This window comes from Peromyscus californicus, unplaced genomic scaffold, assembly GCF_007827085.1.
Source record: "Peromyscus californicus insignis strain IS unplaced genomic scaffold, ASM782708v3 Scaffold_9__1_contigs__length_137607984, whole genome shotgun sequence".
NCBI lineage: Eukaryota > Metazoa > Chordata > Mammalia > Rodentia > Cricetidae > Peromyscus > Peromyscus californicus.
In genome coordinates, this window is record NW_026294617.1 from 114217439 (window position 1) to 114505796 (window position 288358).

Below are 288358 nucleotides of genomic sequence, written 5' to 3' on the forward strand. Positions count from 1 at the left end.
TGGGAGCATGAGGGAGATAATGCAAATCAGATAGACTCCTGATTAAATGACTCTAAGAGGAACTGCTTTTATTTCTTCCCTAATACAACACTGATACATTATTGGTAACTAAGAATTAACCACAAATCCATTTAATCCACACATCTGGCCTCCACAGGCACCAGGCACACATGTGGTGCACCTACGTATGTACTGGGGGGAAAAACTAATACATATATTTGTAATAAATTAATTGTCTTTTTTTAACTTATAAATGCTTAGCCAATAGCTCAGACTTATTACTAACTAGCTCTTACACTTAAATTAACCCATAATTCTTATCTATGTTTAGCCATGTGGCTTGGTACCTTTTCTCAGTATGGCATTCTCATCTTGCTTCCTCTGCATCTGGTCGGCAACTCTTCCCTCCTTCCCAGCATTCTGTTTGGTTGTCCTACCTAACTTCCCGCCCAGCTACTGGCCAATCAGTGTTTCATTAAACCAGTTCAAGTGACAAATCTTTACAGTGTACAGAGGATTATTCCACAGCTTTTCCCCCTTCTTTGTCTAATTAAAAAGAAAGGTTTTCACCTTAATATAGTAAAACAAAAACAGTTATTAAGAATTACAGTAACAATATCTAATACATTTGACAAAATTAGAGAAAATACTTAATTTTCTATCTTATCTTAGTGAGTCTTAAGTTCTGTATCAAATTTACTTTCTATTATATATAACTAAGGAGAACTATAATTATAACTATTTAGTCTTCAACTCCATCAAAAACCCCAGAACCCACTCCATGCCCCAAACCCGCCCATCCCCCTGAGACCTCAGCAGCTCCCTGAGACACAGAATCTGCCAGCTCTGACTGGACCAAGAGCAGCTCCCTGAGATAAATAATGTACAAAGAAAGGCATTAGACAGTGATTATTCTTCAAGACATTTTATAAGTGTACTGATGGTGATAAATACTAACCAAATCTACAACTATATGCTAAAGTAACATATAACTTAAGTAGGCATTTAAATAAGCTAGATCTGGTATTTCCTGAAAAATAAAGACACATTTGCCTTAACATTAGAGTTAATGCTTCCTTCTTGAATGTGCTAGCAAATGTCTGTAATCCCAGCACTTGGAAACAGAGGCAGGAGTGCTGTTCAAAGTTCAAGGCTAACATGGATAACATAATAAGCTCCAGGCCAGCTCTAGACCGTGTCTCAATTCAACAACAACAATAATAAATTGGGCTAAGGTTCTCTTTAGTCAACCACTTTTTATCATTTTAAAAAATCCAGGTGAATATTCAACAGAACAGAGATGCACACATTTCTCAAGGTTTCTTATTGTTTTCATTATATTCTTTTTCAAAATCTTTAAGCAAGCAGACTCAGGAGAGCAGCATTAGGACATGGCCATGGACTCTATTATCTTGATGCACTGAAATGAGAAAAATTATAGTGCTTCTAAGATTTCAAACATATAATTGTTTATAAGAATTGAGAAGGAAAACTCACTCTAATATAAGCTTTGAAACAAAATGAAGAAAACATTCCATTGTTTGGAGTATTAAGATTACAATGAATTGAATTTTTTGTACTTGTTGTAATCACTCATATGGTATCAACTGTGCATTCCTGGCTAACAGATGCATTATTTCCAAATGGTAATGTTAGTTTATCTGGGCTTTGTTATTTATGATGTTTTACCTTTTGTGACCTTTAAAACAGAACACTTTGAAAAAGTACATGCTCTTTCAGTTGGTATCACCATAATCACTTCACAGGATAAATGGACCTTCGGAATTTAAGCTTCTCCAAATCCCAGTTTACAACCTGCTAAAATTGTGTTGCTACAGGTGTTTTAAATCATCACAATTTCTTTAGTCTTTATAAAAAGAAAGTGAAGGTAGGTATTTAAGTACAGAGTGCAAAAGATTGCCTCTATCATTTTGGAGGCATAAGCCACATCTGATACTTGGATACTTTAAGGATTTTTAAAAAAATAAAGTAGGGCAAGTATGACTTATTTATTTATAACTTCTAAGAATTTTTTTAAAAAAAACCACACAAGAGAACTAGAAAATTTTGACAAGTACAACATGAGAAAATATCACTGTTATAGATTTTTAAAGTGGTTATAAGAGAATACTCACAAAGTTGAAAAAAGCAGTCAATATTTGGTGGAGAAAATTGTAGGCAATTTAAAGACTGCCTTGAGAGTGGCCATTAATGATTTGTAAGAAAAGGTGACTAATGAGCTATTAAATATGGCTCTTTGACATTCTGATCTATTCAAGAGTGGAATGTGACTTTGGTTTCAAAGGAAAAGACACAAATTTTGCAATACACTTTTGAAAAGAGAAACTAAAAGAGAGAAAATATGATAAGCCTTTTAAAATTGGAATCTTTATTGTAGATTCAAAATCACAAAGAGAAGCCATGCATTATATGATTCAATTCAATGATTGAAATATCTGAGAAGTAACTAAAACATTCATGTCAGGTGGCACTTGGATTTTTATGCACAAAATGCTGTAATGAGAAGCACAGTTATGACCATGTGATGTTGTGCTGCCTTCAATAGACTGCTGTTGAAGGCCTCCTTTAATGCTATAAAGAAGACTCACTTGTTGAAGGCCTCCTTTTCTTTAGTGACAGTCTAATTTCTGTTCTCAGATTATTTCTCTTAAGGGTTTGATCTCTTAGTGAAGTTATCAAACAATATGTCTCCAAATACCAGGGATTGGTGTAAGGCCTGAACCAGCCAAATCTTACTGTCCTACTATGATGGTTAATGTAGTCAGAGATAAGACCCATTGGCAGTATCTTGCCAATAAAATTATTATTTAATTTCTATCACTTATGGTCCCCACAACTGCCCTAACTCTAAAATTTTCTATGTTGCATTATTTCAGGAGCCCTTATCATTTGCTAAGCACCAAAAGAGCCTTTCTATAAATTTCCTTCATGTGTAAATAACACAAAGTTGTTCTCTGATGATTTTATAAGTATTGTTACTAGTGGGGAAGCAAAAATTTCTGACTTTCCTTTTACTAAATCCACATTTTTTTTAATTGTGTAAGTGATGTGTCTCAGTGAGAGAATCTGAAAAGGTGTAGGACATGTAAAGAAGAATATAGAGTACTTTGCAGTCTAATAGGAAACAACCACTGACCTCTTCTGATTTCCCCTTTATCTTTGTGTGTGCCTGCTTATACATGTGCACTGGTGTAGCAAAGAAAATTGGGGTTGTGTTTACTTTCTACTTCCTTGTCTTGATATTTTAAATCATGAGAATTATCCTATATAGACATTTAAAGTTTTTTGTTTATATTTTGTCTTTTGAATATATGATACCTATTAAAACATGTGGACAGTCCCAGTTTTTATATGCAGCTTTTTTGTATAATTTACCTTTATTATGAGTTATGTTGTATTTTCCCCAAATTCATATGTATAGCTCAAACCCCAGGAGTTTGGCTCAGAGTGTTGCTGGGTTTGAAGATGGAGCTTTTAAGCAGATGATTAGGTTAAAATGAGGCTCTTGAGGTAAGGTCCATCCCAATCCAACCAGTGAAATAATAAGAACAATAAGAAGCAATACAGACACATGGAAAGGCTCCTGGGGAAACATGAGCAAGGAGGTAAGAATGCATGAAGATATAGGCTGGAGAGCACTGTAACCCAGACGAAACTTGCCAAACACTTGACAGCAACCTCCAGCAATGCAAGATGTTAAGACATCTGGGAATGCAAGATGTTAAGACGCCTGGGATGTGGTCGCTCCTTACAGAAGCTATGACAAACTACTGTGGAAGAATGAGTCTGCTATAAGTAATGTGGACATTATAACGCACTGGATAGAAGTGGGACTGGCTTGGAGAGGGCAAGATAGAAAAGTCTAGGCTTCCTTGATGAGCTGTTACATCCTGATGGCATGTTGATGGTTTTCTCATGAGCCTCAGACGGAAACAAGAAGCAAGCTTCTGGGCTCCAGAGGAATGGTTGCTGCCCTGTTGTAGATGTAACCAACCTTCTTATTAAATAAGAAACACAGAACCAATGCAAAGAAGAAAGCCAAGAGGTCAGAGCTAAGAGCTAAAACCTTACCCTTCCTCCTGCAGTGGTCCTACCTCTTCAAACCAGAGCTACCCCTGTGTTAAAGTCTTTATATAGAGTTCCTGTCCTGCCTTCTCATTGGTTGTAAACCCAACCACATGACCACCTCATCACGGCCTGTCTATAGAGGCCTCCAGGTTTTCCATGATTGGTATTGAGATTAAAGGCATGTGTATCCAATAATGGCTGTATCCCTGAACACACAGAGACTTACCCAGCTCTGCCTACCAAGTGCTGGGATTACAAGCGTACGCCACCACTGCCCTGCTTTCCTATGGCTTGTTAATAGCTCTGACCCCCAGGCAACTTTATTTATTAACATACAAATAACATTTTAATACAAATAAAATATCACCATACCCTGTGGCAAAGAACATGGCGGAGTTGTGCTCTGCTGTTTTGTGGAAGCTACAATTTGTAAGCCTTTTTTGAATTTTAAGTTTAAGGGATTTCTAAACAAAGTCACAGAACACTGGTTGCTCTTTACATAGATACAAGAGAAAGGGAGTGTAGAAGGACTTCTGAAGCAAAAGAAAAAAAAACTTAGATTTGAAAAGTTGCGGTTTAAAATTTTGTTGTATTTTGTATATATAAAAACTGAGAATGTGTGCTCTGACAGAACATCACAGATACAGTTGAAGAATCGCCTGAGGAAGAGATTTGAGGGGTGACTCATGAATCTGAACCTCTACCAAAAGAGAAATGAGATGAGAAACAACATTGGCATGGACATTCCAGGTTTGACTGAGGAGAGCAGAGGAAGGAGATGGAGGAACCCTGCGTGGATTTCTCCGACGTGAGCCTTGGGCAGCAGAGCTGTCAGGCTGCACCACTGCTGTTCAGGAAACAGAAAAATCCCGGAGGTGGACAGGACCGTGGCAGTTGTCTCCTTAGCTGCAGAGAGAAGAATGGCAGCCAGAGCAAGGGGGGAAGGTGTTGCTACCCACAGAGGGGTGGGGGGTGGGACTAGAAAAAGTCATCCGCTAGGGGACGCCTTTCTGTATGCTGTGAATATATGTTGTTCTGATTGGTTAATAAATAAGCTGCTTTGGCCTATGGCAAGGCAGCTTACAGGCAGGTGGGAAATCCAAGATCCAAGTAGAGAGACAGGAAGGAGAAAAGCGGAGTCTAGAGAGACACAGAGAAGCAAGATATGAAAGTACCAGTAAGCCACAAAGTCACATGGCAACTTGTAGACAAACAGAAATGGGTTAAGTAATAAGAGCTAGCTAATGAGAAGACTGAGCCATTAAGCTATACAGTTTATAAATAATATAAGCCTCTGTGTTTGGGGGGGGGGCGGACCCAGAGAAAATCTTCTGACTATAGTAGTCATTCTACCTAATGACAGATCCTGAAGCTAAAGAGGTTTATTCTGAAACCTTGAGGTCTCAAGATATTTTCCTGCAAGGCTTTATGTTTGCTTGGAGCATGTGACCTCATCTCTCTTTTTTTTTTTTATTTTTTCCTTTTAGAATACAAATATTTGTCCTGTATCTACCACAACATTGTTTTTGGAAGCCAACAATTTGCCTGTTTAATAGATGGAGAGGATTTTGCCTCAGGAGAAATCACACTTCTAGTCCCATCCATGCTTTATACAGATGACATTTAGATGAGATTAGGGACTTAGAGTTGATGCTGCATCTAGTAAAGTTCTCTGGACTGTTTGGATAGGATGAAAGTATTTTTTCCTTGAGAGGCCTTGAAATTGAGGATCATCAGGGCAGAATGCTCTGGGTTGATTTAAGATTCCCCAATTCATATACTGAAGTGTTTCCCTAGTGCCTGAGAATGAGACTGTATTTGAAGAAAGGCTTCTAGTGAGGTTATTCAATGAAAATGAGACCATTACAGAAGGCTGAATTCAGTCTTACTGAAAAAATATTTATCAAAAGGTACATATAGGCATAGGAGGAGACATCTGAGATGTGCATTCCTAAAAGAGTTCTGTGTAAACACAGAAAGTGTATAACTTCAAATCAAAGAGAGTAGCCTCAAAAGAGCACAATTCTACGAATACCTCGATTCAGGCCTTCACAACTGTGAGGCTATCCATTCCATCATTGAAACCACCAAGTCTGTGGCATTTTATTTTAAAGATTTTATCTATTTTTAATTATATGAGTATTGGGTTGCATGTATGAAGTGCACCATCTATGTGTCTAGTAACCACGTAAGCCAGAAGATGGTGTCAGATCCCCTAGAACTGGAGGTTGCCGGTGGTTGTGATCTATCACGTGGGTACTGGAAACCAAACCCTGGTCCTCTGCAAAGTAGCAAGTGCTCTTAATCACTGAACCATCTCTCCATCCCCAAGTTTGTGGTATTTTGTTATGACAGGCATAGAAAACACATTTTTGTGTTAATGGGTCCTGATTAACAGAGGCTTTTGCATCTGGAAGTGGCAAAAAACAAATTGAGGGAACCATGTTTACTGGAATACAGTCTGTACCTACCACCCTCTCCAGTCTTCAACTTTTGTATCACTTGTATTCTATTCTGCCCATCTTGTGCTGAAACCATATGAAAATTCTATTCCTTTTTCATTCGAATCTACAAACTTGCCCTCTATTGTTCAGCTTTCTTTATTCTGGCTACTGTATCTGAACTTCCCTTTCAATACAGCAGTCACACGGTACATTTGGCAATCAACACTTCTCAACCAGAATAATGTCACAGCTTCAAAAGATTTTCTCAGACAATTCCTCCCAAGCCCTTTTATTTTAAAAGGAAATATAAAACACAATTATGAGTTCATTGTTGCTGTACACAAAACCATGTACATTTGAGTTGTTTATTCTTCTCAATTAAAAAAATAAAAAGCTTTTAGAGAAAATCTGGAAACCTTCCAAAAAATAGCCTAAAATAAGTGTGCATTATCATGCCTACTATGTAAAATTCAAGAAATAGTAGTAATATTTTGTGAAGCTTTTACTTCAAACTTTTAGTTCTTGATTATATAATTATGCTCATAGTAATGTAGTATGTACAGTGATTCAACACTTGAAATAAAATTGCTTATGAATACAATTCAAACTCTATGAAGAAAATTTTAAAAGAATGGTAGAATTATAAAGAAAATTAATCAAAGCTAAGAATGCTGTGAAGAAAAATGCCAGTATTAATATGGCTTTAATTCACCCTCTATTCCTCTTGGTTCTTTTGTGTCTTTAAGGTCATGTATGGAAATACAGACCCAGGATCAAGGCAGCTAGTCATGGTTCCTAGACAATGGCTCCAGAAGGGAAAGGTTACCAGCATCTAACACTGGATTTTTTCAGCTGTCACCAGGAAAAGAAATGCATACACAAACACTTACGGATCTCACTATGTCATTTTTAAATAAGTTGATAGCTATTATTGAGCTTTTGTGCCATAAAATGGCCACTTTCCCCCTTTCTGTCTTTATCCTTGTGGAGAAGGAAGGGAGTCTTCTTTCTCACACAGTGTCCTAAAAATACAAATACATTTTGTGAAGAATAGCTCAATCACAATCAAATCATCATTTAAACATCATCAAATATTGTAGAGGGGTTTTTTTGTTACCTATAAGTAAAATATATTTTTACCTGGGTGACAGTGGATGGATATTAGAGTCAAATTATCCTGTTAACAATAACTAAATAAACCAGAGGTAAAATTAAAATGAAAGCAAAGAAACAATTCAAATATAAAAACAAAACCCAATGATATGGCTATATTTGATATTCAAAATTTAGGAAATTCACCATAAATGTAAGTGAAGACAAGAAGTTTGCTGTGGGATGGTCTGTATGTCAAATTACTCTGATTGGTCAATAAATAAAACACTGATTGGCCAGTGGCCAGGCAGGAAGTATAGGTGGGACTAACAGAGAGGAGAAGAGAGAAAACAGGAAGGCGGAGGGAGACAGACACTGCCAACCGCCACGATGACAAACAGCTTGTGAAGATGCCGGTAAGCCACGAGCCACGTGGCAAGGTATAGATTTATAGAAATGGATTAATTTAAGCTGTAAGAACAGTTAGCAAGAAGCCTGCCACGGCCATACAGTTTGTAAGCAATATAAGTCTCTGTGTTTACTTGGTTGGGTCTGAGCGGCTGTGGGACTGGCTGGTGAGAGAGATTTGTCCTGACTGTGGGCCAGGCAGGAAAACTCTAGCTACAAAAGTTGGAGAAAAATACTTAGGAATCGGTTCTATTTTGGGTCGTCACTTACCTAGCTAGAAGGGATAGATATGAAAATGAACTGTGGGTTTCACAGTTTCTCAGACTTCTGGGGGCTTGAGGTTAAGGCTTAGAGTTCACCATGTTAACAATTTGAAGCATATATATGTGTGCAATTTGAGGTGAGACCTTTAGTTATTCAAAGAATCAAGTCTTAATCAAATATTTTCTAGTCTTTTATTGTCCATACTTTTATTTCTGCTCTTTTCTTAATTATTTCTTTCCTCCTACCCACTTTGGGTCTACCATATTCTTTTGTGGATACTTCATGTGCAAATTGAAGATATTCTGAGATCTAGAAACATAAAACTTAAAAAAGAAGCATAATGAAGAAATAGAAAAATCTCAAGAGATAACGAATAACAAAATTGAATAAATCATCAAGCCCTCACCTTAAAAACACCCAGGACCAGATGGCTTCACTGGTTCATTCTCTCAGACATTTTAAGAATTGCATCTATTCTTCTCAAACTTTCCCATGAACTTGAAGAGAAGAAAATATTCTCAAGCTCATCTTACAATGTCAAAATCACCCCCAACACCAAAGACACACGAATACCCTGGTCAATGACACAGAAATCCTAGCTTCGGGGCTGGGAAGATGGCTCAATGGATATACAATTACTATACAAGCATGGGGACCTGATTATGGATCTCCATCATAATGTGGATGTGGAGCTTGGCCTAAAACAACTAATATGGACATGAGACTGGGTATGGAGGACCCAATGTGGACATGAATCTCAATGTTATCATCAATCTCAGGGTGGAGCAACCATGTGACATGAAGCTCAAGCCAGCTGCTGTGTTTTGTGTCTGACTCAATAAACCTCTGTGCTCTGCCAGCACCTGTGAAACTGTGGTAGGCGAAGTTGTTGGCCTGCACATAGAGACTCTTCAGACTCTTCATGACTCTTGAGAGCTCAGTTTGGTGGTATCTGTACAATCGGGTGGTTTATTTGTTTCACATGGCTGTCACAACGAAATATCCAAACTTGGATGGCTTAAAGCAACAGACATATCAGAATCTCACTGATAGCCTGACAAGCCAAGTATTTGTACCCCACTCCTGCCTCTCTCTGAAGGAACAAGGGAGAATTCTTCCTTACCTTTTCTGGTATAGCATGTAAAGTCTGCCTCTATGGTGCTACTTCCTCATCGGTCAAGACCCAACTCTTAAACACACCACAGCCTCTAAAGTAGAACCACACACTAAGGACTGGACGTTTAAAAAGGTGGACCTGTGGTGGACGTTTCAGATTCAAGTCAGACTATATTGGCATTCTTGGGACAAATTATTTTTGAAACAGAAAAGTTGTTGAACTTATGTGACTGTCCTGCTCTTTAAAATTAATTTGTATTTCCTTAGAAATGTGTGGTGAAACTTGCTTCCTGGTAAGGCTTGACATTGATTTGCTACTCATATGATCAAATGTCACTACATGACCTCACAGAAAACCTTGTCTATGGATAACCAAATAAGGGTAAGAATGTATAATTCATGTTATATTCTTGGTCTCTCACTGTGTGGGGGGGAGGGCACTTTTTAAAGAAATGCTAGAAACTTTAGAAAGTGGGGTGCAGTGAAGTATGTCATTAATGATGTCTTCGGGGTGCTTTCCAGTAATGGAGTAGATGACGGGAGGCATCCCATTTATTACTCTGTTTTTATTGTTTGTTTATAAGCCAACACCTAATGACAGCTAAACCCCTAGTCCTCTGTCAGCATTGGAGAAAGTGAAGAAACATGGCGGCAACTCTGTTTGCTGTGGAGGAGGTGAAGGTGCCCAGGGTGGCCATTGGCAAGATGACCAGTCTAATTCTGACTTCTATTTTCTTGCCCTTTGACTTCACACCTCCTATTGCCTCAATTGCCTTTGCTTAGAATATTTACTCTCCCTTTGCCAAGGCCCTGTCACTTCTGGTATAAATCAGGTGCCAGGGGATTGTGGTTTCAGAAACTTGGGACTCTCACAGTGGCCGCCACCCATGATGTCGTCTCCTCACAGGTGAGTCAGCCTTAAGAACAAATGGGTTATTGTGCCTTGGTATCCAGTATTACATCCTTGACCGCCAAGTGAAAAATCCCACTGGATAATTAAGGAATTCTCATAATGCTTCTTAAGTCCCTTCCTTGGCAGGCGTTTCACAGGCCATGCCATTTAGGATGATATAAATGGGAAAAAAATGAGAAAATCATAGGTCACACTGAAGCAACATTAGCAGATGGTCTGTCAGCTAGTGAAGACGATGAAGGAGATGATCAAAACAGCAACTGAGAAGTCCATTCCAATGAATGTGCTCAGAAGCGGTAATCAGGAGCACTCTGGGTGATGTTGATACAGGTTTAATGCTCGTGGACTATAATGAGAGAGTAGGGAGCTCTGGGTTCTGATGGGTCTCAAAGACCTATGACTAGACTAGCTACAGTCTAGACAGTTATGAGCGTCCTATGTGTACAGAGACAATCTTTATGTATACAAAGTCAGATATATAATGCAGCTTCATAGACAGGGTTAAGGACTATTGTTATGGATTTTTTTTGGGGGGGGGCGTTTAAGACAGGGTTTTTCTGTGTAGTTTTGGTGCCTGTCCTGGATCTCACTCTGTAGACCAAGCTGGCCTCAAACTCAGAGAGATCCGCCTGGCTCTGCCTCCCAAGTGCTGGGATTAAAGGCGTGTGCCACCTCTGCCTGGCCTTGTTATGGATCTTTATGGATGGGTATGGTGTGTGAGTGTGTGTATGTAATTATGTTCATATGTGTAGATGTGTCACAGTGTGTGTGTGGCAGTCAAAGAAAAACCTTCCAGAGTGCCTCCTGGGTTTTCCACTCTGTTTGAGATAATTTCTTCCCATTTACATAGGTCAGTCCAGACTAGCTGGTCTGTAAGCTTCGGGGAGTCACCAGTGTCTGCTTCACATTCATTTTAGGATTGCAGGGATTGCAGCCACTTCAGCCACTGTGTCCGACTTTTGTGTGGGATCTAGCTATCTATACTCAGGCTTGTGGGGAGCCCTTTATCTACTGAGCCGTCATCCCAGCTTTTGATCTTAGCTTTTTAATAATTGCTTTAACACATTATATGGGAATCACTGGTTTAATTTTTGGTGAACTATTGGATATAACAGATGTTTATTTTATTACTTATGATATTTGAAATGACTCCATATTTTTGGTCCAGGTTTTAGTGATCACACAATATCAAATACATTCTCAAAGTAATTTTATTCAGATGATAAGCCAAAAAAGCAATCATTCATCCATTGCATTTTGGCACCAAACTAACACCATTGGATTTCAAAGGCAAGCAAATATTCAAGCAGTATGAGATTTGATGTAGAGGCTGTACCTCTCTGAGGAACACTATTTAGCTATTGAAGTTGTATAGCTTCTAGGGAAATACAGAGAGATTATGGCTAGTAAATAAAGCAGTTGATTTTATTTATGTACCTTGTTAGCAGCTGAAGGAAAACCACATTTACACGCTGACACTGTCCATTACACTTACTGTGTCTTGAGGCAGAAACATTTGAATTCACATAAAATTATACCAGTTATTAACAACTTGTATCAGATTGATGACGTTTCTCTTGCCATTGCGAGAATAACCACAAGGAATTATTCTGTCTTCTTTCCTTTTTTTGAATCCTCTTTCTTTAAAAAAAAAAATTGTTGAGCATATGCTAAATGAAAACGCTGTTACTTGTCAACTAATATAGGAAGGGTTGTTAAAAATACTCCCTACCTACTAAGAGTTTACAATCAAGTATCAAGTAATGCAGAGGAAAAGAAATATGAAGTTGAAATGTTACATGATGGAGAGTATGCTTAAAAAGATGATATACAAAAGGTCAGTGGTCCCCGGGACGAGTCGCTCTTTCCAGAAGGGAAGGAGAAAGAGGTATTTACAAAAATGTTCAAAGTAATCTAGCTAAACTACAACTGGAAGGGGCAGAGGGGCTTGTGGTGCAGGGAGAGGTAATTATTGCACAATGAGGGATCCACAGGAAAAGGTTAGAACGGCAAGAAAACACTGCCACTCACTGTGTCCTCAAATACAAAACAATTGCCATTTCTGAGAAGAAGAAAGATAAAGGGAAGGAAAGGGCCACTCCAGGAAAAGGAGCTGTGACCGGATGACAAAGAGTTTTAGATTTTGTGCTAAGACTTCCCCTGAAGACCCAAAAGAAGGAAAGTTAGGGAATTTTAAGAGAGAGTTGGCTTGTAGTGGATTGAATTTGTAGTTGTCTTTTCTTCTCATGACAATCTGTTTCCAAAGAGCCATATATCTTCTTTCCAATATGACCCTGCCTGCTCTCAACACACCAAAATGCAATGTACTGCAGACACCCTTTGACTGAAGTTGGAACAGTCACGTGTTCACCAGTAGAAAACTGACTTTCTGACATACTATGTTCTTGGTAAGCTGAAAGATGGAAGCTATGGGGATGCACATGTGTTTGGAAAGCAAACTAAGATGCACAGAGAGCTTTCATCAAATGGAAGAGTCCCTCTTATTCAAAAGAACGTTTGAGATTATGACCAGGTTATGAACATCAATCTAAAAGGATAAAAAGAATATATTGGTTTTTTTTAAAAGAATTCCATTGTTTGTATTCATTGTATATAGTACAGTGCTATGTAAAAATGTTTTCATTCAAGTACATATTATACATTGAGCATATTCTCCTCACACCCATTACCCTCCCTTTATCTGTCCCATTAATCCCTTCATTTCCTTGCACAGTTTCCCTTTTACTCTCATGTCACATATGCATACATGATTTTGTGTACTGATATAAAATCTAAGAAACACAAATGAGATAAAACATCTGATAGCTCAGGATGTGTCTAAATGTATACCAAGTACCCAGGACGATGGACCATTAGGGCCGAGAAGCAAACCTTTAAGATAAATTGTAATGTGCTCAATGGTAGCGGATGGTTGAGTAGAAGTAATGATGATGTTACAGAGAATGATATAACCAACTAATGGCATGAAAGTGGCTCTTAGAAGGTAGTGATGTTTGTGGCTAGGCAGCAATGGGAAGCAAGCACATTAGGAGTAATGAGAAAATAGGAGAAAAGAGATGCTGAAAAAAGAGTATACTCATGAAGAGTTGGGGTTTTACATTGTTTTGTTATGAGAGACGGAATCAAAAGGGATACATACAAAAAAATAATAATTTGTCTTGAAATGGGAGTTTCAGAAGACATGCTGGCTAAGTACATGGAAAGAAAGAAGCACAAAGCTGAGTGGAGGGAAAGCTCATTGCATTAAAACTCTCTTGCCATTTATCCCTCTTTCACATTGATGAAGAGACCAAACGGCAAGGTTGCTTTCTAATTATATCTAAGTTAACAGCAAAGCAGAAGTAACTACAAAGTGTTCGCAGGCAAGGTTTGACTTGAAGCATGGTTTCATTTAAATTCTGCAAAAACTCATCTCACATTGTACAAAAAGCTTTTGAGGGAATAGGAAGTTAGCCTTCTTATGGTCAGATATATAAAACATAAGAATAATAAGAACAGTGTCTGTATTCTCACAGGAGATGGGGCACTTTAGAGCAGCCTGTAGGGACTGCCTGGTTTTAGGTCATCTTGACACAAGCTGGAGGCATGTGGGAAAATGGAGAAATGGGAAATGCTCTCACCTGAGAGGCCTGTGGGCATATTCTTGATTAATGATTGATACAGGAGGGTCCAACTCACTGTGAGCAGCGCCACCCGTGGGATGGTGTTCCTGGGTTCCATAAGAAAGCTGGGTAAACAAGCCTTGGGGAGCAAACCAAGTAAACAGCATCTCTCCATGGCCTCTGCATCAGTTCCTGCCTTGAGTTTCTGCCCTGGCTTCCCTAGAGATAGACCTGACCTGAGAGTTCTAAGCTGAAATAAACCCTTTCCTCTACAAGCTGTTTTGGTCATGGTGTTTTATCACAGCAATAGAAACCCTAGGACACCATGTCTTGGGAGAGTATTGATCTTGATCATTGGTTAGATATGCTGAAATGAAAGGTCTCATTAATGGTGATGATGTGTTGAGACCTATTTTAAAACATTCATTTTTCCCCTTTTGAACACCAAATTAAATCTGAAAATTCATACAAGTAACTAAAATTAGATTCTTTTGAAACAGTTTATTCTGTCTAAGGAAGTATTAGTATTTTTGTTTAACAACTCTTGTAATTGCCATGGTAGTGTTTTGATTGAAAGAAAATAATCATTTACGTAACTCACTCACTGCACAAAACACTTACTGTGTGATCTCATTCAGTTCTCTTAACAAACCAGTGATGGTAGGTGTGATTGTGGCTATTTGATGAGTGAGAAGCAGAGAAGTCAAAGATGGTAGAATTTCCAAGCCTTTTACTTAATAAGTGTAAAAAATGAAACAATTTTGATAGTTCATGACGTTGTGTGGAACTGCCACTGAGTCAATAAGAGATATTTTCATGCTACATACATTTGGGAATATATGTGTACAGATAAAATATGTGCAGGGCATGTGCGTATGTGTGTGTGTGTGTGTGTGTGTGTGTCTGTGTGTGTGTGTGTGTGTGTGTGTGTGTGTGTGTTTAATCATTTAGGATGGATATTCATTTTTCTAAATACTGTAACTAGAATTTTACTAAGCTACTGCCTTAGATACTTTTTCTCATTACTTCCCTTTCCTGAAAAAAATGGAGGAGGAGTGGACTGGGGGATAGGAAGCCTCAGAGGGGGAATTGGGGAGGGACTGGAAGGAGGGAAAACTGTGGCCTTGTTGAAAAATAAATTTTTTAAAAAGCACTTAAGGGAGAAAGACTTTATTCTGAATGGTGATATTTTATTTGTGCACTAACAAATAAAGCTTGCCTGGGGATCAGAGGACAAAGCCAGCCACTATTTTAAACATAGAGGTCAGGCAGTGGTAGCACGTGCCTTTAATCCTAGCATTTGGGAGGCAGAGATTCATCTAGATCTCTGTAAATTCAAGGCCACACTAAGAACAGAGCTAGGCATGGTGGCACATGCCTTTAATTTCAGCACTAGTTAACCATAGAAGTATGGAGGTCTGTACAGACAGATAGGAAATGATAGAGCTGGGCAGAAAGAGGAATGATATAGCTGGGCAGAGAGAGGAAGATGGCAGAGCACAGGAAGGTATATAAGGTGTGAGTATACAGGAAGTAACTCTCTTGGGCTGAGGATTTCGTAGAGGTAAGCTAGTGGCTGCAGCATTTCAACTGAGACCCTCAGGGGTGAGGACTCATATGCTTTCAGTCTAAAGATTCATGGAAACAGGGTCAGCTGAGGAATTAGTGAGGTGAGATTGGCTGTGGCTTGTTCCGTTTCTCTGATCTTTTAGCTTTCACCCCAATATCTGGCTCTGGGTTTTTTGTTTGTTTGTTTGTTTGTTTGTTTGTTTTTTATTATAAGACCTTTTAAGATTTGTGTTACAATTCTGACTCACATTTTGAGAAGACAGTGTCATGGCAGGAAGGTGTGTTGTCACATTGTATCTGTAGTTAAGAAATGAATAGAAGAGTACCAGCACTCACTTTCTCTATTATATTCAGTCTGGGACCCTGACTACAGAATGGTGCCACCACATTAGGTTGAATCTTCTCACTTCAATTAACTCAATCTAAATAATTCCATACAGATGCATTCAGAAGTTTGTCCCCTAAGTAATTGTAGATACTGTTAAGTTGAAAATCAGTATTATCATTACAACTATTGCTTCTGCATTGGCATAGGCTTTGGCATGGATTATAAGACATGGTCTAAATAGTTAAGATTTCCTACAGATAGAATCAGCTCTTTCTTAACAAATTATAGCAGGTTCAATCTCTATACAACTAATTATTATTATTTATTAACTAATTATTCAATCTCTGTGTAATTAATTATTGTTAGAAAAAGAACAATTTGACATTTTGATTAAGGCTTTAATTTTGTCAGGTTATTGAGATATCTGTGTTTAGCTCTTCTGCCAGTTGCCTCAAATACCCTGGAGGTAACTGGAATTTAGCATCTTATTTTATTGTTAATTCTGAACACTTAATCTTCTGTAATATAAGAAGAAAAGCAAAGGTGCTAATTGCTTGCATAGGATTACATTTAGCGTTTTAATTCTTTTCCATCTTCCCTAACTTTTTACAGAAGGAGAAGTTGCAGCATAATTATATGGAAGGCTTGGGTACCTTTTCCAGGCAATATCTAGACTATTTGAATGTCTATGATTTCTTCTCTTCTATATTTGCTTCTTTTTTATTATCTTCTATTGGTTTGAAAAAATTTTACTTCACAATCTTTGTGTTCATCTTCACAAAGGTAAGTCCTGTTTTTCTCAGACTAGTAAAAGAACTAATTGTACTTATTTTTATTTTCTGTGATTATAGTATAATTACATCATTTTCACCTTTCCTTTCCTTCCTCCACACCTTCCCATATACCCCTTCTTTCTTTCAAGTTAATGGTCTCCTTTCTCATTAATTGCTGTTACATACATATATGAATATAGATATACATATATATTCCCAAATATGTAAATACAACCTGCTCAGTCTGTGTATTTTTACTTTATGTGTTTTCACAGCTGATTCCTGGCACAAGGAACATTGCAGAAGAAGGAGCAGAAAGACTGTAAGATCCAGAGGACCAGAAAGTTTGCTGTGATATTGTATCTCCCAGTAAAGTCAGAAACTAGACTCATAAGAACCTAATTTTAAGTTCTTTCGATGCAAAAAAAAGTCACATTTTCAAAATAGTGCTTCAATCACATACTTTCTTCCAGTGTCTGATAAGCTCCATATAAAGTCTCAATTAAAAATATAAATCCTGCATGGAATTTATTTTTAAAACCACCTAGACATGGTTTTTGTGGGTTTGTTGTTGTTATTGCTAGCTTTTTTTTAATTTCCCAACGTGATCCCAGCTACAGTCTCTTGATTTTGAGTCCAACCTTTGCATTCTAAACTTTTCCTGCATGTGTCCCACAGTCAAGAGAATTTTCTGCTGCTTTGTGTTGAGTCTTGTGTTCTTGTCTTGTCATGGAGTGTATGATATTATGACTGAGAATTTTTTTCATTGACTTGAACCAAACTTAAAAAAATGTCAGAATGATTTTCATGTTATGAATCCACTCTCATTTTTGCTTATGCCCCTGTTTCCTCCCACTCATTACTCCTAAATGTCTAACTCCAATTCTAAATATTCCATAAGCCCATGACCTCCAAAATTGATGAAGTAAATGATTTTATAAATCTTTTTCTTCCTAAATAGGTATTTGAGAATCATGTAATCACAGTATCTTTCCTATTGTCTTGCTTAGGTTCTCTTGTGATTTATTGACAGAAAAGAAAAAGATACAAATAATCTGAATCTTGTCATTTTCCTCAACCCATTCAGGCTCACCCAGCAAAATACCCAAGAAAGGAACTGTTTACATATCTGAATGTAAGAAACTAGCAGGTATGATGTTTAGCAAGCACTGGGCCCTTGTGGATAAACTCTCTGTGTCCTCACATTGTGAAAAAGGGAAAATAGGCTTGTTCAGACATCCTTAACTAGTGACCGTCATTCATGAGGACTCCACCTTGATAATGTAATCACCTCCTTTAGGTGCCAAGACTCAACATTACTGCACTGAGACTAGTATTATTCTATGAATCAGAGAATACAAACACTTAGACCAGAGCATTTTTTTCCCAAATGTATTAGTTGCTCCTTACAGAGATGCCCAACCTTCTGGCATTTTAACATGATTGTATGGTATTGTGTTGAACTGCATTCGTATTTGTTCTAGAACTCATGTGGTCCTCAGACCATAGACAGGACACACCTTTGTGCACCCAAATTCCAAGAAACTATGTTATCATTATTATTCAATTTTTAATACTTATTTATTTTAATATAATTTGTATTAATATTTGATAAATTCATATGTGCATACTATGTGGGTTTTTTTTATCATATTTACCCACCCTGTCCTGCTTTTAACTCCTCCAGGACATAATTCACCTCCCACTTCCCAACTCTTCCAACATCATGTCTTCTTTTTTTAAAAAAAAATACATTACTGAATTCAATTTATGCAGTCCATATACTTATAGGTGTTGGCCATCCCCTGGAGCACTGGAGACCTACCAAGGACTAACTCCTAAAGAAAACTGATTCTTCTTCCCCCTGCAGCCATCAAACATCAATAATTTCTCTGTTATGGATGGGAGCTCATGGGTCCTTCCCTGCTCCATGCTAGAATGTTGGCCAGCTTGGTCTTGTACATGTCTTCTGCAGGTAAGTATGACTTGTACATGTCATGATTGCATTGATTCTGTTTATTTATAAGATACCATTTAGTCCCATTCTTCCTCAAAATCCAGCACTTACAATTTTCCTTCCCCTCTTCTATAATGTTCTCTGAGCCTTGGTAAGGAGGGTATGTGATACAGATGTCTCATTTACGAATGAATACTCCATAGACACTTAATCAAGTGCTTTGACAAGTTGTGAGTTTCCAGGTCAACTGCTGTCTACTGAACAAAAAAGCTTCTCTTATGAGGGCTGAGAGCTATAGTAATCAATGTTTTCCACAGACCAAAGTATTGTCTCTAAGTGATGTGCTATCATATCTACCAACATGCATTTTATATCATGGCAAACTGCTAACAAAACACAAAGCAAAGCAGACAAACAGAACTAGAACCAAAAAAAAAAAAATAGAAGAAAATTAAATGCGTACAGCTAAGTGAAAGAAGCCAATCAAAAACAACTACATAGTGCATATTTTCATTATGAAAAGGGAACGTTTATGGTTACAATGAAAAAAATGAGTAGCTACCATAGATATGTGGTAAGGAAAGGACCAATAGGTAGGATGCATTGTAGAGGATTTCTAGGACAGCTATGATGAAGCTATTGTGCTAGACAGACATCAACATGCACTTATCCAAAGTCATTGGTTGTATACAAAGAGTAACCCCTGGTGGAAACTGTAAAATTGTGTCATAGCAATATGTCTGTGCAGGATCACTTACTGTCACAAGACTGTGTGGTAAGTTTGGAGGGTTATATTGAACCTTGGTATTTGTGGTCCATTATTCTAGGATTGTGACATTGCTCTCAAAGAGATTAATTTTCTGCCCCAGTTAAAAACACATCAAGTTAGTTTAGTTGTGAAATATGTTAATAAACATATTGTAAACTGAAAGGACTACCCTTTGCATCAGTGAAGATGGTGGGTCGTGGTTTAGTTAGAAAATGAGGCCATAAAACTCTATTATACCCATAAAGATGTCTATAGCAGAGTAATTTAAAAAGTGAAGTGGAAAATCCATTGAGCAACCTAATAATGAAAAGTGGACAGTTCTTCCACATGAAATTGGGCCAGCCTTGTTATAAGGGAACCATGCAAATATCACAACCCTGACTCACTCCTACTTCTTCGAGTTTGATCTGTTTGCTATGCCTGTTTGGACACTGAGTAAATTCCACAGAATTTCATGCCTGCAACAGGAAAGCCTGGGTATAAAGCAAGAAGCCGCTAGTACATATTGGATGAAGAAGTCATCAAGCTAATCCCAGATTGATGGTGCTGGAAAAACAGTGTGTACTGGTGCTTGGATGTGTTCTAGCCTACAGGCAGCACAAGTGTATTGATCACAGTACTGCAGAAATGCAATCTGCTCTGTCCTGATCTCGTGGTGCCTGAGAAGCTGCTTAATCTGCTTATTGGGAAGCCAGTCATGAAAGCATAATGAAAGCAAGATGCGTGATATATTAAAATGAAACCTGACATTTAACCAGCATGTCCTGGTATAGCATACTGATCAGGTTTTGATCTAATAACATTTCAGAAATCATAAATAAGAACTAAGAAAGGTTTTCAAGCTGGCTTGACTGAAAGAGAATATACAGAATATACCTCATTGGAATTCCTGATCAACCCCTTCCTTATCTTAAAATATAAGGTAGAGGCAAAATTCTGAGGAACTTAGAAGATTTTAAAAAACCAATTTGTTCAGAGTTTTAGAAATAAATAGGCCCAGGGACAGTTTTTCAAAGCGGCAACAGCAAGGTAAGTAAGATCTGGGCTACAAGAAAAATTAATTGACAGTAGTGACTAGGAAATGAAATTGAATTAGCAATCTCAGCGACTCCAGCCTCAATAAGGCACAGTGAGCCTTGAATTTCACTAACATCAACAAAAAATGGGAAAGGTGGTCTGAATGAGATATTACTGTGTTCGAATGCTGACTGGAAGAAGACTACATCAAGGGAGATCTCAAGAGTCACCTACATTACAGACATGGAAGTGGAGGCACTTTTTAATTTTGATAATATTGAATGTGAAATGTTGGATTGTATAGGTATACACATAGGTATACGTAGCTTTGCTGCTATAACACATACATGCACACACACAGTTATGTATATACATATGCGTACATGTGTGTATACAACCGGTGTGGACCCCAACACCCTTGTCATTCTTCAAGGAAGGATGCTTGCAGAACACTGTTGTCAGAGGTCAGCATCTTGCTGTCTTTCCCAGCAGGTCTACCTTATCTTCACAGGGATCTTGTGCACAAGTCATGTCAGCAGCTTACCTGTGGCTGAGCAAGGCAAGAATGTGAGTTTATCCTTTTGTGACCTGTATTGCAATACTCCATTGAACAATGGCCTATGAGCTCTCCACCAGCTCACCTCCTTTATCGACATCTTCATCCTTTATGAAGCTGGTGGTCCTTCATAAACACATAGGACCTCAGTTGTCCGGGTATCTATTACTGGAAATTTAATCTGTGGTAGTAGCAATGTGTTGTTTTTTTATTGTTTTTGCAAGCAATGAAATAAGCAGTATATTTAAAATGCATCATCTCATAAATTGTTCAGAAGAAGGGCATTTATAGAGATGACTGTTAAATAACTCAATTATCATAATTACCTCACATTTCTCTTTACTTTTTTATTTTTTAAAGACATTTATTATGGATACAGTATTCTGTCTGCATGTGTCCTTGCCTGCCAGAAGAGGGCACTAGATCTCATTACAGATGGTTGTGAGCCACCATACGGTTGCCGGGAACTGAACTCAGGACCTCTGGAAGAGCAGCCAGTGCTCTTAACCTCTGAGCCATCTCTCCAGCCCAATGACCTCACATTTTATCTAGCATTAACCCCCTCCAGAACTATTATCTTTTCTTATCAGGGTTGTTTCCTTAAAATCAAAATATGGTTGTTACAAATCTTAGTGGCATCCCTTAAAAATAAAGTTCTAGGGCAAGCAGGAGAAAAGACTCTTCTTTTTTTGCATGCTTTGTTTCTATTCAGGTAGATATTACTTCAGGGTCCAGTGGCCCAGGTGAGCCACCTTCTCATAGCTTATAAGGACAATAAAATGGCAGTTTCTAGCATGTTCAGCTCTTATAGGAAAACAACCCACCATCAATGGTATATTTGAGAAGATATGCTTGTTAGATAAAAAAAGTAATCAATTTACAGAAGAAATATGCCCCTTCATTGAATGTGAAAATTAGCTTGTATTCGGCTATAAGGCTGAGATTTCTGCACACAAGAGGATTTCAATCACACACATCAATGTGGCTTCACTTGGTGCAAGGTTCTAATATTATTTGATGTCACCTGAAGTTAATTTTGGTATCAGGCAACTTGAATTAGAAAGTATTTAGAAACATTATTCTGAAGTATACCCATAGGATGATTTCAGAGGACAATGTCATGTGTGGTTGAGTGGACAGATTGAGAAGATGTACCTTTAATGTGTGTAGGCAATATCACATTGTCCAGGATGCCAGAGAGAAATAATACAGAAGTCACAAGCTTCCCTCCCACCTGAAGACATGCTCATCACATCCCTTGAGCATCAGAAGATCAGGTTTTCTGGCCCTTGGTCTCCAGTACTTAGACCATCATCCCTATGCTCTTTGGCTTCCTATGGACTTTGAAATGGAACTAAGCAATGTTACTGGCATCCCCAGTCTCAGCTCAGATAATCCCATGTGGGTTACTCATTTTCCACAATCACATAAACTGACTCATTGACAGATAGATCTCTACTTGTGTACTTATTTGCCTCCTAGTGGCTCTGCCTCTCTGGAGATCCTTGACTAACACAACGGAAGAGCATGGAAGCCTGTAGATCAGTCAACAGTGGCTCAACTGAGCACCACTCCTGCCATGCATCCAGTCCCTTTACACTAATTACACTGTTTCCTAGCCAGTCTTCAAGCCCAATAGGCTAGAAATCTCTTTGCTTTAGACGGTGCCTTCTTACAAGTGACAGTCTTCAAACCCTCCTTCAAAGCCTTGCAGGTTTAAAGCAATGCCAGGTCCTGGACAAAAACAAAACCCTAAGATCTCTAACCTATGTCTCGGGAAACTTTCTCTGTCCACTAAGTCTCCAGTCTTCTCTTCCCTTCAAAGAAAGGGGAAGATCTTCTCTTGGAGTTTTGTCCTTGACTTTATGCCCTATAAAAATCCTGGAGACAAGGAAATGCTTAGGTCTTGTTTACCAACCAGAATTAAGGGAAGGGAAAAGGGCAGACATTAAAACACAAAAGAACAAAAACATCCTGATTCCCACTCCTAGGCTTGCCAGAATTAGCAAATTAAAATACAGGAAGCCTGGTTACATCTGAATGTCAAATAAATAGTGGCTGAGTTTTCATAAGTATAGACTGCACAAAGATGGGATGAATTAACTCATCCAGGTACAGGCAGAGATTACTGACAACATTCTCACATCTCTGCCCCCTCTCAAAACAAAACAAAACAACAAAAAAGAAACCTACAAAAAGTACTATAGACAACTCAGGAAAGCTGAGAATGGAAGAGGTTGATCTTCCCCAGGGAAAAGCCCACCAATTGGCTGTTCAATGCCAAATGGTCAGCCCTGAAAATGTACATACACATAGTATTATATAGACTGAACAGGTTGTATTTAGCAATGTATGTGTATGTGCACATATATGTGAGGGTGCGCATACATGCATGCAATAATAATTTGTAAAAAAAAAAAAAAAAGAGGCCGCCGGGCGGTAGTGGTGCACGCCTTTAATCCCAGCACTCTGGAGGCAGAGGCAGGCGGATCTCTGTGAGTTCGAGGCCAGCCTGGGCTACCAAGTGAGTTCCAGGAAAGGCGCAAAGATACACAGAGAAACCCTGTCTTGAAAAATAAAAAAAAAAAAAAAAAAAGGAGGCCATAAATGTGAAGGATGGGTGAAAAGTGTATGGGGAGGTTTGGAAGTAGGAAAGGGAAGGGAGAAATATTGTAACTAAATTATAATATGACATTGTTTTAAAATAAATTTCACAAATTTAATTGTCAACTGATTGGGTAAAAGTGTGGAAGACAGGGTGCTATTGATAATAGAGATTTGACAGACTCATTCTAAAGCTATATAAAAGATGTAAACTTCCAGGGACAGATAAGCAAAGAGAAAGAAAGACTATATTTTCTTTAGGGTCTGCAGTGGTGCTGGTCATGGAGATGATCGCAGTGAATAAGCAGGGAGCAGAAGACAAAAACCAAACAAGGGGTTCTCTCCTTGGAGCAGAGGACAGTGAGTAACTGGGGAGCTGACCAGTCACTCTGTCTCACTGCTGTTTCTCTGTTGTTGAGCACACCCTTTCATCCCATAGTCACTGCTCTTTAGACTGTACCCCGAAGACACATGTAGTGAGTGCTGCCCCTCACTGCATAAACTTATGACCAGGGAGATTGGTGCTCGCCCTGCATTCTTCATTATTCAACTATCCATGTCTCAGACTTGCACATTACATTGTAAAAGACTGTGCTACAGATGAGTAACTAGAAAAATGAATTTATGTCTCTATCTAAACATTCTCAGGTAACTCATGCTATCAATAAAAACTTAAACACTGAATGGTTTCAAAATCTATACTATCTGAAAACTGTTTGATGTTTGTGTGGACAACTTAATTTTTGTTTGATGTTCAGCTGAGTCTTCCTGGGCAGTTTGACACTGTTATGCATGAACCAACATTAAGTTCATTTATATACAAAATTTTAGAAATATGATTTAATTAGCATTGATTTAGAATGCTCTCAATATTACTGGCTTCCCTGAGAATAATGGATAATTCAGAGAACGTGCCTGAGATGAGGGAAGGATGTTTCTGCCTGGTGAGAAAATGCTGTAGAGCCAAGGTGGACAGAAGACAGTTGTTCAGGGGACAGTAGCCTCGCAGTTACAGCTCCTAATCACCCAGGAAGGTTTTCATCCCATTTAGCTTTCAAAGAGGCCCAGCGCCAGTGCCCTCTACACTACTACATCCAGATGTGGGATTTACACTTCTCCTTTCTTGTACAATATCACCTTAACTTGTGACATTTCCTAGAAGGAAGAACACCTTATGTCTAAAGAGTCAGCAGAAACAATTTTGAAAAGAAGCAGGGAGACATTTCCTTATACCAGAAGCCTGTGTGCAGTAACTTCAGTGGTGATTACTATCCCATCTGTTGATGCGATTACGGAAATTCTGGCCGAGACTATGAGTCGTGCGCACTTTCGGCGTCCCTCCACTCCCCAAAGGAGGGAGGGTTGCCAGCAATGCAAAGTGCTGGAAACAGATGAAAGCGAAGCACTGACCTTGAAGTGTGTTTGGGAGTTCATAGCTCTTTCTGATGCAGGTAGTGGGAGTGTGTTTATGCACATTTATTCAGACTTGTTCGGATGTTCTTAACTGAGTTCTATTTTTCTCCAGCTGGCCTCTGAACTCTATTGTGCGGCACCCGAGATGCTGATGAAGTTCAGAGAGAACAGGACACAAAGCAACAGTAAGTGTAATTGAAAAACTTGGATGTCACAGGCACTCAGCAACTTTAGCATCCACCATTACATATCACAAGTAATTCTTGTTGAGAGGAAACAGTGGGGGAATTACATCCATTCCTGTAAAGGTAATGGGGGTTAGAAGACACCCTTCTAACCACTGATTCATTTGAACAGAAACGAAACTATCACTCTAGGTCATCAAATTTCTCAAGGAGAGCAGAATGTCATGAGATGCTTCTAACTCAGCAAGTGCTGACACCTCAAGAATGCATTCTGGATTTCTAAGATGTTCCTAACTGAATGCTTTGGCTCTTTTAAGGTATGTTCTTCTTCCACTTGCGTGCTATGGTGAGATGTGTTCTCTGAACATAACAGGGCAGGGTATCTTTTAGGTTTCTTTTAGGATGCTGTACATGAGATGTTATGTCATTTTCATGACCCAACCTCTCCAGGGAGCCATAAGAAATAACTCCATGCTATGAGGAAAGACAATGAATCTTCTGTGTATCAGAAGCCTTTACACTATAAGGTTCCCAACCTGTGGATTGGAGACCCCTTTAGGAAGTTGCATATCAGGTATCCTGCATGTCAGATATTTACATTATCATTCATAACAGTAGTAAAATGACAGCTATAAAGTAGTAACAAAATAATTTTATGGTGGGGGGGGTCACCACAACATGAGGAACTGTATAAAAGGGCTACAGCATTAGGAAGGTTGAGAACCACTGCTTATAGTGTCTCTAAATGTGAAATGACTCATGTCAGCCTGTGAGACAGTCTTGAGTCCATTCATTGGGGTCCATTCATCTATGAAAGCTATTGATTACCTACACATTTTCCTTCTTACTCATAACTTGAAGTTGCTCCTACCTCCCCAGCAAAGCAAGCTTGAGGTCAGAGAGCTGTCCAAAATACTGCTTGATAGACACCAGTACGTACTGTGACAGGGTTACAAGGACTCGGCTCTCACACAACCTACAAACCAGGCTGAAGGTTCCGTGTATTACCTTTCTCAGCTCAAGAAGGAAAGAAGGAATGATTCACTTGCTTATCTCTTTCAACCAATCTCCATTTCTTTGGTTGTACCATATAAATTCTACCATGGCCACACTGGACATGTTAAAATGACCACAGTGATTCAAGGCCTACATATAGTCACAGTAGCTTCCACAATGAGTTGTCACAGAGTCTCCAAAGCCAAGAACAGCAAACCAAATATGGAACATGAATAAAATTCTTATCAGCAGCTCCAATATTTCTCAGACAGATGTGTTTTTCCATAGGATATCAGGATATCTTTGGAGATTTGAAAATACTGATGAATATTTAATACATTTAAGAGAAAAATGGTTACTGATTTCTGTCAATCCATTCTTGGTATTTTTTTCTAGTAATTGCTACTAAATATTACAGTATACTAAATATTATAAAAATAGCCATCTTTATGTCCTGGGTACAGATATAACTGACTGTCTAACTTCTCTGTGGAGTGAGGAGACCATAGTGTGAAACATCCATCTCTCCAGACACCCTCAGGCTGCTCTCTCACCTCCTTGGTTCTCAGTATTTATTGACCTATATCTACACTATACTTCTGGACTATGCTCTCCTAGGACACCCTGATTTTTATAAACATCCATAATGGCCAGGTTTTCTAAGTGTTAAGTGATATTATTTGAAAATCTTTTTAGAAAATGTTTTTATGAATCTTTATTGAGGAACTACCCATTTTTCATCAAATATTCTAGTCACCCATGAAATATCTTATATATATATCACATATATATATATGACATTGAAAAGGGATAATAGTAAAAGATAGAGAATGGAAGGGGCCAGAGCGTCTTGAGAGTGAATGAAGAAATTTAAATACATTTTAATATTTTATTTAAATATAAATTTAAGTTTAAATGAGGTAGTCATGAAATGCCTTATTTATTCAAGTGAAACTTGTGACTAAACAATAGTGTATATGGGGATGAACACTTCAAATCTAAGGGAGGGTCATTTCAGAAAGACCAAATGCCCTGAGCCAGAAGCATCTGCAGCAGCTTTAAACTGCAGCAAAGAGGCTCAACTTGGGCAGAGCAAGTGGAGAGTGTGCTGCAGTGGTCATGGCCCAGAGCTTAGAAGTAAGAGGCTTGGGGAGACAGGACCTTTATCTGCAGTAGAGAATCTGAGGGCCAGGCCTTGTGGAGCACGCCTTTAATCCCAGTACTTGAAAGGCACAGAAACGCTCTGAGTTTGAGGCCAATCTAGTTACGTAGTGAGACCCTATCTCAACAAAACACGACAAAACTTTGACTTGTATTCCTAGAGATACTGGTAATTCTTTTATATGATCAGGCTTAAAAATTAAGATTATCATTTGATTTTCTGGGTCCAAAACAGACTACACAGAAGTAAAGGTAAAACCAGCAGAGACCAGTTAAAAAGCTACAGCCGAATTGGTATCAAATTGGTATCTAGCTCAGGGATAGAGTGCTTGCCTACCATGTATATGTCTGTGGATTCAATTCTGGAGGCAGGGGTGAGTGATGGCAGGGGTGAGTGATGGCAGGGTGAGGGGAGCGACCCAGACAGTAAAACAGGGTAGACGACCATTTGGCATGGGGTGCTGACAACGCTACTGGAATTTGGTGTTTGATTAGATACAGAAATGCAATTAGACGCAGTGATGGTCTGAGCAACTGGACAGACTTTCCACTTGTTGAGACAGGGAAGAATGTATGCTGTCCTGTCTTGGAGCTTGTTGCTCAGCCTTGACCTTGTCTCCTGTTCCATGCTGGTTTATCCAAAGAAACAGTCTTCCATTTCGCTCTTCTCTCTGCTTCTCAACTCCTGGATTTGTTTTGACATAATTTTCATTTATGCTTTTAAAATTCCATACATGCAGACACAGTGCTTGAATCCTACCCCTCCTTCCTGCCCTCCCACTCCTCCCAGACTCCTTGTCTCCCTGCTTCACATCCTCTTTTTTTTTTTTTTTTTTTTTTTAATAACCTGCTGAGTGCAATTAGTACTGCCTGTGTTCTCCAGGAGAATCCACTTGAACACGAGCAACCTAGCAGGGGCCACACCCCTGAAGAAAACTGACTGGCACCCAAGCAGCCATCAATAGCTCCTCAGCTAGGAGTGGGGGCCATGTGTGCCTCTCCTGCATCCATGCTAGAATTTTCACTGGCTTGCTTGTATAGGTCTTATGCAGGCCTCAAAGTGTCAACATTAAAGACTCTCTGGTTATTAAGACTCATAACCCATGGAATCAACAACACAGTGAGTTTCATGCATCACCAACATTGTTATTGTTATCTTACAGATAGAACAAAAGTATGTGTTTATGTGATTGTTCAGTAGTCTTACTGTCTGTCAGGGATATTAAGTGGAACATTCACCTACTCATAATTTTGCTTTGCCCCTAGCAGAAGGCATTCTGGGCATTTGACTCATTTGCATAGATGATTATAACTACACCATTGTTTCCATCTTGGACACTTATTTATTTTGGGCCCCATGACAGATGAGCTCATACAGACCTTAAAACGCAGACTTTTAAGTTTTGTCAGACTATAATTTGATGCTAACTTTGTTTATTCTCCTCTCCAATTACTGACGTTACCACTCTCATCTCTGGAAAATAACCGGAGACAATGTTTTTGGTAGCAAATTAGGAGTTGACATCCTATTTCTGCCTGAGTGTGACTATGTGTATGCAATTTAATTACATTGAAACTACACATTATGGTGCTAAAGTAAGGTCTCTTTGTTTTCCTTAGAAATGTGGTAAGTGTCTGTTAAGAGTAGAAAATTTCAGACCCCAAACTACTGAGAGGTAATGCACACTGGTGGTTTTTACAGAAAGCCTCCTCCTGTCTACCAAGTAACCTAAGAGCAAGAGCTGGGAGAAACTCAGACTCTTGACTTTAATTGGGAGAGAGTGTCAACTTTTGGAAGGCTCCATCTTTGAGTGGGGCAGTAAACCATGATTATGGTTGTGGCTGGGAAAACCTGTTTAAATGTGGAGTAAGGTAAGTCACAGGACCAAGAATGCCAGCTTTCTGGACACTGTGGGTTGATTTTCAGCACTGTAAATCCGTCATCCTTTATAAACAGAACAAAGTGGTCAATTTTTCACAGGGCTCTGCCAGCACAGTGGTACCAAGGGCTTAGTGTGGGAACAAAGTCATTAAAAATAACTACTTACAAAGAACTCAGTCATAAATAATGTGCCACAAAGGATTCAAAACTCCAAGACTCAGTTACTTTAGTGTCAAAAACTCAACTACAGGCTGCCTGGCCCTAAAAACAGTGAATCTCCAGGGGACTCCCTGATTCTCTCTATCTATCCCGGGCCTCCATTTTGTCTCCTTTTCTCCCTTCTCTCCTCCCATGCCGCCATTGTCTCTCAGAAGGCTGAGTGGGTCTGTCATCCTGGTTATCAGCTGGAGAAGGAAGGGATGAGAACAAAATGAAAAGCTGCCCCTTTGTCTTTCCACCTGGGCTTCACTTTGAGATGTGCTGCTGTTTTTTCTCTCCCCTGTCCCTGCTGTATTTAAATTGCACTTTCCTCCAGACTTCCTCCAGAAAAAAGAAAGTTACAGAGAGGAGGGAAATTGACGTTTGGGCACTAGAAATGTAAAGGCCCTTCAAGATCTGGGCTCAGTTCTGTCCTTATTTTTCTTGTCCTCAGTGTTTAATAGCTTACTGTTTCCTCTGTGACGTCTGTCTGGCTCTTATTGCATGCAATGATGTAGTAAACTGGCTGTCACTTTCATGTCTCATGCAGATAGATAGATAGATAGATAGATAGATAGATAGATAGATAGATAGATAGATAGATAGATATCTGACTTCTTCTTCTTAGGAATTCAGTAAGCCCAGCCTTTCCACGATTTCTAGACTAAGGATAGCTTTGGTTCTCCACAGATATGGCACACCTAGGAAAATGGCCCTGGTTTGGTGCTCCATTCCCAAACTTAATTACCCCCTCTCTTCCTTGGGTCCCAACTTCATGTCATCGTGAAAAATATGACATTTACTAGGTCAAACATGAACACACCTAACTGCCTGTCTTAGCTTGCTACATGTGAGTCAAGGAAATATTTCTCTTCTTTAACTGGTCTTTCAGCACTTGTTTGTAGTAGGAACTTGAAGGATCCTTTTCTAGTGGCTTTTATATAGATGAGACCATTTCATCTATAAACAGTACAATATTGGTTCACTTCTGCTTTTAACCATTTTCATATATATGTATATACATGCATATATGAAAGCATAAATATTCATATATATGAAACACACACACACACATGTAGCTTAACGGGAGTAGTGGGTAAGGTCAAGTTTAATTATTAATAGTGACCAGATTCAATTGTCACAAGGGAATAATTTCAGTGCATATGAGCATCAGCAGGAAGTCTGATTAAAACAAAATGCTGGGCCATACCCTTGGAATTTCTCATTTACTAGGACTGGCCTAGAGCCCAATAATTAGTACTATTACAAGATTCCAAAAACGCTGATAAACTGGTGCCAGGGCCATCCTTAGAGGACTGCTGCCTTGCACCATAGAAAACCTGCATCTTATTGGGTAACAGATGACTGAGATAGTGAATGGATTCTAAGAGCTTACTCACTAAGCCTGTCAGAAAAATGTGTAGTCTTTACCTTCTGTCTTCTCTGTCTGTCCATGAAATCAAGTTTAAGTTTCTCCCCACCCCGCCCCCACCACCACACACACATCTCTTTCTCTGTCCCTGTCTCCTGTCCTGGAAGGACCAAGTACACAATGACATAGCACAACTAAGCCAGCTTCTTCAATATAATAATACTGTTTCCAAGTTGACGTCCTTATACTTGCTCTTTCCTCTGCCTGGAACCCTCTCTCCAAGTATTTCTGTGATTGGTTTCCTCAGTTCACTCAAGTCTGCCCAAGCAAAACCTTCCCAGAGCAGTTTCTCTAACAAGTGTATCTAAAGGACTACCCTGTCATTCTGTCCTGCTATCATATTCTCTTTCTTCACAGCATCTCTCATTGTTTTTAATACTGATATCACAGCACATATCAGACTATCCAGTAATGTAGATACTATTAAACACAGGATAAATTTACTCCTCACCACAATTCTACAGGTAAGAACTTGTGTTGACACTGATTTTCAAGGCTTGGAGAGAATTTAGTATGCAGCCGAGTTGAACCACATTCTCTGGTCCTAGGACACCTGTTCTTAAACATCATATATCAGAATACTCTTTCATTGACTGGTTAATATCTATTGTCTCAGTGTTAAAAATAAGCACTTGGAAGAGCAGAGATAGATAGATAGTAAAATATTGCTGGTAATGAAATGTCCAGACACCTGACAGATTACTAAGGCTGTGAGGATGAAAAATGATGTATACTTCCCAGCCATCAGCAAGCAATTGAAAACGCCTCCTTTTATGAGAGGGTCAAGACAGTTTCATTTTAGGATCTGTACTTACTGGCAAAATTGATTTCAGTATGTGCTGGGAGAAATACTTTGTTATCTCCTGTCTCTGGCGGAGACTGAAAAGAGGAAACGCCAGGAAGAGGAAAATATGTGTGACATCCATAGAAGGGAGGGTACGTAATTCAGCGAGCAGCCGAAGAATTTGAAGTTGCAGGCCATCTTGGCACTCCTCACAGACCCCACTCACTTCCTTCGGATTCCTTTTCACCTTTGTCACAAAGAACCCGGACCTGGTGCCTCTTCCGTGTTCTCATGCCTGAGCGTTACAAAATGCCATGGCCATGCTCCTCTGAGGAAGAACTGGAAACCAAGTGTCACTCAAAGAACCCCGAGTGGGGATCTGGCACAGGGCTGTGCTGCTCTCCCCTTGGTTCCAGGCTTGGTCTAAGCCAGAGATGCTGGGAATCTCTTTGGCAACATGGTTTTATTCTTTAACTGAAGGCCTCTACCCATCTAGACTAAAGCAGCTGCACTGAAGCCCAAAGATCTTGCTTCCATTCCTTTGGGGACAGTCTAGTCCACTCTTTCTTGTTGCCAGTGCCATAATCAGCTACAGAGGATTCACATTTTAATCTGAACCCTTATAAATATTACTTCAGAAATCCAGAAATTGATTTGTAAGTAACATTCACATATTCAGTTTTGTCATTGTGCTTTATAGGAGGTAAGGTTAAGGGTTTTTTTTTTCTTTTAATTTACAGTTCAAAGCCTACAGACGAAGCATTTCTCTGGGTAGGGAGAAATATAATCTAAAGCAGCCTCATATTTATTTCCCTTCAGAGTCTCATGTTTCCCTTCAGTCATGCTGACACTTGATGCTTTGAGCAAAGCCTCTGCTTTATGCTTCAACAGAAATGAAACCTACGCTGTTCTTAACCATCTAGTATCACCCACTCGCCTAGCTCAGTTTAATATCTGCAACCTGAGGAAGGCCATAGTTAAATCACACACTGGTATCTGACTGCAATCTAGTTACTAGTATTGAAAGAAGATTTATTTGCATGTTGTGACCAAAATTCTCTTTCAGAGTCTCTTCTTCATAGTCAGAGAATGAAAACGTTAATAAAAAGACAATGTTCCATTACCTCTTCACAGATATACAAGATAAGTAAGGAGGCCCTAGATAACATATCAGGAGCTCATAGAATAAATTGAAATAAAAAAGACAAGGCAAACATTTAGATATATGGTTATTTAAGAGTTCCCTGAAATCAAGAAAATTTCAACATATATTTAAAGGGGATACCAAAAGTAAATTTGAAGGAAATTACTCTGATCTGTTCATAAAGAATTTGATGATAAACAAGGTAATAGAGATTTAACTGACCAAGGACTGAGCAGAGAGATGGCTCATCCCAGTTCAGTTCCCAGAATCCACGCCAGGCAGCTCACAGCCACCTGTAACTCCAGCTCCAAGGGATCTGATGCCCTCTTTGGGTCTCCATAGGCACATGTACACACATGCACATATCCATGCATAGAAACACATGCATACATTTGCTTAGAACCAAAAATAAACATTTAGAAAAAAAAAAGGGGGGGACCAGTAAATTCAAAAGGGGAAAATTGTGATGAATCTCAAATCTATTTAGCCACAGAAAAGGATTGGGGCAAATGTCAAAATTGTGAGTTCAATTATAAATATTATCATATTTAGTGAAATATAAAATTGGAGGAGCAAATATTCTGACCTCACTTCCATAAATCAAAAGCAAAGACAAGAGCACATTTAAACACCGCTGATACACAAAGCAAAGAACTTTCAAAGCTCTGAAAGGATTCTAACATCACAGGACAGAAAACAACCACTCCTACCAATGAACATAATTAGGCTCAGCTCACATAATGGCTTAAGAACATTCTCCATTTGGATTACAAAGAAAAAACTCTATCCTCAAACAAAAGACAAAAGCCATGCCAAGTGAATACTAACAAAAGGAATGCGGAGTGCCAAAGCAATGTGAAACAAGAAGTCACTGCGGACCAAGTGGAGGTGACAGGGGCCACCCTTCCTTCCAGCTCCCACAGCATTGTTCTTCAACTGCTTCACCAGACAACTCTAGCAAGTTCTAGAACTACCAGGAATACAGGAATAAACATAGTGTATGAACTACTCCAAACATACAAAAGTACTGGAGGAATATATATATATATATATATATATATATATATATATATATATATATATATCTCCTTTTGTGAACTTGTTACATTTTTAATTTATGTATCTCTGTAAGCTACTTAGGAAAACATTAGGGAGGTGTTGCAGCTGGGAAAGGAAGTCCAAGGGGATGCTTTTTTCTGTATCATCTATTACAATAGAAAAATACATGGAACTAAATAATATTAAAGCAGTTTATTTAGTCTCATTTTATGAAGAGGTACCTTCACTACACAAGAATTAAAGAAAGTGACATTCTCTCCCAAGCCATGAAAAATGGCAGTCCCCTGTTATAAGTATCATGGGTTAAATGGCAAGAAGCTGGAACATACGATGCTCTAAGAGGGTCAAGTCTCCAGGCTCCCACAGGAGGAGACAGTATCAGAGACTTCAGGGCACAAGTCAACAGGAGATCAGCCAAGTCTAGCTGAAGCAGAGCCCCAGAGAGACAGCCAAACAGCCTCCGGTGATGCTGTCTCTATGGGCAGAGATGAATTTACCACAATGCTAAGTCATCAGAGTCATAGACTATCCCTTCCCAAGAGTCCTGGGAAGAAGGGCAAGTTTTGGAGTTTACAATGTTCTATGGGGCAAAGGAAAGTCACCCTGAACTAAGGGGGCATTTCTGGCAAATTTACTAAAGTGAACCACCATAGACAAATATTGGAAACTAGAAGGATTCTGCTGCACACTATGATGTGGTTCCTTGGTCATAGTCATTTATTTTGTATCTGTTCTTTCTAGTTCTAGCTACTTTAACAGGGTATCATGGTATCATGTGGATCATGCATAACAATACTCTATACATTACAAGATATAATGGTGGAACGGACATAAGAGAGCATTTCCCAAAAGGGAAAGAGGAGACAGAAGCAAGGAACGAGAGTCCAGAGTGAGGTCAAAGCCGGCAGCACATATTCATTTCCATCATGAAGCTTAGAAGCAATGCAATAACTTTGGGTTGGATGCTCCAGGCTCAGCTGTTGGGCTCCTCTGCAGATGGATTTTTCTTTGGGCTGCCAGTTCACAAAAAAAAATGACACAGAGACTTATTAATAATTATGAAATCTTGGCCTTAGTTTAGGCTTGTCCCATTAGCTCTTATAACTTAAATTAATCCATATCTTTTTTTTGGGGGGTGGGGGGTTTCGAGACAGGGTTTCCCTGTGTAGCTTTGCACCTTTCGTTGAACTCACTTGGTAGCCCAGGCTGGCCTTGAACTCACGGAGATGTGCCTGGCTCTGCCTCCTGAGTGCTGGGGTTAAAGGCGAGCGCCACCACCGCCCAGCTAATCCACACCTTTTAATCTACGGTCTTTTACTTGGCTTGGTTACCTTTACTCTGTACTGCTCATCTGCTTCCTCAATGTCTGGCTGGGGGCTCCCCCTTTCTTCCTCCCAGCCTATACCTCCTGCCTAGCTATTGGCCATTTAGCTTTTTATTAAACCAATCACAGTGACACATCTTCATGCAATGTAAAGGAATATTTTACATTCCCCCTTTTTGTTTAAATAAAAAGGAAAGGTTTTAACTCTAACATATTAAAACTATAAGCAATAAGAACAATTATCAGGTAAGAATTATAATTTACATTGTCCAGTCCATTTGTATTTGGCATATTCAGAAAAAATACTCCATTTTTTATTTTATCTTAATGAGTCCAAAGCTTTGTTCCTAATTTACATTCTATCATAACTAAAGAAAACTGCAACTATAACTACCTAGTCTTCAACCCCATCAAAGATCCCAGAAGGATATAATGTTACCTGAGTAAACAGGAAGACCACTTCCAAATGACAGAGACAACTGGCTGGATGGATGGTCACCAAAAGTTCCACTGCAACATTGGGGCATCCATCTTCAGTCTATAGGCCTAGGAGACCTGACAGACTTTCCTATGAAGCAGGAATTCTGAAGGACTTCTCTGCCTTATTTTGGCAAAATTCAGCTATTGCTTTCCTGTGTGTCCTGCTGGATTTCTGGCAGACTTTACTATAAAGCAGAAGTTTTGAAGGATTGTCCCACCTTATCTTGGCAAAGTTTAGCAATAGTTTTCTTTGTGTCCTGCTTGTCCAGTTTGTACAGCATACAATCAGCAGTCACAGCAAGGGCAGTTTCTTGCCCAAATGGCTAGCTTTGCTATGAAATCAAACTTCGTATGGAGTTTCTTGGATGCTTATCATCTTCTCTGAAGTTAATTGGTGCTGCCAGGAGCACATATATCTCACTGTCTTGAAAAGCCAATATGTTAACAAAATATTTCAAATGCTATATCCTATAGGTCTTTGAAATGTTTGAAGGCCATCTATCTTTCTAAAATATATCTTTGTTTAACTTTGAAAACATACCTAATATGACTACAAGTTTGATTATTATAGATAACTAATTACTAACCTGCATTTCTTAATTACACATTACATTTTTAAATAAGCTACATAAGCAAAAAACTCTAAACAAGATTAGAAACATACACTTAGTATAACAAAAATAACTTTAGATTTGTATGAATATTCCAAAATTCATACCAATGTAAAATATTTGAGATTAATAATTGTTTTTTTATCCTATATTCCTATATCCCCAGTAAATGATTGCAAATGTTCATAATCCACCGAATGACCAAAAACCATCCACCCCACCTCATGGGAATGTCAGTGTTCTGTTCTCTAGACTGCTTCTTGTTTCTGTGAGCCATGGCATCTTTTTAGGGAGCCTGATTGGCTTACATGCAACAATAACAAAAATATTTCTCACAGTTTGGGAGGCTAAGAAGTCCTAGATTAAGTGCCAACAGATTTGGGATCAAACAAGAACTCATTTCCTAGTCCATAGATGCCCATCTTCACATTGTGTCCCCACATAGCAGAAATGGCCAGGGAGTGACTTGGGGTCTCATCAATAAGGAAACTTACTCCATCCATAAGACTACATCCTGTTGGAAATCTAGGTTTCAACACATGAATTTGAGGGACATAAACATTCATTTGAGTGCATATCTAGTTAAGTTACTAATACTTGGATTTTTTTTATTTCTTTTGTTAAAAAGTCTGAAGATTCAGTCTCTACAAAAAGCTAATTTCCTTTTGCCCATGAGACTATGCTGTGCTGACACAATGGGATTCGTTTAGCAACTGTCTTTTTCTCCTGCTTTCTCAGCCTGGCTGGGAGTACATAGTGAGTTATAGAGAACTCATGCCCATGAGTTATAGAGAATATTCTGAAAGCTAGAGACTGTATGCTCAATGACTTCTTGCCTCTGTGCAACATGAAGTTCAAAATTCCCCCACACAGGTAGCCTGAGAGCAGCCACAGGCAGGTCCCAGGGAAGGTCTCTATGAATTGTGGTTTTTATTCCATCAGCTATCATCTAGACCAGTTGTGACCTATAGGAATTTTCATACACACACACACACACACACACACACACACACACACACACACACACACACACGTATATATACCAGGTAGATCTTCCTGCTGATTTAAGCAGGTGTAGGCATTGACTGGGGCAGGGCATTCTGGAATTATCATTTATATCCTGATATATTGGGAATTGGCCAAACTACTTATATAAACCTTTGAAATTCTGATAAGCATGTTAAATTGAATCAGGTGCCCCTCTTGGCTTCCAATTATATAAAAGGCAAAAATGGACCATAGTAGTTTCCAAGTTCCACAAAAAAAAAAAAAAAATTTTATATCAACTTTCTGACTTGATTTTTTTCTTTTTATTTTCATTCTCATAGTGTTTCTCTGTCTTCAGGTTCCATATAGCTTGCTCCCAGGACAGAGAGCCACTTCTCTGCAGTGAGAAGTTCAGCCACCACCTTCCTTTCTTGCTCACAACACAAAAATCTTCGGCAGTTTCTTCTGATTTCACAGCTTCTGTGCAACAGCTAGAAGAGTCTGATCATGCAGGCCTTTCAGTGAAAGAAAATTAATTAACAGAGAAAACAAACAAAAAAAAAAACAACCATTTATGGGCAATCTGAGTTCACCCACCATTCCCTGGTGGGGTGCTGTCTCTTTAGGACAATAATCACTGCAAGACTCCAGACTATTGATTAACGGACAGCGAATTTTAAAATGTTCTTCTTACCTTTGACCTTTAAAGAGGAAACACTTTCAAGTCACAGAAAGTTTTGACGAAGTCAATCTTTGCTAAGTTGTTATTGACTCTTTGGAAAGTACAGGAAAAAAAAAACAGTTTAAGTATTTTTCTTCAAGGCCTTCAAGGCAATAGGGAGGAAGGATTATTTTCTCTAAGCTTTTCCTCTTAACACTGGCTATTACTTCACAGTTGAAGAACTGGTCTTTCCCAAGAGGTGAGAATATTTGGGGTAAAACCAGATCCGTCACTGCTAGCTCAGGTGTATATCATATCATATGGGCCAACTCCTGCCTGAATGTCTCCAGCTACCAGGGAGGAGTCAGTTTCGGAAGTAAATTCACCATGAGATGAAGACAGATATTTCTGATGTTTCCCATGGTACCTCCCAAGTCCAGGAAGAAGCTGTGACACAGCCACATGAGATGGATGTTGGTGAACAGAAAAGCTGGAAAATGTCCCCAAGTAACCTTACATTTTTATTAATTATGTATTAGTAATGTGCTTATATACTAGTGATCAGTATTAATTCTTTGTAAACTTCAAAGAAACAAAACCACCAATAAACTTTAACTGGTGCCTTTTAATTAATCATAGTTTATAAAACTAAAACAAAACTATTTTTGTCTTCCTCAAAGTGATTTTTTTTTTCTTTCACCATTGAAGAGAATGTAGCATCTACCTCCAGCAAGCACACACAGTCACCTTACAGGCAGTTTTCCATGAATTTCTAACAGAGAGAGAGATATACAGAGAGAAACAGACTTAAAATATCTTTCCCATCTGTACCCTCAGTCTCTTCAGGAATGCCCTGGACATGTTTATGCAGTGCTATGTTCCATTACACCATCATTTCAACCAAAACCAGATTTTTTTCCCCCTCTAATCATATATTTCTAAGTTGATTTTTTTTTTACTGTTATTTCTAGCAGACTTAGAAATGCATTATGGGGTTTGAATAGCATAGATATATTGATCTCTAGACTCTGGGAATACATTCACTGTTCTATCAGACTTGCCTAGTTCCTGCTTGTCCCTCAGCACATAGCCCAGAGTGCAGCTGACCAAATCTCAATAGCAAGATGAGTGTGAGGTGCAGATCTGTGCCTGGAGCCCCCAGAAACTGGGAAAGCTGTGCATTCTGGGAAGTTTCAGTAACGGTCAAGAGATTTTTACTAGGACCACCAAGAGAAAGAATTTTGGTGATGATGAAGTGCAGCTGGAGTTACCCAACATGCCTGGTGTAGACGCAAAGCGATCCAACCTTTTACTGTACATCATTAAAGTCTTAAACATATACCCATGTGTGTTAGTCAGGGTCTCTGTGAGAACGGAACCAATAGACTGAACATATATTCAATGGAGATGTATTAGCTTGCCTCAGAGGATATGGTGTGGGCGGTCCAACAATAGCTGCCATTGCATTAGTCAGTCTTAGCTGCTAGCTATTTATTCCATGAGACTGGTCACCACAGAAATCTCAGTCTCAAACGGAGGTTTGGAGAATTCCAGGAATGCCTGGGCTTCAGTTTGAGTTGAAAAGCCAAAGAAGCTAGGTTCAATTTCAGTGAAGGATGTCTGCAGCAGCAGCAGCCACAGCAACAAGGTAGATACCTTCACCAGCATGAGGCTAAGGAAGCAACAGCTTTCCTCTCAGACCTCTTTTTATCTAGGCTACCTCCAGAAGGTGTGCCCACTCTGCAGGAGAGTCTTTGGCCCTCCATTGATCCTTCCAGAAAACGTCCTTGTGGACACACTCAGAAACATATCTCTTAGTTAATTCTAGATACAAGTTTTCAACCAGCTTAGCCATTCCGACATGCAACCCAAACATTCTACACTTACCAAAAGATGCGTTCTCACGATACTGTGTGTTACAAATCTTAAAACCTTTATTTGAGTCTCCCCAATTAGAAACAATAAAATTGTGCCATTGTGAGAATAGTTGCATACTCAATGGTGGATATTTAGCAAGGAAAAGAAGAGGCTTGATATGAATGTAACAATGTATAAGTCTTGAAATCATCCTGCAAAGGAAAGAAACCTCAACATGAAAGAATATATAGTGTATAGTTCTACTTATTTAAAACCATAAAATTCATTCAATCTATAGTGGTATAAAATATATTACTTATCTTGGGCTGAGGTGATCGGACTTATCTCCTATAGGGGGGCAAAACAACTAACAAAAGTTGTAGGGATGTTTGTTTATTGATTATGGTGGTGGATCAAAGCACATACAGCTGTTAATATCCAATAGACACTAATATATTCAAGGATTATTGCTCCTCAGTGAGGCAGATATCAAAAATAAAAATTAAATTGAACAGACTTGAAATCTGTTTTTATTATCATGAGGCAAGAATTCAAAATAAATTTTTGTCTATGTTCTTAACAAATTCTGCATTAATGGTATGTTCTATTTGCAAGTCAATTCAGAGTACTGGTAAAACATTTGACTTCCAATTCTCTATCTTTACAGGTAACTGTTTGGAGGACAACTTCTCCACTGTTGCAGATGTTTTGGGCTCACTTCGAGGATAGTTCGCTGTGTGGTAAATTTATTAATGTCCAACCATTGCTTCACTGAAGAAACAGTGCTTGCCTTTGCTAGTCTTGACATTGTCACCCTTTAAGGCTAATATAAAGCTGTGGAGATGCTGCTGCTGAGTTAGAACAGGAAAGAGGCTAGCTCTTGTGCACTAAGTGAACCCACACAAAACTGATGGATAACCGTACACTGAGATGAATTATCCCATCCCTGATTCCTGTATCTGAGCAATACACTTGAAGAACTGTGGGCTCAGTGATTACAAAGCTGAAGAAGGACATCTTTCATCACTCACTAATCACTCCATATGCAGATGGACACTAGAACCTTGTAGCACTGACTCTTCATAAGCATGTATATGTTATTTCCTATTTTTAAAATATACAATGCAATTAAAGGTTAGTCACAGTTTTCTTAAGAGAGGCTCAGAAGCAATAACTACTTACTTCTCAAGGCTGGGACCCAGTCTGAGCTTAAAGTCTAGAGAATTCCTGGAATTCCTAGTCTTCAGTCTAGTTTAAAAGTCAAAGAAGGGTTGGAGAGATGGCTCAGAGATTAAGAGCATTGACTGCTCTTCCAGATGTCCTAAGTTCAATTCCCAGCAACCACATGGTGGCTCACAACCATCTGTAATGAGATCTGATGCAGACAGAACACTGTATACATACTAAGTAAAATAAATCTTTTAAAAAAAAGGAAAGCCAAAGAAACTGGCTTTCAGTGAAATCTTTGTATTTAATTGTTCTCATTTATGCAGCTATGTGCACAAATTCAACTAAAGTATTTTATATCTGTATTTCTTTTTTCATTGTATTCATTATTGTTTTTATTTTATGAATATTACTAAGATAATTTTTATAGTGGAGAGATGTTTAAAATATTCACTCAAATTTTCTGGCATGCTAAGCACATGAGTGAGTAGATTATTCGTTTGAGTAAGGAAATGTCAGAATATGAACCAAAATATACATTTAAATGAGGTTTTCAAATGTGACAATTTACTATAAAACAAAGCCAGATTTAGTACTATGTATGTTATTCCTTATTCATGCATCATTTGCTATCTCTTACCAAAGCATTAGTACAGAATAAAGATTGTTATTAACTTGTTATCCATGCCACCATGAAAACTGCTTTGGTACTTATTTTTATTTTTGTTTAATTAATAAATGATTTGTAATTGTTGATACTTATGATCTTTACTAAAATAAAAATTCAAAGACCATCTTCTTATTGGCACTGGTGAATTTATAGCAAACATAGGTGAAATGAATTGAGAAATGAGAGGAAAAATACAAAATCAGGTTTAGTGCCTGTGTCCCTACTGAAGCTCTTGGTTACACTTCAGGCCACTGAGTCACCTGAGCCGTCGGACTCTTTTCCAAACTTAAAGTGAAATCTTGCATTTTGAAAGCCCCTTTCCTGGACTCCAGCATCATAGCTAGTGCTTACAAAGCATTTAGCATGTGGGCAACTGCACCAGCCACCTTACAGCAATCACCCCAGCTATTTTATAATCCTAGAGTTTTAATGAATCTACTTCACAGATTAGAAAGCAGGCATGGAAACTGGATAATTTGCTCATAGTCACAATAATAAGGGGTGGACTCAAGCAGTTCAAGCCTTTGCTCTCTTATTCTAAAGTTTAACACTGATGCTAATGATTGTGATAAATGTCAAACTTTAAAGGTTCATCAATAAATTCTATCAATAAATTCTATTTCAATTTGGATTCTGTTTAGAAGGCCAAAAGCTTCCTGGCAAGAAAACTGAAATCTTGGAAGTAAAAATCACACTGTGAGAAGAGGGTTCAGCATCCACTATAATTCTAGTCAAAATTTCTACTCTTCTCCTACAAGCACGTTTATAATTATTGTTACTGCTCTTTTAATCTCTGTCCAGGCAGTCAATATGACAGCAACTTACCTTGAAAATGTCATTATTTTTTAGTATAAAGAACAAGTCTGCCATGGTCATCAATTCTGAATACCATCAGTATGATAAAAAAAAAAAAAGTCTATTCATCTCCTTGGTGTATTTTTTTTTTAAAGAAAAGAGTTTTCAGGCAGGATTTCTGGTTAGAGCTAGCAGAAGCCGTGTGCTTCCAACTTGAACAATGTCCCTATGTTAGTTCACAAGAGATGAGGAGAAGGGTAGGGAAGACAAAGGACTATTCTGTTGCATTGAATTAAAGTGGTTATATAAATCTCTGTCACATTTAGATAGTATGTTCATGCATAAAATCCTTGAACTCAAAGTAATTTTACAGAAAAAAAAAATGCATGCACCGAGTGCTCATCTCAGTGTGTTCAACAATTCCAAAGACTATCTTCCTTCAAGAGTGAAAAATCACTTGGTACAAAAGGCTGTGTCCATTATTGCTGAGGACAAGGGGCCGAACTGTACTCTGGGCTTTGGGGCGTTTTGTCTGCATGGTATAAACAAAGCACTATGCAAACATGGTAGACAGATTTGTCCTTGAGTCTATCCTCTCTCCTTGGAGATGTGGAGAAATGTGATTAAAGTCCCAAAGTTTGTCTTCTCAGTAACACTTTCCTCAATCATTAGCTCCTTCTCATATGACCTGTTCCTTTTGGTTTCTTCTTTTTCTTTTAAATACGTTTAATTTTTTTGAAAGTTTTGTGTGTGTGTATGTGTGTGTGTGTGTGTGTATGTGTGTGTGTTTATGTGTGTGCGTGTGTATGTGCACGTGTATGCATCCACATGTGTTCCGGGAAACAACTCAGGTCCTCTGCAAGAGCAACATGCACTCTACACTTGTAAGCCATCTCTGCATATTACTCTCTCTCTCTCTCTCTCTCTCTCTCTCTCTCTCTCTCTCTCTCCAGGGTTTTACTACATGGTCCCGGGTGACCATTACTTACTCTGTATCCCAAAGTGTCTTCAAACATATAATGTTCTCATTCCTCAGCCTCCCCAGCTCTAGGCCTGTGCCCAACACTTATTTCTTTAGTGTTTGCCTTATTACCTATTTAAGAAACACCTTGAGTGAGTCAATTCCACATACTGTTGTTATTGTATAGTTACCTATTTACACATTTGTGAGGCTCATTGTTACCAACATGTCCTAAAAGAGGGAAGGTATTCAATTTTCTGTCCCATTAGCTTAGTGCATTGTCTGTCAGCAACTGTTGCTTGAGTCTGTGGTTCCATGTCATTCTAGTATTATAGTTAATAAGTACTTACTGAACACAGTGGAGTTTGGTTCTCTTGTTGCTGTTAGGGTCATTGTGCTTAGATTGTCTCTGCTCCCCAGGGCTCCCAGTTTTCCAGCAAAGAGGGGACTTAGTAAATAGTTAATGATAAACACAGCATGTGAGAGGATTCTGACCAAGAACATGGGGGAAGTAGGGGCTGCACAGGGAACATTCCTATAGTCTGCATGTTCAGGCAGTTATGATGGTTCATTGTGGCAATCCACTTCTCCCCAAACTGGCTTTTCATTGTTAACTTCTACTTTACAACAACTCATCTGAATTTCTTAGCTGAAATTGAAAGCAATCTTTACTGAAATCGTTTTTCAGCTGAAAAATGTAGCCTTTTCTGAACTTAAGACGTTTTAACAAAGCCAGTTTTCTTTAGATGAACATTCTAGAGCTACCACTGAAACACTTTTAAGACTTGTGAATTGAGAAGATGAGGAACTTTATGACACAGTAAATAAAGACAATTCAACACACTTACATGTAGAATCCAAAGGACTGCCCGTTAGAAGTGATTGCAGAAGACACTTCCCTGCATCTTCCTTCAGCCTGATGACCCCGGACCTGGCTGGTCCACACAACAGATAATTATAACCACTGTAAAGACATCATCCAGGTACAAAAGAAGAAACAATGTTTTACTTCCTTGGGACTTCCTGGAAAAGGATCTCATTTGTTTCCTACCTACGCCCGTTCCTTTCATTAATGGTCAATGCTGTTGTCTTCTCAAGCCTTTCTGCAGACAAAACTCTCAGCCCCTTTAACTAACGCCCTCATAGTCCATTACTTCTTAGTCATTAACAAATATCTGGGGAATGCCAACTTTGTTCCAGACTCACAGACAGACTGTGAAGATGTGGGAAGGATGAAAATACTGTTGAACCCTTTGAGGCATCGCGTCTCCACTTTTTACAACAATGTCATCCATGTCTTATTTCAAAGATATTTCCATGTGGTCATCTCATCTCAGCAGATGAGATTGCATTATCTTTGAGAAAAAAATCATTTCATACTATTCCTACAAGTAGATTTTCAATAATAAAAATTAGAATGTTGTTTTTGGTTTTCTTCTAAGGTGTATGGGGGCATATGTTTCCAAGTGTGGGGCATACATGCGTGTGTGGATACACATGTGCATGTGGAGGCCAGAGCCTGAAGTCTGGGGTCTCCTTTGACTGCTCTCCTCCACTCTTGGTTTGCAGTAGCTGGCTCTCTCACTGGATCTGGCACTCTCTGACTCAGCTAGTCTAGCAAACCAGCTTGTCTCAGGGACAGAATTACAGATGTGTTCCCTGCCCACCTGGCTTTCACATGGGTCCTAGCAAGCTGAACTCCCATCCTCACACTGATACAACAAGCTCTCATCCACTGAGCCATTGCCCTAGATCTTTGATTATTTTTCTGCTTGAAATGTTGAGCCCACGTCCTCCTTCTCAACTACCACTCAACTTTTAACATGCCCTAGAGATTCTATGTTTATCCTGTTAGATTCCTTCTGTCTATTTGTTCTGTTGGAATGATGTTTCATTTCTATTCATAGATGCAGTGTACTAAATTTTCAGGATCTGATACTGTTTCTAAACGGGACTGTATGCATTTATTTAAGATGGAGTTTTAAAGAGATGAACCATCCATAGAATTTTATGAAATGCCACTAACGACTTTCTTACAGGGGTCTTGTTAGATAATTTTTAACCATCAATAACACATACACCTGCTGTATCAAGAAACCTGAAGACATCCAAAATACTTGAGGGAAAATGTTTGCATTATGGGGTCAAACACTTTTTTTGAATTCAGTGTTCGTGGATCTCTGAAAATTATGTGGCTTGCTAGCAATTATCACTTAAGTAAAATGTTCTTATTGATGAAAAGCTGTTCTTATTAATAAAAATCTATATACTAGATATTTCTTATTTGTATAATAGTTTCTGGAATATGTGTATGTAAATAGTAAAAGACTACTTTGTATGTAGATGTAAAAGACTATCCTCTGAATAGTCTTTGCTATTTGGTCTAAAACTTTAAGCAGTTCTAATTTTTAAAATGTTGACAGGTATTTTTATATAGCTACAATTCTTTCCATGTCTTCGGTTGCAATTCACATGAACTTTATATTTTTTTAGAGAACAACAAACTAGAAAAGAGAGAGATGATTGTTAAGGAGGTAAAGCCGACTTGGGTTGCAATCACAGAGTCTACAACACATGTACTTTTTATCCTTGTATGGCTTAGCACCCTTCTCTGAGCCTCAATTTCATTTTTTGGAAAAGTAACTAGGTTGAAACTCTTTGGAATGCATTAGACTTGTGTATCAAACCTCACTCTCATGACCGAAGTTTCCTGAACTCAGCGACTCGTTTAATTTATTCATGGGTACCTCCACAGAGCCTGTAAGAGTGCATGCAGCATGTTTCCAAACAGTTACTGCTGGAGTGAATGCACAGCACATAATGGATGTGGGTAAGTGTGGTTTTGATGTTTTTCTCAGGGCCACCTTGAGCCTAATTTCTTCTTGGCAGTTTTAGCCCTGGGCACTTTGAAGATCTGCCTTTCATATGTAAAGTGGGAGTTAAGTAAATAGTGATTGACTTCCTTTCTCCCTTTTAACATTGCAGCATCTGTTCCAAGACCAACCCTTCCTTATGGCCTCTTGGTGTAAACAGTAGAAAAACAGAGACATTTTTGTTGCCCTCGGCATATTTTAAACTCCTACTTATTTTGAGTTTTCACATTTTGTTATGAATTTTCTCATTGGAATACTTCACATTTTTCTTATTCAATATGCTTCTTCCTCCATTAATGTTATGTTCTCAAACTCCCTATATAGCCACACTGCAGTTCTTTATATCTTCTATTAGCCCTCTCTCCTAGGTATGGCTGGCAATGTCCTATCATTCAGTAGACTGCTTTTCAGCGTGCTGAATGTTTTCTTTGTTGTGCAGAAACTTTTCAATTTCGCTTAATACTGTTTGTCAATTTTTAGTTATTCCCCGTGCTATTGGAGTCCTCACCAAAAAGTTTTTACCTATGCCTGTAGCTTGAAATGTATTCTTCCATTTTCCTCTAACAGTTTCAGCATTTCAGGTTTTATATTAAAGTCTTTGATCCACTTTCAATTGATTTTTGTATGTGTGTGTGCAGGGTAAGAGATACAAATCTAATTACACTCTTCTGCACATGGGAATTCAGTTTCTGCAGCACCGTTTGTTGAAGAGGCTTTTTTTTACAATGAATATTATTGACATCTTTATAAAAAATCAGTTGGCTGGGGCTGTTGCGATGGCTGGGTAGGTCAAGGTGTTCGCTGCCAATCCTGTGCCTGAGTATACTGCATCCCCTGAGTTTGTATTCAGGTCAGCTCCTGTCAGTGCTGGAGTGACTGGTGAGATCATTAGCTGTTGGTCAGAGGGGACTTGGGTATGTGGTAATAATACTGCTCAGCTCCTGCTCTATCTGCTAGAATAGTTTGGTGGTCGACTTCTCCAGGATTCTTCCTCCATTACCTGGGTGGTACAGGCAGAGGGTGCCACCAGCACCAGCTCCTCCCAGCTTCTGCTCCTTGCAGCCCCACCATGTGAATCCGGTTCTCACTGCCTCTGCTCCTGGAGACTAGCCTTTGCTTGTGTGTGTGGGCCCTGCCACGCGGCTCTGCACTCTGATTTGGGATCTGTTGTGTCCTTTGTAAATCTACTTCTCAATATTTGTCCCACTGCTGTGCACTTTCCACATATACCTTTTTCTGCAGTCATGAATTTGATCTTTATTTTCAGATTCATGGGGATGCAAGAGTGAGAGAGACACTGTGTTTTATAGTAATTTTAACAGGCCTGTCAGGAGCTGGGTTTGGAGCTTGGTGCTAGGGTACTTTCCTGACATGTGTGAGGTTCGACCCCCACACCACACAAATAAAAATAAGGAATAAATTCAAATGAAAAACCTTTCTCTATTTTCATTAGTATTTATATACTAACTTTTAACTCTTGGTTGCACTAATATATATATATATTATATTTTAGATTTATGAATATCAATTTGAAATGTGAGATTTTAATCATTAAAATATAACTTCAACATTATATCAGTAGCATTTTACATTAACATTTACTTCTCCAGTTTGTAGATGAATTTCTAAATGGTCTTATTAAATAAAAGACATGTAGACAAATATAGGGGTGAAAACCTTAGAGAGATCAGGGAAATAGGGAAAGTCACAGCTAACCTTACCTCACCAACTCTGTAGCTTCCAAATGTGAGTTACTTCCTGTCAACCCACACACATATGCCTTGCTGTTCTGTCATCTGATTTGCTCTCTGCCCAGCTACATCACTTCCTCTTCCTACACAACTCTGTCACTTTCTGTCTGTCTGCACAGACCTCCAGACCTCCATGGTTAACTAGTGTTGGAATTAAGGCATGTGCCACCACACCTGCCTCTGTTTCCAGTGTGGACTTGAATACACAGAGATTAAGGGCATGTGCTACCATTGCTGACTTCTTTGTTTACTTAAAATGGCTTGTTATTTCCTCTGATCTCCAGGCAAGCTTTTATTTATTAAAGCCCAAATAAAATATTACCACATTTCAGCACAAATAAAATATCACCACACCAGTTTATTTAAAAATAAAAGGTCTATGCTAATTTTGGTTTTCAATGTATATTTTCCTGTATTTGGACTCACTGCCTTTATTTACAAACCTTAGTTAATATTTCATCATTTTGAACCACTATGAATTATGAAGGAAAAATGACAGGGGAATTTCCATTGTCTCCATGTTTAGATGGTCAGAAGTGAGAATGACTGTGGAGCAAAGGCTGCCATACTTGGAACAGCATCTTCCCACACCGCCTGGTGCTGTCAATCAGGCCAGGAAGAGCTGGCTCCTTCTGAACAAAAAGAAAAAGGATGAGGGTTGTGTTTGGATAGGCTGAGATTTCATTTGTCATTCTTCTGGAAAATTAAAGCCTGATACACACACACACACACACACACACACACACACACACACACACACACACACACTTCTATTTGATTCCTTTGAGAGTGTAAGAGTATGGTATAATAATAATCCCAAGCATATAAGCACCAGGAGCTACAAGACTGATGCACTGTTTCCTATTTTGTGGGCTGAGGACAAGATGCTCAGATGCACATTTAGGGAGCTTTATGGGAAACAGGATCCTTTACACAGCAATATGTATCCCCACTTTTAATTCCATTCCAAATTAATTTTATGACTTCTCAGAGAGCCTGTTCAATTCTCTAAACACATCATGAAATTTTGATTACACACTTAATGAGGTTTTTGCATGGATCTGCCTTATTTCCCAAGCCCCTACATGCTACTATATCTATTCAACTCAGCAGGCCACGTCTTAAATAAACCATTCAGGGAAACTCATTCTCCTTTAATAATAATTTATTAAAGATTTATTTTATTTTTTAATTATGTTTATGACTATATGTCTGGGGGATGTATATATATTGTACAGGTACCCACGGAGGCCCTAAACATCAGATAGTCTTGGAAATGAAATAATAGGCATTGTGAAATGACCAACATGGGTGCTAGGAGCTGCAAGAATAGTAAGTGCTCTTAACTGCTGAGACATCTTTATATTTCCTCCTTTAATAATCTTATAATACTCAAGTTTGTCAGTTTTCTTCTTCATAATAATAGAATTTTAGAATATTCATTTGTTAAAGTATAGCCAAGAGCCTACTTTATGATAGTCCTTATCTCACATGGAAGATGAATAGAAATTGTTCTTGCTCTCAATTTATGTTATATTTGGAGATATTAAAACATTATTTATAATATTGAAATGAAATGAAAACAAATAGATATAAATAGCTGGTGCATTAGTATTTTCTGGTACATGATATAGTTAGAATGGTATGTTTAGAGATTTTGGTTTTTTAAAAGTCTACATTTGGAAACATTAAAATCAGTCTACCTGCAACTTGACACATTGAACCCCTCTACTAGCAAATGTAAAGCATATGTAATAAATGCAAGTTCCCCTCAGTATCTGAGGGGAACTGAATATAGAAAACAGCTTTACTTCCCACAGATACCAAGCCCTTGGAGACTCAAGTCCTTTGTTGCAAGGGTGATATTTGTTGCAGTGGTGGTATTTGCATACAACGTGTGTGTGTGTGTGTGTGTGTGTGTGTGTGTGTGTGTGTGTGTGTGTGTATCCTATGGCTTAACTTATCTCAAGATTGCTTGTGATATCAAACATCATGTAAATGCTCTGTAGATAACTATTATACCATATTACTTAGGGAGTAACAACAAGGAAGGATGTATGTACGTGTTTGGTATACATCAAATGTCTTCCTGAATTATATCCTACATCAGTTGGATCTGCATAGGTGCAAATTAACATAAAGGGTTGACTTTTAAGATATTTTTATTATGGTGATATGTTGATTAAAAACATTTAAAAATAAGACCTAGAAAAAAGATAAAAATTCTTAATTTCACTGTAAATTCAACTCATTATCAACCAATAATCAAATAGTCTTTTTCAATTTATTTGTTTTTATTTTGAGAATTTCATCCATGTGTATGTGTTTACATCATTCCCCTCCTCACTCTCACCCCATTTACTTCTCCTGTGTGATGGGTTCACAACACGCCCCCACAGTTGGGCTTGCTTGCTCATGCCCGGTGGACCTGGACACTTCCGCCTAGACAGTTCCAGGTCAAAATAGCCATTTCCGGTCAAGGTGTCTCTCGTGACCAGGATCCTGTGACTTTGCATGGTTGCGTAAGAGCACACAACGCAGCCATGTGATCTGCGCATGCGTGGAGTAGTTACATCGACCTGTGTATGCGCGTGTGCCACCCAGCCTTTATAAGCCAGCGCCATATTCCCGGCTGCCTCTTCTCCACACACGTGTCTCTTCCACAGGCCTGAGCACTCGTCTGTCCCTTTTATCTTTTTTGTTTGTTTGTTTGTTTGTTTTTGTTTTTCGAGACAGGGTTTCTCTGTGTAGCTCTGCGCCTTTCCTGGAACTCGCTTTGGAGACCAGGCTGGCCTTGAACTCACAGAGATCCGCCTGGCTCTGCCTCCCGAGTGCTGGGATTAAAGGCGTGCGCCACCACTGCCCGGCCCCTTTTATCTTAATAAAACTCTTGTTAGTGGATTCTGTCGTGTTTCGTGGCATTTCCTTGCAGGGTAAGAGCGCCCCTAAATAACTAACACTGTGTCCAACCTACTCACTCTCAAATTTGTATCCTCTTCCTCTGTAATTATTATCATTACACACACACACATTTACAGGAGCATGGGCATTGCAGTAATAGCTCTTTCCAAGGATGAGGTTGTTTTTTAAAACTTGTCTTATTCAAACTCCCTTTTATTCCAATCAAATTTAAATTTAAAATTTGAATTTCTAGCCGGGCGGTGGTGGCGCACGCCTTTAATCCCAGCACTCGGGAGGCAGAGCCAGGCGGATCTCTGTGAGTTCGAGGCCAGCCTGGGCTACCAAGTGAGTTCCAGGAAAGGCGCAAAGCTACACAGAGAAACCCTGTCTCGAAAAACCAAAAAAAAAAAAAAAAAAGAAATTTGAATTTCTAAAGATGTTTGAAAAAGCCAAAAAGAAACATATAAATGCAATTCTCCCTTAATATTATATTAATAGCCTTTAACATTAACATTTACTTCTCTAGTTTTTTAAAATAAAACTACTATGTTGATCATGATTTTCCATGTATGTTTTCTTACATATGGAGAAATAGTTGTGTACAAAGCTTAGTTAACATTTTTACCACTTTAATCCACTATTAATAAAGAATGAAAAATGCTAGAGAAATTTCAACAGTCATCTCTATCATTGCAGAAATGGTCAGAAGAGAGAAGAATGACTGTGGAGCAAATTCCGAGGTACTAGGGATAGCATCTTCCCACACTTCCTGGTGCTGTCAGTCTAGCCCAGAAGAGCAGGTTCTTCTGAACAAGCAGAAAGAAGACATTCATTTAGGACTGAGTGCTCCAAAGTATTTCACTTTCTGCACATTATCCATCTGTGGATCTCTTTGTTAATTATCACCTACCACAAGAAGAAGTTTCTCTGATCAAGGTTAAACAACACTCTATTCTTTGGGCATAGCAATATGTGTTGGTTATGCCGCCGAGCTGCCCCTCGTGGCTGGTCACCGCCCGCGGCGGCCATGCCCGCGGAGGAGCGTGCTGATTGAAAGAATCTTAGCCATGGTTACCTTTTTAGAGCTTTATTGGGGGGGGGAGAGACAAAGAAAGACAGAGAGAGAGAGAGAGAGAGAGAGAGAGAGAGAGAGAGAGAGAGAGAGAGAGGAGGACCGACGGGGGGAAGGAGTGCAAAGGAGAGGGGACAGAGAGAGAGCCCACAGAGGGCCCAACCGCTTTTTAGGCTGGGAAGCCGGCGAAGGCTGATGACGTAATTAAAGGACGTAAATAAGGACCAAAACCTTACATCCCAGACTTTCCCTTATTATAAAAAAAAGCAGGTAGATGGGACTAGGGGCGTCGTTCCTCTCAAAAACTGCTTCCAGCTGACTTTTGGACGTTGGTTGGCTCTTGGGGGAATGGAGAAGGGGAGTCTTCCGAGGTAGACAGGCATTGTGGGATGCTGTCTGTCATCTGTTTGCTCTGGAGACATGTATCCCTCTTGGCTGTGGCTGGGAACTTTCTGTTTGACAAGATGCTGGTGACACAGAAAAAACTTAGAGAGATAAAAGAATCATTATTATTTTATGTTGACATTTATCTGAGGTAGATCCGGCCTGTCCCTATGGATTTTGAAACATGTTAAGCTTTATCAGAGACAGATTATTTTAAAGTACCTGTTTCCTTTACTGGTTCAGCATCTAGGAGACAGGTGATCAATTGTTAAAAGCATCTCATAGTAATAGATGTTTACATTAAAGTCTTTTTGTAGCGCCCAGACGCTTTTGGGTCTGGGGGTGTAAATACCTTTTAGCTGTTACAGTTTTTTATTTGATGATCTCTGGTCTCCGGTTCTGTGGTGGTCCTGTACCATTAGCTGAACAGTGAGTTAGAACAGGAAACTGGGAAGAGAAAAGCTTGTGGTACATGAGAAAATTTTTTTTTTTTTTTTTTTGAATTAGGGACAAGGCAAAGACCAGGGCCCTGTCTGTATGCACATGAGAAACACAGGCAGTGGATCTGGAATGAAGCAATGAGCTCTTATTTTAGGTGGAAATCTTTTTTTATTAAGTAACTCTGAAAGTGCAATTAAATCAGGTGAGGTGGTAAGGCTGTCCTCTGTACCCGACAATAAAGGAGAGGTGACATCCCAAAACTCCCAGGACTGAGTCAGTGGCTCTGGTGTCCAGAAGGAAAGAAACGGATCGCTTCCCTGCTGTGTTCTGGGTTCCCTGCCATGTCTGTAGCCAAGCCTAGGTCTGCTGAAGGTCTTAGCTTGATGTACCCATGCATCTTGGTGCCTGGGGGCAGTCAGCTGACTCTGTCTTTCTAGGTGGCACTTTTAACAAGGCTGTCGATGGCCTGGCAGGGCATTCTCTAGCCCGTGGCCTTTTCCTCACTTAAAACAGGGACCCAACAGCTTTTGGGAGTCAGCGAGTGCCAGCACTTGGCAATTTTGTTTTCGGGCTTTTATCTTTTCCCTGGCACACCTTAAATGCCACAGATGACTCTTTTGCCTGTGGGGTCAGGAGCCTTGCTCTCCAGATGCTTAAGTTTTAGTCGGGGAGGTCTGGGGAACAAGAGACGAATTTTACTCTATGTCCTGAATTTTTTTTTTTTTCCTGCTGATTGATGGCTTAAGGACAGCTTTTGGAAGATCTGCCAGTAGGCAGACTATAAACCGATCCTTTTTGGAAGACTTGTCTGAGGCTATAAGCAGTTTTTTTGGCTTAAGAGCCATCCTGACTACTGTAAACTTATTTGTATGGATCTTAGCCGCTTTTAGACCCGTCTGTGCTTCTCAAGGCAGTTTGAGAATGAGTGGGTGGAGTTAAGGTGAGTTAGGGCGAGTCCTAGAAGCCGCCCAAGCCCGCCCATTTGAGCCCGCCCACCGCCGGTGGAAGTCAGACAGAAAAGGTTGCACGTGGAGACTCAGAAGTGGGGAAGGAGCAGGGTTTCAGAACTTTAGCAGAAAGCTTGGAGATAAAGTGACTCTTATTTGCCCGTTCTCTGGCAGAAGTTCCCGCCACTCTGTTATGCGGCCAGGTTTACACTGTTATGAGACCAGGTTTGCCAGTGCCCGCCCCTATCCACCAATATATCCGCCCTTTTGTCGCATGGGTGTAGCCGAGAGAAAAAAAATAAAAAATTAAAATAATAAACCGGGATCAGACTACAATCTTGGGCGTCCCCAAAGAGTGGAGAGAGATCCATGAATCAGCTCAAGTTCACCATCCTCTTCGTCAAGGGATGTGAAGGGCTGGAGCTGCGCCGCAGTTGATCCACCCGGTAGACCAAGACAGCATTTACTTTCTCATCAGAAGCGAAAATGTGCCGGTGCTGGTGCAGCTCGAGGACACCCCCGGGGTGTCCGTCGCAAATAATATAGCTCAGACTACAACCGCACGAGAACAGCGGACTTACTGTGGTGAAGAATCATGGCGGTGGCGGTGTGGGGGTCCAGCGGAGGCGGCGAGGGACGCGCGCGCTCGCGGTCTCGCGGTCTCGCTGGATGGGGGAAGAGGCGGCAAGCAGCAGCAGTCAGCAGGTCCTCGGTGTGCGGTGGTGTATCCGAGTCTGAACAGCACCAATGTTGGTTATGCCGCCGAGCTGCCCCTCGTGGCTGGTCACCGCCCGCGGCGGCCATGCCTGCGGAGGAGCGTGCTGATTGAAAGAATCTTAGCCATGGTTACCTTTTTAGAGCTTTATTGGGGGGGGGGGGGGAGAGACAAAGAAAGACAGAGAGAGAGAGAGAGAGAGAGAGAGAGAGAGAGAGAGAGAGAGAGAGAGAGAGAGGAGGACCGACGGGGGGAAGGAGCGCAAAGGAGAGGGGACAGAGAGAGAGCCCACAGAGGGCCCAACCGCTTTTTAGGCTGGGAAGCCGGCGAAGGCTGATGACGTAATTAAAGGACGTAAATAAGGACCAAAACCTTACAATATGTCATTAAGAGACACTACTGCTATATTCCTTAGCAAAATTACAGTAGACTTCCCCCTAGGCCCATGACCACTTTGGAAGTGCCAGTTATGGGTTCCATCTCATGGGGTAGACTTTAAATCTATTTTTTAAAAGTAGTTGATTACTCCCACTATAGCATCAGTGTATCTTGCAGGCAGATCTTTGTTATAATTCACAAGGTTTGTAGCTGGGTAAAATTGATGATTACTTTTCTGGTGTTATGTCCAGATCACAGGGACCCTCAAAATACCACCACGGAGACCGAATCCCGCATGTAAAAGCAAAGAGCCTTTTTTGTTTGTTTGTTTTGTTTTTCGAGACAGGATTTCTCTGTGTAGCTTTACGCCTTTCCTGGAACTCATTCTGTAGGCCAGGCTGTCCTCGAACTCACAGAGATCCACCTGGCTCTGCCTCCCGAGTGCTGGGATTAAAGGCGTGCGCCACCACCACCTGGCTGCAAAGAGCCTTTATTTCAAGTTCCGAGCTTGGTCTCTCTGTCTGTCCAACACAGCGGTGAGAGCAGAGAGCCCTGAGCTCAGGTGGGGCAGAGTTTTTATCACAGTAGAGGTTGGGGTGAGGGGATTTCCAGGGTCCAGGACCCTGATTGGCTGACAATTGTCTAATGGTATCTGTAAAACAAAAAATAGGTATGTGCTAGACTCAAGGACATCTGGCCACCTTATCTAATTGTTAGAATGTTTGGAATGTCAGGTATTTCCTCACCCCTGGGTGGATCCCTGGGTGCTATCAGCTTAAGGCTTTTCCTGGATCTGGGTGTGGCCTGCTAGTAAGCCTGTCACAGAAGCTGTGTCTAGGCCCCTAAGCCTGTCACAGAAGCTGTGTCTAGGCCCCTAAGCCTGTCATGGCTGCTGTGTGGTCAAGCTATTTTGGGGCCCTCCACACTGGTAGAATGTAAAGTACCTCCTAGCACCATGAACAGTAGACAATGGGGTGAAGTTTCCAACTGGGCACTAGCTCAGCTTCTCCATCTTTGATGATACAAGTCAGTTGTGTCTTTAGCAATAGGGCCTTACCATCAAGTAGCAGAGAGCAAAAAGAAGCTTTGGCAATAGCCTGTGGTTTTGGGGGGTTGGTGGGGTGGTGGTTAATGGGATGTTTTTGGCCAATAACTCAATAAGATGCAACCCATTCCTGACATTGAAGGTTTTACTTGGTGGCATAAGATGTCTAGTTGGGGCACTGGGTCCCCTATTATGTGGGGATTCAATTTAAATTTCTTAAGGAATGACAGGATTTTGGATCACTGATTCAGTTTGAAAATAAGCACATTGCAAGCATTTGAGTGCCTTCTTTTAAGGTTCTCTGCAAACTCAAGTTAGTCATGCTAATAAAGAATCCGTCCCCCACCCACAAAAGAAACCAAAACCATCAATAGACAATAAGATAGGATTAGTTGGTTTGAAACAAAGATATTAGGACATTTGCATATACAAGCCTTGTTCAGAATGGTACAGAAGGAACTAACTATTAAAAAAAAAACAACTTTACAAGACATAAAGTCAAAATTTTCTATTAGGCAAGATTACTTGCTAAGAAAAAGAAAATATTAGTCACAGACTGGGAAAATAGTTCTCGGCACATGAAGCTGACAAGATCTTCATCTTGAGTCTACTAAAGAACACCTCCAAACCAATTCAAAAGAAAAAACAGCCAAGCTCATTTTAAACAGCAAAATTCTGTATTCCAACTCTTTATCACTGAGGAATAAAGCATTCAAAACTCACTAACAACATAAAAATTGTCATTTCTTTTTGGTAAAAATCTCCAAAATGGGAAAGCCTCAAAGGGGACAGTATTCATCTGCCTAAAGCGGCCACAGCGTGGGTGACATAACGGTGAATGAATGCTGGTAAGTCCCCGGGAGCTGACATCTTCCGAAGGTTAGCTCATTTCCATATCTGCCAATCATTTATAGACAGAGACTCATACCTCATCCGTCATTACTGTCTATAATAATGCAAATGGACTGTTCATAGAGTTGCCTGGCTTCCTCAGAGTAGAAGAGTTGAGCTGTAGAAGTAAGCATTTCAGGAGAAAATAGATATTAAGGTCTAGTCTCAGAGGCTAGCTTGATTTTTTTTTCTGCCATATTGAATGTAAAGGTCAGGAATCACAGAGCCAAAATTCAATGGGAGGAGCTATGTAAAATACTGATTAATGAAAAAAGTAAGGAAGTGACTTTCAGATAAAAGAATGGACTAGAAGTAGAAAATAAGCTGATTCGTGTAACCCAGTGAGACAGAAGCTTCGGAGTGAGAAAGAAAAAAACAAAACAAAACAAACAAACAAACAAAAAAACAAACTTTACTCCAGAGAGAAAGATATGAAGAGCTGCAAAAATTGAGACAGGAAGTGATGGGTTAACCAAAAACTGACCACAAGCATATGGTAGCACACCTAAAAGAACTAAGCCAAGCCAACAGCTCTAGCCACATGGTTGTCTGACTTTGGAGAGGAAGCAGAAGCCTCGCTAAAGGAAAGTCAGGTGACCCTGATGAAAAGACTGGCAGGCCAATCCTAGGACAATCTGAGAGTCCCCACAAGCCACTAACACGGCTTTCTCTTCCATTTGCTTCCTAAACTACTAATATTCACTCTAATCTATATTCCGTATTAGTTTAATATCTCTTTGTGAGAATTAGTGTACTTCCCAAGAGTCCTCAACATAGAATCCTGAAAGTGAGCAAATCTTTCAATGTTAAGGGACAATATGAGTCTGCACTGTGATGCTGCTGCGCACTGGAGCTCCTGGGATCTGTTTGCCGACACCCTCTAAAGAGGGCTTGGACTGTAGTTGCCTTGAGTCTTTGGAAAGACTTCTTTTTTTCCTAATTCCTGACAAACTCAACTGCTAAATTCCCATTAGTGGTCTTCAGCTTGCCTAGCTCAGCAGGCATCAATCCCCTCTGCTAACTGCTGTTCCAATTTAATTATAAACATTTAAAATAAACACAATCATTTGTATTATGAGTTGATTTAGACTAAAGGTAAACAGACTGAGCAATCCGCACACCTTTTAGGAACATGTAAGGGCTTTGCTGTCTTCCATCATTTGACAACTTAGAGGCGGATGTCACTGAGAGATTTTCTGAGATACATTGCACACTTGTCTACATTTGCTGTGCCAACAATGTACAGCAGAACTGGCTGCAGTGCTGATGAAAACTTAGGCTTCTAAGGACTGAGCCTCTGAGAGCCCGAGGATTAGACACTGCAGGGCCTTCCCAGGCCAGGCACACCTGAAGAAATAACAACGCTGTGGCTGTCCTGCTGCTCAGCTCCTCACCAGATGAGCTGCCTTATTTAAATTCTCATTAAGATGCAGCCTCTCTAATCCGGCTTCACCACTGTGCTGAGGTCTAACTTCCTGTGCTAACAAGACTGATTTGTCTCAGTTGGGAGGCTCCTAATCATGATGACTCAATCGCTCCCATTTCTTGGAATTGGAAAACTAGGATGGAAATGTACTCATTCCCATACCAGGATTCCAAACGTGATAACCGCTGACTGAATAGGGCACTTGGGGGTACAAACCCACCTGTCTGCCAACAAACACAAATTCTTCCCAAATGAAAAACAAAAGTGTAACTTAAAGTCTAAACTTCAACTCACCTCGCTAATATGAAAACATGTACCTTTTATTCAAACTGTGTACCACATGTTTAACAGTCTATGAGTCCTATCTGAGTCTTAGAGTCCCCTGAAATTGACTTGTCACTAATTTTTGTTGTTCTAAATATTCTTAAAGCATGAAAGTATGTCTAAGATTTCCTCTGTGGTAAAACACAATAAAGAGAAATTACCTCCGAGACAAATCATAATGTAAGAAAAGCACCCTACACCTGAACCCCTACAACAGGGAGCTAGAGGAAAAAAATCATGTGGTTGTGGCCGACACCCTGGATTCAGTGTCTTCTATGTCTACATCACTTGGCGCATTTCTTAAGCACCAGAGCTTGCTAACCCCACAGGGTGTTCTGAAAATCTCATTTTACTTAACCTCACAGCAGCCAGTGAAAGGAGGGGGTCATTTCACTCCCTTCCTTTTTCTGTCAAGAAATTCAATCTTAGTTCTCTGGAAGTTCATTACGCCTTTGTGAACTCTTTACCCTTCACTAAGCAATTAAATGTTGGGATGACCTCAGGCCCCTTCTCTGTGCACAGTTCTATCCACTGCCGTAAATGAAATGACAATGTACCAAATTCATCTCCCCATCTCATGGTTTATCTTACTTTCGGATGGAAAGATGCATGTGCCTACTTGAGTCTCCTCAAAACTCAACATCTGCGAAACCAAGCTTAGAAACACCCTCCTGAAAACTGTATTTTTATTGTTAGCACTATGGATGAAACCATTATTTTTTTAAATTGGGGGATTTAGAAACATTCCAACAGTTCACTCTTCCTCAACTCTTAATCCTTCAAGTGCTCCCCAAATCACCTCTTAGACCTTTCAATTCTATTCTTTTCTTTTTGTAGCTATGGCCTCCTCTCTAGTTAATGCTTCCTTGTAGTTCATGGTTGAGCATGGATGACCTTCCCATCAGCACATCCACATTACCACTGGCTTTGATAAAGACTTCTGAGGAGACCACACTTGCTCTGGCATCTGCCAGAACCATCACAATAAAGCGATAGGCAATCTTGTCAAAACACACATCTGTATGAACACTCTTGGGATAAAAGAGTCCATTGGCCCTCACATCATCCATGTCAACAACCTGGGTAATATCCATGTGCCTGTCATTTTGGTCATGGTCAGACACAGTGGCCTCCTTTTGTCCCCTCTGTGCTTCCTCTTGACCCAAGGCCTTCAAGAGTCTTTGTCTAGAGTGACCACCCCTCTTTTGACTATTTTACTTTCCCAACAGAGTTGTAATTGCTTCCAGGCAGTCCTGCTGTGGGGGAGCCCAAAACAGCTAGACCACACTGCTGCCATGACGGGCTTAGAAGCCCAGACACAGCTTCTGGCAGGCAACTCCTAGACCTAGGAAAAGCCATAAGCTGACCCTACCCAGTGGGGCCTGCATCTAAGAGGAAATGCCTGACATTCCAAACATTCCCTATACTCCTAGACAAATGTCAGCCAATCAGGGTCCTGAACCCTGGAAATCCCCCTCACTCCAACCTCTACTATGATTCCCCACCACCACCTGGGCTCAGGGCTCTCTGCTTTCACCACTGCATCAGAAGACAAAGAGCATGAAAATAAAGGCTCTTTGCTTTAACATATGGGATTTGGTCTCTGTGGTGCTCTTTTGGGGGTCCCCATGATCTGCGCATAGCACTGCCCGTATACAAATTTTACTAAACCAAATTTACAAGTACGTTCTCAAAGCACAATGTGTAATGTGGATGCTGAAAGATGACATGTTCTGCATATTTATTGTGAGACCAAAATGAGCCATCTTAGAAATAAGACCAAAATGCCTTCACCTAAGATTTCTCCTTCTAGGAATAGGCCAATAGTTACTGAAACAAGTCAGTTCAGATTCCAGAAACCAGGAAGTGTAAAAGTACAGAGTCACAAGATAGTCACGAGGTAATGCCTGCCGGACTATGGAATGTCCTCTCCCTGGTTTCCAGGGTAACTGACCATAAAAATGCCCCCACCTGAGGGCAGCCAATGAGAAATGGTGGCAGGCAACCACTCCCTTAGAAGTAAGATTAAGCCATGATTTCTAGAAAGCCCCTAGAAGCGAGCCAATCAGAATTGTACCCGTACTAGCACCCCTAAACGATGTAACCTTGTGATTTTTCCCTTTAAAAACTGAGCTTGCAGACAGGCGGGCGCTTCCTCCAGCCTCCACTGCGTTGGATGTATTGCTTTTGGATATCCAGAATTAAACCTTGCTTTTGCATTCTGGCATGCTCGTCTTTGGTGGTCTCTCTGGAGGTCACAATCTGGGCACAACATTTATGATGTACACTGTATGAGTAAATGTGTGCTTCTCACTACAACATTGTCCACTAAACTGTCAGCTTGAGGACTCTGCTAGTGTTGACTATTTTGTCCGTAGAGGCTAGGATAATATTGAACATACAGACATTCAATGTGTTGAGAACCTAAGGGGATACATATGTCATAGTACTTAGAGCTTCTCTCCTTCCGAGGATTTGGATATGATTGAAAACTTGGAAATAGGAGCCACACGGATGCCACCGAATCATGGCAATTAAAAGCTGAACTCTGTGGCAATGTTCCTGGTATTCAAATCTGTTTCTGCCACTGAATGCACCTGTGACCTCTGTAAGCTTTTTGTCCCCTCTGAGCCTTGGTTTCTGACAGCAGGGGATAATCATCATACTATGGCACTGGATTCCCATGATGCCCATGGGAAGAAGTGCAAGCATGGGGCTCAGCATAGCCTGTCATATAGACCGCTGCACTCACATGTGGCTATTGTGACTCCTCACCTTGTGATTCCTGCTTCCTCTTCAGCTCACGGATCCTCACAGGTCATTGAGATTCCATCTCTGCAGTGAACCTGGAGGAAGCCACAGCCTCTGACACCTTTTTACAAACAAACAGGTCGAACATAGCTGTTACAGATTTTTGTGGTTGTACTGAAGACATTCATTTTCATGCGAACCACCCAGAGTCCATGGGCATGAGTCCCAGGTCCTTTCTTCACTGGCTCATCACTCTACGCTCAATTGCTTTCCCCTGATTTAACCCATGACCTATGCTCCGCACAAAGATCCCTGGGATTTGCAGTCCTCTTTCTCCATCAGCCTCTCTCCTGGAGAACAAGCCTCATAGTGTTGTTGCTTCTTCACTCTATGGATTAGAATTAAAGCATTTTCTCTCTCACAATACCAACATCACACCACTGTCTGGAAACTTCTCTGAAGTCTCTTGGTCCTTGAGTGGAGTTCAAGCAAGCCTTTTGTGCTCTGGCTCCTGCTCAAATTTCAGACTTGATATTGGGCCTTTCGTTCATGTTTCTATAACCACAATGCCTTATTTTACTCTGCCTTGAATACAACAAATTTTTCTATTTCAGAGTCTATAAATTTTTTCAAACTCTATTTGTCAAAGATGTACTCATTCTTTGGAGATATATATGTTTAGTGTAACACCCTCAGAAAATGCTATTGTTAGAATTAAGTCCCTTTACTGCACATTTTCACTCTTCAATGTATTTCCTTTACAAATTCCTTCACATCTGATTAAAATAGTAATTGTTACCATTAAATCTTTAATTGCATTTCTATATTTTAAATAAATAAGTATCATTAAATAATTTTTTAAATTAAGGCTTGTTTTCAAATCATGCATACTATGAAGTTAGGTGTTTTATATATATATATATATATATATATATATATATATATATATATATATATATATATATATTCAATAGATATCTTCTGAATGAGTGATTTAATCTGCATAAACATATTGCAGCATTGCTCTGAGTCATTGTTTTCCTTGGACCCACTCCCCACATATCCAGAAAGCTCAGACTCAAACTCAGCTCTGAAATGCTGAAGTTGAACATATTGGTACAACAACAGAGGATGAGGCAGTAACCACAAAGACATGGGCTCAGGGTAGAGTCTGGAAGCCACTTAACCTACCTCCTGGAACTTTCATGTGCATGATGGATTAAATGAGTATTTTTGTTTCTTTTAATGAAAGGGTGTTCAACTAAATGACTTCTTTTTGCTTTAATTTCTTGTAAAAACTCTAGTCACTTGTTTTTTTAAGATTTCATTATATGATCTATTCATCTGACTAAGTTGTCTGTTTATTCTGGGTTTTCCCAAAGGGAATTAGACATTTTTTTTTCTGTGTGGTTTTGGGTTGTTTTCCTAGTTAGCATCTGCAGCATAATCAAGGACAAATGCTCAGGGCTCTAGGCAGAGGTTAAGGATGGCTCTCAGCACAAAATGAACTCTGTTCAGAGATATAAGCTTCAGAAGAATGCAAGATGATTTGGAGTAAACAGGGGACAAGTGTTCTCTGGGCTTTTGTCCATTGTAGACTTCTCTAGCTCAAGGTGACTGAGCTCTCTGTAAATTGCTACACTGAGTGTGGAGAATGTCTGTTTTATCCTTTAAGTATGGAAAGTGTAGCCAACCCATGAGTATGTGTGTATGTGTTGTGTTGTGTTGTGTTGTGTTGTGTTGTGTGTGTGTGTGTGTGTGTGTGTGTGTGTGTGTGTATGTGAGTGTGTAGGGAGGGAAAGGAGATGAGACACAGAGACAAGAAATGGAGATGGAGCCGGGCGGTGGTGGCGCACACCTTTAATCCCAGCACTCGGGAGGCAGAGCCAGGCGGATCTCTGTGAGTTCGAGGCCAGCCTGGGCTACCAAGTGAGTCCCAGGAAAGGCGCAAAGCTACACAGAGAAACCCTGTCTCGAAAAACCGAAAAAAAAAAAAAAGAAAAAAAAAAGAAAGAAATGGAGATGGAGAAACGGAGACCAGGCATAATTTCAGGCTTGCTACTCAGTTCTAGAGTGTTTTCAGAGTCATGTTATTTAGTGACATGTTAGACAGTTTAATATAAACCATTTATCTCCTCCAGGAAGGCTGTAAACAGTTCTGAAGCTTATAAAATTTCATGGTCACTTTTAGAAAAAAACGTAAAGTGCTGGAGTAATTATTCATTTACAATGGGAGAAAAAACACAACGAACTGTATTTCTTTAAAATCCCATGAATACTATAAATGTCAAAAGAACTAGAAACACTACAATAAATATTCTTCTATCATAATAATTTCTACATATTTTGTCTTTGTAATATTTGGTTACCATTTCATGTGATTAAAAAAATTGTATAAAAACCATTTTGTCCAGAAAGAAAAGGAAGTCCACATGGATTGATGGAACTTTCTGTTAAGTTACATTCAGTTATGATATCTAACCATGTCAGTGTGCATGCGTGCGCGCGCGCGCGCACACACACACACACACACACACACACACACACACACACATTCAGGCAACATGCTAAATTATATTTGTTAGGATTCTTATCAAAACAAAACAAGTACATTGCATTATGTATTGAGTGTATGGAATTTATTAAGTGTCCCTCACAGAAGAGAACAGGAAACCACATGCTCTGCTTATAACCTGGTATGTCCGATGATTAGAAGAATTATCCCCAAACTAGCCTGTCACTCCATACATTTCAAACATTGTTTTGCTTCCCCAACCCACAAAATTCCAGTAGGGAGAGCCATAAAACACATTCATATAATCATGCCCTGCTGAAGGACGATCAGAGCGGTGAACATGGGGCACAGAGACAGTCACTCGCAACTTGATACCTAGACTTGACCATGAACCCTGGAGATATGCCATCAATCCTAACCAGACTCTCCATCCCTATTTCCCTTACCTACATGCCATGATACCAATTTCCAGTGCTATTCGGCAGACAAAGGAGGCAATGGAGCAAGAGTGGTCAGGACTGATTTCAGCTAAAGCACAAACACGACAGCAGAGACATTACCAAGTGACTACATCTCTGAGGTCCACCCAGAAGACCTTGGAAGGAACAACTGTAAACAAAAGACTCTAAAAGCTAAATGCTATTAGCTTTGTGGTAATTCTGTCCCATCCTCAGTTTTGTCCCTGGTGAGGTCTCATTCATCAGCCTGTTGTGTTATTGTAGATCAGACTGGGAAAGGCCACCAAGTTAGACAAGAAATCTGGCCTCTGGCAGACTAGAGACTTGGTCTAGCCTCTTAAGGCGCTGAGTTCTGAGCCTCACATCTTGTCCTTATGGCTTTTTGTCTTTTAGAATGTCAAGGAGAAAATAAATTTATCCTTGGCATAGCGAGTGCTTCTAATTTTCATTATGTTTACCAGGCAAAGAATCAACCGAAGGGACAGCCTGCAATGTTCCTTTTGGAGGCTGGGTTTTCTATCTACAAAATCTAGCTGCCATAATAAGAACATATCTCAAATATGAAATTAACACCTTTGGGTGGGCTGTGAGTTCTTATGTCCCAATGATGGCACCTTGCTAGCCTTGCGTTTCTTCTTTGTACACCACCCTTCACCTTCAAAAGTCTCTGATCATGGCAAGCATCAGCTGCATAACATCATCGTGGGAGACAATGAGTCCTCTAATGGCAGGTTAGCAATGAGTAAATCCCCATCTATATATTTTACTGCACTGCGGCTGTGGGCATAGCGAAGTAGTTGAGGCTGTAGTTTGTGGGGACTTGTAAGTAAAGCATCACTCCCTTCCCTCTGGTCCTCACTGACTTTCCCACACTTACCCATGTACTTGAAAGCATGCAGTCGGGACAAGGCCGACATGTGGGATACTGACAGAGCTCCTTATTTTGAAGCAGATCTACAATGACCTACGTACGGAAATGTTAAAATACCTTCAGGAAAATTACATTGCTTTGATTCAGGTGAAAAGGCTTGGTTCTCTTAGCTGTTGCTTGACAAGCCTCAGGTTCTACCTAGAGTTCACATGCTGGAAACCTTAGGGGGAACAACCAAACAACCTGAGGCAGGCAAAACAAACAAACAGACAAACAAACAAAAACCTCAGAGTGGTGCTTCTAAAACTTTAATATGCATAAGATTACATGTGTGAGCTTCTCAAGACTGTTTTGATCAGATTCCTAGAGATTTTGCCTTAAAACCTGTTCTCCCCCTCCCCCTTTTCTTCTTCTTCCTCCTCCTTACCTACCTCCTCCCCCACTCCTCCTTCTTCTTCCTAACAAACACTCCTAGTGATTGTACAGTCACAATCCATTACTATCCTCAAGAGAAGTTGCAACTATAGCAACTTTTTTTTTCTTTCTGTACGCTGTGAAAGTATGTTGCTCTGATTGGCTGATAAATAAAACCATTTGGCCTATGGCAAGGCAGCTTAGAAGCAGGCGGAAAATCCAAACATATAGGAAGGAAGAGAAAGACAGAGCAGAGCAGATGCTGCCAGCCACCGCCATGAGAAGCAAGATGCAAAAGTACCAATAAGCCACAAGCCACATGGCAAAGTATAGATTTATAGACATGGGTTAATTTAAGATATAAGAACTAGATAGAAAGAAGCCTGCCATGGCCATAGTTTAAAAATAATATTAGCCTGTGTGTGTTTATTTGGGTCCCAGCAGCTGCAGGACCAGTGGGAGAAAGAGATTTGTCCTGACTGCCAGCCAGACGAGACACAGGAAAACTTTCAGCTACACATTTCCAAGCTCAAGTTAACAAACTTGAACTCTTTGGAGAGCTATAAATCAGGTCAGCGCCCAGTTAAATTTGAGCCAACAGCTAGTCCTAATGTATTAGCTTGTTCCCTGTTTTGTCTTCCACATCTAGAAGTTCTTCCTACATTTTGTCTATTTTTGGAATCATAATCCACTTAACTTTCTAAGTGCTAAATTAGGATGCTTTTCAGACAGACATGTCATTAACTTTGCATCTTCATAAACTAATACCTGAGAGGAGGAACCCTGCAAAGTTTTCAACACAAGAAATCCACCTGGTTTCCTATCCCTTGGCCACACTTGCATCATAATTGAAGTTCAATATAATTTAGTTAAATGAATGAATTGTGAGGCCTCCCAAAAGCAAGGAGAAGATCAGTATAAACAATACACACCACCCATTATTATTGTTATTAATTATTAATTATCTTAAGTGCATCCTTTAGTATCTGCAGAGATCAATGCAGGATCCTTGCAGATGGCAAAACTAGGGGAGGCTGAAGTTCCCTGCATAGAATGGTGTGGTAACGTCATACATCCTGTCCACATACTTCAAATCACCCCAGGTTACCTGTACTATGCAAATGATATATAAGTAGTTGTTGGTGTTTGTATCGCAATAAATTTACCAAAGAGAGATAGAGATAGAGATGATAGATAGATAGATAGATAGATAGATAGATAGATAGATAGATAGATAGAGATGGATGGATGGATGGATGGATGGATGGATGGAGAACGGTTTAATTCAGGGCATTCACTCCATGATCAGTTGACTCTGTACACTTGCAAAGTGGGAAGAACATCTCAACTGCAGAAGCATGTGCCAAGGAGCACTCTTTACTTAAGCCTGACCAGGAAGCAGAAACAAAGGGGATTCTCTTTTTCTCCTTTTATTACACTCTAACCTCTAGCTCATAGCCAGTGCCAGTCATAATCTGGAAGGATCTACCATCTCAGTTACTCCTCTCTAAAAATGCACTCACAGATACACCCAGAGATGTGTCTCCCTGATCTCCTGGGCCATTCTAGATTTAGTCACGTTGACAATGAAGATCAATCATCACGAATCAAAGCACTGCTTTAAACCTTGAGGTTTACACTGATGTTGAGATCAGAAATTGGTGTGGACAAGTCTTTCGGTTTTCACCTGTTGTTTTTATAAATTGCTCCATTTTTATTATCTTTTTGTCCATGCCCAATACAACAAGAATTTGTCCAAACAAATCATAGTCAGAAGAAAGCAAGCAATCTGGTGAAACCAAATAGCCACTAGGATCAACATATTTTTTAGCAGAAATTATATGAATTCTTTAAATTTGGAGATGCTTATTTCAGGATCAATATCAGAAATTGAGTTTCTTGATCCTAATCTAAAAGTGCAGAAGAGGAAGTCTTCAGAAATGGAGGGCTGGATAAGGTAGCTTGACTGCGAAGTTACAATGAAGTCCTGCTATAGAGGGCCCCAGTCATTGCCAGCACATCTGTTTGTTGTTGTCTTTCCTCCCAGCATGCAACACACTTCCAACTAAAGGTGAGATATATGTATGTCACACACACACACACACACACACACACACACACACACACACACACACACACACATATATATATATATATGAACAAAGTGAAATGGTTACCAGTGTTTAGGGGCTGGTGTGGTCACGTTTTTTGGCATCTTACTCGGAACTGAAATGAGCACGTAGATTTGAAAGGTGGCAAGGAAACTGTATTCAAAGCAAAAAAATAATACAGGATGAAAGAAATATACTGTCAAGGGTCATAGCAAGCCACATGAGTAGAGCATTAAAGGCCCTTGATGAATGTCTGGGGTTTCCTTTTATGGGGTTCATGAGAGGAGGAGTTTTGTTCCTAAGGGTTGCTGTTTGGTGAAGCTTTTTTATTTTGACCGGCAGGCAGAATGCATACCCAATTATACATAAACCTAAGATGGTAAACAGGGTATTCTCCTAAGAGTTCATTTGGAGAACACTGTTTTATTGCACACGCAGCCAAAACTGAGTCAGGACAGTGCAGCCTCTGCCCCTTGTGCACTGGACATGTCACAGGGTGTGTTTGAACAGAAACAGGGCATGGTAACAAGGCGTTGCTAAGGAAAATAACTATTTCCATTGTTTGAAGCAGACATACAAGCAGCACAATGCAGGTGGAGGCCCTAGGCTGCTCGTAGGCTGCTAGGCGCATTGTTTGGAGAAGGCTGTGTATGTGCACATAGTACAAGTAGGTGAAGCTCCCAGGATGCCAAGTGGTTAGAAGAGGGATGTGTGCAGAACCCAAACTAAGTGCAGTTGCAGGTTCCTGAGCTGCTTCCCATGCTTGCCTGCCTCAGAAGCCTTTGGTAGTTAGAAATAGGGCAATTGCGCAAACCAGATCACTGATAGACTGACACTTTACAAACCCCAAATAAACCTAAGAATTCATCACTGGGAGGTTGTGACTGTTTATAAAAGCAAGCGATATTAAGGAAATGTACAAACTTTTCCTTTACATTTAGAAACCCAGGCTTAGAAATCTTGAAGTTTAAAGAGTTATTTTGGGAAAATAAAGAAAGGAAAGCAGTGTGATCTATAGAGTGCAATGAATAATGAAATTAGGGGACTTTTATTTGTTTATTTTTTGACTGTGACGGGAACAACAGTAAAATCATGTGTCCATCCAGTGTTCCTTAGAAGCAGATTCTCACCATAACTTGTCTTAATCAGGTCCCAGTGGTCTGGCTTGTTATTTAATAGGCCAAGAAACTCAAGTGTCTCACATCTGAGTTGATTAAATGTGTCATATTCAAAAAGGCTAATGCTACAGAAGCACGGGTTAACACATTGGTTTGAACAGAGTATAATCCCTGCTACCAAGCAGAGCCATGTGCTCCATGGCTCAGCACAGTGCTGTGGGATGTTCTGTATGGCAAATGTGTTGCTAATTAGTCAATAAATAAAACACTGATTGGCCATTGGCTAGGCAGGAAGTGTAGGCGGGACAAGGAGGAGAATAAAGCTGGGAAGTGGAAGGCTGAGTCAGAGAGACACTGCCAGCTGCCACGATGACAAACAGCATGTGAAGATGCCGGTAAGCCACGAGCCACGTGGCAAGGCATAGATTAATGGAAATGGATTAATTTAAGCTGTAGGAACAGTTAGCAAGAAGCCTGCCATGGCCATACAGTTGTAACCAATATAAGTCTCTGTGTTTATTTGGTCGGGTTTGAGCGGCTGTGGGACTGGCAGGTGAGAGAGATTTGTCCTGACTGTGGGCCAGGCAGGAAAACTCCAGCTACAAATGGCGTCCAACGTGGTGGCAAGAGTTTCCACCTAAAACCTGAGAAAAGATTCTAAAACGGAGCTAAAAACAGTTCCTAATTGTCTCTCTCAAATGAGCGGCAACTGCCGGTTTGAGCTACTGGCGGGTTCCTGGAGTGTGCGCTCAACCTGCAGTATGGCGGGAATAAGACCTCTGCAAGTGGCACATTAAGCTGCATGGTGGATTTAGAATTTGCTAGTACAAAACAAAAAAAGAGGTTTCTGGACTACACGCTGCTTGGATAAAAGCATAGACCCATGATAGCTCCCAGAGCTGGTGGAAAACCACCGCCATGCTGGGAAGCTGAGGTGGGCGGAGCCAGCAGCCACAGCTGCTGCAGTTTAAGGCAATAGATTCACAATAAGACAGATTCAGATGTAATAGTTTACAATGTGTGTAAAAGATACGTAGGCTTGAAAGAGACAAAAAAAATGATATATAGAGTTATAGAAACAAATACATAGTTTTAAAAAAATAAAGTCTTTAAAGAGACAGTAAAGGTAGTATAAAAAATAAGCCACGTAAAAATGGATATTACACAGAGAATCTGCATTGTGTTGTCTTTGGGACTTTTAACTGCAGAAAAACATTTGATTGTAAAAGCTGTTGAGTTATGCCAAAATGTATATTTTAAAGGTACCTTGCCTTCAAAATTTGAATATAAGGATATGTTACTTTGGAAAGGAGACTCTGCTTTTGTTTCCACAGAAAGCCAGAGGCTTTGGATTTGTTCCAGATTAAGATACATCAGGTTTGACCAGCCAAGACCCCCTGAAAGGTCTTTGATGACACCATGGCCCAGATGATCCAACATCCAGAACGGTTTGAAGGCATCTGGCTCAGACAATACAGCCTCATGGACTATTCCATAATCCTAAAATTTTCTTTGTTTCCCCATAAGATACAGCGCCTCCCTCCAGCAGGAAGTAGTAAGAGAAGCTACGCCCAAATTCCCAAATTATATGTAATTTTACTTTGTTAAGGTTAAAACCTTCCTTTTTGAAAAAAAAATGGGGGAAGTGCTGTGGGATGTTCTGTATGGCAAATGTGTTGCTAATTAGTCAATAAATAAAACACTGATTGGCCATTAGCTAGGCAGGAAGTGTAGGCGGGACAAGGAGGAGAATAAAGCTGGGAAGTGGAAGGCTGAGTCAGAGAGACACTGCCAGCCGCCACGATGAGAAACAGCATGTGAAGATGCCGGTAAGCCATGAGCCACGTGGCAAGGTATAGATTAATGGAAATGGATTAATTTAAGCTGTAGGAACAGTTAGCAAGAAGCCTGCCATGGCCATACAGTTTGTAACCAATATAAGTCTCTGTGTTTATTTGGTCAGGTTTGAGCGGCTGTGGGACTGGCAGGTGAGAGAGATTTGTCCTGACTGTGGGCCAGGCAGGAAAACTCCAGCTACAGCACAGCATAGTCCCAAGGGAATTCTACTTGGTATAAACCTAGAAGGCTACTTTGGAGGCGTGGGATGATTAAAAAATTAGAGCTAGCCCCATTCCAGTAGGCTCATACCTCAATCACCATGTCTCACCATGAGGGCTTACAAGACATGTTGGTCAAATAGGAAGAAAAGTCTTCTGAAAACTCCCCTCTACAACTGTTTCTATAAAACCTACAGGTTTTTTTTTCCTGTTCTGTAAATCAGCATGCCAATACAGTGTGATCCAATGGGTGATTCATGGATGAACACTAAAGGCCTTTTGGAGCATATGGTCTCAAAATCATAAAATACTAACTATGCCTACCCATGGACTTGACTCCTTGCTACTGGAAAAGATCAAATCCATATTAATCAGCTGTTCATTTTGCCATATAAAAGGAACTTATAGTCTAATTTAAGGTGATAAAAATGTTACAAAAGTAGATTTATTTTTAATATTGCTATTGCTGCTTTTAAAATTTTGGATGTTGCTAAGGAATCTTGATAGGAGTCAATTATGAACAATTAATGAATCTAAATGTGAGAGCTTTCTTGGTGAGTCTGACAACAAGGACCAGGAAATGCAGATGTTTCCTTTTAGTAGCAAGCAAACATTAAAAAAAATTCCTAATGACCCATGCCAGTAATTACTAACTCGGAGTTGCCATCAGAATTAGCAAGGGACGCTTCCCCCATATATATGCTGGATTCTACCTTGTGCTTCCTAAACTCTGTAGCAAACACTAAATATAAATGTTCTTGGACATCTCCACAGGGTGAATCTGGCACTAAGACTGAAAATAAACATGGACAGAATTAAACAGGGACAACAAATCAGTGCTGTCGTATCAGGCTCCTCTGAGCCATCAACACCCCAGCCCTCACAGGACAGGAAGTTTTTATTTTCTGGTTGGAAACACACTCAGGTGTGGCTCTGGTCCACTGATGAAAGCGATTGCTGTGTCATTTCCTCCGAGTAAAGGCGACATTTGGAAGGACGGGTCAAGAGAGTACTCCAGCTTTGTTGTTCATCCAAGGTATTTTAATGTTTAGTTAGATATATGCCGTACATGTTGAATGAAGTCGAAAACGTTTGTAAACAATTCTGGTTGGTCATGGAATGGAAACAGTTTGTTTTTGAGAAGCTTGTTGAGAAAGAAAATGATTTGCATTTTGTAGCTAGAGTTTTCCTGCCTGGCCCACAGTCAGGACAAATCTCTCTCACCTGCCAGTAGCTTCTCTTACTACTTCCTGCTGGAGGGGGGCGCTGTATCTTATGGGGACACAAAGAAAATTTTAGGATCATGGAGTAGTCCGTGAGGCTGTATCGTCTGAGCCAGTTGCCTTGAAACCATTCTGGATGTTGGATCATCTGGGCCATGGTGTCATCGGAGACCTTTCAGGGGGTCTTGGCTGGTCAAACCTGATGTATCTTAATCTGGAACAAATCCACAGCCTCTGGCTTTCTGTGGGAACAAAAGCAGAGTCTCCTTTCCAAAGTAACATATTCTTATATCCAAATTTTGAAGTCAAGGTACCTTTAAAATATACATTTTGGCATAACTCAACAGCTTTTGCAATCAAATGTTTTTCTGCAGTTAAAAATCCCAAAGACAACACAATCCAGATTCTCTGTGTAATATTCATCTTCATGTGGCTTATTTTTTATATTAATTTTACTGTCTCTTTAAAGACTTTATTTTTTGAAACTATGTATTTGTTTATATAACTGTATATATCACCTTTTTTGTCTCTTTCAAGCCTACGTATTTTTTACACACATTGTAAACTATTACATCTGAATCTGTCTTATTGTGAATCTATTGCTTTAAACTGCAGCAGCTGTGGCTGCTGGCTCTGCCCACCTCAGCTTCCCAACAAGGGGGTGGTTTACCGACGGCTCTGGGAGCTGTCGTGGGTCTATGCTTGTATCCAAGCAGCATGTAGCCCAGAAACTTCTTTTTTTTGTTTTGTACTAGCAAAGGCTAAATCCACCATGCAGCTTAATGTGCCACTTGCAGAGGCCTCATTCCCGCCATACTGCAGGTCGAGCGCACACGCTAGGAACCCGCCAGTAGCTCAAACCGGCATTTGCCGCTCATTTGAGAGAGACAATTAGGAACTGTTTTTAGCTCCGTTTTAGAATCTTTTCTCAGGTTTTAGGTGAAAACTCTTGCCACCACGTTGGATGCCATTTGTAGCTAGAGTTTTCCTGCCTGGCCCACAGTCAGGACAAATCTCTCTCACCTGCCAGTCCCACAGCCACTCAGACCCGACCAAGTAAACACAGAGACTTATATTGGTTACAACTGTATGGCCATGGCAGGCTTCTTGCTAACTGTTCTTACAGCTTAACTTAATCCATTTCTATTAATCTATACCTTGCCACATGGCTCGTGGCTTACCGGCATCTTCACATGCTGTTTGTCATCGTGGCAGCTGGCAGTGTCTCTCTGACTCAGCCTTCCACTTCCCAGCTTTATTCTCCTCCTTGTCCCGCCTACACTTCCTGCCTAGCCAATGGCCAATCAGTGTTTTATTTATTGACTAATCAGCAACACATTTGCCATACAGAACATCCCACAGCAGCATTTTGTTAAAATGTTCCATCCTGATAAGTAAAGGGATTTTACATTGGCCATGCCCATAATTATTAACACCTGTTCCTGAAATGATTTGTATGAACTTATAAAAGCTTTACATGATTTTGAGAAAATACCCAAAGCGCTGTCTGGTTTTTACTTACAAATGAATAATGAAATATTTCCATGCAAACATTTTAAATAATAGTATGTGCTTCATAGTTTCACAACCAAGGATTGTCATTGTGCAGGCACATCAACCAAGACTTGGAGGAAGCATTTGGCTTCCTATTCTGTGTCATAGAATAGAACAAGAAGACAAAGAGTGTCAGTTGTTGAGGTAATTGATACATCACTCTTACGCTCTTTTCCAACAGTTCTACTACTGTGCATGTGTGTTCTAAGTTCCCAAAGGGTGCTGTCTTGGTCAATGTCCAATTGCTGTGAAGAGACACCATGATCATGGCAACACACATAGAAGAAAGCATTTGGTTTCATCCATTATCATCAAGGTAGGAAGCATGGCGGCATGTAGGCTGGAGAGAAGCTGAAAGTCCTACATCTGGATCTACAGGAAGCAGAGAGAGAGATGACGGGGCCTGGCTTGAACATTTTGAAACCTCAAAGTCCACCTCCAGTGACACACTTCCTCCAACAAGGCTATACCTCCTCCTACAGGGCCACACCTCCTAATGCCACTCCCTAAGCATTCAAATATATGAGACTATGACCATTCCTATTTAAACCACCATGGGTGCCTTGTGGTTGGAGGCTTGGGCAGTAGTGTGGTGGCACTGGAAAGTGCGGTGTAATCTTATGGGTGGGCCTGGTAGGATTCCTTAGGTCTTTGAGAGCCTGAATTGGAAACCTTCATAGTTCCTGAGAGACCCTGTAATTCTCAGGAGGTGATGGTTTTAAGAAAGAGCTAGCCAGCCCTTGCTGCCCTGCCACCTCTCCCACCCCAGCTGCCCCTCCTGCCTCTGATACCCCTCCCTTCACTCTTTCTGTCTGTCCCTGCCATTGGGATCCACCACTACATGACGCACGCACCAGAGAACTCAGCTGACTGTAGCGCCATCCCCTTGGTCCTCCCAGGCTGTGAGCTGATCAGCTGTGAGCCTGTGTCAGGCATTTCACTAAAATGGCACTAAAGGAAACACAAGAGAGAAAAACAGATAACCAAGAATTAGGGCTTTACCACCTGCCCTCATTCCCACCGAGACTGGGTTAAATGTAGCACTATTTCCTGTCAGTAGACGTCTCTGGGACTCTGTGAAGAGTCATCATGAAGACCTCTCTAGACTTGGCCCTTCCACCCACCTCATGTATTCCCATGAGTCCATGCTGCATGGTAGACCTCAGCAAATGTCCTGAAATTCTGAAAGAATGTTGAAACTGGGCAGAACTGGTAGAAACTTAGGCGACTTGAGAATCAAGCCCTAGATTGAAACAAAATCAAGAGTCAAAGAATGATGAGTGAATCCTCAATCGGGTCCATGAAATGTCAATGGTATTTTATTGCTGGAGGTAAAGAACATCTGATAAACAGGGTAGGGGGTGAGGCCAATTGAAGACACCTCCTGTAGGTTAAAATCAGAGCTGAGAATACAGCTTAATTAACATTAGAAAGTTAGATTGTGTTGTTAGAAAAACTGTGCTGAACTACAGGGACAGGTGAGGGACACAGAAGTTCTGCCATTGATGAGTTTGCTATCCACCATAGGAGGCTGGTGATGTATGAATAGTGTGCCTAGTTCAGTGCCATCTTCATCAATTTAAAACTTATCTAGAAAAGATAATAGGAATCTCCACTAGTTAGGATTTAGTGCCAAAATAAACTTGACATACCAGGGGTTTAATATGACACAAATGTTTCCATGTTGCTCATGCAGATGTGAAATACTGCTAAGAAAGGAGAGTTCTGCCCCACATGGTCACTCAGAAGCCCAGTCCGCACGATCGGAGATAGATGACTTCTAGGACCTTCAAGGAAGAGGACTGTTGCACTGTTACACAAGAGAAGCGTGTTTGACCAGTAATGGGTCAGGGAGTGCAGAACATAATCATCGGGGAAGTCTTCTCACAGAACACCAATCTAACATGTGTCACCCGAAGCTAAAGACCAAACTAAACTATTAGTAGGCGTAAACCAATTTAACAGTCACAATTCTGAGAAAACAATCATATCTGAAGTCTCTGAGTACCAGCTGAGAAGCAGTTCCTTCATGACTGACCCATAAATGAGCAACACAAGGCACTTTGCCTCCAACTTTAAATTTGTGTTTCTGTGGATATCAAAAGCTGTGCTTGCAGTGTGCCTTCTTTATTGGGAATGAAAAAAAGGAAAAACTGACACATTTTTGTAGAACTAACTTCAACTTCAATCGATCTGGAACTTGAAAGAGGGAAAACAAATAAATCACCTCATCATGACTTTAAGTTGGCTGAACTTTTCCTTCGATTATTACAAAATGGCTAAAAAGAAAAAAATCCGAAGGGGATATTTCAGAAACTGAGAACAGCTAACGTAGGCAGGCAAAGAGGTGTGTGTATACAGCCAGAGGTAAACTATTAAAGCCAGGTGGAGCATGCCAAGTGTGAAAAGGGAATGACACATAACTAATTCACGTAAGCCTCACACTTTTTAAAAAACAATTGTGTACAATTATTTTGCGTGTATGGGTATGTCTGTGAACCACAGGAATGCAATTCCTATGGTGGCCAGAAGAGGGCACCCGATTCCCCGGGAACTAGAGTTGCAGATGATTTAAGTGCTGGGAACTGCCAGCAAGGGCAGTGGGTGTTCTTAATGCCTGAGTCGCATTTCCAGTCCTAAATCTCACACTTGCATATGGAAATATCCAATGATTTTAATAGATATCACTTGACATAAAAGAATTTTTTCCTAAAATGCTATCTCTTGAACACCAAAAACAAGACATATAGGCAGAAATATCAGACACAGGGTGCCACACTGGCAACAGCTGACCTAATTAGGAAGTTAGTTAAGGTTGTTTTAAAACTTACCCTGTTTGTAATCGACATTCTGACTGGGATGAAATAAAACATTAATGCGGTATCACTTATGGCATTGAGGTAAATGACTCAGAGTCAAATTTTGAAAATGTATATATATACACCAGAAAGAATTATTTCTTAGGAAAAATATCACTTTTTCTATTAGTATGATATAATATAATATAATATAATATAATATAATATAATATAATATAATATAATATAATATAATATAATATATGATATGATATGATATGATATGATATAATATAATATAATATATATAATGATACAATTTCCACTGACAGAATCAGTGGGAAATACTGCTATCACTTAGTTTTGTATGGGAAGATTCAATATGTGGCAGTTTTCCTAAGGTTATAAGAATGGCTGCTGAACCTTTTGAAACAGGGGATTGGATTGTCTCCCAGAGAAGAGTGTTTTCATCATTTCATCTGCTGACAGATGTCTGGGAGATTATGGCAGAGGATTTGTATGTTTGCGCTGAAATACATACGTATCTCATCCCTGAGCTGTTGTTTTTATGATGCCCCTAGAGTCATGCCTCTCGGCACCAATAGATTCATGTAAGCATAGGGAATCAGTGTGAGTCAGAAGATGATCTTTACACGTTGAGTAAACAGCAATGGATGGATGGTTAGAATGTGGCCGAGAACAGCTTTGGAAACCCAAGGAGGCTTGCCACAATGTCTTGAGTAATGAACTGGAGCAATAATGAATCGGCTCTAGCCTGGCACACCTGGACCCAATTAACAAAACATAAGTGAGGAAAAAAGATGCTTCCGTGGGTGGCATAGTTTTGGCCAAATGGCTGAGAACTTTCACCAACGATGGTCATTTTGGTCCTTTAGGGGAGAGAATTGGTATCATTTCTACTGTGAGTTCTAAACTTTCCTCATAGTTCTGTTTCCAGTGGCTAAAAAAAACTAGTCAATTCCCATCTCCAGTAACAAGTGACAAGGACAAGCTGCCAGGTCCCATCTCCACTGAGAGCACCTGACATTACATACAGCATGGAACAAACTTCTGAGGACAGGGCTTGGGTCTCTGTATCCCCTCTCCTCAGATCTATTTCTTTGGAAATCAGCTTATCACTCTGAAATAATGTTTCCTGCAGAATCCTGTGGCATGAAGATATACCATTGAACTAAAACAAGTTACTTTAGCCTAAACATTCAAGAAGCCAACATCAGGTTTCTTTTCTTGATTTTTTTTTGTAGGCACTGTTAAATGACCTCACTGAATCTCACTTTTTCCTCTATACACTATTGGAGATAGGCATAATGTTCACCCTCAATTTCCCATGGGGATCTAGGCACTTAGAGGGCAAATAGTTCAGCCAGTGAGCACAGCACTAAAGGAGGGAATGAGGATTTGAAATCTGCCAGTTTGTGAGATCATCCCGTGGCTTTCCAACCACTTTAGATGATTGTTTTGCTCAGCTTGATGAGCTGGCAGAGAGGAAGGAGTCAAGTACGAAGAAGGCTTTAATTTGTGGCCTTAACAATGGTGCCACCTAAATAAATCTCAGTGACACACAGGTTGAGAGAAGTCACCATTGTTACAGTCTTGGCATCCAAATCCTCTAGTGTCAATGATGTCACAGGCAGCCCTTGGGGTGTGCCTGGGAATAACTCTGAGAGGGCTCTTGCATGACCTTACTTACAGCAATATCCTTTTCCCTTACACATGGAATCAAAATCATTTTTGTGAAGAAAACAAATACAAACACAATTTCTTCTTTCAGGCTAGAATAATTTTGTTTCTGTTACCTATTTTTCTTCTGTTAAAGTGCTCTTAATCACATACTATATAATGATTAAAACATTCAAGCTGGGTAGAATAGCAAATATTTAGTAATGCTTGTGTAAATACATATCTCAAATATTACATTTTAAAGTATTTACTCAAACAAAAACTGAAGGGCAGGGGACATTCTCTGTGACAGAAATAGATGTGTTAGTTCCAGGAAAACATTTAAATCTCTCATATTATCATTTATTTGTATATGTGTGCACATGTGGGTGTGAGAGGACAACTTGGAGGAGTTGATTCTCTCTGTCACCTTGTCTGTCCCAGAGATTATACGCAGGTTGACACAATTGGTGACCAACACCTCCACCCACCAAGCCACATTGCAGGCATTATAAAGACTTTTTAAGGAAAATAAATGAATGTAAGATTAAAATAATGTGCTAACTCACTGTCTTCCAAGAGCTTCAATGCACAGTGTCAAGTCCCTCTCCTCCCCAACCCAGGAAGGTCATAGTTCTTCGAAAGGAGAGCAACAATCCTTGAACATATGTCAATAACAAGTATTACCAAAAACTAGACCTAATTATATTTGAAAGGCAAGAGTAGGATAACTTGCCATTCACCCATCTGTTTCTTTGATTTTGTAGGAAGATGCATCAAGCTTTTGCTTCTTTGGTATTCTATTTGTTTGGTAACATTTTGTTCATTTTCAGGTATCTGACTTTTGTCTTCTGTAGAGAAGAAGTTATTTTTTAGGATATATATGCTGTTAACAGTTTTCCAGTTTTTCTATTTGGGTTTTTATCCTTGGATATTGGGCCAAAAATGCTTTAATTTTCATGTGCCCTGTTATTGGCATCATTCATAAAATGTTTCCTCCAGCACAGGTCAATAACAACACTCATATTTTTCCCCAAAGTTTTCTAAGTTTTGTTTCCCCATTGAAGTCTTTAACATACAAAAATTATTTTTTTGTTTTTGAGGTAAGATGTGGGTTCAAATTTAACTATTTTAAATGGTCAGCAACAGGTTATTTACTATTTAGATTCACCTATTTCTAATCCACCTCTGTGCACATACTCACACATCAACTCACACACCTGTGAAAATGTTTTTCTGTGTGTGTAAACACACACACACACACACACACACACACACACACACACACACACACACATTGTGTGTGTTCTTGTACTTGCCCTTTGGTACTGACCTGTCTCTTCTGGTTTTAACTAACCAGTTTTAAGTAACCAGCTTTAATTAATCAGTTTTAATTACTAACCAGTTTTAATTAACCAGTTTCAGTGTCTGACCTATTGAGGCAAACCTGACCTTCTTTACTACATTTGGGTTGTTTGTTTTGTTTTCCTTTTGTGTTTTCTTGTTTGTTCCTTTCTTTTTCAGCAAATGCCCCTCTGTCTTTTAAACAGCTAGTGTTTAGAGCTATGGAGAAAGCTCAGTGGGTAAGATGTTTATTTCAAAAGCATGAGGAGCTGAGGTTAGATCAAAGAGACAGATGTGGCAGTGTGGCATGTGTCTTCAGCCCTAGTGCTGGGACTTCAAGACAGGCAAATCCAGAGCTCAGTGGCCAGGCAGTCTGGCTGAAACAATGAGCTCCAAGTTTAGTGACAGATGTTAAAAAACAAAAAGGCAGAAGACATCAACTTCTGATCTCCCCTCATATCCATATGAGTGAGCACACCTGCACGAACAAATAGGTGCATACACACATCACACACACACACACACACACACACACACACACACACACACACACACACACACGCAATCAAGTAACAAAATAAATAAAATTAGCTTGAAAATCTACGAGGAATAAATTTTCCTGAAATGGATGTCTAGTACCCATCATGAAAATGCATGGCAATCATGTAGAGAGCCCCAAAGTCTAAGGACCCATGGGAATTCAGGTGCGCAGCACTGGTGGTGAGGCCTCGGCCCCAGGAAAGCTCCTGAGAAGAACAACTTCCCAAGAAAAACATCGGCAAGCCGGAAGTGAGGCAGCATGTCTCACCCTGTTCTCACAGGGCCACATCCCAGTTAATCCTGGGAAATGCATGTGTCATCTACACACACACTGCTCTCTGTACTGTCTGGGCTATGCCTAATAACGGGGACACCCAAAGGCATTCTGTTTGGAAAAATCAATGAAGAGGCTAAAACTACTCTTACTTGTGTACAAAATTAAAATTACAAGCCAACGCTTCTGAGGCTGGACAGCAGTCAGGATGAAATAAGCAATTTTTTCAAGTGGTCGGAGCCAATGGTCTGCTCTGGCCACTCTTATATGGAGTCCTTCCCTGGGTGGTGTAGCAAGGAATGAGTATTCTCCTTAGAAATGAGCTCCAGTATAATGTTGTAGTTTATTCTGGAAGACTCCATCATCACTCTCCTCTAGGACGCCTGCACCTCTTGGTGTATTAAAGAGCAGTCGGCTGAGTCGACAGGTGAAGTCTGCAGCTCTGCGCTCTTCTAACTCTACTGTTCACAGGAGTGCTGTGTTGAGGGATCCCTGTGACCTTGTGTACTAATCAGTCAGCACTGAGAGCAGAGGGAATGCTGGCTGGTATTTGGGTCCTGCAGAGCACAAAATGCACAGGATCACTGATTCGCTGTGATGGCTTTTTCTACCCAGGCCGTCCGGGTAGAAAAATTCCTTACACCCACAATGTTGTAATTTTTTTCTTGTTCTTCATAAAAACCCGCCAATAAAGCCCGAAATGCAGGGCGGAGATATAGCTTAGTGGTGGTGCACGAGCCTAGCGTGTGTTCAGTCTGTAACAAAGGGGAAAAAGAAATCTCAAAACCCGAATGAGCAGGGGATAGTCTTAGATCTTTGCTTAATTCTGTTAGGAATGTCTTGGAAAACCTCTCAGGATGTTCATTAGAGGCCAGTTTACTTTCTCAAGAGTGGAGCATGATCTAATAATTGCATTTCTCTCTAGAAGGCGGTATTCACTGATTTGGCTTTCAAGTAGAAAAGAGAGAAGAAAAGCCATTCCTTGTGGATTTTGTGCTCAAATCAAGCCCTTGGGAAGTTACAGCCTTCTTAGCAGGCTGAGCAGCTGCCTGATGAGGTGACTTTACAGTTACTCTAAAATGCACTTTCAAAACAAAAGTTAGAAAGCTCTCTGGCCCCTTCTTGAGAAGGGTCTCTTCCTGCTCAAATCCCATCCTGACCTTTTTGTTGAAGAAGAGCAAAATAACGCAGTAACACAAACACTAGTGGCTGCCAAAGGAAGAGAGAGGAAAAAAAAGAGTTCCTGTAAGGGGCTGAAACAATAAATCTCCTCTCCGCTGACCTCCCAAAGGGAGTGTGTGTGTTTCCTCTAGTTCTTTATCAGAGTCCCCAAAATAAGTAGGAATGGGCAGCGTCTGCTCACATACAGCACACCTTTTCCATCTGCTAATACGGCCTGGACAGGCTGGAGGAGTCCTTCCCTGCCTTGCCCTGGGAGAGAAACCACCGAGACCATCCTAAGGCACCATGCGGCTGCTTCAAGTGGCAGCCCTTTTCTTCCTTGTGTCCAGCCGTGTCTGCCACAGTGAGGACAGCGAAGGTACGTTTCTTTTATCCTTCTGATGGTGTGGATGAGAAATCGGAGCTGGCGAGCTTCTAGACGCGGTTATCTTCAGGAGGCTTTCTCCTGCAATTCTCATGTGCCAATTGATTTGCTCATGGAGTGCGTGGAGTGAGGCTTGGAAGAGGCCACGCAGGCAGTGCCACAGATTGAGAGTTTGTTTCTTCTGAGAGGAAATGTTTGCTGGTCTGATGGCCTGAACGTGTGTTTAATGGATTCATAAAACAACTGGGGAAATGCGTTGCCTTTTCAGAGACTAAAACAGAATTTTGGCTAATTCAAAGGAAAAAAAAATGTTCTTTTCTGTCATGGGCCCAGACTAATAAGAGAATCCTGTATGAAGGACAGGTTGTCATTGGAAACAGTGTGTTACTAAGGCCGCCGGTGTCTGTTCCAGCTGTCTCTCAGCTCTGGTCTGGTAAAGCTAGCTAGAGAAGTGAATGGAGACTCACTATTAGGAGACTATTAGCATCTTAGATGACTGGGTAAGTGGAGACTGAAATCTATAGACTTTAGTTACAGAAGTTTATGAAGATGCAAACATGATCCCCTAATATTTTGTGTAACTTTCAGAACTTTAAAGATAGACATGTAAAACCCATCACTTACTGCACAGAAAGACCCTCTGGTGCATGTTACGCTGCCCTAGTGAGCAGTTGCAAGAATCATTGTTTTTATTTCTACCCATTCTTAAGTAATACAAAATAAACAGTGAGGCTTAATCAATAATTCACTGGGCTCCTATCCTGTGCTGGGCAAAGGACATAAAAATGAGTAAGCTGCTTTCCTTTCCCACAGTAATAAGTGTACTGTTGAGAGAAATAAGCAAGGGATTCTAGTATTAGACAGCTCTAATAAGTATGAAAGCTACAACACAAGCTACCAAAAGAAGACACACTCGGGAGAGTTTGGTTCTGACTCTGAGGGGTGTGGTGGGGGGAAGGGTATGGGGGGGGGGAGTAATCCAGAAAACTCAATTCTAATTTTATTTGCTTGTGCCCTTTTCCAAAGGTTACTGCCTACAAAAGTTTAATTTATAAAAGCAATGTAAATTCAAAACAAAAATAAAACAAAAGCCAGGCGGCGGTGGTGCACGCCTTTAATTCCAGCACTCGGGAGGCAGAGCCAGACGGGTCTCTGTGAGTTCGAGGCCAGCCTGGGCTACCAAGTGAGTTCCAGGAGAGGCGCAAAGCTACACAGAGAAACCCTGTCTCGAAAAACCCCCCAAAATAAATAAATAAATAAATAAATAAATAAATGAATAAATAAAAAATCAGAGATCAACGGCTTGCTTCTCAGTAACTCTTCAGTATATATTAGAATAATTAATGAGAATATCTATTCTGCAACACACTGCTCAAAACCATGTGCCTGATTAATATAAATTCGGAAAGCTTGGGCTAGGCTCTTCATGACTTCAGGTCTGCAGGCCTTGGAGTGTGCAGCATCCTGCCAGCATATTTTAATGCTGAATGGGCTGTACATTCTGAAAACAACAGGGAAGAGGGTCAGCGGAGCTGGCCTCCACACTGTGACCGACTGTAAGAAAGAGAACTAGCATGGAGGACGACCCAGAGTGGCCGACAGACTTTCCCTACTGTGGTCATTTAGAGAAAACACCAGACTCCTTCGGCTCACTGGTCAAGTGTCGACCCTCCCTTTAGTGGGGCCAACTGTCTCGGGAGTTATTAGCCCATACTAGATAATTTCTCACTGGGGCAGTGAGAATATTTAAACAGTATTTCCTTCACATCTGCCAGCAAACTTACTTGATAACTTAAGACCTGTATCTGGAATGAGGGAGACAGGAGGAAATGAGAGGGAGAGGGGAGAGAGGGGAAGGGAGGGAGGGAGGGAGGGAGGGAGGGAGGGAGGGAGGGAGGGAGAGAGAGAGACTGATCTTAGAAAAGGAAGCTGGATCTTGGCACCACAGACTGACCCTTGAGAGTGGCCTGGGTGGGACTGAACGAGATTTTCCTGGCTGGCTACGTGGATGGCTTTGATGCACCTGGCTCTGCCAGTTTACGTTTCCTTAGCAGATTGGGCACAGGAAATGAAGCATTTCCTACGTTCATCTCGTCAGCTCTTTCCTTACTCCCTGTACCAAGAGTACATTGAGTTCTGAGCTTCATCGGCTCCTCACACTTAGGATGATAAACACATTTATCAGCAGAGTCAATTATTGGGGTTTGGGTAGGAGCCATTTCAGCTCTAGCATTCAGATTGTCAAGTAAATGCGTGCTTTTTTGCTCTGAAATTGACTGCTAAACATGATTTTTTTTTTTCTGAGAAATTGAGTGCTTTCCTTTCTGGTGTTTTTGTCAATCTCAGATTGAAATAAATATGATCTTGTGGTGGGACTTTTGTTGAAATCCAGAGAATGAGCTGAATGGCAGCAAGTAGCTTTTGTTGATAGGATGCTGGGCTAGGAATTTATAGTGTCTAACTTGGAAAGCTGTTCTTTAGAAACATGTCCCAGAAGTGCCTGAAGGAAACGGTCCCTCTTTCCTGAAGTCTCCCACATTGTATTTAAAACTGAACAGACACTCCAGTGGCTTGTAAGAATAGAGGAGTGAGCTTTTGACTGCTTAGACACAGCCACGTTAAATGAAGATTCCAGGAAAATGGAAGCCTGGGATCTATATGTATTTACTCCCTCTAACATTTTATTTTTAAACCTGGCATTAATTTAGAAGAGATTAAAATGTTTGGGGTAGGCAGAAACAGATGCCAGCATATTGCTATCAGAAGGATTTAGTTGCTTGGAGGAATTCATTTGTTAGTGACAGAACGTTCAGTTTTATAAAGCAAAACCTGATTGAATATACTATAAGAAGACACTATGCTAAATCCTGCAGCTTTATCAAAACAAACAGGACCCATTTCCTGTATTGGGTAGAATGGGAAGAGTCAAGCAGCGCAAATTTTATCAGAGGTCTTGAGAAACAGAGAAAGAAGGCATAGGAAATCCACAAGTTGTTTGGTGTATTGGGAAATCACACAACTTCTCATGAAAATGTGATGAACACTGAAATTGAAAATCGGGATACTCAAGGTCAATGTAAAATGTCTTGAATAGGGATGTTGTTGAAAGAGCAGTGTGTTCCAGTCTAGAAATACAAAGAAGCTATACGCTGAGTATGGACACACACTAGGAAGCACTGTGCCAAGTGTAGCAGCAGGAGATGTTGACTAGAGGATAGGAAATACAGATTAATCTCCCTGAAGCTGGAGTTTGGGATAAAGCAGATTCTTAATTTATATGAGGCCTGGGTTAGATTTCCACATCTCCAAACAAATACAAAAGAAATATTGACTTATAGTTAACATTTAATGCTCGTAGAAGCTCTTGAGCATGGGGTTTATATCATCAGAGTTATAAATTAAGAATAGTCAGTCAGCAGAATACAGATTAGTCTGCTCAGGTCAGGAGACATAAAGGACAAAGAAACCATTGCACAAAGTCACTGTAAGTCAGAAAGTCCACCACTGAGGTGTAAAGAAGGTCTGGGAGAACCTTCAAGGATGTAGAGCCCATGCAGATTGTCCCTACATTTTACTGCTGATGAGAGACAAGCCAAGACAGGGTTGTGTGAATATTAGAATTGGGCAAATGGTTTTAGAGCAGAGACGAGGAAACACACAAAGAGATAGTTTAGGAGAAAAACAGATGCAGAGATAGTAAGTTTTTAATCCTAGTAAGAAGTGTAAGCTGAGATGTGCAATGGGAATCGGAATGTCCCAGGAGCTGGGGGTCATGTGGAGAGGTAAAATGTTCTCCAACTCTCAGTTCAAAGCTTGACACTCCTCACTGTGACAACAACATGGATACTCAGTTTCCTTCCTTCTGGGTGCCTATGCTTTGCACGTTATGTGGAGCTTAATTTCCATGATAGTTATTCACTGGAGCATCTTACTTCTTCCTCCACACTGCAGGCACCTTCAGTTTGCCAGTAGCTATGGCAAATAAATAATATAATAAACAAATAACATAAATAAACACAATAGATAATAGATATAAATAAAACCATGAACAAATAATATAAAAATAGTTTTATAAAGTTGCTCAGTACTTCTATTGAGCTTAATTTTCATTCATATTCCTTATATTGGAATAAGCAATCTGTTATAGTAAAAAGTAATTGCTATGTGGAGTAGTTACAATGTGGAGCAAATCCCGCAGGAAGAGTGTTTGGTCTTCAAGTAATTTGTTTAGTATTCTTTCCCCAGTAACTCATTTTAAAATGGTCATTACCTAAAGCTAAAAGTGATCATATGTTATCAATGTATGGAATATTTTCTGGACATTCATAAGATTTTCCTCAATAAATTCTCTTTTAATTTCATTTCATAGATCTGAACCATTCAGAAAATTGAAAAAAAATGTTCATACTTGAGGGTTTCAGAAATTAATTTGTTAGATAATGGTCATTTCCCTTTTTATCTCAAGATTCAGGTAAATTTTTAACTCATGGATCATCATATGATTCGAGTTACTCATATTCTTTTTTTTTATTAGTAATCAATTTCCAGCCACCTCTTCAACTCTAAGAATAACTTGAGATGGCACATTTTTAAGCATTGATTTGAAAAATAAGAATTTTCTGTAATATCCAATTCCTGTGTCATACCCCCTTTTCTGCTTCTGAACTCCTAGCATCATTAGGGCTTTATTGAGTCAAACAGTAATGTCTTCATGGTGTGAGAAGGTCTCTCAGAAGAGAAACTTAGGAGTTCGGTTGGCATCTTTGCGCACCCCAGCACTCGACAGAAGAATAAACAGGAGGAGCATTAGCAGAGCCAGTGGCACTCACAAAGGCCAATAGGAAACTCACACTCTGAAGTTAAACAGGGGTTTTGTCTCTTACACATACATACACTAGTAGAGATGACAACTGTTCTCCAAATTAGAAGCAGCCACCGTGGGAGAATTAGACACCTGCTTTGCTGTTCCATGTAGCTTTCCTGACCACATGTATTCCAGCCATTGCTGAGGCAGCCATCTGTACACAGGTGTATCCAGACGGAGTTCTGCTTCACTTTGGTGGCTCTATTTTGCTTCCTGTCTGATGCTATTCTGGTACTAACCTATGTTTCAGAATCCTACTTGATTTTTTAAAAATCTTTGTGATTTAGCACAGTAGCATTAGCATTCTACAAGACAGTATTGTTGAAGCAGAAATGAAGCCAGTGGGAATATTTTCCATTTTCCCATTTTTTTATTTGCACGTGTGTGTATGTGTGTGTGCGTGTATAGCAGGAGAATTATGTCTGTGATTGTGCAGGAGAAAGGTCAGTGTCAGGCATCTTCCTCAATGTCTTTCCACCTAATATTTTGGAGACAGAGTCTCACTGAGCCTAGAGCTCAGTGACTCAGTCAGTGAGTTCCAGGGATGCTCTTGTCTCAGCATCCCTCATGATGGGATTACAGGTGTGCACCACCATGCCTTATTTGTTCCAGGGCAGGGGTGGATCTGAGCTCAGGTCCTCAAGCACTTTGTTAACTGAGCCATCTCCTCAGCCCAGTACTTTCCATTTCTTTCTGAGTTCTTCAGACGCACTGCTCTAGGCCTCCACTCTTTCTAAACTGAGGGCATGCTCCTTCTGATTTCACACCCTGCTTCCCAGGGAACTCACTTTTCTTAGTGGAAACATTTGGATTTGGGTGGTAGTGTCCTTCGTGGTATGGATTAGTTACAGCTACTCCTTACTCAAATAACTGTAAAGTGTTGATCCATCCTTGTTGATAAGCTAAGCAATATTTTAAAAGAGCACCTGCTCTGAAGAAAGCAGTTGTGTTTGCATAGATTCAGTGATGTCTAAAAACATCAATACCATTGATTTTACTGAAGTGTGCACTGCTTATAAATCTCTTCAATGAGTCATCTTCTGCCTGAAATCTCTATTAAGTGTGTTAAAGACCAGAAAATGGTGATCACAATTGGATCTAGTCCACTTTAGCCCCAAGGGGTATCTGCAGAGTCTCTGAGAGCACCTGCCATTGGTGCTGCTGAGAACGTTGCTCATTTCTTCTGTCACAGCATTTCAAGGCCATCGCTATCATATCTGTTTTTACCATCCAAAAAGCAGGGGCTTAGAAACAGTATGAGGTGAAAGTGGGGTCATGTGCCATGAAATCAAACAAGGGCTGATGCTCTTTAGGACTTCCTGCGTAGCTTGCTACCTGCCAGTGTGGTGACATTTCCGTAAGTTGAGTTTCCTGATTTAAAAAAAAAAAAAGTTAGAGACCTACCACCTGACCAGTTGAGAAACGACTGTTGCCTCTCATGGCACCTAGAGAACTTCTGCTAGAAATAACGATTTTTAGTATCCTGGTTCAAATGATTCTCACGTGATGGGTTAGAAGGAACTGCAGTGCCTTTTGCCATGCTGGCTGAAATAAAAGGGACTTAACTCTAAATGTCAGTGAAACAGATATGTGGTTTAAAGGAGAAGAAAGAAGTTACCAAATTAGCCACTTTTAATGTCAAATTGTAATAGTTCCAGACTCAGACTATCTGAATTCAGATTCCGTCTCTTGGATGAATGACTTAACTTCTGGTATTCTGAGTTATTAAATGGGGAAAAGTGCAATCCTTACCTCATAGGGATGTTGAAGAAGCCTGTGAGGTGATGCACACAAAACAGTATAGAGTGGGTAGCAAGTACCATACAAGTTTGAAGATTAATGTTCTACCATATATTATAACCCATCCATTAGATAAAATTCTTTCATGCCAAGCTGATCCCAGTCAGAATTAACTAATAAGTATGTTGTTAACTCTCACCAGATGAAATACACATTCCTGAAATAATTTCACACATGTAGTATTCTAGGAGAATGGATGCTGAGCTAGGTTTTAGTCACAATATATGCAAGTGAAATTATATGTGTGAATGTGTATAATTTCTAGAATGTCTTTCAAAGTTATATCACTTGTGTCATTAATCAATCACCCAGATCAATAGACACAAAGGGAGAGTGAGATTTATTTAATGGTGTGACTCCGTTAGTGATAGGTTGACCATTCTCTAGGACAGACAGCACTCCCAAGACTATTCGTGCGACACAAATTAAACTTTATGGGTTTTAAAAAAGGAAAGAGAACATGAAGTTGATTGGGTGGGAAAGTGGGGATAGACCTGGGAGGCAGAGGAGGTGGGAGGGAATGTTATTAAAAGACATGTACAAAATAAATTCTCAAAGAATTAATATAATACTCTTTTTTAAAGTTTATGTTCAATGAAAACACTTTTTGTTTGAAAATCATCAGTATCTACTTTTTCATTTTCTTAGAGGCAGAGTCTCACTAGGTAGTGCTGGCTGGCCTGAAATTTGCTTTGTAGACCAGGCTGGCCTGAAACTTGTTATGTCTACCAGGTAGGCATCATAAACTAACAGAAATCTGCTGCCTCTGCCTCATGAGTGCTAAGATTAAAAACATGTGCTACCACAGGTAGGAGCCCCACAAATAGTTTTAATCTTTCATAAAAATTAAGTATCAGTAGGTCTGAGAGGTGGGACATGTTAGTGATGGCGACTAGGCCATGGTGTGACAATGAAGTTTAGCCTTGCTTCTGTATGTGACAGAACTGACCACCACACTGAAGCTATGCTAGCATCAGCTCATCCATTTGACAGTAATGAAAAGGATATGTATTGACCAGCCCTCATGCCACACAGCAGTGAGAAGTCTATTTTTTAAATGCAATATAAACTATGAATTCCCATTGGGTTGTTTATGATTATGGTAACTAATATTGAAATCACAGAGTCAATAAATTCTTTCAGGATTATTTCTTATTACCTGGGGCTCTGTTGTCCTAATACTTTTCCTTTATCTATATATTTTTATGCTATTCTTTGTGGCTGTTCACATTGCAATGGTCATGTTTTAAAATAATCCTTGAGTTATAAAAATCACACACAAAACAGAGAAAACCATTTGTATAACACATTGACTTTATTTTTAACTGAGGTGGGAAAAGAAATTTGTTTTGTGGTGAGAAGTGTGAAATTGCCCTTCTAGAGTGTTGAGCAAGTGTGAGGACATAGACATGTAGCTCCTAGATACTCTCCCCAGGGCAGAGAGGCTGCTGCTGCTGCCCGCCTGGGCTCCTACTCCTCTGTCCGACTCTGGCATAGCTCCTGATTATGTTCCTCTGCAAATCAGATTTTAAAAGATGCGAGTTGCCTTTTACATCCACAGAATTAGCTAATTAGGATTTATTGATAGCAATCGCACAATTGGGGTTGTATTATTTAATGATTAAATCATGTGAATCAGTGAGCTGTTTGTAATTCTTTTCTTTTTCTTTTAGTTTTGATGGCTTTGTTTATTTGATCTAATTTTATGTTGTATTTTAAAACTTGGAAGGATTACAAAATAAAATAGCAATAACAAAAGACAATGCTGTCAGTTTCCCGTGCACCTATCAGTAGGATCCGTGCACCACTCAATCTTACACGATCTTCTAGCGTGGAGGATAATGTCTCATGATCCCTTTTCCTTTTCTCGGGCTCTATCTTTGGTACATAGTAGATGGTTAGTTACTGGCCTTACTTTAATGTGGAAAGCTATATTTCACTGCAAGTCATCAGAGTTAGAAGGACACAGGGCATCCAAGATGTGTTCTGCTCTTTGGGGGCATGTCTATTTTTATCCTTGATGTTCTAGTTTGTTTTTCTGTTGCTGTGATAGAAACACCACAACCAAAAGCAACTTGGGAAGGTGGGTATTTGGCTTACAGGTTATAGCTCATCACTGGGGGAAACCAAGGCAGGAACTTGGAGGCAGGAACTGAAGCAGGGACCATGGAGGAGTACTGTTTACTGTTTTGCTCCCATTCTCAAGTTCAGCTACCTTCCTTACACAGGCCAGGCACACTTGGCCAGGGATGGCACTGCCCAAAGTAGGCCAGGCAATTTAGGAAATTGGGATTCCCTTTTCTAAGGTGTGCCTAGGTTTGTGTTGAGTTAACAAAACCCAATGGTGACACTTGGCTCTAGAGAATCTGTGAGGTCTTTCTTTTTGAGGTACATTCTTGGTTGGTTACATTTGCTTGCCAAGCTCTGTGAAGTTGGCCTGCCATCTTAGTTTGTATGATGGAGATTGTGCCAGCCTTTGGATCATAACATCTGCCCAAATCACACCAGGGTGACCTGCAACTCCTGACTCAGATTTTCTTACAAAACAAACCCCTAAAAATTCCCATAATTCTCTACACTATCTGTTAGGTCATCCTGAACTATCACAGTTCAAATAAAAGCATATTCATTACATTGTTTACATCCATCATTTCTCAAGTTAACTTCAGTCTAATCCTGAAAAAGTGGGGACATTAGATCATTCAGTTGTTCTGAAGTTTTAAAATTTCCATAGGCCAGTAATCATTCCAAATGGCATTTATGTGGTTGATATGGATGTTAACAGTCTTTTTGTTGTGGTAAACTAAAGACCCAATTCCTCATAACACATTTATCTGAGTATTATTTTAATAAGAAATTTTATCTAAAAATGATTGAACATATTTGGTAATGTAACAGCGCTCTTATATTTTTCCCTGGTTGAGCCCTGGATGGCATCACAGCCAGGACTGAGCAATGTGGAGAATGCCCTGTCCTCTGAGCCAGGAGTCCTTATTCTCAGTTGCCAGCGGCTTCAGTTCGTCTTGTGACTGAGACAAGCAGTTTTCATGTTCTGCAGGCAGGATCTCCCACATCTACAAAGCGAATGAAGTTGGGCTGAATGATGACACGGCCCCTTCCAGATCTCCAGATTTACGTTCTGACTGTAACAAACAACTTCTGTACATTTTGCCCCAAGTTACCATGCCTTCACTTCATCCTATCACTGCCAGGGCCGCCTGTTCCAGAGCAGGGCTCAGCTCTGGGGATTCTCACTAGGGCTGCTTGGCCGCAGGGCTTGGCATGCGAAAGGTATGCTCTGTGCTGCCAGGGATCACATCAACAAGACACCCTTCCATTTTCTTAATAGCACTATTCATATGGCACTCATTAACATCCAGGAAGAGTTGCCTGAGAGGGAAAAGGGGGCGGAAAAAAAGATCTGAGAAGTTGCTGAGGCTCAGAGACCGGGCGGGGAGAGGCCTTGTGCGAGACAGCCAGGATGGGGCACAGGGAGGCAATGGAAGTTCAGCTGATAGGGAATGAGCACCCATGGGCCTCTAGCTGTTCTTTGGGCAGCCAACATGTTTCCCCTCCATTACTATCAAACTCTTCCTTGTCTGTATGTAGCTTCATTCACTATCCCACCTCACAGCACTCATGGGAAGTTTACTTTTCAAGGAAAAATGTCATACTCTCCTGCTTTCAGGGAAAAGTTTGTTATGAATTGTCTTTTTTTTTTTTTTTTTTTTGCTTGTATTAGTTTAGGATAATAGGAAAGTAGACATGGCCAAGAAAAATATTATCTGAACTACTGAAATTCCCTAGGCACTACAGCTTAAATTCCTACTTTGTCTGGCCCTCTCCTTTTAAAATGTCCGCTTCAGCACTTACTCATGAGATATTGTTCACTCTCAATTCTGCTCTTTCTTTCCACCCTGTTAACCTGGGAGCACCCCGTAGGCTACTCAGGAAAATTATGCACTTTTAATAATAAGTTAATTAGGGAAGAAAATGCTGCATTCTCTTAAGAGTCTCAGGTGGAGTGGGCATGTAGCTGATAATCCAAACACAAAGCTGGTTCCCATGAAACTGTTAAGATATAAAAAAAAAGTTTGAGGACATTCAGAGGATTAAATGATTAGAATTAACATAGAGACTGAGATGCTGTGTTATTACAAATCCAGGCTAGATGTGCACATGTGGTTGATATATTGTGCACCCCAATACACTTATCTGGGGGTCAGAGAACAGAACAGCCATAATATTAAACATAGAGGTTAGGCAGTGGTAGCACATGCCTTTAATCTAGCATTCCAGAGGCAGAGATCTGTGAGTTCAAAGCCACACTAGAAACAGCCAGGCATGGTGACTCACACCTTTAATCCCAGGAAGTGATGGCAGAAAGCAGAAAGGAATATAAGGCGTGAAAACCAGGAACTAGAGCTGGTTAAGCTTTTAGGCTTTTGAGCAGCAGTTCAGCTGAGATTCATTTTGGATGAAGACGCAGAGGCTTCCAATCTGAGGAAACAGGATCAGCTGAGGAATTGGCAAGGTGAAGTGGCTGTGGCTTGTTGTTTCTCTGATCATTTAGCATTCACCCCAATACTTGGCTCTGGGTTTGCTTTTATTAATAAGAACTTTTAAGATTCGTGCTACATGCACAAAAATGTCTAACACTGGGAGATGGCACAGTGACACTTAGTCAGCTAGCTCATCACCCTGGTAACACTCAGTCAATTAAGATCAGCAACCGAGAGGACTTAGAAACTGTCTCCCGGAAGTCCTAAACTAGACATCTTTTTTTTTTTTAATTTATTTATTTATTATGTATTCAGAAGAGGGCACCAGATCTCATTACAGATGGTTGTGAGCCACCATGTGGTTGCTGGGAATTGAACTCAGGACCTCTGGAAGTGCAGTCAGTGCTCTTAACCTCTGAGCCATCTCTCCAGCTGGACATCTTTGACATGAAATGAGGTGCGTTGCTAGTCCACACAGTATTTCTTTAAAGAAAATTTGGTAGAACAGAATATCCACAAAGAAATAAGAAAAGAAAAAAAATAGAAAGAGGAGCGGCATTTTCTTCATTTTCTTAGTAACCCTGGGGCTCGTGTTTATTCAACATTTATACCTGAGTTACACGTGCCCTGTGGACATGCTCTCTTTCTTAAATGTGTGCGCGCATCTACCCTGCCCGCTCCATGCATGACCTGGCTGCCTGTGGACTCCAGGTTTAACCCCATCACCTAATGTGTAGTGCCTGTGTTGCATCTAAGCTGCCAGCAGACAGTGTGCAAAACTGTCACCATGGTTTTGATGTTTTAGTGCATAATGAAGGGCTATTGTTACAGTATGATTTTGGACAACTAGAGAGGCTTCCCGGTTCAATCTTTTTCTGTTTATGAAAATGAAGAATATTTGTCTTAAAACATTGCTATAAATAATTAGTAGCATCAATTCATGATATTATTTTGTAGTCGTAAGAAATTAGAGAACTTAGAGAATGATTTAAATTCTGAAGAACACACATCACAATATGAGATTAAATTTGGTTTGTTTCCCTTCATCTCCTGCTTACTGACTGTTGACAGTAAACTTCCTGTCCTTGATGGAACTATTGGAGGCCCATCCTTTTTCCCTCAGTCTCACAGTTCTGTGGAAAACTGAATTTGAAGAATGTATGAATTTCAAGTTAGAACATAATCAAAAATAACAATTGAAATTTCAGTTCCATAAGTCATGACAGCCTGTGATAAGAGTCTACAGCATGACTTCTGTTTTTAATTTTCTTTTTACATTTACTTATTTATTTTGTGAGTGTGGAAGTATGGGTGCATCCTTACCTCATCATTTGGAGATGAGAGGACAATGCTAATTGTTTCTTTCCTTCCCCCATTTGGGTTCAGGGGATTGAACTCAGGCCATCAAACTTAAAGGCACACGTCTTTACCCACTAAGCCACCTTGCCGATCCCAACATAGCGTCTTTACAGGGGCTCTGTTTCTGTTTCCCTGTCCTTGACTAGTTTCCTTCCTGATCATTCCATGTGGGGAGCAGAGTTAGGCAGGAGTCACAGGGCTAAATGAAATGAATTCCTTAATGTGGTCATTTGAGTAAGAAATGTCCTCCTCCATAGGGCCACTTTGTCCCCAGTCAGTGGCACTTTTTGGGGAAAGTTAGGGAACTTTTAAAAGTTGGAGTCTTGATAGAGGAATTATATCCCTGGAGGCAGGATCTGATGGTTTTCAGCCTTGCCTGTCTGTGGATAAAATGTGACTGGCTAGCTTCAAGTTCCTACCACCTGCTGCCACGCCTTCTCTGTCATTATAGACTCAGACTTTGGAGCTACACACCAAATAAATCCTTTCTCCTTAAGTTGTCTTTGTTCATCATATTTTTATCACAGCAAAAAACACAAAATAAGTGAGGTGCTATTCATCCATTCTCTGGATTGCATGCAGCAATAATAACAAGTGTATATTAGCCATCACTCACAAGATGAAAAATCTTATGCTGATCAAGGCACAAAAATACAGATACATGTTTCCAATTATGTGAAGTTAAAAGTGTCAAATCTAAACCATATTACACTGAAATGAATATGGAGTCTGCAGGAATTATTACAGTGTCAGATAAAAGTTACTCATGTAAAGGTAGGAGAGAGGCCACTCAAATAAGCACATTTCCAAAGAGCTTCCAGGTCACTGTTAGCCCAGGTTTGAGCTAAGATTTTGTTTGTTGTGTGTACATTCACTTTTCTTCATTTCTATTTCTTACCTTTTATGATAAAAACAAACAGTTTGAAGACATTAACAAATCTCTGAAAACGTAAGCTTACACACTCCCACCACATAGTTGGCACTTGGCAACTGCGCTGAGTGAAGAGGAGTGGGTGCTCATCTGTGAGGCTTCAGCGTCACACTGTAGGAAAGCGGAGGACTGTGGACGGGACTAATAAATACGGCTTCATGCAGGTGGGAAAACTCGAGCTCCAGGAGAATAGAACAGAGATTCTGAGCTAAGAAATCTAACAATTAAATTGCAATTTATTAAAATGAAAATAAGCAATCTTATTCAGTAGAGAAGAGCCTTCAAGGTCTTAGGAGAGATTAGCACTTATCTGAGGTTGAATACGTTTAATCAGAAAACCTTAGGAAATGTCAGAAAGAAACCCTAGAGGGAAAATGTCTGTAGCCTTCTCAAATGTTTGTTAGGAGAATAGATTCTTTTGCTAAATAAAGCTCCATTATTGTAAGTCCTAAACAATTTGTGAATACTCTATTTCTCCACATCTTTAGAATAATATCTACTAATACAAAAGTATTTTATACCTGTGAATTTAAATTATGCCATTGATTTCCTCTCATTCCACTTTGAGTCTCTTTAATTTTAGAATCTCTCTCATTAAACCTTGTTTATTTGACTTCAGAAACCCGCCTCTGCTCAGGCTTCTCCCCTGCAGTGAGATAGCTTTCTGCATGATGTAACTGCCTTCAATTATTTTAACAGAGGTATTCATTGTCCTTAATTAGCTGATGAATTTGGTGATGATAGTGGCTTACGTCTGTCTTCCCACTAATCTGAAGATGGATGCTGCAGACATAAGGCTAGCTGGACCACTCAAGATCCCTAGTCTCCCAGGAGTGCTGAGCGTGAGGCACGGCAGGATCTTAAGTCCATATTCAGGTTTGTTTGCTGTGTTTGTTGATTCTGAAGACAGGAAATCATTATCTGGAACAACATTTTTCAACTCTCTCACAGGCTTTTAATTCTTTTTAAATTTTAACTTGCCCCAGAACCCCATCTAAATCAGAGTAGAAGTACTTTAAAAAATATTTGCAAAGTGATGAAATATTTATCAAAAGCACTCTTGAGCAAAGCAGCGTGCCTTGTTTCCCAGTGGAATTCTTCAATATCAAAGCATATCTGCCTGGAATTTAATAACAATGGTATAGTACTTGAATATCCTTTGGGAATTACAAAGAAATTTTATGTATGTAATCTCTACAAACCCCTAAAAGCCAGCCAATGCAGTACATATCTTTTTAAACTTACAATAAACTTTTAAATTCTTTTTCTTAAGATTTGTTTTGATCATAGCCATTCTGACAGGTCTAAGGTGGTATCTCAGAGTCATTTTGATTTGCATTTCTCTGATGATTAAGAATGTTGAGCGTATCTTTAAATGTCTTTCAGCCATTTGTGATTCTTCTTTTGAGAATTCTCTGTTTAGCTCTTTAGCCTATTTTTAAATTAGATTGTTCAGTATTTTGATGTCTAGTTTCTTGAGTTCTTTTTATACTTCGGAGATCAGTCCTCTGTCAGATGTGGGGTTGGTGAAGGTCTTTTCCCATTCTGTTCGCTGTCTTTTTGTCTTATTGACCGTGTCTTTTGCCCTACAAAATCTTCTCAGTTTCAGGAGGTCCCATTTATTAATTGTTGTGCTCAGTGTCTGTGCTGCTGGTGTTATAATTTAGGAAGTGATCCCCTGTGCCAATGCATTCAAGAGTATCCTACTTTCTCTTCTATTAAGTTTAGTGTAAATGGATTTATGTTGAAGTCTTTGATCCACTTGGACTTGAGTTTTGTGCATGGTGACAGATATGGATCTATTTGTAATCTTTTACGTATTGACATCTAGTTATGCCAGCACCATTTGTTGAAGACTCTGAGATACCACCTTACACCTGTCAGAATGGCTATGATCAAAAACACTAATGACAGCTATGTTGGAGAGGATGTGGAGCAAAGGGAACACTCCTCCACTGTTGGTGGGAATGCAAACTTGTACAACCACTGTGGAAATCAGTATGGCGGTTTCTCAGAAAATTGGGAATCAATCTACCTCAAGACCCAGCCATACCACTCTTGGGCATACACCCAAGGAATGCTCAATCATACCAAAAAGATACATGCTCAACTATGTTCATAGCAACACTATTTGTAATAGCCAGAACCTGGAAACAACCTAGATCCCCATCAACTGAAGAATGGATAAAGAAAATGTGGTACATATACACAATGGAGTACTACTCAGCAGAGAAAAACAATGACAGCATGAAATTTGCATCAATTGGATGGAACAAGAAAATATCATCCTGAGTGAGGTAACCCAAACCCAGAAAGACAAACATGGTATCTACTCACTCATAAGTGGATACTAGATATAAAGCAAAGAACAATCAGACTGCAACCCACAGAACCAGGGAGGCTATATAGCATGGGGGGACCCTAGGAAAACTGTGGCTTATAATAAGTTTTGGTTTTATTCAATTATTGGGCAAGCCTCAATGAAACATTTCACTATTAGGATAAGAATTTATACTATATCAAGCTGATAATAGAAAAATAAATAAATAAATAAAATGAAAAAAAGATTTGCTTTTATTTATGCATATATGTGTGTACTTGTGAGTGTAGGTGGCAAGGAGTTCCGAGAAGCACATCAGATCTCCTGGAGCTGGGGTTATAGGTGACTGTGAGCCAATCAGTGTGGGTGCTGGGAACTGAACTCTGGTCCTCTGCAAGATCAATGTGTGCTTTTAACCATTGTGTTATCTCCCCAGTCCGTAATTTAACAAAATGTGAATGGGACTATAGGTACCTTAAAAATGAGGCTAATTTTGGTATACTAATAAAAAGAAAAATAGCACATGTAAATTAAATTTGGAAGTTTAGCCAAGAAATAGTTGTATTTTTCTGTGACTTAAAAAAAACTGAATATTGACATCTAAAAACTAAATTGAAATTTAACCTATGAAAAATAATTTATGCACACAAGATGTGTACTCAAAGACATTTTTAAAAATCTCAAGCAATACACCCACAAAATGCACAAAGTATGAGCATCATGATTATAAGATACAAACATGAATCATTTTAGTTGATAAGTAACTTTCATTTCTATCTTTAGTAAACATAACACAGTCCCAACACATAGTGGACTTTCAGTAACTATGTTGGGTGAAAACAAGGTACTAAGTGTCCCCTTGTGGGCTCTAGGAACTGTCTGTACAAGAATGCTGGGGAAGAGACTATAGACGGTACAACTGAGCTTTAGTGGATGAAAAACCATTCGCATTCTAGAGGGGCTTTATTAAATAAAAAGGAGATATAACACCTGTACAGCTAACAAGTAGAAATAAAAATGCCTTAATTAAGAGATAGCTGGGACTCCAGCTTATCCAGTGGAAAGCCATGGGAATTAGAGTAAGTAGGTTCAAGTTCAAAAACAAAACAAAAAAAAAAACAAAAAAAAAACCAAACAAACAACTGCAAAGAGTCCTCTAGGGTGCAGAAATTCATGCCTTACAATCTAATCATCTCTGTCCCTGACAGTGACTTGCCATAGCCAATCTCAGCACACACACTGTGTTATGTCTAGTGGTATTGAATCTGAGTAAGTCATTTCTACAATGGGTCAGAACTGGGTTGTATGAGTAGCAGAGTACAATGAAGGTACATACTAACAAGCTGCTTTCTACCTTGCTTTCTTGGATTGCTTTATCTGGGGAAAGAATCAAGGAACTTCATGGGGATCACCAATGGAGAAAAACCCAGCCCCTACTTAACCAGCCATGTGAGTGGCCTGAATCCATTGTCTTCTAAGTGAATTCTTCAAAGTCACCCCACCTTTGGCCTTGCCAATCCCAGCCAAGACCTGACAGGTGTCAGAGAGTGATACAAGCAAAGCCACACAATTCTCAAATTGTCACAGTAAAGAGAAATACTAGATGATTGTTTTTTTAAAACCAGATGTTTAGGAATGAATTACATTGCAATATGAGCCACTTAATACATACAACTGCTGTCAATGAAAGTTTGCACTATATTTAAATTTTTGAGACAGATTCATTTAGATGCTATGAAATATCATTCCACATCCTCATTTTCCTCCTCCTAGAATTCAATTTATACCATTACCACTGTTAGTTTTTCTTTGATAACTTTACTCTTGCTTAAAATTCAAAGAGTAAAAATGAAATTCACACTGTTTTAAGAATCAAACCATTGTTGAAGACATGGCAATGGTTACTTCCTCATTTTTATATAACAAAACTTTGTCAAGATTTAAAAATAAAATATCACTTTATTCCCAAACTTTTGTTTGTCTTTTGTCTTTTGATCTTTTGCTTTTGTCTTTTGATCATTTACTGATTTTTTTTTAAATTCTTATACCATTCTGCCTTTTTCTAGTTTTACTTTTACATTTTGGTTTTTCATTCATATTTATTTCTTCTAAACTTTATCCTATAAATAAGTAGTAATTTCTCTAACTCTCTTATTTGCCTTTTCCCTTATTATTCAAGATATTTTAAAATGCTGTTTAGTTTACTGCCCTTTGAAAACTGGATTCCAATGACTCCTCAAATGTAAAGATGAGATTTCTTTGAAGACTGTTGACAGCTCTTGTCCTAGATGAAGCAGTTCAGTGGTTTGTATGTTAATCTGTTCTGCTGCTCATTATGGTGTATGAAATGAGAAATCAAGTCTTACTTAAGTCTATCTAGATGGTTGTAGGCCCTTTGACTCCTTTTTGTATAAAATATTTCCTCTGTATTGGTATTTGAGACATTAAATGATTGTCAACCATCTGCTCAGCCCTTATTTTCTATTTGCAATCAGACCTTAAAATAATACTGATCTTTGGGACCATGCGCCTTTAGATTGCCAAGGAAGTGGATATAATCCCCATGCCAGGATTTGAGAAACCAATTTTTCCCTCAGACAGAGAAGCTGTGATTTGGTGCCATACAACATCCACGCCTGGCTGGAACGTAAAAGGCTTTGTCAGGAGTACCATTTTCAGTTTAAAATGGTACAATCAATGTCACTAGATGGTCTACATGATCATAGAATTTAGAATAATATTGATCTAAATTTCCATATGCTTCTGAATTCCTAAGGCAAATCATGTGTGATTGGTGTCCTCATGTTTTTTACTATATTCTAACACTCACTGATTATTCTCTTAAAGTTGAGAGAACAGGAATTAAATTGAAGCCACCATAATTAAAGTTGTCTATCAAAAATCCAACGAGCCTAATTTAGTAACATACATCTATAATCCCAGCACTCAGGAGGCAATGACATGAGAAAAGTGAGTTTGAGGCTGGCTTGGTTATACAGCAAATTCAAGGCTAGCCCAAGCTACATAATGAGAATCTATCTCAAAATAATACTTAATAATAATAATAATAATAATAATAATAATAATAATAATACCTGTTCTATAGTGATGACTGGAGAAATAGTTCAGTGGTAAAACACTTGCTCCCCAGCATACGCATGCATGCACACACACACACACACACACACACACACACACACACACACACATACACACACACACCACTCCAGTGACTCTTCACAGTATTTATTTTTAGGATTACTTCTATCAAGATCTGTGATGTCATTTTATATTGTATATCATAGGATTATAGATTATAAAGTCAACTTTTTTTTTTTTTTAAGATGAGCTGACATTAAGTAAAAAGAGTAAGGAAATAATAGTACATAAACAAAAAGCCCTGAAAACCCGTGTGGTAACAAGGCTCCAAGTGGAACAGAAGTAGCTGGAATTTGTAACTCAAGTTCCTAAGAATACACTCTTGAGTAGACTGCTGCGGGCAGATTTGACATTTCTTTTTGCCAGTTCGGTTTCTCTCACTAGAGCCTGTGGCAGTAGACAGGGGCTTGATGACACGTTGATGATTAGTAAACAATTTCTCTGAATGCACAAAGTACATTTTACCTCAACCTTTATCACAGAAGGATAAGAGTGATGTCGTCTAACATGGCAGTCTCACTAGAAACAAGAAAACTGCTGCAAACACATGAAAGGCTCCATCAGTTATTCCCAGATTTTAAAATGACTCTGTACTTAAAGAACCATAAATCCAAACTTGTACTGTATGACACACTATTCAGGTCACAGAAGAGCTGAGGTTTCCTTACAAATAGTAACAAATATATGAAATAATGCTTTAAAAATAAACGTAAATCCAGAGTTTCTTTTAGTATTTCACAGGTTCATTATAAATTCAATGCAGTTCTTTATTCTCCAGGTTTTATCAGGTGCAAATTCTACCTTAAAGGGTAGAATAATTATTACGGCATTATACATATTCAGTCCAATTCAATCATTAAGGACCTAATGACAAATACCTCTGTAGCTGGAAGTTTTCCTGTGTCCCACCCGGTCCTGCAGCTGCTCAAACCCAATTAATCACACAGAGGCTTATATTACTTACAAACTGTATGGTCTAAGGCAGGCCTTTTGCTAGCTAGCTCTTATATCTTAAATTAACCCATTTCTTTAAATCTATAGATTTGCCACATGGCTTGTGGCTTACCAATACCTTTACATCTTGCTTCTCCTGGCAGCAGCTCACAGTGTCTGCCTTGCCTCTCCTTTCTCTTCCTGTCTATCTGCTTGGATTTCCTGCCTGCCTCTAAGCTGCCTTGCCATAGGCCAAATGGCTTTATTTATCAACCAATTGGAGCAACACATATTCACAGCATACAAAAAGACAACCACAGCATACCTCATTAGTAGCCAAAGATGCACAGATGCCTGTAAATGCCATTAAGATTGTCTGAAAAATTGATAATTCTCACATTTCTCCCATAACTCTAAATTCTAAAATGTTTAATTATATCAAACACATTCCAGTGGGTTAAGTTAATGGTATATTGCTAATAATGTGAGATTACATACATATTGATTTTCTCTTATGTATGCCTCTGTTACTATGTCAGGAAAGTAAATTTAATTGTTATGAAGTGAACTTGTCTTCAAAATCAACTCATCAATATGCCCTGTGATATACTTCTGGCCTTCAGATGTAGAAAACCTTCTAAAACACTCAACACTGGTGTTGCCCAGACTGGGTAAGCCTTGCCACTGCCCTAAAGTGCTGATCTCACAGTCCATTTCTTTGGATTATCCTCATGTATGTAAAGCAAACAATTGGCAGCCAACAGTGTATCAAAAAGCCACAGAGATAATTTACAATTATCCTCTGCTTCACAAACACATAGTTATGACACAGAAAACATACATTTCTGGACTTGGTAGATGATATTTAATTGAATAAGAAAAAGATTTTAGATAATGTCAGTGTCACCCATGTTTCTTCATTATTTAATACAACACCATGAGACTGAAAATGGACTCTGAGCCCTTGGGAAATGTCAGAAAGTGTGACATGTGATGGGAAATGTTCTCGCACTTACCTTTATTTCCAGCCTTCTGCATCTATCAAATCTTGTATGTCTCTTTGTTCTTTAGGGCATGTCCTTTAACTTTGCTTTAGCAGGGAACAAAATGTGTTTCCCCTTTCCTACATGTATATCAGATAAAAAACATTTAACTGAAGTCCTGGTGTATATTTTCAGAGGCTAGCAAAGACAGGGAGGTTCCCACCAGAGAGAGGCAGAGTGAAGGGCACACTTCAGATGTCTCTGCTGCTGTGCTGTAGCCATGCTCCATCTCAACCCTGAACATTCCTTTTCTCCCACATCTTCCAGGATAAAAAGTAGCTCCTGATTTTCAGCGAATTAAGTTCTCTGGTTCTTTCTTTTACATCTGGTTCTGGGCATCATTTTAAATGTGTAAGCTCATCTACTAGATGAGTAAATCTGATCATGTGGTCCTCAACAAACATCATTCCATTCAAGTCTTTGTCTTGGGATGTAGAGAAAGAGACCTGGGAGGGCTTTGTTTTTCTAGTAAAAACTATAAGGCAACATTATAGAATGAGTTCCTGTCTATGAGAACGAGGTGTGTTTGAGTCAATTACAAAGGAAAGGATGCAGTTCACTCCTTATCTTCCTTGCCAGCGAATGTAGGCCCAGTCCGGTATCCTCAGCAGACTATCAAGATGTACTCTTGCCAATATGGTGTTGAGGCCTTATCCTGGAAATATGTCAATCGCCTACTACTAAGTGTGGCAATGAGGGCTGCATCTGTCCCACAACATGCAGAGTTATTTTTAAGTATATGAGATGCAATTAACCCACAAGTGACTTCTTTGATGGCATCTTAAGGAAATTCTTCAAAACATTAACTTTTTTAAAATAAAAAAAAGCTAATCTCTAAAAGCAGAAAGCAGAAAAAACACAATGTCGTCCCTGTTCCCAGTTAAGCACCTGATGCTCTCCTACTGAGCATGTGGTTCAGACCAGTTTTACTGTGAAGACAAGAACACATGCAGAGAAAGAAAAAGCAAGGACTCTGTGCTGGAACTCAGAACTGGTCTATACTGCAACTAAAGAGCTGCCTGGCCTATGGACATTTGTTTTCTTAAACTGTATATTATGAGTCACAAGTGTTTAAAGTGGTTCTTCATTTGAAGGGAATGACTAAGAAAAGGTAAAATTTCTGGCTGAGTTTTATGATGTTATTAAAACCTGAAGTGGCCAGACCAACATCACTACTGAAGACATACTATCTGAAAATGAATGGCAACAGCTCTCTCAACTTTGGAAGAGAAACACTCCATCTACATACCAAAATTTCTGAGACTCTAGGAACATCATAGTAATACCCACTGAATGGGGTAAGAGGAATTAAACACTACTAATTGGTTAGCAATTTTAATTACGATTGCATTAATAGAGCTCATTGATAAATGAAACAGCATATATTTGGAGTTATTATATTAACATATAGACACTAGTTAGAGTGAGAACTGACCTACAGGTCTCATATTGAAACTTTGGGTCATAAGAGTTATATGCTCAGGGGGCGGTGGTCATCTGTGGGAAAATCATCAGTAAAGTTCTTATAGAAATGTGACACACAGTAACTCTCTCACTTACCACCTGAGGCCAGCTTTCAAGGTTATTTTTTTCTACTCTGCATTCATTCTTTCAAATTACTTTAATCAGAGTTTCTGGGAACAAGTGTTAGCAGTATAGCAGTAAAAAGGAACAATCAAAATAATTTATAAAATTTAGCCAAGTGGTCACCAACGAAAAGGCATGATTAGAAAAATCAGATTGTAATTTATGAAGGAAGGCAGGTTTTCTTCAAAAAAAAATCTTTATTATCTTGAATCTACTGATGGAGTTGAAGATTTGGTTTAGCCAAATGTATTACAGCAATATTACCAAGTAGTATAAAATTGACCTGTCCCTGTGGTAGAACTTCAAATTTCCTTCACGTCATTAATGTTTCTAATAGGAATAAACCCAAGTCTAGCAAGCTTGTTAACTTTCTCATTTACCTTTTATATATTCTAATCTTTTAACCCACATAAATTCTATGTTTGTCTCCATAAGACTGAAAACAGATATGGTATAAGTCAGGTTTTTATCACTATAATGAAATAGCAGAGGCAACAAACCTTATAAAGAGAAAGAGTTTTTTACTTCTTTTGCTAGGCTAAGGGCAGTTCTCCAGTAAATTGTTTTTAATTCATTATCTTCTGTTCATAAAGGACACTGTATGTATGCACAGGTAATCATACATATATGATTTTACACACACACACACACACACACACACACACACACACATATATATATGGATAATGTACTAAGAAATTTACTCCTAGCTCTCTTGTAACTCAAACCCTGTGCTAAGACCATAGTTATATCCAGGGAATGAAGAAACAGCAATGAAGCAGTACTGTTAAGCAATTTTTTTTTATCTCTTGTTGTTCTCACTTTTTCTTTGAGTTCTGGTAGTCTAATGATACATTTCTTCATGAAATCCCCTTAGAGGTAAACTCAGTTTGAAGACCCTTGTGCTTCCTGTATCTGGAGGTTGGTAACTCCCCACAGAAGAAGGAATTTTCAGCCGTTATTTCCATAATTTGTTTCTGGCCTTTTTTCTCTTTTTCTCCTCCTTCTTAAATCAATACTGCATACAGACATGTCTCTTGGAGGTTTATAACCCCTGAACAATTGCTTTTTGTGTGCGTGTCTTTCTGTTCTTCCAATTTGATGATATGAAATGTATGTCTTCAAGCTCTCCACTCACTTCTTCAGCTTGTTTTGCCTGCTGAGCTTTCTACTGCATCTTTCAGTTTAATCAGTAAGTTACTTATCTCTAGAATTTCACTTTTTTTTATTACTGCTCCATTTCTTAATCAAAGTTCTCATTTTGTTCATGCATTGTTAATAAATATTGCTATGGCCGTGACTTCTCTCTCCATGGGGTCTTAGGATGAGCTTTGGAGCCATATGAAACACTAACAAACTCTTGTCTATAGCAATCTCGTTCCTCAGAGAAGCAATAATATCTAAGATAGTGTAGTGCTGTTGTAGAAGCAGATGCATCAATGGATGAAACAGAATATGAAACCAGAATGAACACAGATGCTATGGCTTTCAGCAACAGCACCAAGTACACACATTGGGAAAGGTGCTATTCCCTCAATAAATGGTATTGGGGAAGCTAAATATCCACGTGTCGAAGAATTAAATTGGACCCTTGTCTCACACCATATGCAAAAATTAACCTAAAATAGATTAGAGACTTATATGTAAGACCTGAAACTATACAATGAGAGAAAAACATGCAGAGAAAACTACGGGACACAGTATGGGTAGGTATGACTCCAAGAAAGCATGAGCAAAATAAAAAAATAAACAAGTGAGATCACATCAAAATGAAAGCATGTGGACAGTGTGGGAACCCACAGAACAAAGAGGACATCAGTTGTGTCTGGAGAAAGCATTGCACAGCACACATCAGGCAAGGGTTAATCTCCAAAATATATGAAGAACTCAGAAAACTATAGGGGGGATAAATTTAAACCCTGATTTAAAATGGGCCAGAGAATGCTTGTACAGTGTTGGTAGGAGTGCAAAGTGGCTAGTGTAGAAAATAGTCTAGAAGTTACTCAATACACAGCAACACCACAAAGAACAGAAGCAGGAAGGTTGGGGAGATGGCTCAGTGGATAAGAGCACCAGAGGACCAGGTTTGATTCCCAGTATTCACATGGAAGCTTACAACCATCTGTAACTCTAGTTTCAGAGAATCTAATGCCCTCCTCTAGTTTCAGTGGGTTCCAGGCATGCACGTGGTGCGCACACACACACACACACACACAGACACACACACAGACAAAACACTCATACATATAAATAAAATAAATAGATCATTAATTTTATTTTACTATGAAATGGAGCTATCACGATGCAGTGATGCCACTACTGGGTATAGGAACAAAAAAATTAGTATGTCGAAGAGACACCTGTAACACATATCTATTCCAAAACTATTCACAATAATTAGGTTAGGAAATCAGACTAAGTGTCCATCAACAGAGAAATGAATAAAGCAATGAGTGTAACAAACACATGGGAATGCCATTTAATTTGTAAAATGGGAGATATCGCATTACCTTATGTCTGGGGCTGGAGATCATTTTGCTCAGTAAAGTAATCTAGACTGACTAAGACATGTGCTGCGTCACCCCACTTACATGTAAAATAATCCTACTAAAAGAAGCAAAGGGGGGCACAGTGGATGTAGAGGCTGGGAGATGAAGAAAGTGTGGCTGTGACTGAGGAGGACAGGCTCTCAATTAGACTAGAAGAATATAATTGAGATTTTTCAGAGATTAATATTGGAAAATGTGTATTATACACCTTAACATCACTGTGAGTAAATTTTAAAGATTCAGCCACAGAAAAAAACAAGTATTTGAGGTGGTTATCATGTTCATTAACCTTATTTAACTATTCCACATTGTACTTCGGAGTTACAACATCATTTTTGTACCCTGTAAATACTTTCAACTATAATTTGTCTTTGTACAATTAGGGCAAGAAAAAAATTATCTTTAATTTTTCAGAAAATGAGGAAAAAACTGTCTTTTTCAATTTTACCCTTTTGTCACCTGAAGTAGCCTTTTGGCTGCTAAAAAGAGCATTTTAATTCAGCTAGGACTTAGAGAAAATGGAAATAAGAGCAGGTAAGTCACAAGATACCCCGACTCAGCCGAACACAATGCCCTAGCTTCAAACGTGCACCTTTACTGTTTCATGTATGAAAGTTGCTATTTCTGACTCTGGTGATCTGTGAGTCAGAAGTGTCCGGTGGGACTTTCTGTGTTTCTGGAGAATTTGGGGGAAAAGTTGATGGACTTAGGAGATCAATGAGAATTAAGCTGAAGGTGTGGATTGATAAAAGCAGGCATAGCACTTGACTGACCTTGGCCTCTGGTTAGCAGGTCCCAGAAAGGTGCAAGGCAGTGCTCCCACAGGACAGGCAGACACCAGGACTGATCCAGAGATGACCTGTGAGGGCCCTGCCTGTGACATTTGACAGAGCTAATCCTAGCATCTCGTTACCAGGCAGATGTCAACAGAACTCCTCAGAATCAGTTCTTCTCTCGACTCAGAATCTCTTGGGGGAAAGGATCCTAGCACAGCCCTCTGAACGTCCAAGAGGACATGAGGGTCATTCCTTATCCCTCTCACCCAGCCATATGAATATTAAACACAACCATTGCCAGTGTGAGCCTAAGGGATAAATATTCATCAATCAAACTTGGCATATAATATAAAAAGTCCTGTAATAAATCTCCACATCTAAACTATCCCATTATTAAACATGATCTTCAAGGAATCACATTTGCAAACAGAGTGTCTCTGGCATTGCCCCTAAAATTGAATGGAACACTGGGTGGGTGGAGAGAATTGGCCCTGTAACAGCCTCTGACCCGCCAAGCCCCTCTACTTGTCAGCCAGAATGCCTCAGATCCTCAGGTCCATTTGCAGATAATGTTCTGTGTTTAACAAACTCATGGATGCAGCGCTGAGTCCTGTTTTCCCCAGAGGGGCCAGGTGGCTGAGACACCTGTCCATGCCTGCAGCCTGCCAGACTTGGCACTCCCTCCCTTCTGCACAGATGGCTGGAGACCTGAGGAGATGGCTCTTTCAGGTGCAGAATTTCTTCACTTATTTAAGTGTGTTCCAGAGAGGGATAAGATTTTTCTGTTATCTTCCAACTCCACTCAGTCCAAGTAAGAAATCTAAGCACTCATAACTTCTGTCCCTTCAGGGATATTTTTTAGCTTAATTGAGAAAGTAATCCAAAGCCTGTTTTTCAAATCTTCAATTGCTTTGAAGTTCCATTTTAAAATGGGATTTTCCTGTCTTTATTTCCCAGAGATTTAAGGGTGCCAAGCACAATCAAGGGCCCCTTCAAGGTACCTCAATAACCTCAAGTTTACTTGTCACTTTTGATCCCCCCATTTGCATATGAAATACACATTTCCATGTTATGTTTAATGATCCAATTCCTCTCAAAATCTCTCTCTCAAACAATTATTGATTATTATAGGTATGTTGTATCACTACATTGCACACAGCCATGTCTGCACTGTATAATTATACACCGTCAATTTATGTGGCAGAACTCTGGGTTTCTCATATATTTTAGCTCTTATCAAAATAGGTGTTGAATAAATGTTTATCAAGTTAAATGGCTCTTTATCTAGTAAATATCTTATTAATTTCTTATGAGAAATGAAATTTAAGAACAATGTAAAGATAACATTTGACTACATCATTGTACATTAAGTTTCTTTTTAATAAAATCACTTGCATCTAATTTAGTTGGCAGTGAATCAGTGATGTCTCATGTCAAAAGACAAGGGATCCTATTACTAATAAAAGGGGGTGGGGTTACAATGAAACTGATGATCTGTTATTGTCCAGCTCAGAAAAGATCATCTTTCCTCAAGGGTTTAAACCTTCCCTCTGAACTTTTGCTGGTAGATAAAAATAGTGAAGTAAATACTTTCTCAGAGACAGGTGAGAGAACGCGTGCACTCCATGTGCTTAAATATCACAGTGGAGCTGGGAACAAAGACAGATATCCTCTTGTTGTATGCTATAACAGAGGCTTTTACTGTATCAGATCATGATTTTTATATAAACAGTCATTCTATGTTTGTTGAGTAAGGAAGGGCGTGAGGTAAGAAATACCTCTGGAGATGGTGGTGGTGTTTGGAAATTCAGAGAGTTCCCATTTAGAAAGTCTACACACAGGGGGCTCATCCAAGCTACTTACTAGTAAATTTCGTAGTCTAAGTGGTATACTCATTTGTCTTTGAATAATTTATCCACTTCAAATTAAATTTAGAAATCCTACTAGATCATGAAATGAAAGGTTAAACAAGAGATAGACAGCTACACCAAAATGGCTGTGAGAGGGGTTAACCCCATCCAGACACGTTCAGCACCCTGCTGAGTCCCGGAGGTGGAAAGGTCAAACAAAAGGCATGGAATCTACCTCCAGAGAAGAAAAAGCTTTTGATTTGATTTCCATAAAGCCTGTGAAAACACAGCTCTTTTCTGTATGTGCTGAACCCCTCCCTGTTGCATCAAGCACTTTCCATTTACTGGGTCCATAAACAGAGTCAGCGCTAAGAGCTAACACTTCTGAGCACCTCAGGGCTGTGAAATGAACAGCAAATACATCTGCCTCCGGACATCAGAGACCGCATCTCCCTGACGTGCCAAATATTACTTTGTCTCTGACTCAAAGAAAGTTTTAAATACAAAGTAAATTTGAGATTCCATACTGATGCACATTTACTGCTGGGACCTATCTAGTTCAGGATACGAACCTAAGTCCTCATTGCTCTAAGTCCATCAGCTTTACATAATCTCCGCTAAACACTGGACAAACCAAGGCAAGACAGAGTAATGCCTTCCTCAGAGGGTTGATTTCTCTACATAGACATTTATTTACTGCATTTATGCCATGTGCCCACAGTCTCACTCCTGTGGAGAGACTGTTGCCCTGTAATTGTTCTGAATGAAGAACAATTACACTTCTGGTGGAAGAGACATATATACACACACACACACACACACACACACACACACACACACACACACACGAGGAGAGGGGAAGTCCAGAGAATAGACCTATAAAATACAGGGTCAAAATCTTATATACATGCTGTGGGATAGTCTGTATGTCAAATCTGTTGCTCTGATTGGTCAATAAATAAAACACTGATTGGCTAGTGGCCAGGCAGGAAGTATAGGCAGGACTAACAGGAGAATTGAGAGAAGAGGAAGGCGGAAGGAGACACTGCCAGCCACCGCCATGACAAGCAGCATGTGAAGATACCTGTAAGCCACGAGCCACGTGGCAAGGTATAGATTAATGGAAATGGATTAATTTAAGATATAAGAAGAGTTAGCAAGAAGTCTGCCACAGCCATACAGTTTGTAAGCAATATAAGTCTCTGTGTTTACTTGGTTGGGTCTGAGCGGCTGTGGGACTGGCGGGTGAGAGAGATTTGTCCTGACTGTGGGCCAGGCAGGAAAACTCTAGCTACATATACATGCTAGTAAATTATAATCATGTTAGGAATTAATCTCATCATAGACTATTAGTCAAGCCTTGTATATTTCACTTTGGAAACATGATAAAGCAGTGTTGACTTCCCTGGTTCTGCCTGTTATAGACTAGTTCCTTCACATGTGTTAAAGGATTATCATTACAAAAGAAGAAGTGGGCTAAAATTCATTTCCTGTATTTCCATAACTTTGGTTTCCCAAGCATAAGCAAAATTTAGAGAAATAAGCAATTTGAAAATATGGATTTATGGTGGCCCCAGACTTAAACTATCACAATTGTTTAATTTCTTTAAAGTTTATTGTCTTTCCTGGTAAGGTCTTACTCTCTTGCATTTGCAAACGTATATGATAAAATGAATATTTAAAAAATAAAACATAAGGCATAAACTATAACAAATATAATATTTATGTGTATACGATATACAATAAATATATGTATATGTAATAAATACATACAAACTATAAATTATATGGTCTATAAGTGTATTTTATATAAATGACAAATAATAGATTATATACCACATTAATTTATACTTTGTATATAGAGAACACAAAATAAAAAATATTTTATACGAGAGAAAAAGAAAAGAATCAAGGATGTATATACAAATATTGACATTTTAGTAATGAATGACTTTAGTGTGCTATTAAAGTATATAGCAAAATATCTACTGCCAGAAAACACACATTTGGTTATTTTCTCTAGTGGAATTAGTTATAGTAAAAAAATAGTGTAAAATTTCAAATATAACATTATGCATTCCTCATTTGTCATCTCAGCCATTATGTAGCTCTAGAAATACAGACAACTCTGCCCATCATCTAGAAGAATTCACACCATTGTGAGAAGTAGATGGACCTGGGGACAAATACTAAACTAAGATCAATTGATTACAACTTGTAAATTGGTCCCAAATCTAATTTCTACTAATTGGGTTAAGATAATATATATGATATCATATATATCATATCACAGTAAACATCACACACACACACACACATATATATATATGTGTGTGTGTGTGATAGATATGTAAATGATAGATAGATAGATAGATGATAGATGAGAATACATTCACACTCAATTATGTTAGTTTACTATAGTTGACAATATTAGTCTGTTGATTGAAAAGATAAATGTTAATGAAATAACTTAAGTATATCTTTTTTCAGATGTTCAAAATAAATCTACTCCATCACTGCCAGAAAATTCTACAACAAAATTGTCTGTCACGACGCCAGGCACTGTGGCAGTAACAAATCTTAACAACCCGACAGTTGGAACACCAGCTAAAGGTAGGACCTTTCTATATAGAATGCAATTTCTCTTAAGATCAAAACTAGTAGGTCCTATATAATGTACTATGGTAAAATAATTGTTATAAAGCTAAGTAATGCTTCACTATTTACAAATTCCTCTCTAATTTGGAGGCCTTGCAGAGTTTCCTTAATGATGTTATTTTGGATCACTTCTTGTTTGGGGAAGGCTCTATTGTGACTGTTACATAAACAAAGTTTATTTTTAGAGAAGAAAACAATTATCATACCTAAGTCATAAAAATATCTTTTTAAATATCTCAGTTCTCCACTTACATAGCACAGTGAACGATTGGAAACTGTACAGACTGACAGATTTTGTTGGTCATATGTGCTAATAATAGATTTAGTTTGAAGATTTCTGTAACAATTTTATCACAATTGTTATTGGATGGAGCATCAACTATTCCAAGAATTTTGGCTAAGTATTAAAATATATTATTTAACTGTCTTGGTTGGGGCTTCTGTTGCTGTGAAGAAACATCATGACCATGGCAACTCTTACAAAGGAAAACATTTAATTGAGGCTGACTTACAGTTTCAGAGGTTTAGTCGATTATCATCATGGCAAGAAGTATGGCAGCATGCAGGCAGGCAGACATAGTGCTGGAGAAGGAGCTAAGAGTTCCATATTTTGATCCACAGATGACAGGAAGTAAACTATCACACTAGCTGTAGCCGAAGCATATATGAGACCTTAAAGTCTGCCAGCACAGTGACACATTTCCTCCAGCAATGTCACACCTCTTAATAGTGCCACTCTCTATAGGCAAGCATTCAAACACATAAGTCAATGGTGGCTGTTCGTACCTATTCACACCACCACATTAACTGTCTTTAAAAATTTGCAATGTCCGTGGGACTGGAGGTGTATGTATTCAACCCCATCACTTGGGAGGCAGAGGTGGGTAGATAACTATGGGTTTGAGGCTAATCTATTCTGCATATCAAATGCCAGGGCAGCCAGGGCTATACAGAGAGACTCTGTCTCAAAAAGAAATAAAGAGAGAGAGAAAAAAGAAAAAAAAAGTCATTATAATCACTCAATTAAAAACTCAAAGGATTTTCAAGCCAATGTTTGCTATATTCATCTCGTAACACCGAAAAAATAAATAAATAAGATATCTCATTCAGGCTCAGTATTCAAAAGGAGAAAAAAAATAAACTTGCTAGTTAATTCCCAGAAAATTGAATATTTAGAATGAATGGATGACTGAAATTTTACCACTGTATTTCTCAGCTCTGCACACCTTCCTTAATTTTCACTCTAAGGTCAGGCTCACACATATACACATCAACAATCTGGACTTGAATGTGATGGTAACTTAACAGACCAAGGGTATCATGAGCAGAATCTATTTCTACCATGTTTGATTCTACAGTGAAAACAAACCAGTCCTCACAGAACTCCTTGACCAAATCAGAAGAAAGCATACTCAACAGGGACAACATGGGGGTTTTAGTCCCCGTATATGGGAGAATATGTTTCCACCGAAGAAAAGCTCCAAACAAAGCAGTCACAGCCTAGGAAGTCTCCAGCCATCTCCCCAGTGTTGTGTTTCATTTCTCGGGATTGTCTCATTTCTGCGCTCTCAGGCTTCACATCGGATTTTTACAAAGTGTGACTATCTGCTTTCTTCTCTAAGCTTCAACTGCCTCTTCAATATGAATTTGCTCTAAGTTGGCAAGAGTGTATTAGGTTTGCAAACAGTGATATTTGCACAAGAGCCAAGATAGAGAATGTAGGGTGCTGATGTTACATCCAGGCCTCCGTCTCTATAAAATTCTATGGTCAAAAGTAATATCCTAATAATAACACAAACCCTGGAACAATATTTAGTTACATGAACCATAGAGGCAGGGGTTCAATGAAAGATTTTGGGCAGAATTGTAATTTGTGCATGCCAGAAATGCACCTTATTTTGCTGTCATTATTTCAAATAAGTTAGGATGTTATTTCAAACCTGCTCATATTGAGACAGAGAAAGATAATTTTTTTAATCATTTTTGCAATGTGTGTGTCCTATAGTTGGGCATGAAACACCCCTCTCTGAAGCAAGGGTGTGTCACACTTGATTATAACATAGCTCACACAAATACACCCATATGTTTCTCCCAATTTCTTTTGATAGACATTGCTGGCAATTTATATTACCCACATAATAAATATTATACTTCGATATGTGTTCTCAAAAGTTCTCCTAGTGAATTTGAATTGCTTACTTTCAATTGTAAAATTGTAATAAATCATATAAATTTTGTCTTTTATTAATTTGTATTACAAAAATATTCAGACATATTGTAAGCAAGGAACATTTTAATTATTCTCCCTATATTCACCTCCCTAAAATACGTTTTTACAGATTTCATCACATTTTTTCAACTTTCTTCATAGCCAGAGGTCTTTCTGCATCCCACTCAGTCCCTCAACTGCTTATAAAATAATCATTCAGAGGCTTAATATTAATTATAATTGTTTGGCCAATGGCTCAGGCTTATTATTAACTGGCTCTTACAACTTAAAGTAGCCCATTATTATTAATCTATGTATTGCCATATGGCCATGGCATTACCAGTCTGCTGGCATCTTGCTGTTTGGGTGGCTGGATGACATCTGCCCTGACTCCACCCTTTTTTTACCTGTATCTCTGCTTGGAATTCCCACTTGACTCTAAGCTGCCTTGTCATAGGCCAAAGCAGCCTTGTTTATTAACCAAGGGGAACAACACGTATTCACAGTGTACAGAAAGACATTTCACATCATTTCCTCTTTCGTGTCCTTCTTCTCACTTTAATCTATTTATTTGGTAATTAAAGTATTACGGAATCCACACTAAAAATGTGTCTCAAATCTTGAGACAGTTCATTGCAAAGCTACAATGCCATTATCAAACCTACTTTCCAAATTCTTATGACTTTAGAATCGCTTAGTATCAAATGAGAGTACTTTTAAGTGATATAATCTGGTAGCCATGAATATAGTAGTGAGGCAGGGATGAGGAGGAAGTAAGTCCATTCTAGGGCCTCTAATGAGACCAAGTGACACTGCCTGGTAGAGCAGCTTGCTACAAGGTAGGAAAGGCAGGCTCACCTGCACTGGGAGAAACAGTCTGGGGTGGAGGGAGCAGAGCTGAAGGCAGTGACCAGGCAGCTGGAGGAGGATGGCTTGGGGTGCTAATCAATGGAGAAAGAGCACTAGAGAAAGAAGACATGAGACTGCTTTGGCCTAGCCTGTTTAACATCATTCTGTACTAAGGGGAGTTGGAGTACGCACACTGGCTGAGCTCATGCTCCTAGAGGTAACACAGTTACATAGTAATGAACAGGAGGGGAAATCTGCCTTAATTCCTCATGTTCTAAGTAGTATGTCAGGCATGTGAACAGCTTAAATGTCAAGCAGGTTTATATTCAGACCTCCCCCCTCCAAAAAAAAAAAAAAAAAAAAACCATTGCATAGATCAAAATACTTCACACACACACACACACACACACACACACACACACACACACACACACACACACGCATGCACGTACACACAGTACACACAGTATACGCATGCACACACCCACCCCACACAGAGCCACTTCTCATTCTTCCTTTCTTAAGGGCAACACAGTGCTCCTACCCACAGTAAAGGATTTATAAACAAAAGAAAAAATATAGAAGTCTGTTTCTTCTCATTTTTGGCTTCCTAATCAGATTTTCTTTGTTTAAAATTCAAAGGAGAGTTGGTTCCACAGAGCTTATAAGTGTCTTCCTTCTGCCAATGGCATTGATTCCATCACAGGGAAAGTGAAGAAAAAAAAAAAGTCTGCAATGGAGCAGAGACTTCTCGTAACAACATAGCTGTAGTGGAGAAGTGATTGACAGCTTGGCCTGGAGCAGGTCTTGCTTTCAGAGACTTGCCCAATTACAGGCAGGACTTGACCTCTTCCGTCACGTCCATCAAGTGACCTGTGCATTTTGGGCAAAGGTCAAACAGTGAGAGTTAAAAGATAACATCTTGCAGGCAAAGCGTATAATCATCAGAAAATGAACTTCAAGCACACAAAAATAGATTTGAAATTTTGTCTTGTTTAACATTGATTGTTATTCAGCTTGGTAAAGAAACGTTTGATAGTCAATGCCTTTACTTTGGAGTCCTGGTATATTAATATCAATGATATAATTGGTTAAAAAAAATAAACAAAAGCCTTGTATAGGTTCTCAGTTGTATATAAAACCCAGCTACCAAAATACTCAATTAAAAGATTTTTAAGATTAAAGGATGCAAATAAGCCCATTTGAATGTAAATTTTCTCATCTCTTCCCTGGACAGTGTCAGATGTCTGCAAAAGACAGCTTCTTTCTCTTCTATTTTAGAGAGGGGATGGAAAGAGAGCCCCAAGGATGTAGATGCACTCACGTTTATTTTTATTTTAGAACTGTTACTACATTATATTTATTCATTTTGTCACACACATGTCTTCCTTCCCCCGTGTGGTTTTCAGGGATTGAACTCAGGTCAACAGGCTTGGCAGTAAGTGCCTTTGCCCCCTGAGCCATCTCTCAAACTCTGTACTTCCTTTATTTAAAAACAAATAAAAAAGAGAGTGGTTGATAATGAAGTGGTGTTAATGAGATAAATCAACTAATAGAACAAAAACTTTTCAGAATTAATATTAAAATCTCAAGTACAAAATAGACATTCAATTTTAACTACAGTCAAAGATGTTTCCAGCCAGCTGTTTCATATGAGACTTTGCTACGGTGATTTTTTTTTTTGTTTTTTTTTTTGTTGTTGTTTTTTTTAATTTATTTTAATTTATTTTGCAATACAATTCAGTTCTACATATCGGTCACGGATTCCCTTGTTCTCCCCCCTCCCGTCCCCCTCACCTTCCCCCCAACGCCCCCCCCCCCCCATTCCCATCTCCTCCAGGGCAAAGCCTTCCCCACAGACTGAGGTCAACCTGGTAGACTCAGTCCAGGTAGGTCTAGTCCCCTCCTCCCAGGCCAAGCCAAACAATCCTGCATAGGCCCCAGGTTTCAAACAGCCAACTCATGCAATGAGCACAAGATCTGGTCCCACTGCCTGGATGCCTCCCAAACAGATCAAGCCAATCAACTGTCTCACCCATTCGGAGGGCCTGATCCAGTGTGGACCCCTCAGCCATTGGTTCATAGTTCATGTGTTTCCATTCATTTGGCTATTTGTCCCTGTGCTTTATCCAACCTTGGTCTCAACAATTCTCGCTCATATAAACCCTCCTCATTCTCGTTGATTGGACTCCCAGAGATCCACCCAGGGCCTAGTCATGGATCTCTGCATCCAGATCCCTCAGTAGTTGGATGAGGTTTCTAGCACAACAATTAGGGTGTTTGGCCATCCCATCACCAGAGTAGGTCAGTTCGGGCTGTCTCTCGACCATTGCCGGCAGTCTGTTGTGTGGGTATCTTTGTGGATTTCTGTGGGCCTCTCTAGCACTTTGCTTCTTCCTGTTCTCATGTGGTCTTCATTTACCATGGTCTCCTATTCCTTGTTCTCCCTCTCTGTTGTTGATCCAGCTGGAATCTCCCGCTCCCCCAAGCTCTCTTTCCCTCGACCCTCGCCTTTCATTACCCCCACTCATGTCCAGGCTGTTCATGTAGATCTCATTCCATTTCTCTGTCATTGGGCGATCCCTGTGTCTTTCTTGGGGTCCTGTTTTCCGGGTAGCCTCCCTGGTGATGTGAGTAGCAGACAATTCATCCTTGTTTCATGTCTAGTATCCTGCTATGAGTGAGTACATACCATGTTTGTCTTTCTGAGTCTGGGTTACCTCACTCAGGATGATTTTTTCTAGATCCATCCATTTGTCTGCAAACCTCATGATGCCATTGTTTTTTTCTGCTGAGTAGTATTCCATTGTGTATATGTACCACATTTTGTTTATCCATTCTTCAGTTGAAGGGCATCTGGGTTGTTTCCATGTTCTGGCTCTTACAAACAATGCTGATATGAACATAGCTGAACAAGTGCTCTTATGGTGTGGTTGAGCATTTCTTGGGTATATGCCCAAGAGTGGTATAGCTGGATCTTGGGGGAGATTGATTCCCAATTTTCTAAGAAAGCGCCATATTGATTTCCAAAGTGGTTGTACAAGCTTGCATTCCCACCAGCAGTGGAGGAGAGTTCCCCTAGCTCCACATCCTCTCCAGCATAAGGTGTCTTCAGTGTTTTTGATCTTAGCCATTCTGACAGGCGTAAGGTGGTATCTCAGAGTTGTTTTGATTTACATTTCCCTGATGATTAGGGATGATGAGCAATTCCTTAAATGTCTTTCGGCCATTTGAGTTTCCTCTGTTGAGAATTCTCTGTTTAGTTCTATAGCCCATTTCTTAATTGAACTGTTGGGCATTTTGATGTCTAATTTCAGGCCCTGCAGTCCCCACGCCCTGCCCCCACGCCCATCCGCCTGAGCCCCAAGCCCCTTCCTGAGACTTAGAGGCCGGCCCCCAGCTCCCATCTTGCTCCGGACTTCCCTTTTGGAACACTGGTCTGGCTGAACCAAGTGTGCGGATAAGGCCAGTAACGAAGCACAAGGAGATGGGCAGACGTCAAGGCAGAAACATATACAACAAAATGAATAGCAATACAGCATCACCAGGCCCTAGCCCTCCTCCAACACCTAGACCTGAACATCAGAAATTGGAAGAAGCAGAAGAAAACAGCCTTATGAATGACATCATGAAGAAGCTAGAGGCTTGTGTAGAGGAAAAGACAAAAAAATGTGAAGAACGCTGTAAACAACTAGAGGAAAGGGCAAACAAATTAGAAGAAATCAATAAAGTCCTGGAAGAAAACAATAAAATACTGAGAGAAAATCAAGAAAAATCAATGAAACAAATGAAGGAAACAGTCCAAGACCTGAAAAGGGAAATAGAAAAAATGAAGAAGACACAAACAGAGGGAATGCTGGAAATAGAAAATCTGAGAAAACGATTGGGAACATCAGATGCAAGTATAATCAACAGAATGCAAGAGATGGAAGAGAGGATCTCTAGCGTTGAAGATACAGTAGAAGAAATACATTCATCAGTCAAAGAAAACACTAAAGCCAACAAAGTCATGAACCAAAATGTCCAAGAAATTTGGGACACCATGAAAAGACCAAACCTAAGAATAATAGGGGTCGAAGAAGGAGAAGAATACCAACTCAAGGGCACAGAAAATATATTCAACAAGATCATAGAAGAAAACTTTCCCAACTTAAAGAAGGAAATGCCTATGAAGATACAAGAAGCTTATAGAACACCAAACAGACTAGACCCCCAAAAAAAGTCCCCTCGCCACATAATAGTTAAACAACTAAACGTACAGAATAAAGAAAGAATATTAAGAGCAGCAAAGGAAAAAGGCCAAGTGACATATAAAGGCAAACCCATCAGAATAACACCTGATTTCTCAATGGAGACTTTGAAAGCCAGAAGAACCTGGACAGATGTAATGCAGACACTAAGAGACCATGGATGTCAGCCTAGACTAATATACCCAGCAAAACTTTCAATCACCATAGATGGAGTGAACAAGACATTCCATGACAAAGCCAGATTTAAACAATGCTACGGTGATGTTTAAGTTGCCCAGCTTCTGTGCAGGAAATGCACACTTAAAACTGCAAAAAAAAGATTATTAAAACCTAGTCTCATAAACTTCCTTGTATGATCAGATGAAAGTACAATAGGATTGTGTGCCTCACCTTTCTCTTCTCTGTTATCTTCCTGTCTATAAGTTTGAATTGAAAATGAACACTACGTGGAAAATGTTGCAAATACACGTTCACTAAACAATAGTAAAGTTATGATACAACATACTTTATATATATATTTATGTGTGTATATATATATACACACACATATATATGCAGTATCCACTTGTGTTTATATCAACTTCAGTCTATTTCTCTTAAGAATTATTTGAAATTGTTGAATTGTTTATGAACTTTAAATTAACACCAATGACAGATGCCATTGGTTACCAGTAGTTCCTCATAATAATGGTGTACATTTTTCTTCAGAATTTTAATATATTCAGCACATAAAGAGAAATTCACCATACCATATGTACAGTGCTACACATATTTAAAATTGGTTACTGATAAATTAGTAACAATCCAAAAGTGTTACAGTTCTCACCACAAGCACATATGTGTATGCATATGTGTACACACACACAAGCACACATACTCACACATACACACAGATGACCTGTGAGGTATTAAACCTGTCTGAACAGGGCTTCCTCCAAGACTTTGTGGGCAATATCCAACTTTAAGCATCTTTTTGCCCTAGGCAATTTCAGGAATAATTCGTAGCTTTTAAAAAATATTCTTTTAATAAAGGAGTACAAGGACACGGAGATCAGCCAAGGACCATGGTTTATATGCCTTATGCAGTCGACACAGCTCATGATTTTGACAGTTACTCTCCAGTAACATTTGCTTCTTTCTCAACATACTTTCCAATGCTCTTTAGTATTCAGGCATAAGGCCCCATGTTTACTGGGAAATGCATTACAATCTTGCTTCATACATGCATGCCATACTAGGAGTTAAAACTATTTGGATTTCTGAAGTATTCAAAGACCATCTAATGAATAGCAGATTAATTTCAGAAGTTTTCAAGTTCCTCCATGTCTGGTTTTATAGAATTTTCATTACCATGAATGACTAAGTTAAGGAAATGAAATATAATTCTGAAATAAAAGTTACATTTCATGATTCTATTTGACTGGATCATTTTTTCCCCACAGGAAAAAATAAAATGATTTTTATCACTAAAATTTAGTTTTTGTAATACTTTTTTTTGCATGTTTAATGATATCCAGGTAATAACCTGCAATAAAAACGTGGTGTTCGGATCACTCATACTAAGTGTGTGTGTGTGTGTGTGTGTGTGTGTGTGTGTGTGTGTGTGTGTGAAGTCAGTCATTCAATAATTCAATACTTGCATTCCTCTTTAGATCGAATGAGCTGGAAAACAATAAAAGGGTTACTTAGTACATCTGTAGATTTATTGCAGATCATTTCTAAACTTGACTTTTATTCATTCCTTGGCAGATTAGGTGAGATTGTGATTAATAATAATAATAATAATAATATCATCTATCTTATCAAACTAGGCACAGCCAATGGTGAATTATCCAAAACAACTTTGGTACCAGCATTTAATTCACAGACAACAGTAAAAACTGAAGGTGAGTATTGATACTTCTTGTTGTTGTTGTTGTGTGTGTATGTGTGTGTGTAAAACTCTTGGATTTTCTATAGATAGCATGATGTCATCTGAATATGGAAAAGTTTAGGTCTTCATTTCCAAAGTCAATGCCTTTGATTCACTTAGGTTTATTATCTGCCGTTTCCCTTTGGGAGAACTGCTGGAGTGATACTGAACAGTGGTGAGAAATGACGTCATTACTTTCTTCCTAACTACAAGAGAAAGTTGTCAGGATCTCACCATTTAGTGAGATATTAAACTCCTATGATTAGTTTTTAAAGATGCTTTTATCATGTAAGAATTTTAAGTTTTCAAAAATGATTTTTCTCAACATATTGAGGTCATGTTATCATTATTTTATAAAGATGGCATGTAACTTTGATTGCTGCATGTTGGACTAACCTTGCTCACTTGGCAAAAATTCCCTATGGTCATACTGCGGAATGCTTTTCCTATGAGGCCAGTTTCATTTATATTATTTTGCTAAGAATTTTCATAAGAGATATAAGCTTGTAGTTTTCCTACAACCTTTGTTTTCTTTTAATATCACAGTAATATTAGCCTCATTGGATTGAGTTGGGATGTGGTCTGTTCTCTGCAACTGTTTTTGAAAAATTGTGTGATCTCTTCATATTACAAAGGCAAGTTACCATTTTAGGAAACTCACCATTAAATCAGGCTACTCTTGTCTGTCTTCTTTTTCATCAGAAGAAAATATCCTACTTAAAACCTATGAAGAGCTCCAATGTCAACATTTCAGACAAGTAGGAGTTGAGTCACTACATGGAAAGTGGGGTGATAAATGTGGGAGGAGAAGTTGATTTGGGTACATTTTTTGAGACTTCTGTACAGGGTCTAGTACAAACAGAGGAATAATAAAAATATAGAGAAGATTAAAAAGCTACTAATATTTTCTGCCCCAAATCATCAGAGAATAAGCTATAGGGAAAGAAAGTTCAAAAATCAATATGATACCGGAGTTTCTAAAGAAGAACGGGGGCTTTATTATTTTTTATTTCTTTATTGTATTTTATGTGTATGAGTATTTTGCCTGCATATATGTCTGTGTACTGTATGTATATGTGCCAAGTGCCACAGAGGCCAGAGGACAGTGACTGTTGTGAGCCACAACATGGGTGCTGGGAATCGAATCTGGGTCCTGTGTAAGAGCAGCCAGTGTTCTTAACTGCTGAGGCATCTCTCCAGCCTGGCAGAAGGAACTTTTAAATTCTGAATTCTGAATATCTTTGATGATATCAAACTACCTCAGCTTATTTGATTTCTGCACTTTTTATAATACAGAAAGCCACTTCAAATAGCTCTGGAATGGCCTTTTATTTAAAACAAAGTGATATTTTATTCATGGCCTAATTCCTACAGGATCCTGTCTTGGTAACTGGGGTTAGAAAATAAAGAAATTTGGTGATCCAGTCACACAGTTAACCATGATCTAAGGAACAGTGTGCTCCCAGTCCTCAACCACAGCTCATCTGAGGTCCTTTTGCACTCTCAAGAGTGAGGACCTTGCTGTGTGTACAACTTCAATGAACCTATTTTGTCCAACAGCACATAAAATTCTTTCCCATTTTTCTCTTGTTAGAAGTTCAAGTCCAGAGTCTGGAGAGATTGCTCAGTGATTAAAAGTATGTACTTTTTTTGCAGAGAAAGGATCCAGGTTTAGTTCCCAGTACCAGCATAGGGCAGCTCACAACTGCCACATGTCTGGCCTCAGTGGGTACCTGCACTCATCTACACATACACACACATTTGGAAGAAATATTTTTTAGGTGTTGAAATACCACTCAGCTTTGACCGTTATTCTCTTCTCTTCAGCATACTCCTGTAGCTTAATTCCAGTGTCTTGAGCTATTGTTCTTAGTAGTGAATACTGGAGAGAACCAAGTCTTAATTTGAGCTATGTTCCTTCACATAGAATTTCCACCCTTCTAGTGCAACACTTTAAATTAACTGACAAAGTACACTACTTCACTACTTCTTTTCGTTCTAAAGAAAAAGAGGCCACAAGAGTCTTCAATAAGCTCCTATTCTCCAGTCTCCACTGATGCTAAGAAATATCTTCCTAGTATATTGAGTGTAGACGTCCAGACAACCCACAGTCTTACCATAAGTTCTTTGACATTATCCCAGAAGGCATTGAGGGAATCTAGACATTAATTAAATCTGTCCCTGACTATTATCTTGTTACAGAGACAGAATTTCTATAAATTACTGACTTCAAGTCATCCTTGAATGTGAATCTGTCAGCTGTTACTTTTAAAAAAATGTTATTTTCCTAGGAGTTAGTAAGCACAATAGCACACATTAAAATAATGGCAATCTTAACAAAAAAAATCTGTGAGTGTCTTAATCTATGTAGCCCTAAATTAATTTTATTATGCAACATTTAAGAAAAAAAACACTTCACAAATCTGTTTGCCAGTGTTTCATTGAGAATATTTCTGTGTGTGTTTCTTTCTTGTTGTTTTTTATCTGGCGTTGGTATCAGGGCAATACTGGCTTTATAGTGAGTCAGGTAGCATTCCTTCTCTTTCTATCTTATGGAAGAGTTTGAGGAACACAGTATTAGCTCTTCTTTAACAATTGGCTAAAATTTGACAATGAATTTATCCAATTCTGGGTTTTCTTTGTTAATACACTATCTTATTAGTGCTTTAATCTCACTATTACACAGTTGCTTATTGCTTATATCTTCTTGATTACATTTTGTTAGGTTGTACGTGTCTAGGAAATTGTCCATTTCAAATACAATTTTTAGTTTGTTGGAATATACACTTTCTAAGTATGTCCTAAAGGTCTTGTGAATTGCATTGGTATCTGTTGTGATATCTCCCTTTTCATCTCTAATGTAGCAATTTTAGCATTCATTTCCTTTCTTTTGGTTAGTTCAGTTAAGCTTTTGTCAATTTTTGTCTTTTCAAAGAATCAACTATCCCATTGACTTTGTGTACTGTTCTTTCCATTTCTGCTCTGTTCATTCCCCTGGATTTTTCTTATTTCTTTCTTTCTACTGACTTGGGATTTGGCTTGCTGTTTTCCTATGACCTTTAGATGTATCATTTTTATTTGTGTTCTCTCTAATTTTTTTTATTTTTTTTCAAATTAAGTGCAGCCAGTGATAATATATATTTAAGTATTTTCCTCTAAACTCTTTAGCAATTAATTTCTTTTCTTTTTTTATAATTTGATTTAATATTACATATCAGCCACAGATTTCCCTATCCTCCCTCCTCCGCCCCCCCCCCACAGTTCACCCCCCATTCCCATCTCCTCCAGGGCAAGGACTCCCCTGGGGATTCAGTTCAACCTGGTAGATTCAGTCCAGGAAGGTCCAGTCCCCTCCTCCCAGGCTGAGCAAAGTGTCCCTGCATAGGCCCCAGGTTCAAGCTTCTATAACTGTAAGCTTCCCTCTTAAGACTACTATTGTGTCCCATGGTTTCTGGTAAGTTGTGTTTTCATCATGATTCCATTCTAGGGATTTTAAATTTCCCTTCTAGTTTGCTTGATGACTCTCCATCATTCAGTAGTGTGTGTTCAATCTTAACATTTCGTTTTCTACAATTTATCCTGATGATGATTTTTAGTTTCTTTCCACTGTGATCACATAAAAGATAAAAAATAAATTGAATTTCCTTGCATTTGTTGGTATATGCTTTGTGTTTGACACTAAGGTCTATTTGATAGAATCTCTGGAATATTCTCTTGTAGAATCTTTATAATTTCATAACACATCTGGACCTTTTTATCAATTTTGAGTTTTTTTTGTTTGTGGTAGCAGATAAAGGTCTAGTTTCATTCTTTGTTTATGACAGTCTGATTTCTCAGCAACATTTATTGAAGAGATTATTCTTTCTCCACTGTGATCTTTAGGTGTCATGTCAATTATTAGTTATGCATATTTGGTTTTATTTCCTGGTTCTCTATTTTTTTTGTTTGTTTGTTGCTTCACTCTTATATTTGTGATTTATACCAGTACCATGCAATTTTGATTACTGTTGCTTTGCAATGTGGCCTAAAATCAGAAAGTATGATGCTTTCAACTTTTTATTCTTTCTCAAAATTGCTTTGGTTTATTGATTTTTGTGATCCCATATATATTTTAGAATTTGTTTGTTTGTGTCTATGAAGAATGTAAATGGGATTTTGCTTCAGATCTTCACTTTGCTCTGGGTATGATGGAGATTTTAACTAATTCTTCTAAGCCATGAGCATGATGTATCTGTTTTTTTGTTATATACTATTTCTTCTATGATTGTCTTATAATTCTTAATGTTCAGAACCATCACCTTTTAGATTAAATTTATTCATAAGTAGGTTTAGACCATCTTTTAAAAATAAAACTAAGCTAAATGTCATTTCTGAGCTGTAACATTCACTAGTATATGCCTTAGTCAATGCTAATCTTGTCAGAATTCATTCTCCTGTGCCAAATTTATTTTAAAAAAAGATGACTTTACTCTAGGTATCAGATAAAACAGTGCTTTCCATCACAGAGTTCCAAATGTATAAAGCAGGTTATCGTTCTTCCTCTACAATTAAAATAATAAGTTTTTCCCCTTAAGTCAACCAGTTGTAGCCACATAGTAAATCACTAATATAATCCATGGCCCTATTCATTATTTCTCACAATAAACTTAGTTTCCAAAATGTATAAAACTAATCTCACATTGATAATTCTAGAATAATGGAATTAACTTTGCACTTGTTATTCTTCTCAGCTCTAAGCAATGATTGACTTTAAGGTGACAGGTAAAGTCATTTCCCTTAAACTGTCAATCTGATACGACTCCTTCAAACATGTTCCATACTAAATTCACTTTATTCTAACCCCTGTACAGATAAAGATGCTTAAAATGCTAAAAATTTCAAAAGACCTCGACTCCAAAACCATAGGTTCTAACAGTAAAATCAGAATTATCTCGATGTTACAATTCTCCTATAAATTAAAATGCAAGCCAAAACCACAATGGGATGCTACTTTACGCCCCTGAGAAAGGCTGTTATCAGAAAGCAATAACCATAATGCTGGTAAGTAATGTAATTAATATAGATATTATTGTGTGAAATAATATAAATGGTCCTCAAAATAATTAACGTTTAAACAATTATATGATCCAGCAACCTCACCACTGGGTAGACGTCCAGGGGAAATGAAATCACCAGCTCAAAGATACATCTTTAGGCCCATGTTCATTGTAGTATAAATTACAGTGGTCAAAAATAGAATCCACCCTTGTAGTATAAATTACAATGGTCAAGAAATAGAATCCACTCAAAGCACAGCAACTGATAATGGACTTCTAAAACTGTAATCAGGTACACAGTAGAATAATATTCAACCATAAAAATAATGAAATGCTGACTAAATGGGTAGAGATGGATACTATGCTAAGTTTAATAAGTCAGCCAAAGAAAGACAAATAACACCAATCTCACTTGCATGTGGAATCTAAAATAATTGTCACAGAAGCTAAGATTAGAGAGTAGTTACCAGAGGCTAGAAAGACTAGGAGACAGGGAAAATTAGACAAAAGTTTAGTGAGGTCAGAGTAAAAATTTCTGGTCTGCTAGTCTGGTGTACAATACAGTGAATATAGTTTAAAAACATACTGTCATAAAAAAACAAGAAGGATTTGAAGGCTTCTAATCAAGAAATGGCATTATTTGAGGAAATATGTTTACCTTGATCTCAATGTTACACAATATAGATATGTATCAAAAGAGCATGTGATCCCATTAAAATGTATGGTAGTTATGGTTTAAATTTTTAAATGAACTTAATTAAAATATTAAATTTTGCTTATTTAACTTAATGTATATATAACATTCTCTGAAATTAGAATGTAAGTTAAGTTATAGTCAGTCCAATGGGAGTGCACAATGTATTCTAAGGAAAGTAATCAGAAAAACTGAAAAAAGCAATATGCAAGTTTAAAGGCCTGCCTCAAGATGGATTTCCTTTTACTCTGGAGTGTTGGTGCTCATTAGCTGCAGTCTGGAACATACTTTGTGTGAATCATCATTTATATACATCAGTGTATAAATATTACAGTGCTCAGATGTTGATAATCTGCTGTGGGATGTCTTTCCACATGCTGTAAATATGTGTTGCTCTGATTGGTTGTTAAATAAAGCTGCATTGGCCTATGGCAAGGCATCTTAGAGGCAGGCAGTAATCCAAGCAGATAGGCAGGAAGAGAAAGGAGAGGCAGAGAGATGCCAGCCTGCCGCCAAAGGAACAACATGCCAGCAGACCAGTAAACCACGGAACACGTTGTAAAACATAGATTAATAGAAATGGGTTAATTTAAGTTATAAGAGCTAGCTAGCAAGAAGCCTGCCATGTGCCATGCAATTGGTAATTAATATAAGCCTCTGAGTAATTATTTTATAAGCAGCTGTGGGACCATGGACTGGGCGGAATCGGAAAAAAACTTCTGACTACATTTGGCACCCAACGTGGGGCATTGATCCACATAGATCTACGAAAGCTTAAGGATTCTGAATGCACAGAAATGGAACCACACTAGGCTTCCTTGTCTCACAGTCTCATGCCAGTAGCAGTGCAAACTCGTCTCCCTACAGCTGCCTGCAAGATGGAGCTGGCTGCCAGCCGCCATAAGCTAAGCAGCATGGCAGATTCTGGCCTCAGTACACAGTGCCATCCCCAAGTCATGCAGCACACTGTGTGGCAAATTTAGCTTTTGCTAGTACAGATTTTAAAAAAAAAAAAAGTTTTCCGGGTTACACGCTCTTTGTTAGAGGCCCACTGCCTTCCAGAGTCAGCAGAGAGTATGGCTCCCAGAGCTGGTGGTGGATTACCACTGCCGTGTTGGAAAGCTGAGGTAGGCGGAGCCAGCAGCCAGGCCCCCATAGTCCCGTGGCCCACTTAAGAACAGATTCAGATGGAATAAAACTCTAAACAGGCCGGGCGGTGGTGGCGCACGCCTTTAATCCCAGCACTCGGGAGGCAGAGCCAGGTGGATCTCTGTGAGTTCGAGGCCAGCCTGGGCTACCAAGTGAGTCCCAGGAAAGGCGCAAAGCTACACAGAGAAACCCTGTCTTGAAAAACGAAAAAAAAAAAAAAAAAAAAAAAAAAAAAAAAAAAAAACTCTAAACAGTTTACAGTGTGTGTAAAAATGTAAATAGGCTTGTAAGAGAGAGGAAAAGGAGTATATGTAGTTATATAAAGAAATAGAAAAAAAAAAGAAAAAAAAAAGAAATAGATAGTTTTTAAAAATAAAGTCTTTAAAGAGACAGTAAAAGTAATATAAAAAAATAAGCCATGTAAAGGTGGAAATTACACAGGGTCTAGATTATACTGTCTTTGGGATTTTTAACTGCAGAAAGACATTTGATTGTAAAGGCTACCAAGTTAAACCAATATGTATATTTTAAATCTATCTTGACTTCAAAATTTGTGTCTAAGAATACGTTTCTTTGGAAAAGAGGTTCTGCTTTTGTTTCCACAGAAGATGAGAACCTGTGGATTCCTTTCAGGCTAATATGGTTTGATCAGCCAAGATCCCCTGAAAGGTCTCCAGTGACACCATGGTCCAGATGATCCAACATCCAAAATCAACTTCAAGGCAACTGGAAGAGAATACAGCCTCACAAACTACTCCAGTCAAGACTTGACCATAATTCTTAATTTTCTCAGGATCCCCATAAGATTTCCAGCACCCCCTACCAGCAGGAAGTAGTATGAGAAGCTATGCCCAAATTCCCAAAATATTTTTTTATAAATGTTTACTTTTATTTAAAGGGGGTTGATTAGAAATACAATCTCTTTGTATTAAAAAAGGTAGATATAGATATGATAGGATAAAAGGGTAGATTATTGTATTTACTTTTAAAATTTGTTTAAAATGTTTTAAATTGCTGTGGATTTTAGTTTATTGATACAAATTTAAAGTTAATTTTGTTATACTGTATGTATATTTCTACTCTTCTTTAAGGTATGTTTTGTAGCTCATTTGAAATTGTAATGTATAATTAAGAAATATATATTAATAATTAGTTATCCATAATAATCAAAATTATAGTCATGTTAGATTCTAAGTGTATCTTCATGTAGTACCAGAAATGGTAAACCTTTACATCTTTGATAGTATTATGCTCCCCACCTTGATTCTGCTCACCTCAGGTCTACTACATACATTTTAAAATACATTATCTTCACAGCATCCAAGAACCCCCTCCATTCCACCTCTTTGTGAGGTAACTGAGCACCTGTTCTGAACTGAGTGTGGCCTCTCATTCAACTTTCATCTGTAAAATTCCACATTAAACAGGAGATTCTCTAAGCCAATTGGGGTCTTCTGTTACTCCATCTTTGTTTTTAGGTTCTGATCTAGAAACATTCTACATATCTCTGCTGTCATCATCTCTTTGAACACAAATAATTGGCGACTGATGTCTCACTTGTCAGTTTTTGCTTCTCTTCCTGTGCCTTGGGTCCTACCCAGACAATCATTGCCCAGAACAATGTTTTGAAGTGATTCACCTCCAGTTTTCTTCCAGTGAGTTTAAGAATGTTAGGTCTTACACTTAATTGTTTGATGCCTTTTAAGTTGCTTTTTGCATAGAGTATAGGTTCTCTTCAGTCTTCAACTTAAGAATATGTAGTTTTTTGGACATCATTTATTGACTGTTCTTTATCCAGTGAATATTTTTGCTACCATTTGGTACCATTGTTGAGAATCAGCTGGTTGTAGATGTAGTAAGTCTTCTCAAGGTTTTCTGTTCTGTTCTTGGTCTATGTGTTTGTTTCTATACCCACACCCAGTTCTGTAATTACCCTAGCTTTGTAGTGTATTTTGAAGTCAGGAAGTGAGATGACCCAAGTTGATTCTTGTACTCATGATTTACTTTCATTCTTCACGGTCACTTGCACTGACATATAAGTTTTTAGGAATTATTATAGTTTCATAAATAATGTCATTGGTGCTTTGATGGACAGTCATTAACTGTAATTTGCTTTGAGTAATATGTATTTTTTTTGCTATAATAATTTTCCAAATCCATGAACTTAAAAGGACTTTTTAATTTATATGTGTGATGTGTGTTTTTAAATTTTTAGCAATGCTTTTCAACTTTTATTAAGAAGTCTTTTCATTCCTCAACGAGGCATATTCTTAAGCATCTCATTGTTTTGGGTAATTGTTGTTCTTTCATGATTCCTTCTTTATAAATTCACTATTGATGTATATAGATATTATTGATATTTATGCTGATTTTTATTCTATTATACAACAGTATTGATTTTCTTCATAAGTTCTAATATTGGATGAAATCTTGATGATTTTTTAAAAATTAGATTTATCTTATTTTATTATGTATGTATTTTACACACACACACACACACACACACACACACACACACACATATATATATATATATATATATATATATATATATATATATATATATATATATATATATGCCAGATGCATGCCAGATGCCAACAGAGGTCAAAAGAGAGCACTGGATAACCTGGAATACAAATGGTTGTGTGCCATCATGTGGGTGCTAGGAACCAAACCTAGTCCTCTGCAAGAACAGTGTTCTTAACCACTAAGCAATATCTCCATCCCCCTTCAGGATTTTATATATATTGATTCAACTGAAAACAGAATAATTTAACTTCATTCCTTCCACTTTTATATAGTTTCTAATTTCATTTTTCTTTTATAATTGTGGCCATAATATCAGTTCTATATTTAGTTAGAGCTAAGAGAGTGAGTGTGTCTTATTTTTGATTCTAGAAGAAATGTTGTCAGTTTTATCAATCCAATGTGATGCTGGCCATTGGTTTGTTACATATAGTCTATATTATCCTTGAATCTCTAATTTGTTGTGGACCTTTATCATGAAATGTCATTGTTTGTTATCTATTGAGATGATCATATGATTTTTATACTTCAATTTGCAGACTAGGAGTATTACATTAGTTTATTTGCACATTCCATCATCCTTGTACCCCTAGGGTAAAAACAACTTGATAATTTTAAGTGATCTTATTAATAAATTTGATTTTCTAGTACTTTTATTTTTCTGGATCAAATTTTTTGTTGATAATTTCATATATGTGTACAACACATTGTTACTACTGTCCACCACCTCACCCTATAAGTCCTTTCCTACATTCATGCCATTTTGTTTTGTTTTTGACTCATTGATTTTTAACAAGGGTCAAGTGGCAAAAAGTTTGGAAGTGTCTATTGGATCCTGACAGGCTCACCATTTTATATACAACTGAAGACAATTACTGTCCCTCCCCTAGAATCCATGAGTAACCAATAGTTCAGCAAAGGGAGGTAGCACCCCATGAACTCCTCTCTGATCCTTAGATGGATACAGCTACAATGGAAATGAATGTAGAAGCATCCCAAAAATATAGAAACGGAGCTACCATAAAACCCAAATCTACCAGTCCTTTGAGTATATCCAAAGGACTCTCTATCCAACTAAAGACACACTTGCTCTTCCACATTCATTGCTACTCTAGTCACAGAAAAGGAAGCAGTCTAATTGTCCATCAACTGATGAATGGATGATGAAAATGTGATACATGTATATAATGAAATTTTATTCAGGTATAAAGAATAACACATGTAAATGCATGGAATTAGAAAAGAAACATGCTGAGCAAGGTAGTGAGCCAGGTCCAGAAAGACAAGTGGTGCCTGTTTGCGCTCTTCCACAGGTCCTAGCTTCAAATTTCTTAATTTGTGTGTTTAACTTGGAGCACCTCTAGAAACCAAGAGACTAGGAACAGGTCTTTGATGGGGTCAATGCACTAAGGGAAGGGAGCTATTAGAATATACATTTCCATTTCCATGACAACCTTTGCTTTCTGTCTATGTGGGTCTTTACTAGTCAAGTGAGTTGGTGGGCTATTACTGGGTATTTTTACAATTTTAATTCATTCTGACAATCTCTATCGTCTATTTGAAGAATTTAGTCCAATTCCATTCAAAATTATTATTGGGGCTTTTGCTTGTCATTTGGCTTGTTTTCTTCTGGGTGCTTTGAATATTCTTCATTTCCTTTGTTATTCATTTTGTGGTTTGAGAGTTTATTGAGCCAATAGCATTAGATTTCTTTTCTGTATTCCTTTTGTGAATCTACTTTTCTAGTGAAATGTGCACTGATACTTGCCTTGGTGAGACTAACAGTCTTTCTTTCACTCTGCAATAGAGGTTTCTTTGAGCAACTTCTGTGATGCTGGTTTGATGGACATGAACTCCCTTAGGTTTTGCTTGCTTTTGGGTACTGTCACTTTCTTTTGATTTCTTAACCTCATGGATTCTAGTAATGTTGGTTGGCAGCTTATTTCTTTTAGGCCTTAGAATATAACTTTCTATTTCCTCCTAGCATGCAGGATTTTTGTTGCGCAATCTGCTGGTAATGTAAGGAGGAGACTATGATACTTTCCCCCCTCATATTTTAGAATGTTTTCATTGTCTTAAACTCTTAATATGTTATGATGAAAGATTTTTGGTCATTTGTAGTGGTGTCTAATTGGTCTCTTCTGTATTTCTCCCAAGATTAGAAAAAAAAATTCTCCTATTCTTTTTCTGCAAACAGAGTTGCTATGCCCTTAATTTTCTCCTCCACTTTGTGTGGATATTAAAAAAAGCTTGATTTTTTTTCACTTAATTCTGTCCTGAAAATCTTGGGTGCTGTCTTAACTCTTTCTTCCTGTTTACACTGCCTTCCTTTCTGTTTCCAATTTTCTTCCTTCCTTTTACTTCTGACCAGAACATTTCAAAAGACCTAGCATCAACTTCGTACATTCTTCCTTTCCAGTGGTCTAGTCTGTTACTGGGCTGTAAATTATTTGATTTTCTGTATTCGTTATTTGCAAGATTTTTGCTTTGTTCTTTTAAAGGCTCTCCATCTCTACTGATTTCCCATTCATGTCCTACCATCTTCTGATTTTTCACTTAAAGGTTTGATTGAATTCTCCTGGATCTCACTGAGCTTCCTAATATTCATTGTTTTAAATTATAAGTTTTTTAAAATAAAAAATTTATTGATAAATAATCCACAGAGCATGCAATTTGTCCATTTCAATTCAGTGGTTTTTAGTCCAGTATATTGTTTTACGTTTTTTTCTCAATTTCATACATGTAGAAAATGTTGTGATCATATTCATTCCCCAACTAACTTTGTACCATTTTCTCATTCCTGTTCACCTTTTTGGTCATCCCAAACAACCCCCTCCTATTTTCATGTTGTTTTAGTCTTTTAAGTACTTCGTTGGGTGTAGCTAGAGTTTTCCTGCCTGGCCCACAGTCAGGACAAATCTCTCTCACCTGCCAGTCCCACAGCCGCTCAGACCCAACCAAGTAAACACAGAGACTTATATTATTTAAACTGTCTGGCCTAATGGCTCTGGCTTCTAGCTATCTAGTTCTTACATCTTAAATTAATCCATTTCTATAAATCTATACCTCGCCACGTGGCTTGTGGCTTACCGGCATCTTCAACATGCTGCTGTCATGGTGGCGGCTGGCAGTGTCTCTCTCCGCCTTCCTGTTCTCCCCTTTCTCCTCTCTGTTAGTCCCACCTATACTTCCTACCTGGCCACTGGCCAATCAGTGTTTTATTTATTGACCAATCAAAGCAATTTGACATACAGACCATCCCACAGCAATTGGACATTTAATCCACTTAAATTTTTTTTTGATGTTTGTTGTTGGAGTTATTTTGTTCCTTTAGGAGCACACTATTGCCATGTTTTGTGGTATTCCTGTGCATCTATAATGAGATTCAAATATAGCTAATACTTTCATGGGGTGGCCATCTCAACAAGCAGCTTTCTCCTAAAGATGTAGAGTAAGGTGTAGTATTGTAATACAGTGTTGTTGACCGTTTCTATCTGGGCACCATGTGTCATCTTCATCATAGGTTCTTTGTCTATAGTTAATAACCCTAGGCAGAATGAGTATCATGAAAGAATTGGACACCTACTGTCTCTTTGGACAATGTCAGAGTGGGGATACTCTTAAGTGTCCTGGCAGATGTGGTGCAGACAGTTGTATGTGGGTCCTCAACTGGTGTCTGGTTATACAGTGAGAGTGGTAGCCTCTCTCTGAGGGAGGTTTTCTCAGGCACTGCTAATGGTAATCCAGCCACTACTAAGGGACTCTGGTGTGATAATGGCCCAGGAGTGATAATGATCTCAAAGCATTTATCATCTGTCCAGTCGATGGTACTCCATGGGGCAAGACAGCACCATCATTTACACTTAGACCTTAGGCAGGAAGATTTAATGTTCCATTTTATATCATCTGATGAGTTCTTAGTTAAAGATTTATAAAAAGGAACTCTTCTTAAGACATTTCCTAAGCAGACATTGAGTTGCTAGTGGAAAACACAGACTTTATCTGTTTGTGTGTCCTCTATTCTCAAGTGTTGAGTCTGTACTTGGGGTGGGGGACATCTTTCAAATTTCTGAGCTATCAAAAACATCAATGTCTGCTCTTCTGTGAAAGGCCCACTACTATTTTCTCAAGTGTTTCCCCCAATTTTACACTTCATGATGCCTCTAATTTTATGCCCATTTCTGTGTTTTCTTTCTCATATATGATTAACAGCGTGGGTTGCATTTGAATTTATTTCAGCTTTGTTTACATTTTAAATCCTAGAGTGTTTCTATCTGACAATGTATTTGTCTACTATTTATAAACCCTTTCAAACTCTATTGGTTTCTCTCACACAAATGCCTCAGGAACATTAAGAATTTTCTTCATAGATTCTTGCTTTTCATCATAATTCTAAGACTTGCTGCACTGGAGGGCATCAGAAATCCATACTCCATCCCATTCTGTAATAAGAATCCTCTAAAATGCTTTCCTGCCTAGTTCCAGGTAACTTCATATCCATGCAGTACAAATTGTACACTAACTGACATTTATGTATTATTTTCTTTGCTAGCCTAATGTCCCTATACTGAACTTTGAAAATACTGAAGAGCACTGGTCATTTCAAACATAATTATACAAATATAGGTTGCTTAATTAAACTTTTTCCAGTATTATTTTTTAAAATTTTGGTTTTCTTTTGCTCTTAATTTTCCTTTTAAAAATGACTACACATGATTTAAGGTAGATTTTATTGTTTTCCTGGTATTTCCCACTTCCCTGGGTCTTCTACATGCATGAAGTCCTCTCCTAGGCAGCATGAAAACCATAATGTTCTCTCTAACTGCTACCATTTCCATGTCATCTTCTTTCTAGTAGTAATTAACTTTTTAAAATGAATGTGGGTAGATTTCAGACATGACTCTCTTCACATGAAAGTTACGTGGCTGGAGAAATTACTGAACTCCCTGAGTCTCAGATATACAATGATTTTCATTAATTAATATGTAATTAATAGTATCACATAGCTATGGCAAACACTCTGGAAACTTTAATGTCACTCTCCTTTCTTAAGTAATTATCTAGATCATTCTAATGCTGACCATTAGAATGCTAGATTTCTAAATCTTGGTCCAAATGTTTTCACTACTGAACCTTGAAGATGTAAATGGATGTGGGCATGAATGTTAATGAAACTAGCTGGTAATCTATTATATTCCTGATGATGGATATTCTTTTTGTTTTTTCACATAATAGAACCAACAACTCCTAGTGTCATAAAGAACGAAGTTCCCACGACAGACACAACAGTGCCAAATCCTCCTGTTTCAAATGCTGTTTCAACTTTACCAAGTTCCCAGCACAAAGGTAAGTATGGTGATTGTACTGCTATTGTACTACGTGAATGTATTGGATAGGACTACCCTCAGAATGCTTTAGCCCACAGTTATAAAAGATCCATGCTCCATCTGTGCTTTCTTCTACTTACCATCAAACAAGGCAACAATCTGGCAACCTTGATTAGATTTTAACTTACAGTCTACTCACAGCCACAATGGTATGAGTTCCAATGGAGTTCAAGATAAAGTTGAGTCATTGTTTATTAAATTATTTGTCCTCAAGATATACCCAACTCTGATAAAATTAGAACATTCTCTCAAAAAAATTAATCAATTGAAAGTTATTCACTAAGATATGATGTGAAAAGGTATAACCTTCAAAGAAATTGTAATGTAAGTTGGAAATATTCATGTGAAGAAAACTCCAACAGAAAACATCTTCAATGCACTAATGCTGTGGATATCGTTCTGTATAAATAAAACACTGATTGGCCAGTGGCCAGGCAGGAAGTAGGCGGGACAAGGAGAGGAGAATTCTGGGAAATGGAAGGCTGAGTGAGGGAGACACTGCCAGCTGCTGCCATGACAAGCAGCATGTGAAGATGTCGGTAAGCCACGAGCCACGTGGCAAGGTATAGATTTATAGAAATGGGTTAATTTAAGATATAAGAACAGTTAGCAAGAAGCCTGCCACAGCCATACAGCTTGTAAATAATATAAGCATCTGTGTGTTTATTTTATAAGTGGGCTGTTGGACTGCCGGGGCTTGGCGGGACCCAGAGAGAAGCTCTCCAGCTACAAACTAAGGAAATAAATTATATCAATTTCCCCCAAATCAGGAAAGATTGAGAGATTTAATGTTTCCTCTTGAATATAGACCAGTCAAAATGCTTTTGATAAGGAACAAAATTCATTAATTTACATAAATCAGTTTCTAAGTTTATTCCATACCTGTAATAATCAAGTTTGAACCTCAGGGCTATTTTGGTTAATGAATGAATCATACACAAAATATAAGAGAATATTATCCCAAGTACTCTTGTCACCTGGATTGCTAACTAGCAGAGTCCTGATGATTCTCTTTCTACCTTAATTTTATGACTAATAGTTCCTCAGGTCATGAATACAGGATACAAGTATTTGTATCTGAAGCAATCCTAAAGTCTAGAGCAAAGGCAAGTTTGCTTTAGGAGAGAAGAGTTAATGAGATTTCTTCCTTAACTCCCTCTTCTGAAAAAAATAGAATTAAAATAAAACATTTCTATAATTTTTAGCATTCTTTTAAAATCACATTTAGGGCTGGAGGGACAGCTCAGCCATTAAAGGTTAGGCTCACAATCAAATATGAAATCACATTTATTTCTCTCATGCTATTCTTTCATTCCATCTGTAGAAGATAAGCTCCTAAAATTATAAAATTTTACAAACAGAAATCATCATCAATTCATTCCTCTGAAATTATCGTTTAAAAAAGTGTGGAATTGTTGAACGAATTTATTTACTAACTTTTATATCACCGTTACTCTCATTGTGGGCAATAGTTGTATATTAGACAATGCCAGCATAGAATTAGCCTAGTGGCGGATGACAAAAACAGTTCAGAAGGTAAACATTAGCCTGGTGATAACAAATGGATGTATTCATAATAACAAAACAGAGTAAGGAAAAAGCAAGTGATGGTGATGCTGCACGTGTCTCTTGAGTCAAGGATGCCCCCTGAACAGTGGTGTTTAGCAAGGAGAATGGAACAACGGGGAAGTAAACATGATGTGTGTAGAAGAGAAGCTGAAGAACACGTGGAGTTTAGGTTGACTAACAGAGAGGAGGCCTGGTGGTTGAAATCAAAGTGACATATGTAGCCTTAGAGTAGGACTCAAGCTCTTTTCTGTACAAGGCCAAATAGGTCACAGTGAATTCTAATAACTAGTATATATCTTCAAAAGACATGGCATCAACCAGAAGAAATCATGGTGCTAAAGTTCATGACATTTCTTGTAGTGATATATTGTGCACCCCAATAAAGTTTATCTGGGGATCAGAGGACAAAGCCAGTCACTAGATTAGGCAGTGGTGGCACACACCTTTAATCCTATTCTCAGAGGCAGAGATCCGTCTGGATTTCTGTGAGTTCAAGGCCACACTGGGAACAGAGCCAGGCATGGTGGCACACACCTTTAATCCCAGCACTTGAGATCTCATGTCTTTGCTTGGAAAGGACACATGTCTTTAATCCCAGGAAGTGATGTCTGGGCAGAGAAAGGTATATAAGGCATGAGGAAACAGAAACTCACACTCTTGTGGCTGACTTGTTCTGTTTCTCTGATCTTTTAGTTTTTGCCCTAATATCTGGCTCTGGGTTTTTATTAATAAGTCCGTTTAGCAATTCATGTTACAATTTGTCTGGGCAATGATAGGTCTTGGATATGACCCATAAAATCACAGATAACAACAACAAAAAAGACAAAAGGGTGATATTTTATCAAACTAAAAATCTAACTTGAAATGATCATGCATTTAATAAGTTAAAATAATAGGTATATAAGAAACTCAGACAACTCAACAGCAAGAAAACATTAAGAAAATGAGAAAAATACTTAGACATTTCTCAATAAGAAAATAAAAATTGACCAAAAATCTACACTTACTTAAAATCATGAGATATGACCTCATATGGTGATATTTTATTTGTATTAAAATGTTATTTGTATGTTAATAAATAAAGTTCCCTGGGGGTCAGAGCTATTAGCAAGCCATAGGAAAGCAGGGCAGTGGTGGCGTACTCTTGTAATCCCAGCACTTGGTAGGCAGAACTGGGTAAGTCTCTGTGTGTTCAGGGATACAGTCATTATTGGATACACATGCCTTTAATCTTAATACCAATCATGGAAAACCTGGAGGCCTATACAGACAGGCCGTGAGGAGGCGGTCATGTGGTTGGGTTTACAACCAATGAGAAAGCAGAACAGGAACTCTAATAAAGACTTTAACACAGGGGTAGCTCTGGTTCGGAGAGGTAGGACCACTTTAGGAGGGAGGGTAAGGTTTTAGCTCTTAGCTCTCACCTCTTGCCTTTCTTCTTTGCATTGGTTCTGTGTTTTTTATTTAATAAGAAGGTTGGTTACATCTACAACCTCATATATTTTAGAATTGCTTTTATTAAAATGATAAAATATATGAGAATATTGAAGAAAAGAAACCTTGGTAGATTGTTGATGGAAATATAAATTAGTACAAACTGAAGAAAACCACATGGATGTTTCTCAGAAAATTAAAAATAGAATTGCCATATGATATATATATGGATATATATATCTGTAGAATACATATGTGTGGAATATATATGGATATATATCCATATATATTTCCTTGAATATATGTGTATATATATATGCATATATCCAAGGAAATTAAATCTGTATCTGGGAGACATATACTTATTTCCACATTTATTGCAACCACACTAAAAATAGCCAAGATAGCAAACAACCATGAATGCCCTTCAACAGATGATAGACCTAAAAAAAAGAAAAAGTAGTGAAATGTATATAAAATTGAAGAGTACTAAGACTTTACAAAGAAGAAAAACATAGCATGTATGATGGTGTGATGGTATAGATGAACTTGAAGGTTCATTATGCTAAGTGAAATAGGCCTGGGATAGAAATACAAACATTTCGTAACCTTGCTTACGTGTGGAATCTTAAGAAGTTTAACACTTCTGAGCCTGGCAGTGCAGGCCTGAAATTCTAGCTATTTAGAAGGGGGAGGCAAGAGGAGCTCAAGTTCAAAGCTGCCAGCGCTGAATAGTGAGTTCAAGGCAATCCTGAGAAACTTACCAGACTTGGTCTCAGTCTTTTTACTTGTTTGTTTTTTGTTTTTTGTTCTTTTTTTTTTTTTTTTTTTTTTTTTTGAGACAGCGTTTCTCTGTATAGTTTTGGTGCCTGTCCTGGATCTCGTTCTATAGACCAGGCTGGCCTCAAACTCACTGGCTATGCCTCTCCAATGCTGGGATTAAAGGTGTGCGCCACTACTGCCCAGCTGGTCTCAGTCTTTTTCAAAGATGCAGTCAGAACCAGAGGAACAATAGTTATAAGGAACTGGAAGTGGGGAGCAGTTTGGCATAAGTATGACAACGTTCTGGTTAGGCAATGAGAATCAGATCTAGTGCTCGATCTTACAGCATATCATCGTTTAAAATAATAGAATATGTGACTGGAAACTGATAACAGACTAGATTTTACAAATTTTCATCACAAAGCATCTGGTAAATATATGGTATAATCTTTCTGTGATAAATACATATGTCAGTATCACTGGATGACATAGTAATTAAGAGTGTGTGTTACTCTTAGGCTTTCTTAGATCCTGTACTATTTTTCCCATTAGTGTGACAGGTACCTGACCAAAACAACTTAAGGGAAAGGAGTATTTTGCTCAGTGTCACAGGGACCAACCCACAGATACTTGGCTTTGCGTATTTGGAAAAAACATGGTGGTGGGAATATGTGGAGAATGAGACTCCTCATCCTATCGCAGAAAAGAATGAAATGAGAAGTTGGCATGTCCTCAGTGACCAACTTACTTCAGTGAGACTCTCACTTCTATCATTCCCCAAAAATGTGCCAGCTGGTCACCTAGTGTTTAATATATGAGCTTTGGAGGAATATTTCATATTTAGAGTATACCGCCCCTGGGTCCCAAAGGCTGATGGACATCTCAGAATGGCACAATAACCTTAGTCCATCTCCAAGAGTTTCCAAAGTCTTAACAGGTCTATCGCTGTTCAGAAGTCTAAAGTCTAGAGTCTACTGGTATTCAAGGCAATCTCTTATTTGTGAGCCATTTTAAAATCAAAATGAAAGTTCCACGTTCCCAAGATACAATGGTATAGTATGAACATCCTCAATCCAAAAGGGAGAAATTGAGGGAAAGGAAGGATAATATGGGCAAAGCAAGCTGGAAACCCAGCAGGGCAAACACTGAACCCCATAGCTTCATGTGTAGCATCTGTGTTGTAAACTGTGATAAAGTGAGTTCCAAAGGACTCTCCGAAGGTGTTATTGCTGCCCCTATGGCCTTTGCATGTAAAGACCACCGGGCTTTCTTAGGCTGACCTCACTCCCTGTCTGCAGCATTCATCATGTGCCAGACATCTCTAATACTCTTGGGTCTCCACTGTAGCTTTGGATTAATCCTCATCCTCGTTTATTCATCACCCTATCACCCTTGAGCTGCTTACAAGGACTCTACGTGTCTCACATGTTGCTTTGAGTCTAGAGCCTTCATTTGATATCTGGGTGACCCCCCCTGACTCCATAACCCTTGCCCTCTGCATGTCTGTAATATTAGCATCACTTGAATCATACCAAGGTATCAGTTGTGTGACTAGGGGAGCCATGTTGGACTTTAGCTTCCATGGTCTCAGGGTGCCTGAGCGACTAAAACCCATGGCCCTGCACATACATGGCAGCTCACAGCTCTCCTCTCAGGCACAGGCTTTCAAATGAGTTAGAAAACCTTTACCCTTTGGTCCTATGGCAGATGGTACCTGAAGAATTCTTGAGATAGCCACAAAACATTGTATTGTTCCATTGCAAAGTGACTTTAATTCATTTTACTGATGTTAACCTTCTTTGCAGCCACACTCCTCATCCACATTGACCATGCTCCTTTTCTAGTCAAATCTCATACTTTCAAGTTTTTCAACTCTTGTTTTTTTGCTTCTAGCTCTCATTGGAAATGTACCAAAAACTAGCTACATGATATCTATGTCATAGCCTAAGTGCTATGCAAACCTGATGTTTCCTCTACCAAATTAATCCCATTACTTTTTAACTCAACTTCATGTGAAGTGTTAGAAATTATGGGGAAAGTAGACACATTTTTAGCCAGAATATAGCAACCATGGCCTTTAGTTCAATATAGAGTTTACCTGAAACATGGTGAGCACAATCTTGACTCTCCAGAATTCCTGTCAGAATCATGCTCTTTGGGAATTTCACCAGGACCACCCATCAAACATCCTACACTCTCTCAGGCCCATTTCTCTAAACATTTCCAAATTTATCCTGAAAACCAGTTCCAACAACTAAAGAACCACATGGTATCAGATTCAGTCAGAGCAATAATCCCTGTTCTTTGGTGCCAAGTTTTTGAATTAGCTACATCTGTGTGGTTATAACAGAAATCTCTGAGAGACTAACTTAACTGAAGAAAGACTGCTTTGGTTTATGGTTAAATATTTCAGGCCAGAGTCCTTGGCTCCATTGATTCTGGACCTATGATAAGTCATGACATTGTGTTGGCAGGAGCATTGAGTAGGAAGCTCTTTAGCTCACGGTGGGCAAGGACCAGAGGAAGAAAAGAGACCAGAAGAAGGTATTACCCACTCCCAGGAGCTGGCTCCAGTGAGCTACCTCTTCCAGTTGGAACTCACCTCAAAAAGTTTTCAGGACTTCCCAAAACATCTGGGTACCAAGCATTCAAAAAATGAGTCTGGGGGCATTACATTCCTACCATGACAGCCCCCATCTCAAATATATCAAGATTTCATACTAAATGAATTTTTTATATTGTAATTTTTCAAGTTATAAAAACATTTTTCAAAAGTTATCCAAAAGCTAGAAAAATTAATACATTATTAATAGACATGTGCTAGTTATACTTCATCAATTGACACAAACTAGAGTCTCTTAGGAAAATGGAATTTGAGTTGAAGAATTGTCTCTGTCGAACTGGTACGTGAGCATCTCTGTGGAGCATTTTTCTGAATGCTGATTAAGATGGGAGGGCCCAGTCTACTGTGGGCAGTACCACCCCTGGAATGGTGGGTCTGGGCCTGATAAGGAAGGTAGGTGAGCAAGCCAAGGGAAGCAAGCCAGTGAGCACCAAGGTTCCTGCTTAGTTCTCTGGGTTCCTGCCTCAAGCTCTTGTCCTGTTTCTATCAATGATGGACTACAACCTGCAAGCCAAAAAGAACCCTTTTTCCCCCAAGCTTGTTTTAGTCAGTGTTTTGTGACAGCAACAGGAAAGCAAACTCTGCCCAGACATCAAGATTTATCAGCCCACTGTATTGAATTGCTCTGTTCATTCGGAGCCAGCAGTCTTGTGTCTCATATTTCTTTAACATGTGATCCTAAGTGGGCCCTATTCATGGAACAGAAGGTGATTCAAATCATTTAAAAAATACTGCAATATCAGACAAAATATAAATAAAATGTAACTATTTCAATTGATGCAGAAGAAAGGGGTGTCACAAATCCATCACTTTTTCTTGAAAGAAATGCTCAACACAATGGAAATAAAGGAAAATTCCATCAGCACAATAGATTCACTTGACACTTCATAGAGAAGATCATTAGGTTTCCACTCTAAGATCTGGAAGTAAGGAGGATGCCCAGCCTCACTACTTCTACCCCACAGAGCACTCAGAGTCCAGAACAATCAGACAGGGAAAGAAAGAAGGATGCGCAAATAGGAAAGAAGAGGAAAACCAGCTTCAATTCGAGAGGATGGGGTCTACACACTAAACAATCCTAAACAGCCCACAAAAAGAACAGACCAAACAGAAACTAGGGTAATAATAAATGAGTTTAGCAGATAGAAAGGCCACAAAATCAACAAATAAAACTACAACTATGATTTTGTGCACAGATAAGAAATGACTCCCTACAGGAAATTAAGAAAACAAAATAATTTGTCATATGTCAAAATAACAAAATATAAAGGAATAAATCTAATCTAAAGAGCTCTAACTATTCTCAACTGCTTATTGAGATATATAGACTTTGGATCTGTTAAATTTCACTGCATGTTTTTCTTATTTTCAAGTTCTTTCTAATAAACTTCTTATGATAGCAATGTTGACGTCTGATGTTCAAGCCTATAAATACTATTGAAAGAAATGAATCTGATGGATACACAAGGAACACCACATCTCAACTACAGAAAGCAAATTATTTTCTTACGGACGAGGGCTCTTTACTATAATATATCATGGCATGGGGCAAAAAAGTCAACATTTATTAAAAAGTTATCCAGTATTGCATTTAAGCCAGGACTGCAGTAAAACCTGTAACTCCAAAATGCATGGGAAGAAAACAGTGATTCAGATTTGCTCGTTAAACAACCAATCTCAAGAAGATAAGCCAAAAAGGAATAATAAGCCGAAAGAAAGTAGAAGGCATAAAATAATAAAAACAAGTATGAAACTCATGAGCTAAACAACAATAAAATAGGTCAATAAAATATAAAATTGTGGTTTTAAACATGATGCAGCAACAGGAGCTAGGGAGAAAACAAAAAAGAGAAAAGCTACAAAGAAAGTCTAGGAAACAAACAGTAATTTAAAAAGTTAAGGGCCCCAGTGACCCAAGCGCAAATAGTTGAACTCCTGGAAGGAAGAGTGAGAAAGGTGGAGAGAAAAATATTTCCCAAATATGATTTAAAAACTATAGAACAGTGGATTCAGGAAGCATGATGAGTCCAAAATAGAAAAAAAAAACAATAAAGAAACCACACCAAAGATAAAGAGAAAATTTTGAAATAAGTTGTTGGAAAAAAATGACACATTGAATAAAGGAAGATGGGAAATGACAGCAGAGCTTCTTCAGGAACAATGCCTGCCAGAAAACAATGAAGAACATCTTCCCTACTGGAGGGGAAACTGTCACCCTAGTGTTCTGTGGGGACATTTACAGACATGCAGAGCTTGGAAATTTCATGATGAGTAAAAGCATTCAGCAAGAGACAAATACCACCAGACGGAAATTTAGATCTAAATAAGGAAAAGAGTGCTGGGAGTGATAAAGTCACAAGTCGGTACAAAAACTTCCACCTCATTTTATCCTTTCAACAGAGAACTGATTGTTGGACTAAAACCCAGCAAGTGCATCTGAGGCTTAAAATGTGTTTAAAGAATATATATAACAATATAAATACATGTAAACAATAGCATAGGTTTTGAGATGAGAGAGGTCACTATACTGTTGCAAGATCAATAATGGAAAAATTGTAATCCTAAAAGAAAGCTTAATACAGGGGCTGGAGAGATGGCTCAGGTCTGTGTACCAGGGACCCAAGTTCCATTCCCAGCACTCACATCAGGAAGCTCATAACTCTAACTCCAGCTTCAGGTGTATCTGGTGCCCTCCTCTGGTTTCTTGTAACACCTGCACCCATGTGCACATACCCACACACAGATTCACATATATATACATAATTAAAAATAATGATCTTTTAATTAAATGCTCAGTCCAAAAGAAGGCAATAAAAGAGGGAAAAGAATAGACAGGAAGTTTAAAATGTTGGGATCTTCAGCTTTAAATCAAATACAATGATGACAGAAATTATAGTGCATGAAATAAAATGGCTTAAACATTTCTGTTATAAAAGTAAAGGTTTTTAATTGAAACAAAATATATCCCAGCTACATGCAGAATTTTAAAATAAACTTTAAATATTAATTGACTGGTAGTTTAAAAATGAAGAAAGACATCCCAGGATTGCAAGGGCTGTGTTAACATCAGATGAAAATGATTTTAGAGTAAATAACTTGTTGGGTTTAAATAGTGTCTTTTCAGTTCAAACCAGAACAGCACACTGATCATTTCACCAGTACTTTATAAAAAAAAATCTAAACTTTGACATCTTTGATGATGGATTGCTTAGACAAGAATTTTATGGAAGCTCCATGATAGATGTGAATCTAAGGCTCTTGCTAATTAGAGGGATAGTGTGAACACATCTCTCAGTAAAGCAAAGATTCCCTAAAGAGCACATGCCCTTTAATAGTCCCACAAAACATGAATTACTTTCCATTTATAATTGTCCAGATTTTAGATGGCCATTCCTCAACCAACGAAGGATTTTTTTGTTGTGTTGTAAAATAAAGCTGGAAACTTGAAATTTTATCCATTCTATTTGAAAACAGAAAGTGTGTGTTAGGGGTAAAAAAATGAGTTTATTATTCAGAGTGTGGAAATTTATAATATTTAGTTCTGAAGAAGCTTGATGAAAACTGCAAGCCATTTTCAATAAAACAAAACTGAAAAATTATCTAAAAAAACAGTCCATCAGTATAGAAACCAGAAAATATGAATGAATGGATATACTAACTTTGAAAAACTACTATTAATTAATTTATGTTCAGAGAGGTTTTAACACATGCATGGTGACACTAAATGTCCTATACTATACAAATGAAAATACTTTACTAGCTATTGGGCAACTAATGGATGCCATGTAATAAGTACTGCACAAAGTCTAGATGAATTGCAGTGGTCTCAGTAGGTTACCACCCCTTCCCTCTGGAGAATAAACCCATCTACCATGGCAGCACCTGTGTGTGAACCATCTGTGGTTCCTGAGTCAGTTGAATGAAGGTGGGGAATTTTGGGTTTCCTTCATTCATGAGGCTTAGAAGCACCTTCTAGTCTTCATATTCCACTGAAGAAAGCTTTTATTCTTAGTTCTGGTGAAGCATTTTGTAATTCCTTGAAGTACCTTGGGTATGATGAACCATTAGAAACCCTGATAGTTTGCTGGAACTGTCATAGCAATGTTTATACTGTACTTACAAAGTTCTTACAGAATCATAATGATCTACTTACGGGGAAAAGTCTTCCAACATTTCTTAGCATACAAATATCAAACTACTATATCTTTAGCTTGTATTGTGTCACAATGTTTGATTTCTAAAGTCCCTCTTTGAGTTGCTGACTAGTTAATTTTTAACATTGTTGAATGAATTTTGGCTTGAGATTAGGACAGAATTTAAGCAATTTCTGAATTTGCCCTGTGCATAATTCTGCCATTTTGTACTACATACTTATACCTGACAGTTACCAAACCAAGGCATCGTCAACTGGAGACTATTGAAGATATTCTTTGTCTTGCAGTACCAAGGGCTTAACTCTTTATGTAAAAATAAACAAGCACACCCATCTCAATAGTATAAATATGCCTTCATATTTAATAAATGGTAAAATTATATGTATACTAGAGGAATAGGTAAAACTACTTTATTTTGATTTATTAACAATAAATGATTTTATGTCTATTATATATAGCTATGTACATGCAAGCTGTATAAAAATGTCTCAGTCAAAACAGGGACATAAAATGGAAGAAGCTTATGCCACAGGGATTTATCGCCTCCCAAGTCTAGTATCAGAAATTCTATAATCAAGTTTGCATCAGGGTTCCATCTAAAGGCCTGGCATGTGTTCTCACTTCCTTTCTGGTGACTGCTGGCTGTTCTTAGATAACTTGCTTGTGGTATATCACGTATGCTCTGTACCATCACACCACCTTTTGCCTTTGTGTCTATACATCAGTTCCTTATCATGCTCTCCTATCCAGTCTATGCTTTCACTCTTGTCAAGACATTTGTTATGGGATCTAAAGCCTACCCTAATCTACAGGAATCTCATATCAATATCTTCGCTAAATTGTATTTGCATAGATCCCTTTTCCAAATCAGGTCACAGATTCTATATCCACAAAGCTTTTGGAGGGATGTCACCATGAAACCCACCTCAGACCGGGGACCTGTGTTAGCTCTCAGTGCACCTAGCTCTGTTGCCACACATTCACCATCTCTATATAGTCTTGGCCACTGACATGTGGTTCAAAAGAAATACCAATAACAGTGATTCTTGTGGGCCAGCACCTGAACTGCACAGGCATTACATGTAGATTTATTAATCTTCTCACCCTGAGTCTCCAGTTTGGGACTAAGGTGTTGAAAATATGACATTCTCTTTGATTCTCTTTTCATTTCTTGTGCTATTGTGGTTTGGGTTCCACATGTGTCCCTTGAAAGCGTGGTCCTCACGAGGCAGTATGCAGAGGCTGGACTTTTGGGTGGTGATTGGCTCATGCAGGCTCTGGCCTCAGGATGGTGTGTTACATTTATGGATGGCTTTGCTGAAATGGCCTCTGCCAGCTTGCTCCATTATGTTCCACCATGACACGCTGCCTCACCAAAGCCCAAAGCAACACAGCCTAGTAACTGTGGACTGGCACCTCCAGAACCGTGAGGCAAACATGCCTGCCTGCCTTCATGTTTGTCTCACTTGGGTGGTTTGTCACAGCAGAGGTAAGCTTCCATGTGGGTACATTTTGTTAGTTTCTGCAAACAAATAGGAAAGAGAGATGGAAGACGGGAAGGTAGGCAGCACTGGGCAAGTCTAACACATGGCCTGTGGGTCAAGCATAGCTGAGAATACAGCTGAGCACACAGTTGGAAACTTACTGAAAACATTAGGGGACATTTTTGAGATTTTTTTTAAAAAATTGTAACTCAATTGAGCAAAGGTTCAAGTGTAGATCATAACTTCATATCACAATATCAAGAGATATTTTGGTAGGAAATGCAAATTTGGTGTTTTTAACCAGATTGGAAAGACATGCCCAGAAATCGTCAAGAAAGGAAGGTCATTATTCCTTCTCCCTTGAATGAAGTCTGATATGGCTGAGGAAAGAATACGGAATAAGTTTATGGATTGGTGGTTCATTGCAAATAATTACGCAATAAGGAAATTTAATTGCTAATCTATTTATTGTATATAAATGTTATCATTAATAATTTATACTATAATTGTTATACATTTCTGTTTTATAATGGTAGTGTTTATATACAATAAAGATATTAGCAAATAAACTTCCTTATCACAGAATTGTTCATGGTTTAATGTGGAGTTTACTGCTATACAAAAAGAGTTCATTTCACAGTAACTGAGTAGACATTTTGTAGGTCTACTATCTGACCTTGTGAATGAGCTACACCCAGGCCTTTGTTCTGTAAGGCACCACACCTGCCTTAAGACAAAGGTGTCTCTGATCATGCCCAGAGAATGTTGGGTTAGTGGTTATAAGTAATGATTCTTAATTCAAAGGGTTTAGTTAATAAAAAGAAAATTAAATACAAACATCCATTTGTGTTATGGCTTTGGGTCAGCTATGGAACTCCTCTGAGCCTTAGGTTGCTCATCAGAGCACTGGTTCTCAATCTCTGAGTCATGACCCATTTGAAAAACCTCTATCTCCAAAAATATTTACATTACAATTCATAACAGTAGCAAAATTATAGTTATGAATTAGCAACAAAAATTTTATGGTTGGAGGTCACCATAACATGAGGAACTGTATTAAAGAACCAGTTGTAGCATTAGGAAGGTTGAGAAGCACTGATCTAGAGAATTGTTATAAGATAAAATCTGGCGTGTGGATATTGCTCAGTAAGTAAAATGTCTGCTGTGTAAGCATGAATACCTGAGGTCAGATCCCCAGCACCACCCTATAATATTAGGCCTGGTTGTATATACCTCTAACTTAGGGCTGGGAGGCAAAGACAGGTGGCTCCCTGTGCCTGCTGCGTGGTCTATGTAGCCATTGGTGAAGTCCAGGTCAACCAGTGAGAAGCCCTGACTGTGGTGATTTTTTGTTTGTGCTCTAACAAATAAAACTTGCCTGGAAATCAGAGTGCAAAGCTAGCTATTAGAGGCCGGGGACTGGTGGCACACACCTTTAATCCCAGCACTTGGGATCTCATGCCTTTGATCCCAGTATTTGGGAGGTACATGCCTTTAATTCCAGCATTTAGGAGGAAGAATCAGGAAGCAATATGGCTGGGTGGAGAGAGGAAGTGATAAGGAGGGTGGAGACAGGAGCTCAGCCCCTTTCAGTCTGAGGATTCCTAGAGGTAAGTAGTCTTCCTAGTGGCTGGGGGCTCTGCTTCTCTGATCTTTCAGCTTCCACCCTGATATCTGACTCTGGGTTTTTATTATTAAGACCAATTAGAATCACACTACACCTGACTCAAAACCTAAAGTGGAGAGCAATTGACAAAGACACTCAACATCAACCTCTGAACTCCACAGACTCATACGTGGACAAGCATACCTTCACATACTGGGACACACACACACACACACACACACACACACACACACACACACGCACACACATATACAAATTGAAACCTCATAGTATCCCCCATGGTCATTAAATGGAAAGGAAATAACATCCTCATTGGATGTTCCCTTCAAACCATCATAGAGAATCTATCACATTCAATGCTGTCATCTATCATCCTACAATTTAGAAATCATTAATTTGTCTGATTGCCAGCTCTGTCAATGCTACTTTATGAACCGAGTCATTTACCTGTGACATCCAGTCAAGGGTTTAACCATAACTTTCCCCTTTTGCAAGGAGGGGAATCTGCAGAATAATAGTCTTAGTCACATGCCCTAGTTTAGACAAACCAAAAACAATCTCACGTCCATGTCCACTGCCTTAGTGTCAGATGACAGAGTAATACAATGGAAATTGCTCATAGCTTATTTTCCAGTAGAAGTAGATAATCATATATTAAAAAAGCTCTATATATTCTTGCTCCTGCATTTAACATCACATTTTATGTACCACTATAGTGTGTTATCTGTAAACACAGTCTCTGCTGTGGAATAAGCAAAGTTATTTATTGTATTGCTGGTAAAGCTTTCTGATTTCAATGATAATGTTTAAGTTTAGCTTTGGAAATATATTTGCAGTTTTTAAGACCACAGTTTCATATTGCAGGATCAAACTCAACAACAGACTTCAACAGTTCTGTCTTTTACTGATCATCCAACTGAGAATATTAGCAAAAGCCTCCCATATGCATTTGTAGTTTGATTTCCTTCGTTTCCTCTACAATCCGACTGTGGCCTTCTGACAGCACATATGTGTCCTTACAGTTATAAATAAAGACCAGAGATACTCACACTTAGCCATATGCCATGGAATTCATTTTTACTGAGATTTTTGTATCCTCTAAACTGAGTCTAGGTTAAATGTTGGATTCATTTAAAAACAGTTTGTTGTCTTCAAACTATTTCCTCTATTTCAAGAAGGAAGCATGCATTCCTTTTTGTTTTCTTTTGTTTTTCCTGAAAGTACTGGAGGTCAGATCCAGGCACTGGGCATGCTAGGCAAGCACTCTTCCACTGAGCTATACCCAAATTCCTGATTTATTGAGAGACAGTCTCATTACGAAGCTCAGTCTAATCTCAAACTTGTGATCCTCTTGCCTCAGCTTTCAAAGTGATGGATTTATGGGCTTGTTCCATTATGTCCAGTCATATTCTATTCTTGATTAAGTATTGAAAATTGCAGAATTTTGTCCTCAGTACTTTATTCCTCCATGTACAGATATATGTATGGACTTTGACCTCGGACTATTCAGAATTCATGTGTTTCTTTACACTCCAGCAAAGTTTCAGGACACGGTTACAAACAGTTTTTATCTATTTTACATTCACATAAAATTATTATGCATTTTGGAGGCTAAAAGAAATGCAAATAAAAGAGAGCCAGAAGGTTTTGTCTGATTCAAGCTTAAAATTGTTCATTCCCATACAAGTCTATCATCAGGAAAGGTTGTGACCTGATATTAATAAAAGGAAGAAAGGGTTTTGATTTTCTTTGTATTCTAATCCTAGCTGCTAATAAATATTTTAACTGCATCTCCCAAATGCAGCATTATGCCACTTTCAAAAGTGTTTTAATTAGTTATCAAAGCAGGAATTAATTATATAAGCTTTATACTTAGAATATTTAGGAAGAGAAAAACTGTCTCTTTTAGTAGATGTGTTTGGAATTGAAGTCCTGAATTGTCATTGTGATTCCACCTTTAAGACAGTAATTTGATTTCTCTCAGCTAATATTTGCAGTTCTACAAAATGGGAATAATATCTTTTATAAACATCAAATTTAAAACTCACCATCCTTTTCCATATACCAGAGACATACTATGGCATATTCTAGGGATAGGTACTAGAATCACAGATCTATGTAAGACAGAAAATCTATCCTCAGGGAAACACAATCCAGCCACCAATAAGCCATTTTTCAAGCAGAAAGTAAATGTTACTATAGTAATAAAATTTCAGTGGAGCAAATCAAGTCAGGAAACAGGCTGGTGTGAAAGGGGGTGCAGAAACAGTTCAGTAAGGTGGCTTGAGAGAACCCTGAGGCGCGGGGAAAAACAAAAGAAGCCCAGGTCTGGAAGAATTCTGTATCTTTGAACCTTTGGTCTGCCAACACCAGGTACAATGTGGAGCATAAAGAGGGAGCTAATGGGTCAGAGGACTGAACAGTGAGGTAAGGTTCCTGATAGTCCATGAAGACTGGCCAGCCACACTAAGAAACAGGCAAGGGCTGGTGAGTCAAGATTAACTTTTAAGAGATTTTCCTAGGCGCTCTTGGGAGCTACATGAATAAACTTTTACTCTAGAGCTTCAGGATATATCAAGGCACACAGAAAAGGGTTTTCAGAAGGGCTACTGCTTTCTGGCCTTAAGCAACTGGGAGACGATGGTCACTTGCACTGATCCAAGAAGGTGGGGGAAGAGGTAGGTTGGAGAACACCATTCAAGGGATGTGTTGAGTTTGAGATGCTAATGTTGGCAGTTGAATTGAATATACACGGGACACAAATAGTTTGTAAATGTTATTAGGAGCTCTCTGATTCTTGCATCTTCCCCAGATGATAAGATGCATCAGGACTTAACAGGACGATAGCACAGGTTAGCCCCTTCCGCATAGTAATGGGAATACCTGTGGTTCACTGTGTTATGTTTAGGTATTTCATTTGTAAGAGTATGTAAAAATAACTGGGATCAAGCCAGAGAAGCAAAATATGCCCCCTGCCTATTTTTCTAAATAAAGTTTTATAAAAATAGAATTATATGCTTTCTTTAGGAATTGCATGTGGCTGAGTTCCTTATATGTGTTCTTTAGGTATTGTGTATGGCTGAGTTCATTATGTGCTTTCTTTAGGTCTTGTGTATGTATGACAGAGTTCACACTAAAAACCAGAGCTGAGAAGTTGCAGCAGACACTTCATAGCATACTAAGCCTTGAAGAGGAAGTTACAAGCCAGGTAGAAGTTACAAGGCTGGTGGATCTCTGTGAGTTCAAGGCCAGTCTGGTCAACAGAGCTAGTTCTAGGACAGCCAAGGCTACACAGAGAATCACTGTCTTGAAAACAAAAAGAGGAAGTTACAAGTACCTATGATGATACCATGAGGAAACTGTTGTTTAAAAATTAAGAAAAGGGAAGAGACCAAAAAGTTAATTGATTCTTGTTCTGAGGTTTCCTGGAATCATAAAGCTCCATGATTCTATAACTTGAGGGACAAATGTATCTAAAATAAGCTGATGTCTATAAAATTTACCTTTTAAACAACTGTTAAACCAGATATTACATTCAACATTTAATTTTAGTGTTTTTATTTTTCCCTTGAAAGCTGAGAATCAGAATTCAATCAAAACACCAGAAGTGCCAGGTAAGTTCATTTTCTCTTCTCTGAGTATTCATCAAATACCCGAAGAATGCGACCACCTAGGTGTTTCTATATGCACACACATATGCGAGCTTGAAAGCAGGGAGAAATAGAAAACAATACAGGACAATTAAATGTTAGGAGGCATCAAGTTTAAAAGCTGAAAGTAGGAATACCAAGGATAAGCCTGAGAACTCTGGTGGGGTAAGCAGAGCCAGTCCTGGGGAAAAAAACATGCCTACAAATGTCTTTACCCAGTTCTGGCTGTTGTAGCATGAATCTTAAAGAGTCTTATTAATAAAATCAAACCTGAGGCCAGTTATTGGGGTGAATGCTGGAAGGTCAGAGAAGCAGAACAAGCCACAGCCAACCTCACCTTGCTAGTTCCTCAGCTGATCCTGTTTCCTCAGACTGGATACTTCTGAGTCCTCATCCAGAATGAATCTCAGCTGAACTGCTGCTCGAAAGCCTGAAAGCTTAACCAGCCAAATGCTGCTAGCTTCTGGTCTTCATGCCTTATATATCTTTCCTTTCTACCATCACTCCCTGGGATTAAAGGCTCACTTTCTGGGATTAAAGGCGTGAGTGCTTTAAAACCATGCTTGGCTGTATCTTTGAACAGGTGGATTTCTGCCTCTGGGACGCTAGGATCAAAGGTGTGAGTGCCACCATTTTCTAGCCTTTGTATCTAGTGGCTGTTCTGTCTCTGACCCTAGATAAGTTTATTAGGGTGCACAATATTTTGGGGAACACAATACCACTACAGGCTGTATTGGTCAGTGTGTCCTCTCAAAGAAGTACAGTCTCTTCACCTACTTTTACACAAAATCTGGTCCTGACATCCAAAAGGATGTTGTAAATAACAGTTAAAACCTAAGAAGTTCTCATTTCTGACCACCTGACTTTTACTCTGAATTAATGTCCAATAGTGTCCCTAACAAGATGGAAGTTGAGGATCTCCACTGAAGATTGTCTTCTGACCTTCATATATGCCATACACTCATACTCATACTCATACTCACAAACATGCACATGCACACTTCATATATAAACAAATACAAAATTTAAAATGAGCATATTTTAGAAGATACAAAAAAGACTGGTGTTTCTAAAGCAGGAAAAGTCAATGTTCCTACTCAAGGCTATGAGGCAGAGGGATTTTCCTCTTTATTCTACTCGGGTCTTCAAATGATTACACACTGGGGAAAGCAACCTTCTTCATTTTGTTTATCAACTCAAGTATTAACCTCAACCAAAAACATCCCATAGTAAGACTTGGACCAATGTCTGGGCCCCCTGGAGGTACATATGGATAACCATTACAATGGTATGTCAGTTCTCCTGTAATGGCCAGCACAATTTATAAAGATCTCTTGGTACCCCTCTTCTTCAAACTTGTGTTTTAGAACTATGATTACATGTGGACATTAAGCTTGGTAGAAAAGCAGAAGCAAGAACAGACAATATATGACCAACCCTCCAAATCATTAGAAAGGAGGAAGGGCCATGTTCACTGTGCTCTCCACCTCCAGGAAGCTGTAGAAAGTGAGGCATGCATCAACTCTGTGCAGAGTATAGTCCATTGAGTTCTCTATCTTTCAGTGACAGAATGCTGACATTTCTACTCAGTGAGGACTCACTCATGCTAGGAATATACCTATCAGAAGCTGTCTAGAGTCTGTAGCTCAGGGTTTTATAATATCAAAACAATTAACTGACTTGAGAGCTTTCATTGAAATATTTGCTCTATAGCCTACTTACAGTATGATCTTGGGAGGATGTTTAATCTCTCTGGGCTTCAGTTTCTGCTTTGAAAAAAATGTGAGCAATAACTCAATAATAATTGAAACAGTTACTCCTTTTAAACTGTTTAGAATAATATCTGATATATAGTGCCCCATACAAATTTGAAGTAAAATCCTTTTTAAATATTTTTATAGATATATTGATAATAGCAGAGAGAACATTTTAAACCTTTCAGAATTCAAAGAACAAATTTTATTAACCTTATGGGTAATTACATATAAGCAAATAGAATAGTCTTACTTAAAAATCTGTTTAAAAATCTTACTTAAAAATCCTACGGAAGAATAGAAGGGAAATAGAGATAGTTTTTGAGTGTATTTAACTTACACTTTCTCTCACTTACTCTCAGACATGTTTGCCTCATCTGCCTGAGCCACACTATCTCTCATTCTTTTTTTTTTTTAAGATTTATTTATTTATTATGTATACAGTGTTCTGTTTGTATGTATCCCAGCAGGCCAGAAGAGGGTGCCAGATCTCATTACAGATGGTTGTGAGCCACCATGTGGGTGCTGGGAATTGAACTCAGGACCCTTGGAAGAACAGCCAGTGTTCTTAACCTCTGAGCCATCTCTCCAGCCCCTATCTCTCATTCTTAAAGCACAAGATTAAATATACTTTCTCAGGGATAAAATAACCTGAGACTTATGGAAGTACTAGTATCCTGCTTTGTTTTTTCTTGGATCTCATGCATAAGTTTCTGAAATTTAATAACTATTTAAACTGGATAAGAAAGGGGAAATCCTCCTCCCTCAATATCAACTTCTATAGAGTTATCTAAACTAAATATATCTCAGTTCACATTTATTTACAGGTAAGAGTATGTTATGTCTCAGGTTAATTACCTTGATGGCTCAAAGCAAAAGGATGGATATTTGAGATAAACTGACATTGCTGTAGGAGTTATCCCAGTTCAGTAATGTAAGCTCTGAGGAGATGCAAACTCAATCTCAACCCCTCAAAGGCAGAAAAACTCTCCTCTGGTGTTCTGTCTATTAACTGGAAAGAGAGTTCCATCATGGGTATATGCACATAAAAGCTACGAAAAAGAAAGAAATCATGTGACAAGAATCTAAGTTCTTAACGCTGTAAGAACATTCAATGATCCTATCATCATATCCTCCTCTGCGTGCATAGCATTCACTATCTGAATGATGTATGTTCTAGTTGATTTTTATAAAAAGCCATTTTATTTCCGATAATGGAAGTCCAGCATAGACTCTCTCCTTTCCCTGGGTGTCAGGATGTTTGACACCCATCCTTGTGGCCAACGTGAGTATCTGTACTTGTGTAAGTTTGCCTTGGTTCTTATTTCCTGATTCTGATTTATTCACCCACAGGATACATCATTACTAAAGCTTCTCAAATCTTTCCTTTGCTGTGAAGAGTAGCTTATTCATAAGATTTCATAAGAGGTGGCACAGGCTCACTCATCATGACCCTTGGAATACTCTTATGTTTGTTCTTCAACCCTGGTTTCATCTGGATCAGTTTGGAATCCCTCAGCTGTATCTCACACTGTGCTGTCCTTCCTTCAGTATTTACTGTTAGGTACAGAGTGGGCCTCTATTTGTGGTTATTATTGAATGAATACAAAAAGAAACAATGTAACATGTCAGCATGGATGAGGAGGATCTCACACAGCTCCATCCTTAGATTAAAGAGCTACAGGAAGTTAACAGATGCTCGGAAGGGGGAATCAGTTTTCCCCAGGGACAAGATTCTTAATTTGTTATCTAATACCAAGCGGTCAACACTAAAAACACATAAGCAACACTAAATGGACTTAGCAGATTTTATTTATATATTTATACACAGGTATAAATATAACAATAACTAAAGGGGGAAAAAACAATGGAGATAATACCTGAAAGTAAGTCGGAGAAGCTATTAGATAGTAAGAGGAATCTGATGTGGAGAGAGGGCAGGAGAGGACAGTTGAGTGGAAGCCTTCTAGTTTGACATTCATGTTTAGGAAGTTTGAGAAAGATCATCAAGGAATCCTCTAGCCCAAAAGCATCTTGGGAGGCATTCACAACTCTCAAGAAACAGTGGGCATGATTGTCCCTGCCAGGCTGACACTTGGCTTTGATGAGCCTTGGGGCAGTACAGCCTCAGGCCAGCACAAGGTGGAATTCAGACAAGTGGGGAACCTCAGCCACCTACACTTCCATAACTTCAGTCCTTTGAAGACCATTCTCTAGTCAAGTCTGATTCCTTAGAACACCAGTAAAGTCCCCTGTTAGTAAAGTTCCCAGTGACATAGCAAGTTACATGTATGTAGTGACACATGACTTTGATCTCAGCACTCTGGAGGCAGAGGCAAGCAGATCTCAGTGAGTTTGAAGCCAGCCTACTCTACATAACGAGTCCAAGACAGCCAAGACTACATAGTGAACCCTTGTCTAAAACAGCAAAAAGTACCACTGCCAGAAACTATGAGCAAACTGTGAAGACATTTCAGCAGAATAGGCTTGGCTCGAAGAGAACTTGCTTCACATAGCTTGCTCTGAGTGTTGACCTGAAGTGTGTAAATTGCATTTAAATCGTAGCACAATGCCTCTAGAATTCAATAACCATTGCAGTCACCAAAATCAGGACACATATGCAAACTGTGTGATCTAAGAGTGACATGTTTTCCAGCTTCTTCCACTCCTGACTGGAGAAAAGAAATACCGAAAAACATGGAAATGTCTGAAAGCTCAATTTCACACAGCTAAATTCTGAATTTTTAAGGAAATTAGATGAACTCTCTTTAGTTGGAAAGTTCAGCTTTCTAACAGGCATAATCATACATTATAGCAATATCATACAGCATATACTACATGATATTATATAATTTAAAATAACCATACTGGGGCTAATTATTCTCCTAGACAATTTAAATTTATTCTTTCTTAATCTTTACAGCAACAATACGATGTAAAACTATTTTAACCCCTTTTACATATAAGAAAATCAGACAAAAAGAGGTTAAGTAATGTGACAAGCCTCTTCAGGAAGGGAGTTTTACAGTCAGAGTTTAGCTGTGGCACTAGCTTTCAGAATCATGTTCTTAACTACTGCATTTCCTTCACCCGACCCTTCTCTGACATTGGTACTGTGGTAGAAATTTGTGGTAGCAGGTTTTCAACACAATGAATGAAGGTCATCAGACCACACTATGAATCCCTCTGTTATAGTCACAGAGAGAATAAACGTTAGGCTCACAAGCTTTGTCTAAGTACCATTCAGTCATATGATCATGCTAAAGATAGGGTTTCTCAAATTGTGGGGCACTAATACACACCATAACAAGTACTTTTAATTAAGCAGAAAAATAAAAGGAATGCAAACTCCAAATACAGGTAAACACACAGGTGTGTATGCGTGCGTGTGTGTGTGCGTGCGTGTGTGTGTGTGTGTGTGTGTGTGTGTGTGTGTGTGTGTGTGTTGAATTCAGAAAAGATTTCTTAAGTAAAAATTACCGTTAAAAGGAAAACAAAAGTAGAAACTTGGAAGTTTCTGTTTAAGCAGCGCTGATCATTCGTGTAAGAAGGGTTAACATGGCAATCTTCCGGGTCGTGGTTAACCCATGGTTAAGGGTTAACATAACAGTAACTACTGGCCCTGGGTGATCAACACCTTTTAACTCAGAAAGCTTGGTGTGGTGTCATTTGAATCAGAAATAATCACTCCTAAAGCAACTCTTGGCCTGAACATGAGGAAGAAATGAGGTGGGATATGGAGTCTTGGAAACTAGCTGTTGGTAAATCCCAAGACCATTGGTTATTCAGTCAACCATCTTATCCTCTTCCAAAACACCCAAAAGACTATTCATCCCCATGCAGTCCTTGACACTGAAAATCACAACTAACAGTACCAAGCTTCCAGCTAGCTCCCACTCTTTCACTTAATATTCCTTTTTTTGCCTGCTTTGTGCACTAGGCTGACATTTCTCTTTGTTCTTATGGGCATGTATCTAGCTCCCTCCCACAGATCTCTTGCCTGGCAAGCACAGTGTAGACTCTCCACATGATTCTTCCCCCACAGAGCATACAGTGTGTGCTGTGCTGTGGGTGGCAAAGGAGGAAAGAGCAGCCATGGCAGCCCTAGAAATATCAGTCTCACGGGTGTAATTATACAGGGCCTCAGAACTCCTAACAAGTCTTAAGCAGAATGAATGTCTCAGTGTAGGGACATGGGCAGCCTTGCTCTAGTGCATACAGGCTGAAGCAGGAGCTACGTGGGAGGTATGGTGAGCATTACACCTTTTGCACACTGGGAGTTTTGTGGAAATATGAGCCAGCAGCTATGATAGAAAAGAGAACTTTCTACCACGAGAGACAATTCATTTTCCAAAATTCTAAATTACATTTCATTTCATGATAAGTGTGACAAAATTATAAAGCATTCAGTGTTTGTATTTTCTTTCTTTTATTGATATGCCATGTATTATGTTACATATATTAAGCTATGTTGTCTTACATTTTAAAATTTTCATAATTTTTATTCATCTTAATAATCTGGTTAGTCCTCTGATTGAATATGGCAGACATTTCCCTCAAAGGAAAAAAGGTTATGGTCAATGGAGAAGAACGAATCAAACAGCCATTATTCCATGGAAGATGTTCTTATGGCTACAGAGCTTCACAGAGGGAAATCAAAGAGTCTCCATTGGTTCTCCCCCACTTCTCATCAAAGCCTTCATAGGGATCTTTTTTTCTTCATCCACTGTGAAATACCATAAAACCTGAAGTTTTCTGCATTTACATCTATTTTAAGCATATGTAATGGACAAAACACAGTTTCCCAAAGTTAAAAATATCTGAAAAATGATTAGTGTTTATCATAGATGTACATCTTGCAAGAACCTCCTGATTTGAGTTCTGTGCACTATGGACTAGAATATGAGACTTGCTCAGATTTTCTTGGCCAGTTCTGCTCTGGACAACATGATACTGATATCCAGTTTATGTGATGTCAAAGTCAATCATTTCTCCAGAAGAAATACATGGAAGTCAAGTTCAGCAATACTGTTTTATACATTCTATTATATAAAACAAAGTGTTTTTCCAGATCTTTAAAAATGCAGACTGTTTAAATCTACAAAGAAATCCAATATGAAGACTTAATACTATAAACTGAGTCTGGGTTTGTGATTTTTCCTATAGTTGCCACTCAACTGCCAGATGCCTTGCCTAAAACCACCGTGTTACCCTCAGCATCACTAACAACTGCAAAAACCATCTCACAGCTGCAAGGTATGATTTTTCATGTACCTGAAGAGAAACTTATTCTATTTTACTGTTCTTTATGAAATGAACACTATCCATTTTGATTTTCAAAACAAAGCTCTTGCATGGTGAGGGAAAATCTTGCATTTGTAACATCATAACTATAAATCATGGGTATTTCCTTAAATGGGAGTAGAGGGAAGGTTATATGGATTAACATATTTATCAAAGGTGGCTTTTTTGTTTTCTCTCTCAAAATAACAGACACTGAAGATGGGAAGATCACAGCCACTCCATCAACCACCCCCTCTTACTCCAGTGAGTAACATATAAATCTCCATTCATGGAAATAGACTTGCAGAATATGCAAATAAGAACAATGAAAGGGCGGGGTTAAAAATCCCCCATACATCTGATTGGAATTACTACACCATGGCCATTTTCTTCCTTTCTTTTCTTTTTGTTTTTCTTTTTCACTCTTGTCCTAGTGGTAAGCAATTACCAAAAATGACAAATAATGACTTGGTGTAACTGTATTCAGCTACAAATCACAATACTAATACATTTTATCCAAATCATCATGCCACATCAACATATCCATCTTCATTTGTCAATTGAACATTCTTAAAGTTATTAAATTATAAAAAACAATTATTTTTTTCACCTTGATGAAATTTTATAATATAGATGGCAGTTAATTTTATTTTAACTTGAACATATATAAGCAATATAAGACCTTAGAGGTGTGTTAAGTCTGAAAAAATAAGTAACAGTTCAGCTGTTCCCTAAGCAATTAACAGTAAGATGAATGTATTTGAAGCTGGAATTATAAATGATTATCTTTGGTTTCAGTAAAACCGTTTCATTAAAAAGGTATCACAGAAGGAATTGACATATTGATTCATGGTATTTCCATTTTGAGGAGGAAATAACATCAATTCAAGATCTATTTTAAAGTGTGCTTTAACATTGCCTCCTGATAGTGGAATGTAAGCTACCCTACTGATGAATTAAAATATTATTGCCCCTTGATAAATAGGCAAGAAGCATAGAAGTGAGGAGACAGAATACCTAACTCTGCCTCTCACTGCAAATTTGCTTTAATCACTAAACTTTACCCCTGAAATGACTCACTGAAAACTCAAAAACCCTCTTGTTAACCCAAACAGGGAAGCCTTCCTCTGATTTACAACAGCAACACACCCTTTGAAAACACATGCCCAAGTGTGCATACCTACCTATTGGAGCTATGTTATTAGACGTTCTAAATTGCTATCCAATCAATCTACTTAGGTTCTTCTACATATTTTCTAGTTTTAAGGTAACATGTTGCAAAGATACAAGTTTCAGCCTTAAGTTTAGAACCACTCAAGTCAGCTGCATTTTTAAGTAACTTAATAATAAAATACAAAAACATATAATGATTGAGTGCAGTTTTAACTCTAATCTAGAGAACTGTTGCCTCTAGTCTCTCTCCTTATGCCCCCAGCCTCCAGGAAGATGGGAAGCCATCTCCTTGAGGTTTGGAAGTTTAAGAAAGGCTACAAGAGTGACATCAAGTGGATATGTCAGAAATGACAAGCAGAGCAAATCTGTAAATCAGATTAATTATTGCCTGGAATATAATAGTGTTTTGATAGAATGTTGTTTAAAGAAGGAAGCGTGCATGTTTTGTCCATTGTGGTCTATTTGTATGGAATTAGCATCACTCCAGCTGACAATGTCTCCAATAATTTCAGGTATTATTTTGCCCGTGGTTATTGCGCTGATTGTTATAACACTCTTGGTATTTACTCTGGTGGGTTTATATCGAATGTGCTGGAAGAGAGACCCAGGTAAGTAATGACCTTTTGTTTTGTTTCATATTGTTTTCCCAGAAGTAGAATGGGGGTTCGCTTAGTGCAACCTTGAATTTAAAACTGTCAAAGGGAGAAGAGTTTTGGTGACAATACCATGTCACCCGATCACAAAGAACAGGGGGAAGAGGTGCGGAAATTCTCTGCATGCTATTCAAAGTAAGGAGTGATGATTCAGATCTATTTAGAGTAAATATAGATCATTTCTTGCTAATGAAATAGCCTCAACTGTGAGGACAGTCACAGATGTATGCTCCAAAGACAGTATGCAATAGGATGTGTGGCCTGGGGCAGAGAATAAGCAGAGGAGTGTGGAAATTTACTTCAGAAGTCCATAATCTTAAGAATCACACTCTGGGACCTATGTCCCTTCTTGGAGCCTCAACTTCTTTCCAAAATAGATATCTTCTGAGGTGGTGTTATGCAGTTTATCCTTTCTTTAAATAAACCTATTGTAGAGTAGACTAATATTTTAGAGTAGATGAGTTATAAGGATGATACAGTCCCTCATATTCCTCATCTAGAGTCCACCATTGTCATCCTCAATTCTCTGTCATCATTATCATCTTAGTGTAGAACAGTACAGTTGTCTCAACTAATGAGCTGGTGTTAATGAATTATTCTAAACAAAACCCTCTATGTTATTCATATTCCTTCCTTCTATATTTAGTTGTTCTCCTAGTCCAAGGGTGGTGCTGTCTGTTGAGTTGGTGCTCTGCCTGTACTTCCCTTGGCTCACTTAGCTCAGCTATTCCCTCTACCACATGGACTCCAGTTCATTAGGAGTTCCAGTCCTCTGCCCTGCATGTGCTATGATGTTCAGGTTTTCATACATTTATCCATAATTACCATTTTCCTGGAACATCAAGCCTACCCACCACTTGGCTTCTAGAACACACTTACAACTTACCCTAAAGGATACCACCAACAATAATCTATTCTACCTTTTGGTAACATACCACTTTATTAAGCAGAACAGATTATACCATTAATTTTTGCTCTACAAAACTGGTTAACAGCTTCATGGTATTATAGGTTTTTACTTTTCTCTGTGTCTGCATTGCCTGTGAGCCCAGCTGCAATTGTCCTACCATAAACCGTATACAGCTCACCTTGCATTATGCCTGATATTTGGCAGTAGACTTTCATTCTCTGCTTGTTGAGTTAAAATTTTTAAATGGCCAGTGAAATAGATCTTCCCTTTATTTTCATCTTAACTATTTCACTAACAAAATTCTATCTAAGCCTCTTAAACTATTAAGAAGGTAAAAGGTGCTTATTTTTATATGGCTTATAAACTGCACAGTTACTTTCTTACCCCAGGACACTAATGACGGTGGGTTAGGCCAGCCACTGACTGTGCATCTCACAGACAGTTGGAGCAGATCATGACAGCAAAAGGAGAAGTTAGCAGACCAAAACAGTGGCATTCATTTGAGTTCTGGGTGGAAAAGAAGAAGAAAAAAAAACAAAAGAAAAAGAAAACAATGTGCTTTGCTGTAGGAGTGAGGAAATAAATCTCATAATGTCTGAAAGTTACTTTCTTATCCCATTTCCAAAGAGGAAATAGTACTTGCATAAACCAGACCCTCCCGGCACCCGGTTTTAAGCCACCAATCTTATTTCTATGGGAATATAGCCATTACAGTATCACAGTTGAAGCCTGTGGGTGTTGAGTCTATGAGATGGATAAAAACTAATATGTTAAATCTACTTATAAAAATACTGTGTACTGAAAAAGAATTGTTTAACTGGAAAACTTTGAAAATGCATGAGGTTAAGAGTGACATTTTCTATTAAAGCTGACTTTAAATGAATAAATCCTTACCACTCTGAAGAGTTATTGTGGAGATGCATGGTGCTCTAAAGCCAAGTGTGGAAATTATGTAATCAGCCAGATCTATTTGGTTACTGTTAGCTTTGTTTCCACACAGAGTTTCCAACATTGTTATCTTTAAATTAGCACCATTAAACACCTGCAGTTAATTACTCTTTAAGTACATGGGGGAGACTTCATTACATTCAGAAAATTAATAAGCCCATTCCGCTCTCTGGAAGACAACGTGAATCAGAAGTTGGAAATTAAGCTTACCTGAATAATGTTTGCCATAGATTGAGCTTTTAACATAAGCATGGTACATATGCAGAAAGTTTCTCGGTTGGCATCTATCTGCTAATTAACCCACTGTTACCATAATCTAAGTAAAATGCTAAAACAGGCAATCAAATACCAGCTCACTCTGAAGGGGACTATGAACATCACAGGTAATACTGCATTTGGCACTTATGGTAATAAAAACATACTGCTAGACCCTGCTGATGGGGAAAGACATGGTTAGACATCATTAGTGAGCTACATCGGGGTATGATGAGTTAATCTTAGGTAGTTAGAGTTCTAGTTGGATGTCTTGGGTTGGGCAAAAGAAATAGAAGCAGTTATTCAAGATTTTTATGAAAATAATAACACTCAAAGGCAGAAGAGATATGCTCAAAAGGCCTATCCCAGCGATGAGCTAGGTTAGTATGAAGAGAAACTGCCACAGGAGCCAAGTGGAATGGGATATAATCAGGAGCAAAACAATGGAGTGAAACAGCTTAACATTTGCTTCAGGAAGGCCATGACCCTACAGTAGGAACCATCCTCACAGTGAACCCAAGGGGTTTCTAAACTTGGAAAGCAGCTAGCTGCCTCAGTGGCACTTTGGAGGCCATTCTAGGGAGGCTGGATCAATGGGCTATGATTTGTCTCCCAAAAAAGAGCAATGCATAAAGAAGAGAAAAGTCTGTTCTCTGGTTGAAAAAGGCAACTGATACTTTGTAAAGAAGTTTCTCACAGATATCATATATATGGAAGTTTCTAGTGTCCATGTGATAGACAATCCAAGATGGTACATTCTCAAAGTAATGTGATGCTATATGGTAAAAATCAAACCAGAGCCAAGTTCTTGGTAGTTTATTTAACAAGCATTGCTCCTTGTCAGGGGGAAAGTTAACTGTGCCTGAGGGAATGTCTGTGGGTAGCCAGTAAGATTAAAACTGGTTCTAGAAGGAGTTTTAGCAGAAAGCAGCCCTGATCTCATATTTAATAACTGTCTTCTCTTCTAGGCACTCCAGAAAATGGGAATGATCAGTAAGTTGGGCTGCATTGCTATTTATCTTTTGCCCAGAACTTTCAATCCTGTCATTTAAATAGAGAAAATTTTTGAACTTGTGCTTACACTTTATGTATTGTTTTAGTAGCTACCATACATGGGATTTGGCTATTTGTCAGAGCTATTTAAAGATAACTGAAAGAGAAGGTTGCCGGTAGGTATGGACAAGGTACAAGACAGAAAACAAATCAAAATAAAAAAGATGAGGAAAGGATTCAGTGAAGGGCTGAAGGATGAATATAACAAAGCCAAATATGTAAACCACATCTGGCATTTTAAGATAATGTTCCTGATGAAATGTTCAGCATGTTCACCACAGCTAAGGAAAACAGGGCCTGTTCTTCAAGCTGCCTCTAGGTAGCTTTGCCTGGGTGCAAAGTGGCTCAACTTTGACTGTCAGAGCAAGCAAAACAGCTGATAGCAGCACACACAGCGATTGCAAGCAAGGGGCTGGTGAGCCAGGAGACATTGTGTTTGTTCATGCTGAAAACAAGAAAGCCACTGAATTTTCTGTGTTAACCTGAAGGCATCCCCTTCATTTATAGTAGAGGTGGTGGTTTTTTTTTTTTTTTCAACTAAACTGTAGCTGTTATAGAAATGACTCTTGATTGCCTATCCATCTTACTTACAAATGGAGGCTCTCAGGATATCTAAGGAAAGAAGCTAGGTTTTGGAACTGGAATCTGGAAAACAGTATGGGAAACTCTTGAAAACAGTTGATTCATACACTACAATCTTGAGATCTAATAAAATGAGTGTCCCTGGACCTCACTTTTTGATCAGAAAGTTCACAAATGTTTCTGTGTCTTCTACCTCATAACTCACAACTGGAGATACAGGCAATTTAGACCTGGTGACATTTATCTCCCTGATCCAGGTGATGTTTAACTAAACAGATGATCACCACTGTGACAGTGATGGGACCTGCCATCTTTCTTCAAAAACTACTGGAAAAGGCTACACAGCATATCTGTGCTTGTAGTGAAGGAACATAGAGTTTGCCATATAATCTTACAAAAAAACAAAAACAAAAACAAACAAAAAAATAACTTTGCCTGTGCCTTTTCTTCACTCTGGGCCAGATCTGTTTCCTTGTGAAGACACACTGTCCATGACTGCGGTGCTAACTTAAGTGTTTCTGTGTCAAACAGGCCTCAGTCCGACAAAGAGAGTGTGAAGCTGCTCACCGTGAAAACAATCTCTCACGAGTCTGGTAAGTTCCCATTTGGTTAGAAGACATGTGACTAGATGGCAATCCTGCAACAACACAGGCTTTTAGTCACGTGAAATACAAGCTGAAGCAGAACTTCTTGAGAAAGAGTTCAGCTGTCGCTCTTAATAAAGGCAAAGTCCTGCTATGAAGAGGAGATGATCCTTACATTTTCATAAACTAGAATTTAGGGTCTTGCATTATTGGGGCTGCTTTTGGTAGATGTACAGATGTGTTCTAATGAATGAGTGGGGACTAGACACTTTTACTGTTCTGCAGAAATAGTCAAAAGGCCAGAAAGTTTAACAGGGTTTCAAAAGTTCTGTTTCATTTTGGGTAAGGGGTGTGTGTGTGTGTGTGTGTGTGTGTGTGTGTGTGTGTGTGTGTGTGTGTTTGTGTGTGTTTGTCTGTGTAGTCACTTGGAGTCATGATTTGTCAATTAAAATGTAAATAATGGACTACATTATTTCACACAATCTCAACTAACCTTCCCAAGAAACATCACATAAATTTTCCTATCAATATAATCTACCCTTGTGTTTTTGATTACCTATCCATATTTTATTCAATTTGAAATGTAAAATTCTTGCAAAATGCAGATGTGATTTGTCTTAGATGTGTTTGTGTCAAGATCAATAACAAATAAGATGTAGGCTTGTTTTGAAAAATTAATGGTTATTTTCCCTTGGTTCAAATAGACGGTTATCTAAAGCACTGATGTCACCAAACAGAAATTAAAAACAACTTTTAATTTTCACAAAGTAATCCATATAGTTCTAATTTAAATATCAAGTCACGTGGTTCCAGGGTGCATGTATAAAGAGCTATGTGATAAACACTTTTAGTAGTTACAAACAATTTTGTAAAACAACTTAAGTATTGTTCCAAACCAAAAGCAAGATATCAAAACTTTAATGTTTCAGTGCCAGGCAGGGTATTCCAAGAAGAGTAAAGTATCATAGAAAAAGCACTGGACTGGAAGAGCCAGGGCCTCCAACAGAGCACAGACATGCCTTCATCCTCTCTCTTCTCTTCCTCTGCCTTTCCCTCCTTACTGGAGATGGAACCCAGAGCCATGCTAAGCGATTGCTCTCCCTTTGATAATAGTCTCAGTCCACCATTTTTCTTTTAAGAGAAATCTGGTTTTTATTCTTGCTTCTTTAATATTGTTTGGTGCATATGTTACTTCTATGTCCACTCTTTTCTCTCGAGAGAGTAACCCCATCTAATGGGGCAAAAGAACACAGACCATCCATAGAGCCATGTGAATCCATGCCTAGGATTTTCCTGGCTACTCACCAGCAATGACTATGTAGCCAAGCTTGTTTTACTGGATTAAAGAAAGGAGTGGGAAATTGAGTAAGCAACCTAAATATGCGTTAGTTAGCACGTGAGAAAGCCTGAGCATGATAACAGTGCTAATCATGAGAAGTTCTCAAGAGTCTGCCTGTGTCTGGCCAAGAAACATCACAATGATTCTATGTGTTGTCCTGCCCTTTCTTAGGAGTTTAAACAAGTGCACTACAGTCTCCTTGGCTCTGGAGCTGTGCGATGAGGTATTGTGCAGGAACTCTAAGGGACACCTACAAGGATCTGACTATAATAAAGATCTCTACCACCCACTTCTAGGAAAATGATACCTCACACTAGGATCATAGGTTTCTCAAGAGATCTCCCCATCCCCCAAAAACTGAAACCTTCTTAAGTTCTGTTTTGCAAACTGAACCTCACATTTGGCTCTCTTGGGGTGGTGCTTGCAACAATAAGTGAAACTGACTCATATGGATAGATGATCTTCAACCTTACATGTTTCCTTTTCCTTCCTACAGGAGTTATTAGGACCCAGGTTTGAAGCAGAAATATTATCTTGGGAATATTAAGAAGTAGTTTCTGGTACTTACATTCCTTCCCAGTGAGATTTGAGAACCACACTGCTTTCAAAATTACCCCAAAGGCCAATCCAGCATATTACCATTGGAAAATGCCTGAATGAGATAGAAATTGATGATTTAGAATTGATTTTAATAGCCTAGAATTAAGAAGCTTAGTATAATGATCTTCAAATGGTCCTTATACTACAGAATTTTTGATTAAAGTCTATTGTTAACGGAACTTGGTGGCTTCAATGTTCCAATCAAATGTCTTCTCATTGCCCTTCAAACTTATTCAAATATATCTTCTTTAGAAAATCTTTCTCATCACATTGGTAAGAAGTTTAATTTTTAAAATTATTTTACATTTGTCTCAGGACCAATGCTAAAATCTTTCCTAAAATATAACTAGAATAGAGCCTGAAATGATAGAGTTTAATATAATTTCACAAGTTTAGCTCAGTTTTTCTACCATCACCCATATAATCATCTCAAAATACTTAAATGAAAAAATCATCTGATAAAGGAGACATCAGGACACTCACAGACTATAATTGAAGACTGCTATAACTTACATTATTTATCTCAAGGTCTAAGTCATACAGTGTTAATTAATATCATAGTGGGAGTATAATGAAATTGGGGTTTCAACAGCCATATGTGGTTTGGGGTATAGTCATTGCCTCACTATAGAATCTCAGGACCTCTATCTCAAAATGAATGATGTCATGATAGAAAACAATAAACAAATGTTTCCAAGAAAGGAAAAGAAAAGAAAAAAAAAAAAAACCTTTAAAGCCTCATACTTTCAGGGAAAATTCCAGTGCATTCTAAATTATTTTTTGTTGTTTTGCTTTTTGGTATTTTTGTTATTGTGTTGTTTACAGATGCTTCAGGGGTTCTTATTAAATTTCTTATGATTTTCCCAGTGTTAACAGTTTCTTATCCCCAAGTCCTCTTCCTCTGGTTGGGTCACCATGCTCATCTACCGCACTCGCTGGTTCCTTTACATATGTTCTTTCTCAAGCAGTCTGCTACTGAAAGCATAGTTCATATATGTTTAAAGGTGGAGTTCATCTTCATATAAAAGAAAAAGTGTGCTATGACTGTGTAAGAAACTTGTGCTTTCAGAAGAATGACATTTTTGTAGGAAGTGTAGCCAAATTAAACACCCCTGTGTCTAAGTGCAGACTATATGGCCAACATGATAGGTTAAGTGGGGTTCTCAGACTACAACTCAGAGATTATACATTTCACCTCACTTTTAGCATACAAAGCTAGAAGAAATTTGAAGAAAGTATTTGACCACATATATATAATATAAAATAGAAAAAAACCAAAATAAATTTAAAATCACATATTAAGTACAAACTTGACCCAACCACTATTGGCATTTGGCATCTTCTTGTCTTCCAAGTGCTCCTTATCCCTATATATGTGGATGTGTTCTTTGTTTTTGTCACAGTGTGTTAGTTGTTTTCTGTTCCTGTGATAAAATATCATGACCAAAAACAATTTAAAGAAGAAGGGGTTTATCTTATGGTTCCAGCGAGAGAGAGAGAGAGAGGGAGAGTGCATGCGAGTCAGCCCTGTGGTGGGAAAGGCGGCAGGAGCAGGGGCTAGAAGCTGACCATGTTTTCATGCACAGATAGAAAACAAAGACAGAGAACAGGAAGTATAGCAAGGCTATACCCTCGAAGCCCACCCCAAGGGCCATACTCCCCCAGCAAGGTTCCTACCTCGACCTCCCTAAACTCCTGAAGCAGTGCCATCAAGTGGAGACTAAGTTTTCAAATGCATGAGCCTGTGGGGGACATTTCTCAATTCAAATCATTACACACAGGTATCATTATTATAACTGTTACCCAAATCATGACATTGCTGAGTTTTTCTCACATTGTCTATTTCTGACTGGACAGAACTTAAGGTCAAAATATTAAGATTGTAATGAATTCTCATACAATGTCCTTTATGTGATTTCTGCATTTTGTTTATTTCTTATTCTTCTACTTCAAAGTCAGGGGCTCCAGGTAAGTGACGTGCCTTTGGCAAACTAGGCAGGTGCAAGCAGAAGGTAGGTCATAGCGTGGTTGGGGTTGCAAGGGATGTCACACTGTGCTCAGTGACTCCTCCAGCACAGACCTAAGAATCACAATTAAAAAGCGTTCTGAGTCTGTCAGCTCTCTGATACTATTTATTACCACCACACCTGTGAAAGTGACTGGTGACATACACATTGTCACCAGAAGACAGATGTGTTAACCACTGGCAGACAAAAGCTGGATAAAATGAGGACATGTATCCGAACAGATGGAGAATCTTATCCATATTGCTGATAAAGATAGTGATAGGTGCTGATACTTGATACTCCCTGAAAGATGCTGGTGCTATGAAACATGCTAGTCACGGATTCAGTACCATGGAAAAACTGCTTGGGGACTCTCCTCTTCCCATCATCCAGGTTCATCCTTTTACCTTTAAACTCAATAGCAGAATATGACTGAAATTTTGAGCGATGTTGCCTATATGCTTCCCTGAATGTCACTAAAGCATTCCCGTGGGCTTATAAATTATTTCCCCAAAGTTCCCACTGAATTATTTAAACAGAAGAACCCCAGAATACCTTCTTGATAAAATGTCACTTTAAATATATAGTGTGGGTTTGCCTAGGAAAAGCCACCTCACATAACAGGAGCGTCTATAATGAACCACCTGGCATCTCCCCTGTGATGTCTCCTAACCCACACTCTCACCTCCAGGGAGTTAGTGAGCAAGGATCCTTTAGGGTGAAAATACATGATGGCCAAAGAAAGCTCATAAATCTCAGTAAATAATTTCCAGGCAATACCAAGAGGCGAACTGTGGCTTTAATGGCAATCTTGCAGAAAAATTGAACTTTTCTTGAAAAAAAAAATGAAAAACCAGGAAACTTTATTTTCATCTTTCATCCTCTCTGAGCACATAGATCAAACCTACCCTCTGTTCTCAGGCGAGCACTCTGCACAGGGGAAAACCAAGAACTGACAGCATGATGGATCCTCCCTACACCTGGGCAATAAATATGTAAGTTTCCTAATTCCATTCACAGATATACTCATTAATATCTGCTTCCTTAGCCTGCTATCCCTCAAATTATTTTATAGACTTTTAAATCCTGAACATTTAATGGTTGGTGTCAATGAAAACATCATTGGCTATTTGTCTAAAAGCAAACTATAAGAAAAGGGACCAGAAAAATGACTGCTGTCTTGATTATTATAGAACATTCTTCCAGTGGCCCTCCCCACCTGCCCAAGGAATGACACCATTCACTCTTCCTGCCTACGGGTGATGCTTCCTTGTGAGTACAGCCCTCCTGCACCCGGGTTAGGCAAGGTTCCATAGTGTAACGACAACCCTAAGGGCACAGGGACGATGCTGACAGACCTGTAGCTTATTGCAGGGAGGGATACCACACAGAAGCTGCGCAGGGCTAAAGATGTGGCTTTATAGGCTGGCTCAGAACTGGTGGTCCAGCTCCATAGAAGACACAATTATCTTTCTACCATAGGGACCACATCCCGAGGCACTTTCTCTCTAGATCTAGGAACCACAGATACGTGCACAAAACTGTTCAAGCAGAGTGACCAAAAATGCAGTCTCAGTTAAGGTTTCTTAATTCCCTACTAAATATGATGACTTGATTTTGCTATATGACCAGCTGAGGAACACAGCTTTTATGTGATCAAGGAGACCAGACAGAAGTGATAAATCTCACACGGCAATAATTGTTAATCCAAAAACAATAGAGGTTCTCAAAAGCATGAACTACATTTTGATCAGCATGTTCCTGGTCTGGACCAGAAGCCAGTATAATGCAGGGACCTTTCTTATTTTCTGTCAAGGCTGCTTTGGAATTACTCCACATGAGGTTGCCTTTGGTTTTCCTAGAAGCAGGTTAGGAGACTTTCTGGTGTTGATTTGGTTCTTATAAGAATCATCAATTAAATGCTGTTGTAATTAATGTTTGGTATTTTATAGAATATATAGAAAATTTATCCTTCAGAATAAACACTAAAAAGCAAATGAACCAATAAACACTTACATGTTTGATACTGGCCTGGCCAAGCTGGTCATCACTCTGAGTAATGTGTCTGAGGTGAGTAGTATCACTGTTCAGTGCACACCTTGTGTCTACTGTCCAGCTATTAATATGTCAGTCTAACAGACACTCACTTGTTTGGTGAGTACATGGTGATGTCCAAGCTTTCTTCACCAGGAACAGAGGATAGCAGCAGAGATGCCCATCCAGATGCAGACACCAGCATTACAAACTCATCTGCCGCTAACCTGCTGTTAGGAGTGTGCTGCCGTAACAGGAAGCTAGGGCTTTATCCTTCTTTTTGGAATGGTCACTTCCAGAGCCCAGTTGGAGAAGCTGAGCGTGGTGACATGTGAATTAGCCTTAATTAATATAAAGGAAGTTTCCTTGTGAGACAGCTGTATTTCCTCTCAACTCAGTACTTAGTAAAGGGATGTTTTCATATTTACAAAGGACTCAAAATGCAGAAGCCAATTTTCCAACTTGGATGAAGACAAGAAAGAGAAGAATAAATTGTCTGGTCCAAGTAAGTTTAATAAAAGAAAGTATTGTCTACAGTGGGGCTGCATTGCACTCAGTAAAGTGCTTGCTCACTAGGCACAAGGTCCCAGGCCCCATCTCCATCACCATAGAAACCGAGACAGGGTATCACAGCCCTGGGGAGTTCAGACAGGGAGATCTGAAGTTCAAAGTCATGCTCAGACACATAACACACAGGAAGTTTGAGGCCAGACTGTTCTGCATTAGGCACTGCCTCAAATCCAGAGAGAGAGAGAAGTTAGATGGTAGAAAGGTGGATGGATGGATGGATGGATGGATGAATGGATGGATGGATAGATGGATGGATGGATGAATGGATGGACAGACATACAGAAGGACGGACGGACAGGCAGGCAGGCATGTTGACAGACAGGGAGATAGACAGACAGATAGAGGTCTGTCAGCATTGTCTCTGTGTCCTTAGGGTTATCGTTACACTATGGAACCTTGCCTAACCCGGGTGCAGGAGGACTGTACTCACAAGGAAGTATCACCCATAGGCAGGAAGAGTGAATGGTGTCATTCCTTAGGCAGGTGGGGAGGGCAGGGAGAGACATGGGGGCGGGGCGTTATCCAACTCCCATTTAGCAGTAGGCCTCAATCCTACACAATGAGCTATAGGCAACTAAGGAATGCTGAGAGCCAGAGAAAGTCTTCTCCAGGGAAGAGCACATCAATTGGTTATCCAATACCAAACAGTCAGCCCTGAGGGCATGCATATAAGTAACATTATATAGACTGAGTATTGGTATTCAGTGATACATATATATGCATATGCATATATGCATTTAACAACAATTAATGAAAAAAGAAGCCATGGATTTGAAATAGAGAAAGGAGGGGTGTATATGGAAGGTTTGGGGGGGAAGGAAAGGAAGGGGGCAGTGATATAATTATATGATAATATTAAGAAATGAAAGAAACGTTTTAAAAGTCTAGTCTATGGAGATGACTCCATATGGAAAGTGCTTCCTGCCCGTGTGTTCAGGCTTCACTGTGGATTCCCAGAACCCACGGAAATGTGTGATGAGTGTGGCAACCCCCTTGTAATCTTAGTGCTCAGAAGTGGAAATGGGCTGCCCCAGAAGCAAGCAAGCTAACTAGTCCAGTAGCCAAATGAGTAAGTTGAGTTCAAAGTGAGAAACCCTCCCTCAATACACTAGGGTGATCAAAGCAGACACCATCAACACACATACCTGTGTACACGTGTGCCAACATGCTGAAACAGATACAGTCACATTACACATAACATGTACCTATCATGCACTGGGCTATGATTTCTTGTTCTTTGATTTGCAAAGCTACACAACTCTTGTTGCTCTTCTGAATAATTTGAGGATTGCATAACCGTATTCTGAAGAATAAAGATCAGAAAGGCGTAGGAAGAAATAAGTTTGACATCTGTCAATTGTACCATCTATTTGTGTTACTTTTTCTTCAACATACATATTTCTGTCACTGTACTAAGAACTTAATAACCAGTGAGTAATTTCTAGGCTGTCAACTGAAAATCAGATATCAATGCAGAGATTCAGAATGAATTGGAGTGAGTTCATCGGAATTGGGGAAGGAAAGGAAGCTTCTGAATCTGTATGCAACAACAAACAATGTGCAAACAATCACTTACAATCAAATTTTTCACCTCAAATGAACATTCTAGATGTATTTAATGCTTTCTGTTTCATCTATTGATCATCCCTTGTTTTGCAGGTAATTATATTTAATGTGAATTAGCAGGGCAGACAGGAATTCCAAAAGACTTTTGAGCTGCAATCTTTGTCTTCTGCAAAACATTATCTACTGGGAGAATAAAATCTTATATAAGAAATTAAAAAAAAAAAACAATTACAGGAAGTTGCTGGCTCGTGCATTCAAATCTGTCCTAACACCTGCTATGTTTATAATAATAGGAAGGTTGATAGGGCTCCAGATAATAGTACTCTCACACTGCAGAGTTGGTGTCATATTAGAAGATGGACTAGTTAGGGTGCTCTAGAGACACAGCATCTATAAAACAAATATATACTAAAAGGGAATTTGTTCAATTAGCACACACAGTGTGGGCTGGCTAGTTCAACAATGGCTGCCTTCATATTGGAGAGACTGAGAACCCAGTAGGGGCTCAGTCCATGATGATGAAGGCGTCTGCAGTCCTGCTCTGGCACCAAAGACCTGGAGGGTTCCTGGGGAGCTACTGATCTTCAGTCCACATTTGATACCTAAAGAAGCAGGGTTCTGATATCAATGAAGGGATGCATCAGGGGCAGTGGCGGTATGAGTCTGGCAAGCAGGCAAAAAGCATGTCTGTCTTTCTTAGCCTTCCTTTCATTTGTACTGTCACCAGAAGGTGGGACCCTGATTTGGAGTGACTCTTTCCATTTCAAATAAGAGAAAATCCTCACGGGTATCCCTACTGGTTTATCTCTTAGTTACTTGATTCCAGTTGAACCAGGACAACCACTATAGGGGCCTTAATACTTTATCTTCACCTTTTCCTCTATAGTTCACTGTGATACGGCTGTGAGAACAAAGATGGTTTTATCCTCAAAATAGTTGGCCCCATACTAAAAATAGCTATTTGATTTTTTGTAATCCATTTAAAATTCTTGTGCTTAGCTAGGTGGTGGTGCCACACACCTTTAATCCCAGCACTCAGGAGGCAGTCAGGTGGATCTGTGTAAGTTCAAGGTCAACCTGGTCTACAGAGTGAGTTCCAGGAAAGCTAAGGCTATGGAGAAAGACCCTGTCTTGAAAAACCGAAAACAAAACAAAACTGGTGTTTACTTTTGAATGCCACTATAATCAAAGAACCGGAGCTGTGTGATGTGCCACCAGACGCATTTTTCCTTACAGTTTAGTACTCCTTGGCAGGTATAAATGTATTCTGTTATTGTTCATTGAGATTATTCTCATATAAAGAGTAGCAAAGGTGGCATGACTACAGGATATAATTTGTTGTCACACAGAACTACTAAGGCCAGAGTCTTTATTGTTATATGAATTTCATAGAAATTTTTATTCAAGTAGGTCCTGTACTTTGAACTTACACATCACCTATATCCATCCCTTTCTCCTCTTTCTTCTCTCTTCCTTCCTTCTCCAAGACAGCCTCATTTTTGCTTTTCATATTATCTATATAAAATCTAAGATACACACACACAAAAAAATAATAACAGGTGCACATTTTGTCTTTCTGATTCTGGCTTATTTCACTTAATATGTTGATTCTCCATTTGCATTCACTTTCTTGTTCCCTCACCAGTAGATCTCATCTCCCTTCTGCTCTCACATGTGCTCAACCATCTGGGATGCTCCTGGAGAGACATCAAGGATGTCCCCACCTACAGTTCCTTCTACATCTTAAGGCTTAACATGGACTCTGAATACCACTCCCAGGACACAGTAGCCATGGGCCTGGGGATTTTGCTGTGGAGTACTTGTCTAGCTTGTGCAAGACTCAGGGTTCAGTACCTCACAGTGTTTAAAAGAAATTCAAGATGTGCCAATTGATTGGATGTGGGCAGGGAAAAAGTAGAAACAGTACTGTTGATACCACCTACACTTCCAGCCTGTGTGCTTGCATGAATCAGGGAAAAAACAGCAATGATGGGGATTATGGAATGAGGGCCAGTTTGGGGAAGGTAATCATTGTCTACACAGAATGTTCATATTGAAGTGTGTGTGACATTCGTGTGACCACTGTGTCCGACAATTTAAGGAAGTCACTAATACTTCTTACCAAGTCTTCCTCACTACCTCTGAGTTCTTCACTTACTTCAAGCTGAGTTTTTGTTGTTTTTGTTGTTCACAGGTTTAATCTTCAGCTTCTAACATCCAAGGATGGAAAGGAGACAGTCCCGAAGAACCAATCCCATCTCACAGTCTCCTCACTAATCTACATCAGTTGCCTGTCCCTGCAAAGGATTGACATACCATAACCTGATAGAAACATAAAGAGTTCTAGATATCTCCTATCTGATGTAGAAAATCAAATGACTCTAGTTTTCAGGGACATTTCTAGGAGGAACTTTTGTGAGCAGTGCCCCCTTAGCCTAGGCAGGTGGGCTCCCGGGAGACAAGCCATAGCTGAGTTTAGAGTTTCCAGGGCTTACAGTCTTGATCCATGGAGACCTGCCTATCTTCTTTGTGTTCATATATTAACTAGTGTTAGTATTTATTGTTTCCCACTATGTTAATGCAGGGAGATTTTGCAAGTGTGTTATTATGTTAAGTTGAAATCATACCATGTTCCTCTGTACAGACAGGTATGTTATTCATGTTTTCCTGTGTTACTTTTAATAAATAATGGCTGTACTCAGCACACTAAACATTACATCATGACTGTGGTGTGGCACTGGCATTGTATTATAATTTTGACTAGTTGGATTGATTTTTAGAATATGAATTATAATTAGACTATGAGAAAAACAGCTATAAAAAGCACAAAAGGACCAGAGGACTGAAGTATCAGCCAGTAGTAGAGGGAAAGAAATTGCCATTTCTTTGGTTTTTCTCATTTGTAATTCACACCATGTGACAAGAATGCCTGGTATCTTTGTGATACTAAGAAGGTAGCAGGGTTAGGTTTCTTTGATTGATCCATTTGGCTGATACTATCTCTGTGGTATTTTTATTTATTTATTTTTAGAAATATCACACATGGGCTAAGCAATCATTACTAAAACTCCAATGTCTAGAAAATCAACATCCCATCAATATTAAATTGGAATGTTATTTTTCAATGTGTCACCTTCCTAAAAATTCAGTAGGAATGGAGTACCACTCCCATCAAGAGCCAATTCTGTTGTTGAAACCTAATCGATCAACCTTGACTACTTCTTGACACGAGAGATCCAAATATCAAGTTAGCTGAAGTTCCGAGAAAAGTTCCAGAATTAACAAGCTGCAACTGGTAGCTCTTTTTAACATCTATGATTTCTTTAGCGGAACTCAATGAAAATTTGTCTTACTGGTCTGAGGGAGGGTTTGATGAAGATGGGAAGACATACTTTATAGCACCACAATGATTTTCTCTCACTGAAAAGTATATGAAACCTTTCAGCTTTAGGGTCATAGACTCATTTTGATTCTTACCTTCCTGATATTTGGGCTGTATCTAATGAAAGATCTCAAGCAAGCATATATACAGTTCTGATGGGTATCTCTTTATTTTTCTGTGAGAAGGATAGAGAAATAGTGGCCAGGAAAGAAAAGCTAGCGGGAGAGTTTAAGTATCTGTGCTACATATGCTTTCACCTTGGGACTGCTTTTTAGGTTAAAAGATTCTAAAGATGTGAGACCGTGGTTGCAGCCCACCCAGCAGGGGGCATTTGTCTTTGTTCCAGATTGTTCCAGTGAGCTCCTCAGTCATTGTTAAACAGATGCATTGTGAAGAAAAAAAAAAAAACTCTTTTAATTTGGCTTTAATGCCTTTTCTCTAACTTTCAAAAACATTGTTAGTACTAACCTGATCATTCTAGATTAAGAACTGATCATAAGGGAATTGCTCTAAACTAATAACCAAAGTGTCAAATCTTTATTAAAGATCAAATTGATAACAGAGAAATTCTGGATATACTCAGGCAATTCTGTAGCAACAGTCTCTAAAGCAAACTCAACTCTGTATTTTTATAAACCAACCTCAAATGTTGGAAAGGATGAAGTATTTGTTTTCAAATCAATAATATCATCGTTGAAAGGTTTTTTTTTAAGAAATAGATGATATATTGATTTATTTTAATGCCTGACATCATTATGAGGTTTTAATAATGACATACAGTTCAGATGTCATTTAGATCAAAAGCAAAGCCTTCCATGTATTTGTGCTACATGATAATATGATTAAAAGTCTATCAACAATCCAAACATCAACAAGAGTTCAATAACTGGTGTTGTCCCTGAGAACACGTAGGTGCTACTGGCTGACACACTAGCTGCTATTGCTGACAAGGCGAGACTTCTAGATCCTTCCTGTGGAGCTAAAACATCACACTATATATGTGACACAGCTCTTACCCTTCTATCATCTACACTTAAGTCTGTGAGAATCAGCTATGACATCATCTAACCTTCAGTGATGGATGTGTTAATTTTTTCTGACTTTCCTCTCATAAGCTCTACTTGTCACAAGCTTTTATAGGTGATGAGCACTGAGTACAGCTCAATGGTAGGGCACTTGCCTGGCATGCATGAAGCCCTGAGCTTGCTGCCCAGAATTAATAAATACAGACAGATGAAAAGATAGAAGATAGATAGATAGATAGATAGATAGATAGATAGATAGATAGATAGATATAGAGAGATAGATAGATAGATAGATAGATATTATGATACTATAAAATGAAAACAAAGTATGTTTTAAAAGTTGTAGTTTGAATGCAAAGCATGATTGTCTATGTCCCAGGCTCTGACAAAATGCTGAAGGCATATATACACATATACACATACAAAGTTGTATTTTGAGTGGTCATGCAGTTTTCTGTATTGCCAATTCCCATTCTCTACCAATCTTAGATTGAAAAGAATAGGAAAAGACTTGTATCTACACTGAACATGTGCAGACTATTTTATATTCTTTGTTCCCTAAATGCATCTGCTTATACGTTTATATTACATTAAGTATTAAAGTATTATCTGAGAATAATTTAAAGCACATGGGAAATATGTGTTGTTTATATACAAATATGTCATCATTTCATACAAGAAACCTGAGTGAGTATCCACAGATTTTTTTTCTCCTGTGATACCCTCAGGGATTATAAAACCAATTATCTGTGAATGTTAGATCAAGGATCTGCTGTGGTCTCAATCAGATGAGTCAACTTCTGAAGAGAAAAGTTGACAGTGGAGGAGGTTCCAGTGCATGACCACTTGGTGCCATTTGCCTGTGGCAAAGCAACACATCACAACAGAAAAGCATGACAGAGTGATACCACAGCTCTCACGGTCGGGAGATGAAAGAGAAAAAGAAAGAACCCAGAGTCACCTTCAAGGACATGGCCCGAGTGGCCCCAGTACCTCCCCCATTAGGTCCTACCTACTAAAGATTGTACCATCTCCCAAAGCAGCAAATTGGGGACCACACCTGTAACACACTAGCAATTGTGGAATACTGACAATACAAACTGTGTCAGGGCTAATATAGAAGATAGTCACCACATGATGAATTAAGCCTCTGAACTGAGAATCTGGGATGGATTATCCACAGAATTATTCCTTAAAACTTCCCCAGGAGAAGGATGTGGTGGTTTTTGTCTGTGATCATAGAACTTGGACACTGAGGGAGGAAGATCCTTGAAGATTCAACTCGCATGGGCTACATAGTGAGTCCCAGGACAGCCTGTGATACAGAGTGAAATCCTGGCAAAGAAGAAGATGACAAAGAAAGGGGAGAAGGGGGAGTACAAATGAGAAGGGAAAAGAAAAACTTTCTCTAGAAACATTTCCCATCCCATTTAAAGGGCACATTTTAGAGCCCCATGGGCTTTAGCATAATTATTTTCTGTTCCAGCATACATTTTTAAAGGAAAAAGTAATTTTGATAGATCATAGAAAAATGTTCAATAGTACATTCCTGGACTTAAAATAAAAAAGATTCTACCAAAGCAAAGGTCACCAATAATAACTTGAAAGTTGCCAAGGACTGTTTAATATTTGGAAATGAGTAAATATTTTAAATCATGGTTTGTTTGTTTTTTAAGAAATGAAGTTCTACTAAAGTAATAATGAGAAATATTGACAGTTATCATCATGCCTAGTGCTATGAGCCAAGCTTGCACTGTGCTAAAAACGCCACAGTTGATACCACATTAGAAACATCTTCATCAAAAGATATACAAGTCAGCACAGAAAGTTAAGTAACTACCCTGAGGATTGTGCAACCAATAAACAGGAAACACTTATACTCTAGCCTGTGGCCAACACATTGTTCTTCATTACTCTCCTCTACGGTCATGGGCCCTGGTTTTCTTAATCACACAAAGCAGTGAAAGCATGATACTCCTGATCACAATTTTTAAAAATGGGAAGCAGACATACCATTCCACTACTAACACTTAAAAACCCAAACAATCATCTCAGAAAACACACTACGGGTAACACTGAGCTAGCATACATAAGCACAGGAAAAACCTAGAAGGGGCAGCTTGAGAGCCTGATGTTAGCTCAGTCCAAACCAGCAGGGCACAGGAGAATCCTTAACCAAAGTGTGCTCATCATTCTGAGTTGAGGAGAAATACACCAGAGGACAGGAGCCAAAGTGGATAGAGTTGGTAGAATGCAGAATCAGATAAGAACTCACATAGAGAAAAGCTTTCAAAAATCTACATGCAGGAAACTCTATCTGTTAAAAATAGGATAACAACCTCTCAACACAAAGGAAACTCAGTGAGGCCAGGAAAAGAAGTACTAAGGAAAAATGCAGGCTGAATAGTGTGTTCATAGATGTCATGTACAGTCCAGAAACGATCTGGGTCTGACAAATGATGCCTGAGAATCTTTGTGCACCACCCATGACCCTGTACATTCACACCCAGTAGAGGCACTAGAATACTTCAGAATGAGGATGTCTCTAGATAACAGCTTACAGGCAAGGCTTGCAAGAATTAAACCAATCCACTGAACATTTAGCAAACTTCCTGAATTCTGACAATCTTTATAAAGGCAACAAAATACAACACACACACACACACAAAAGCAACAATGTAAATTTCAGATATCATCATACCTAACTTCAGATTATCATCAGCTTGTGGAAAAATACTCAATAGTACATTCTTAGACATGAAATAAAAAATACTACCAAAACAAAGGTCACCAATAATAATTTGAAAGCTGCCGAGGACTGTTTAATAATTCGAAATGAGTTAAGTAAACATAAAATTTTTAAAGTTTTTAATAAAATGAAATTCTATCCAAGTAATAATAAGAAATATTGACAGTTATCTATTGGTGAAATTATTAAGGCCACTCCACGTAGTTAAAAGGAGATTTATTTAATGGCGTAACTTACAAATTAAGGGATAGTAGGTCGCGGGGTCTGGGGAAGGTGTATCACAGTCCAGCGGTGTTCTCTGGAGCTCTGTTTGGTCCACCTCCACTAACCAGGGTCCCGGAACGGAGAGAGCACCCGGCGATCCAGATCTCGGGTCCCCAGGCGCCTCCCTTGGCCCTGCCTTGTAGGCGTGACAGTTGCTGAAGTCTCAATGGGGGTTGGAACTTCCAGATCAAAGCTGGAATGGCTACCCACTACATCTCCCCCTTTTTGTCCAAATAAGAAAGTTCTAACCTAATACAAGACTATATACAAAGGAATGGTTATCAAATATTGTCCAAGAATAATGAGGGATAATGACCTAGATAAGATGGAACTACAACCAATGCAAACAATATCAAGCAAGAAACACATACTAAAATCCAGAGAAGTATAGAGCATAGGTAAATGGCATGTTACAAAGATCATTCCAAAAGGTGTCCTATCCTAAAGAACCTGAATCTAATACTTAATATGTTCTATCTACTAAGTTGTAACTATAACTGCTAGTCTTCAATCCTATCAAAGACCTGAGAAGGAATATAATGGTACCTGAGAAATGGTAGATGGATGCAAGCAACTTTCGGGAATCTTGCGAGAGTAGACCGAGACAGCTGGCAGCCTGGACAGTCACCTAATGTTTCTCAGCATTGTTGGTGCATTCAAATTGGCTACAGGCCTAAAGTATCTGACAGACCATTTTCAGAAGCAGGAATTCTGAAAGACCATCTTACCCTGTCTTGGCAGAGTACAGTGGTCGCTTTCCTTGTGTCCTGCTTGTCCAGAAAGGATAGCATTGCATTTGTACTGTCAGCCATTGAGGCAAGGGCAGTTCTTTGCCCAGTAGGCCATTTTGTGCCAAGAAGACAAACTTCCAGATGGAAATGTCTTAGAAGCCCAACATTCTCTTGGGATCAAATTGGTGCAGCCATGAGCAATTGTGTCTCACATCAACAGAATTCTCAGTTATTTAAATGCCATATTCTCTAGGTCTATGAAGTGTTTGAAGATTACCTGTCCATCTGACCTATGTGTCTGTAAATCTGGATAACCTAACTAACGTAACTATAGAGATGACAAGCATAGGTGACTATAAATCTATAAGTCTTTTTTTTTTGTTGTTTTGGTTTTTTGAGACAGGGTTTCTCTGCGTAGCTTTGCGCCTTTCCTGGAACTCACTTGGTAGCCCAGGCTGGCCTTGAACTCACAGAGATCCGCCTGCCTCTGCCTCCCAAGTGCTGGGATTAAAGGCGTGCGCCACCACCGCCCGACCTTTTTTTTTTTTTTTTTTTTTTTTTTTTGGTTTTTTGAAAATATATAAGTCTTATCTACTGAAATAACCTAAGGACTAAGGCTTCGCGTAAACAAGGTAAACAGTCTATAAGCAAGTGTATGGTAAAGAACGATGACTTCAAAATTGTGACAATACACAAGATGTTATAACAGAGGTAGGAGTATATACTGCGATATGCAATATGACAATAATCTTAAATATATATCAATATACCGAATATCCTAAACAGAAGTTGAACATACATAAAGTATGACAGATATAAATTTACATTTGTATCAATATACAAATATTTCAAATAATATGTACATTATAACAAATATAGTTCTGTATTTGTATCAATATACAAATTATCTTAAACAGGAATATAAAAATAGTTTACATTTGTATCAACATATAAGAATCCATAACAGTGCAAATTACAGTGCAAATTATCTAAGGCTGCTATTTTACTAAATTTGTTTGCTAGCATACACAATAATCTACCATAATATCTTATACCTATCCATTCCATTTCTTCTTTTCTTTTTTTTCTCTTTTTTTTTTAGAATACTGAGTTTAATATTTCCTTCCACCCCCAACCCTATAACCATCATCCATAACCCTGAGAATTATGAAACCTAAGGGAGAAGGGGCGTCATTTTCTTAGAATTGCTTCCTGCTGTTTAGAGGGTGATGTTATCTCTGTTGGGTACTGTGAGAAAGCTCAGATAGTTAAATCTCAGTTAGACTAACTGTAGGTTCTGCAGCAAGTCTTAGAGTAATGGGTAAGATTGTCTGAAATTCTGGTAAGAAGTGTAGTATGATGATGATTACCACTGCATCATTCTGGATTGGGTAGAGTTGTTGTTGGGGCCCCATCTTCCTTCTGGAGACTTCTGAGATTGCTATTAGAAAAACTTATTTGTTATCAAAATGGAAGATTTGGATTTAAAGAGGACATAGCATGTAAGAAAGGATTCTGAAAAATCAAGAGTAAGCATGGAGAGAATTAGAATCTAGAAGACAATGGTCCCTTATTATTGGTTTCCTTCTGTCCCACACCAGAGGACTCTTCTGATATGGGACTGAAGAATCTCTCAAACTTTTCTTTTAGCAATGTGCTTGGGTTTAGAGAAGGAGTGAGCCAATTCCATCTCCAAAGCCAGCTTGGCTTATAATTGAATTGGAACCACAATTTTTCTAGATTGATAGAGAGATAGATGTTAGACAGTGAGATTTTACCATATGTAGATTGGTACCAATAGATTCTTTCTTTCTGCTGTAAACATCTGGATATCCAAGGCCTTATGATTTTTGGAAGATGGGTATTTCCATTATCCTGGAAAGACAAAAACAGAACCCTACCCCAACCTTGATTGTTAAATTTTTCTTACAACTTGTAGAGATGTCGCATTGGTGGATGATCTTTTACTTCACCTCATCAAGGGGTTTTTCCTGTTCGAATCAAATTTTTATTAATTTTGTTGGTATCCATAGCTTTTCTTCTCCTGCAGAAACAAAGGCAAAACCCCTTCCCCAACGTAGAACATATCCAGGTTTCCATTCTGAGGTCAGCATATCCTTGAAATAAACCAGTTGGTTTAGCTCAGGAGTTTTGTCTGTCGTCCAATGTCTCTCCGCAGCTGTTGTTCCTTTCTCATCAGCATTGAGAAAATTCAAGGTTAATAAAGCACTATGCAATCTATTTCTAGGAGTCATTGTTACCTGTTGCTGTTTATTTAGCATATCATTTAAAGTTCGATTGGAACTTTCTATGACTACTTGGCCTGTGGGATTGTGTGGTATACCTGTAACATGCTTTATATTGTAATAAGCAAAGAATTGTCTCATTTTATTGGAGACACATGCTGGGGCATTGTCTGTCTTAATTTGTACAGGTATTCCCATGATGGCCATAACTTCTAATAGGTGTGTAATCACAGAATCAGCCTTTTCAGAACTCATAGGAGTTGCCCATTGAAATCCTGAATAGGTGTCAATGGTATGATGTACATACTTTAATCTTCCAAATTCTGCAAAATGAAACACATCCATCTGCCAAATTTCATTTCTTTGTATATCTTTTGGATTGCTCCCTGAAGGTAATGGAAGTTGGTTATAGATGGAACAAGTAGGACATTTTTTCACAATATCCTTAGCCTGTTGCCAAGTGATGGAGAAATCCTTCTTCAAACCTTTGCTATTTACATGGTATTTCTTATGAAATTCTGAAGCTTCTAGCACATTACCTATTAGTAACTGATCAATCTCATCATTACCTTGTGCTAGAGGTCCTGGCAGACCTGTATGGGATCTGATATGTGTTATATATATAGGATGTTCCCTTTTTCTGATGATTTCCTGCAATTTTATGAATAATGAAGTTAATTCTGTATTATCAGGAATAAATTCAGCAGTTTCAATATGTAAAACAACTCTCTCTGCATATTGAGAGTCAGTGACTATATTGAGGGGTTCTGTGAAGTCCATCAGTACCATAAGAATGGCATACAGTTCTGCCTTTTGTACAGAGCTGTATGGACTTTGTACCACTTTACTTAAGTCTCCTGATTTATATCCTGCTTTCCCTGATTTATTTGCATCAGTATAGAATGTGAGGACTCCAGAAATTGGCTTTTGTTGTACAATGTGAGGAAGGACCCATTCGGTCTTCTTTATGAATTCTATTCTCTTGCTTTTGGGATAGTGGTTGTTAATCTCTCCCAAAAAGTTACTGTAGGCTCTCTGCCAGTATTCATTATGTTTCCATAGTGATGAAATTTCTTCATTAGTTAAAGGTACTACAATTTCTGCTGGGTCCATTCCTGTCAACTGGCGAAGTCTTAGTTTACCTTTTTGAATCAAATCAGAGATCTTTTCTATATAAGTCTTTAATTTCTTATTTGGTTTACGTGGTAGGAATATCCATTCCAATATAATATCTTCCCTCTGCATCAAAATACCTGTTGGGGAATGTCTGGAGGGGAATATGACAAGAATGCATTTAAGTTCTGGTTCCACACGATCCACATGTGCTTCTCGAATTGTCTTTTCTACTAGAGCCAATTCCTTCTCAGCTTCGGCTGATAATTCTCTTGGACTATTTAATTCTTTGTCCCCTTCTAGAGTATTAGCCAAATTTTGCAGTCCATCTTTGGGTATTCCCATGATACCCAATAAGTTGGAAATGCTTCCTAATAACTTTTGAAAATCATTAAGAGTCTTCAATCGATCTCTCCTTAGCTGTACCTTTTGGGGTCTAATTTTTTGTAGCTCTATCTTGTATCCTAAGTAGCTAATAGAATCTCCTCTTTGTATTTTTTCAGGAGCAATTTGCAGTCCCCAGCGAGGCAAAACTTTTTTTACTTCTTCAAACATGCTTTCTAATGTATCTAACTTTGGATCAGCTAATAGGATATCATCCATATAGTGATAAATTATGGATTGTGGGAACTTTAAACGAATTATCTCCAATGGTTTCTGCACAAAGTATTGGCACAAAGTAGGGCTGTTTAACATTCCCTGTGGGAGGACCTTCCATTGATATCTCTTGACTGGCTGAGAATTGTTATAATTAAGTACTGTGAAGGCAAATTTTTCTCTATCATTTTCTTGTAAGGGTATGGTAAAGAAACAGTCTTTTAAGTCAATAACAATTATAGGCCATTCTTTAGGTAGCAGAGAGGGCAAGGGCATCCCAGTCTGTAGGGAGCCCATTGGCTGAATTACTTTATTAATAGCTCTCAGATCTGTCAGCATTCTCCAATTACCAGACTTTTTTTTTAATAACAAATACAGGAGAATTCCAAGGGCTGGTAGATTCTTCAATGTGTTGAGCATTTAACTGCTCTTGAACCAGCTGTTCTAAAGCTTGTAGCTTGTCTTTTGTCAAAGGCCATTGTCCAACACAGACAGGTTTATTAGTTAGCCATTTTAAAGGTAAGGCAATTGGTACTTCTGAGAGTTCAACAGCAGTTGTGCTCTGTTTTTGAACAGCCTGAATGGTTGGTACCTGATTTTTATAGCATGTGATGATATTATTCCTAGAAACATGCATTGGTCTGTATTCTTTTTCTGAAAGTGTAGGAATTTTAATCTGGGTATTCCACTGTTGTAACAGATCTCGGCCCCAAAGATTTACTGCTACATTTGCTACATATGGCTTCAGCCTTCCTCTCTGTCCTTCTGGCCCTATGCATTCAACCCATCTCAAACTCTGTTTTATCTGAGATAGGGTGCCAATCCCTAAAAGTTGGACATCTACCTCTTGAAGAGGCCAATTTGGATGCCATGATTTTGGTGTAATTATAGTCACATCTGCACCTGTGTCTACCAGTCCCTCCATAACCAGGCCATTAATTCGAATTCTAAGCTTTGGTCTTTGATCATTTATGGAAGTCTGCCAAAATATTTGTCTTATAGTGTTCTTTGTAAACTGTGATCCATCCATCAGAGCTGTTTTATCATCCATTGCAGTATCGGTTTTTACATTAGGCAGTGGTTTATTCAGTTGTCTTGGAGAGGAATTTCTTCCACAGTGGCTGGGAATGTTCATACTACATTTGATTTGGGGGCCTGTAAGAGGCCCCCTGAGGCATTTTCCGCCAGTAAAGGGTTACCTCGCATATCTATTTTTGATCTGCACTCACTGGTCCAATGTCGGCCTTTGCCACACCTTCTACATAATTCGGGAGGTGGTTGGAGTCTCCTGTTTAGGCTATTCCTAAAAGGAGTATTACTCCTAGGAGTACCCCACGTACAGTTTTTACTTATATGACCTGGTGTATATGACATTTAAAACATTTGGTAACATGGGGCCTTCTTTCATCTCTGGGATTTGTCTCTCCTATCCAAGCCTCATTACTGTAGTTACGAGACTCAACACCATTAGTATACTGAATCCATTCTTCCAAAGGAGCTGATCTGATCTTTAATGGTGTAAGTATTCTTCTGCATTCTGCATTAGCATTGTCGAATGTCAAGAATTCAGTTAATACTTTTCTTAATTCTTTATCTGATACAGCTCTTGTTATAGCTGTGTTCAGTCTTTGTAAAAAAATCAGTGAAGGGTTCGTGCGGTCCCTGAAATATCTTTGTGTATACCTCAGTTGGTTTTCCAGGTTCTGGAATTTTTTCCCAAGCATTTTGAGCTGCTGTACGGCATAGGGATATTGTATGTTCATCATAAATGGCTTGTACATTCCTGTCAGTGAAACATCCCTCACCAAGTATTTGATCTTGGGAGATCACAAAACCTCTGAGTTTACCTTGTTGTTCTAAATTTTTTGCCTCTTCTCTCAACCAGCTTTTCCACTGTAGCTGCTGACTATATTTTAGAACAGCTGAAATTAACTGATGCCAGTCATCTGGGATGATTCTATGTGAGGTAGACCACGAATTTAACAATTGTTTTACGTATGTGGAGTGTATCCCATACTTAACTACTGCTTCCTTTATATTTTTAAAGTCCCTTGTTGAAATTGGTTGTAATGTATATGTATTATATGGCTCAGGGTGTGTGCCATCCGCTGGCTTCTCATGGATGATAACAGGATAAGCCATTGTGTGAGAGCCATTTGGAGATGTTACAACTTCTATGGTCTTGCCCTTCTGCTTATTAGGTCCCTTGTCATGTTTACTGGGAGTTTCTTCTAAGGCCTGCAAACGAGCACCGAGGGTCTGTTCTATGGAGTGAGCCTCCTCTCTGGCAAGGGACTCCAGATTTCTCATGGAATCATAGAAGTTTTTATGTTCCTCAGAAACACATGATTCCATGGACCTTATCTTATCAATTAATGATAATCTTTCTTCCTTATATAGTGTCTGGAGAGTTAGTGTTCTGTCCATTAAATATTCACATTTATTATCAATAAGATCAATTTTTGGTACAAGCCTCTTTTGTAAATCCTGATCAGCAGATTCCAGAGAAAGAATCTTTTTCTCTAAGGTCTCATTGCTATCCTTTAAAGCAGATTCCAGAGATAGAATCTTTTTCTGTAAGCCTTCATTGTTAGTTTTGAAAGCCTGTAAATCCTGGTTAGCAGATTCCAGAGAAAGACTATTTTTCTGTAAGCCTTCATTGTTAGCTTTGAAAGCCTGTAAATCCTGGTTAGCAGATTCCAGAGAGAGAATCTTTTTCTGTAAGGTCTCATTGCTATGCATTAAAGCAGATTCCAGAGATAGAATCTTTTTCTGTAAGCCTTCATTGCTCTCGCTTAAAGCCTGTATCAATCCCAATAATGACTCATCTTTGTTCTTGTTTTTAAACCAGTGTTTGAACACTGTGTGGATTATTACAATGAATGCCAAAATGGTACAGGCCAGATATGCCTTAGGAAGGTCATATATTTCCAGGAAGATGTCATTCATCATACAGGCAAAAAGGTTTTCAAATTCTTGTGAGGCAATGTTGTCAGCCATATTACAAGAATTACTCAAAATTTGTTAGTCAATTTTAAGGTGTAAAATTATCAGGTGCCTTTGCTTACCTTTCGTGGTTTTGGGGGTGTAGTAGCACTTTTCAGCCAGCAGGTGGCATTGGTACAGCTCCAAAGCAGGGCCTGCTGGTGATCTTGGCTGACTGCAGCTCACTGGAGTCAAGATGGCTGAGCCGGAGCTGGCGCCGGCACTCGGGAAGCCGGGGAGTGCCTCTTTCGCTGGTCTCGGGGCTAAGCTAGGGAGCTGAGACCGGACTAGCTGCTCCCTCTTTAGGGAATGGAACTGTGTAGGTGTTCCCTGGTTATATGGAACTTTGCAGGCGGGTTTAGGTACCCGCTAGCTGGGGAGGAGGCTGAGGGTGGGAGCCACCCAGGCCTTTGGAATTTGCCCCACGTGAGCGCCAGATATTGGTGAAATTATTAAGGCCACTCCACATAGTTAAAAGGAGATTTATTTAATGGCATAACTTACAAATTAAGGGATAGGTAGGTCGCGGGGTCTGGGGAAGGTGTATCACAGTCCAGCGGTGTTCTCTGGAGCTCTGCTTGGTCCACCTCCACTATCCACTGATCTAGATCTCAGGTCCCCAGGCGCCTCCCTTGGCCCTGCCTTGTAGGCATGACAGTTGCCGAAGTCTCAATGGGGGTTGGAACTTCCAGATCAAAGCTGGAATGGCTACCCACTACAGTTATCACTATGTCCAGTGCTATGAGCCAAGCTTGCACTGTGCTAAAAATGCCACAGCAGATACGATGTTAGAAGCATCATGTATATATATGAATGATATAATATATAATATATGTGTGTGCCCAATGAAATAAACTGTAATTATTAAAATTAGTTAATAAAACAGATTCGTAATCAAATAAAAGGATGAACATTTCACAGCTAATTAGATGAGATTTGTGTTAACTTAATAACAACCAGCCAGACAAAGGTATTTGAAAAGAGAAAAAGAAAAAAAAACAATCAATAAATAATCCTCATGAACATAAATGCCAATGATATAAACTAAATATTAGTAAATCTAATACAGCATATTTTATAAACTTCTGGTGATGAGATGAATCCCGGAGATCCCAGCGTCTACTCTTTGAAAATCAATCATTATATTCCAGCCTATTAAGAAAGTAAAGGAGAAAACACTGTTCTTTTTCTCAGTAGACAGAAAGGGACATCTGAAAAAAATTCAATATTCATTCATGATAAAATATTTAATCAAATCATGTTATTAAGAATTATCATGAAAGAAAAAGCTCATTTATGAGAAACCTAACTCTTACACAAATGTTAAAAAGTCTAAATTATTTCCCCTCAAATTAGAAAAATAAAAAAGATGCACTCTTTTATCACTTGTTTCAAACATTGTTTTTGGGAGGGGGAGGTGTCAACAAGACTTAAAATATATTATGAAGAAGTTACTTGATATGTGTGACCTACTAAAACTAAATTAAGAATATATAAGCAACTTAAACAGATCCATAAAAAGAAGTGAGACTAAAGCAGCAATAAAAACTCTCTCCATGGAGAAAACCCCAGGACCAGACATATGTAGTGATGGATTCTACCATTATTTAAAACCACTTTATTGTAAATAACTTGCAAATTGAAAAAGCATCATGCAGTCAGGATAATATAACCACTATAACAAGCTCTGTCTGAGACCCAAAGTCTTCACAGGTTAATGCACTTCTATACAGTGAGAACATCCATCCTAAAGCCAAGCAGCTTCACTTTGGATTTTTTACCTATACCATCAATTATAGTGGGTAGCCATTCCAGCATTGATCTGGAAGTTCCAACCACCATTGAGGCTTCGGTAACTGTCACGCCTACAAGGTGGGGCCGAGAGAGGACCCTGAAGTCCCAAGATCCCTATGGGCTGGCTCTCTTGGTTCCTGGACCCTGGACATTGGAGGTAGATTGAGCAGAGTTCTCCAGAGAACACCGCCAGACTGTGCTACATCTTTCCCAGACCATGTACCTATTGCTTCACTTGTAAGTTACCCCACAAAATAAACCTCCCTTTTAACTATGTGGAGTGACCTTAATATTTTAGCCAATAATCAATTATATTATTAAGTATTTATCATCCACAAAATGAAAAATCCATGACAGAGTTTAAACCAGAAAAAATAATTAGCTTTATATGTTCTCTCATGAGTTCAGTGTTCTTTACCTATGTTCCATCCTTCCTCATGACCTAATAGTAGCCTTTCTTGTTCTCCTTACTACTAATGTACCTGCACTTCCATATTACACCCATTTACGTATATGCATGTGTACATTATAGGCTGAGATCTGCATGTGAGGGAGAACATGCTATTTATTTTTCTTTCTGAGATTGGATGACTTCAATGTTATACACTCTCCTGAAAATTGTGTGATTTCATTTTTCTTTAGAACTCAATTGTAGCTAGAGTTTTCCTGCCTGGCCCACAGTCAGGATAAATCTCTCTCACCTGCCAGTCCCACAGCCGCTCAAACCCAACCAAGTAAACACAGAGCCTTATATTGGTTACAAACTGTATGGCCATGGCAGGCTTCTTGCTAACTATTCTTACAGCTTAAATTAATCCATTTCCATAAATCTATACCTTGCCACATGGCTCGTGGCTTACCGGCATCTTCACATGCTGTTTGTCATCGTGGCAGCTGGCAGTGTCTCTCTCTCAGCCTTCCACTTCCCAGCTTTATTCTCCTCCTTGTCCCACCTACACTTCCTGCCTAGCCAATGGCCAATCAGTGTTTTATTTATTGACTAATTAGCAACACATTTGCCATACAGAACATCCCACAGCACTTCCCCCTTTTTTTTAAAGGAAGGTTTTAACCTTAACAAAGTAAAATTACATATAACTTGGGAATTTGGGCGTAGCTTCTCTTACTACTTCCTGCTGGAGGGGGGCGCTGTATCTTATGGGGACACAAAGAAAATTTTAGGATCATGGAATAGTCCATGAGGCTGTATTGTCTGAGCCAGTTGCCTTCAAACTATTCTGGATGTTGGATCATCTGGGCCATGGTGTCATCGGAGACCTTTCAGGGGGTCTTGGCTGGTCAAACCTGATGTATCTTAATCTGGAACAAATCCATAGCCTCTGGCTTTCTGTGGGAACAAAAGCAGAGACTCCTTTCCAAAGTAACATATCCTTACATCCAAATTTTGAAGTCAAGGTATCTTTAAAATATACATTTTGGCATAATTCAACAGTTTTTACAATCAAATGTTTTTCTGCAGTTAAAAATCCCAAAGACAACACAATTCAGATTCTCTGTGTAATATTCATCTTTACGTGGCTTATTTTTATATTAATTTTACTGTCTCTTTAAAGACTTTATTTTTTAAAACTATGTATTTGTTTATATAACTGTATATATCACCTTTTTTGTCTCTTTCAAGCCTATGTATATTTTACACACATTGTAAACTATTACATCTGAATCTGTCTTATTGTGAATCTATTGCTTTAAACTGCAGCAGCTGTGGCTGCTGGCTCCACCCACCTCAGCTTCCCAACATGGCCATAGTTTACCACCAGCTCTGGGAGCTATCGTGGGTCTATGCTTTTATCCTAGCAGCGTGTAGTCCAGAAACCTCTTTTTTTTTTTGTTTCATACTAGCAAAGTCTAAATCCACCATGCAGCTTAATGTGCCACTTGCAGAGGCCTCATTCCCGCCAAACTGCAGTTCGAGTGCGCACACCAGAAACCCACAAGTAGCTCAAACCAGCAGCTGCCGCTCATTTGAGAGAGACAATTAGGAAGCTGTTTTTAGCTCCGTTTTAGAATCTTTTTTCTCAGTTTTTAGATGGAAACTCTTGCCACCACGTTGGATGCCATTTGTAGCTAGAGTTTTCCTGCCTGGCCCACAGTCAGGATAAATCTCTCTCACCTGCCAGTCCCACAGTCGCTCAAACCCGACCAAGTAAACACAGAGACTTATATTGGTTACAAACTGTATGGCCATGGCAGGCTTTTTGCTAACTGTTCTTACAGCTTAAATTAATCCATTTCCATTAATCTATACCTTGCCACATGGCTCGTGGCTTACCGGCATCTTCACATGCTGTTTATCATCGTGGCGGCTGGCAGTGTCTCTCTCTCAGCCTTCCACTTCCCAGCTTTATTCTCCTCCTTGTCCCGCCTACACTTCCTGCCTAGCCAATGGCCAATCAGTGTTTTATTTATTGACTAATTAGCAACACATTTGCCATACAGAACATCCCACAGCACTCAATAACACTCCATTTTATATATGTCCCAGATTTTCACTATTTATTCACCTGTTGATGGACAATTAGACAGATTGCATTTCCTTATTTTACAGTAAATAGAGCAGCAGTAAACATAGAGGGTGAAAATTTCTCTGTGTCTACTAAACTTTTAAGGAAGAGATAACATCAGTATTCCACAAATGGAAAGAGAAGAACATTATCAAATTCATTCTGTAAAGCAAGTGTTACTCTGATGCCAAAAGCAAAGAAACAACCGCCCCACACACTCACACACATGTGTGTGTACACACATACACGCACACATACACAAAAAGAAAACTACAGATTATTTTCATTGATTAAAATAGACACCAAAAATACTTTCAAATCAAGTTGAAGAATGCATTAATAAGATCATACACTTTGACCAAATAATTTCAACCCAAGGATATAAGGTTTGTTCAATATATGCAAATCAGTAAATAATACAAGTCATAGACTAAAGGACAGAAATTGAATAATCATCCCATTGAGAAAGTTCAATATGAATTCATACAAAACCCTTGCAGAAACTAGGAATAGAAGGACCATACCTCAAGAGCAAACTAATAATCAACATTACAATAAATAAAGAGTAACTAATAAAAGAAATTTCTCTAAGATAAGGATTGAGGCAAGGGTGTTCACTGTGACCTGTTTCCCCAATATAATGCTTGAAGTCCTAGCTGGAGCAATAAGACAAGGTAAAACAATTACACAGGATTCAAGTAGGGAATATATGATTTTATATTAAAAACACTAAATGCTTATGAAAATTCTCTTTGATCTTACAAATACTTGCAGCAAAATAACACTATATAAAATCAGCTATGAAAATCAATAGCTTTTCCATGTATTGCAATAACAATCTTGCTGAGAATGAAGTCATGAGAAAAATATCCATTCACAATAGCATTGAGTATATAAGACACCTAGGACACCACAACCAAAGCAGTAAAAGATTTATACAATTAAAACAAAGTGTGAAAACACTGGAGAAACAAAGTGAACAATAAGAAATAGAAAGAACTTCCATATCCATGGATTGGCAGAATTGATACTGTGAATAGCTTATATTTCTGAAGGTGATCTACAGAGCCAAGACAATTTCCATCAAAATTCCAATGGTATTCCTCATAAACTGAGAAAAAGTAACCCTAAAATTAATATGATAGCACCAATAAGTCCAAATAGCCCAAACAATTCTAAGCCCAAAGAGCAATGTTAGTGGTATCATAATACCTGATCTCAAACTACACTACAAAGCCATAAGAGCAAAACCAGCATGGTATTGGAACAAAAATAGACATGTAAGACAATCAAAAGAATATAAAACCCAAAAATAAACTCACACATGAGCAACCACCTAGTTTTTGATAAAAGTATCAAAAATATACATCAGGGGAAAAAACACGTTCTTCTACAAATTATAACAAGAAAATTTGACACCTACATTTACAAGAATAAAACTAGATCCATATCTCTCACCCTGAACAAAATCATTTTGAAATTGAATAAATATTTAATGTAAGACTTGAAACTTTGAAACTACTACAGAAAAAATATATGTGCAGACTCTCCAAGATCTAGCAAGGACTTTCTTAAAAGGTCTCCCATAGCACATATCATAATTCTAAGAATTGGCAAGCAATAGTGTAAAATAAAAAAAAAAGTCTGCAGCAAGGAAAACTACTACCAGAGTGGAAAGGGAACCTACAAAATGAGGGAAAATTCTTGCCAAGATAACATCAGACAAGGGATTAATATCTAGAATATATAAAGAACTCCCAAAACCCCAAACTAAGTCATTCGAACAGTAAGTGAATTAATTAGTTGAATACATCGTTCTCAAAAAATGCAAATGGCCAATAAATATTTGAAAGGGTGTTCAACACCCATAGCTATCAGGGAAATATAAATTCAAACTGATTTGAGGTTCTGTCTCACCTCAGAAAAATGGATATCATCAAGAAAAGAAATAGCAACAAATATTGATGGGGACGTGGTGAAAGAAAAACCTATGCACACTGCTTCTGGGGATGTAAATTAGTGCTGTCATTATGGAAGTCACTGTAGAGGTTTCTCAAAAAGTACAAACATCATAATATGAACCAGCTTGTGACTCCTGGGTAAGCTAACATACCACAGAGACACTTACTCATGCTGGGCTGGTTTGGTTGTTGTTGTTGTTGTTGACTATTGTTGTTGATGTTGTACTATTCACAAAGCTTAAGAAATGGAATCAGCCTAGGTATCTATCAAGAGATGAATGGGTAAAGAAATGTGGTACATATGCCCAATATAGTTTTGTTAATCATAAAGGAAAAATCATGGTATTTTGGAGAAAATTAATGTTTCTGGGGATTATTATATTAAGTCAAATAAGCCAGACTCAGAAAGATAATCACTATATCTTTGCTTTTGAATACAGAATATAGCATTAAATTTATGTATTTATGCATATGTGTGTATAGGTCATGAAAGTAGAATGGAGATTATGAGAGATAAAGAATAAATCTTAAGAGAGAGAAGAACATTTTGTTAAGATAAGGTATAAAATATATGTGACATGAATGAAGAAGAGAGGATTATAGGGGGATCAAGAGAAGTCAGAAAAATGTGGGAGTAAAGCCTAGTGGATGAACAAAAACAAAGTTTAGTGATGTATACGTTTGAAAATTTCATAAGAAAACCTACCACTGTGTACTCAAATTAAAATTAATTTGAAATATTCAAAATCAGCTAACATCTTTTCTAATAATTAAAAATGGAAATTAAAGATAGCTTTTTAAATACTGCTGGTAATACTGTCAACAAATAAGAAAATACTCAGAAATAAATATTTTAAATATGTGTACTCTGTGCTCTGAAAGGCGCCAAGCTTCTGAAATATACCAAGTGACAGTAGGTCAGAAATGTGAAGACCAGGTAATGTCACCTGCTGGGATACAGGTCTGTGGTTTCCTCGCAGGGCCAATCCAATCCAGCATTCCTTTTTTGTGGGAACTTAAAAGATCATGCCAAAGTTCATTTAAAAAATGCAGTGGAAGCAGAATAGCAAAAACAATTTTTACAGCTTAAAGTGGGAAGACTCACACAATCAGATTTATAGACTTACCATTGCCACTGTAACATAACAGTGTGGCACTGACTTAACACTAGAGTTTAATCAATGAAACAAAATAGAGGCTCCAGAGAAATATGTACTTACCCTCTATGTATATCTCTAGATGGTCGATCAATTTTTGCCATAGGAATCAATGGAGATAAGATAGCCTTTACAATAAATTGCTGTGATATGATAAGACAGCCATATGCAGAGGTAGATGTCAGTAGTTACTCCAAATACACTAAAAACTGTGGTAAATCCTTGAACAGTTTGCCAAAGAAGACATATATTTCAAGAGATACATTCACTATTATTTGTTCATTAGGAAAATGTCACTATTATTTGTTCATCAGGAAAATGTAAGTTTAAAGCAGAATAAGATAGTAAACATACAAAAAATGGCTAAAGCCATAAAGATAAGTTGTATCAAGAGTTGAAGAGAATATTAGAAACTAAAACCCTCAAGCTTTGCAAGTGGGGATGTAAACTTAAAACTATTGGAAAATAACTTGGCAGGGCTATTTTTATTATTATATATTTATATTACAGTATAATTATATCACTCCCTTTTCTCTTTTGAAACCATCCAATAAACTTTTCATTTCCTGTCTTTCAAATTCATGACCTCTTTTTCATCAATTATTGTTATATGCATATATGTATATATATATATATATATATATATTCCTAAATATAACCCATTCAGTCCTGTAATATTGCTTGTAGATATGTTTTTAGGGCTGACTATTTGGTATCAAATAACCAATTGGTGTGGTCTTCCCTGGGGAAGACTATTTCTCCCAATCTTGGCCTTCCTTAGTTGCCTGAGTTCTATGTGGAGAGTTCAAACCTCCTGAGCTTTCCCCCATCCAGGTGTCTATTGTTGACATTGTTTAGCTCATGTTTGGGCAGTCATACTGGTGAGATTTTATGGATGTCACCTCTGACATTACTAGTAGACACAGTCTCACAGCAAACTCCCTGACCCTCTGGCTCTTACAATCTTTCAGCCCTCTCTTCTGCAGTGATCTCTGAGTTTCAGGTGCAAGAGTTGTGTTGTAGATATATCAATTGGGACTAGGGTTTACACTCTACATTTTGATTGGCCATGCTTTTCTGTAATGGTCTCCATCTGTTGCAAAGATAAGTTTCCTTGATGAGGGGTGAGAACTACATTTATCTATGGATATAAGGAAAAACATTTAGAATGATGTTAGGGATTATGCTGATTTAGTATCATGGTGATTGTAGGTTCTCCTCTAAAATTCATGGCTTCACTAGCCCTGGGTAGTTAGCATGGGTTGTTGACTGGATCTTAAGTCCAGTTAAAAACTTGTTGGTGACTGCCAAATTATGTGTGCCACTACTCCACCAGTGTGCCATGCTGGTCATTGTTATGGTTCATAGGCATAATAGCTGGGTAGGACTGTTGATTGTTGTCCTCCTTTGTAAGCTTGCATGGTACCTTCTGATATCATGAATGCTAGTCCTCAAGGAGGAAACATTCAGGTCACTTCCCACTCAGGGGCCTCTGTGTCTTGCTTCTTAAGTGCATGATGTCTTCAGCAACAGACATTTACCTTCCACCTCTACTGGGGATACTTACGGCAATGCCAATAGCTTGAAATGTTTTGGAAGTCTTTTGGTTAACTTGGACTTGCTCTGTTTTTTATTTTTTGTTTGTTTGCTTGTTTGTTTAACTAAGCATAGTCATTTCATATGATCCAACATTTTTGTATGTATATATTTATCTAAGATGACTGAAAATATGCCTTAGCTATAAAAAGACCTATAACAAACGTTCATTAGTATCGCTACCCATCATGGCCAAAAGCTATAAACAACAAACAAAGAGTAAGGTGCAGTACCACAATAGAATACCATCAGGGAATAAATTGGAACAGATCATTGATATGATATCCCAAATTATGTATCAAGATAGTCTGAGTCCACCTGCAGAAAAGAAGTCAGACAAATAGAGTGAAGTCTCCATGACTCCATTATGTGAAATCCAAGAAAGAAATAAGTTGAGTGACAGCCTAGAGCCAGGGTTGGAGGGCAATTATCAGTAATGGGGAAAGTCATTAGGGAGCTTTGGGGATAATACTCTTTAGTTTGGTAATGATGTTAGCTATATGAATATACATGTTTATATATACCTTTGAAAAAAAGTCAACTTATACACTTAAAATAATGCATTTTCAGTTTTGAAAATTGACTTTAAAATGTTTTAAGTACTGGAAAAGGAGGTTAGGTCAGCCTCTTTCTGTTATGAACTGAGCTGTGCCCCTCAAAATTCAGACACAAAAGTCCTAACTCTCAGTACCTGAGAATATGCTCATGTTTGGAGACAAATTTTTGAAAAGATAGTTAACAGTAATAGAGCCTCTAGAATGAGATTTATCCAATAGGTGTTTTTATAAGGACAAGAAATTAGAAGACATGTATATACACATGTGTGCATGTGCAAGTGTACAAATACACACACACACACACACACACACACACACAGACACACACACACACACGATCATATGAAGTCATGGTGTCATCTGAGAGCCAACAAGAGAGGCCTCAGAAATAAACCATCCCTATTGACACCATGATCTTGGATTTTGAAAAATGGGTTTCTATTATTTAACCTACTCAATTCCTTATTCTTTACTAATGTCAACCCTGGAAAGCTAATATAGTTTTCTAGTATTATTAAAACAATTAAATGAAATTATAAATATTAGAGGCAAATGAAATTTCAACATTTTCCTTTCCTGGTTTTGACAGTGACTAGGAAGGTCTATATTCAAGAAATATTCCAAGCCTGAGATTCTTCTCTAATAAGACAAATATACTAAACCCCTCTATTCTACAACTAAAACAGATCCATCTAAATTTGGAAACAACTTATTCCTGGTACCACTAAGCAATATAAATAAACTTTCTCCAATGTTGACATCTTTAAAATAAGCTGGTAAAATGCTCTAGTAGAGAACAATGAAGAAATGTATCAACAATTATCAACAAATAAGCATACTCCCTCCCAGTAATGGTTAGTTTTGACTATCAACTTGACACAATATAGAATTACCTAAGAAGAGAGTCTTCATAGAATTATTTCAGTCTACAGAAAGACTCAGTCTACTGTTGGTGCTGCCATTCCCTAGACTGGACCATTAACCATCTATGAGTGAAGAAAGAAACAGCAAGCAAGTAAGCAAGACTACATTCATACTTTCTTTGCTCTTGACTTTGGGTGTGATGTGACTACCTGCTTTTAGTTCCTATCTTGAAATGATGGGCTGTAAGTTGGAATTGTAAGGTAAATAAACACTTTCTTCCTCTAAGTTGCTTTTTGTCAGAGTATTCTATCACAGTAATAAAAATAAAACTAGAATACTCCTCAAATGTCCTTCTAGTGACTCATTTTGGACTCCAAGACTTCAGCATAAAGCAACTAAAGAAGCCATGTTTAGCAAAGATGTCCTGATAAGTCAAAGCCTATAAGATAGCTGTGACCAGATAGTCTCAACACTACTATTTCGAGTTATGCTTCAGCCACAAGAAAGGCATAAAGATAGCAATTTGAGAAAACATGGTTTAATTTTCAAAAAATGTTCATTTACAAAAGCTAAGCCTGAATCATCTCAGTTTAAGTACCTTTATTGCAAGACAATATTTACAATGTTTTCAAGGCTAAAAACTTTAGCTGTACTCCCATACTTAAGGGTAGGTCTGACTTGTCTTCTCTAATGTCATGTGTTTGTGGCTGTAAATTTATTCCCTTGTTTACAAAATATCAACTAATATGTATGGGTATGTGCATACTTGTGGAGAGGAAAGGGGTGTGCCTAGGGGGCTTGGGTATGTGTATGTATACGCATATGTTCGTATGCACACACATGTGTATGCATGCACGTGTTGGAGGAAGAGGATGTTTGTGTGTTTCTTCATATGCTATATGCACATGTGTATGTACATGTGTGTGTCACAGTAAATAATGGTGCTATGCTGTTGTGCTAGCAATATACTATTAGACTTCTCCTGCTAATCAATGCTGCAGTAGAGTGGGGTAATGGCTTGTGCATTTACAATATACACGTAAGCACCATGCATGGTAATAGCATTTGACTTTGAACCAAAGTTAAAATCAGAGGTTTAAAATAAAACTATTAGTTTCTGCCATGTTGTGGTAGTTTGAATATAATTGTCCCTCATAAGCTCTGAGGGAATGGCACTATTGGGAGGTGTCACTTTGTTAGAGTAGGTATGGCCTTGTTGGGGGAAATATGTCACTGTGGAGGCAGACAATGAGGTCTCATATATGCTCAAGCCATGCCCAGACTACTTTCTGTTGCCTGCAGGCCAAGATGGAAGAACTCTTAGTTCCTTCCTCAGCACCATGTCTGTCTGCATGCTGCCATGCTTCCCACCATGATGATAATAAACAAAACCTCTGAACTCTAAGTGAGCCACCACAATTAAGTGTTTTTACTTTATAAGAGTTGCCAGGGTCTTGGTGTCTTCACAGCAATAAAAACCTTAACTAAGACAGAAGTTGTTACCAGGGACTTGGGTATTGCTGTGATAGGTCTGGCCATGTTTTTGTTTGGAGGAATTTGGACTTTGGTACTTTAGGTTAGGAAAACAGTGGAATGCGTTAAGTATTGCTTAATCAGCCATACTATGGAAGACAATGGTGCTGATAATGACTTGAACTGTGGGGAACTGGCTCAAGAGATTTCAGAGGAGAAGAATTTTTAGTATGTTGCCTAGAAATCATTCTTGTGATATTTTTGTTAAGAATGTGGCTGCTTTTTCCCTTCTCTGAAAAATCTACCTGAGGCTAAAGTGAAGAGTTTTTGATTTATTCTTTTGGTAGAGGAAATCTCAAAACAACCTAGTATAGACTCTGTCATATGGTTACTAATGTCCATGCTTATGAAGATTTATAATGAAAAGAAGCAAGCTGAACAAGGAAAAATACAAAATGTACAATTTGAGAAGAAAGGGAGCACCAAGAAGTAGAATGGAGTTAAATCCTGTGTTCAAGGAGATAAGCAGATTAAGAAATGGATTAAAGAGATTGGTGACCTCAGGACAATATTCTACCCAGCTAAATTTGCAACTTGTGAAAAGGCATTAAAGAAAAGCTTAGAGCTGGTTGTGTGGTGCACACCTTTAATCTCAGCACTGGGAAGGCAGAGGCTGGTGGATCTCTGAGTTTGAGGCCAGCCTGGTCTACAGAGAAAGTTCAAGGACATCCATGCTTAGGCAGTGAATATAACATTGAAAAAGAAAGCTGGTAAAGATGTAATTGAAAAAAGGGGCCATGTTCCAGCCCTAGGAAGCAACAGAACTTGGTAACTTCAGCCACATGGTTCTGGCTTTGGAGTGAAGGATAGAAGAAAGAGTTTATGGAGTTTGCCTCCACAACTAAGGAAAGCTGTTGAGGCCAGCAAGTGTCAGGGGTGTCCCTAAATGGAAGCCTAGAGGGGCCATTTCATGAAGCTGTGAAGGTGTAGCCTGAATTGCTTTCAAGACTCCATGTTGTTGAAGATGCCAGAACTGCGGGATACCTACTGAAGAGAGATGCTGACAGGGAGTAGAACCAGCCCAAGAAAAGGAAGTATGTTGCAGTCAACAAAGTTGAATGAATTTGAAGATCTGAAGGATGTTTTGACATCAGACATGGAGATGCAAATTTCAGAGTTTGCCAAACTGGTTTTTTGTCTTGCTTTGGTTCCGTATTTTCTTACTATGCTCCCTTCCCTATGTTTTGGAATGGTAATGTATATCCTTAATATTATATGTTGGAAGTATGTGATCTTCTTTTTTATTTTGATTTTATAAGGCATTACAGATAAGAGATTGCATGAATCTCAGAAAAGACTTTGAACTTTGGACTTACAACATTGTTGAGACTGTGATAGACTATGGGGACTTTTAAAGTTGGGTTAAATGTATTTTGCATTATGATAGTATACAAGCTTATGGAGGACAAGGAATCAAATGTAGTAGTTTGAATGTAATTGGCCCATAAAATCATAGGAAATGGCACTATTGGGAGGTCTGGCTTTGTTGGAGTAGGTATGGCCTTGTTGGAAGAAGTGTATCACTGTGGAGGTGGACTTTGAGATTTCATATATGCTCAAGTCATGCCCAGTGTCTCAGACCACTTCCTGTGTCCTGTGGGCCAAGATGTAAGAACTCTGAGCTTCTTCCCCAGCACCATGTCTACCTACATACTGCCTTGCTTCCCACTATGATGATAATGAACTAAACCTCTGAACTGTAAGTGAGCCACCCATATAGATTTTTTCCTTTATAAGAGTTGTCATGCTTTTGGTGTATCTTCACAGCAATAGAAACCCTAATTAATACAAATGCTATTCCTACTAGAGTATCTTTAATTATTTCTTAAGGCTGAGATGACATGATGAATGTGGAAGAGGCATCAATGAGGCTTTGCATTAAATTCCATTTATCTGTTGTGCTCATTACTACTGTCTATAGTCTGTGGGTGCTACATTTAATAAACATTATTATCTGAGAATTACGGCTCAGAAATGTATTGAAGTTCACGTTGGCACGCTAGAAGTATGTGCTTAGCCTCAGCTCCATCTTGTTATTAAGATATGACCCAATTCTGAGTATCACCAGGACTTTTTACTACAAAAGAACAGTGACTGAAGTTCTGATAGCCAAGCTTCCAACTCTGGAGATTCAGAAGATGGAACATAGAACTGTGTAGCTGTAAGATTTCCTGTGTTCCTGCCAGTGGTCGAGACAAATCTCTTCTACTCGCATCTCCCAAGTAAACACACAGAGGCTTATATTAATTATAACTGCATGGCCATGGCTCAAGCCCTTTGCTAGCTAGCTTAATCTTAAATTAACTAATCTTAAATTAGTCCATAACTATTAATCTATGTATCGCTACATGTTCCATGGCTTTACCTGCATCCCATTACATGTTGAGCGGCTTGTTGGCATCTCCTGACTCAGCTTTCCTCTTCCCAGAATTCTCCTTGTCTGCTTATCCCACCTATACTTCCTGCCTGGCTACTGGCCAATCAGCATTTTATTTATCAACCAATCAGAGCAACGCATTCATAGTGTACAGAAAGACATCCACAGCACCTCTCCTTTTCTGTCCAATCAAAAAGAAAGGTTTTAACTTTAACATAGTAAAATTACATATAATAGAACAGTTATTAATCAAGAATTACTGTTACAATATCTAGTCTATTTGTATTTTTAACATTAAAGAAATTTTTTTATCTATGCTATATTTGTGAGTCTAAAAGAAAAATGGGATTCTTTCAAAGCTTAAAGTTTTAAGAACTGTGAGTGGGATGGTAAGAAATAGTGAAATAATCTTTATACTAAATGCTAACAGTTACCATGTCATCATATTATACCACCACTACCACCTTCATCATCATCATCTTCTTCATCCTATTAGCTCAACATATGGCTTTATGCACAAGATTTTAAAATGACATAGTAATTGGTAATTTATCCCTAAAGCTTGTTGTCTGGTAGACAGTAAACATGGAGACGAAGACAGGAAGGTGTTTTTTTTTTTACATACTGCTGTATATGAGCTGGTAAAATGTTGAATAGAAGAAAACTGAAAGTTACGTGGCATTATTTCAAAATCCAACTACACATACTACTATGTGCACAAATTTAGTGAATGAAGAGTCCTGATGGTTAGATAGGAATTCATCCATAGTCTAGGATCCATCAATTATCTTCCCAATTTGAAAATGAAAGTGTGGGGAGAATAAGCAAAACAATACACGCAAACCATTTGGCATAATGCCTAGCTTATAAACCACACAAAAAAATAATAACTTCTTCATCGGTTAATTTTATATTGATGTGATATAATGCCATGACCAAAAACAACTCTTTGAAGAAAAAGTTTATTTTGGATTATGACTCCAAAAGGGCAAGAGATCATCATGGTGGGAAACATGACAGCAAGGAGCAGGCAGGGCAGAAGGGCTAGAAAGCTGAAAGATCACATTTTCATTTACAAACTGGAAACAGAGACCAGGAACTGAAGTGAGTCAAGGCTACAAACTCTCAAAGGCCACCTTTATTGGCATACTTCCCCCAGCAAGGATGTACCATCTCCCCAAACAGTGCCATCAACTGAAGATCAAATTGTCAAATACCCAACTCCATAGAGGACATTCTCATTCAAACCACCACAACTCCAAAGTCAAAGTATATGTCAGAAAACTAATACAGACAAGTAACTGGGTATATAACAGTGGAAAACAAATAGAAGTCATATCCTAGGAAAGTGTGGATACTTTCGAGATATGTTTAAGAGAGTCTAACTGTATTTCATGTTAGTATTATCTCAGGGGAACAAAACACAGAAGAAAGATAGAAAGAAAAGCTGCCTGTGACCCAAATGACTTCATCACTCTCTTGGTCTGCTAACTCTACCTTCAGGCTTTTTTCTTATAAAATTGCACATACCATAGTAATCAGAAACACTTATGGCAGAAAAAAACAGCCCAGAACTGCTTAAAGTTTCCCATATACAACATAAATTTAAACTTTTGTTATATAATTAAATACATATATCAACTAGAGCAAAGGAAGAACTATCATTCTTTGCTGAGTTAATAACAGTTTTACTATCATAACAAGAAGGTGAATTAGAGGCAGCTGAACAATTAGCTGAACGTTATCCACAAAAATATAATCAGCATACATAACTCTCAAAGCTCTGAACAGACTTCATTAAATGTGGAATCATTTTCTTTCTTAATACAGTTTAATTGGAAAACATGAAGTGATTTCCTCAAATAGATGCATTTATCCAGTGTTTTGACACATTCATATATATAACTAAATATATATGAATACATATGAATGGTATGGAATATATGAATATGTATATGTTGATAGCTTCATTATACTATTCTATAGAAGTATTTGTATATAAATACCTTTAGTATTGTAAAATAATTGTGAATCTATGTTGACCTTTTTAAAAATAAAAATTGTCTCTACCACATTGGTTGCTATAGAATTCTCTGGTTACTCTCCATTACCTATTGACAAGCTGCAATACAATCTATGGAGATATAAAGGACCCTCGCTCTGGGTGCAATGTTGGTCAGAATCTTGTTTATCTTTTCCTTCATTCAGTTGCTTGGTCTTGATTCAATCATTTGTGTTTTGGTTGCATTTTGCACTCTGTATTCAATTGCCTGCATTTCCAAGGAATCTGGGAGTCTTGTCAGAAAAGCGCACGTCATAGTGAATATAAGTGTGCAGCAGGTGCACAAGTTGGCTGAAAAGCCATTTCAAATTATATCTTTTGTATCTGTTTCTTCAGCTGAATTTCTTAACACATGGGGGGATTTCCTGGTCACAGCAGCATGTTTTGAACGTTTTGAAATCTCTTTTTCTGTATCATTTGCATTAGTCGCTTATTCAATGAGTTTTCTTCAACCTCCTCCAGGGGTTCTCTGAGGAATTCCTCAAGCCTGAACTAAAGACTTTTCCCCTGCTCTTCCTCCTCGTCCTCTTCCTCCTTCTCTTCCTCCTCCTCCTCCTCTTCATTTCCTCTTAGTTATTTATTACAAAATCACAAAGAAATCAGCCAGGGTAGCAGGGTCAGAACCCTGCCCACAAGAAGCTCAATATGGGTAAATAAAGCAAACAACAAAATCATTATCTTTTTTAAAAAAGAAGGGGAGAATAGTGAGTTGATTCTGTAACTTTTCTATGTAGTTACACATTCATTTGGTAAACATTTAGAACTTACAAATAAGTGTTCTGGAAGCAAGAATGAGATAAATAACCATGCTATTGGGGGATCTGTCACCTATATTATACTTCCATTTAAACTTCATGAGAACCTTGAATAAGACTGTTACCATAAAAACTAATGATGGGAGAAATTGATAGAATTCTATAATCCAATCTATTTAAAATGGACAAAGAGAATGCATCTTAGATGGTTTCCAGATGGCCCACTTACAGGTTTGAACCATGTTAAGAAACAGGAGAACTAAATTTCATGAGTTCCCACTAGTTTGGTTAGGTTGTCTTTGTAAGTTTCCCCATCATGATCTTGATGCCCCTTGCTCATAGAATCCCTCTTCTCTCTCTTCGACTGGACTCCTGGAGCTCGGCTGGGTGTTTGGCTGTGGATCTCTGCATCTGCTTCCATCAGTTACTGGAGAATGGCTCTATGATGACAGTTAGGGTATTCACTGATACGATTACTGACATAAGCCAGTTCAGGAACCCTCTCCACTATTGCTAGTAGTCTAAACTGGGGTCATCCTTGTGGATTCCTGGGAACTTCCCTAGCACCCAGTTTCTCCCTATCCCCATGATGTCTCCCTTTATCATGGTATCTCTTTCATTGTTCTCTCACTCCATCTTGTTCCAGCTTGACCATCCCGTTCCCTTATGTTCTCATCCTCCATCCCCTACCCTCCAATATCCACCCCTTATCCCCAGCTTATGACTGGACTAAGCCCTCTGCATAAGCGAGATAGTTGTGTAGCTTGATCTGCTTAAGGGGCCCCCTGGCAGTAGAATCAGGATCCATCCCTGGTGCATGAGCTGGCTTTTGGGAGACTACTACCTATGTTGGGACACCTCCTAGAGCCTTGAGGCAGGAGGAGGGACTTGGACCTGCCTCTACTGAGTGTACCAGGCTCTGCTAACTCCCCATGGGAGGCCTTACCTTCTTGTAGGAGGGAATGGGGGGGGGGTAGGGAAGGCTGGAGGGATGGGAGGAGGGAAGAAGAGGATCTGTGATTGGTATGTAAAATGAATTAAAAATGTCTTAATTAAAAAAGAAAATAAATAAATAAAAATAAAAAATAAACGGGTTGAGCCAGTCAAAAAGAAAAGAAAAGAAAAGAAAAGAAACAGGAGAAGTGAGATTCTGCCCGATGTTAGATTTTGAAGCAGAGCTTGTGATGCCTGTTTGTCACAAGCATATGATTCTGTGTACCTAGTAGAGATGAGGTGGGAGTTAGAACTCTGGATCTCAAGAGAGATAGTCCAACCAGAAGTACAGATTTAGATCACTGGAGATGAAGACAGAGCAACAGGAATTACACCTAGAGTGTCTTCCTTGAATGATGCTCACAGGAGCTCATTTCATTCCCCTTTAGGGTGTCTTCCTCCGATGATGCTTTTGTGGTATTTCCTCAACTTTACAAGTAATAGAATCTTAAAACTCATTTTAAACAGCATGGGTGTGTTCTCAGAAAAATCCTAATTGACATACTAGCTGGATGTTAGCTCAAATCCCTTACGTAAAGATTTACACAACAGCTGCCTCTTTCAATTTGTGCCACTTAAGTTTGTCTTGAAGATAAATCTGTACAATTTCCGTTACTGAGAGGATGAAGCCAACATACTTCCCAAGTCTCCAATTGCCAGAACACTCAGGATCAATGTATTAATCCATTCACTTAATGTGCTTAGTAACAAAAAAAGTAATATGGTATCTCCCTCATTGGTATTTTCACACTGGGTTTAATTTTCAAGCAAATAAAGAATTTTTTTTCTTTTAGAAACAACACCTCCATCCATCCATAGCATAAAAGAAAACCTTGCAGGGGTGGCCTCCCTGTACTTATTATAATGTTGTAGGAATCTTCTCCAACAGTCTAGAGATGGCAATTCATTATTGTACCACAATAGCTTTATACTCCTAATCATGTCCTTAGTCATTTTCACTGTATCCAGAGGCCAGTGTCTACCACCTGAAATAATGATGTCTCTCATCTTCTTGAGACCCTTTTATCACTTCAGACCGAGAGCTGAACTGGATAACTAGGAGACACAGTAACAACAGGATTTGGTACAAAGGGCATCTGAATAACTACACAAATAAGGAAAGCGTGTTTGGAATTGTAATGGCCAGCCTTCATTGCTAACTCCACTGGACTTCGAATTCACCTAAGAAGCTCATCTCTAAATGTGCTTACACAGATATTTCCAAAGAGATTTAACTGAGGAGGAAGATGCTTCCTGGATATAGGAAACACTATACCATGAACTAAGACCCAAATATGATATTGTGTTCCCCAATATATTGTACACCCTAATAAACTTATCTGGGGTCAGAGAACAGAACAGCCACTAGATATAGAGGCCAGAAAATGGTAGCACACACCCCTTTAATCCTAGCATTCTGGAGGCAGAGATCCGTCCAGATCTCTGTGAGTTTAAAGCCACACTGGAAACAGCCAGGCATGGTGACACACGCCTTTAATCCCAGAAAGTGATGGCGGGAAGCAGAAAGGTATATAAGGCATGAGGACCAGGAACTAGAGCCTGGTTAAGCTTTTAGGCTTTTAGCAGCAGTTCAACTGAGATCCATTTGGATGAGGACTCAAGGACTTCCAGTCTGAGGAAACAGAATCACCTGAGGAATTGGCAAGGTGAGGAAGCTGTGGCCTGTTCTGTCTCTCTGATCTTTGAGCATTCACCCTAATACCTGGCTCCAGGTTTGTTTTTATTAATAAGACCTTTTAAGATTAGTGCTACAAATATAAAAAGAAAGAGGAGGAAGGCAGCCGAGTGCCAGAGTTTACCACTCTTCATTACTGACACCTGAAACAATACAATACGACCATCACTTCCTGTTCCCACCACCATGTCTTTCTCATCATGAGGGACTGTGCCTCTTCCAACCATGAACAAAAACAAACAAACAACAACTTCTTACCTTAAGTTGCTTATTTTGTTAGGGCAAGGAAAAGATTAACTAATAGAGAAAGTTTATAGGAAGGAATGGGGCTGTTGCTGCAATAAACCTACTTAGGAGGCCCTTTGGTCTTAGGAACAGGTTTGCAGGAAGGAGGAGAGTGTGTGGAGTTGTGAGCTAAGGAAGCTCTAGAACGTGGAGAGAAGAGATCAGTGGGCTGTTTTTGTGACAGATTAGAAAAACAAACTATCAAGAGAACTGGAAACAGTGAAGGCCTCTCTCTAGAGACTTCACAGGGAAGCAAGGACAGTATTGGGAACCAGATTATGTTAAATCATGTTAAATTTTGGCAAGGAATCTGGCAAGCTGATTTTATTTTTGTTTTTACATTTTCTTCTATTTTAAAGAACATGGTCAGTGGTCCTCAGCTCTACCTTGCCTTTTTCCCTCAAAACCCATGGTTTAAGTAGGTTCCCTACTTCATAGTCACTGCTAAGACTGTCCACTTCAACAAGTCCCTGTGATGACAATAGTCCAAAGACCTTGAAAATCCATAATAAAGTTTTCTAGCAGACTGACTCTTCATGTTGTTGAATTCTTAATAATACCTACTATATACTTTAATCTTTTTAATCAATTTTTTTAAGGTTTGCACTTTTCTTCTCTTGGATTTGAACCAGTGTTTGTAGCTGTGGCTCCAGTAGATACCAAACAAATACTGACCGACTAAGGCAGAAACACAGCTCCAACTCTAGCTTAACGAGCTTAAGTGCATTATCCACTTATATAATGCTTTCCCACATACAGTTTTCACCACTCCATGCTCATAGAGTTTCCCTAGTCACTATTCCTCTGCCTTATGTCCAGCTGCCCTTCTGAATTTAACATAATCCACATATCCTAAGACATAGTTATTCTCAGCACTCTATAGGTAACTACATATCCAAATCCCTGGTAGCTATCTTCTGCCCTCTTTTGCAATTGCCTGTGTGTGTGTGTATGTGGAAGTATATGTGTGTCCATATGCATGCAGGTGCACACTTGTGTGCACATGTGTGGAGACCAGAGATTAATATCAGGTGTCTTCTTCAAGTGTTCCTCCAACTTATTTTTAAATAAAAGACAAGGTCTTTCTCTGAACCTGAATCTTACTGATTCAGCTAGTCTGGCTGGCCAGTAAGCCCCAGGAATCTTCCTGTTTCTGTCTCCCCAGCAGTGAGACTGTAGTGTCTCTATGACCAGCTTTTTATTTGAATACTACGAAGTCAAACTGAGGCTCCCACACTTGTACGGCAAGCACATTCCCAGCTGAACCATCTCTCCAGCCCCTTCTCAGGTGGAGAGAACTAACTACATGCAATTGCTTACCTCTCCTGGACTCTGACTATAGGCATATTTCCCAGAATACCTTTTTCCAACTCTCTTCTCTGGGACTCTTCAACTTGATGGTTTTCTTTAAAGATTCATAACATATTTTCCATGTCACCTTTTTTGTATCTCATTCTATACTTCTACATAAGTGGCAGATACGTCACAGTGCCCTATAATCATTTTCTAATGTCAAATCATTGCCACGCCTCTCTATTCAGGGGACAGGAAAGAATCCTGTCATGACACACGTCTACAATAGTCAATTAATGCTAATGAGATGAATAAATAAGCTTGTGACGATTTTACTTAGAGCACAGTCTCTAAATTAAGTAATTTAGGCTTTGTCATGTCATAGAAATATTACCAAGGGAACTAATCATAATAAGAATATTTAATTTTTTTTTTCAGGAAGTTGTCTCAATTCAGTTTTTCTAATGCCCGACTAATACGATAATTGTAGTAACTATGCATCTGCTAAGTAAATTCTTTACTGAGCACCTAGAATATTCTAGACACTGTGGGTATTTCAGATATAAAATAGAAAAACAGTCAAAGTTGTTGGTAAACAGAAGTCAGAAAAAAAGCATAAATGTATAAAATTGCCTGAAACTAGACTAAAAATAAGGAAATGGCAGTAGGAAATCTCTGCTTCAGAGAAGAAAACAGGTCTGTTTCCAATGCAAGGCCATGGGAAGCAAAACACCTTTTTCTTTTCTCCCTGCTTGCCCCATTCAGGAGGAGCATGTGAACCAACCCAGTCATCACTGTGATTGCATGGAGTTTATGTGAGGCCAGAAATATGCTTTTCCCACAGCCTTCCTCAGGCACCAAACCTCTTCCTATAGTCACAGAGAGCCCATAATCCTCAGATAACTACCAGTCAGAATATGGAAATGGCGCCTCAGTACATGCCTTCTTAAAGGCCCCTGGACTAGAATATCCTAGGGACCACTTTTTTCTTCTACTTTGCTGATTTCTGTTGTTAGGGAAGTTGGGGGATGGATGTGGGTGTCTGAGATGGAGTCTCAGTGGGGTAGACTTAGAGTAAACCATTTAAACTCCAGATGACAACATCATGTGCTTTAATTTGCTCTCTCAACACATATAGGGGAATATTGAACAAACAAATCTCTCAAGTAGATGGACCGTGGGTCCAAAGGCAATCCATACACCTTGCTTACAGACGCAGGCATAGATCCATCTCCCTGAAGAAGGAGTAAACAACATACTGAGATTGTAGAGTCTAGGAAGCAAAGCGGCAGTGCAGGTATTGAACATGATAATAAGGACTCAGGAAAAGAACACAGATGTAAATCTGATTGTGGTGATATTTGATTTGTGATGAAATATGATATTTTATTTGTATGTTAATAAATAAAGTTGCCTGGAGATCAGAGGTCAAATAGCCATTAAGCAGAAGTCCAGTGGTGGTAGCACATGCCCTTAATCTAATCACATGGCAGGCGGAGTCTCTGTGTGGTCAGGGACACAGCCAAGCATGGTGACACGAGCCTTTAATCCCAGTACCAACCATAGAGACCTGGAGGTCTGTATAGACAGGCAGTGATGAGGAAATCATGTGTCTGGGCTTAGAGCCAATGAGAAGGCAGAACAGGAAACCAATAAAAAGACAAGTCACACAGGAAGAAGCTCTCTCTATGGAAGCTACTGCTGGTGGTAAGCTAAAGCTAGTCATGGCTATTGCTCTGATCTCTTTGGCTATTTCCTCTGTATTTGGCTGTGTGTTTCTTATTTACTAAGACTGTTTAGAATTTCACCTACATCTAATTTATCACAAAACTCAGGGTATTTCTCTACAAAAGCCTATGGCCCTGGTGACACAGTTACCCTTAAGAAAGCACGGGAGACTTAAGAAGCAGTGGCAACAGTGAGTGAGAGACAGAATTCAGATTCCCGAGGGAACCAAATACAGCAGAGGAACTGAATTCTCTTCTGGGAAAGCATAAAACAAGGGGAAGACAGACAAAACCAGAAGTGGGAAAAAAAACCACTGTGACATGGGCATATTTCTCATTTTTAATTAGGAAAAAAAATGTTCACAATTGTGGACTAGTAAATACAAATATGCTGATAAAAAACATGACTTTGGGGGAAACATTTAGAGCCGCATTTACTAAAGAAGAAATAAAAATCCAAAAACTGGGCTAAGGTTGGCGCTTTTTTTCCAATGTGCTGTCTTCCCACAGAAGCAGCTGAGGGCTAAGGCCAGTGTGAGGCCAGGGCTGGGAAGGGGTTCATCATCCTCAACCCTGCAAGCCAGGGACCTCCAGAGGGATGGATCCAACACACGGAGAGCAAAAACTTGCAATCTCTGTTTGGCACACATCCTCCTTAAACACCTTTGAGGAAGGGTGCTTTGGTTTGGGGAGGAGTTCCTTTCTCCAGGACTTCTTGAGCAATATTATCTAGTGGCCAATCTAGCTATAAATTCCTTAAAATATTTAAGTCCCCTCTCCTTCACTTGAAAATCTCCAAATCTGCTCATTCTGATGCGATATGAGATAGCTTCAACCCTTCACAAAATACAGACCAACAGCTTGACCAAAGGAAGATTAATTCCTTATAAGTTGGCAGGCTGAACTTCTAAGACCTGAGGCCTCTTCCCTTAACTTGTAGATGACCACCTATCTCTTCACACTGTCTTTCCTCCATGTATGTGTATCCCTCTGTTTCTCACTATAACTGTCTCGATGTCTTTCTGCCTCTCCCCTGTTCTCTCTCTCTCTCTCTCTCTCTCTCTCTCTCTCTCTCTCTCTCTCTCTCTCTCTCTCTCTCAAATCTATAAGAGTACTTAGGCATATCTAAGTACTGGGACTATGAAGGAAACATGCCCTCCATCTCTTATAGTTTGTGTTGGCTAACTACTCATGGACATAGGGCCTTCCCTGGAGTGTGCTTAACATACTAGATACCTCACTATTAAAAAGTAAGAAGACTGACTTTCCTCTTCCAACAGCAATCAACTGTCAACTGTTTCTCAGCTAGGGGTAGGCTTTGTGCACAGCTCCAGGCTAGGATTTTTTTTCCTGCTTGATCTTTCACTGGTACTTAAGAATGGGAATAAAGTATACTAGATATTCTCAGAAACAATATGGAATGACCTTTGAAAAAAGAAGGAAAGAAGGGAGGGAGGGAGGAAGGGAGAAGGAGGAAAGGAAAAAAGGAAGGGACTAAAGCCATGGTATCACTGGTACTCTTGATTGTACACTTGATATTTTATGACAGAAAAAAATCCCAAAGGTATGTGTTAAAAAATAATCCAGGAATCTACCGGGTGGTGGTGGCGTACACCTTTAATCCCAGCACTCAGGAGGCAGAGGCAGGCGAATCTCTGTGAGTTTAAGGCCAGCCTGGGCTACAGAGTTGAGTTCCAGGGCAGGCACCAAAACTACACAGAGAAACACTGACTCGAAACCAACCAACCAACAAACAAACAAACAAAAATAATAATCCAGGAATCAAACTGAACATGAAGAAATCTTAAGAATAAAGGATCCCTGTATATGTGCGCAAAAATGACATATATTCAAAAATGTCCATATCTAAACAAGACTGAGACTTTTCTAATGATATAGACCATTGAGTGGTTGGATGCAACATGATGTCTTAATTTCATTAGCAGTCTTTTTTCCCCTAGCAGGTACGTGAAAGAATAGTTTGTCTTCCAATGTATTAATACATGTGTTATTTAACATGCTCTAACACACATTAGGCATATCTAAGTACTGGGACTATGAAGGAAACATGCCCTCCATCTCTTATAGATTTCCACAACCTCTGTACATGTAGTTAATAAAAAATGTAGTAAGAAAACAGAACTGCGCAAGATGGGTGGGTACTCCACAGTGGGGAAATCAGTCATATCAAAGCAAATCTCAGAAAAATCTAGTACCTTCTGGGGCATCCTGGAGCATAGGAAGTGATGCTTAGCTGCACAAGACAAAAGGAAGAGAAATTAACCAAGGAGTTGGAAAACAACCCTGTCCACAGAAGAGCAGCCTGTGCAAGCAGCTGAAAGCAGGGAGACCTATGACTAACTGGAAAAACATAGAAAAGTCTAGAACAAGCCAGGCACAATGGTGCATGCCTTCATCCCTGTACTCAGAGCTCAAGTAGAAGGATTATGAATTTGATGCTACCCTGAGCTACAATGTAAGACCCTGTGTCAAAAACTAAACACAATGAAGCCTAATAGAAGCAAATGAAGGCTGTGAGACTTGCCTTCCCAGATCACCACGGGCTGGTGTGTTCACAGTGGTAGTTTGAGTGCAATTGTGCTCATAACATGCAAAGTTGCCTGTAGGCTACAGGAATTTCCTCTGGATATTTTTTTTAACAAGTCATGCAGATGTTTCCAACCCCTCTGTAGACGAATTCCTAAATGGTCTTATTAAATAAAAAACATGGAGCCAAAGATAGGGGTGAAAGCCTTAGAGATCAGGGAAATAGGAATAGCCACCAGGCACCCTTACCTCACCAGCTCTGCAGCTTCCAGATTCGAGCTACTTCCTGTCTTATCCACACCTCTATTGCCTTGCTGTTCTGCCCTCTCATTGGCTATCTTAGACCAGCTACCTCACTTCCTTGTTACTGCCTGTCTGTACAGACCTCCAGGTCTCTATGGTTGATACTGGGATTAAAGGCATGTTTTGTCACCACACTTGGCTCTGTTCCCTAGTGTGGCCTTGAAAACACACACACACACACACACAGACCTTGCCTGCTAAGTGATTAAGGGCGTGTGCTGCCTGACTTTGTTTACTTTAAATGGCTTGCTATTTCCTCTGATCTCCAGGCAAACTTTATTAAAGCACAAATAAAGTATCACCACATTTCCCCCTTTTTGTCTAATAAAAATAATTTTTTTAAAAGTTATAGTATAAGAAAAACTATATACAATAAGTACAATAACTAAATATAATATATACAAGCAATAAATACATCAACAATGTCTAGTCCATTTGCATTGACAAATTCAGAGAAAATATTCCATTATCTATCCTATTTTGGTGAGTCCAAAATGTGTCTAATTCACTTTCTATCCTAACTTGTATTACCACAGAAAACTATCTTATGATTTCTTTCAAACTTATACACTTATCACCTCTTATTGAGTTTCTTTTCTGAATTTCTTAACAAGGAAAATTGTTACTACAACTATCTAATTTTCAACTCCCTCAGAGACCCAAGAAGGAAATAATATTACCTAGTAAAGCAGGGAGTGCAAACAAGCGACTTCCAAAAAAATGTGAGTCAACAGAAATAGCCAGATGCCTGGACAGTTACCCGAAGTTCCTCTGCATGTTGGGGCATCATCTTCTGCCTACACCCCTTTACATGCAAAGGTGCTCTGTACTGCAAGAACTCTGATGTAATTTGGCAGTTTTAGAAACCTGGTGTCCAATACTTAGGAAAAATCTTAATGTTTTCTATCTTGGTCAATGTTGGGTCTAGTTTTTTCTCAGCCTATTTTTAATCATCCTCAGGTTGTACAAGATAGACTTTTATGACAAGAAATGTCAGTTAAATTTAGTTGAAATTATTATTTGACCAATGGTAGCAATATTTAAATTTTGAAAATGTTTCCTAAAAAATTCTGAAACCTTACATACATTATTCATACTATGTATTTATATACATGTATGTTTCAATGTTCATTAATCTACTTGATTATATTTCCACTCCACATAAAAAGATAACACAATAGCAATAAAATCATAACCATGAGGCTTAGAGAGAGATGGCTCAGTGGTTAAGAGCATGTGGCACTCTTGCAGAGGACCTGAGTTCAGTTCCTAGCACCTACCAAACTTGAGTTACAACTGCTTGTAACCCCAAGAATCTGATGTCCTCTTCTGGCCTCCACAGTAATTACACTCCTATGCACATAACCCCTGTATAAACACACACACACACACACACACACACACACACACACACACACACACACACACACACATAATTAGAAACAAAATAAATATTTTAAAGACATAATAACAAACAGAAATTGAGACCATAATAAATTTCAGATACTAGAGTAAGAGCCTGGCCTTCACTCTGATTGGTTCAGGGGGATAAGTTCTGTTACCATCTATACTTTGCAGATAAATAGAAGATGGTGCTTATTTTATTTGTGTTTTTTTGTTTTGGTTTTTGTTTTTTCAAACACTAATAAAGGCCCAGAAGTTTCATCTTTGTGAATTATTGGCTTTATGAGCCTTGGTAGAGCCATTTAGTTACAATGGGTTCTGCATCTAAGTTTACCACAGGGTACTAAAACCAAAATATGATGGTATACATCTCATGATTATTTTAGTGTTAGTGAGAACATTCTCATTCTACTCCTTCATATCTATATCACTATGCTAATTTATGCTAATTTCCTACTATAATATCACAGATTGCAACTCATACAGCTACAGGATTCCTGAAAACCATTGCACACTGCTCCCAATTTGAAGGAACTCTCTGTACACAAAGCTTTACCACTTCCTGGCTCTGCCTCAGTCCTCAAGAAGAACAGAGATCAAGGAAGAAGACATCAGGATGAAAAAGGAGGTGGGCCATTGGATTGAACATCCATTCCAAGGCACAGGTCCCTTGCAAAAGGCATGACCATTGAAGACACTGCCACATCCTGCTCTGTTGTACAAGAATTAAATTTGTTTCATGTTGTGTTGAGAACAAATGCCAAGCACAGTCCAAATACACACAGTGCCCTGTCCTAAGTTGTGCCTTGGAAAAGAACGCAGTCTAATGTAATATCTAAGTAAGGAGAGAGAAAAGCAAGTAGAGCACGGATTACAAAGTAAACATGTTCCTGGAAATGAAACCAACTAGGGACACACAGAAATGGGTTTGCAACCCCTTTCACTCTGGGTTGCAAAGAGTTGAGCAATGTTATTGATTCACCTCCTGCGTGGGTTTGTTTTGCGCCAGAGGGCCTTTGTGGAGATGTTTTGTCCTCTACCCCTATACCTTTGGGGAAACTTCGGGGTATTTTTCTGCCTATAGTCAAAATCTCAGTTGGCTGCATGCATCATTTTTTTTCCTCATCAGTTCCTACTTCAAAATGCTTTAATCCCCCCAAAAATGTGTGTTGCTATGGTGATTCTTTCTGTAGTTGCTAGAAGCTTTTGTAAGATGCAGCCATCCTCTTGTTATATTTCAGTTTTTAGAATTACAGCAAATAAGAAAAAAGTGAAGCCTCACTTGTTAGACTGGGATGTGGGTGCTGAGCAGTTTGGAAGTAAAATGAAGCAGTGTTGGACAGTAGGCATGGTAGAACACAGATCCATGGAGAAGAGAGCTTTGAATGCTGACTGCAGAGTAAAATATTCCTAAAGCTGCAGATGCCACTGCAGAATACAGACCCATCTGTTCCTTTGAGCTTAAATGATCTCAGTTTGCAGGAGCCCCATTAAGTGACTTCATCAACTGAAAAAATGTGTGTCCTTAAGAAACCAGGGGTCAGTAACTATGGCCTATTGGCCAACTATACCTTATCACCCATTGTTGTTGTTGTTGTTTGGTTGGATGTGTGGGTAGGGGAATAGGGGAGGGTGTAGGTGTGTGTTCTATTGTAGAAAATAGTATTTTACTATACAGGGCATAAAATGACTAATATACCACAGAAAGTGCATCACATGTAATGAAATATATATTTTATTTAGCAAATGTATTTATTATGTGTTGAAAATTGTAATGTCTTCCCCAGCACAAAGAAATTTTTGTTATAAAGCTCATTCACTATGTAGGGAGGAAAACTCTTTTTCTAGTTTGTTATAGTAGTCTATCTAAGTATCAGCCCATAGCTGTCAAGTTAACTTTAAAAGGATGACCAGGAATCAAAGAAACTTAGTGGCTATTATTTTTAAAAGCAGAATTCTTCTAGAACACTTTGTAATTCCTGAATTAGGTGATTTTTTTTTCCACCAGCAGGTCAACCTTCCTTGCCTTCTAACAGCTACCGTGAACATCACAATGGACACAGAAAACTGTCGATCTGGAACTCATGTCACCCTTGCATACCTATGGCCTCAACGTCATTTCAGAAAGCTCTGTCCATCTGTTTTCTCTTTCCCCTCGAGACAGGCTTTCTCTTCGTAACAGCCCTGGCTGTCCTCAAACTAAATCTGCCTGCCTCTGCCTCCTGAGTGTTAGGATTAAAGGCATGCAACACCACACCTGGCTCCATCTTTGTTTCATCCTCTAATTTTTGTGTTTATTTTTGGAACAGGTTCTTATGTAGCCCAGGCTGGTCTCAAACTTGTTATGTACTCAAGGATGACATTGAGTTCCTGATCCTCCTCTATCATTCACATGCTGGGATTACAGGTATGCACACCATGCCTTGCCTCTCATCCATTTTTAAATGGAATTAGGGGACGACAAAGAAAAAGACAAATCATCTTTTCCTCCCCAAAGACAATGCCAGTAGCTTCCAATCCCTCTATGATTTCCTTACCTTAACAATAACTTTCTTAATGATGATTTCCTGGAGGAAATTCTTTCAAATTCTGAAAAAGAAAGCATTCAAAACTTAATATATAAAGTGCTATACAAAAAATATGAAAGCTATATTAATCCAATTTGGATTTTCAGATATACTTTTTAGGACAAATATTCATGCCTTATGTAAGACCAAGAACTGGTTTATGATACTAAATCTGTGGAGTGACATCCTGAGGTTGAGCCTCCCACAATCTCACCACCCACAGCACCTAACCCAGAAAGAGCAGGGTGCAGAATTCAAATTAACTCAGGGTAAATAAGATACATATTATTTTAAAAGATGGTGATTAGTAAGTGATAAAAGCCAGCATTTGGAAGTTTAGGAACATCATCTTGATATATTTGTTATCCTTTTTTTATTCTGTTTGAGAGCAGCATGTATGTGTGTGTGCAGTTATATGAATGTGTTACTACTAAGAAAGAAACCATAGATTAAAATGAAATCAGATATTCCTCTCTCAGCTCAGTCTTTTCTCTTTGCATCCCAAAGTGGCTTCTAAAACTTTACATGATAATAGCCTTTTAAATATTTTTCTTCTTTAGAACTCATGTTTCAAAACTCCACCTATCAAATAGCTAAATTTAATGAAGTAGTTATGTGTTTTTCTATTTCTGCTCAATAATGAACATGTATGTAACTATTCATCCCTTCTTCCAAGAAGCTTATAATCCTTAGACTATCGTTATGAGTTGACATAATTTTCACACGAAGACAAGAGTTAAAGTTTCAGCCACAAACTGCAGCATCTTCCTTGTCAGGAAAAGATATACAGTTTCCATAAGTTTGCTTTAAAACTTAAATGAACTTTAAAATGAACATTGCCTACAGGTCTTTGTTCCTGAGGCTGTGAATCCCCCAAAGATCTCAAGACACAGCTAAGAAATAAGGCTCCAAGACATGGAGCTGGGTTTCTCAACCTTTACTCACCTCAATATCCAGGAGACACAATCTACTCTCACAAGGAGCTCTTGATCAGTGGTAGACTCTGTCCATGTTGCCCACCCCAGGCAAGAATGAGCTAGATTCCTGGAAAAGAAAACCCAGCCTTTGAGCAGAGAGGACGTATCTCTTGAAAATGTACCACAGGCGACTCTAAAATGACTCCCTTAGCTGAAAGTTGACTGGGGGTAGGGACAGTTGCATAATTCCTGGATAGAAAAGGGCTTGTATGAAATCAAGTGCTTTATATGAACTTTAAATGTGGCTGGATTAGTAAAGAAATTTTTAGGATATGGATGATTTCCATTCATTTTCTATATTTTGAAAGACCAAAGTAACATCTTCAGTCATTTTTGAACCCAGACCACTCAGAGAAATCTGCTCTCAAATTTGTAAAGGCTGAGTTTCATAGGTTTGGCTCCTGTCCCATTGATGAGCTAACAAATGCTACTTAAACACTTTCAAAAACTACAGAAGTGTTAGTGGTGTCTCAAACCACTAATCTAGCGTGCAGGGCTCTGGGAGGCTAAGACAGGGACCCCGTCTCAAAAAGAAAGAGAGTGGAGACAGAGAGAGAGAGAGAGAGAGAGAGAGAGAGAGAGAGAGAGAGAGAGAGAGAGAGAGAGAGAGACGCAGACAGACAATGATATAGGAAAGAGGGATTTCAGGATATGTAGCCAAATTAAACTGCAAGTTCCTCTGCAGAAGACTGTCATCTCAGCTCCTGGGTGGCCTTTTTCTTTGCAGGAAGGAACTATGAATTCAGACACTATGATAAAACATGAGGAAACACACTGAATGTGGGAGGCTAAACTTATTGTCCCTTCTCCATGATAATGAAAAACGCCTCCCACACTCCCAAAGATAGCATTCCAAATGAAATGGTAAACGTAAATGCACCAGTATTTTGGAAATGGTAGTCTTGGGCATATCTGAAGTTGATTTTGTTGAGCTTTGATAATCTGCCAAAGCCCTCCTCGTTGTTTCCAAGGAGCTTATTATTAGCTGTACTCAAAGTGCATGGCCACCTTGAATACATTAGGGTAATCCCTGCAGCTTTATCTTTCAAAAGATTTGGAGCCAGAGTTTTGGCTAATTTTATTTCCAGTAGAAGTCAAACCCTGCCAAAGATCCAAACTTGGATTCATTCCCAAAGCCAACCCTGCTTATTCTGAATGCATTATTATCTTTCACAGTAGAATTTTGCCAAACATGAGAACTGTGCAAATTTTTAACTATTCAGCTCATGGAATAAGATCCAGGTAGTTGATAATTTATACTTTAGGGACTAAGAAATGATAAGTACAGCAAGGGCCCAAGAAAAAGTAGAAGGGCTCATGAACAAAACTGAGTTCCAGGAAGCTAATGTATCATATGAATGTCTTTAGGTGTCCATCCAAATAACAAAGAGACTAGCATTGAAATAGCTTGTGTCTGGGGGAACTTATTTTGTCCTACATAGATAATGTTGCTAGTCTGTTTTCCATCTCTTTGACAAAATAGCTGAGATAAATCAGTTTAAGGGAAGAAAGGGTTTTTTTGAGCTCATGAGTTTAGAGGTTTTCATCTATCAGTTGGTCCCCTTACACTTGGGGTGTACTGTGGAATAATCCTTCTGAACACTGTGAAGATGTGTTGCTCCAAAGTTGGTTGGCCCATAGCTAGGCACAATTTGGGGGAGAGGGGGGCAGAGAGAATGCTGGGAAGAAGGAGGGCGGAGCAGGAAGAGTCACAAGCCAGACTCGGAAGAAGCAACATGGGAAGTTCATTGATGAGGCAAACAAGCCTCAGTGCAGCACATAGATGAATAGAAATGGGTTAATTTAAGTTGTAAGAGCTGGCTGGAGACAAGACTAAGCTATCAGCTGATCATTTATAACTAATAAAAAGTCTCCATATAGTTATTTGGGAGCAGGCTGGCAGGACAGAAAAGTTCGTCTACAGGGGTGTGGTAAGGTAGCAGCACACCATATTGGGGAACACATGGTAGGCAAAACCTGTTCATTTGCTGGTGGCTGGACAGCAAAGAAAGAGAAGAAAGGGCCTGGGTCACAGTATCTGCCCAATGGCACACCCCTCAGTGACTTAGCTTCCTTGCACTGGGCCCCACCTCCTATAGGCTCCACCATCTCCCAGTAGTACCACAAGCTGATAACCAATCCTTTCACACTTAAGCTGCTGAGAGAGACTTGAGATCCAAACTACAGCAAGAATATAACTGTATAGCATTAGAATAATGACTGACCAAAGAGGAAATAGAAAGATTACGGTTAATATGATAATTAACAACACCTGGAGAACTGGAACAGTTACTAATTGGCTGCATTTTTCAGGTCATATGAAAGCAGGCTAAGAAGGATCCAAAAACAGTTAATACATTATCAAAAAACTTACACAAGAATGAGGAGTAGTTCCTCAATGAGCTGTGGTGAGTCCCAAGAACAGAAAAATTATCGAAATCAGAAAGATGGGTGTTGGTTACACATCCACCATTGTGCTGTTCTTTGATATGCCAAGCTCTCAAGCACAAGACAAATGCAAACCAGTTAAAACAAAAGGCCAATGATTATGCATAGTGAAGTTCAGCAAAAATAAAGGCTTATTGAGTGGTTAATAAATGCCTGGCTATGAATGTTACATTGTATAGTAAAAAAAAAAATGATGAAAGGAAATGATTCAGAAGATTGAATATAGATCAACGTGACCTTCTGTATCTGAATCCAATGGAGGAATTATTAGAGGTAATCAAAGTGTGTGCAGGATTTGAGAGTGGGGGTGTCTATTGCTAATTCCTGATGACCATGACAGCTAATATAGTATAGAAGGTTAATTACCCACCAAAGTTGCTGGGGTATACAGAAGACTCTAGGAAGTATCTTCACAAACAGAGTCCATTTTCACCCTTTCTCAAAAGTCAGTGGGTGCAGACTGATCCTTGTTGAACAGGGCTATTGTACTTGTAAGACATGGCATCTCTTGTATTGAGCTGCTAAATAGAGTTTTCAGATTTGCAGGAGCAATTGAGTCAGATCTGGATCACAAAATAGCATTTTTGCCCCCTAATCTTTTTTCATGCACCCCTAAACAAATATCCCAATTCCACTGAGTATTCTGTAGTGGTCAGACCATTTGTCAAACAGGAGTAGCAATGTCACTTTTGAAAAATTGTCTTCTGCTACACGATTTGTGAATTTGGTCACAGAAATGATCACAATGACTGGACTGATGTTTCTGCTGTTGGGAAGTGCTTGCTCAGATCTCTGGGAAAGAAAGCATCACTGTTTTTCTCCTCACTGATGCACCCATACATAGGTTCACTTTCCTCCTTTTCCCCCTTTAATTCTTCTGCCATCCATGCCTAATTTAATAATCTTAATATCTGTGGAGAATAATTTTATAGAGAGCTTCATTTTCAGTTGCAGATATTATAATAGTCAATTCAGAAATTTTCAGTTCTGATGAATTATTCACAACTTACAAAGTGAGTATTGGCTTGGATTTGGTTATGATTATATTGCTTGTTCTGCTATGTTTAAAATATAGGGGACAGAGAAATCACTGATGTCATCTATTGGAAAATATCACTGTGAGGCTGATTATTTAATGAGACAGCAATAAGGCTGCCTTTAGACTTAGGGTGACTCATTTATGTTATATATTACACAAATCAAATTTCTCTTGTACCTACTCAGCACAAGTTCAGATTTATGCCTTTAATAAATGCACAGCAGTGATCAGGCTGCAGATTTGAGGACTGACAATATACAGAACTCTCCCTTTGGGTACCATTCACCTGAAAGCCATAGAGGAGAAGGCTGTGTGGTCCCCACAGAGTAAAGGTATCATCCAGAATCCTACTGGGTGAGTCCACAGAGGAATAGTCTTCTTCTGAGGAACTGGGTTGTTAGCAAATCTATCATCTTGGTGACTAGTTTTGTTGGCTATGTGCTGTAGAATGTCAAGTAATGACACCATCTTCACCTTTTGAATGAAATATCCCCTTCATGTATTTGTCGAGGGAGATAGAAACAGAGTTCCATGTACCCAGGCTGGCTGGAGCTACTGATCCCCTGCCTCCACTCCTCGAGTGATGGGATGACAGGTGAGCATCTCTAGACCTGGCTAACACTTAGATTTCCAATTCTACCTGGAAAAGAAATTTCATTGTCTTTCTTTACCAATATTCCTATCATTTACAGATAAAGAGTTTCTATTGGTGCCTAAAGTCCCAAACTTCCCAAGGTAGATAGATAATCCCGTGTGGTCTAGCGGAAAATGTTTTTCTAGCCCCTCCCTCCTTCCTCATCAGCCACAGAAGCACACTACCACATGTTCAAACCTCTACCCCAAACCTTCGAGCTGCTGCCACTTACCGTATATATTCTGGTATATACTTATTTCAGTTTTGAGATTGAATACCATTGCTTCCAGAAAGCATTCTCTCCAAGCTTTGATTCCCTGAGGAAAAAAAAAAAAGGCTGGCTTGGAAATCATTCTGCTAGAACTTTCAGTGTCCTGGTAAGTTCAGTATATACGGGAGAAAAGGTGAGAAAGCAGGACTGTGAAGAAGTCTCTAGTAAAATTTCATAGAAACCTCAGCTGACCCACTGGCAAGTTCTGAAACTGACCTTAAACAATACTCCAGTTGGGAAGAGTGGGTCAGACTGATGTCCAAGGTCAGCGTAGGTACTGCCTCCACAGTGCCAAAACCTTCAGTGAGGCAGTGCCATCCTAAGACAGCACTAAGGTGACCTGAAGCTGAGGCTTAGTGCTGGTAGAGTGTCAGCCCTTCAGTCCAGGGGCATCCCCGTCAGTACACCACACAGCACTGCTATAGCCACATCTCACTCCACTCAGATTCACTTCTTCGTTAGCTTAAAACACATCAAAATTTTATAAGATGAAAATAAAATACTACATAGAGGAAAACAAAGGTTCTTACTTGAAAGCTATAGAGATCCACCACTAGTAGATAAAAGATTTGTAACTCCACGGAAAGGGAGACTAAAAAACAGGTAAAATGTCAGAATCATATTGTCAGAACTCTAGAAAACAGTAAAGGTTTAGTTTACATTAAATGTAGGAATGATCAGCCAATCAGAAGGCGTTTCATACAGAAGGAGAGGTTTCTACTGTTTTAACTTCCTCTCACCCAGTGTAGCTCAGCGGGTTTCTAGAAATCCTGTCTTTCTGATATTGGCCCCAGTGGCCAGCAGCAGTAGAGCAGACCTTGTCTGTCTGTTTAGACTTGTCTAAGAGCTCTCTGAAGAGGGAGCAAGGGATTTATATTCATCTCACTCAATTTAGAACTTTCTCAGAATAGAAAACTGGTTATACAGAGATCATTAAACAAATAAATAGTATGTTAAATCTTGAAAAGCAAATAAAAAGGCTTCTGTCACTTCTGGCAAAGTGTAATAGTTGGAACACAATGATCATCCAGATCATAGGAGAAAGGCTTGAGTAAAGATGCTAACAAAATAGAAAGCAAATATATGGTGTATTCAATGTGAAAGAGTGGGTGGAGTATTAGGTCATGAAAATGGATATTATTGTGAGTCCTATAGACAAGTTTTAAAATTTGTAAACATGAATTCTTCAATCATATTATCAGAATAGACATAGCAAGTGTAAATAATAATAACCTGAACGTATTTTAATATTAATCAAGTCAACAATTCAAAATACTCTCAAAGAAACTAAGTCTAGATTGTTTTACTATTGAGCACAATTAAGCATTTAAGGAAAACTAAATCTAATTGTACACAAACTTCCAGATTATACAGCAAAATTGTCTCAGTTCTCAGCTGATCCAACTGGTTTTAAGAATTATCATGGTCTAGAAAGCAAATCGCAGTAAACCAAAAGAATGTTCCATGCCAAGATTTGGAATGCCTACTGATGAGTTGTTGATATGGAGGCTGCAGAAGTGTCCACAATAACACAGAATATGGCAGTGTTCTTGGTTGCCCACCAGAACTATGTATTAAGACCCTGTTGTTTAAGACACTACACACAGTTTGGTTGTAAGACATAGGAAACTCAAGCTGGAACTGAGCTAGAAGCTTCCTCCCAGCTCCCTTAATTCCACCTTTCATAGTAATGGAAGCTGCAGTGTAGGCTGCTGGAGGAGAAAAGTCACCAGTGATCTTATTCAACTGTGAACCATGTAGGCTACAATATGAATCTATTAGGCAAGATGTGCTCACTGGTGCAATGGTGGTATGACTATTATCAGGATAACCAACTAAATCCCCTTTGAGTTTGCTCCACAGAAGGGAATTCATGTCTGGTACTGCAAACCTTGTCAAAAGTCCATGACTAGGGAGGTCATGAGACCTGAAGGAACCTACTAGTGTTCTTTTACTAAATGAATATGGTGTCCAAATGCCTACTAAATATTTGTTTATACCCAAGACTGCTCTCTGCCTTGCTCAGAAAAGCTTCTGTTCATAATAGGCAATAGTTAACTGGGGGAAACATTACTGGTCCATGTACTGAGAATAAGTGATTGTGGGGGGCTCAGTCCTTAACAGTTCATCAGATCAGTCCCCACCAAGGCTCAGAGAACATAGAGAGGAAAGGTCTCAAAGGATGGGGAAGAGTGCTGTGAAACACTACCATCTGGACACATGAATTCTCAGCAGCTCTGGTTACCTTCACCAAACCTACACAGGACTGAGACCATCAAGATTACTGAATGGATGGGGGGAGAGAGTATGTGATGGCTCATCTCTGCCTGAAGGAATGTTGAAGGCAGTTAACAGATGTTATGAGAAAGAGAGTATCACTTTCTTCAGTGGTATCACCACTGGTACGTTGTCCATGATCCATTAAATAACCCCCAACTCATACTCATGCAAGCAACCCTAATTAAACTCAATGTGTTACCAAAAAGTAAAAAATTAAAGTAAAGGCAATTTTGAAGTTAAAAAAAAAAGTTCTAGGTGACTAACAGTCATAAACTTAGACATTTTTAAAACCTTAAGCAAAATATCAGTATCTCAGCAGCAGTAATGTTAGAAAATAACTACTTTGTGACTAAGTCAGGCTTGTGCCTATGATAAATTTGAGTTAACATTTGAAAATCAATCAAGGTCAGCTTGTTAAGCCAAGTAATCAACAGACATAAATTCTAATTTCTAAGAAAGGAGAAATAAACAATTTTTAAAAAATAGGATCCTGAGCCTGAGATCATACTGGGTTATACACGATGATCCTGGCAGGAAAAAAAAAGAGGAAGAGATAGTAGGCGTGTTGGGAAACCCTGGGTCATAAGTGCTGTGGGATGGTCTGTATGTCAAATGTGTTGCTGATTGGTCAATAAATAAAACACTGATTGGCCAGTGGCAGGAAGTATAGGCGGGACTAACAGAGAGGAGAGTGGAGAGAACAGGAAGGCGGAGGAAGACACTGCTAGCCGCCGCCATGACAAGCAGCATGTGAAGATGCTGGTAAGCCACTAGTCACGTGGCAAGGTATAGATTTATAGAAATGGATTAATTTAAGATATAAGAACAGTTAGCAAGAAGCCTGGCATGGCCATACAGTTTGTAAGCAATATAAGTCTCTGTGTTTACTTGGTTGGGTCTGAGCGGCTGTGGGACTGGCAGGTGACAGAGAATTGTCCAGACTGTGGGCCAGGCAGGAAAACTCTAGCTACACATAAGGGTACACCCCTGAAGGGATATGGGACCCCAGTCTCTTTCTCATCTCTGCCATGAGGAGAGCAGATCTGTCTCTCACCACATGCCTCTGCCCTGATGTGCTGTCCAGCCACAAACTCAAAGCAGCAGTACCATCCAGTCAAGGACTGAAACCTCCAAAGCAGAAAGCTGAAGTAAATGTTTCCTCCTTCTGATTTGGACATTAACATAAAACCAATGCCATTGTTTTACACAGCACTAAATAGCAAACAAACATTGCTCATTGTATCTCATATTCTCTGATGTGTTTTGTATATACATTAATTCATTAAAGTACAATGTATAAAAGAGTTGCTAAAATTTCTCCCATTACATAAGCTATGAAGCTAAGAAGAGAGGTTACAAAGTTACCCCAGTTTACTCAAGTCATACAAAGTGCATCGTTTTTGCGTACAGGCAAGATGTCTGAAAAATCTATGCTTCAATCTTTTGTTCCAGATGAGCCGTGTACTTCGCAGTGCAAGGTGCTAAGAAAGAAAAGACACATAATGCAAAGTTAGGAAGCAAAAGGAAAAAAATTGCCTCTTCACTTTAACCATTAACTATGGTGTGGTCTCTTACTAAGTGCTGACTATTAAGCATTGATTCTGCACTAGACTTTATAACTTCACGACTTGTAACTACTTTCCCATGTATGTTAATATCCCTGTAATTAAATTAGTGGCTACATATTATTACCTTCTACAACTAGAATAATTGACTTAGCAACTTTCAGTAGATATTATATTTATTATTGAACAGTGGGCTGCTTTGACATTTTCTTACTTCATGTGCATATAAACCCATCTCAACATCTCCAAAAACACAGCTTTTACCATGTGTAATTATTCCTTAGGAAATGTATCCAGAATATTGGTTAATTAATAGTGACTTTATAATCTACTTCTTTTCTTAAAAACACCTCAGAGCATCTTAGGCTGTTTATGAACATCTGTATTATTATGTTGTTCCTCTTTAAACCAGTAATAATCCACATCCCACCCTTTCAGTTCTCTCTCACGGTGAGTCACTGGCAGTTACCCAACTGTTCTGTATGTGGATAATACATTCGAAGACCCAATTGGAACCTTACAAAAATTCACTAATCTTTCTTTTTTGAATCTGGCTATAATGCTCTCAATTCTGTTGCTTGGCACATAGACTTTTAATACAAAAGGATATATTTCTACCATGGAGATAAAATCCCTTTATTATTTTTGCCAGAGGAAGATTTAAACTGGTGGTTTTAATAGTTGTAAAGATATTTGTGGTTAGGCTTCTCAACCACAGATGGATCAAGTAGAGTCACCATGGAAATATACCCATTTCAATCAGATTTGCTCTTTCCTGAAAGCTAAAACATTAAAGCCCCCAAAAGCCAGACATTTGAACTAATCTTTTGAATGTACTGAGTTAGTGAACCATCACAAAACCTTTTACATAATAAACAACTCGTTTGCTCAGAGTCTGGGGTTCTGTAAAATAAAAAAGATAGCAATTTTAGAACTGGAAGAGGGCTTAAAAACATTCAGTTCACCCAACTCATTTTATAAATGAGGGGCAGGAAGGCCCCAAAACTTAGGAATGTCTTTCTTGGGCATATACAGACAACAAATAATAATGTCAGGCTGGAACAGTCTCTTCATTTCTGAAGTGGTCCCACAAAAGTCTTGGAAGACTTAAATATGAGAACAGGAAGAAACTTCAGTTATAGAATTCTGGCCCATCTTGTATCAAGAATGTATAATATTAAACATAGATTTCCAAAACAGGGAAGAGATGTATTACTGAACTTGTGTTGATAATGTCACCAAGATCATATGACCAGTATGTAAATTTATTTCCTAGGTTGATGGTAGGTACCACCAGCGTACAATACAACAGGTAACTATTGGGCTTTGTTAAATGCTTAAACTATTTTAAAGAGCAATTTGGTCCCAGCCTATTGATGTAGCCATAGACTGAATCAGTTTTTAATTATCCAAACTTTACTCTGTTGTAAGAGATGGATACCTGTCTTGTCTGTGAAATAGAGCTGCAGAGTATAGCATAGGCCAGTAACACCAGTTTCACCTGGGAGCTTGTTAAAATAAAATCGTGATGTAACAGCAAGAAGCCCCCAAGAATCCCTATCTTAACAAGCTCTCCAGGTAATTCTCATGCATGCCAAGGTGGAGAAACACTATCCTAATAGAGAGGTTTGTAACTTTTTTTATACATATGGAGAACTTTTGAAAATGCTAATCCTCAACCCCAACCAAGTGATGCATATTTGATATAAGGACAGTCTAGACATCAACATGGTTGTGAATTAATGTACCAACAATCATTTGGAGCATTAGATTTGGCTCTTTTTAAGAAATAAAATAATTAAAAGTAAATCCCATCTTGCAAGGTTCCTCCAAGTTTAGAACATGGATATGCAAAGTATAAGGACATAAGGACAATCTGTTGGGGGTACAGGTATAAAATATTAGGATTTAGGCTTTATTTTTAAATTTCAACATTGTAACATGTATTTTTGCAGCAAATTACAGATTAAATGTGATAGTAAAATGTAAGTATAAAATTTGTAACTATTTTTATAAATACAAAGAAATATATATATTATATTTTTTATCAATGTCATGAGATAATTTTTTTTAATTTAAATTTTTTTCATTTTACATAACACAGTTCCCCCTCCCTCCTTTTCTGCCACTCCCCCACCCCATTTCCCTCCCACTCCAACCCCTATCCACTCCTCAGAGAGGGTAAGGCCTCCCTTTGGGTGTCAACAAAGTCTGCTATACCAAGTTGAGACAGGACCAAGCCCCTCCCCACTGCATCAAGACTGAGCAAGGCATCCTACCATAGGGAACGTGTTCCAAAAAGCCAATTCATGCACCTGGGATAAGTCCTGGTCTCACTGCCAGGGGCTCCACAAACAGATCAAGCCACACAGCTGTCACCCACATTCAAAGGGCCTAGTTTGATCCCATGCAGGCTCCCCAGCTGTCAGTCCAGAGTCTGTGAACTCCCACTAGCTCAGGTCAGCTGTCTCTGTGGTTTTCCCCATCATGATCTTGACCTCCACTTGCTCATATAATCCTTCCTCCCTCTCTTCATCTGGACTCCAGGAGCTCAGCCCAGTGCTTAGCTGTGGATCTCTGCATCTGCTTCCATCAGTGACTGGATGAAGGCTCTATGATGACAGTATTCACCAATCTGATCACCAGGATAGGCCAGTTCAGTCACCCTCTTCACTATTGCTAGAAGTCTAGACTGGGGTCATCCTTCTGGATTCCTGGGAATTTCCCTAGCACCAGGTTTCTCCCTATCCCCATAATGGCTCCCTCTATCAAGATATCTCTTTCATTGCTCTCCCACTCCATCCCTCCCCAATCTTGATCCCTCATGTTCCCATCTGCCATCTCCTCCACATTACCCCCCACCTCCCAGTTTACCCAGGAGATCTTATCTATTTCCCCTTTCTAGGGCAAAGGAGGATCATTTTCTAACTTCAGTGGGCAAAGCATTACTTGGAAATGGACACAAAAATATGGAATCCTGAGGCCCATGCACTTGAGATAGTTATCAATTCACAGTAATCATGCCTTGAATAATAAAACTCATTAGTTACAACACTGGCCCTGCCCAAAGCTACCTTGAGTTAAATACAATTCATCTGAGTTTGAGCCCAGACATCTGCTGCCCTAAGACATTTTCCAGATGATTCCAGTTTTTTAATGCCAAAAGACTGCTGTTAAAAGTGGTCAAAGGGAAGAAACATCACATGCATCCCTTAGAAAGAGACAGAAGAATAAGAACAAATTTATCAAGACACTGGTCCAGCAGGGAAAGTTCTGTTAAAATAGGATAGTGCATGGCTCATATCAGTTCAGTCTGCTACAACAGAGAACCTAAGAGCAGATTTCATAAAGAAATTTAACACACCAGAAAGACTAATGTCTCATGTTCTCTCTCTCCTGAGGTTCTTAATTCCAAATTTTCAGATATGAATATATAACTGGAATGACTGAAGAAACCAGGAAAGTAAAAAGGGGCCATTTGGGGGGTATTTGAGGAGCAACAGAGAGGAGAACAGCAGGATGCAAGTAGTTTGAAGGTGAAAATAAGAAACATGGTGAGGGGCTTTAATTAGGGAGGGGAGGGAGACAAATGCAGAAGGAGGGCGGAGGGTAAAAACATAATAGTGATGTCTAAAAATGTCATAAGGAATAATATTATTATCTACCTAAATACCTGTAGTACATATAAGACTATATATATATATATATATATATATATATATATATATATATATATAGTTTAAATGAAATTTACCCATGTGAGCTAACAATGCTTCCTCCCAGTGCCAAAGACCATATAACAAAAGCCCCAACACCAGGCAACAGAAGACCTCTTTTGGATTGTTGGTTAGGGATGTTCAAGAGACTCCCCAATATTATTAGTTATTGTTACTATGCTGTGGATATCACTCTGTATGCTGTGAATGTGTTGCTCTGATTGGGTAACAAATAAAGTGCTGATTGGCCAATAGCCAGGCAGAAAGTGTAGGCAGGACAAAGAGAGAGGAAAATTCTGGGAACAGGAAGGCTGAGTCAGGAGTCACCAGCCAGACACAGAGGAAGCAAAATGTAAAAGTACCAGTAAGCCACAAGCCACATGGCCACATATATATTAATAGAAGTGGGTTAATTTAAGATATAAGAACCAGATAGCAAGAAGCCTGCCATGGCCATACAATTTATAAGTAATAAAAGTCTCTGTGTGTTTACTTGGGTCTGAGCAGCTGCAGGAGCTGGGTGGACACAGGAAAACTTCAGCTACATTACTACCCTTGGCTTACCCCTTCCCCTCAAAGTTGGAAGATAAATCCCTATTGCTGAAGACATCATGACTTTCAGACACAAGGCTAAGGGTGGCCTGAGCTGGAGCTGACCTGAATGCCTCCTCCATGAGGACTAGTTCTCATGGTACCAGAAAGCATTATGTAAACTTCCAAAGGAGGAAAGGCACCAACAGTCTCACTCAGCTATGATGCTTATGAACTACAGCAATGACCAGCACGGCACAGTACAGTTTTCACTTATCATCAAGAAAAATTCCCTTTGCAAGAGATGGGGACCATTAAAGAAACAACCCAAAGGCAGAGTTGTGGAGCCCAGTCCCAATGGATCCATCTACAAACCAACTCCCACACCTAGGGCTCAGGGAACATTGCAGAAGAGGGGGTGGGAAAATTGCAAGAGCCAAGATCAGGGAGTTTGCTGTGAGATTGTGTCTCCCACTAATGTCAGAGCTACAACAATAAAGTCTCACCAACATGGCTGCCAAAACATGAGCTGAACAAAGACAACACCTATAGACATGCCAAAGTGGAAAGGAGGATGGTCAAGAGGCCCCTACTCTACACAAAGAACTTCAGGCAACCAAGGAATGCTGAGAGCAAGAGAAAAAGTCTTCCTGTAAAGAGTATATCAGTTGGTTATCCAATGGTCAGCCCTGAAAACATTCATATAAGCAACATTACACAGACTTAGCAGGTTCTATTTAGGAATATATATATATATATATTTGTATATATATGTACATATATGTACATATGCATGCAATAACAATTATGGAAAAAGAGGTCATGAATTTGAAAGAGGGCAGGGAAGGCCTATGAAAGAGTTTGGAGGAGACAGAGAAGGGAAAATGATGTCATTATGATATTAAAAATAAAAGAAAAAATAAAATTAAAAATGAAGTTAAGCCGGGTAGCGGTGGCACATGCCTTTAATCCCAACACTTGGGAGGTAGAACCAGGCGGATCTCTGTGAGTTCAAGGCCAGCCTGCTCTACAGAGCAAGATCCAGGACAGGCACCAAAACTACACAGAGAAACCATGTCTCAAAAAAACAAAAAAACAAAAAAAAAGAAGTTAAATAAAAAAAAAATTACAGTGAGAAACAGTGGGAAGGCATGGGGCAGGTATGTAGAGGGAACAAATAAAGAAAAGGGGAGCACCCAGGGGCACTACAAAAGACCCAAGCTAGCATCCATTTAACAGACTTCAGGCTTCTCCCATCCAGAATGTCTAAAGCAATTATTTTCTTTGTCTCTGTGACTTGGTCTTCTGTCTTCCAGGTCATTCAATTCTTTGTTCCTTTCAGGGAATGTACTTGGAAACCCCCTACTTAACTGATCATCCCCACTGTTACAATTGCAGCAGCCAGTAGCCTTGTTTTATTAATACACCTAACTTAAAAGAAAATGTTAAAGTCATACAATTTTACTCTAAAACCATAGTATTAGTCATACATATTGATGTTGTTTTCTGTTCATGCTTGCATATTTACTATAGATCTATTGCTATAATAAATTACATTAAGATTACAGTTGCAAAACTTTTAGGAACAAATTCAGAATCCAGCTTCCTTTGATTTAAACATCACATACACATGCATGGTCATTTCAGGCGCCCTAAAGGACTGTAACATAAGAAGAAAAAAAAAACTAGGTAGGAGCCTCATTAAGTTTGTTTAGGAAGAAAAAAGACCAAAGTATGTTGTTATCTTACAGTGAGAAACCTGACAGGGTTAGTTGATTGCTCTGTTCTAAGCAGCCTAATAATTTGAACGTTATTGCTGTGCACAGGAAAATGTCCAAGTTTGGTTGTACCATGGTCGTTATGTAAATATGATCTCATTATCTATCCTAGTCTGGTTTGCAAAACTGGACATACTGATGATTTTGCAGCTCACTAAATCATTTGATAATAAATACAAATTGAGTATAACTAACAGAGAAAAGAAGCAAAACAAGCATACAAACAACAACAACAAAAAATCTAAAAGCTAAGGCCAAGACAGCCAGATATTTAAAGGCAGGAACACATTTTCTTTAAATGAATGATGGAACCAAAAATAATTGGAACAAAGCATACTGCTGACTTCCTGGGATAGAAACTATATGACTTTAGATGTGAGTAACTCTGACCTAAAAGGAAAAAACACTCTACTATGTCCCCTAAGCAAAGGGTTTTTATTCTTCCACATTTACCTAACACCTATTAAGCACTTCTATTAGAAACTCTATTTCAGATTCTGAAAGAATATGCGTGTACCATACCACTAGCTCCTGAGATGTTGAGTTCACTAGGAAGGGCTTCATGCATTCGCAAACTGTAAGGATAGCTCCCACACCTCTAGGGTGGCTGGTTGTGAGCATTGCTGCAGGTGCTGGCTGAGTTTCTTTAATCCCTTCCACAACCTTATGAGATAAACAGTTTTCATATCTCCACTTACAAATGAGCTAGCTGGAGCTCAGAGAAGTCATGTTGTCCAAGGTCATTCAGGAGTCAAAAGGAAAGGCAGGATTTGAGGCTCAGCAGTCTGGTTATAGAAAACACACACTGTACCACTGCACTGTGTGAACATCATGGAAGATGGCCAGTGTGTGTGTGTGTGTGTGTGTGTGTGTGTGTGTGTGTGTGTGTGTGTGTGTGTGTGGTATAAGTTTGTGAATGTTTTAGATTTAAAATAATAATAAATCTTACAAATCTTAGAATTTATCATCTGAACCACAGTTAGGTGATATTTCTTCTTGTGGCTGCCTTATTTCTCTCATAATAACTTCAATGTTCATTTTTATTATTGCATGTGGCATAATTTCCTTCTCTTTAAAAGCTGAATAGTTAATATTCCATTTTACTAATAAGAGCAATTTCTTACCAACTCACCCATCAGTGTACATTTGGCCCGATTCCCCATTCTGACAGTTGTGAATAATTCAGCTATAAATGTGCATGTAGAAATCAGCACCTCCTTGAAGCCTAGTTTTCAATGACTCAGGCAGGGCTCAGGCCCCCCAGATACACTGCATCCCACAAACCCACCATTCTGTTCCTTGAGGAATCACCCAGTGTTCTCTGAAGCTACTCCATTGCTCTTCACATCCCCCCCAACGCTGCACAGGGACTTCCGTTTCTCAGCACCCAGCCTAACGCTTATTTCCTGTGTCTGTCTTAAGGGCTGAGAGATGAGGTATTTGTTTTAAGACCTTAAGAGTTTCTGAGTTCCGTATTTCAAATTACAAACTACATTTTAGAGTTCACCTCGCTCTGAATGTTTGCCAAGACCATATCCTACCAAGAAAGGGCACAGTGAGAAGACAATGTATTTATTTAGATGTGTAAAACTGTTAAAAGAAATAATTCATAAAAAGAGAAAGGCAGTGATATGTGGGGGGCTGAGCAGACTCTAAGTGAATATATAAGGAGTGGATGAAGTCCTGAGTAAATACGTAGGGTTAACAAGCTCTAATGAACCAAAGGCATGGGAATTGGCCAAGCCTTCCTCTAGTCCAAGTACACATGTTTAAAAGTGATTGACCAGTGTGTACAAAAACCAGCAACTGCAGCCTCCTCCTCCTCCAGAATAACTGCAACCTGAGACTGCTCCCCTGCAGAGACCCCTACCAGACTAATACACCCTTCGTTCTCCTGCTGTATGTAACAAGCATGCTAAGTTTTCAGGTTGGGTAATTGGTGCTGCTCCAGCAGAGCCAACATATTCATCTCTTCTGTCTGTGTGTCTGTCCTTTCTTCATTCTCTCATTGTCCCAGTCAGGTTCCTAGGACCAAGCTGTGCTGGATTCAGTAGTAAAAGGCATACAAACACCTAATTAGTACCAAATGGCCCCTCAGACATATGGCCTCATGCTTTGAACATGCAACTGTGATCTGTAGCCACAACATGGCTCTTAGAACACACAAGGGTGACTAGCAGTTAAATAATAGGCTTTGATGAAAAACAAATAAGCCAAAGCTAAGCAAGTGTCCTCTTCCAGTTCCATCCCAAATGCTCTGCCCTGTGGCCTGCCTCCCTCTGAAGATTTAATTCACAGAAGTTTGAAGTTCTCAGTCCATCTATAATGAAGAGAAGTAAAAGCAATAAAGATAGTCTTTGCAACCTGGAAATGTTTCTCACCTACATTTTAAAATAAATACACAGGTTTGCTAAAACTAAAAGATCTGAGTTTCATAAAGTCATCCTTGTTATTTTTAAAAGATGTATTTATGTTTATGTGTGTGAATGTTTTGTGCCTGGTGCCCCCAGAAGGTGTTAGATCCCCTGGAACTGAAGTTGTAGATGGTTGTCATCTGTAATGTGGTGGGTGCTGAGAGCTAAACCCAGGTCCTCTGCAAAAGTAGCCACAGCTCTTAACCACTTAGCCATCTCTCCAGCCTCTACCCTTGACTTTTTAGAAGATAACTTTAGGAAGATATTTCTGCTTCACACAGAGAAGTGCCTTTTTAATGCATATGTGACAACTTCTCTTTTTATTACCAGGAAAGTAAGAAATGATACATCAGTGCACTTTGGTCAAAGAAAGCAAATACAGGAATCCAGGCTCTATATTAGAATCAGCAGAAAGCAAATAGAGTATTCAAAACGAACACATTGACACACAACCGCTTTGCACTTGCCCTCAGTAAAAACAATCAAGAAAAGCATTTCTTTATGTTCAGCCCTAGCCTCTAACATCCACTCTCCCACCAGCTAAATTTCTGATGAACAAGAACAACCAAGAGCACATGAGAAACCAGGTAGTGATGGCATATGTCTTTAATCTCAGCACTGGGGAGGCAGAGGCAGGAGGATTCTCTGTGAGGTAGAGGTCAGCCAAGTCTACACATAGAGAAACCCTCTCTTGAAAAACCAGAAGAGGAAGAAGAGGAGGAGGAGGCAGAAGAGGAGAACAGGGGCATATCACTGCTATAATCATTTTTCAGATAGTGTTCAAAAAAGCTCAGAGACGTTGTTCCTGAATTTGCACATCAGGCCTTTCTGAAATGTTGATATGCTGAATAACACATTGGTGAGGCATAATCTTCATGGTTCAATATGCCCCTTTCATCTTACAATAAATCATAATTGTTTCAGAAGTAAGAACTTTAGCTGGTGAGAAGAGGCTTGAAGGTCATCCTATTCTGGCATCAAAATCACAGTGAAAATGTTGAGCCCGTGGCACAAACCAGACATGTCAAAGTCCAGCTAGATTCCCACATTTCAGCAAAAGTAATCCATGATCCCATGACCCAGGATGAAAATCAGGCTAGCAAAATACATGAATATAACTTTTTTGACCTCAGCTTTGACAGTAAAACTAAACCATAGGAAAATCACAGTTTTTTCCCCCACAGAACTAAAATATAAAAAAGGGTTGAAGATTAACATGGTCTGCTTACTCAACCAGCTGAGTAAGAAGAGAAGAAGTAGTAAATATTAATACCGTTATCAATTTACCATGAGTATGAACACTTCCAGAGAATCCATCCTGGCTAAGGAATTGGTAATAATATCTGCCACCATTCACTGACTGTGACAGTCACTTAGTGCACGTCATCTACATTATCTACAATAATCCCATAAAATTGGAATTGTGTTCCAGTTTTATAAATAAACTCCAGTCATTTGACCCAAAAATACTTAGCTTCTAAATGACAGAGTGAATATTCAAATTCCATCTTGACTGACACTGAAACTCATGTTCTCCACCCTGCTTATGGTACTACCCTTCATAATAGATACTAAACCCATAGAAATAAACAATTTAATGAAAACCTGTTGAAGAAAAACATGAAAAGTTTATCAGAAAAGGCCATACATTCTTATAAGATGCTACATGGAATTCTTTATACTTTGAGTTCTGACTTGACACATGCAACCAAGAATTTATAGGCAAATGAATTCCACCTACTGTTTCTTAACGTTTCCTCAGCTTGCAGAACTCCCTTACTTCTTCGTCTCACTTTCCCACAGTAAGCTATTAATGCCCTTGTCTAGACCCCAGGCTCTCCTTTCTTGAATAGCTATAGCCTCCTTCCTGCCAGTCTTCCAATACCACTGGCAAAGTTGTTTTCCATGTGTGCCATTTCCATGGTATACCTTACTGTGAATTCCCTGTGGATTCCCATGACTCTCCTAATTGCTGAACAGTGAGTACTTCTCTTGAGAAGCCCAGCCTGTCCTACCTGTCTGTTCCCTATCCTACTATAACCAGCTGTTTTACATATTAGAGACTAGTCTACACCTCCATTCTCCAGACAAGCTGGCTCCTTGGTGTTCCTCCTGATCTGAAAGGTTCATGCAGCCTGTTCCAAGGCATATTTGTAGAACTGGCTGCGAAGGCAGAGACACAAGGCTGGCATAGGCCTTTTCTGAGTTTCTCATAGTCTTTGGGGCAGAGATACCTGTCTGTTCTGTGACCACAAAGGAGCTCTTAAAACACCAAAGGGTGACTAGAACCTAAGTGATAGGCTTTGACACAAAACAAATAAGCCAAAGCAAAACAAATGTCTTCTTCTCAGTTCCTATCCCCAAATCTCACCCCGGTGATCCCCTGCCACCAAATTACTGCATTTACCAATTAGAACAAAGCTGAGAGAGCATGCCAAATGGATTTGCTACACCGGCTTTTATCAGGGTGGACAAGTGACTGTGTAGTCTAGGAAGAAGAGCATTCCACACACAGTAGAAGCTGGCCTTCACTTCATGCTTCAGGGTTCTTTCCTGCTTTCAAGTCTAAACTTCAAAAAGAAAGAACTCTGAGGACTAGAAGATGCTGTGCTCTCACCAAGCAATATTCTTTCCTATTTTCAGCCACTCCTTAGCCAAACTACAGGGGATTCAGTAACTTAGGCTACATATCTCTGCATCCAGGGAAGCAACCTTAATAACACTCTGCAGTTCATGAAGGATAATGTCACAATGATTGTTAAGACACAGCATCTCTCGCGCTCTCTTTTTTTTTTTTCTCTTGGCCTGTAATTTGTGTATCAACTGCAAGCCAAAGGCTGCCAGTGTCCATATTTGTCACTCTGTAGAAAGTACTTGCCTGAAAAGGCAGGCAACTCACACACACAGGAGCCAAGAGAAGGGAACCCTGCCAACGTCATGTGAGCCGTTGGATTCAGCTGTGCCTGTGGACAGAATCATTGCTTGGACTTTCTAGTGATGCAGCCCAATAAATCCATATGCTTTTGTAGCTTAAGTGAGGGTGGTTGGAATATTTATATCACTTGCAGTTCCCTGAACTCTAAATAATAAACAATGTGTAGTTCAGAGGAAAGATGGCCATGAGAGGCATATTTCAGAACAGGAAACAGATGGTTCTCTCAAACTGGATAATTTGGGAGCATTTTAAAAATTAGATTCTGTTTATGAATGTGTAAACAGGATGAACTGGAACCATAGGGCTGGTTAGAGAGGTGCAATAGTCACCATTAGCCCTGGAAGAGCGGAGGGCAGTTACCAAAACACTAAAGGAAAGATCCAAGAAGAAAAAATAACCTTGGAAATCAAACAGAAAAACAAAACAAAACAAAACAAAAAACATGATATATCCAGCCAAGGGATATAGCTATCTAAAAGCAAACACACAGGGAAAGAAGTGGAGAATTATCATCCCTACCTCAATCTAGTAACCCCCCGTCTGAATGCCCACTGAATGACCACTCAACTGAAATTCAAAGATGTCTATGGTATGATTCACTCAAGTCTGTTTTCTTGGGCAGAGGTCCAAATTAATAGGGTGAAAGTTGGTCTACACCCCCAAGAGAAAGATTTTTAGTGTGGTATTTCCCTTCACTATTTTCTCTTGTCCTTCCTCCAGGAAAAGGATGCATGTTCTCTTCCCAAGAGACATTCGAAGCCTTCTGCTTTTGCACTATCATGTGCAAAAGTGACACATGTTCCCTTGGACCATCTTCCCAGGTCACTGAGTATGACTGATGTACAGTGTTTGTACTTCTTCAGCTGGTGCCAGTCAAGCAGGGAGACTGATCTGTAGTCAGACCTATGCTTCTGGCTCCACAGTGCCAACCACTGAGAACTCCCTGTGAAGTCACAGTCGTGGACAGGAGCAAGACCGCAGAGCAGGAGAAGCGGGGATAGTATTCATGAGCCATCTGCTCCTCTCCTTGACACACTCAGGGCTGGACATGGGTACAGTACTTCAACTTCCTAGTAGAATATTATTGCTTATATCCCCTTCTGGATTCTGTGGATCCAGTAATATTTCAAGACAGTGTGGAAAGTTCAAGTCACAGAGCTGTTCTCCGTCCCGTGATTGAGTGTTCTGTATCCGCCAGAACTTAGGTGCAAGCCAGCGCCTGCTTTGCAAGTAGAAAGTAGGTTGTCAGGAAAGAAGGGCATGGCATTCCTCCAGAACCACAGGTCCCTGTACTGTGGATTTTCCAACTGTGTTTGCCAGGGACTTGCAGAACATCTATGTCTGCCACATATACTTATTTTATTAATAGGTATACTAGGTTATGAAAGCAGAGCTGCCTGTATTACAAGCTGAGACCTGCTAGGGAGCTCATTTTTCCCAGAAATATGGAATAAATTTTTTTAATCTTATGAATTATCAATAAATAAGCAATAAGACATATACAAATATGCAGACTCTCTACACAATGCTGATGTAGGTGTGTACCTTTTGCTAAGTCATGAGTATTATGGAAGTTGTAGCAACTCGGACAGGACATTACCTTATCCTCTCTGCCCCTCAACCCTGTATTTCAAGACCTTTATCCAGCCTTCTAGAGTGTGTCTACCTTATTAATCATCTGGAGTCCTTGCTACTTCTTGCTTAGCAGTCCCAGATAGCACAATATCATCATTATATAGCAGAAATTGAGGTCATCACAAAGAAACAAAACGACCAAGGCCCATTGGGATTATAGTATAATGCAAGATTCCTCTTATCTTTGTACTCCATAAATTGAGTAAAGACTATTCCAGAATCTCATTTGGTTGTCCTGCTTTCTCCAGCCTCTTCTAGTACCAATAAGTCTTAAATACAATACTAACACTAGTATCATTCATGGTTCCCACAGAATAGAAGCGAAACGATGATACATTCAAATTAGAAGAATTCAAAGGGAGCCTATTTACCAAAAGGACAGCATAGAGAGGAAATCAAAAATGACAGTACATTATTCCAGGTTGCTACCACCATGTTTCAAAGAGAGCAAATGAGAAAAAGAAAGCGATTTTCGGAATCTAGAAGTTGAAAGACAGGTACAGAAGGTGATTTTCATGGGGTGTAGGGTGAGAGCATTTCAGGAGATGGGAACAGAGTGCAGACTCAGGGACAACAGAGGAAAACCACCAGTTCCTGGAACCAGTAAATAAAAGAAGGAATGTTAGGGGGAAAAACAATGAGAAGGAGAATTATAAGTATCATGAGAGCCACAGACACTTGTTCTTATGGCGCACACGGCTGGAAGATTCCAGAAGGCAGGTTCTATTTTACATTCTAAAAGGTCACTGAAAACTCTCAAAATAACAGATCTTTAAACTAGTCAGAAGTCGATTCCTGGGAAAGATAATGATGGCTTGAATGCGGTAGTGGTGTGGGTGTTAGAGGGTGGGTAGACTAAGGATGAATTTTGAAAAATAAAGTCTATAGGAACTGAATACGAGTTATGAGCTACGAAGCAAGGGAGTAAAATTTGGAGACTGAGTGCACTACACACTTGGGGGTTGGAGCAATGGCTCAGTGGTTAGCAGCACTGACTGCTCTTCCAGAAGACCCAGGTTCGATTCCTAGCACCTATGTGGTGACTGATAACCATCTGAAATGCCAGTCCCAGGGTATCTGATACTCTCTGCTGGTGCCAAGGTAGTACCTGCATGTGGTACACAGGTGTATATTCAGGCAATACACACACACACACACACACACACACACACACACACACAATTTTCAAAGTGTTTTTTTTTTTTTAAAGTAATGCATTTGCCATTGACAGAGTTGGGGAAGGAAAGTTTGGTGGGAAGAAGGAGGACTGGTTTTAAGCATGTTAGTCAAGGAAGCTGTCACGATGTCAAGTAGGTGTCTAATCTGCAGTCCAGAGGAACTGTCCAGGTTGGATCCAGCACGTAGTTGGTAGTAAAAGCCAGGTCTAGGTGTGATCACCTGGGGTCAGATTTTAAATATGAATTAGTTTCTGAGAAAATTTCATCCTAGTCTCATTATTCTGAGTATCTTTAAAATGGCGGATGTCCAGAGACTAGACTGTTTTCAGTAGAACTAAAGGAAGCCGCTGGTTACGATTGCTAAGTATCATAGATAGCTGACCAAGAGAGCATGGACATGAGCAAAACTGCAGTATCTTTAGGTTTATTGTACAACTTGTGTGTGTGTGTGTGTGTGTGTGTGTGTGTGTGTGTGTGTGTGTGTGCATCTGTGTGTTGTGCTGTGTATGTGATGTGTGTGAGTTGTGTGCATATGTGTATTTGTGTTGTGCTGTGTGTGTGCGTGCATGTGTGCTTATGTGCGTGTGTGTGTGTGTGTGTGTGTGTGTGCGTGTGTACATATGGAAAGACCTAGGGTTTAATTTAACCCAGGCTACCTATGTCAGTATTTGATCAGCTCTATCCATTGGAGCCTGGTGGAGCGATCTAGCTTCCTTTCTATTGCTGTGATAAAATACTCTGAGCAAAATCAACTTAAAGGAGAAAATGATTCATTTGGCTTACACAGCCAGGTCAAAGTCCCTCACTGAGGGAATTAGGCAGGAGCTCAGGGCAGACCACAGAGGAATATTGCTTGCTGGCTCACTCTCAGGCTTACTCTCTGTTTTCTACTCATCTAACTTTTTTATCCAACCCAAGATAACCCAACCTGCCTAGTGATGGTGCCACCCATAGCGAGCTGAGTCCTCTTCATCAATAAACGATCAAGGCAATCCCTCACAGACAGGCTCATGAACCAGTCTGACAGATAATTACTCAAACGACACTCTATTTAGGTGATTTGAAGTTGTGTCAAAGTGACAGTTAACACTAACTAAACATGAGGTCACTAGTAGGAACACACTGGAAGGCAATGACTTCCCCTCTCCATGAATCTATCAGTAGCAGATAGTTAAGCAGTGAGGGGTAGAGATCCCCGAGACCTTTCTCAATGTGTGGCTGACTGACAGGCCCGTTTTTGTGCAGACCCCAGTTCAAGCAACTTCAGCTGCTTTGAGTTCATGATTGCAATGATTGTGTCTTTCCCAGAAGATGCACTTTGTAGTCACTATCCTTATTTTCCTGTTTTACATTCTGTCTATCCTTCCACGATGTTCCCTGAACCTTAGAGGGGATGGCACAAATGTCGTATTTAGGGTTGGGCATCCACCCATCACTTCTTCTCAACAACTTGTGTAGCCACGAGGCTCGGCACTTACCGCTCTACACGGGAAAGAGGAGCTCCTCCCAGTATTCAGGCTGAAGAGCATTTGCCTATGAGCATGAACATAAATATTTAGAAGGCGGTTTGACACTATGTCAAATTAGCTAAAGGAAAGTATTCCGTTTCCCTCTGCTGATCATGATGCTCCCTGTTGGTCCCACCCTGGTGTTTGTCCCAGTTTGCGTTGGAAGATAAAAGCTGTGGATATTAAATGGCTTGTCAAGAGTCACAGTGCAAGTCAGAAATTGGCTGTCCTAATTCCAGCCCTGGATTTACTGCCCTGTTTTTTTTCCCTTCAACAAAAGATCGCCTTAACACCATGCACAGTCACCACCAAATGTCAGCGTTATATACACTAATAAAACTAGAAGCAGTTTGAAAGCCAGAATTATTTTGAACTCTTGTTCCCAGTGGCCTGTTAGCCTTCAAATTTTGAGTATTACTTTCACATTTTGAAAGATAATGGAGAAAAAGGGCAGGAATAAACCTCAACTGCAACTGAAAAAGAATTGTAAGTGTATCAAGCAATACACAGCTGTGAAATCCTTTACTGGAGAGCTGTCAGGACATATCAGATATTATTTTGGGTCGTGTAGAAATAACCATGTTCATCTCCCTGACTTGGTTGCATCTCTCAGGGGAGCAGACTTTACTGAACCAGACATTCCTGGCTTGTGTTCCCTCTAAAGGTCTGTGCAGAGCCTAGCAAAGGCTTGGTTTGCTTGCTACCAAGTCAAGTTGGGCTATGGCATTGGTTCTACCTCATGAATTGTTGTAATGATTAAGTAAGTTGTTGCATTTTAAAATCTAAGCACAAAATAAATGACAATAAAGAAAAACACAGGTAATAATAGATAATATTAAGCATGGCCTTAGGCTGGGTACTGTTCTAAGTAGCTGCCTATATCTTCATAACAGCCTCATGGTACATGCAAGCGTTATTTTACTTACATTAGTCCATAAACAGTTAATATAGTCAAGTGCTGGAAATGTACGACCCTATGCGGCTCCTGGAGCTGAATCACAAACAACCTTCTCAATCACTTACCACTTTGACCTTGCTGAGTGATGAGCCATTCCTACAGCAGCCAGATTGTAGCCTCAAATCCTTAAGTGACTAGAACTCAGGAAGCCCTAGAGTTCCATACAGGAAGTTAGGAGGAAGAGTGGGAGCACATTTAAGGTCTGAGGTTTTAGTGTCAGGAAATTGGTTTTGAAGCAGTGATGGCGTAACAATCATATTGAACTGTTAAATGCAAAAGGAATGTATAATTGTATAATGGACATAAATACCTATGTAAATAACTATATAATAAATTAATAGATACATTGATGAAATGACTGTATATTAAGATTGTTTATAACCAAATTTTCCTGATATTTTTGTTCATTCTCTGAAGAAGTTGAGAAAATGGCACCAACTATGCCAGTGTGTGTGTTTGGGAGATGAAAGATGACAGGATGTAGGAGGGTCATGTGACCCCATCCATCCTTTAGCATTGATATTGACGCCTTTGAATTTCAGCACATATAAACAGACATGAGACTCTAATTTCCTTTCCTGTCTTTGCTTTCTCCTTTCTATTCCTTTTTTGTCTGTTACCATATCTCCGATCTTTCATTCCAATTTCTCTCCTCTTCTCTTACATCTTTTCCCTCCTCAGGTTTTTCTCCACTCACTGCTAGCCTCTCTGTAACTTCTGCTACCTTCCTCTCTTTCTCTTCCCTCCTACCATCCCTCTCCCTTCACCCCCATCGTGTTCTTTAAGTTCCTGCCTCCTTAAGAAGGTAAGCATTTATCACCCATTCCCTTAGAAGAGACTTTCTTCTGATCCATTCAGATAGTGACAAAGCTTCCCTTGATTGTTTGGCATTCCGCAGTACCCAGCCAGGCTCTTCAAGACAGAATTATGGAGCCTGCTGTCTATACTGTGCCCACACTGTTCCATTCCACACAGCTTCATCTGAACATCATCACAAAGCACATCTCCCTGTGTGTCTAGGCTAGAAAGCAATGTCCAGCCTTATCATGGGTAGCCAAACTCTTGCAGACATTTTTAACCTGGATGTCTGCATAGCTTCAACATACTTACTGCCTCCCCACAGTCTCTCAGAATTTTCCTTGTGCTCTGAACGAGTCTCCCCAAGCTAAAAACACCTATACTTAAGAAGTTTATAGTCCAATGAGAAAACATAAAGAAGTACACAGAACTGATAACACAATTAAAAATCAAGGCCAGCATGGAGGAGTAGAAACTAAGAGAAAAAAAATAGATTTAGTTAGGTTTAGGCAGTCAGAGAAACTTCCAAAGCAAGATGGAATTAGAAATCAACTGGGAGGGGTAAAATTCAGTATAGAAGTCAAAAAAGTGTTTTTATAAATAAAAATCAGCATTTGCTAAAGGGCGAATTTTGCTTGAGCAATCGAGAAAGATGGTGCAGACGGTTTATGGGCAGCTTTGCATATTATGTTAAAAAGAGGTAAGATCAAGAGACCAGAGACAAGAGCCTGGAGAGAAAGGTTTTGTTTCAACTTAGCCTGAGTCCAGTAGGAAATTACAGGGCCGTGTATGAGGAAACAGGTATCTGTGAATATGTTGGCAACCAAGGGCCCACCCAGGCTTCAAGGCCTAGAGAAGGTGAGTAATTTCTGTCCCAGAAGAACAAGGCTCCTCAGATACCTGCCAGGACAAGGCTAGTACTGAGCCTGAAGCATTCAGAAGAAGCCGCCAATTGGCTGTACCGGGGCATACAGGAACACACAGTGACGATATTTTCTGGCTAAAGCAGCAGCCCGTGAAGAAGAAAGATTGGATGGGGTAGGAATGCCCAGATTCTGAACATTCTTGGAGGGGCTTCCAAGTTTAGGGGTTTTTTTTCCCCATGGGCAAATGGAAATTCATTTGTCACTAGGTCTGTAACCAAAGCCCATACAAAGAGCTCTGATCTGATACATTTAATAATTCTAACCCAAGAAATGCTATAGTTGGAGGCACATTTTATTTCCTCAGATCAAGTATATAAAAAACTAAATTACTAATAAAAAATAAATCAAATTTATTATTATAATCAATGTCACCAAAAGATTTCTTCACCTTCAGAGCCACATTACCTTAGCTTCTACCTGATTTATAAGCATCCAACTGAGATAGCATTTAGTACCACTAACTGCAGCATAAAAAGTGCCCAAGTTTACTCATGGCTTACCACTTAGTAAACAAGCAAACAGTCACTTCAACCTTCAATTTCAGGCTTACTTTAAATTAAAAGCTATAAAAAAAAAATCAGAGCTCGAAAAATGCTGCATGATGTGAAGTCCCTAAGGTTTTTTTTTTTTTTTTTGCGGGGGGGGGGGGGGGGGGGGGGGGGCGGGGGCGGCAGCGTTTCAAGACAGGGTTTTTCTCTGTGTAGCTTTGGAGTCTGTCCTGGAACTCACTTTGTAGCCCAGGCTGGCCATGAATTCTACCTTTCTGCAGCCCAGAAGCTGGTCTGGAAAGAGTAAAGGACTGATTCGTCCACTAAGAAGGGTGATTATCTAACTGAAAAATTTAAAATTCCTGATTGAAGAAGAAAAAAGATATAAATTCTATGGCAGAAAGTAATATCCCTGAAAGTTTCAGAGAAATATTGACAAAGGGTCACTGAATGCATCTTGGGTCCTCAGAAAAGCAGAGACAGTCATTCCAATGGCTTCTTGGAATGTCCCTAATGTATTAACCAGATTTTTAGAAATATCTGCCTTTCTTTTTAATTTTTTCATTGAATACATTTTGACCATGTTTTCCTCTCCTTCAACTCCTCCAAGATTCTATTTCCTACCCACCCAACTTTATGCTCTCCCTCTCTCTCTCAAAAAAAAAAGCCTCACTAAACACAAAAAAATGAAAACGGAAACAAAAAACCCAACACACACACACACACACACACACACACACACACACACACACACACACACACACACACATATGAAATGCCAAAACAACACAAGATGAAACTGGAAGTCCACAGAGGGGAAAAAAGTTGGAGTTCATTTTGTGTTGGCCAACTACTGCCCGGAGTGTGGTTGATATACCCAGTGGCACTTTATTGGAGAAAACTGATTTCCCTTTTGCTAGCAAGTATCAATTGCCAATAGACTCTTGGTTGGGGTGAAACTATCATGTTTACTTCCCCATCTCAGGGATAGGACTCCATCTATCTTGAGCCAGTGTGGGTCTTCTGCATGTTGCCACAGTCTCTGAGAGTTCACATATGTGTCAGTCCTGTGTGTCTGGAAGACACTGTTTCCTTGGAGTCATCCACCCACCCCCTTCTGGCTCTCATAATCTGTCTGCCTCCTCTTCTGCATAGTCCCTGAGCCTTGAGGGGAGGGCTTTGATGAAGACATCTCATTTAGGACTGAGTGCCCCAAAGTCTCCCACTCTCTGTACACTGTCTAGTTGTGGGTCTCTGTGTTAATTCCCATCTACTGTCAGAAGCAGCTTCTCTGATGAGGGTTGAATGAGGCACTGATCTATGGGTAGAGCAACATGTCCTTATGAGTCAAATTATCACTATGCTCCTTTAGCAGAATAATAGCAGTAGGTTTCCCTGGGCCATGACCAATCTAGTGTCAGAATCTTGGCCACTTCAGCAGTGTCAGACATGTTTCCATGTCAAGGAGAAGGCCTCAAATTCAATCAAAAGTCATTGGTTATTCCCATAACTTTGGTGTTAATCAAATTTTTTAAGATACAAAAAAGAAAAACCACCCAACCACCTACACAAATCACTACTATAGCTGCTTGCAGATTTGAAGGCATGGAAACCCAGACCACAGAACTAGTCTCTATCTATCATCTATATATCTATCTCCTTCTCTCCCTCCTTTCCTCCCCTCCCCCCTCCTCCCTTTCTCTCTCCCTCCACCTCCCCTCTCCCCCTCTGGAAAGGGAAGAGAAGGGTTATTCCTTTGATTTATAGAGTATAGAGAATTCAGCCAAAATGGTGTCCTCTTCTACAATCTACATCAGTATTGGAAAAAGAATTGTTTTGGTCCTGGCTCTCCCATTGGGAGGCTCAGTGAAGCTCAGGGTGTAAGGTACCAGGATGACACAAACCTTAGTCACATTCTCATCACAGTGGCAAAAATGGAGCCAGGTGTGCTGTTACTTGGAGTCCAGACATATTGATTGACAATATGTCTGGAACTACAAAGGCTATTTTTCAAAGAAAGACTTACTGGCCAACAAAAAAAAAAAAATCAGGTCTTTGCTTTATCATCCCTTTTTAATTTTTTTCTCTCATGTTAAAAAAATAATGCTGTTAAAATGTTTTCCACATTCATTTGCTTCATGATGGTGGCTCTGGTCAAGTGTGCATAAGGTGTTGGGCATCTGTAGAAAGAAAGCATTGGGAATATCTTCATGATGGGACTCAGGGTAAGCAGATGCGGTCACATGAGCAAGCCCTACCACACAGGTGGCATCATAGAGTACAAAAAGAATGGCAGCGTTGATGCTGGGCTTTGCTGTAAACACTAGGCGCTGACCTTAAGCAAGTGGTTACTGACGCTTAGCTTATTTCTATGTTATAATGTTATTGAGGGTAAAATAAACATGGTAAATCTCAGAATTTTTTATCAGGGCATGAGGGTTCAAACACTGTTTTGGTATGACACAGTGAGTGCCTAGCAAATTTTGCTTCTCACTCCATGAAGGTTCAAGTGGGATGGTCTAAATGAAAATTTGACAATAGTGATCCCTGAATCTATGACTTGCCAAACATCTCTGAGATGCAATCGAATAGAATTTAGGGTAAGAATCAGACAAAGCCAGGTGCCCCTGAATTTCTAGAAGACAAAGTCTCTAAAATAAACATGTCCTACTAAGTACTCCAGCAGCCTGAGCAGAGAAAAGGAAAGATGATGTGGCCCAGATCACACAGTGTGGATGGCTGCCTTCCTGGAACATTTGGTGAGTGTATGATTTCAAGGGAGTCTCTTCAGTTATTTACAACTCCACCCCAGAACCCAGAACAGCATCTGGCCAGAAAATGACACTCAGTAAACACATGATGAACAGAAGAGAGACACAGAGGAGGGGAAACAGACAGAAGCTGTCATGACTGGCAGGAGCAAAAACGAAGTATCTTCTAAAGGCCATATTTCTACAGGCTGTGTTATTGGCTAGTCAATCACACTGGCTTTGCTGGGAGTTTAATTTTTAAGAAGGGGTGGGATGTGCTAAAAGGCTGGTTTTATATATAAAAGAAATAATTAGTAGTATCATTCAAAAGCAAATTTGTTAAGTCATAGTTAAATTGTATATTGTTGGGATGTCTTACTTCCTTGTGAATAAAAAAATATAAATGGTCGCCTGTGGCTAGGAGAACCCAAGTCTCCTCTGTCTGTAGAAAGTTAAACCTAGGTTGTTTGCATGGTGTCTGCTGAGGGATGGATGGTATTTCATTCATATTCTAGAAAATAATGGCCATTGCTCCACCTTACACATGAAAACTTGAGGCCCAAAGAGGCGAAATAGCTTATCTAAGGTTGTGTAAGTGGGAGGCAGGCTGAGGTTTAAGCCTAAGTTTGTTAAAAGTCTAGACATCTTCCTTGTTGAACATCCAGAAAAACTGCCACTGTGAAACAAAGATCATTGTCTCAAATCCATCACTAATTTATCAAATATTAAGAGCCTAAGAATCGTATAAGCCCTTTACCTGGGCCCTGTACACAGAATTGTGGGGAAAGCTGCTCTTCACATGATGTGCTCTCATTTTGATGCTGTTTCTAGTAGACTTGTGTTGTAACATTCAAAGTACATTTCCATAGAAAAATGGGGCCGAGGGCATAAAAGAAACATTCCTGTTCAAACAGAACTCTTTAAAAAATCATGCACCAGATGAAGTTAATGTGCAGTGATAAAATATTCATGCACACCAAGCCACACTATTCAAACAGCACAGACGTCATATTTATGAGCAAGCAAAGAACTGGATGCTGTTGCCTTAAAATCTGTAAAATCCCTCTACTCAAGATTTCATGGGGAGACTCCATCCAGTAGCTGATACAACTTGGTTTCAAAACCTATAAGCAGCAGCTAGCTTTAAGAAAGAAACAAGTTGAGCTGTGCTGCATTGAGAAGAAGAAAAGGGGGGAAAATCAAGAGGCAGAATTTCACACTAAAGTCTGGGGAGATGGCTCTGTGGATAAAGTTCTTGCTGTGCAAAGGTGAGGGATGAGGGTCTGAGCTCAGATCCACAGCACACACATAAAAACTGAGTGCAGTGGCATGCCTCTGTAACCCCAGTACAGGGGCGGCAGAGACAGGCAGATCCTGAGAATTGCTGGCCTAGCCAGCCTAGCACAAACACCAAGCTCCAGGTACACTAGGCGGCCTTGTCTCAAAAAGTGAGGTGGACAGTGATAGAGGAAAATAGCCAGGTTTCCATACACACACATAGGCACGTGCACACACACACACGTACACACACAGAAAGAGAGACACGAAGGGATGAAGGGAGGGAAGAAGGGAGGGGGAGGGAGGGAAAGAGAGAGAAAGAGAAATTAATTTTAAGCAAAGTTGAAGGCAGCCTAGTGAGAAAATTGATTTGCAGAAACAAGGCCAACAGCATCTAAAGGGCAACTCCTAGGAGCCCCAGACAACATGTCAAGTTTTCTCTTTGTATTTCAAACTCCTAGACTGCTGTGTTTTCATGCCCAGATGCAGGAGGAAGGTTTGAGCATCCTTTATTTTTGTTACTGACGTAAGGATTTGGAACAGCAAAGTAACATGTCCAGTATAGCAGAGTCAGTTAGGAAGGCAGGCTTCTGTGACTCTCTTTCTAGACTTACTTTTAGAAACTGAAAACTATGTTTAAAATAGACAAGCCTAGTAGATGCCATTCACAGGCAAGACACTATAGATTCTAAAACAACTGTATTCTTGTCAAATCACCAATGTGAACTACTGTCTGATGAGAAGTTCTTTTTGAAGAAACTTGAACCCTAGTTAAAAAGATATTGGGTGAATCTATAAATTAAAGTTCAAGTTAAATCTAAACAGCCCAGTTTGTACTCTTAATCCTCAATAGTAGAATTTGGAGAAATCCATTTTATATCCAGATAGGGCAAAGGAGGCAATGGAGGACTCAGAAGAGCAGGGATATTATTAGCAAAATACTTCTTTATAGAAACGTGCCAATTGGCACAGGATACACAGGGACCAATTTGGAGTGGAAAATGAGAAAGGATCAAAGCGCCACGGAAACTGAGAGGGAATGAGAAGGAGCTGAGAGATGAATCTGTGCAGAGTAGCTCGTTTTCCTGTCCTGGCAGCCCTTCCCCACCAGAAGAACTGTCTGTCAGTGGTCGCATCCAGCAAGGGCTTAAAAAATAAAACTTCTGCAGTGCTGCCAAGCTACATTTAAAAAGAAAAAACTGCAAACCACTCTGACAATACTCTTGGGGATGTGAGGTTGCAAGAGTCAAGAAAGCAGAGAGCTGAGGTTTCCACTTGGTCCCCTCTGCCTTGGCCGTGTTTCCCACACAGCCTGTTCAGAGAGACGCAGCAGAGGGATCGCACAGTGAACTGATACGTCCTACACCATGATGTTCCTTACATTTGGAACTTTTTTTTAATCATTGCCATTATTTTTTATTATTTTAATCATGTGCAATTTCATGTCAGAGTTTGACACAAGGCCATTTTCCATTTTCATTGCCAGGATTAGAACTTGGTGAGCCGCCACCCTGAACTAGCTCCACACTACTTCCCCGGCTAGCTATAATGTGACCCAGTTTTGGTGAGAAAGGAGTTCATGATCCTTGACTGCAGCTGTGGGGGGAAGCTGTTTGCCAGACATGGGAAGTTGCTGACCCTCATGGAAATTCACAAAGGGTGGGTCAAGTGTCTGGTCCTTAGCGGGGGAGCACAGAGCTGAAGAGAGTGGAAGCGTACTTGGAAGGTCAACTTAAAAGGAGAGCAGTACATCTCGATCAGGTCACCAGAATGGAACTCAGCAGCAACGCTAAGGCCCAACGTCTCCACTTACTTGGCTTAGGATTACTTCATTGAGCCATAATCATAGCACATAAACATGGGGCTACACATGACTGTTTAGAGGCGACTCTGTCTATGAGAAATGTCTATGAGAAAGTCACATGTGAACTTCTCCATTGTTAGTATACCCACTCACATGCATGGACAAGATACAGGCAGAATCATTTCAGTTGCATCAATATTAGTGTACTTGTATTTCTCTATCTAGTACAACTGAAAATAATCTATGAATACAATGCATTCTACCAGTTTGATAAGGTGTAAAATGAATTTGGTTTTGATTGTAGTCATTGTGGTGTCTGTTCACTGAGACCAACAGGAAAGCCATTATGAATCTCTCCACCATATTTCATGGGCTGGTCAGAAACTAATGCAGAGTAGAGGAACAAGTATCGAGGTCTACATCCTTGCTAATGCTGCAATATCCATCTAAAGAGAGAAAATTCCTATAAGACGATGTGCAGAATGCTGACATTTCTAGTGGTACCTAGAATAGCCAAATGCATGGAAACAAAGGGCAGAATACAGTACAGATACACCATTTCATGGGTAGAGTTTGTTTGGGATGATGGAAGTTTAGAGAATGGACAGCAGAGATGGTTGCACAGCAGTGTTCATGATTGCAAAAGCAATGAAGTAGTTTCATGGTGAAAATGGTAAGTTTTGTAATCTGAAGTACATTTTAGCCCAATTTGTATAAAGGGAAATTTTACCTCCAATCATTTAGCCATTTCACATTGAATAATTGATTTGATTGAGGCTCTTTTTAAAAAATTATTAGCCACATAGTACTTAGTGTGCATAGTACTGAGGTACAAAACATTTAGTGTACATAGTGGTTATGTAATTACAAATCTTTATGAATAAAAATCCACATCGATCAATTGTTCCTGATATAATAAAACATAGCTCAACCGCATCTGAGCACAACCTGGCCCCTTGAATGAAGGAGAGACAATGTTTTAGATATTCAGATACACTGAATTCCAAAATCTATAAAACCCATGGGGGTGGGGGATATATGACTAGTAAAATGAATAAAACAATTTGAGACAAAAGCCAAAATAATATTTAGACCACACATCTTATATCCAAAATAAGTGTATAAGAAAAACTTTTATGAAATGATCTGATATTCCCCATAAATTAAAAAAAGCAAAGGGAATTTAAGGTTTATATTGGATGTATGGCTATAAATCAAAATTTTAAAAACAAACATAAAGGAAATTATTAGCCTTACACTATCATTTCTAGAAGTAGATAGATATTAAAACATGGAAATCAACTTTTCTGTTACTCAGAAGGGCTATGACAAGTCAACTGAACTAATACCATGTATGTCAAAATAGCATCAAGCAGGGTCTGATAAAAGGTGTAGTGTACCAACTGGGAGAGGGATTGGCAAAAACAAAGAAGACTAATTCAGTCAGATTGAGTCAATCCTTTGAAAAAGAATCATTCAGTAACTAAGTCCCTTGAAGCAAATTCATTCCCAAACTGAAATCATCCCAGTAAACTTTGTAAAGTACCGTAAATCTCCAAATGCTATTTATTGAATAAATAGTAGTATCACATTATTTCCTTCTGCAAAATAGATGCTGTTGGCACAAAAATATAATTCTTATCCATGCAAACTATTTCAACATTAATGACTGCTTTAAAGCCTTGTCTTTTCAACATACAATGCTTGTCAAAAGGCTTCCATCTTTTACATTTCCAAACTGAATAACAAGTAGGAACTGAAGCCCCTCACCTCCTTGGGCCTATCTGGAAGAGGAAATTGCTTCTCGGAGCTTGTGGGGCTCTGACAATGTCTTGGAGCAGAGAGGATGACTAGGGTTCATAGAGGCTGCTGGACTCCAGGGCCCCCAAAGTTCTCATGGGAGCTGGGTCTGCACAGCACACACATCTCTGCCGTCTACAGTGGTTCCCTTGTTCCTTTTTTACCGTTACTCAACAACAATGGTACCTTGGTCTCAGAGGAACACAATTTCATTTCTTTCTTAATCTCCCCCGCCTGCCCAACTTCACACACTTTTCTGCTGTGTTATTAAGGAAGAGGTACCAGTTCTGCTTCTCTGGCTGTTCCTTGTTTGTTATTGCACATTGGGAATGGGATTTATTGATCCACTGAGTACCTGAAAAGCCAGACATAAAAGCAAAAGTTCCATTAGTTTTCTATTTTCTTCTAATATAACTGGAGATTACTTTTTCTTCCATTAAGAATTTAAAATTGAAAAACCATTCTCTTACTTACTCTTTGACAAGCATAGCAGGACACCTGACCTACTTTCTCTAGATTAATTTTAGCTTTTGAATTTGCTAATTATTCTTTATAGTAAAACTTAAAGATGCATTGTTCTAAGTGATATGCATGGACCCAGAGACAGACGTGCACAGATTCATACACACACACATACATACACACACACACACACACACACACACACACACACACACACACTTTAAAGTCCTTATCTTGCAGGAAATTCTGACTCCAGTTACTTATGCTTAATAAGAGACAATGTGTTAATGTAAACACGTACCTACAAAGTGTTATAAATTCACTTATGGGACACTCTCAATTGTAAAAAAAAATCATATTCTCTTTCAGCATTTGTCATTAAAATACACAATAGTGGTAGACACAACATAGAAAAGTCCAAAGGAAAAAGGATGTTTGGCTCTTGAAGAGAGTAAACAGATTTTTCAAATATATTCCTTCTCAGAGAAATAACCTGGAATGTGAGAAATGCCTGGAGAGAAGCATGGTTATTAATGCATTTTCTTTCTCAAAATCCTGAGAACCAGCCATATGCTCTACATTATGAATATGCAGATGTCTCGATGCAGCTCTTTTTCTGTAATTGAAACCATCAGAGTGAAATAATGCAGGCACTTAGGAAGCTGGTTCAGCCAGGTCTCTTTTCCCCTCTCCAAAGGGGTCCAAGCCTCTACCTGTTTATACAAGTTGGGGACCCTTACTGTTCGATGAAGGAGAGAGGAACAATGCGGCAAGCCGGGCAACCTTAGTCTCGTTCTCTGCATCTGGTGAAGTCAACGCACTGCACAGATGGGCTCCTCTTAGACACTTTGGTCTAGAGCCCATCTCTGGTGCTCCTTAAGCAGTAACCACTCTGACTTCAGAACCCTTGCTGCAGCTGTCTTTTACCCAACAATGTTGAAATCAAGGGTATGGAGTTAACCTGCCAGCCTGCCTACCTCTACCCTCAAGAACAGCTGTAAGCTAAGCATGTGGTCTGGCTAAATTCCTCAATGCAGAGGTTTGACCTTCTGTCCCAAGGTGCTGTACAGCCTTCTTGGAGGACAGATTGCGATCAGCCAACGAATGATAAGTATACAGACTCTCATTCAAATAATTCTTCGAGCTTCTTCCTCTTCCTACCCAGTTTCCATACCTCTGCCCCTTTAATGAGGACAGAACTATGTGGTTTTTTTTTCAAAGCATTGTTCAGAAGGCAGCAGCCCTACAGGTAGAAAAAGTAGCCCATAGAAGGCAGGCCTAAGCCTAAACCCACATGCTTTGCTTGACACCGTTGTTCTGAGAAAAATGCTTTCTGGTAGCATACACATGTGTATAGAAATGTGGTGTTCATTCTTCATTAAAGAATAGCCCTTTCAAAGAGCAGCTACAGAAGGAGTGAACTGTGAGACACACCACTCTTTAAAAAAAAAAAATCTTAGAACGAATGTTCTTAACCTGACAGACACGGATGGCTGACCTCATCATGGTTAGGTGTTTGGCTGCCTGCAGACAATGGTAGTCCATGGAATAGCTTGAGGAAATGGGGCAGGGTGATCAAACACACAGCCCTCCTCTGTCCTTCTCCATGGGAACACTGTTTCCTAAACACAAGTGTTTTTCAAAGAAACAATAATCCTTTAGCTCAGTGGAATGGAAACCAAAGAAGGAGACAAACAAAAGGACTAACAACAAATTACCTAAATGAGGCAGAAGCACAAATCCAAGTCCTGAGAGAAGACAGAAAAAAAAAGGTCTGGAGTGTTTATTTCCAGGAAGAATGGGAAATAAATATTTTGCAGAGCGATATGTTCCTTCTCCTTTTCTAGCCTGAATGCACATGGAGCTAGTACTAGTCAGAACGGAAATTATACATCATCTCCACACATTCATATCTTATTCATGTTCAATGTGCCATTCACCCAGCAATGGCCATTCCTTCCACTAGCAGAAGCATAAGGTTCTACCTCTCACAGAACCAGCTTCCAAGCATCACCTCAGAAGTTCTAGAACCTGTCTTATTCCCCTTCAAAAGTTTCTATTCCAGCCCACCAGTGCCCATTCAGAGGTCACTGCTCCAGCTTTTCACGACCCAGCCCTCTTTGAGCCCTCTAGCTCCCATTACAACTTGGTGACCATGAAGACCTCTCCACCTAATCTCCAAGAGTGTGCTTAATACTCTCAGCTCTTTCCTTGATTCTCTTCATCTCTAAAGCCCAAGTATCCCACCTGTACATGCCGTTTATCCTCCTAAATATGAATACTAAGTTTTAGCAGAAAAAAAATTAATAGATTGAAACTAGTTGAAATTTTGTAAATTTCTCAATATCCTAGTAAATTGGAAAGCAAATCATGCAGTAGTGAGCATTGCTTTTTTTCCCATCCTGCTCCATCATCTCTTAGCATCACTTCAGAGAATGAAGAGAGCAAGAGACTGTTTGAAGCAGCAGAGATTAACAGAAGGCTGTCAACTGTTACCTTGACCTCCCCCACAGAGAGACCCCTTTAGTCAAACTCTTAGTTGAAGACTGCCACCTCAGTTTCAGTTACAAAAAATAAAAATAAAACCAACTTCACTCAATAATGAGATAGAAAAGCATCAAGCAACTAGGCCACAACTATTGTATGATTAAACACAGCTACTCTACAGCACCCTATGCTTCTGCCTAAAAGCCCAATTATAAATCCCACCATATATCTACTACTGTTAAACACTTCTATGTGCCAGGTCTTAGAACAGTCACAGATTTTCATATTTACTCTCATCTCAACTCTGAAATGTTGGGGTTGTGCCTGCGTTACTTACAGAGGAACTGAACCTCATCTTAGCTAGGAAATATGCATGAAAACAGTCTTGACTGTAACTCTAAACAAAACCAGATTCTCTAAGTTGTTTTTGTATCATTTCTAGGACCATTGGAACAATTGTTCATATCAGAGTTAAAATAACTCAATAGACCCTCATGTAGTATTAATGGGAGTGCAAATTGGTATAGCCCCTGTGGAAACCAGGGTAGTGATTCCTCAGAAAATGAAAAATGGACCTACTATATGAGCCAATTATACCACCTCTGGATATATATATGTGTGTGTGTGTGTGTGTGTGTGTGTGTGTGTGTGTGTGTGTGTGTGTGTTTTGTGTGTGTGTGTGTGTGTGTGTGTGTGTGTGTGTGTGTATGGACAAATGAGTTTATGAGTCACATGCCCATCTGTGTTCATAGTTGCTCCATTCACAATAGGTAGAACATGAAAACAAAGATATTCATCAACTGATGAATGAATAATTAATATGTGATGCCTAAATACAGTGGAATTTTATTCATCTGTAAAGAAAACAAGACCATGAAATGTAGAGGTAAATGGATAGATCTGGAAAACACAGAGTGAGTTAACCCCGATTCATTAAAACAAATAATGCTCCCATTCATATGTAAATGTAACATGAATTGCTTAATGGTCTTATTAATAAAAAACCTGGATCCAGATATTGGGGTAAAAACCTGAGAGATCAGAGAATAGGAAAAGCCATAGCCAACCTCACCTTACAGACGCCTCAGTCTCCAAAGACAGACCTACTTCTGTATACCCACATCTATATGCCTTTCTGTTCTGCCATCTCATTTCTTCTCTCCACCCAGCTACATCACTTCCTGTCTGTACAGATCTCCAGACCTTTATGGTTAACTAGTGTTGGAATTTGAGGCATGTGCCACCACACCTGGCTCTGTTCCAGTGTGGCCTTGAACTCAGATATCCAGACGGATCTCTGCCTCCCAAATGATAGGATTAAAGGCATGTGCTACCATTGCCTGACCTCTATGTTTACTATAGTGGCTGGCTTTTTTTCTCTGATCTTCAGATAAACTTTATTGGGATACACAAAGAAAATATCACATGTAAATCTTAGTTTAGAATCTTTAGATTTATGTGTTAACTTGGAGTACCTATAGAATCCTAGTGTTACGGTTTGAGAGAAAATGGCCCCCAAAGGGAGTGGTACTCTTAAGAGGTGTGGCCTTGTTGGAGAAAGTATGTCATTGTGGGAGTGGGCTTTGAGGTCTCTTTTGCTTAAGCTTCCTTCAATGTGACTGTCAGTCGATTTCCTGTTGCCTACAAGATGTAGCACTCTCAGCTCTAGCACCACATCTGCCTGCACACCACCATCCTTCCCACTAGGATATTAATGAACTCAACTTCTGACTGTAAGCAAGTCACCCCAGTTAAATATTTTCCTTATAAGAGCTGCCATAGTCATGGTGTCACTTCGCAGCAATGAAAATCCTAACTAAAACACTTAGAAACTCAGAAGGAACCGTTGGCGAGGAGTGAGAAGAAATGGCTTATGAGAACAGGAGATAGTAGAACATAGGTGATATGAAAGAGAAAGGGGAATGATGAGGGAGGTTTAAGTGAGGAGAGGGATGGGAACACAGGAAAGAGGAGGGAGCTGGGAGAGGGACAACTAACCCTAAGGATGTTTGAAAAGGCCTACTATTTTATAAACTTCTTAAACATGTATGTATATAAATATATATGTGTGTGTGTGTGTGTGTGTGTGTGTGTGTGTGTGTGTGCATATAAAATAGTTTAACTGGATTACCCTAAACAAGAAGAAAAGAAGACAGCATTAGAGATCTCCAATAACTGATTCAAACATTTAGTCAGGTACACCTCTGGACAGCATTCACACTCAGATTAGAACCCCAAATAAAATAACCTCAATATTTTATGCAGATATTTTCATATATTAAACTCTCTGGCATGATGTAGTCAGGCTGTCTAAATATTTAAATGATTGCATTCTTTTTATATAGATATTTGCATTATGTTATGCCCTTTCACACAACTACTGGCCAGGATCCTAGGTAGATTATAACTCTCATGGTTCAAAAATAATATATAAATTGGTATGTCTCATTTCTTCTTATCATCTTATCTACTACAGTTCTAAAAGCCATGACTTTGTATTAAGAAACATACAAATATAAATATAAATATATATAAATATAAACATATGGTATGGGATTTGCCTTTATGAATAAGCATGGAAAAGGTAACTGGAAATCTTTGGGTGGCTGCTGAATTAACTAGTTAAAAGAGGAAATAGTCCATTCAAAAAGGCATGAGGCAGCATTACCTGTGCAGACATATAAATCTACAAATCATTTAAAATCAAAGTGGAAAAAAAGCTATGTGTACAATCAAGTACAATACAGAGACCATCTCTATAAACTTAAATGCTTCAGAATGGTAATGAAAAAAATGTGTAGAATTTCAGAACACAGGAAAAAATGCCCATCAAAGCTAATCTCATTATGCAGACTGGGGGCAAACAATGGATCATTAAAACCAGTCAGAGCATTAGGGAGATCTTGACATTTTCCAAAGGGCTGTAAACACTATCAAGTGTAATAGAATGGAATACATACTGAATCAGATGATTCTTCTCGCCATTCACCCATTGAGTCTATATATATAGGCGTGTGTGCACATGCTTATGCTTGTGTGGGGGAGCCCAAGGTTAACAGACCTTATCTTTTGAGACCAGGTCTATCTCTGAAACTGGAGCTCACATATTGACTAGACAAGCTGGCTAATGAGTGCCAGAGATCTGCCTATCTCCATCTGCCCTCCCCCAAGCTGTACCAGAACTCACAGCACCACCACCCCCCTTCTTACATAGGAACTAGGGATCCAAACTCAGGTCCAATTTATATATTATTTTTGAACCATGAGAGTTATAATCTACCCAGGATCCTGCTTGTGTGGCGGGCACCTTACTGTCTGAGCCATTTGCCTAGACCCTACACGTGGACATCTTACCATCAGCAAGTCTCTCAGTCTCAAATGTTTTTTAGACACGAAGTTCTGGTCATACTCCAATAAAGATGAAAAATACCTTTGGCAGAAACCTGTGCTGTGTTACCTGAGAAAACTCACTACAGTGACTGGCTACCTCTCTTATGAGCATCAGCAGGAGCAGTCCCTTACTCTGTCAGCTCTTCACTAATAGCACTGCCCCAAGAACACTTTCACTGTCGCTAATAACCATCGCCACCCCTCTGCAGAAATACTCCCTAAGGAGGATACACCTGTGTCTATCCTAGTCACCCTAGTTACATCACTAATGCTCCATAATGAGCCAAAGGTCCTGTTTGGGGGAGCACTGTAGAAGGGTGAACCAAAGCAAGGGCTCGAGAGTAGCCATGAGTTACAGATAGACTCTGTTGTCCTTTTTTAAATGGTTGCTGCCTTTTAAGCCACGGCGGTCTGAGTCAAGAACTACAACTCAGCCGCTGCTAGCAGTGGTTAGGCCGCAAGGGCCGAGGCCAGAGGGAAAGCTGTTTCCTCTGGCTGGCTTCAGTTCTTCCAAGCTACAAAAGGAACTTAACTAAACCTCTCTCCCTCTAAAGAACTCAAGATTCAAAGGTTAAGGTGGAATTCTGCTCTTCAAAGAGGCTGAATAGCAAGTAGCTCACCTCCTCTCCCGGCTCATGTCTTCCAAAAAGCCCTACCTGCTTTGCCTCACCCCTCCTTATAAACCCTTTCTCCCCCTGGCTCCTCCCTACCACTTCCTGTCAGCTAGCTGCCGACTCAGCCTCCTGACCACAGGTGAATTTTATTTCATAAAACACATCTCTCCATCATTAAACAAATGTTCCAAAGCATAACCAAAATAACACAACTTCAAATAGTATTCTACAACAATACTGTTTATTATACCCCAAGTTCTGCTCTAAAAACTTTAAATATTACCTTACTCTGTCATTTCAACTCCCCCGAGGAAGAACTGTCGTTATCCCCATGTAAGTCAGGAGCTACAAGCCAGGTTAAAACAATTCTCCTTGCTTCACACATTTGATAGTAAAACTGACTCAAGCTGAGGCTAGTTCCCAATGGTAATGTCACACGGTCTCTTGCAAAAATAGAAAGCTTCTGAAAGATTATTCTGGAAGGGCCGACAGTATGAGTAACTGTCCTACTGAAGTCTCTAATGGAGCAAGAAATGAATGAAAGGCTCCCCAATTCTCATCCTCATGTGCTATGAATGATGAATCACTGGTCATGTATCTGTGCATATACCAAAAATAAATTAACTTTTAATGTTGTCATACTTCTAATGAAAACCATTCTATTTGCAAAATGAATTTTTTAAGAATTTTTTTCTAATCATGAAGTGACACACCAACTGAGATGCAATATTTCAAAACTAATCTTAAAAGCTGCACAGAATTTTATTGAGAGCAGAAGCCAGATGAATAACTCAATAAGTCTCATATCCTCAAACTTCAGGTGACTTATTTTTAATTACTTTTAATACCTACCACCTGTTTTGTACATCTATCATCACATATAATCAAAACTTGGCAGTAAAATTATTTCTACATTCTGTGCAGAAGCAGTTTTTGGGCCCTGTGGCAGGAGGTGTGGGGCTAGGACTATGACATGCTTCCAGCTCTCTTATAGAAATTCAAAACTGAGCATCAAGGGGATATAGCCATTAGTAAATGCTAAACTCAGGCCATCTCTGATAGCAGCTCAAGTGAACACCAAGAAAGACATCTGAACTGCCTGGAGGAGAAATTGAGTTGTGAGCTGTTAGCCTGAGTGACAAACCTGCCAGAGGAGGGAGGTGAGGGAGAAGGAGCCAAGACGCATAGGTCCTGGGGGAAGGAAGAGGTCACAAAGCACACTGAGAAGTTGGAGCATCATGTGGGCTGTAGTAACCAATAGTGCCTGGAGATAACTAGGCTTAGACTGTAAGAATTCATGCCCTACATAAACAAGATGGACCCTTCCAAATGCTGCATGAAAGACAGAAAGGTGAATGCCTCTGGTTGTTCTTACTATGCAACCCTTTTTTGAAAGTGAAAACGATCTAGGCAAACAAATTGACATTAACAGTAACCATGGTCCTTCTTTCACATGGCTTTTAGTGAGGAAAAACTGATTCCCACTAAGAAATGTGATGTAAGAGCCAGAAGAGGCAAGTTCTGAAATTGTTGACAATGTGACCTTACAGTGTGAGCCTGATCAGTTTCCTTAGTGATAATGCAAGGCAACTAGTCTTGTGGATGACCTTGCTGAACTACAACAACTCTATAGAGGGGGGTCCTGGGGGAGGTTCAGAAAGCCAGGATCCACTCTATACCCTTTGCGTTTATCTGGGCCTCTACAAAAGCTTCTGCTTGAACGTTTCCTAAGCTCAAAATGGAAGCAAAAAACACCAAACACCTGATTGTGCCTCTGCTGATGTCCTTTAGGCCTCACACCCCACTAACCCACACTACCTCTTTGTTCACAGATACAAGCTGCATTTCACATTAACATTGGCACACTCGTGCTATATAAATGCTCATGTGGTTTTACAAGTACATATGATTAGCTCTGTCATGTGTCCCATTTTTCTTTATTGAATGGAGTATGTGCTATATTTTTCTCATACTCGCTTAGGGACATAGTCAAATAAATGAATACTGTGTAAAGACAAGCATAGTTAATGGTGTAAAATAACACAAACCATGTAGAACTTCCTATGGAAAATAAGTTTCCCCACACAGTCATTATACCAGCTGTTTTTTGTTTGTTTGTTTGTTTGTTTTTCGAGACAGGGTTTCTCCGTGTAGCTTTGCGCCTTTCCTGGAACTCACTTGGTAGCCCAGGCTGGCCTCAAACTCACAGAGATCCGCCTGGCTCTGCCTCCCGAGTGCTGGGATTAAAGGCGTGCGCCACCACCGCCCGGCTTATATACCAGCTGTTTTAATGCCCTGGAAAATGCCTGCATGTACCCAGTGGAGCAGGTAGCAGATTCACCAAATCCCCTCTCTTGCTCCATTAATCATCAGTAGGTCAGGAGTGTGGATCACAACAAGGTGTCTAGTCAGTAGAATGGACAGCAGGAAATGAGATGCTAACCCTGTAATTCACATGGGTAAATGGTTCTTCTGAGTTCTTCAACATTTTTAGTGGCTTGGGCCTAAAGGATAGTTTAATGCTGAAGCCAGGATTAGGTCCAAAATAAGTAATTGGATTCCTCAAATACAAAGAAAAAAAACAGCTCCATGGAGAGGCACAGACATGATCATATGCAAAAACAAGTCTCCTGTAAGACTGGGAATCTAAAGACAGGAAGACAGGAATTCTGTCCCCATGCTGCCCGTAACTCCCTCCAACCCTCATCCCCCAGCCACCAGTGCCTTTGTATTTCTGGCCATCTCTCAGGTGGATCTGAGACAACCCACTCAGACCAGGTTTGGCTGGTTGGTTGTTGCTGTTGTTTTGTTTTTTAATTACTACTCATTCTGTATCTTTGTGTATGTCCCTCTTGGCAAGGCAAAATGGCCAAATCTACCTGTAGTACTACATCCAGCTTGCTTAGGACCATTCTCTGTCTTTTCAGATTAGAAATAGGTCATGGGGGTTCACTTTTCAAGACTTTTATTAAACTTGAAACATATCTAGGAGGAATTAACCTGCCTAAGACAATGTGTGGCATGAGAGAGCCCACTAACTGGTTCAGCCCAGTCAGATAAGATGAGAATTTTAACTACTACAATCAAGAAGGCTCTTTAAAAATGGGGAGATGATCTTTATATTGGATTTAGGAAGAAATATTATTTTCAAAGGATTGAACATATGTATATATTTGTATATATGCATAAATATAAATATATAAAGCATATATTTGTGTGTGTGTGTGTGTGTGTGTGTGTGTGTGTGTGTGTGTGTGTGTGTGCTTTGCTATATAGACAGGCATAAGCAGATTCAACAAATTACAAAGGATGTGTAATAGGGCCCTTCCATGTATTTGTAGTTCTTCACCTCTAAGAGTCTGAAAGCCCAGTAGGGTATGAGTGAGAAGATGATGTCTTCTCTAATTCAGTCCAGAGTCATCCTAGCTATCTGTTCGATTGTCATCATATTCACTATTGTGTTATTTGAAGTGGCTTGGTCAGCCTTGATGATATTGTCTTAGCTGGTCCTTGCCCTGATTTTTCCTAGTGTTTTATTTACAGTATTTATATTCTGGCTCGCAGTCTGTTATCTATTTCTAGAACAAATTCCCAAGACAGAACTTTCTCTCTTCGTGCATTGCTATATGAGGCACAAGAGAGCCTAACAAATGCTGGGTGAGGCTGAATGACTGACTGCAACATGAATTGCTAAAGGGTCTTACTAATAAAAAACCCGGAGCCAGATATCGGGGTGAACGCTGAGAGATCAGAGAAACAGAACAAGCCACAGACAACCTTGCCTCACCAACTCCTCAGCTGATTTTGTTTCTTCAGACTGAAAGCCTCTGAGTCATCACCAAACAGATCTCAGCTGAACTGCTGCTAAAAAGCTAAAAGCTTAAAAGCATCTAGTTCCTGGTCTTCATGCCTTATATACCTTTCTGCTTCCTGCTATCACTTCCTGGGATTAAAGGCATGTGTCTTTCCCAAGCAAAACATGAGATCTCAAGTGCTGGGATTAAAGGCGTGTGCCACCACTCCTGGCTCTATTCCCAGTGTGGCCTTGAATTCACAGAGATCCAAATGGATCTCTGCCTCCCGAGTGATAGGATTAAAGGTGTGTGTGCCACCATTTTCTGGTCTCTATGTCTAATCCAGTGGCTGTTTTGTTCTCTGACCCTCAGATAAGTTTATTAGGGTACACAATATATCAACCACAACTAACTGGCTGGCATACTGGTTCTGCCACTTCGCATGTCACTCTTATGAAATTGCCCAATCTCTTTTGTTTTAGTTTCCTCATCCTTAGAAGATGTGGACAACACATGTGTATCATGCTATTGTGGAGGTTAAATGAAATAGCATGTGAAAAGCATTCATAAACACACTGTTTATTACTATTAAAAAATAAGGTCAGTGCATTGGGATCAGGAAAGAAATGGTATTGATAAAGGCACTTCCAGATGATGGCTGGACTGACAGTGCCATTCTAAAGAAAGGTATATCTGAATTCATGTCAAAGAGTGTGTGAACCACACGTGATTCGGGTGTTGGTGACTAGGTCTAACCAACTCAAAGAGCGAAAACTAATGCTACAAGGCAGAACATGGTACTCACTTGAAATTGTTGTGGAGGCTCACAAAGGTTTCCTAGTGAGATCTGAGCTTGCTTTACCCAGCAGAGCTGCATTAGAGGATTTCTTGACCATGTGCATGGTTACTACATGGTTACCTACAGCCATGGCTACCTCTAGAACACAGCTTCTCCATACTCTTATAAAACACATCGATTGGAAGGGTATACTTGGCTGAGCTGAGGGAGGTCTTTTGCTCCATCCCTTGGCATTCCTATAAATAGCCCTTTAGAAGAGACAGGAGGGGCCAGTGGATAAAGATCCAGGCCCTCCCGAGGCTATCCTGTGTTTCTGTTTCTCTCCCCTCTATCCTTCTATACAACATCTCTTATCCCTCTCTCCTGAAGAGTTTCCTGTCATAAAATGTGGGAGCCAGTCTCCCAGCTGGGCTCCCACAAATTATGATCATTTAATAACTAGTCCTAATTCTTATCTTGACAGAAAGGGAGAAACAAAACAGGAATAAAATGGTAATATAAGAAAATCTACGTTGGAGAGTTGTGTGAAATTCACATAAGGTTTATGAAAGGTATTTGGCCTACATGAATTCTGCTGGGTCTGGGAAGAGCACATCCTCATTTGCACTCAATTCATTTGATGCTTCCTAGACAGAGGTTAGGGGAGAGAGAGAGAGAGAGAGAGAGAGAGAGAGAGAGAGAGAGAGAGAGAGAGAGAGAGACAGAGAGAGATATCCCTTCACAAAGGGCCCAGAGCAAGATCAATTGCTCTGTAAATCAAGTAGGTGCCATGATGACACTGCAGAAAACAAGGGGCCGTCCCAGGGGTCTCTGGGGCCAGGAGGTGAGATGTCTGCAAAGGCTTTCTGTATGTCTCCTCTTCTCTCACTGGGAGACTGACCTTGTGGTCAGGAATGGCTCCAACACATCAGAAGATCACTGAAATTAATCTGGAGCTCTGGCACTGTTTGAGGTACACCTAAGCTGGCCCTGAGACATTCAAACCTCAAAGAAACCCAAACCGCATATGTTGTATTCCCATTTGTAAGCTGACCGTAGGGCCAGCTGGGCTTCTGGGAAGCCTTCTAAATTGGAAATTCGGAGCCAGGATAAACCAGTGGGTTTTCTTGGAATGTCCATTAGCCCCGCAATAACCTCTTATCTGCCTGCAGAAATGTTATTCCTTGTTTAAGGGCCATTTGAAATCTCTTCTCTCCTGCACTACCTTTTAGTTGCTTGTCTGTCCCTATATTCCTGTCTTGCCACATCCTGGCCTCATATATTTTTCTTAGGTCACAAAACCCATTACATTTGTGTTTTGGTTAGTTTGGGGTTTATTCTGACTTACCTTTAGTATATTGCTTACAGGGGATGTTCTGGCTCATACACTAGAAACAAACCCCTAAAATTGGAATGACTCTATTATTTGAAAAGGAATACATCCTGTATTTGGGGAAAAGAAGGAAGTGTGCAGAACACAAGTGTGTCTGTAGAATGATTTAAGTGCACTAAGGAAGTCTCTCATACTTTTCCTGTTATGACAAAAGCAGCTAAAGGTAGAAAGAGATCATGTGGGATCATAGCTTCAAGGTGACAGTCTGTCATGGCCTGGAAGCCATGGGCAGCAGGAGCTTCAGGATGGCCACATGTTTTCACAGTGAAGACACAAAGAGAGGTGATGGCTGCCATCTACATCCCTTTCTCATTTTTACTCAGTCCAAGACCCAGGCCATAAAATGGTGACTCCCACAGTTGGAATAAGTCTCCGACATCTGTGAACCTAATCTAGATAATCCCTCGCAGGCATTCCCATAGGCTCCTTTCCTTGATAATCACAGGCCCTGTCAAGTTGACCATTGATACAAGCCATCACAGGAAAACTTTCCCATCAACTCTGCCACTAAAATCAGCCTCTAATTCTTCTCACAGAGCACTTACCTTCTCACTGGAGGCCAAGGCAGGATTAAGCATCATTCTTTCTGAAAAAGCAAGGGTCTTCTCAATGTCAGTCACTCATCAAAGACATGAAGCTATTTTTGAAGACAATATGCTAAGGAGAGACAAATTATGTAGGCAATCAATGAAAAATTTGCACATTTTCACCTGAATAACCTTAGAAACAATGTCCCTCTACTCTTGACCCTAAGAACTTTTACTACAAGACAGAGGCGATGATGTGGGAGGAAAGATACAGTTCATCTGGATGTGAAATCCTAGAGTATTAGGAACTCAGAGCTGGATCCCTGTTCCCCTCCCCACCATATGTGGCTGAGTTACATCTCATTAACTCTTTACCTAATGTCTTAGTTTGGGTTACTGTTGCTGTGGTGACCATGACCAAAGAAACTTGGAGAGGAAAGGGTTTATTCAGCTTACACTTCCACAGCACTGTTATTGTTAAAGGAAGTCAGGACAGAAACTCAAACAGGGAAGGAACCTGGAGACAGGAGCTGATGCAGAGGCTATGGAAGGGTACTGTTTACTGGCTTGTTCCCAATAGCTTGCTCAGCCTGCTTTCTTATAGAACCCAGGACCACCAGCCCAGGGATGGCAACACCCACAATGGGCTGGCCCTCCCACATCAATCACTAATTAAGAAAATGTCCTACAGGCTTGCCTACAGTCCAATCTTTTGAAGGCATTTTCTCAATTGTGGTTGCCTCCTCTCTGATGACTCAAGTCTGTGTCCAGTTGATATTAAATAAGCCAGCACACCTAACAAATATATATTATGTTGAGTGCAACCAATAGTCATTGTTGTACTATAAAATGGAAGAAGAATCTTTAGCCACCAAGACCAAATAATGGAGAATGCTAAGTCTTCTGTGGGTGTTTTTGAAGGAGCTTTAAACACTATCTGTGTGATGGGCCCGCACAGTGAGATGAATCAGCAAATACTTACAATTTTTTACCCATTAATTGTATATATTTGAACTTGTGTGCATGCAGGGGTGTGTGTAGGTGTGGGTGTGCATGTGGAGGTCAATATCTGGTGTCTTCTTTAATCTCCCACCTACCCACCCTGCACGCGCACGCCTTTTTCTATTTTGAAACAGTGTCTTTTACTGCGCTTGGAGCTCAGATTCAGTGATATGACAGGCCACCAAGCCCAGGGACCCTCCTGTTTCTGCCTCCCCAGCACTGGGATTACAGATCTGTATCATGCATTTCCATGTGTGCGAGGGAAAGACCACAGGTCCTCATGCTTGCAGTCATCACTTTATCCACTGAGCTAACTCCCTGACTCCACTTCATCTCTTCTGCCATTGCAACGCACAGAGGCCATTCTAGGAAACCATAACCAATCCAAATGCAGAGGTGTGGAGCCCAGTCCCAATGGATCCATCTACAAAACAACTCCTGCACCCAAGACTCTGGGAACATTGCAGAAGACGGGGTGGAAAGACTATAAGAGCCAGAGGGCCAGGGAGTTGCTGTGAGATTGTGTCTCCTAATGTCAGAAGTTGTACCCATAAAGTCTCACAATATGACTGCCAAACATGAGCCAAGCAAGGATGACATGAACAGACATGCCAAAGTGAATGGTGAAAAGCCCATGAGACCTCAACTCTACATAAAGAACTACAGGAAACTAAGGAATGCTGGGAGGGAAAGAAAGAATATTCCTCAAGGAAGAGCACACCAATTGGTTATCCTATGCCAAATGGTCATTCCTGAAAACATATGCAGACCAAGAACATTATATAGACTGAGCAGTGGTGAATCCAAGGGGACACTTTTTAATGCCCTAGAACAGGACCAATCCCAAGAGAAGCACAAACAGTCTGAAAACAAGAGAAACTCTTAGAGAGCACGAGAGTATTGTGGCTGAGCCCGGGGCAGATTGTCAGAGCAAGCCTCAGGTGCCCTGAGAGGCTGTTGTTCCTTCTGCTTCTATACTGCCTATGGGCATGGTAACACAACTGCTGGAGCCAATGGAACTCCGCATGTCACAAGGTCCTCAAGATGACAAGTCATGTAGTAAGCCCATACCCAACTTCATAGCAATATAGTAGATACTGCAAAGTCTCCTGTTAAAAAATGTTTACAAATGTCTTTGGGAAACTTTCAAGATGGTGAAAGTCCTGATTTGGCGGAGACCAAATAACGCTACAGTCATGCAGTGGGGACTAGGGATAAAACCTGGTCGTTGAGGACCAGTCCTGAATGGTTAGTGCAGTTTCAGACTTCATCAGAAAAATTTCTTAGCGGAAAGAGGTGGCTCAGCAGTTAAGAGCAGTGATTGAGGAGCGAGAGGACCTGGGTTCAATTCCCAGGCCGTCCGGTGTCTGATCATGCCAGAGTAAAATAGAAAGAAGGAAAGAAAGAAAGAAAGAAAGAAAGAAAGAAAGGAAGGAAGGAAGGAAGGAAGGAAGGAAGAAAGAAAGAAAGAAAGAAAGAAAGAAAGAAAGAAAGAAAGAATGAAAGAAAGAAAAATTTTCTTAGTGCAGTAGATGGTAGATAATGCAGAAATTCACAACTGTTCAAAGTGCAGATGGGTGCTTAGCCATAAATGGGACATCTATATCAGACCCATCACACTTCTCCCCAAGGCTCGGGAACTGTTGCAGAAGAGGGGGCAGAAAGATTGTAAGAATCAAAAGTCAGGAGCTCAAGAGGAAGAACTGGAGGAAACTGAGTCTTCTGAAATGACAAGACACTGCACTCATGAACTCAAGAGCTGCAGTGCCCTGCACCAGACTTGTGCAAGATCAAGCCACTCAACATTCTAGCATGAAGGGAGAAGTTCATGAGCCGATACCCTCAATTAAGGAGCTCTGGACAGTTGATGGTTTGGTGGAAGGGGGTGGGGATCAATTTTTAAGGGTGTGGCACTTAGTAGGTCCACCATGCTATAGTGGATGGTCCACACCAATAAACATACAGACAACACAAATTAGAGTCCAGTCCATAGGTTATTAAATTTAAAACAATAAGAGAACAGGAAATTGGGGTGGATCTGGGAGTTGAGATGAATATGCTCAAAATATATTCTATGAAATTCTCAAAGAGTTGATAAAAAATATTTGCCTAAAATAATTGATTGTTGTATAAAAATGGAAAGTTTGTGCAGTGAGATTCACATGCACTGAACTCACTGTACTACTGATTCTTAGATGCCACATTTGCTTTTCCATTGCCAGAGCTGAATGGCTTTATTCAGGCTTAAATTTCTGTTATTTGTCAGTATCACTGCAAAGATCTTTAAGAAAGAAAGAAAGAAGGAAAAAAGGAAGTCAAATCATTACAAATGTCCTCCTATTCTTGTGAGTCTCTGTGTCCCCTGTGTGCTGGCCTCTATTTGAAAGCCTACAAAAAAAAAAAAAAAAAAAAAAAAAAAAAAAAAAAAAAAAAAAAAAAAAAAAAAGATGAGGACAGCAGTTGGGATCATCCTTTGATGCAGATGCTGAGCTAAGGCCCCTATGACTGCAAACCCTGTGTCCTGTTGCTCGATTTTAGCAGTTCTGCCCTTAGTACCTCTTTGAAGTGTGTCTACATGAGACTGTCAGTCACAAAAGCAAGCTGCCCCCCACGCTCTCCAGGACCAAGACATCTGCACACTCTTGTTCGATGATGTCTCATCTAAGGAGTTTTTTAGCTTTTTTTTTCTTTTTTTCTTTTTTTTTTATTTTAATTTATTTTGCAATACAATATTTTTTTTCTTTTTTCTTTTCTTTTTTTTTTTTAGTTTTTTAGCTTTTAAATAAAGCCCACTCATGCTTCAAAGCTGATAGTTCTCCAGCAAATAGAAGGCAAATTCTTGGGGGAAGAGAGAATGGAGGAAGACGCTAAGCTCTCCTGTCCCTGTAGAGTTCCCTTTTTAGGTCACTTTCACCAGCTAGCTCCCAAAGAGCCTTGCTGACAGCAATTTATAGATGAAAATCCAAACCAAATGAGACCCAGCTGTGGGGCAAAGGCTTCTGTGTTAAAACAGGGAACAGATTGGAAGCTATCTGAGAAAAAAAAAAAGAAGAAGAAGAAGAAGAAGTTTGGGCATCCTCCAAAGGAGCCATAAAGAGGCTAACACTCTAGGGAATAATACGCTGGGTCACTCATTTCCCATCTTGCTCTTTGGCTTTTTCTCCATAGCCTGATCCCAGATCCTGGCTTCAGCTGTCTGCATGTTGCCCTGGGTCCCTTAGCCTTGAAAATTTTTAAAGTTGAGACTGACTTTACGGTGTGTTCCACCTAACCTCCTGCTTTCTGAGTGTGTGACATCATTTTTGTCCTTATTAAAAGAATACAGAAAATGTCACAAGCAGAACTTTGAAGGAAAATTCAGGCAAATAGAATAATAAACTTCATGAATGGGCTTTCAGAGTATGTCCTAGGCAAGGTTGGCCATTCTTTTGGAAAAACCCAATTGTAATAGACAGAACATTGCATTCTGTACGTTCTTAAAAAGACTCTCTGGGGATGGGGAGATAACTAAATGAGTAAAGTACTTCCTTAACAAGTGTAAGGATCAGTGTTTGGATCCCCAGCACCCATCTTAGAACAAACAACAAACAAAAACAGGTCAGTAACCTTAGTTCTTGAGTGTCAGTGGCACTCACACCACAGGACCTCACTGGGCAATTGGTGAACTTGACTCTGTCATTAAAAAAAGAAAAAAGAAAGAAAGAAAGAAGGGAAGAGAAGTAATTGAGGAAGATACTTGGCATTGACCTCTGGTCTTCACCACAGGAGTGAGCACTTGTTTACCTACACAGATACACACACACACACACACACACACACACACACACACACACACACACACACACAAATGGCTCCTTAGTCCCATGATTACTAGGGCTTTCGTTATCCTAGGAGAATCATATTCTTTATAGGTTTATTTTTTCCAACACTTCATCTTCACAGACATGATATTGTGTTCAGGATATCCAAGAGCAAGTAGGAGATTCTCCTTAAATAGTAAAATGACCAAATGGCAATCACAGAGCCTACAGAAAAATTAGAGAGAAAGGAGGATTTGAAAGCTATTCGCAATGTATGTGTATGTATGTGTGCATACATATACATTTCCCTATGATAGTTTCCTATAGCCACCATAACAAAATACCACAGACTAGATGTTTTAAACAACATAAATGTATTTTCTTGCAGTTCTGGAGGCTTCCAGTCCAAGATCAGGAGCTTTATAGAGTAGATCCCCACATGGGCTTCCTTCTGTGAGTACACATCCATGGTATGACTCTACATGACCAAAATTCCTCTTAGAAGTCAGGTTAGTTAGGGATCTACCCTAATGGCTTCACTGAAAGTTAATCATATTTTTAATCTCTCTTCTTCAGATACACTCTAAAGTGAGTAATGATTTTGTAGTGGCACAATTAAGCCCATACATTGTCACACTAATATTTGCTGCTGTTGAGTACTACAACCAGAATCTGTAAGGTAAGGTCTTAATAGGAAGTGAGTCACATGGGTAAAAATATTGAGATAAAAGGTAATCATAACTTTAATGACTTGTCAAGATTTTGAATTTTCTCTACCCATCTTTCCTCTTACCTTTGACCAAAAAAAATTAACAATAATAACAACAGAAACCCTCTATTACTTAAAATGCTTTCTCATGAGCAAAACTTTTGTTCTCTACATGTACATCCCTTTTCCCAGTTTATACATTAGGACACTCACTGTTGATGGCTGAATCTGGAAACAGGATACAATTAAGGATAAAGGAGATTGTTCCATGTGGAGAATGAGCTATCATAGTTTTACTTTGGGTTTTGGGTGAGTGGGTTGATGAAATATATAGCAAGCAAAATTAAAAGAACACTTATCTGCAGCAGATAAATAGCAAAACATTATGAAATCAGGCACTTATAATGTCTGGCAGAAATGACTACATAATAAGCCTTACTGAAACAGCCAGGCTAGAGTTCTTAACTGAGAGTATCCTGTAGGGCAGAGCTTTCTCCATGGGTGAACTTCAGATTCTCGTTCCCAATGCATGGTATTATTTATACCATAAGATAAACAAGAATAACTTCTGTTGGAAATAGTTTGCTTCTAATCAATCTCAGGGGCACAACATCAACATAACCCTAGCTGTTTGCTGTTCTTGTCTCACCTGAAATAAACATGCTGGAGTCTGGGGTGATGGGATGCTGCCTCATTCCCAGTGTGCTTCAAAGAAGCCCAAATAGCATGTGAAAACTTAGCAATAAAATTAATATTACAGAGATCAGAAGCAATCTGTGGTATGGTGGGAGTTCTGTGGTTCTCAGGCAGCAGGCTCTGTCTTCCCCCATGCAAGAACCAGAAGTAAGAATTCATTTAGCATAAGTGTCAAAGATAACTAGAGTCCAAACCAGGTGGCATATAGAAGCCCTGCATGTATCCTTTTGATCTCCAACAATCAACTGTCCTCAATTCTCTCTACTCCATTCCTAACAGATTTCCAGAAATAAGTGATGGAATAATTCTTGTATATTCTATCCAAATCAATAGACTGTGAGGACTTCCTAGACAAATGCTTCAGACCACACACCATGTCAAGCACTAAAGGTGCTATAGAACTAGATTCAAATGAGGCCCGATATCAACAAGCACCCAGTCTTACAGATGAAAAGAGTACACACAATGATGACTAACCATCATAGAAGACAGGTCAAGATGGGTAAGGGAAGGGCATGAAAGAAGTGCTTCTGAGATACAGGACAGAGATAGGTAATATCTAGCAGAAGCTATCCAGAGAAGCTTTGAAGGAAAGCTGGAAGGTGGTAGGCTATGATAGATGCACAGGTGCTGTGGGATGTTCTGTATGGCAAATGTGTTGCTGATTAGTCATTAAATAAAACACTGATTGGCCATTGGCTAGGCAGGAAGTGTAGGCGGGACAAGGAGGAGAATAAAGCTTGGAAGTGGAAGGCTGAGTCAGAGAGACACTGCCAGCCGCCAAGATGAGAAACAGCATGTGAAGATGCCGGTAAGCCACGAGCCATGTGGCAAGGTATAGATTTATAAAAATGGATTAATTTAAGCTGAAAGAACAGTTAGCAAGAAGCCTGCCATGGCCATACAGTTTGAAACCAATACAAGTCTCTGTGTTTACTTGGTCGGGTCTGACGGCTGTGGGACTGGCAGGTGAGAGAGATTTGCCCTGACTGTGGGCCAGGCAGGAAAACTCTACCTACAAATGGCGTCCAACGTGGTGGCAAGAGTTTCCACCTAAAAACTGAGAAAAAAGATTCTAAAACGGAGCTAAAAACAGTTCCTAATTGTCTCTCTCAAATGAGCGGCAGCTGCTGGTTTGAGCTACTGGTGGGTTCCTTGCATGCGAGCTCAACCTGCCATATGGCGGGAGTGGGGCCTTTGCAAGTGGCACTTTGAGCTGCGTGGTGGATTTAGCCTTTGCTGGTGCAGAGCAAAAGGGGAGGTTTCTGGACTACACGCTGTTTGGATAAAAGCATAGACCCACATAGCTCCCAGAGCTGGTGGTAAACGTAGCCATGTTGGGAAGCTGAGGTGGGCGGAGCCAGCAGCCACAGCTGCTGCAGTTTAAAGCAACAGATTCACAATAAGACAGATTCAGATGTAATAGTTTACAGTGTGTGTAAAATATATGTAGGCTTGAAAGAGACAAAAAAGGTGATATATAAAGTTATATAAACAAATACATAGTTTTAAAAATAAAGTCTTTAAAGAGACAGTAATATTAATATAAAAAATAAGCCACATAAAGATGAGTATTACACAGAGAATCTGGATTGTGTTGTCTTTGGGACTTTTAACTGCAGAAAAACATTTGATTGTAAAAGCTGTTGAGTTATGTCAAAATGTATACTTTAAAGGTACCTTGACTTCAAAATTTGGATATAAGGATATGTTGCTTTGGAAAAGAGTCTCTTTTGTTTCCACAGAAAGCCAGAGGCTATGGATTTGTTCAAGATTAAGATACATCAGGTTTGACCAGCCAAGACCCCCTGAAAGGTCTCCTATGACACCATGGCCCAGATGATCCAACATCCAGAATGGTTTCAAGGCAACTGGCTCAGACGATACAGCCTCATGGACTATTCCATAATCCTAAAATTTTCTTTGTTTCCCCATAAGATACAGCGTCCCCCTCCAGCAGGAAGTAGTCAGAGAAGCTACGCCCAAATTCCCAAATTATATGTAATTTTACTTTGTTAAGGTTAAAACCTTCCTTTTTGAAAAAAAAAAAAAAAGGGAAGTGCTGTGGGATGTTCTGTATGGCAAATGTGTTGCTGATTAGTCATTAAATAAAACACTGATTGGCCATTGGCTAGGCAGGAAGTGTAGGCGGGACAAGGAGGAGAATAAAGCTTGGAAGTGGAAGGCTGAGTCAGAGAGACACTGCCAGCCGCCATGAGGAGAAACAGCATGTGAAGATGCCGGTAAGCCACGAGCCATGTGGCAAGGTATAGATTTATAAAAATGGATTAATTTAAGCTGAAAGAACAGTTAGCAAGAAGCCTGCCATGGCCATACAGTTTGAAACCAATACAAGTCTCTGTGTTTACTTGGTCAGGTCTGACGGCTGTGGGACTGGCAGGTGAGAGAGATTTGCCCTGACTGTGGGCCAGGCAGGAAAACTCTACCTACACACAGGAGTTTGGCAGAGAAGTTGGACTATACAAAGAACATCTTAAAGGACAGGAAAAACACACAAAGTGTAGGGCAATCAGAAAATATGGGTGAAAGGCATGCTGGCTACTTTTATGTCAATTAGACACAAGCTAAGATCATTTAGGAAGAAGGAATCTCAACTGAGAAAATGTCCCACCGAATTGGCCTATGGGGAAGCCTGTGCATTTTCTTCATTGATGATTGATGGGAGATGGCCCAGATCACTGTGGGTGGTGCTACTCTTGAACTGGTGGTACGGTCCGAGAGCTATAAGAAAGCATGATGAGCAAATGATGAGGAGTAGACCATAAGCACCACTCCTCCATGGCCTCTGCAACACATCCTGCCTCTACAATCCTGCCCTATTTGACATCCTGTCCTGACTCCCCTCAGTGATGGACTGTGATGTGGAACTGAAAGCCAAAATAAACCCTTTCCTCCCCAAGTTGCTTTTGGTGACAGTGTTTTATCACAGCAATAGAACCATAAATCAACAGAAGGCAAATCATAGATGATTTCAGGATCTGTTTGGAACTGAGTTTTTTAGGAAAAGCTTCACACTGTCTTTGTCTTATTTTATGAAGACTGGTCTAACAGAACTAGATTAAAATGAGGCCTCTGCTAGAGAGGACCGCTCCCTGTCATGTATTCCTTATATGACGGATCCAATTCTGGCCTGGAACCAGAGTCTGAAGAGAAACTGGAATACTACACAGACCGTTCATTGCTTACACATTGCTTAGATGTTAACAGAGACATACCTGAGGGAAGAGTGGACAGATAAAGTACATTGAAGCAAAAGAAGAAACCCAATTTTAAAAAGCAAACCAAAAACGACACAAAAATCACATGATAAGACTTCATAGTCATATTCATATAAAATAATATATTATTAATATCCCTACATGACAGAGACCACCCACCCAGGAGTATGCAAACATTTCCTTCCAAGTGTAAGTCATAAAATAATAGAGATATGACGTCATTAGGCTAAAGAAAACCAAAGCTTCAAACTGCAGGCAGTAAACCAACCATAAAGTGGGCTTAAGAGAAAACAGTGTGTGAACCCATAGAAAGGGCTCACCAGGGGCCAGCAGTACTTCTTCCAACAGAACAAGACCAGACCGCCTTATTTTCTCTATGGGTCAAATGAGAGGCTGGGAAATGAGTGGCATCCTGGGGGTGTAGCTCACTTCAAATTCAGCAATGTATTTGAAAGGGATTCAGAAACAATTTTGTGGGCAAGATTAAGAAATAGCTGGCTTAAGTAGATCCTGTTATTGTGGGAAAGAAGGTTTGTAATAATTTGGCACTGGTCTGGTCTTGGGACCCACCAGGACAATATTTTATCAATACCTTAATGATTTTTTTTTTAGTTGTCAGTTTCCAGACAATGAAAAACTGTAAGGTTTTACTAAAATACCGGACTGAGATCTTGACATGAATACTGGACCTAAATACATTTTAATAAGGAAAAAATACAAAATCCATACATACAAGTTTAAATAACAGAAGTAGGCAGATTTTATTTAAGCATGGTTTGTGTGAAAAAAATAAGCCAAACCAGCCTGTGGTTTGGCCAACAGCAGGCTGCATATGAGTCACACATCTTTGAACCCTGGGAAGTTAACCATCTCTTTTACTACACTGCTGAGTACGGAGGTTCAGAAAAAGGGGAGTGAAGCACTGTTGGTCTGTTGGAGTGTGCCTGAATATTGAGTTTGAATTTAACCCAAGTGGAAAAACCAAGGCTGGAGAGATGCTATAAAGTCACATGGTACTACTTGGGTAGCAGCATCACTTAGGCCCACCGGCACTGCATATAGAAAGCCCTAGACCTGGACGGTTGACAAAGTACCATAATCCTAGCATGCAGGAAGCACGGGCAGGGGATCAGGACTGGGCTTGAGGACAGCTTGCGTGGTACATCAAGACTTTATCCCAAAGAACTAAATTTTCTATTAAAAAATTCTCCAAAGCTCTGCCACTCAAGCTTGTCTATGGTACCTGTCCTGTATCCACTACACTCTGATCTTCCCAGGTTTCTACCCCATGATGGTTCTCTCTGATAAAAGATGTTATGCATTCATTTAGCAAACATTTTATTAATCATCTAGATTCTGGCAACTTTTCTAAGCATTTTGAGCATCAATCATCCCAAGAACCCTACATTATGTAGTTAATGTTCTAGAAAAAAAGACAATAAACAATGGATTGTAGAAATAAGCCAATTTTGAGACATATTAAAATTGTGATGTGGGAAGACAGAGAAGAGTCAAAGGGAACATGGGGGAGCTCAGGAATAGAGGGAAGAATTGGCGGCTGTAAGTGTTGCTGTCAATGCAGGTCTCAGAGAGGAAGCACTTGAAAGACGTCTTAAAGGTTGCATGAGGCGCACACACCCCTATTGTGATAACAAATGCCTGAGATGATCAACTTACCCAGAAAAAACTAAGTTCATTTTTAAATAAAATAAGTTTAGAGCTTTCCAGGCCACAGTTGGTTTTTCCCTGTTGCTTCTGGGCCTGTGCTGAGGCAGCACATCGTGTGAAATGGGACCACGTGGCAGAGCCAAACTGCTTACCTCTAGCTGGATTCCAAGGAAGAGAAGCAGAAGAGGCCATAGTTCCCTCACCCCCTTTGAAGACACTCCTCTAAAGACCTCCTTTAGACCCCACCTTCTAAAAGTGCCTCCATTGCCCAAGAATGCCAAGCTGTGGACCAAGGCTTTACCACACTGGCCTTCTGAAGATGCTCCAGAGCCAGACGAAAGGCAAGCTGAAAGAGCTGCCTGCGTGAGTAATGAGAGAAAAACATTACAGGCAAAATCCTGTGTGCTGTTTGCCAGGAAGGGACTATGAGAAGACGGCAGGAAATGAGCTCAGAAAGATAATTGGGCACAGAAGGACTCAGTTTCTACTCTAATTAAGATGGGAATCAATTGGAGTTTTGAATGGAAGAGCAACATGATCCAACTCGTCCTATGGAAAGATCACTCTAGCTTCTGTGGGAAAGTTGAGTTCCAGAAGAGTTAGGCGCAAGCCAACTTATGATTGAGAGGGCCATGGCAGCCATCCACATGATCAATGACACTGCCCACAGCAGCATGACTGCAGTGTGAAGGCAGGAAGTCAGAGTAAACAGTGCTTCCTGAGCATCTGGATGTAAGATGAGAACAAAAGAGCATTGAGGGTAACTAAGGTTCCCAGTTTGAGCCTGTAAGGACCCAAGCTGCCATCAGATGAAGTGAGAATGCAAAGACATTAGCTTTGGGGAGAAAGAGGAAAAATTGAACTTAGGGCAGATCAAGCTGGAGGTCTCTATTCGACCTTCAAATGGAAAGGTCAAGTAGAGCAATGCAATGGGACTCTAGATATAAATGTGGAAGTCTTGGGAATTAAGTGGCACTCCAAGCCACAGGACTAAATTAAGGCCTCAAGGTAATGACTGTAGACAGAAGTGAAAAAGACCAAGACTGTACTATGTGACACTCTGACAGCAGAAGAGAACCCACAAAACAGAGGTGGAGGGAGAGAGGGTAACTAACGTATCAGAAAACTGCTATATAATACCATAGAATCCAAGTAAAGAACATGTGGAGAGGAAAGAGTGATCAGCTGCCAACTGCTGCTGGGGGGTCAAGTGCGCTGTGCATTGAGAATTGACCATGGCACTTAGTCCTAGAGAAGTCATGTGTTACCTTAACAAAAGTGGTTGCTGGGGTATGGTCAGAGACAAGGTCAAATCGGAGTAGACCAAAACAGGGATTTTAACCTTTTATAAAAGGGAGACTAGCTAGGGAAAAAGTGAGATCAAAGAAAAGCTTTTATGATGAGGTGAGCAATTACAGTTTCCAGTTCACGCTTGCGTACTGGATCAATAGAACATAAATTTGAATTGCTGGAATGATGTCCTTTGGCGGATGAGAATTCATGTAGTCTAGTGAGCAGGTGGGGAGATTGGTTACAATTAAAGGAGCAAGCTCATCTATGGAAACAAGTGAGACACAAGTATGAAGGGTACTGAGATGCTCCAGAGGTTAGGGAGTGTGGTACAAGTTTATTTCTCTTGGATGTAACAGTCAACCGATTCATTTACTAACCTGAGATGCAAATTCTCCTACTGCTGCCAGCCTCACAGGAAAAATGCCTCTTTTAGCTCCATGCAGAATCCTTGGCTTAACATCCTTGCCAGCTGTAGACAACAAAAGAAACACCAAAGACATTTGTCGACTTTGAAAAAGAGACAATACATAAGGAATACCACTAGTTATATTTTAGTATTTTTAGCATTGGTATTTTGAGGAATTCTAAAGTAGAGGTAGCACAGAAAAACCAATGAAAGATAAAAGCTAAATTGCTAAAATATTAACACTTCAATGTGGCCAAGTAAGTCAGCCTCTCTAACCTCACCTGTAATATAGATATATGATTCTGGCCTCTGAAAGAAAGATTTGAGCTTAACCCTAACTCTTGGAGGTCCAAAGATGCCAAGGCCTGGATAATGCAAGAATGCATCCACATGCAGGAACACTATGTGGCAAAGAGTAGAGCTCCACCACCATAGAGGAGCACCTGGGTATACAGGCTGAGGGAACACTGCTCTGGTCGGAGTTCTGGTCTAGTCTTGGCTGTTTGCCTTTTCTACAGCCCCAAAAGGAAACATCCCATTTATATAAAAGCATAGCCCCTTACTTTTTTGATCCTCATCCCTTTGTCCTGACTTTCCCAAGTTACATGTAACATCCAACCGATTCATTTCCTAACCCATGACACAAATTCTCCTCATGCTGCCAGCCTCACAGGAAAAACGCCTCTTTCCCAAGTTCTAAGCACTCCAAGTCCATCACGCCCTCGCCACTCAGAGGATGATCTGCATAATGTTCTTGCTACACTGCCAGTGTAGAGAGAGATGGTGCCAATCACTGAGGAAATCACAAGATTAGGGACCCCACATTCCTCATTAGGACATACTGTAGGTCTATCTGAAGTCTATCTTAATTGAGCCTTGTGAATAACTCAGCGTCTTCAAAGGGATGTTTGTAATGTGAATTTTATGGAAGAGTAAATCTAGAAAATTACCTAAAGCTTGCTCATGTGATTAGCCCCCATCGTCAATTAAAAATGCAACAATATTAATAATGCTTCATGGCTCAATCTCTGTTCAACTCTATAAAAATGGCATTCAGTTACCAATCTGCATACTTGTACAGGGGAGAGGCAAGAGAGCTGATCAATAGTGTGATGTAATTAAAAGGAGGCCTAAAGGCCTCTCAGAAGTGTGTCTACTTGGCTAACATTACACTATTAATGACAAGTATTTAGGTGAAAGCTTTATACCTCCAAGGGCTTGCCACACAACCCTCTTGAGAGGGACCTACACAGATATACAGTCCAATGATTAGACAGCAAGCCTGCAGTCTGCCACAAAGCCAATGGGCTGCCATGTGAGACTGTGATCATTAGTGGTCAGAGATGCAAGGGAAGGTTGGGAGCCTGAAGCAAAGTGTGGGATGCTGCTGGATCGAGGTATCTGAAGCACATAAAGATACTGGGGGCCAGTCAAAGTAGGTGAGCTAGGGTCTTCTGAACAGAGTGTGGGGTTCCACGCCTGCTGTCCCAGCACTGGGGAGGTTGAGGCATGGGGATTACTGAGACTTTTAAGGCCAGGATGGACTATAGGAGAAGGGGAAGGAGGAGGGAAAGGATAGCAAGGGAAGAGGAGGAGAGGGGAAGAAAAGGGAAGAAGAGGAGAATTGGAGGAACTTTGTTTATCTAAGACCTAAATATAAACACAAAGCTTCATCATTGAACTCCGTAATTACAATTCACTGCATAATTAGAAAAGGCATTTTACCAACCACAAAAAGATGGCTTAGGAAAAAAAAAAAGAGTGGACAGCAAACCTGGGTGCAAATATGAAGATATTGAAATGGTTAGGCTTACTAAGCAATTCCATAAATTCTTTAAAAAAAATGAACCAAACCAAAAAAAAAAAAATGATGTCCTAAACTATTCAAACTTCAGAGAAGTCCTGTGTGATCTTACACAAACTGGATGAGTCATTCTGGCTGAGAAATGGAGGAAAATCATTATTACAGATGGATTCGCTCAGATCAGTGCTGCTTCTGAAGAGGGCTGGGTTAGTCTTCGTGGAGACTAGTGGCATTTTACACCAGCGTGTTTAATGCCACCTCTCTCTCTTCAGGAAATCTCACGTATTCCCGTGACTTCTCCCAGGGCTGTGCATGCAATTCCTGCAGCCAGCAGCTGTCTGGTGGAGGCCGGCAGATGCACATTTCCCTGCCATAACACCTAGGGCCTGATATACTGAATTGAGGCTGTAGGGAGAAAGGGACAGTGCCCAGCTTCTTCATTGGGAAGGTATCATATCACCAATCTGTTTTATCCAAGGAGCAGCCCTTGGCAAAGCTGCAAAGATGTCCCTAAGATGTGGAAACTCGGAAGAAAAACTAATAGGCAAAGATTAATCAAAAGCATTTGGGGGATTTGGAGATGGTTGAGCAGGTGGTGAACTCAGGGCCTGAGTTCAGATCCTCAGCCAGATGTGTCGGTGCACTTCTGTAACCCCAGTGCCAGGGAGTGGAGGCAGGAGAACCATGAGGGTTTGCAGACTAGCTGGTCTAAGGAAAACTACCCACTCAGGTTCAATAAGAGACCTTGTCTCAAAAGCTAAGATGGAGAATGACAGAGGAAGACATCCCAAAGTCGACCTCTGTCCTCCATAGGCACCCACATGGGTGAGTATACCCACACACAAATGTGTACACACAGATACACATGCGTACACACACATACACACACACTAAAGTATAACTAATAAGAATGAAGTAAGCTTGTTTCAAATTATTGCCAATAGCAAAAGCATGACAATGTTCAAAACTATAAACTTTCAAATCACACTCTGATTATGAGTTCTTAAAACCGCTGGTTTTATAACTATGAACTCTTCTTCAAACCAAGGGCTTACTTATTTTAGAGTAACATCAAAGATATTTATATGATTATCCAGAGTAAACCGAGAAATGGACATTCATCTGCCTCTGCAGACTCACGACCCCTCTCTGAGCTCCTTGATAGCTTCTTACCAGCCAGCCACAACATTCTCCACCGAAACACCTGCCTTTCCTTTCCTCTCTCCACCCAAACTCCAAACTCCTTTTCTTAGTCTTCTCTTTCTGCTCTAACCACTCTTAATGCACAATGTCCACACTGCACTTTACACAGACCATGCCCAAAAATGCAACTCCTGCCAGAATTCTCATTCTCCAGATCCTCACAGTCAGCTGCACTGAGCACCCCCACTCAATAGACCGACTGTTCTCACATTAATAACCCTAGAAAAACAGGTCATATCCATTCCAAAATATATTCCTATACAGCATCGTCTTCCAAGACAACCCCTCTCAAAATCTTGGTGTCATCATTCAGTGGGCTTTGTGGTGTGTGTGTGTGTGTGTGTGTGTGTGTGTGTGTGTGTGTGTGTGTGTGTGTGTAGTGTGTATATGTGTATGTGTGTGTGCATGTGTGTGTACATTTCTCACATAAGTGCCCACAGCTTTATTTACATTGACCCAATGATGCTGAGTCTCTCGTCCCTCTCAGTAAGACTGTTATCCAGCCTGAGTGGTATCACTGGATCCTACATTTACTCATTTTTGAGTACTTACCACTCTGTTCCAGAGTACTTTTCTTTCTCACCCCTGCTAAACTTCCCATACATAAAAGTATAACCCAATATTTTCTGGCGGATGTCCACTGATTCCAATCTTTCTTTCCGAGTTTCTCTTGCACTGCCATTGTACTTTAACCTCATCTTTTGAAATAACAACCATGAAAACTAGTGATAAGCAATCACAACTTCTCAGGGACTTTCAGCAGAGGTACCCTTATTGTTATGACGCCCATGCTTTCTGAGCAGTCTGTCTCTGTCCTCCATGCTGCCTCCACAAGAAGTGAGGGCAGCCCTGCCAGGAGCCTCATGATCTGCCGACAGAAGGAAAAGAGGGATGTCAACACCAAGCAGTGGTTTTCTAAACAGCTTCCATTTTGTATTCATCAAAGAAAATGAACTGCCAGCCAAGGTACAATTCTCCGACATAGAAAACTCCAGTAAAAGAGAAATAGCAAAAAGTATTTAGAACAGATACTACAATCTACCAAACCATCACTAAAGGTACAGTGTAATCTCAAGATTATTTCCTGTTTTTGTTACATTTTCCCTGAAACATCTGAACCCCAGCAGTACTACCATCTTGCATCTTGAAGGAGCTGTGTGTGTGTGTTACAGGAGTATAGATGAGTCTCTCTCCTTTTCCTCTACCCAGCAGGTATCAATTGCTCTACATTTGTCCAAAGTGTTAATAAAATGGCTCCAGACCTTGTGAAGTCTTCCCTGGAGGAGCAAAATCACCCTCATTGAAAATGCACCATCCTAGGAAAGGAATGATGTCTAGTAATGGCCAGACCTCTGTGACATTGTGCAAGTTTAAGAATTTGTTTAAAAGGAATATAGAAATTACAAAACAAAATTTCTTTTATTCAAAGATTAAAGGCATATTCATCTCCTGCCCTTTATGAGGAATAAAATCATTAACTTCAGAGGCAGAACATGCCAAGTTTGTATTTTGGTTTCACTGGTCCATAAAACGCTGCAAATGTTGATTAACCCCAATAAACCTCAGTTCAGTCCTCTTCAGCACAGGCAGTACCATTTTTCTTGCAATATGCTGGTAAAAAGTCAACACATGGCTTTTGTCATATGGTGTATGTCAGTAAATGACAGCTGGCAACAATGGGCACACTTTCTCCAACATACATAAAAGAGGAGATGTTCTCCAAAAACCCAACACAGAGACAAACAAAACCTGTGCTCCTCTGCACACACACACACACACACACACACACACACACACACACATGCCCAAGTTCTTCCCAGAAAGACAGCACCATGATCCTGCCCAATACTGCCCGGGTTTGTTTCTCCATAAATAGGACTTGTTGTCAAGAAACTTGAGCTCTGTGGATCTGCCATAAAACACATACCCTTGGATACGAGCAACAGGTTTTTGTAGCACTTTCCTGGATGTCAGCAGAATCTCACAAATCAGACCAGCAAAGTGTAAAACATATGCCTTCAGCAACCTGCCAACAACCAATAAAAGGAACCTGCAAAAAAGCCAAAGCAGAGTCGGGCTGCAGTCTGGGCTGGAAGCCTCCATAAATTCCCATGGAGATGCACTTTTAGTGAGAGTCTGACTAAACAAAACGGTTTTACAGGATGAAAAGATTCTTCATATGGCTGCACACCATACGGTCAAGAATTTCAAAGTGACAGGTCTCTGACTTTTGAGGCCAAGTCTTTGGGGCCAAGAAAGTTGACAAGTCAGTGGTTTTGTGATTAGGAAATGTAACTCAATGTGGTTGAACTGACCTTCCATGGGAGAGTGGCATGCTGCCATATCATCAAGACATGTGGCATTTTGTATTCAGGTGTGAAGTACTTCTGTTTGCTTGCTAAGGAGTTCAGGGAATAGTAACCATGATAAATACACAGAACATTAAAGTCCTCCCTTATAAAAGAGCAAGCTATAAATTCTATTTTCAAATTAGCATGAGTCAGTGTCGAATCTAAATAGAAAAACCTCCTGGCGTTGTGAGTCGTTCCTCCTCCTTCCCTCCCCTTTGGTTCTTCTCCTCCTCCAGCTCCACAACTCTTGGGAGACTTTCAAGTTGGTAGAAAGATTTAGATCCCAGTACTCTGGAGACTCAAATGCTTCCCAGCCCTAACTCAACAGCACAGAGTGTGTGCTCCACCAGAACTCAGGTTTCAACCCAGAGGGAGCTGTAACTGAGCCTCTTTCTCCAGCAAAGCTGGGGGCAGCTGGCTGACGACACTAACCTTTCTGACTCTGCTCTTCAGCACTCAGAAATCCATCAGGCCTCAGGGCCTGGAGCCTGGGCGTCCTGCACGGCCCTCTTCTGCAACATGGAGCTAGTGCCACATACTCAGGAGTCTTCCAGATACCTGCTTGCCCCTAACCCAAAGGGGCTCTCTCCTTGCGGTGTCAGGGCAACCAAAGGCCTTTCAGCAAAGCGGGCTCTCAACTCAGACTCTTCATGTCCCCTCTTCACTTGCTGCATCACTAATCCTGAAGTGGAAAATTGGCTTAATGAGCCCCAAAGGGCAGCCTCCGCCAAGCTTACTGAATTCTAATGAAATAATTAAGCCAGATAGGGAAAAAAGTTTTAATTTTGCAAATATCAAAAAGAAGATTTATATTGTATTACGTACAACTAAAATTGCACAAGCAAAGCAGCACCCCAACATTTTATAAAACAAAAATAAAGGTTAGTTCCAAACTTAGAAAAGAGTACTTGCTCTAGTCAGGGTTCCGGATTGGTCCTTGGATATTTTTAAGTACCGAAAATGTAAATACAAAGATACTCATTCATTTATGCATTTAGTCAGTAAATGTGTATTCAATACCCACTTGGTGCCAGCTGCAGTTTGGGCCCCCAGCAATAGTAAGGTTTTGATTTAAATATTTGATAGAATAAACAAAGGATTATAACAACACATATGTATATCTATAATTTAGGTTAAAAAAATAACAGACTGTCAGTGTTTCTTTTTCATACGCATTTTCCCTGAACTCACAATTTCAGGAGGGGTCACCAATCAGATGTGTGCACTTTCTTTTTCCTTTTATGTTTTGTGTACTTTCTCATTCACTCAACCGTAAGATTTGCCAAATAGAAG

At 39.3% G+C, this 288358-nt stretch overlaps 1 protein-coding gene and 1 long non-coding RNA gene across 4 annotated transcripts; one reads left to right on the plus strand and one right to left on the minus strand.

Moving 5' to 3' along the window:
- Positions 1-33953: 33953 nt before the first annotated feature.
- On the minus strand, positions 33954-221373 carry LOC128105745 (uncharacterized). 3 transcript variants are annotated; one of them, XR_008216478.1, is made up of 7 exons: positions 220684-221373; positions 219709-219760; positions 168443-168526; positions 163498-163620; positions 44138-44253; positions 35540-37693; positions 33954-34789 (listed from the first exon to the last, which is right to left on the minus strand). It is a non-coding gene; the product is annotated as an uncharacterized LOC128105745 (long non-coding RNA). The 3 variants fall into 3 exon arrangements; XR_008216477.1 differs by having other exon boundaries at positions 35540-44253; XR_008216479.1 differs by lacking the exon at positions 163498-163620 and having other exon boundaries at positions 35540-44253.
- Emcn (endomucin) lies at positions 81431-177366 on the plus strand. Its single transcript, XM_052731046.1, has 12 exons — positions 81431-81685; positions 111855-111977; positions 121142-121216; positions 135886-135996; positions 153266-153304; positions 160261-160350; positions 160588-160641; positions 162063-162158; positions 165285-165309; positions 166483-166544; positions 171402-171475; positions 176845-177366. Exons 1-11 carry the CDS (start codon positions 81613-81615, stop codon positions 171434-171436), a joined length of 783 nt encoding a protein of 260 aa, XP_052587006.1. The 5' UTR covers positions 81431-81612; the 3' UTR covers positions 171437-171475; positions 176845-177366.
- Positions 221374-288358: the final 66985 nt, after the last annotated feature.

Bases quoted from the DNA above. Each gene is read 5' to 3' on its own strand.
- Emcn (XM_052731046.1), top strand. From the start codon at position 81,613: ATGCGGCTGCTTCAAGTGGCAGCCCTTTTCTTCCTTGTGTCCAGCCGT. The intron at 111,978-121,141 runs GTAGGACCTTTC...TTATCAAACTAG, and splicing joins AGTTGGAACACCAGCTAAAG to GCACAGCCAATGGTGAATTA. The intron at 160,351-160,587 runs GTATGATTTTTC...TCAAAATAACAG, and splicing joins AACCATCTCACAGCTGCAAG to ACACTGAAGATGGGAAGATC.